At 42.6% G+C, this 288,358-nt stretch overlaps 10 protein-coding genes across 14 annotated transcripts; 5 read left to right on the top strand and 5 right to left on the bottom strand.

Annotated features, from left to right (window-relative positions):
- Window positions 1-34,971: 34,971 nt before the first annotated feature.
- Window positions 34,972-43,310, bottom strand: LOC310872241 (TNF receptor-associated factor 2-like; the record flags this gene model as incomplete). Its single annotated transcript, XM_083783997.1, has 10 exons — window positions 34,972-36,804; window positions 38,608-38,756; window positions 39,418-39,595; window positions 39,769-40,287; window positions 40,555-40,629; window positions 40,829-40,903; window positions 41,148-41,309; window positions 41,928-42,026; window positions 42,402-42,480; window positions 43,120-43,310. 10 exons carry the CDS (start codon window positions 43,308-43,310, stop codon window positions 36,586-36,588), a joined length of 1,746 nt encoding a protein of 581 aa, XP_083640123.1. The 3' UTR covers window positions 34,972-36,585.
- A 1,451-nt stretch (window positions 43,311-44,761) lies between these two features.
- On the top strand, window positions 44,762-60,138 carry rabl6b (RAB, member RAS oncogene family-like 6b). Of its 2 annotated transcripts, XM_083783927.1 has the most exons (17): window positions 44,762-44,921; window positions 45,411-45,942; window positions 46,282-46,416; window positions 46,794-46,841; window positions 47,530-47,559; window positions 47,933-47,985; window positions 48,369-48,457; window positions 48,755-48,895; window positions 49,566-49,671; window positions 50,471-50,574; window positions 50,658-51,082; window positions 52,126-52,279; window positions 55,235-55,432; window positions 55,578-55,848; window positions 56,181-56,370; window positions 56,584-56,642; window positions 56,781-60,138. In XM_083783927.1, the coding sequence occupies exons 2-17, from the start codon at window positions 45,813-45,815 to the stop codon at window positions 56,979-56,981; spliced, it is 2,334 nt and encodes a 777-aa protein (XP_083640053.1). In that variant the 5' UTR covers window positions 44,762-44,921; window positions 45,411-45,812; the 3' UTR covers window positions 56,982-60,138. The 2 variants fall into 2 exon arrangements, with proteins under 2 accessions (XP_083640053.1, XP_083640054.1); XM_083783928.1 differs by lacking the exon at window positions 47,530-47,559.
- Window positions 60,139-62,471: 2,333 nt separating this feature from the next.
- Window positions 62,472-67,939, top strand: imp4 (IMP U3 small nucleolar ribonucleoprotein 4). Its single transcript, XM_083783894.1, has 9 exons — window positions 62,472-62,534; window positions 64,004-64,112; window positions 64,226-64,309; window positions 64,877-64,986; window positions 65,245-65,377; window positions 65,809-65,963; window positions 66,061-66,155; window positions 66,988-67,061; window positions 67,712-67,939. Exons 1-9 carry the CDS (start codon window positions 62,532-62,534, stop codon window positions 67,822-67,824), a joined length of 876 nt encoding a protein of 291 aa, XP_083640020.1. The 5' UTR covers window positions 62,472-62,531; the 3' UTR covers window positions 67,825-67,939.
- Window positions 67,940-68,038: 99 nt separating this feature from the next.
- Window positions 68,039-89,706, top strand: LOC310872175 (serine/threonine-protein kinase A-Raf-like). Its single transcript, XM_083783895.1, has 16 exons — window positions 68,039-68,377; window positions 70,726-70,942; window positions 71,967-72,070; window positions 74,005-74,107; window positions 76,513-76,673; window positions 78,212-78,316; window positions 78,642-78,786; window positions 78,889-78,916; window positions 79,037-79,167; window positions 79,385-79,587; window positions 80,536-80,712; window positions 81,246-81,292; window positions 81,970-82,088; window positions 83,154-83,285; window positions 83,867-84,001; window positions 84,393-89,706. Exons 2-16 carry the CDS (start codon window positions 70,832-70,834, stop codon window positions 84,531-84,533), a joined length of 1,842 nt encoding a protein of 613 aa, XP_083640021.1. The 5' UTR covers window positions 68,039-68,377; window positions 70,726-70,831; the 3' UTR covers window positions 84,534-89,706.
- A 1,747-nt stretch (window positions 89,707-91,453) lies between these two features.
- Window positions 91,454-98,226, bottom strand: LOC310872263 (leukocyte surface antigen CD53-like). The gene is made up of 8 exons (XM_083784026.1): window positions 98,050-98,226; window positions 97,297-97,381; window positions 95,725-95,913; window positions 95,440-95,514; window positions 95,219-95,320; window positions 92,773-92,877; window positions 91,931-92,014; window positions 91,454-91,582 (listed from the first exon to the last, which is right to left on the bottom strand). The coding sequence occupies exons 2-8, from the start codon at window positions 97,357-97,359 to the stop codon at window positions 91,475-91,477; spliced, it is 726 nt and encodes a 241-aa protein (XP_083640152.1). The 5' UTR covers window positions 97,360-97,381; window positions 98,050-98,226; the 3' UTR covers window positions 91,454-91,474.
- Window positions 98,227-99,547: 1,321 nt separating this feature from the next.
- LOC310872271 (leukocyte surface antigen CD53-like) lies at window positions 99,548-106,650 on the bottom strand. Its single transcript, XM_083784034.1, has 8 exons — window positions 106,519-106,650; window positions 104,706-104,801; window positions 104,376-104,564; window positions 103,132-103,206; window positions 102,616-102,726; window positions 100,782-100,889; window positions 100,229-100,312; window positions 99,548-100,118 (listed from the first exon to the last, which is right to left on the bottom strand). The coding sequence occupies exons 2-8, from the start codon at window positions 104,766-104,768 to the stop codon at window positions 100,050-100,052; spliced, it is 699 nt and encodes a 232-aa protein (XP_083640160.1). The 5' UTR covers window positions 104,769-104,801; window positions 106,519-106,650; the 3' UTR covers window positions 99,548-100,049.
- Window positions 106,651-108,612: 1,962 nt separating this feature from the next.
- LOC310871614 (VIP36-like protein) lies at window positions 108,613-117,649 on the bottom strand. The gene is made up of 8 exons (XM_083783232.1): window positions 117,463-117,649; window positions 115,535-115,653; window positions 114,178-114,295; window positions 113,463-113,545; window positions 112,833-112,994; window positions 112,094-112,208; window positions 111,668-111,784; window positions 108,613-111,120 (listed from the first exon to the last, which is right to left on the bottom strand). The coding sequence occupies exons 1-8, from the start codon at window positions 117,617-117,619 to the stop codon at window positions 110,978-110,980; spliced, it is 1,014 nt and encodes a 337-aa protein (XP_083639358.1). The 5' UTR covers window positions 117,620-117,649; the 3' UTR covers window positions 108,613-110,977.
- Window positions 117,650-150,559: 32,910 nt separating this feature from the next.
- On the top strand, window positions 150,560-154,369 carry LOC310872267 (uncharacterized protein). Its single transcript, XM_083784030.1, has 7 exons — window positions 150,560-150,931; window positions 151,088-151,355; window positions 151,569-151,715; window positions 152,069-152,145; window positions 152,460-152,567; window positions 152,712-153,219; window positions 153,908-154,369. Exons 1-7 carry the CDS (start codon window positions 150,633-150,635, stop codon window positions 154,214-154,216), a joined length of 1,716 nt encoding a protein of 571 aa, XP_083640156.1. The 5' UTR covers window positions 150,560-150,632; the 3' UTR covers window positions 154,217-154,369.
- A 3,786-nt stretch (window positions 154,370-158,155) lies between these two features.
- On the top strand, window positions 158,156-161,226 carry paxx (PAXX non-homologous end joining factor). Its single transcript, XM_083784098.1, has 6 exons — window positions 158,156-158,161; window positions 158,298-158,347; window positions 158,599-158,786; window positions 159,156-159,191; window positions 160,113-160,208; window positions 160,297-161,226. The coding sequence occupies exons 3-6, from the start codon at window positions 158,660-158,662 to the stop codon at window positions 160,347-160,349; spliced, it is 312 nt and encodes a 103-aa protein (XP_083640224.1). The 5' UTR covers window positions 158,156-158,161; window positions 158,298-158,347; window positions 158,599-158,659; the 3' UTR covers window positions 160,350-161,226.
- Window positions 161,227-161,679: 453 nt separating this feature from the next.
- On the bottom strand, window positions 161,680-277,447 carry abca2 (ATP-binding cassette, sub-family A (ABC1), member 2). Of its 4 annotated transcripts, XM_083784568.1 has the most exons (49): window positions 277,037-277,447; window positions 232,188-232,281; window positions 223,765-223,876; window positions 220,084-220,247; window positions 219,212-219,333; window positions 216,922-217,032; window positions 215,253-215,423; window positions 213,620-213,841; window positions 211,134-211,498; window positions 210,566-210,725; window positions 209,657-209,785; window positions 208,241-208,408; window positions 205,993-206,089; window positions 205,302-205,475; window positions 203,331-203,433; window positions 201,568-201,682; window positions 199,347-199,537; window positions 195,965-196,115; window positions 195,354-195,558; window positions 192,749-192,913; window positions 190,501-190,681; window positions 188,932-189,144; window positions 188,502-188,698; window positions 187,809-187,982; window positions 187,324-187,520; window positions 185,863-185,983; window positions 185,200-185,517; window positions 184,388-184,609; window positions 183,454-183,556; window positions 182,980-183,305; window positions 180,957-181,170; window positions 179,139-179,244; window positions 177,557-177,668; window positions 177,127-177,187; window positions 176,792-176,966; window positions 175,658-175,773; window positions 174,680-174,827; window positions 173,794-173,917; window positions 173,346-173,478; window positions 172,835-172,955; window positions 171,950-172,128; window positions 170,031-170,172; window positions 169,785-169,919; window positions 168,445-168,548; window positions 167,799-167,891; window positions 165,916-166,018; window positions 165,383-165,520; window positions 164,755-164,964; window positions 161,680-164,308 (listed from the first exon to the last, which is right to left on the bottom strand). In XM_083784568.1, the coding sequence occupies exons 1-49, from the start codon at window positions 277,100-277,102 to the stop codon at window positions 164,273-164,275; spliced, it is 7,587 nt and encodes a 2,528-aa protein (XP_083640694.1). In that variant the 5' UTR covers window positions 277,103-277,447; the 3' UTR covers window positions 161,680-164,272. The 4 variants fall into 4 exon arrangements, with proteins under 4 accessions (XP_083640694.1, XP_083640693.1, XP_083640692.1 ...); XM_083784567.1 differs by lacking the exons at window positions 232,188-232,281; window positions 277,037-277,447 and having other exon boundaries at window positions 223,765-224,189; XM_083784566.1 differs by lacking the exons at window positions 232,188-232,281; window positions 277,037-277,447 and having other exon boundaries at window positions 211,134-211,483; window positions 223,765-223,918.
- Between the last annotated feature and the right edge of the window lie 10,911 nt (window positions 277,448-288,358).

The following is a 288,358-nucleotide window of genomic DNA, read 5'->3' as shown; positions in this document are numbered from 1 at the left end:
ACATACGGACATTGCTGGTTGTAGGAGTGGTTGCACAACTCAAAAAAGAATAGCACATGTACAAGCCACTTCGTGAGCTGAGCTTGTATCCAAAATGACACAGATGCTTTCACGGTTTTAATGTAATGCATTCCAGTGCATTTGAACGTATGAAAAGCATTCCAGCGCATTCAGGTATAAAATGTGCAATATAAAAAAGATTGATTGATACTTGAGACCAACGGATACACAATGCAGTCGTGTGTGCAACACAGCGTCCATGTAGAGAATCAATCGGCACATCTCTCCCTTGTTCAATTAAAGGCAGCCTGAATCTCATTTATCAGCAAAGCACGACCAAGGGCACTTCACCACCGTATCGTTCACTGCTCATTAAGCCAGTATTTATCTTGAGGGGAGAGAGGGTGATGGTGATTCTTTTCCCTCATCTCCATTGGGCTTAAAGCTGACACCATCGTCAACTTCCTAGAACGTCTGAACGAAAGACAAGCGTTGCCATGACAACAAGCATGTGGACATTTCTTTTTCTAAACGCCTTTAGGGGTTCAGACTAGAACCCGGTGAAGGAAGAATCAGAACAAAGGGAGCTATTTGTGGTGTGTATAGATCAGGAAATGGTGGTAATTTCCTCTGGGCTCTGACCAGTAAAGACAGCTGGTTGAGATCGTCCCCAGTAAAAACTGCTGAGTGGCGTGTGAAGACTAGAGCCTTTAAACAGAGAGAGAAGTGGTGCAGTAATTGGACAAGGGTTAGCATGGGAGCTAGTGTCTTTTCTAAGCAGACCCAGCAGGGCCACTCAGAAGGATTTTCATTAGAGATGAATGACTCTTCCATGAGTGAACAGCGTTGGATGGTAGCACGGGAAGAACAGGGGCAGATTGAAGCGTTTTCTCTCTAATCATTTATTGAACCGGCCCCAGGGAATGACCTAATTCTCATTGTGGTTCCCCAGTGTGACGCTGTGTCTCCATCCCTACCCACTGTCCTCCCACTTTTCACTTCACTCATCACGGCATTCAAACCCTTCACAAAAGCCTGAGTGTTGACAGATGTGAGTGAGGGGATGGGAGGTAAGCAAGCATAAAGAAACGAGAGAACTCTGTGCTTAAGAGAAGGGGATACCACTCTGAAATTGACCATTTGGACCTGAGCTCACCATCAAAGGTCTTCTGTGATGCGACGAGTACAGAGTGGCAATAGGCATTCCTTACTTGGAGAACAAATTAAGTATAATCTGCGTGATTGAGTCAATCATATTTTCTTAATGTGCCTCTTACACTTAGGAAAGCATCATCATAATGAACACAAATCTGTCAGGAAACATAAGATAACTCATCAAAGATAATGACTCTTAAAAAGTGTCTCTGTTGTCTCTGTTCATTCAAACATGATATTTATTTCCCAATCACATTGGGGATGTTTATGTTGAAGCTTCTCCTCAAGGCACTTCCTCAAGAAATAAATTGCACAGACTCCAGACAGCACTCGTCCTTTCTTCCTGCCTACAGCTGGTGCTAATCCCCTGTCTTCCCAGCAAAATCGTAATGGATGGCAATCCTCTGAGGCATGCCACAAACTAATATTCTCAGCGATGGGACTATCTTCAAAGGAAAGGAGAAAAGAAAAAACCGTTGACACCCTGAATCCCTTATGCCCACATTTCCCCCATGAATCACATTAACGTCCATATACTCTAAATCCCATTTTCAGGGGCAGCACCGAAGGAAGGTTGGCACAATTATCGACTGCCACTGACAAAGTGTGTCAAATTGATAAAGAATATATGCATGCAAAATGGGAGAGCTGGCGTACAAAGGTGAGGTATAGTGTATCATAATAATCCTTTCATAGCTGGAATCCCATTAGTTACGGTTCTGTGACTTACAATAAGAGAGGTCAGATCATTGCTGTGATCCCCAGTGTCACAGGCTGTTGACACCACTCTGCCACAGATCCTGCTGCCCTCTGCTGCTGCATTACATATGGCACTGGCAATTTCCGCACACACGCGCACGCACACACACACACCTTTTTTTGAGTGGTGCAACCACTCCTACAACCAGCTTGCAATGTCCTCGTACCTGTTTGTGTGTGTGTCTGTGTGTGTGTGTGTGTGTGTGTCTGTGTAAGCACGAGTATGTGACTGAATAATAGCAGTAGGGGGCGCCAGAAACAGTGAGAGGGGTAGTGACTCTAATGAGAGAGAGTGAGAGAGAGAGAGAGAGAGAGAGAGAGGGGGGGGGGGGGGGGAATTGCACCACTCAGTTCACACGTGTGTGATTTTTTTAATAGGAGAGTGCAGAGAGACAGGAAGCTGAGAATAGAGCTGCGCCACACTGTAACACATGGAATCAAAGCATAGACGCTGTGAAGACATTGAGAACACAGTGCACTAGCCATTCACCCACTGGTGCCCCCGCCCCCAATGTTGAAGCACTGCTGTACTGCAGAACATCTGCTACGTACAGCAGTGTTTCTTGACTTGTCGGCTACAGCCCAAAAGTGAGTTTTGGGTTAGGAAAAACATTCCTCTTGTCAGTGTATCAGATTAAATGTATACAGTATACAGTTTGTTTTTGTTAGTTTTTCCTCATTTATTTAGTTCTCAGAGGATAAACTGAGGTTTTTCTTTCAATTTCAATTTACAATTTTTGTTTACACAAAATCTAAACAAAAGGAGAAAACATTATAAAAAAACAACAAAATGTCATAAGTTTAAACTGTCCCAATGGAAGAAGTCTGAATACCAACTGATGATTCCATGCGTGAGGGGCTTGGGCATTCAATTTAACAGTTTTCAAACACCAAAGAGGTGAAATTTGGGCCCCAAATTACCATGGCTTCGTCCCAATGAATTTCTACCTCTCTTAATCCAGGCCGATTCTAATTCTAAATCAGTATTAAAAAAAAGAAAAAGAAAATGACCCAGATACTTTCCCGGTTATAACGGGTAAACTGAGAGGGCTGTCATGGAACCAAAATGTCCAAGCACTATGGCAATTGGCAATGAATCCTTCAGAAACAAAGGCTACATCTCTTCATATATATATTTTATGTGTCTTGCCTGCCAAAGACCTGAAACCAAAGCACAAAGCAGCCTACTCATCTCCTGTACAGAAAAGACTGTTCCAAAGATCGCAGCCCCTGAGACCAGGATGTACAGAATGTAGAGGAGACATTAGAAGCTAAAGCAAGGAAAGGATACTCTAAACGATCGACTACTTCGATCGACTACTTCAGTAACAAAAGGACGGTCTTATAATGGAAAAGTTGAATTTCTTCTAAAATTGAAACATTGCATAGCTGGATAATGAGACTACTGAAATTACCTTTCATTCAATGGGCCTTCGTACCAAGAGAAAGCCTTCAGGAGAAATGAGACATGAATAGCCAATTTACCTGCATGTAAGCTGCTGCTGCCTCACAATTGCCTGAACTCAGTGCACCAAGACAGAGTTTCACGTAACAGACTGTGTCACTCTAATAAGACCGGTTTCTCATTCACAGTGATGGCTCCCTTGATGGCTGTCTCAGCATCTGCCTCTTTCCCAAGACCAGAAACAAAATATGGAAGAGCTACTGTGTGGTTTAGTGGCAGCCGAGTCGGAAGCCCTGCTGTCTTGGGTGAGATGGAGAAGATATTCTCTCTCTGCTGGGATAATCACTGGACCAGACCTATGTATTGGGCCAAAGGCCAGGAACTATACGAATAGTCCACAACATTTTGTTAAAGTGAGATGGAACCTGTGTATTAGTATTTTCTCACTTTTAATTCATTCATTCATTCATATTTACTAGAGCTGGGACTCGATTAAAAAAAATAATCTAATTAATCAGAGGCTTTGCGATTACTTAATCTAGATTAATCGCATTTTAATCGCATATCATTATTTGACCCGAGAACAGTGAGAAAGCAATTTTTTCAAATGGATTTTGGTATACTAGTGAATCAATGAATAGAATACATAAGTTTAAGCAATAAAACATTGTTTTTGTAGTAATAGGGGTAATAATTCTTTATTGAATAATTGCACACAACTGTGCTGTAATCCACGCTACCATCGGATAGCCTTTTAAATCCTATTTCCAATCCACGGGGACAAGCAAAGTGATCTCAGCGGCTTCCCCCAGTCTGGTGAACTGTCTGCGGTTTCTGGTGGTGTTATTGTCTGAAGAGGACACGGACACTTGGTGCGCAGGTCCGTCTGAAAACTGTCCAGTGACAACATTCCGCGGTGAAAACAATAGTGCGATTAAAATGCGTTAATTTTTTTAATGCATTAATTTTTCTGTAGTTAATTAATCGTAATTAATCGCAATTAGTCCCGGCCCTAATATTTACGCATATCATCATAATCATCATCACATACCTACTGCACAACACCATTCGATGCACCTTACATTAGTTTAAGTCAAATGAGAGGTTACCATTTGCTTCTAAAATGTGACCCCCATTAGATCTGCATATGACCGGCATGACAAAGCACATAAAAATAACTATAGACGGATACAGAAAACATTTAACCCCAAAGAAGGGAACAAATAGACATCAACACAGAATCTAAACAGCTACCATAATCATAGGTCCAGATCGATATATATATACACATATATTGTATGTCTGTTCGTTCATTTGCGTTTGTGTGTGTGGCAAAGTGAGTTTAACGTTGTTTAATGCAATCAGAGTTTGGACGTATTGGCTGTCAAGGCCAGAAGGTTGTTTTTTGCCACTCAGTAGGCGTTCCCGCATAACTTCCGTGTATGATGATGATGTCATGAAGATTTAAGTGGTTAAATCTCAAGCATTGAGCTGCTCCTTCTTATTGAGAGCAAGTGGGCAGTCAGCAGGTATTTTTTTTAGGGGCACTAGCCCCTTCTATGTTCAGCTTTGAGGGTTTGTGCACATTGTGTTAACACAAATATTGAATGCCATTGACAATGAATGGCCAGCTTTGAGGGTAAAGTAACCACAGTATACCGCTAATCAACTTACACATACATATACATAGGCATTTCCTTTAATCCACCCGACACTGATCGACATATACGTCACCATCGAAAGCAGTCACTCATCCGTATTATTATTATTATTATTATGTAATTGGTTGTTGTTAATTACGTAACGAAAGAATGAATTTGAAATGCTTAAATAGAATTACCTTCATGTTCCTTCATTTTCTGAAGAACATGAAGGTAATTCATGTTCTCTTTCACAGAGAAGCTGAGATTTTACAGTTTGTAACGGTCGACAGTACTTGCACGCTAGTAGGCCATTACTTGTGTGCAACAAGCAAGTAGGCACTCGACAGTGCAGATCTAGTTATGTCTGTGTCCCTTTCATGCCCATATATGGAGTCTATGCAGATGTCAGAACATATTGTGATGTCAGAACAGGCCAGCTCCATATATGGAGATCTAGTAGGGCCTCTGTCCAGAGCATGGGCAGAGGCCTTTTGGGGCGATTATGAACAACCGTGGGTCCGACCGACACTGCATTCCCTGTGGTGGAGTCGGTGGAACGAACGGTTCTCGCGTTGCGTGGATCTCACACACACACACACACACACACACACACACACACACACACACACACACACACACACACACACACACACACACACACACACACACACACACACACACACACACAATGATTGAGTACAAGTCCAGTAGCTGGGTCCCAATGGTGTCCTGTGCCGTGTTCACTGTACGCTGTATGTGTGAAGCATGTGTTCTTCTGTGGGGAGTGTTTGCTTTCCTGGAGTCAAGGGCCACATCCTTCCTCGTTTTGTATTTTGCCTATGTTGTGATCATTGCATGTCTCTTCTCTGTGTTTCATCAGTCTTTGTTATCCAATAATTGTAGGGTAGTCTTTATTGAATTGAAACAATAAGCGGGGACAGTCATCTGTGAAGAGGGTGTAGTGTAGAGGGGTCAAAACCTATGGTCAAAACACAACCCTGTGTTGCTCCCGTGTTCAGTGTGAGGGTAGATGGTGCACTTATGACAGTCTAGCCATTTGGGTGCCGTCTGTTTTTGAGACTGGGTCTGGGATACCAGTTAGACGTTCTGAGATTGACGTCACTGGATTCCCGCAAGCTTTTGATGATTGGGCCGATTGACAGCCAATGATGCTTGCAAATGTTCCCGCGCTCTGGGCGGGCGTATAAGCGAGCCACAGGAGGCTTTTGCTGGCCGGTGCTGGGAACTGGGAACAGGCAGGACAGACAGGACTGTCGCAGATTGTTTTCATTGTAGCCAATAAATATATCACATAGTTCAGTATTGATTAATATTGCATACCCAGCCTCTTTGTTTTCGCTGTGTCCACTCTGCCGGATGGAACTGTCTTTGTCACATATGCTGAATGTGACTGTGAATGTGCAATTCATGAAGAACAATATGCTACCTTTTTACAACAAGCAGTTGCACTAATTCTGGCTTTTCAAAGTGACAAAGTGTCGTCACTCTGCAGTTATCCATTGGATTTAACATTAATTTGAGCGCAAACCTTTAATTTTATAATGGAAAATGTACTTTTCAGTCAACTGGGCACCTTTGGGCAAGTACTGTACTGTACTTGCCCAATGGGCAAGTGCCTCTGGCTCTGAGACCTTAGTGTCAACTCCTGCATACAAATTGTGAAATAGGAGAAGTAGTAGTAAACACATCTCTCACTTAGTATCTCAGAATATTCAACACAGTATATCGAGATGATCCATAATCTCATATAATCCCAAGGCTCTGTGGTTCTTAAGTAAATCCCTATTCAATATACCTCTAATCCTATGCTCATTGGTCTCAGAAGAACACATGGGAGAGGTCAACACACTAGAAGAAGACGGAAGATTGGACGAGGGCCACAGGACTGAAGAAGACTGACCAGCTACATCTTCCTTGCTCGTTTTTTCACTCTTAAGTGGATGAACAAATGCCTGGCCTGCTATATGGAGACAGGGTTCAATGTCTTTCAAAGGCTGAGGAAGACACTGAGATTGTGGCTGGAAGCAGCAGTTAGCCAGTCAGACCTTCAGTAATCCCATGATGTGTGTGTGAGACGAGGGGAGTTGAGGAAACGAGGTCTCGGAACAGTGGCACAGGGACAATGGTGGCTCTGTGAGGCAGACAGCTGGGCTCCCCTGTCCCTCTCGGTGTCCTCCCCACCCCTTTCCCCGACATGGCTTTGTTCCACTAGCTTAAGACGGCAGACCAAGGGCTTCCCCCGGTCCAGTGACATCACCGCCCAGCTGATAGGAAACAACAAAGGGGCGCTGCTACAGAAAGGGATGCCTTCTATTTATAAACCATGAATGATGCCTTGGCCATTTGTGCTACAACTTCGTGCACCAAACAAAGTACAGTATTTGGGGGGAAAATGGTTGAGCGGATTGCAAACCAAAGTCACTTTCTCAGTACTGAATAGCTGGAGTAGTTCTGTTATTTTCAATTACAAGTTAAGTCATTGAGACACATAATTGATAGTCATATATAGCACACACATTTCAGAAAAGGTTTAGTTTGCATAGAGATGAGTGAATTTACGTTTAGGTACAGTAGTGGGTATAAGTACAGTATAACTGTGTCCTTTGTTCCACAACATGTCTGAGCTGAGCTGTCTGTTTTTGTTTGTTTGTTTGGTTTGTTTCTTCCTGTCTTGTCTTTGTCATTGTCATAAAATGTCAAAATCAATAAAAATATTATTGAAAAGAAAAAGAGTGAATTTACGATTGTTCTTAAGGTAAGGCAATAGCCCAACATCAACGTGCCTGCATTTTCAATACGAAGAACAATGCCTGCTTCCATAAAAACAGATTGGTACTTTCACTTGGAACAATACCATAGGAACAGATTGCTCACCAATAAGATAAATATATTTTAATGAACAAGAGCAAAACAAGAGCAAATATTGCTGAATCTAACAATCTGATACAAATATACTAAATGCTTCTAGCAGTGCCAGATCACTACAATAAACAGACCCAGCTGGAGTGCCTGTGTGTTCCAGATTTGAGAGCTTGTAAAAAAAGACAAGGGCCCTCCAGCTATTCACTTTTCCCTCAAAAATACAGTATGGTGAGAGTAAGTACAGGGCTGGTCACGGAGCTAAAGCTGGCTCATCTTCAATTACTTCACCACGTGAGGGAGGGAAGGTGAAGGCTGATCAATAAAGCTCATCTCCGAGTCGTCCTTCTTGGTAGGATGTAGTGCAGCAAGCCAGGCACTCTAATGATCTATCGAGGGAATTCATGCTCAACTTCAGACTGAGTCAATAGCTTTTCCCCCCCCCCGCTTCATTCTGGTATTGACAGAAAACTAGTAGATTTGAAATACAACAGAAACATTTGATGACTCAACAATCCCACAGTGCAAGGTGCAGTTGTTTGATTCCATTTGTTTCTTAAAATTGTTACTTTTGTGCAATTGCAATGTGCAATACATCCTGTACTACACCACTGAGCACACAGGACGAAGTTCTCCGCCCTTTCAATTAGTAACACCCAGTGCCCAGTACGGAGATTGATCAAAAGGACGGATATTATTGATATCAAAACCGATCACATTGCTCCACAGGCTGGGAGCGTCTGTTGCGCAACATTCGATGTTGCGCAACAGTGGGACGTCATCGAAAATGTACCCCCCCCCTGTTTAGCCGACGAGTCCGAAAATCTTAAAACCTTTAAAGCGCAAATAACATGCATTTTAAAACTGCTTTTAATATTTAATATCATATTGTCTATGTCCCTCAAAGTTATTTCTAATGGTTTGAGCCTCAATCACCACTCTGATATAACCAGGCCTTGTCATTTCTTTCTGGACTTTGAAAGCAGTTTTAGCTGCAGTACCACAATGTCCTGAGGTGGTGGGGGTGCTGATATGCAGATTATTTAATATTTGAGTCATTATAATACTGATGCTAGATAAAACCAGGCTTGTTTCCATGCCATGCCAGCTTGGAAAATCAACAATGGTGGACATTGTAAACAAAGTGGAAATGCAAATTTGGAACTGAAGACTGAAGAAGAGGAGGAATTATACAAAGTAGGGTGACATTGGTGACATCACGATGAGGTCGAGCTGTTCCTGAGAGCAATTTCCATTAAAACACCCATATGACATGAAGGCATGATTGTTCAAAATTGGTTATTTGTGGGGATAGAAAACACACATGGGAGCCCCAAAAACACAAAAGAAATTGAAAAAGTTGAATTTTATGTTATAGGTCCTTTAATAACTCTTGATCTAAATCATTCCGTCCAATTCTAAGAAAAGATTATGTGTTAAACGGCCCACCGCGGTGCCGTCGCTAGTCGCGTTAGAATTAATCATACCTCCCGTTGTTGTCGCCTCTAGAGTGTTTTGGCTACATCTAGCTGCTTCAGCCACATCCGGGATAACATCCGGTCCGTCTGTAAAAGTGCTCCGCTGCTATAAATCGCTAGGCGCTATGATTTAATGGATTAAATAACCCTGGGCGTTCAGGGTGGTAACAAGAGTCAAGAATAGTCCAAAAGCCCCACAAGCAGCCCCAAAATTGCCTTGCAATCTGACTAGTGTGGCAATAAATGGCCAAAAAAGGAACGTCTGAGGCCAGTTGGGGGGAAATATTGTACAGAAGGAAGTGATGAGCGTCGCGCTTGGCACAGACATGCACAGAGCAAGTTGTCAGGAAACCTCAGTGCAGTTGTTGGCATTGGACCGCCTCAGCTCCACTCATGAGCAATCCAACTTCGAGTTTAAATAGAGCAGTCTAAGATTGAAGTGAATGTGTAAATGACACATTGACATCTTCATGATTTTACCTTTATCCATTCATGAGTTATGACAAAACTATAGGAAAGGCCATGGTGTTATTTAAATTGTTCATCATTCATTGTTCATCCTATTGACCAATTATTTGGGAAGGCAGTCCATGGGGCCTGGGACCAACACAATCAGTAGTTTTCAGAAGTTTCATAGCAATCTGCTTTTTTTAGAGGGGGGGTAGCCCCTCCTATGTCCAGCTTTGAGGGTTTGTGGAAACACAAACATTGAAGACAAAGTGAAATCCCATAGACAGTTTGAGCTCATTCTTCCTTCAATGCATGAGGAGTGAGCAGGGCGCTTCTTATCACCTGCCAGGGAGGAGTTTCCCTGGTAGGACGTAGCACGTGGAAGGAACACGTTATTCCAACCAATTCCTTTACCCTCCATCAGGCTGACCAGAGGGAGGCAGTATAGAGGATTAGTGAATGTTTATTATAATATTTGTGAGGGTACCTAGTCTAGGGGACACGGGGAGAACATGCAACATGCATCTGCTAAATGCCTACTGTAAATTGTAAATTGTAGTTGTGTGTCATATTGTGTGGTGAGATCCAGATACACATCTTCCCTCTTCTTTTGGAACATTGTGTTGGTGGTCAGAAATTGTTTTTCTTCCATGACCTCCAACATCGGAGTGCATTTTCCGGCAGCGGCATCCACCGTGGAGTCTACGCAAATTGCCAACAACACCCGCGGCAGGCGGAAGTGTTTCTCGACGGCATCAGTCTGACACTATACTCCCTAACTGCTTGCACGACGCAACGCATGTCGGACCAACGCATGTCAGGAGCCGCCACGGGTGAGCTTCAACCAGCGACGCTGGTGTGTCTAATCTGCGCGTGCATCCCAAGCGAGCGGCAGTGGAGTGTCATAATCCCCACACCTTCCCCGGCAGGTGCCGCCGCCTCCCCGCGGCAGCGCCGCGTCTGATTGCCGCTGCCGAAGAATGCACTCGCTCCTTCTGCACTGTGGCTATCACATGACGTCACTGCATTACACACAGGCACACACTACACAGAGGTTATGTGTGACAGTGTGTGTGTGTGTGCACGCACATCCTGGGATCTTGAAAAGTGTGCCCTGGCAGATAAAAGAGAAACACTACTACCAGTAACTTAAAATAATCTATATCTTTCTACTGTGCTCTTGTTTGTTCTACTTCTTGGATTGTGCTTTTTGTTTATAGTCTTCTGTCGGGGTCTGTTTGTCCTTGCATGCTGAAAAAGGATAAATAAAAAATAAACACAATGCTGAATATAGTGGCTCTGGCTCACTGGCTCCATCATGTCCAGTAAATTCCAAATGACAAGAATAATTCAACACATCCATCCAACATCCATGAATGTTTTGGAATGTGCATATTGAGAGGTCAACAATCAGTTATTGTGGTTGCATGGCCTTAAGTGGTCTTTCGGGTCCACATTTTAAGGGGAGTTTCATTATAATCATTTCTTTCTGAAACATAGTGTCAGACAAATGTGAGACACCAGTACTCAACACCAGGTCCTGTCCCTATAGCACACCAAGTTTAAAAGATCTGAGACCAACAATTACAACATATTCCAGCCCTCACTATTATTACTTTTCAAGAATTTCTTTGCTCCCAGGAGAGTTGAGGAGAGAAGCCGGTTGGTCTCTGCTTAAATAGCCAAGAAATTCATCTCAATTTCACAAGAGTCTAAACTACAATTGCAGACGTGGGGAGAAGGGAGGGCAGGCAGATTGGATTCCAGGACACCCCCCCTCGAGAATATCTAGACCAAACCCTTCCACCTCACAACACCCCCACGTTCCTCCCCGTAGGCTCTCTGACCTCGAGAGCAGAGAGAAAGCACATGACATCATCCTACATGGAGCTTTGTCTGCCACTGCCACGTTAAAACATCTAATCATTACAGAACTTCTGAAGATGTTTTCTGATGGCAGCAATACTTTTGCCAAGTCACTGTACGTACGTGTGTAGACTGGAGGCAGTTATAAGACTACCTCAACCACTTCCGACCGGGTGTCCCTATTGTGGACATAATTCATTATACGTGATATTCAAAAGAATTCAGAGCAAAAATTGCAGGTCTATAAGCTCACAATGCGACACATTGTGAATATTGTAGATTGGCTATTTTCATGCAACTCCATCGTACAACAAAGTATCAACTGTCTATCAAGTAGAGCTGCAGTGGTTAAAACAAAGAAAAATTGCCATTGTAGCACTAGGAAGATGATTGGAAATCTGGACTGCATGATAATAAATTATACTGACTATTTATTAAATAATAGTAATAGGCCTATAGGCCATAGCACCTTTTAGTAATAGAACTGTTACTTCTGGCTTATTAGCGCAGAGGTGACTGCTCAGCCTTGAGTGGAGGGTGTGTAGTTAGTGTGTGTGGAAGTGGGTCGGGGAAGGGGGTTAACTGTGATTAATTGCCGCAATTAAAGAGATGAAAAGAAGCTGGACGTGTAATGAATCCATCAAGCTTTTGGTTTTACAGTGTAGAGGGAGGCTTTGAAACAGGTCCCAGTGCCTGCCTCAACACTCCTAATTTGATAAGATAAATCACCTCAAGGCTAAAGGCAAGTGTTTTAGAGCCGTTAACTCCCTATTCAGCTGTAATGGTCATCATGACATGCCTTTAAACCTCCCCCAATTAGTGTTTCCAATTGTGAGACGGTGATATATAATGATTAGATATGTTGTCTTCGTTGTCTTGGAACTCTATTTATCCAAGATAATTTGACAGGAATAGCCTGCCCTACGTATGCAAACTAATTCAATGGTACAATAAAAGATCATCACTCACATTTTTGTGAGGACAACATTGATTTACATTGTTTGTATTGCAAACAATGTAATAATAATAAATGAAATCAAAAGGGTTTCAGACCCTTAAAGTTAAATTAAAGGTTGGTTACATTTACACTATGGATTGTAGGCTACTGAATGAGTATAAATTCCTGACTTTCAGATGTAAAGAAGAACAGCAGGAGGAAGATGCATCTTCAGAGAAAATGGTTATATTCTCCCTCAAAGAGAATTGACCCCTCTCTCCAGAGACTTTTGATGTAATGGTAAAAAATACTAAAGTTAGGAGGAGGTGCCACAGAGATAGTAATCAATCATGCCGTTCTGTCTTTGGGGGGGAATGACAACAGTGAATGGAAAAACAGACTTAGGGGAGGCCACAGGTCACTTCACATGCACGAATAGGAAATAGTAGGAAATTGCTAGCTGGATGGATGACAGAAGGCCATTCATCTCTTTCTCTTCATGAATGAGCTCACCATGACCACTTCGTCTAAACTGTGTATAGTGTTATGATGACATCAACTAGCTGCCATGCTATTTACATTGCTAAGAAACAACATCATTTGGCAACAGATTCAGGAACCACTATTGGGGTCAGCGTTCCATTGTTAAGAATTCAGAAACAACCATATTTGGCCAAACAGGCCAAATAGGTACCACATAAAATACGTCAACACCTCCAGTTCTTTATCCTTTGTTTATGCAAGGATGGGTTTGCTGAGCATTATTAATTTCAGTCTATTCAGTAATGCATTTATATTTTTTCATTTTACCACATTCACATCTGGAAGCTTCCCAGTACAACCACAGTTGGCCAGTGAAGAGCACCACTGACGCAAAAACAATCACTGCAGACGTTTAACAACATCAAAATCACATCGTAAAACCCATCTGTTTATGACCTGAACCGTGTTCATTCCTCCCTACCGAGTTGTGTTCCTGTGTCATATTTTGTCCAGTTAATTATTTCACTTAATTTCTGTCAGTGACCCTTGGATTCTGCCCTCCGGAACTCAAAAGACCCATTGTCACAGGAGGGTGAAGCGTCCCTCTGGGGATTAGGGGGCAGAGGGTCACCGTGTGTTATGTCACAGTTCACGGTTTACAGGCTAGAGTAACAAACACACCTCACACAAGATGTCTCCCATCACTAACCACCGGCCTTGCATAAGAGAGACAGGGTGGCAGATGCAAAGGTGAAATACCAAGACACACTACCCCCTCATCCCAACTCCAACTGGGGTTAGACGATCCCTTTGGAGCTGTCAGCATTATACAGGCTTATGAAGAGGTCACTTCTGGCTGAGAGGATGGAGGAACTCGGAGAACAGTGAGCCTCTGTGCTCCAGCCTCCAGCATTGACCACAGGATTCTGTGGTGTACCAGAGGGTGTGAACATAAGGTGAGTGCACCCATGCCATTGCCACCACTCACTTTGTGGGTACAGAGCAGTGGTTTTCAGACTTTGTGTGCCCAAGGAACACCAATGGGCAAGTCAAAATCTCAAGACACACCTGTATTCACAGTGAAAATGGCAGATCCACAAGCTCACAACACGCAGCATCGCACGGTTCTCACCAGTGCCTCAGCACACCGTTTTGCGATCCATTGATATAGAGAGCACCTTGCCATGTCATTGTTTTCTACTTACATTTTGTGTCCTCCTCATCATTACAGTAGAAAATGTTATTACAGTAGGCTACAGTATGTCAAAAAGGGTACCCAGAATCAGATTTTTGACATATCCAAATTGGTATCAGATCAGCGCAAAAACATGAATGCAAACAGATCTTTGTGAAGTAGATTTATTTTGAACCACATTCATAGGGGGTTTGAAATGCGATTCAAAACAGATTTCTAACGATACGTGTCTCAGTCTGGATGCTGAAGCGACTACATTCGAGGTTAAACTATGGAGGACGTAATATGATGTAATATGCTGTAATAAAGCAGGGGTCCCTAGTGCAGTTACGATCGCTCACCAGCTTCCCACCCACACAAACACTGTTAATTGTGTTCATTGGAATGCACCCATCTTGTAGGGAAACTTGGACGGGAAGTTATATTGTGAACCAGTGGTTCCACAAATGGTTTCAAACAGGGACCAGAATGTTCCCCCCCCCCCCCGGTACCAAATATTATAATATTCCTCCATTAAGTTGCTCTTTATCCACCATCCTATCAGAACTTTGTGACCCACTTTCCCTTGCAACCTCCTGTTTGAGAAACAATTTTCTATAAAAAGGTTAACCTTGCCTGTCTAGACTGACAAGTGCCCCTAGTATGTACCCAAAATATCCAAAGAGACCACTGTCACAAAGTATGCAAAATATAAGGAGAAATGTTAACCCATTCTGACCGGGCACCCAATTTGGTGTCAGCATCATGTTATGCTTTAGCTATTTAAAAATAGCAGATCTACAAGCTCATATCGCGCCACCGAGTGGCGCGATACGAGCTTGTAGGTCTGCTATTTTTTTTTAATCGAAGAGCGACTGACATTTTTTTAATCTGATCTCAGGTCAGAATGGGTTCATCAGACCAGCGTGTGTCCGGCGGAAACCTCGTATGAATCTGATCTCAGGTCAGAATGGTTTAAACACCTTCAATGGGGATCAAATCATTTCTCACACAGCCTTTACCACTTTTACACAGCATCAAATTCATCAGTCTCGCCACACGCTGAGAGAGCGCTGCCAAGTCATACGGTTTTATCATTGGAGCACAGGATGAAGGGGCTCAGCAAAGATAGCATCGCTGACGTTTTGCCTGCTGGAAGTGGTGCCATTTGTTTGGTCTGGAGAGCTGCCAGAGTCACTGGACTCCTAAATCAATTTCTACCGAGCGTGAGAAGTATTGCAATATGTAATCTCCCCTGGCAGACTTTGGAAATGTTAGTCTATCAAAGACAGCCAGGTACATCATGCATAGCCTGTGGACAGCATGGAGGCCAAGTGGAAAATCACAAGTCCAATAGTTGCATCTCCAATGTGTCCAGCAGACGTGTGACTTGATCTACAATCTGCTCACTGATTCAAGTTGCTCTGGATGAGCGTCCCTCAATGTATGAAATGGCAATAAAGAAATAAAATAAATGTTTCAGCTATAAAATGGCGACAATAAATGGTGCATTTAGTGCCTTTATCCAAGGCTGTTACATAGATTGTGCATTGGATTCACCCATTCATACACCTGGAAAACATGCAAGGCACCAACCTGCTCATCGGGAGCAATTAGGGGTTCAGCGGACACTTCGACACCAACTCTGGGGGAGCCCGGATTCGAACTGGGAACCTTGCGGTCTACCGCTGAGCCACCACCGTCCCATGTCACATCTGCGACTCATAGTGAGCTTATAGATGGGATATATTTGGAACACGACAACCATTGTACAACAAAGTATAAATCAGGCTTAAGTTGGGCATCACCTTGTCCTAAGTTATGTAAGCTAATGGTCATTCCCAGTTGTCTTCATTCCATGATAATTACCTTTCAAACAGACATAGATGTAAATAACTATTATTATCATTTTTGCCACATAACGTCAGCTTGTAAAGAATGAAGCAGATCCAGGTGCTCGGAGCACAGGAACCTTTAAAAACACAAGATCAAAGTCAACAGGTGGGATTCAAAACAGACCAAGAAGACTATGACCCTTCTACTGTACAGCAGCATCATGTTCGCCAGGTTCACTGCCAATGGTACCCATTAAACAGAAAAGTAAAAGGTATCTCTGTGGTGGTGCAATACAGCACCGGCAGGTTTATTAACAGCGGTGCTACATAATAGTGGGACGGCCCAGGCTCGTATAGGTATGTTTTACTGGAGCTGTTAATGCCCAGACGTGGTGATTTACTGAAAGTGGTGTAACCTCCTTGTGGTGACTCTACTCTCCTGCTATCGCCAATATTTGTTCCATCAAATACGTTCAGTCTGACCTACGCTACCCGTCTCCACACTCACCTCTGGAGCACCCACATATCACTGCACCCTTTCCCATATGTTCCCCAGAAATGTTTGCAACCAAACTACAAAACAGTGGGGGAAAAAGGCAAAGCCAGAGCCTCTCAGTGGTGGTGATAGTGAGAGGTTTGTGGGGAGAGTAGCATGTATTAGTAATACAAGCGCCCCAATTACCTAATGATTTTCCTGTCCCCTTGAGGACATTGTGTGTTAATTTTTAAGACACCACATCTGAAATATATAAAACACTTGGATGTGTCACGGGAGGGCAGCCATATTATGGCCCGACATCTAATTATTAGGCAGCTATGGCCATGGAACAGGATCTCCTTTCAAACTACACACCACGCAACAGGCCTTTCCATTCAACAAAATGCCAACATGTGTGGAGCTGCAGTCCATGTGGTGGTAAAGCTGGGATAGTGGGTCATAAATTGAGTGTTTTTAATACAGTACGTGTGATAATGAGAACCATACAGTGGGGGGGGGGGGGGGGGGGGGGTGTGGTGTCATAGATGGGAGGGCATTGGTGTGGGGGCTCATTTAGCATATGGCGGCCCCGCATCACCACCGCTCCGTCACTGAGAGCATAATCCCCCTCGAAAGAAAACAGTAGCACCGATGACAAGGAAAACATGGCCCCCGCAAGAGGCCCTTCAGTGCTTCATAGAAGCCCTGCAGCCAGGAATGAAAATAAAGAGCGTGTCCAAGTCCCCAGGACGCAGACACAGACACGGAGGCCTCACCGCGGCCAACCACAAGGCTCTCTCTGAAAGAGATGAATGTTCTTATGGTTATAAAACCCACCGAAAGAAAAGAGGCATTGTGAGAACATCACTACACCAGAACACAGAGAACGTACATTATGGGATTGTCTTTGGAATGGTATAGCTATACCTGCAGACAGAGTGAAGACTCTGTCTTTTTAACCGCACACACATTACCCTCGTAATACAAACGGACCCTTTGTTGAGTGCAATTGATATGCGTTATTGATTGTGAGGTCTACAGAAAACTGCAGAGGTATGACCTTTTTTCACCATACAGGCGAATTAGATCTTAGATCAATACAGACCGTCTATTATCTTAAAATAAAATTAGTCATATCATCACATTGTGGACACGAAAATAAATATTTATTCAATTGATTATAGAGAAGATAGCATTGCAGGTTTCATCATTACAACCATGTCAGTCAAGGAACAGTGAGACACAGATCTATAAGGTCTGTTATGTAAGAGACACCAGTTATAGTGTTTCATTTAGTACCTCACACTGCAGACTCAGGGTGAATATAATTTTTTTGCATGACTGTAAATTCTGTATTTCCTCTCTGGAATAAAAATACTGGTACTTTAAAAAGTGAACCATTCATATTTTTTAAACACAACTGACTCATGTTCCACTCCAATAATACAATGTCACAAGGTCAATTAGTCTGCATCTAACTGCCATCGGTGTCAAGTCCAGTTATTCTAACTGCTGGTGTTATGTATATTCTTCAACAAAATTGTCTAAATGAGACTTTGGATTACTTACAACATGCACTACAAAGGGTGGGTTGAGTTTTACAGCTAGAAATAAATTAAGATAAAGTGGACCTCTAGGTCTTAGTAATTTAATAGCAGGTTATACACACAAACACATTTGGTTTCTGACAGGCGTCATTTAAATGCACACATCACTCAGGGGGTTAGTTCACAGACCATATGATCCTAGCGAGCGTGAGGACCAGGGTTTGAATCCGACCCCCATATCTCCTCTCTCTCTACCCTTGGTTTCCTGCTTCTCTACATTGACTTATGTGAAATAAAGCATACGATGAAAAACGAAATAATAAAATATATATCATTCAGACATTTTTGTATTTACATAGGCCAGAATAAAAGCAAGCCAACTGAACAGAGACCATATAATAAAAATGTCAACTTTTATATTTCATACAATGTGGCAAATTCTAACCACATTCCTTCAGTTCACACATGGGTCGAAGACTTTGACCTCTTCAAAAGCTTTCCGACAAGCCGCTCTACAAAAACCTGACATATATTGGTTCGTATGCACTCCGGTAACTATGCAAATATATCCTTTCATCTGAATGAAAATTTGCATAATACTTAAGCACTAAGTATTTTGTTTGTTTATTACTTGTGCAAGAAGAGTGCGCAAGTACTGTAATCGGCTGCGTATGTCGGTGTTGTCCACCGGTCAATAAGGGACCACCATTCTTAACAAGGTACGTTTGGTGATCGGCTGGGTATGTATGTACCGGTATGTATGTATGTATGTATGTATGTATGTATGTACAGTATGTATGTATGTATTTGGTTAAAATGGGTAGGGTTTTAAAAAGGCAAAAGCTTGCTCTGGTGCACTGGCCTAAAAGTGGGTCCTTAAAAACTGCTTCAACTTCTAAAATGTATGTAAGTATATATGTGTGTATGTATTTTAAAAGTGTATTGTAAAAATCCCTGCCCGCAATACCTTCATAAATTTAAAAATAAGTCCAAAATAGGGTTACCAGTGAAGGGCAAACCGCCTATTCACTGGGGACTATGCAAGGCAGAGGCGTCCACCCCCCTGAGTCTAAGTTAAGCTAGACTGCATACCTAATAATGTATGTATGTATGTATGTATGTATGGTACGTCCGTCCATACTGTGTAAGTATGGTGGTCCCTTATTGGCTGTTGATGGTGACGTAACGAAGGTATCAAGGTTGGTATAAGGTCAATAACGGGTCTAATGGATTTAGATCAGCAGTTGCAATAGACATTAGTTAGAACTTAGTAGCAGTACTTGCGCGCTCTGCTTGTGCACACAAGTAGGCCATGTACTACTTGTACCTACTTATGTGCAAGGCGCAAGTTGGCACCTCTACAGAGTGCATTTCTAGTTGTATTTTATTTTTGTTTGTATGTCTCACATATTGTGTATGTACGTCCAGTGTATAAAATATGCTATACAATCCGGGCAGTGTCCTTTTAGTTGACTAAGACTAAGACTAAAAAACTAAACGACTAATATTTTGATATTTAGTCGACTAAGACTAAACAATTTCAGATGACAAAATAGGACTAAAACTAAGACTAAATCAGAATTTGCTGTCAAAATTAACATTGAAGCCGGGGAAAACGTTTGACTCAACTATACTTTAAATGTACTGTGACCGTCAGTGGACCCTGGTCAAAACAGGCCACAAATGCCTGACAGTGAGCTTGAAATGATCTTCAGTTGAAGGTCTGTATTCTCTTTCCAAGGCCTGTGCCCGTTTCACAGAATCCAAGCAAAGAACATTCATAAATCACTATGCGCCATTCCAATCCTTTCATTCACTTATTTTTCCTCATGCTGTACAAAATAATAATATATTATACTCTGATTGCCTTCAATACTAATCCTGGAATATCCTGTGTTAATTTTTATTTTTACAAATGTGGAACGGACCATCCTGCTACTGCTAGGAGTTCATTAAAGTGCGATACGTGGAAATGGCATAAATTGCGCAAAAACACATTCAAAATGGCCGACTTCCTGTTCGGTTTACGTCATGGCGCCAAGAGACTTTTTTGTAAATTGGGACATGATACAGGTGTGTACCGATTTTCATACATGGAGCTTGAAGCACAAAGTTTTGTAGGGGGCGCTGTTGAGCCATTAGGCCATGCCCCCTTTTGAGACTCAAAAACGCGATTCATTTGGGGGAATAAACAATCATTGCGATTTCAATAGGGCCTCACACTGTGCAGTGCTCGGGCCCTAATGATGATAATCATTACGATTTCAATAGGGCCTCACACTGTGCAGTGCTCGGGCCCTAATGATGATAATCATTACGATTTCAATAGGGCCTCACACTGTTAGTGTTCGGGCCCAAATAATAATCATTATGATTTCAATAGGGCCTCACACCGTTAGTGTTCGGGCCCTAATTATGCTTTAAGTAGCATGTGACATGTCAAACTATTGGGGAACCCCAATTCAATTCTAGCCAACCATGAGCCTTAACCACATAAACACTACCAGAGTCCCCAAGGGTTCTATAAGGTCTGCTCCTTTTGTCCCATCAGGACTCTCTTTACTGAAAATAATACAATTACAATCACAGAATGTTTGTACTAGAATAGGGATGCTAAGGTTCATGTGGTTAATCAAAACCCAAGCCCCGAAGCTCTTCTATCCACAACATCCTATAGCGAATCAAAGGCATAGAGAATTCCTGGAAAAATCCTTGCACAACGTATGGCCTCTCTTTTATTGCTATCTCTGTATAGTGATCTGGCCTTGGCTGGCTGACTGCCATTTGATAGTGGTCTTCTCCGGGGACTCCCTGGGCCCCCATCACAGATATATGACTGTCTCTGATCAAAGCTGGAGCCCACTGAGGTCAACCACTAGCACTGACCCTAGCATAACATTCCACCATCTGGCTCCAACAGGCTGGCTGGCCAGCCACCACCATGGTGGGGTGATATAGCAGGCTGACATAGCATGATATGTGTGATTAACATATGCCATGTGGTCAAGGTCAACGCCTTCGTCCAAAGTACCTTACAGTATGATCTATAAATGTCTCTTTTTAGCATGGGTGATCCCAGAAGGAGTCCAATGCCAAACACTGTAGTGTTTCTGCTACGCTCACTATAAATCTACATATTGTAAAATCACACACACACACACACACACACACACACACACACACACACACACACACACACACACACACACACACACACAACTTTGAGTTTATATTTATACATTTTAAACTAGAACTGCACTCTGTCGAGTGCCTACTTGCTTGTTGCACACTAGTGCGCAAGCAGAGCGCGCAAGTACTGTCGACCGCTACAAACTGTCAAATCTCAGATTGACGAGTCAACGTCAGAGGATGTTTATGGGGTGTGTACAGTCCGACAGCTTTCACATTGTTTTGCATATAGATATGAGGAAATCCTAGAATGTAAATAAATACACGCTGCTTCCATCTGAACATTCACAAATCCAGATGTCGGAGGATGGCCTCTCCACCTTGTGCGTGCAGAAAATACACAAAGCCTAATTTTAAAAAGGCAGAGTGAGATGCTTACTCAACAACACTGACGCTGCATGTTGCCATGGCACTGAATACAAAGCTAAGAAGCTTTGAAGGTGTGGGAAAGATACAGTTTGTTCCAGTCCCACAGGACAACGACAGAGTGTGTGTGTGTGGGGGGGGTATCTGTGGTTGAATTTATGTGTGTGATGTGTTACTTTGTGCTTGTGAGGCTAATGAAAAGCATTAGGAGAGTGTGTACCACACCAGCAAAGGAACGAGAACCACATGAGGCAAGGATGGAAGTGAGCTAAGACCCCCAGTATGTGTCTCATACCAGTTAGGCACCACATGAAAGGGGCTTCTCCAGGTTTTTCAGGGAATCACTGCGTCTCCCTCAGTGGGAGTTTTCCAGCCACAGGGCCGCTACGTTAATCATGGGTTGAAGAGCGTCGTTGAGTGACGCACACGGAAACATGCCCCCTCAGATACCGACCTTCCAATGAACACATTTAAGAACCGATGTGGTTGAATATGACGTATTAACCGTTATGCCTGCAGCGAGGAAGAAGTTGAGGACCAGCTCATTAGTGTGAGAATGGCTGTGTGTGTGCCTATACAGCAGGGCACGTCAACCTAGCCAAACGTATGGCACCGTTCTGGCCTGATGTAAGTCCTACATCATCACCACAATCTCCTTTCATGAGTCAGGGCTGACTCTGAGAGGTAGACTTTTTAGAGGAGTCACAACTTTTCCACCAGAGCGGCAGAGAGTAGAGGAAAAAAAATGAACACAAACACACAAGCTACTGGTTCACAGCCATGTCAAGCCCTATAGTTCAAAGACAGGGCTGATGGATGGGTTGACGGGGTGCATTCAGAGGCAGCCATGTCTTCCAGAGGGCATCTTTTTACAGTAATGATGAACAGCACAGCGGGTAGACCCCAAGAGCCCTGCAGGATCTAGTGAATGCGACTCACCGTTTCCCCGGTGTAGTAAAACGTTGCATGCCCTGAGCCAAATAGGCAAGAGAACACACACTGTGGTGTCTTTTTGCGTGCCTCTAAAAGCAATGGCAGTAATTGATACTCTGCTGCTGTGAGATCCAACGCAAACACACAAGAGAAGGAAGAGTTCAGCATTCGTCTGTCAAACTAGATAAGAGAGGGAAGATGATATAACTTCTCCATAAAGGAAAACACTATAGAACCCTTATTGAAGATCACTTAGTTATTTATTGTTTATCACTGTTGCAGCCTCCATAAATCTCGAGTCTGCACAGTATGACACTCTCTTCCATGGGAATGTGTTATCTATTCTCTTACCGCTTGTAGATAAGTTCTGTTTTTAATAAGAACTTGGTGCATCGAGTATTTCTTATAGCAGTGCTTGGTAGAGGACCTCTGCCAGTTACATGATAGAAATCAACCATTTTTCTAGAGTTGCAGGTCAATGGAAATGGTGCAAAACTAAACTAAAGGTATAAACTACTGTATAGCTCACTTTGCAGCTTACTCGCACTGTCAAACAAATAGTTATCAGTAGCAGAAGGTTAATGAGGGTCAGGCAGTGCCTTCCTACTAGCACTCAACCCGGCTACCGCCCATACTCAACCACAATACAGGCAATTATTAGTCCCAATAATTCAATATATCTATTCACCATCCACAAATATGCAATGCAAATAGAATATAAAACTAGAACTGCACTCTGTCGAGTGCATACTTGCTTGTTGCACACTAGTAGGCCATAAATGGCCAACTAGTGCGCAAGCAGAGCGCGCATGTAATGTTTTCGCCCGCTGTAAACTGTCAAATCTCAGTATCTCTGTGAACGAACGTTTGAAATGATTAATGTTTAGATGTAATTATTTGCTACCTACCTACCTTATTGTTGTAGATATATTCTGGATCCCTTTTTTGTTTTTCAGAGACAAATAAATCATTTATATGTGTTGAAAAAAAAAGGTATATAAACTGAATTAAAATATGTTATACAGTATACTTTTTCTGTAAACGGTGGAATCTCAATATCTCTGTGAAGGAACATTTGAAATGTGTAATTATTAGGTGTAACTATTTACTACCTATCTAATTTATGTATGTAAACGCCTATAAAAAAAAGTATATAAACTGAATTAAAAATGTAATTTTAATTTTAAATCTATTTCATGTTAGACTATAGTGATATTAATACTAAATATCAAATACATACATACATCAAATCTGTACCCATATTGCTGGACCAATGATGACGAAATGACCATATTTCTTACATACACACCACGTACTCTAGTCCCAGCAGATCAGGCACAATTTGGTAAATTATTTTTTTATTGATTATGTATATAGTATACGTATGACTAGCTCTAAATGATGACGTAAGAAATATATATAGTATATATATAGTATACTGTATAAAGTGTGTAGTTGTAAGTTGATTAGCGGTATTCTGTGGTCACTTTGGTCCAAAAACCGTGACAGCCGTTCCGCCATTTCAGGACCCCCCCAGAAAAACATCAAATCTGTGCCCGTATTGCTGGACCAATGATGACGAAATGACCATATTTCTTACGTCATCATTTAGAGCTAGTCATACACGTATTTCTTACGTCATCATTTAGAGCTAGTCATACACATACACACACATTTGAGGCTTACGCAGAAAAACATCAAATCTGTGTCCGTATTGCTGGATCAATGATGACGAAATGACCATATTTCTTACGTCATCATTTAGAGCTAGTCATACACGTATTTCTTACGTCATCATTTAGAGCTAGTCATACATCAAATCTGTGCCCGTATTGCTGGACCAATGATGACGAAATGACCATATTTCTTACATACACACCACGTACTCTGGTCCCAGCAGATCAGGCACAATTTGGTAAATTATTTTGTATTGATTATGTATATAGTATACGTATGACTAGCTCTAAATGATGACGTAAGAAATATATATAGTATATATATAGTATATAGGCATATACTATATATGTATACATATATACTCTATACTCTATACTGTATAAAGTGTGTAGTTGTAAGTTGATTAGCGGTATTCTGTGGTCACTTTGGTCCAAAAACCGTGACAGCCGTTCCGCCATTTCAGGACCCCCCCAGAAAAACATCAAATCTGTGCCCGTATTGCTGGACCAATGATGACGAAATGACCATATTTCTTACGTCATCATTTAGAGCTAGTCATACACATACGTGTATGACTAGCTCTAAATGATGACGTAAGAAATACGTGTATGACTAGCTCTAAATGATGACGTAAGAAATATGGTCATTTCGTCATCATTGGTCCAGCAATACGGGCACAGATTTGATGTTTTTCTGGGGGGGTCCTGAAATGGCGGAACGGCTGTCACGACAAATGGACCAGGCCGATCACATTACTTGCGCGCTCTGCTTGCGCAAGTAATAATGAATTCATGGGTATTGATTGTGCCTCCTATTTCATTACTTATGAAAATAATATTATGAAGTCTTCTGGGTGAGAAGTAGTTTTTTAAGTCAACAAAATGCCCTGAGGGGGGGGGGGGGGCATCAATGGCACATGAAGTCACATCCCTGGACTCTCGTGTAAATCAACTCAGTGGGGAAGGTTTTCAGAGGTCTCCCACTGTTTACTTTTTGAGATGGAGAATGTTGTTTGCGTGCCCTTCATTGGAAACCTGAGAACATCTTCTCACTGAGGACCAAATTTATACTCTGCATCATTAGCTTGGTTATTTTTGGCAAGTGACACAGTTGTGCGATGGAGCATAAATTAGGAGGAATAATCTTTGTCAGCCCAAACACCTTGAGGTTAACTATGAAGATAATCCAAGGCTTAATAGGAAGAAGAGTTGAAATTAAGATCATTAAAGGGGGAGAGAGAATGAGCTGCTCATCAAGACACACAGGCTTGATGACAAGCCTAGAGCCCATGGATGGATGGATGGATGGATGGATGGAGAAAATGTACGTCAGATTGGGTGAATTATTCTCTTCACATGTCCATGCAATACATCTACATTCTACAAGGCTATGTTTTCTCCTCAACATATCAAATGGAGAATATTGAAGCATAACTGGGGACTAGGGTTGTTTCAATTTAAGTTACAAAATAAAATGTCACAGCGAAAGATGAATAAAATGAAACACTTCCATTTAATTTATCATACTGTATGGGTGGCGTGGATGTAGGTGGTGCGTTTCATAAAATACAATAATGGTACTGTACAGTAAAATCTCCCTGTATTTGCTGATGGGCTGCAGCGAAAACTGAATCAAGCCTGCCCTCTACAGAAGCACAGGAAACATACAGTATCTATCTCCAAGACATCATTTGGTACATACAGTACATGTAACTCTCTGTGATGTACATTTTTGCTGGCAAAGTAGGTTTTCTACCTAGATGCGAGTTTCTTCCAGGATACAATGCCTCCCTCCGCAGGGCAGGAGAAGGATTTAATATTACAACACAGTCATTAGATAACATCTCCACAGTAGAACATTAAATATTAGCACCTGAACCATGCTGTACAGTGTACATTAGTATAGAATACCAGAAACTACTAGGCTACTGCCATTGTCCTACAGCTGAGAACTGTCCCACAACACTGTGATTAAGCCACTTTTTTAATGAGATATTTTTACTTGTACACACAATTTGTGTATGTATGTATGCATTACACAACTTGTAATACATAATTTAAACTAGAATGATGCCATTTTAAAATGGTTTGCCAATTCACTTCACAATGGCCGTATGGGGTCCTCTGATCAGCATCATCTGATTAGGATTTACAGTTAAGCATGATTATGTGTGTCAAATCCTACCCTCATTCCAAATATCTCACACACCATTAGTGTATATAGGAGGAAAATCCTGCTTCAGGATATTTTTTCCTTGCGCTAATCCATGTATTTACGCTTTAGACTATCTCCTTAGCTTAGACTCAAGGGATGCAGAAAGCATTGTCAAGATGCCAATCTTTAGAGTGGGCAGTTCACTCTCCTTTGTATTTTGATATACAGTAGAAGGAAACCTGAGACAATGGAGAGGGACATAGGTCAGCGGAGTGTGTGTGTGTGTGTGTACAGTCCTTTGCCTTTCCATAGTCTTTGATTTCCAATTTCCAACTTTAACCATTTGAAAAAGCATTGTTTCATATCTTTCCCCACATTGTGCCAGACAGACACAAACATGAAGGGTGGCCGTGGACATATATCCATATCCATGCAACTGACCAGAACAACTTCTGAACTGCCCTGAAGCCTCTCCATGTTGTTGCGGTCGGGTGGAAACCTCATTATGTCCAAAACATTACTCTTAAGGATTCAAATTCTAAAATAGCAAGAAAAGCAGAGCTACAAAAACAGTGATGAGACACATTGTGGATCACAGCTTGTGGATCTGTGTGACTGTAGTGTGAGGACGTTAATTTACGGATAAACATAAAAAGTTTAAATATGGAGATACAAGGTTTCTGCCCGACAGCAACGATATCCTTCCCATCTTGTGTTTCTTCTGAAGCACCTGGATCGGAGTACAATAGCAGCACCGCATCTCACAAAGATCAGCCTGTGAGGAACAACCATGGGCTCATTCATACTCAAGTGAGGTAATGTTTCCTGATCTGACATAGAACTTGACATATTCTTGAGTACCTGTCACCGGTCATTTCCTTGCTGCCCAATGGTGCTGCCTCTCAGCTTGAGGTCTGTCTTTGAACCTATCTCCTCAATCCACCGTTTGTGACCTGCCCAAGGAAGAAACCAAAGGAAGCAAGCTGTGGTATCATTCATTCATAACATAAGCATTATCAATCATATAACGTTGCTCCTGTCTCATCAATAATCACACCATGCTGTGTATGGTATACAGTGTAGATGTAGTAAATAAGAGACTGAAGCCTGGGAAATGAAATACAAGTGAAAGGTTAGGATAATTCAAAGGTCCCAAGGTTGACTTAGGCCTAGATTCCATGGTTTATGGATTTTATCGTGCGTACTGCGTAGGTATTAATGGTTCAGTCTATATCTCCTTATAGGGAACAGAAAACAGCTCCTCTGACAGCAGTTAACAGTTTTCAACTTAGATCATCATCAGCATGTCAACACATCATTAAAAATGGCATCCCGATCCCGAGTGCAAAATTATACAGTAGAGCGATGTCTTAAATCATACACGCAGACGGGGACAGAGGACTAGCAACAAGGCCACAGTAGATACATTTACCACATGAAGATGAAGATTTTCCAGGGATTATTTCTACAGGAACCACTCCTAGCGAGTAATGACGAGTCAGTGGTGTATGCATGTACAATGTACATCACATTAACGATGGAGAGAGCCATTTACTACTGTATAGTCTTATGTCATCTAAGATGAGATCAACAAGCACCTCTTCTGGCATTTAGCCCACACACCCTTATCCAGGGTGGGTGAACCAGAGCAGTACAGGTTCAATGTCTGCACTGCAGTGAGAACTGAACACAACATGTATGCAGACATTTTGAACCACTTGTTCACTCAATATGAATTTGGTTCTTTCCTTCACACAATACGTCAGTGGGTACTGTTCACAGGATTAGGCACATTATGTTGCAAATGGTGTACATGTGGTCATGCACTGTAAAATCCTGAGTAATAAAAATAATAATAATAAAAATGGCAAGAGTGAAAGTGACTAAGAATTTTGAGTGTGCTGAGAGGACCCAGAAATGCGAGCACAATGCGCTGTTCCGCTCTCTGCTAAAGACATCAGTATCGCTACTCCCATGCCTAGACTTCCTCTTACGTGACAGCTGAGGTTAAAAGACGTACGTACCTGAGCTAAGACCTGAACTGACTGTCAAAATGGTAAGAATGAGAACATAATATAAATAGAAATTGATTGATTGGATTTTTACATCATGGTACCTACTACGGTATACCTATATAGTACATAGTATAGGACATTTTCTGGTTCCATCGTTCCAGACCCCATTCATTTTTCCCATGATAGTTCCAAAAATATTTATATAAATTATTTTAAGCCTAGAATCAAGCCACCAATGATCCTGGTGAATCATGAGCATAAAACATTTTATTCTGTGAAAGAATTAAATATACATATTTAATTCTATGATATCTCTGCTGTCGGGAAGAAACCACCTAACCTAACTAAAATGAAAAATATAACATTTTCAGCCTCATCAAAGTTGTGACTTTATATTATTGTCAATTACTTGCATGAGAGGTGGTGGAGTTAGTTGCTTTAGCAGACAGTTTGATGGTCCAATGGAGTTAAGAGGTTTTGTCCAAAGCGTTTTTAACTACTTTCCATTGGTTCAATATTTTCGAAACAACACACAGATGTAAAGGGTGTTCAATAACACCGATTTATGCAACAAAATCAAATCAAAAACCTAAAAAATGGAGTTCGGCGTTTCCTCCCAACAGCAACGACATACTATATTTAATAAACACTTTTTATTATTACAGAATAAAATGTTTTATGGTTCATGATTCACAAGGATCCTGGATGGCCAGGAAGGCCTAAATAATTCGCTATGGGAAAAACTAGACAAGCAGTTTCTGCATGAACTGCGTGGGCTTGCTGAAAACTTGCTATGTACAGTAGAAAATGTATTAGAGCTGAATAAAAAAGGTTATGGTCATATACTAATGACACCAGGGATCTCCATATATGGACATAAAGGGTCACAGACGGGTACAACTCTGAGACATACCTATTGGTCGGATAGGTGGAGCAAGCAACATACTGTAGGTGTGAAAAATACGAGCATAAACTAGAAAAAGTGCCCTTCCGGGCACAGGTCTCCACCAGGTTATCCACAGATCCGTGCAGTTAGAGGTAAAAACACTTTTCGGCCAGTTATAGCGCCACCTTGAGGCTGAGTTGAAATTGTTCATGTGGCATTTCGTCCTCGGCCTAGTGGGAATGTGCGTGCACAATTTCACGGAAATCACGCGATGTGTTCATGATTTGCAGCATTTTGTTTGAAACTGAGCACTCCTGTGAACTTTGGAAGCCAATCTTAACCAATCAGGATGGAGTCTGATAAATCTGAAAGACCCGTTTCGTTGAATGGCTCTAGAGAGACTGTGTACCAATTTGCGTGATGTTTGGACAAAATCTGTAGGTGTACTGTGCAAAAACTTGTTTTGCACAAAGCGGCCTCCTGGTGGCGCTATAACAGGCCGTTCTGGAAAGTTTGGGGCAGAGGTTCATGGTTGGCATCCAGGGAGTGTGTGTGCAAAATATGGCATCGACCGGGTTAACGGTGGCCGAGATTAGCTGTTCACGGACACACGGACGGACACACGGACGGACGGACGGACACGCGGACGGACGGAGTGCAAAACATACTCTCCCCACATGCCTTCGGCCTGGTGGAGACAATAACTGCATAGAGCTGAACATGTTGAAGATTGAACTAGATTTCTAGCACAAAGTATGTGGAAGTAGTGTGTGCTCGCTGGAGCGAGTCCACAATAACTGGTACTAGTACGAAGGAACCAGAAAATGCCAACCGCTGCTATGCCCTATAGCCGTCTAGATGTGTGTGTGTGTGTGTGTGTGTCTCCACAGCTAATCTAAAAAAACACACTGTGACAAGCACTCGTCATCATACATCACATTCCGTGCTCAGCCAATCAAATCATCACAAATGTAATTCCGGCCAATCACTTTTAGCATCTTCACTTTTCTGCCCTCACTTTTAATCCTCAATATGTAGGCTACTTTGCTAATATGAACTAATTTCCTTGTGCATGCCATAATCACATGAATATGAATATTTGAAATTGTTTTGCTTTTTAGAAGTTACACCTTTCTGAGAGGGCACACAATACACATACGGTAGGCCTTACTAATATTGAGCATGTAGGCTATACACTCTTCACACAAAAAAACGAAAGTTAGAGGTGAAAAATATGGAGATGACTGAAGTCATAGATGACTGACATCATAGACTGGCCACATAATATCAAGGAAGCCATGCAGTTATTAGACCCCATCTTGGTTTTGTGTAAAATGACATCTGACATGAAATCACATTTGCCTCTAGCTTTTGGTGATTTGTGTGAAGTGTGTACTGTGTACAATACATGCTCAATATTTTATGTGTATTGTGTGCCCTCTTGTGGCAAAGCTAGGTTTAGCAGGCGGTGGTTTTGGGAAGAAAATGGGAAGAAATTAAGACAATGATTACTTAACTCATGCTTTTTATTTTTACTTATAGCTATTGCTTTTTTCTACTGCATTCTATTTACTGGTGTAATGTTGTATATGTATAGCCTATGCTCTTTTTATTCTGTATTTATGTTTTACACTGGAGCTGTTGGACAAAACAAATTTCTTTCGGGATCAATAAAGTATCTATCTATATACTTTCAGAAGAAAATATTTTTTTTTAAAGTTCATGTATTCAATTAATTCCAATATCCTGATATCCTTTGAGCCACGTTTAAAGCAAGGCACCAGCTTGTACATCAGGAGCATTTAGGGCCTAATAGGCCTATATACCGGTAACTATAATAGAAAAATATACCAAAAATGAACACTGTCTGTGACACCTACCTCTGCTAGACACATGCGGCGGACGGCGGTAGTTACAACAACTATAGTATGAACATCAGATAACAGCCGCGACAGGATGTTATCTGAATGTTCATACACTCGAGGAGGATGTTTAATTATCACCCTGAAGGGACTCGGGAGCATTATTTAACCGCCGCGACATATTATCCCGCTTATTACACGGCGAATTAATTTCAAAAAATTATAAATTGACCCAAAAGTAACACAAAAAACAAAGTGATTCCTTGCTTACGGTAATGGAAGTAGTAGCCTATTCCATTAGTGTTGCGCTGGGCAGACACGGTTGGTTGTCTCGGAAAACAAGGAAGTTTTCGGTTGCTGCATGGTAGGCCTACTGCAGCGTCTATTTCTCGCTTCAAATGTTTTCAAAAACATTCTTGAGCAACATTTAGTTGTGAATGTCATTGTGTGTTTGTTTACATGGCTGTCATGTGACTCATGTTGGATAAATAAAATTCAAGCAGCGCAGCAGGTGATCCCAGGTCTTCTTTGATTAGACAGCGCATCGGTCATCAATCAGTGATTGACCAATCAGAAATTCAGAATCAAGCATTCAACCAAGCCGTGTAATAAACGTAGACGTAGGTATTTGGTTGGTTAGTGACACAATTCAAAAGTTAAGTCCAAAACATACATTTCGTTGTCATCCTCATCCACCAGCTGCACCATCTGGAAATTGTTTGTCTGAAAAGTGAGTGAGATTTCCAACCTATCTTGCAAGTTTGGGAAATGCAGGCATTAATTAATAGTTGTCTGTCTGACTCATATGACTGAGACAGTTACTTGTAGAAGTAAAGAAGAAATTAAAGGACCACTTCACCTTTTTTTTTGCCACGGACATACAAACGAGTGGACAATAATATTACCAGAAACACATAAAGAGTGTTCAAATGGAACCAAATGGACCCTTATGGGGTTCTCAAATAAAACATTTGAGAACAACTAGTAGGACTCCTAATGTGTCATAGTGTCATAAATCAGTGTCATACTGTACAAATTCAGAAGAAAATCTGGAGACGGGGGTCCTTGCCCCTTTTTTAGTGGTGCCTCCACTCCATTAAATGGTAAAGGTTAGCCATGGTGCTTTACATAGATTGTGCATTACATTCACCCATTCACACACTGATTCCGGAGGAAACCATGCAAGTCACCAACCTGCACATCGGGAGCAATTAGGGGTTCTTGCTCAAGCACACTTTGACAATAACTCTGGGGGAGCCCGGGTTCGAACTGGCAACCTTGCGGTTGAAGGTTCCCATCCGGCCACTCTACCCCTGAGCCACTGAACTCGGGCCACCCGCGTGAAAGTCCAACATCTTAACCACTAGACCAAAGGGATATCCTTATGGACCGGGGGAGATATTAGACTTTTGAGGCCATCAGGCAGAGGTTCTGAGCCACTCTGCTACAGTTGCAATGCGATAATGGAAGCCATCGTTCTCACGATAATAAAAATCGAAACATATATATATTTTTTAATCTTGTTTAAAATAAATCTGCCCAACGATGATGTTACTGGTGGGCGGGTTTATGACCTGCCCACAGCACCCCTACGAGACCTACAGACTGAGTAGAAATAAATGGTGTTATTTTATCATGAACATTAGTGAGGACCAATTAAATGAAGATGAAAAGTGGTGAAGTGGTCCTTTTAAAGAATAAATCTTAACAGATAAAATAGGGTTACAACAGCTTTGCTGCTTGGACCCCCAAAATAGTCCACTGTGTTGCATAGACATGTGGAAGTAATAGCCTGGGGTACAAAGTTTTCACTATTTTACAATCCACATAATGCAGCAAACTGAAAACAACATTGCAGACAGATTTGTTTGATGACGTTTAAATAGATGCAAGCTCTTCATAAATCTCCCCATGGACTTTTGAGAACAACAAAACAAATGAAAACCTTAAGTTAGTGAAAGGACCTGTTGGAGAAGTATGTTATGCATTTAAATCACGAGTTATTTGGCTTATATGTTGGCACATCAGTAAGGCAGTATAAAGCATTCTAATGGTCAATATCTCAGTGGGAAGCAATGATTATCGGTTCTTTAGTTATGGGCCGTGAATAAAGCTTGTTTTGATTTAAAAACAATCTGGGAAAGGAATCCAAGATAAATGCATTTGGAAAAACCTTTTCATTTCCGTTTTACCGATCGCCTAGCAACCACGAGGAATTCATACGTTGCATACGAGCACGATATAACGTAATCTTAATCAATATAAACCCCTATGAGATATCTCATCAATGGCAGGTTTCTGGAGGCCCTGTCAAACAAGGCTGCAAAGCTGACCTATAATGGTGAGCAGAGGAAAATGAAAAGAAAAGACCTTTTCTCTTTTTAATTTTCAGTTATCACTCTCATTTCACATACAGTATTTGTTTAAGACAAAGCAGAATCATGGAGGGCATTGAAATTCCCAAACCACTTCCATACGTTGCAAGACCCCCCCCACCCCACACACACACACCCCAACTTTTGTTTTTCTTTTTCCCCTTTTACATCCATGTCACATGTCCAAGTGACAACCAGCACACAGGCCAAGCAAGATTAGCAGCTCTTTTAGTTGTTCATGCAAAATGTGATCTGCATAATGTGCAACAGTGACAACAATATATTTTGAAGACAGGAAAATAAAATAAAGGAAATATATTTATGTACAAAACAAAATGTAGAAAAGTATGTAACAAATCATTTCAACAGAAATGGCCAAGCTGAGGCACATTAACTACAACCAATTGAGGTCAGGTTGTGTACCCTGAAAAGACTGCTTCAGTGAATCTTTCCAAACTAAAACCAAGCATACTTTTAAACCGGCTCAACATATAGTCTAACAATGCTTTAAAGTACATTAAAATGTATATCAGATATGTTTAATTAACCCTCCTGTGGCAAACGCACCTCATCAAAACTTGAGCACACCAAAGCTTAAGCTTTACACCGAAACAAAGTTATATACACCACAGTTATACATTCATATATAAAGTATATATTGATAAGGAAATAATACAAAACTAAAATGCTGCTTTACAATATAAACCAGGGCTGGCTTATATTGATTTTGTTCCCATTGAAACATCTCATGCACAGAGATGTTTCAATATCGGTTGACAATAGTTTAAAAAGCATGCTGGTTTTGCTTGGATGTTGATGTAAAGCCAATAGTTGGGTAGCTTTGACCACATCAAATTTAAATTGAAATAGGGCAATATTGTATAACATTCATCGGTTGACTATCCCAATATAAAGTGGCAGTGAAAACATACTATTTTACATCACTGGCGATTTCAACACCTCAATTAGTCCACACAGGGGGACTAGCAAAGGTACAAAACACAATAATATTTAAACGTTTCACATTTGGATCCATCATATTCACTGGAAAGCACACCCACAGTTAAATGAGTTAATGTAATATAATTGAAACATAACTAATACAGGCACTTCATTTTCTATTTAAAAATAAGTCAGCTCCAAGCTGTGAATAACATTGACCATTACCCTTTTAATACCTCAACTAGACTCTCGTCCTGGGCCATAAACTCTGACTCTCAGTGTCATATATATATAGTATATATAGTATAGTATAGTATTTATATATATATATATACTGTATATATATATATATATATATATATATATATATATATACATACAAAATATATTTAGAGATTTATTTAAACAATCAACTTTAACAGTACGTTTTGGTCAAATAAACGAATATAGATGATAATATCATATATGTATATGCCACAATTCTTCCAATGTAAAAATGCGGTTCTTGCTAATGTATTTGTATGGTGTAGCACCGAAGGAGCCAACTGTCTAGAACAGATTTATCTGTATCTATTTCTATCCCCACAAAAGTAGACAAATTAGTGCAGCTCATGCTGGCATGTGCATACAGTGCACCAGACAGCTCAGCTGACACCGCCACAATAATCACAGTTCAGCAACTTTAGCACTCGGCTGATGCTTATGCCAATCACAGCTCAGCTCAGCTGCACTTGCATATAGCGAACCACACAGCTCAGCTGACGCTGCCAAGCTCCGTAGGCCACATTATCAACATTGGCACACAAAGCTCACATTAGCACATAATTGGTGATGATGTGTAGGCATTGTTCGTTAGATGCAAAATCACTATAGCACAATGTAAAAGAATGAAGCAAGGTAAGTAATGTCGGCTACATGAAATTTTTAGATGTAGGCTATTATATGTAGGAGGATTCAAGCCAGTTAGCCACATCTGCTAATTTAGCAAACTTTCTTTCAGTTTCACAGGGAAACCATGCCATTATTAGAGGTTGTGTCTTGTTAGAGGATATTTGAACATGTATGCACAAATGTTTTGTTGACAAATAGGTCATTACATTTCCATATGGTTATATCAGCACTATCGCCACTGCCATTTCTTTAGGGCAACAACCTAGATAGAAGCTGTTGCTTGAGCTACGGTGTATCTTCCACAGATCCAACATGCAAAAACACTGCAACTAAGAGCGAAGTAACACAATGGTACACACACTCACACATGCTCGACAACATTCACAACTTAAATACTGTAATCTGAATTAATGGAATTCAAGCAATGTCCACCACTACAAACAATTACCAACAGAGGACTTGAGCTTGGAGCCCTGGATTTTCAGGAAAACAGCACACAACTTCAATATTCCTACTTTACTGCAAACTGCATGTGCCAAGTGCACTGGTTTAGTCTGAAGGCTAGATGTGTCACACTGCCATTATTGCAAAAAGTAATTGATGTTTAATCAAATGTCAAGCACGGCATACTGACAAGAATTCAAGCATCTAGCACAGCCTTATCTATCGCTTTGTTAGCATTAGTAATATAAGTAGACTATTACATCTAGATATAGCTACAGTGTCAGTGGCCCATGGCACAAGTTGAGCATGAGGCATGAGCACTGGAAAACAATCTAGTTCTTTAAATCAGAATTTTGTAAATACCTCTCATAACACTTTGTGATATTCTATGTCTTGGGAATGCTTTCTGTATGTCAGTCTAAATGCTACACTTTAGACTGGGTGTAGCATCGTGAGAAATTAACACCAGACAGTCATTAGCTACATGCTGTTAAACTCTGGCTGTGACAGGTGATTGTGTCCATTCTGGACACTGTGGTAAGCAAGGTTAGTGTAAAAATAAAAAGTATTTTTTTTTCATCCACCTACCACTGGTGGTGGGGGGGAAATGTCTGTCTGGCAACCTCAAACCCGAAAGAGCTAGGCAGAACCAAAACAGCTATGCCAATTACTATTATTGACACAAAAACAAAGCCTGTCATCAAACAGGTTAGTAGTAGCAACCGTGGTCAGGGTTATAGGTGCCACCCTTTGTGGTCAGTCTATAGCCCGGTGAGGTCTACAATTGCCTTGATGAAGATGGTGTCATCGCGGATGTAGGAGTTTTTAGAGTCCAGTTTGGATAGAGGACAGAAGAGTGGGCAGCCGCTAGCGATGTTCATATCACTGACGGGCCTCTGAAAGGATGAAGAGGAGATGTCTGGCCTGAACGCATCGATGATGTGTTCCCGGTTGTTCTGGTCCAGCAGCATGAGGGTGACCTGGGCATCAAATTATAATATCTAGACTTTACATTCCATCTGATAGGTAATAGATCATTTCATTTCCCTGCTTCCTCGTTTTATTAATTATTAGTGTGGTTGCAGACTATAGTAATTGTAACACTTTATTATGTAATCTTACAAATGAAAATGGCATCTACTTTCTTATATTGTATGCTTAAAACTAAAATGTGATTTGCAATTTGACTTGACTGCCTGTCATACTGTACTGTACATGGGTGACAGACTGTGGTAAATGGTAAATGGTGCATTTATATAGCACCTTACATACCATACCTTACGCTTTACATAGATTGTGCATTATATTCACCCATTCACCCATTGACCACTACTGGTTGACAAGTGGTACTGCCTGAAGGTCAAAATTATATTTCTCCCCTGAGTGCGCAGGCATGCTCTAATAGCTCTGTCAAGTAGGATGTAAAAGTTACAGAGCTATGATGGTGATTAAGGCTTTATTCAAATGTATATTCACACTACAAGCAGTCAAGGAGAACTACCTAAGATATAATAAATGTAAAAAGAATAATGGATAGAAACGCACAATTCTAAATAGACAGGGTACAGGTACTTGCAACACAGTCTAAGCTAAGGTAACTTAATATGCGTGAAAACTAAGTATACTGTATATTTAAGAGCTCTCTTGGACATCAAGATGATTCAGAATAACCACACATGACATAATTTCGGAGGGACTTCCAATGCATGGCTTTCGGAAATTATGTCATGTGGCAGCCAAGTTTATGGACTTTTAATGTTTGTTTAGAGTCTAATTAAAAATAACAGCATCATCTGGTGGCTGAAATGTGTACTCCAGCAGCGTCATCCATTCATTTTAACAGCTTTAGTTTGAAAGCTGTTTCAGCCAGAAACCGAGAGTCTGGAAGTGATTAATCGCTATGTAACAGGTCCTGTGAATGTTATTTAATTCACCCAAAACATATATTTTGTAACCGGGGATCATAGCGTTTAGAGAAATGAGGCTCAAATCAAGCTTGTTTTTAACGAAAAAGAATAATCAGAGATATATTACAATTCTGAAAACCGTGTTCCCAAAGACAGCATAGCCAGCGGAATTTTCATTGAAAGTTTTCTTTGAGTCTTACAAGCGCGTAGAGAACACAGTTGTGAACCATAATCAATTATTAAAATAGGCGTCAAAAGGCGAACTCGGTGGGGAGGGCATTTGGACCAAGAGGCATGAAAAGGCGATATCGGCGGTAAATTAGTTAATGTTTGTTTAGGGCAGTAAAGGACAACGTAAGATGTCATCTGGCTGATATAAATACTGCCCTTGCTGTGCCCCTCACTTCACATGAGTTTGATTTCTGCCCCCTGGTCGACTAAAGTGCCAGCGCTTTACTGCCGACACGGATCTACTTGATTTTAGTGTGACGCACGTCTGCTTTGCCAGTCCATTTTAGATGCTAAATATTTAACGTCAATGCTAGCGAGCTAAAATGAGGCCATCCTTGCTCTAGTCTAGAAAATGCCAATGTTCCAATCGGGATCACCGGACAATCAGGAAAGACCTCTGAACAGCAGTGCGCATCGCGATCGCTGAAGAAGGAAAGGCCAAGCAAAAAAAGAAAAGAAAACAGCAATCCCGTTTGATATCAATAATAAAGCTTATACAACAGAGCGTTCCGTCAGAAGCAGTTAACAGTTGGATTTTAATTGCCGGAACGTTCCGTCATGAGCAGTTTTTGTGTTAATCTGTCCATCCCTGGCTCTTACCAAGTATAACTTAATTACCGGTATGATAATAATTATAATTTTTACCTTCTGGTTGAATGGCCACTTGAGGAGCGCATCGCTATGTCCTCTCATCACCACAAAGAACAGAGATAGGTGAGTGCCACGCCCCGTCCCGTCTCCGTTCAGGTAGATCCGCAAGCACATTTTGTAGCCGTATTTGCTGGTGTAAAAGGCTGTCAAATAAAGAATATCAGCATTTAAATGACATATCACTTAAAGGAGAATTCCATGCTAGAAGGCTTTCTGACCTTTATGTGTAGTTGTTACTTCCCCACCATAGAGGTCCAGGTGTATTTTGTGCAAAACTGCATTATTGGCTATTTCCCCTACCACAAGCCCTCAATGGGGGTTGGGTTTTTGTGCTAATTCGCTTATTTCCATTGAAATAAGTAGTAAAGTGTGCCGCTTGGGATACTATTTACATTATGAAGAGAGAATATATACAAAAAAAATATTTTTTTGAGCGATGGAAATAAGCGAATTAGCACAACACCCCATAGCCCCATTCAATGCAATTCATTGAGGGCTTATGGTAGGGGAAATAGCCAATAATGGGCTTTTGCACAAAATAACACCTGGACCTCTTTGGTGGGGACGTAACAACTACAGGTAAGAAATCCTTTTAGTATGGAATTCTCCTTTAACCAAGCCAATGTGTGTGGATTACTGTCACTAGATTTGCAAAGACATCACAATAGATCAGACATGTATTTGAAGTATTTCACACTACTACATGATATCAATGAGCAGAAAATAATACTAGTCAGTACAAGCAGTAGTATTTTACACTAACTCCACCTAACTCTGACATTAGATTTCATATGCATTCGTTACCAGGTGAGAACATGGCAGGGGCCCTCCCAGCCACCGCGTCCTGCCTCTTCTTGGTGAAGTCGGAGATCTTCCAGACAAAGATGCCATCGAATGTAGCCGCAGACATCTCTCGCATCTTACCCTCCATCTCCACGATGGACAGATCCCTCAGCCCCACAGTCCTCTCTAGCTGGCGTACCTATAGCACAGTCAGAAACATATACAGTAGGAATTAAACTGATAAGCCTTGAGTAGTTCAAAATGAGTAGGTGTCCAGTGTCCTGCTCATTTTGACAATAGGCAAAAAGTGGGGGCGAGATGGAATCGGGGCGACCGTACCCGTTACCTAACAATAATCTCTAATCTACTCACCTTGTTGTTGAGTATCTCGATCTTGTCTTGATCCAGGCGATGCTGGCGATTGTAGGCCTCCATGGTGGTGCAGGAGCGCTCCATCTCACGGTTCAGAACACACACAATGTTCTCGAACGTGCTCACCTTCAGCTCCAGCTCCTGGCAGCGTCGGCTCAGCTCAGCCACCTTGGTCTTCTCACTGTGCAGCTGGAGCTCCAGGGCTGCTCCCACCGTGCTTGGCAACGGGGTGAATGAAGTGGTGGCGAGGGCAGGGGCACATGCTCCCTGCACGGGGGCTCCCCCGCCACTGCTACACCCAACAGCACCGCCTGTACCACTGCTGCCCAGCTGGCTCAGCTTCTGTTCCAGGTCCCTGAGGGACTGATGGAGCTCCTGCAGCTTATGGCTGGCCACCTCCAGGCTCTGAGGCTGCAGGCTCTCCAGGCTCACCTTGATGCCCATTATGAAGTGCAGGAGAAGGTTCAGGTGCTCATAAGAGCACGCCCGCTCATGGTCATGGATCTTCTCTTTTTCTACCTAAGAATGGATACGGACACAAAAACAGGTTTGTATTACTGTACTTAAGGCCCAGCCACTGATTTCCCTTCATAGCAATAACTCTCATCACTATTATCCCATGGGTCAAATATATTTGGCCCACGCAAGATTACAGTAGATGTACAAGAGCACACAAAGTACACACACACAACCACACACACACAAGCAAAAAGTACTAAGAACATAAAGGATGGTTTTATCCAATTAGTTAATAAACTTCACAGGTGAAAAATGAAGTCAACTTACAGACATATCGCAGCCAACGACATGAAATCTGCACGGGGCTTTAAATTTACTGCAAAACTTAATGTGGTCCACATACTGGAAAAAATAAAAAATAAAAAAAGAAAGAAAGGAAAGGAAAGAAAAGAAAAAAAAAAGAAAAGAAGAAAGCTAATGAGCCATAATCAAATACTAACAGTATTTGATCTCAAGTTAGTGAGTGATGAACAAGGTAAATCCATGACAGTACCATACAGAATTTCTTTCAACTTGATCACTTTTCTTCTTGTGTGTATACCTTTTCTCTGGGTATTTTTTTCTTTGCACAGCCTTCACAAATCATTGGGTACTTGGGGCATATTTCATCATGAGCCTAGAAAGAAAGAAAGAAAGAAACTAATTGAGACACAGTAGCACAAAGCCATGCTGAATAGGTGAATGATAACATTGTGTGAAATGTTGCCACTGTGACCACTGTACTGCTTATGTTATAATTATCATTTAGTCGTCCACATGTCCTGCACCAATATCAAAAACAGACAAATACTTGTACGTTAAAAGTACATGCTTCTATTCTCAAATGTTAATACAAATGCAATGAGATGATGATTGCTGACCTTGATGTTTTTGAAATGGAAGGGCTCTTTGCAGTATTTACAGTTGAGAGTTCTCTCAGGACATTCGCGCTCATTGTGACGTTCCTGCTCATTGGCCCTCATCAGCTCTTTGCAGGAGGGACAAAGAATGATCATGAAGTCACAGTTGCCCTCATGGTTGGCCTGTGGGCGATTGAAATGTTCACCATTTTATTATGCAAGTATATTTGAATGACTTTCAGTCAAATAAAGCTGGACTTGACCAGCCAAAACAATAAGAAACATTAACAGGCCTTAAAGGTTTTATGACATTCATTTTCATTTATTTTTATTTTTCTTTTAGGTTTTATGACCTCAATTACACCCAAAAAACCTGAACTTTGAACATTCAGTGGATTTTCTGTGGTCTGAAGTTTTCTTTGGGGTTTTTTGGGCCTTTTGAGCTACAATGAAAACAGGCAACACAGTGAAACAGTGACATCTGCTGGCAAATCCCATTGACATATATGGGATTTGCAGTAAGTGATGTCACTTACTGCCGGCAAATCAGAGCACCTGTTTGAGCCAGAAAACCCCAGATCACAGAAAATCTACTGAATGTTAAAAGTTAATGTTTTTTGGGTGCAATTGAGATTAGAAAACCTAAAAAAAACAAGAACAATTCCAAAACCTTTTTTTTTAATGTCACAATCCCTTTAACATAGTGCTAAGGCATGTTGGCTGGCATCTTGTTACCCGTCAATGTGGGCTCATAGATTATGCATATTTACTAGTATTACAAAGTAATTTAGCATTGCACACCTCATATTCTTTGATGGTGCCCGTCCATGTGCATCCTTCATTGGGACAAACAGCTGGCAAGGCTTCAACTTCTCGTCGGGATGCATTGTCTGGGAACGCCTGAATGGAGGGGAAAAAAGGTTGCATTTAAGCCACTGGCTGTCTGGCTCGTGTCTTTGGTTACACACAGAAGGCTAATGTTACAAACAGTGCGTCTTGTAACTGCATCCGTTTACTTAGGACCTTTTCAACCTCTTATGTCTTTGCCTAGCTATTCTCTACAATCGTATATGGTTATTCAATGGGGATACAGGAAAATATTTGTTACATCACTTGTCTGGCCTCTGTGGCTTGGAGCCTTGAACTTGTTTACTATTACTGCACACAATGTTTACAGGTTTGGAATTTAAGCTCACTCTACTGTTGCACTTGCAACCCACACTGCATGAGCTTAAAGACAACATTGATCTGAACTGAAGCAAACAATGCACTTACACCACCTTGCTTGAGAATGGATGTGGGCTCCTCAAACAAGTCTTCCTTTATGCATGCACTGCACTTCTGTGGTCCAGAGCTTGAAGGTAAAAAGATGTTATATCATAATCATAGTCAGCTGCCATCTATTCTGTCAGTAGAGTGAGAAGACACTGGCAAATATTGGCCATGACAGGTAACTGGTACATTTTTCTATTGTACAGGATGATTTAGCAAGTAAGTAACCATCATTTGGAGGTTCTAGAATCCTCTTGTACAAAATAAAAATACATTTGCACTTTGCAGGTGAAGTTTGTAATATATAACCGGCCATATCAGGTTGACAAAAACACAGATTTAGCCTACTACTGTGAATATGGTTTTGCACTAATAATGATCAACTTCCTTTCAGATAATGCAGTTAACGGTGAACATTAATGTTTGCCATACACACACACACACACACACACACACACACACACACACACACACACACTTGTTAAATTAATAATTATCCAACAAGACACCTCACTAGAATAGCATTTAACTTTGGGTACAGTAAGCCTGCAACAGACAGACAGACAGACAGGCGCACACACAGAGAGACAGGCACACATAATACTAGTTTGCAGCTAGAAGCATCAGGAGTGAATACCACTAGTCGTTCACAAGAAGGGAAAGTGATGAAAGAAGAGATGACACATTGCATCTTGCTAGCTATAGCAACCATGACACTCACCTCACTATCTTGTTGAAACAGAATGAACAGAAGCGGTGACCACATTGGGCTTGCAATGGCCTCCTCAATATTTTCTGGCACGAATTACACAAATGCTTGTCTTCAAGGTTGTTGGCTAAAATGTTCTTGGGGAACCCGGGTTTGTTGCCCTCCAGTGAAGATGGTGGAGATGGCTCTTGTTGTGCAGCCATTATTCGGATGGCTCTTGTTGTGCAGCCATTATTCGCCGCGCACGATAGCGGGGTACCCAGCGGTGTGTGTTCAAGACAGCAAGCACAGCTCATTCGGTTTGGCAACATTTATTTAGCTGCAATGATTCAACAGCATTTGTCTGACTTGGACTGCAATTCAAATATCAGACATTTCACTTAAAGCGTAGCATAGGCTGGTGCTATTGCTGTACACTGACTGCTGACAGCTGTGCGAATTTGATGATCGTTGAGGCTGTCTGGAGAGTAAATTCTAGGTTAAAAGCCCAATCAGCAATACAAACGTAAACAAAGGGCCCACCAAAAATAAATACATAAATAAAATAGAAATTTACCATAACTCTTTTAATAGGACTAAATACTAGGCCTATATAATACATTACATTATCTATGTGTTTATATCTTGATTGATTGATTGACATTTTTATTTCACAGTATGTAGAATGGTAGCCCCGAAACATCTCATACGTATGGCTAGTAGTAGCCCAAACATTTAGATTCTCGTAGAGGTTTTTTTCGATTCTGACGAATCTCTCCACGAGAGTCTAAAAGATAACCCCGCCCCTAACGTCGAAAAGGAACGTTTGTGCCTCAAAATCACTCTTACCTTGTACAAATGCAAAATCTAAGCTGCTTTAAATGTTGCCCCACTTGTTTGTGATCTGTGCGCACCCATATTAAATACCGCACATGCTTATTTTTCAATAAAAAAGGTATTTTAATCCACTCTGTCTCGGAATCTGGCAGCCATCTTGGTTTTCTCTCCATTGTAGATGCGCAAGAGAACCCTGGCCGCTAGGGGCGTGGGCAATGTTCTGTTGCGCATTTACAATGGAGGATTCCGAAACAGAGTGGATTAAAATACCTTTTTTATTGAAAAATAAGCATGTGCGGTGTTTAATATGGGTGCGCACAGATCACAAACAAGTGGGGCAACATTTAAAGCAGCTTAGATTTTGCATTTGTACAAGGTAAGAGTGATTTTGAGGCACAAACGTTCCTTTTCGACGTTAGGGGCGGGGTTATATTTTAGACTCTCGTAGAGAGATTCGTCAGAATCGAAAAAAACCCTCTACGAGAATCTAAATGTTTGGGCTAGGCTAGTAGGGTACATTTCAAACCGAAAAGCACTAGACTTGTTTACATCATGGTCCTCCATCCCCATATCAATATGATTATGCTGCTGCACATGAAAACGCAATAATTTGTTCAATACAATTCCGGATTGTGCCTTTAATATGTCGTCTGCCAAAAAGAACTGACCTACAAGCTATAACAACGCGTCGAATCGCGACTCGATTTAATTTGTAGATCTTTTTTTTCTCTTTTTCGTTGAGGCTGCCAGCAGGGGTCGCCAAAGTGCAGACTAGTAAGTAAGCTTCGGGAAGCAGGCAGCCTTTCTTGCTCATGCATTTGCTGCTGAGCCAACCAACCAGGCAGTCAGTCAGGTCACCAGTGTTGTGTTGCTGCTTCTAGCTTTGCGATGGAATGTTGCTGCTACGTTTCCACCGCCGGCTGGATGGTGATGAACTGTCGGATGCTCGGAGACAATTATGCCACGGCAGCAGTAGTCACTTATTTAGTTTGCTAGCCGTGAGTATTTGCATGGTCTTTCTATATCTGTTTATCACTTTGGCAAAGAATCCTAGAGATGACAAGAGATCATGTCATTGAGCATAACGGTGGTTAACGCTAGGCTAATTGGTTAGCTTGCAGAAACTGAGCGGACGGATAACGTTACCTTGTTCCAAGATGGGTAACCATACAGTCACCAGGTTCTCTCGTGTGTGTTTTCGCTGTCTTTAGTGACCTGCTATACGCCTGTCACATGAACATGTATGCTAAAAACATTGGTTAGCATTGGAAGAAAATAAACACAGCGGCTGTAGCTAACAGCATATGTTAGCTAACGCTAGGTAGAGTTGACAAATAGTAAGCAGTCTGCTACATTTTAAGTCTTAAGATGTGATGTGATGTGGGCATGATGTAACTAGAGATCCGTACTGAAATGTCAGTCTCTGTTTCTGGAAATGGCAATGTCAATCCCCAACAGTGGTGTTTGTTTTTGTTTTTGTTTTACAGATGATGCTCGAGACAGAATGATAGTAACCTCCACTACTGAATGGCAAAAATAGCATCTGATGACTTGAGTTGGATGACTAAACAGAACAGAAGATAAACTGTATCTGTATTGAGGAACTATTATTGCTGAGTTAGATGACTAAACAGAACAGAAGATACCTGTATATGCATAGAGGAACTGTTGCAAAGCTGCTGCTAAAACACTAACTGGAACCTGGCATGCTCTGTCTGAAGTGCATTCCATTCTGATTTTAAATATGGATCCTTAACTTATATTTCTATTAGTGGTTCTGTGATCTGTTTCACTTCCCAATTAGCTGTTGGGTTGTGTGTTCGGCCATTTTGGGGGCTTGTAACACCACATTTGTCTATATTGATTGAGTTAGTATAAGCCCCTTCAAGATGTTTTCAGCTTTGAAGAAACTAGTGGGCTCTGAGCCAGGGCAGTTCAGGGACAAGAACATTCCCGCTGGTCTGCAATCCATGAACCAAAGTTTACAGAGACGCTTCGCAAAGGGGGTCCAATATAACAGTAAGTATTCAAACTACTGATATCATTTGTATGTTATATCCTCCCTTATGAGTGGGAAATAGTTTCATTTCAGTGTCTTGTTAAGCTAGGCTGAAGTTAATTGAGCAATGTTATAAATTGTAATGGACGGTGTCCTATGCCCAACTGAGAAAGTATGGAAATTAATCATTACTGGGTCTTGACATTTTTTGCAGTAAGTTGCACAAAAAGTCATATTCTCAGGGAAAATGTGGGATGTGAAATGGAAATTGTGTACTTTCCATGTGTCATATGACATTTCTCACTTGTTTAGCTACCAGTTGTTGGTTTATTATTATAATTAATTTCCTTTCCTCCAAGTGAAAATAGTCATCAGAGGAGATAGAAATACTGGCAAGAGTACTCTGTGGCATCGACTGCAAGGCAAGAAATTCCTGGACGAGTACATACCCACGCAGGAGATTCAGGCTACGAGCATCCACTGGAATTACAAAAGTAAGAGTAAATCCAAGATTATTATTATTATTACTACTACTATAGTACTAGTCATTTGCTATTACCTGGTTCATTTTATATATCATTTATTTTCTTTGGCTTGTTTTATTTCAGTGGCCCCATATCAAGGTAAACGTGTAGACCAGCAATTTAGAATCGGTGGCGGCTAACCTGTATATGCCATTTGTGTTTATTATCGGAGTAGTTCAATAGTGAGTAACTTCCAGTCACCTGCCTCCCCCTAGTTACCCAGCTTCAAACCTTGTGCTTATTGCTGCTAGAGCAACATAATTTAATTGGTTACGGTATCATAATAATTACAGATAACAAACAAAAGGAGATTGCCTCAGTGTGAAATAACTGTGCTTGTCTCTCAGCTACTGATGACGTGGTCAAGGTAGAGGTGTGGGATGTGGTTGATAAAGGTGAGTGCTGATAAATGTTCTTTTGAAAGGAACTTGTATGTGGTGCTTATGAATGGAAGTTGCTGTAGCTACACATGGATAGTTGGTGTCAAGCAGGGGGTGGGGGGGATGTCCAGATCTGATTCTGGGCATAGAAATATTTTACATTGCTGCTGAGCCAGAGATAACTTTCGCTGTCCACTGGCGCCTGAGTGGGTGGTCTGTTACAAAATGAATTTACCACTTTATGCGTCCAATCCACAGGTCCAAAACAGCTGGATCTGTGCATTGCAGTAGTGTGTCATGACCACTAGTACAGTTCTTATTGTCTGCCATTACTGTCTATCTTGCTCTTTGAAATTATGTTATTGTAACACTTCAAATGACTGTGGGACTTACGGTTTGGACCCTGACTACAGCACGCTGGAATAAATAAAAACACACCCAGCTCATGTTGCATCTCCTGTTGTTCCTTTTTGTCTTATAGAATAGAAAAAGTATACTTGATGGTTAAATAGCCTACCACCAGAATGGCTGATAGTGAAGTAGACAAATGTGCCAGCAGTAGTTGGCTGGTCGCAAGTGTTCATTTCCCACCCTGGATTACTAACATCATGGATAACAACGTACATGGTTTGTTTGTGTTTAGAACTTATTGTCTTAAGTATTCATGATGTTTTTCTTTGCACCTCTCTTGCACATGTCGCAGGCCAAAAATATCCTCTACCTGAAGGTGTAGGTGAGCACCATTGTATAGTATGTAGACATGGACTTGCTTGCTGTGCATAGGGATTGCCTTTCCCTGTTATCTGAATGCAAATATTGTCTCGGTTGGTTGTTGCCAAGTTTGCAGTGTGGTTTGGCTGGTTTGCTTACTGTAAGTCAAATAAAGCCTGAGTGCTTGGATTGTTTAAGCTATGAACTAAAGTAAGCTGTAGCTAGCTATGTGTCCTCGAGGCTGTTAAAATTTGACTGAAAGATGCTTTTCAATAAGGAAAAGTGCTTTGCTGCTATATTTGTTTGTCTTCTATGATTATCTCAACTAAAGCAAAGAGTATCTCAACTGTCTTCAGAGTTCAACTAAACACATTTCTGCTGTCCTCTTGTTGCAGGCAAAGGAAAAAAGCGAGGAGAGAATTTGAAACTGGAGAATGAGCCACAAGAGGTGATTATCACATGACCATCATGTGTTTTTACAATTCATCCCTTTATGTGGGTCAGTGATGGTATCGGCTTCAGAAAGTCTTGGAGGCTGTAAATTATATATACAAGTCATGGCCAGTGGTGGTGTGGACTGTGGAGGTGAAGACCCCCAGTCCTAGTGTACCCCTTTTGGCACAGGATTGTGTACCGCCAGAGGCGTCTCTCCTGAGCCTCCACTATTGTGTTTCCCTCTCAGCTTTCCTGCTATCTATCTCAGTAAAGAAAAATACTGCCCTCCTACTAACCCTACAGAATGAACAAACTAACTAATGAATGTCGTCATCTTCAGTGTTTTATATGTTAATGTAGGATCATATGACATAATTTGAGATTTATTTGATTAAGTCTGATGAGGTGGCCCTGGATGCAGAGTTCCTGGATGTCTATAAGAACTGTAACGGTGTCATCATGATGTTCGACATCACAAAGCAGTGGTGAGAATGCTCTGCTCTGTTGTGTTGTGCCACATTTTTCAATGAACACTTAATGCTACTGTAGCATACAAAGAAGCACAACACTATTTGATCACAGTCAGCCGGCTAAGCTCAGATTTCTTAATGGCCGACTGAGCAGAGAATGCTGCAGTTTCAAACAAGATGAACACTGAGATCCCTTCATTTAAACAACATTTAAAACATCTGTGCATCCATTGTTTTGCCACACTAAGGGATTATTGTTTACATCACAGATTTGCATGGTTTTTAGTTTTGTTTATTTTCTTCGTTTTACAGGACTTTCAGCTACATTATGAGAGAGCTACCGAAAGTGCCCACTCACGTGCCAGTGTGCGTCCTGGGCAACCACAGGGACATGGGCGAGCATCGTGTCATCCTCCCTGATGACATCAGAGATTTAATCGCCGGGCTCAACAGGTAACAATAGCCAGGATCCATTATGGCAATTTGGAAATACGGGGCTGCAAAGCTGATTGTTAATGGGACCCCAACTTTCAACAGCTGTCACAGAATTTAAATCTTTGTGAGATGTTACTATAGACACCTTTATAAACACATTGGTGTTTGACGAAATGTATTGGTAAGGAATTTATTCCCAGATTGTATTAATATCCCCCGACTACAGTATGTGCAGAACTCTTGTCTTAGAAGTTAAGTTTAATGAAAAATCACGTTCATATTGAAGTCGTTTTAATTACATTAATCAAAAGCCATATGTCGCAATTTGCTTCACACTTGCATAACTTTTCACAGTAGATTGCACATGAATGTTTCTCATGATATGGAAATATCAGTCTTTGCAGCTGATCAATTATAGGCACGTTAATAATTATAATAAACACCAAAAACACATTTCCAGATTACCCAAATACTCTTTCAAGGACACTTCGACACCAACTCTGGGGGAGCCCGGGATTGAACTGAGAACCTTAGGGTTGCCATCCGGTCACTCTACCCCTGAGCCACTGCCGGAAATTATGGCCCCTAACTTGATTTAATCATGCGCTAACCACATTATTCTACACTCCAAAATCATAACTTTTCAATGTACTTACCTTTGACCTTTAAAATCTGTGACATTTTCCAGACCAATGGGGGCATCTTACATTCATTACGCTGAATCCTCCATGAAGAATGGATTTGGCCTGAAATACCTTCATAGGTTTTTCAACATTCCTTTCTTGCAACTTCAGGTTTGTATAGTTCTTAATGTTTGGTTAGTGTTACTAATAATTAATATGTGTAATATATAAGAATATGTATTGAATTGAATCTGCTGGTCAAATCAGTTAATTTCACTAGCCAATATGTTATAGAAGGCAATCAATTTGTACATTAATTGTTGACCAGCATTTTTATCGCTACTTTACTTTATGAATGGTCCACTCCTCCACAACAGGTCTTCATATATTATTGACGCTTGCGTAGCCTGAAGTAAGCTTTAAACAAGCTACATCCGGACGGACATACTGGCATTTAAGGTTGTAATAAGCACTGTACAGCTGTCTGAGTGTCTGTCGTGACTACCAGCAGCACTTGTGACTCTTCTGCCTATTGTAAGCTAAAGTATTAGGTAACATACTGTACAAGGCTAAACAATGCTGATGGTCTCTTTTTTCCCTTCATTTTCAGCAGAAATATTGCTCTAGATAGTGCTTTTTTATCATAACAGGTGGACAGTGTGAACATACCCTAAGCTTGCTTGAGTGACCCACTCCCCGTGCACACTTTGCACAGCATAAAAATAGATCCTAATCTCTGAAGCTGGCAACTGATTCAATTCCGACTTTATATCTGAGCTAAGTTTAATATGCATGCTGTGACTGTACTGTTTTAATGCACAGTTTGTCCATACATCTGTTTTGTACGTAGTATTGTGCACAGTTTATACTGTACAGTGTCAGTATGTATGTGCTGTGCTGTTTGTGTATCTGTCCTTACTTTGGGTTTTGTCATGTGTCTGTCTTTACTGCACATGTCTGTGCTTTACAGAGAGAGACTCTTCTGAGGCAGCTGGAGACCAACCAGCTGGACATGGATGCCACTCTGGAGGAACTGGGAGTGCAGCAGGAGACTGAAGATCAGAACTACGAGATGTATGAGCTTTCCTGCACTGTTGTGTGTGTATGTCCTTCCCTTCTTCCTCACTGTTTACTAATGGTAGTTTTGGATTCCACAGCTTCCTTGAGAACCTGGAAACGCGCACTAAAGCGTTTGCTGCTTCTCCAGGCCCAGCCAATGGACAAAGTCCTTCCTCAGGCTCCCAGTCCCCCATTGTTCCTCCCAGTGGGGCTTCGACTGGCAGCTCCAGCCCCAGCACCCCTCAACCCCCCATCCCCACCCCCCCCACACAGATCCTGATGCAGGCCCATCCTCCACCTGCCTCCTCTCCCCCAGGGACTCAAGCTCCTGTAGTCACAGCGGCTTCCCCTACCCCTGACTCCCAGACCTCAGCCCAGTCCCCCGAGCATCCCTCCCAGTCCTCGGTGGCACCTGGAACTCCAGCGTCTGCCTCCACTGGAGGCTCTGGACCTCAAAAACGAGGCTTCATGTCCCGCTGGTTTGGCGCCTCCCCTGCCACGGATGCTCCCGCCACTGCATCCGGTTAGTACTGGTTAATATATTTATAGTATATACAAGTTGTAATATATTATGCATCCATTCAATATCCATGCTGCTATGACACCTGACTGTCTCTCCGGGGATCAATTAAGTTTTATTTTGGAAGACAATGAAACTGGGCACTGGACAGTGAAAAAGTATTGCACTAGGTAGCAGATGCTCTTCTTAACTGCAAATTAAAACAGAAATTGGATGAACTTCATCTCCTAGTACACAAACATAAGCGAAGGAGTTGAAGAGTGAATGCAAGATACTGTATATATTTTTTATTTCACTATTTCCACTTCCACTGCATTTGCATCGCTAAAAGCGCTTTACAATGGTTCATTCATTCATACATGGGGAGGTGAAGCAGTCAACAGTCAACGCCAGCGTCCTCACTTCCCACATTCACACACCAATGTTGGCAAGCTCACACCGACCGACTCATTGTAGGGTTCAGTGTCTTGCCCAAGGACACTTTTGACATGTGGAATAGTGCAATAGTGATATGAACTACAAAGTATTTTTTGAAACTTTGAGCTTAAGTCAATGTTATGATTGGGATCCTTTGTGTACTAACTGACCGGAATTGAAACTGATTGATTCCATAAAAAGTGGTCACAAGATTTCCAGCCACATGAGTTGAGAAATGCAAAGCTTTGAAAAGGATCGAGTCACCGGCTGGTATTGGAATTTCATGTGATTTCACTTTTTCATTATATGAATCGTGCTGAATGTAAAAAGACACTTGCACAACTCACCCCCCCGCCAAAAAGAATTGTCAGTTTAAACAATTCGCAATTAATTTAGTTATTCACTACATACAGTGGTAGTCATTGTAAATGGCCTATTTGGTCTACTTTGCTTCAGTACTAACAGTTCTTTGTTATTCTCTGTCTTGGTTTCCTACAATGCATGCATAGTAGATATCTGCATGGTCAGGGTAAAGATTTAATCCCATTTTTTTATGGTCAAGGTGAAGCTTTAAAGTTTAAACCCTGTTTTTGTGTCAAAGATTCAATGTATTATTCTGTCTTCCTCAGAAGATTCGTCAGCGCCTGTGTGTCCTACCAACATTCACAGTGTGGATGAGTTTGTCCCCGACGAGAGACTGGACAAGAGCTTCCTGGAAGACAGCCTGCCCTCCAAGTCTAAATTGACACGGCCTGCACCAACCCATACTATGGACAGTGACAGGTATATCTCCCTAAATTAATTAATTCAATACTGTTGTCTCATCTCATTAGATATGGTTAAAAGTCGTAGGAGCTGAGTACTAAATGGGTAACACAACTGGACCATTCATATGCTGCCATGGCCGTTCCTCTCGTTAATAATTCGCTGTGCCACTCCCTTGATATGATTCGTTGGATTGACATTAAACTAGCAAACCTGAGTGTGTTTGTGATTGCGTGCAATACGACTGGATGTTTTTTTATTGATTGTCAAATAGCCCCGTGATCGTCCAAAAAAGTGTGTCAAGTTGCCCACCCCTGCTGAAAAGTAATTGTTAGGCTCATTTGCATAGATATTACAAGGAATTAAGGGGGGTATGCTTTATCTTTTTCAGAAGTGAGAACTCCACAAATATTATTCATCAGCTTTGTAGAGTTTAATTTCCAAATTTGTCTGCTCATTTTAAAATGTTCTGCTCATTTCCAATTTCACTCGTTCTTTCCTGTATGAGTTTTCTCTCCATATTGAAATGATTTATTTCTACTGAACTTTGTAGAACCACCTTGAGTTGTATAGATCACATTCTTCATCCACATTGTGGCGATCTGCGTCTTTAATGCTACTGCTACGTCACACTTTCCCACGCCTCTCCAGGAATTTCCTGAATAGATCAAAGGAGATGGGCGAGTAGTGCAAGCCGGCCCCTGTCAAACACTGTGTAAGCCCGCGTGCTGTTGCTGTCTGCTGTACACTGTCCCTAGTTGGCCTACCTCTGGGTAACCCGAGATCATGACAGCGGAGCTGTCAATGTTTAGTGGACCCCTCGGGACGGATGATGGGAAAATTAAGACCCCCATCAACGTTCCCTATTAAGAGGTTCACATCGCCTTGACGTGAGTGACTGATAGGCCGACATTTACATTTGACTTGACTGGGTTCCTATATTCACGGTGTAGGTTTAGCACGGAAGTGAACGGGCCATTCATGTTAACTGCTGACATACGAAATTCTTTTTCATTTTGGTTTTGGTTTCACTGTTGAATTAACACACTGCTGGTAAATGAATTACCGGTACTCTGTCTGAGCATATTTTCTTTATGGTTTATTATGTGTTTATTGTTTGCTTCCGGGTTTGATATAATCGTTTGTCAGTCCTGTGTACAGGTGTTGGTGGTATTATTTAAATATTGTTGTCAGACTGAGACGCTGACTGGCACCCCAGCAAACTGCGACATAATAAGTTGCACCCCAGATGGCCATACTGTAAAATGAATACCGGTATTTGGTATTCCTATTTTATTTCTAGTGAGCTCCCCACTTTTATATACAGATAGGCCTCAACTGCCTTCATTTGTGAGAATATGAATTATTTGAATTCACTTTATACTGGGTTTTTCAAAGATTTTCAAAAATGTTCTAAAATACAGAACAAAAATGTGTCAATCTACAGTAGTAGATAGGCAATTCTTTGTGGTTTTGTGGGACACTGTTGTATGATGAAATACATACTAGTTTAGTCAAACTTATCAATTTAGTCTATTAAAAAAAAATTGTTTGTGTAAAAAAAAAAAAGACATATTTATAAAGAAATCACACCTGTGTGAACTGAGTGGTGCAAATCCCCTCATAGTCACATAGGTGGGTTAACACGGACATTGCTGTTCCTTGGAGTGGTTGCACCACTCAAAAATCTTTATTCAACAATTTAAAGATTTTTGAGAGAGAGAGAGAGAGAGAGAGAGAGAGAGAGAGAGAGAGAGAGAGAGAGAGAGAGAGAGAGAGAGAGAGAGAGAGAGAGAGAGAGAGAGAGAGAGAGAGAGAGAGAGAGAGAGAGAGAGAGAGAGAGAGAGAGAGAGAGACTTGTACTATAATAATAATCTTTATAGAAAACATAACATGATAGCTGATATCTAGTTTACCGCCAGGGTTTGCGGTCTGTGTGAGTTCCGTAATGCTCGCAGCAGTCCATTAGTTTCAGGGCATATTGGATGCAGTATGAAAATGCAACGTATGAGACTCAGACTTTGAACATGATTATGGCTGGTGTCCAGAATGTTAATGTTCATGTAAATTACCCCTTTAATGTATACATTCCATTTCCCCATGCATGATTATTTTTGTGGACCAAACAACTGTGCCTATGGGTACCGAAACACAGTACGTACTGTATGCAACACCTGTCCCCATTCACAGAGTACTTATATTAGTTAAAACTGGAAACCCCACTTCTAACTAAATAATTACTCACCTACTGCTGCAGGTCCATAAATAATCCCAGTGTTGTTCAAGATGCATAATAATGATTGTCGCGTGGTTTAGCGACGACTACCACAGTCCACATACCACTATGAGAGGAGAACGACACTTTGGGACTTTTGTCATAGTAGCTTGTTTACAACTGAAACAGCCTTCCTGTGCAATAACTTTCTCTTCAAAATGTAATGTAATGATTAGTCAACACTAGTTTTATTGCTAAGTCTACTTACAGGACATATTTCACATTGCATTCTCTCATACTTTGGATGCTCGACGCAGCATTGTTTTGCTACGTTGCTACACACACACACACACACACGTGCGATACCGCACGCACGCAGCGCACGCAGCATTGACGTGTGTTGCTACGACGCAGCATTGTGTTGGTACGTGCTAGGCACTCATTGTGCAGGCACGCGCATTGTACACACACGCGCGCATTTCACGCATGCGCACACCACTCTACATGATACAGGTACACGGGCATTGCTGGCCATTGCTGGTTTCACGCATGCGCACACCACTCGTGATCATGATGACTGATACATGATACATGATACAGGTGGATATTGCTGGATGTAGGAGTGGTTGCACCACTCAAAAATTAGCTTATCAAATATTCCATAGAATTTTCCGCTAAGAAAATACACAGTAGCCCTACTCCCTGTCCTCTCCTATTGCTCTTAAACTTCTCTCTTTTCGACTGTGTCTCTATTATAGTGATGGCGATAACCCCATGGTGTCAGGTTTCCAAGACGAGCTGGACCCAGATGATTCAAAGCCTGTTAAGACCCAAATCAAGTCTCTGGACTCGCCCAGTAAACACATCACCCTAACCAGTGATGAGGAGGAGGCAGAGTTACAGGCCCCCACCGTCACACAAGACCTAGACTTGGAAAGTGAACCAGAACTGAAAAAGTAAGTTTGACCTCGGGATCATAGCTCTATATATCATCTGCCAGGTGTTCAACAGAGTTGACAAACGTAATGAACTCAAGTTAACCAGCATATTACTTGTTACCTAATTACTATGAAGTTGAAGTTCTTTTTCACACTGTTTCAGGCCTGTGATCAATATAACAAAACCAAAGGGGGCATCCAAAGCTCCAGAGCCCAAAACGGCTACCCAGACCATCACACCTGTTTCGTTCACCTTGACCCCAACAACAACTGAGCCATCAGGCCGACACCAAGGGAAGAAGAAGGCAGGTACACCCAAAGCCGAGGACTCTGACACTGACCTAGAGGCACCTGTTGCCCAGCAGATGCTCTCCTTCGTTATGGACGACCCCGACTTTGATTCTGAAGCATCGGATTCACCAAAAATAGCAAAGGTAAAAGTAGTAACTCGCTTGTGGTCATTTTAGGTCTTCATTTTAAGATTCCAGTTTTGCAGTAGTAAACTAAACTATAAGAAATCTTTTAGGGTTGGGGTTAGATGATAGGGAGGGATACTTGTCTTAGGTTCTTAGGCAATCAGCCGTACATATAGAATATTAAGATATATTATATAATATATTGTACTGTGGCAGTAAGTGCAGTTAACTGTTAGTTGCCTCCACTACAAACCATGGCCATTTCCTCTTCTGCCTTCTATACAAAATTACAAATCAAGCATTTTGCTAGATTGGTGGTGTTTGAAAGATGCTCCTGCACACCCCTACAGGACACATTCCCAGTCAGAGACGAGTTGCTGTCTGACCTTACTGACGATGAGCCTCAACCGACCACTGTCACTGAACCTTTGAAGCCACTGGGCATCTCTTTCAAACACAAGAACCAAACAGACCTGTTCGGCCTTGGAATCCAGGAAGAGCCTCTTGCAGCCATCAAAGACAGCAGTGAGGAGCAGGAAGGTCTGTCACTCCATCTGTATGGTTTTCTATGGCTCTGTCACTCCATCTGTACAGTATGGTTTTCTATGGCTCTGTCACTCCATCTGTATGGTTTTCTATGGCTCTGTCCATCTTTCTCTTTGTGTCTCCCTCTTTGTCATTTTAAGTCACTGTCTCTCATTTTAAATGATCTTTATGTGTGATTTAAGTTTAACATATTTAGTTTTCTTCTAGAGAAAGAAAGCAAACCCTCCTTGAAAGAGAAGAAGAAAAAGAAGAAGAAGACTAAAGAGGTAATGTATCTGAAGCTGCTTTGTTCCTTTGACTTTGTTTTTGCCTTTATAGTGATTATGCCGTTATTAGTTTTGTGCTAAATGAATATGATTATATTATTACAACAGCAATATAAAACCATTCCATTCTTCCCTCAGGAGGATGACAAGAGCAAGAAGAAACATAAACATAAGAAAAAGGAAAAAGATGAGCTGGAGGCCACAGATGACAAGGAGAAAGAAAAAAAGAAGAAGAAATCTTCCCGGACCAAGAAATCTGATGTGGATGAGCTGGAGGACTTTCTGGGTGGTGCAGTGGCTGCAACCAAAATAGAGGATGGTGATTATGAAGAACTCTAAAAGAGATCTCTTTAAAAAGAAGTGAAAACATGCTTTCATTTTAAAACCTCGAGCCGTGGATCATCAGTGGCGACCTTAGTGGTCGCTCTGAATAAACTCTTGTGACTTGTTTGTGCATAAGTCAGCAGCTGCAAGCCATACAGCAGAGGTAACCAACGACAACCCTGTCAAACACCCCAGGACGGTGGTACTTGTATGATGCTTTTCATTGGTCTGTCCCTCATCTGCACTACTGCTGTCACTTTCATTCTGACCAATAAGACTGAAGTATGGTAAGACAGAGTGCTCTTGTGATATAAAGATAGTGCTGGGTAATATGACAATTATCTATGGACGAAACATCTACTGTAAGTCATAATATTGTCATGTTTTCTAACTTAAACAATTCTGCCATACAGGACCCCAACTAGCATGAGGCTCAAAGATATATGAGCAGTAACGGATTCAAAAATCCAAGAGTCGCAGGGACATAGAAGTAAAACGATAATATACTGTATCTATTGTATCAGAGAACTTAATATATTGCCCAGCACTATGTAAACATTGATCATTGTTGGATCTACCATGAATTCTCCCCTATAACTAATTTGATTGAATATATTTTCTTCATGTTTTATTTTTCGTCGATACATCCTTTCTTTTGGGACCACTCCATTCCAGCTACTGTAGATAGGGTTGTCATTATGTCTGAATGTCTGTGTGTTTGGTGTAGTAATTGAGAGCATGCTCAAAGTGATGAATGACTCCATGGGCAAGATTAGGTGTTCTATTTTTGTCTCTATTTTTTTCTTACTCAAGTGGTGTGGCAGTTAATGGCAGAAATCTGTTTAGCTCTAGTCTTGTCTGTCTTTATTCAATGAAAATAATAATAATTGCTGTAATTGAATGATAGATTTTGCCCACTATACTAATTTGTAGGAAACCCACACACTATGAAAGCTAGTGATGAGAAATATCATGACATTCTGATTAGTGCAGCACACATTGTGATAATGTTAGTGAGTGCATACTTATACAGAAAATAGATTTGTATCTGAGACAAAAATGTTTGCTTCACTAAGTTTCCTTGGTCTGCAGACTTCCTACCAATTACTATAATTTTATCATTTGAAACCTACTTAACCACTTAAGTCCTATTTTATGCTTGGGTGATTTGAAAATACGGTAGCTGATCTACAAGCTCACAATGCATCACATTGTGAGCTTGTAGATGTACACTGAGCTTTTTTTAAAGGTTAAAGAATTGTTGGAAAATTCTGAAATTTTAGATCATTTATGAACATTTCTGAGAAATCTTGAAAATGGTTGCCTATATTGAATGTCCCCAAATAGGGCTGCCAGGGTTCATGTTGTTAACCTTAAAATGGCTAAACGATCATGCTTCGCCTGTGTCACTGAGGGCCAAGATTTTGTGGGATGAAAATACCTTTAAACTAAAGTGACATGGAATCCTGTATTTTCTGCCCTTCCCCTACTTCCACATCAACATCTCCACCATGAAGATTATATATTAAACCTTTGTGCAGATGCCTTAAACGAGGTTCTTACAATGGAGGGACGTGCCGCTATCCTCACAAATAATTTTAAGTGTTCTTACTGTAAACAAAGTCAGATTAATTGGAATACTAATTTCAGATGAGTTCAGAAATGGCTTTGGCCATTTTTATTGTTGAGAATTATTGCGCAATGCATGGCATCTTCCATGAAGCCTAATGTGTTAAATTGCAGTGTACCAATATGTGTTTGGTTGTGGGATTCTGCTTGTTTGTTTGTTTTTTCTTTGGATGTAAAAGCACACTACAATTTTAAAGTTAAAAAAAGTTATTAAAGAAAGCTGTTATATGTGCAATTATTGTTCTCTGTGCAACTATTTGTCAAATGTTTAGGAGCCGTGTCCACTGATTTATTTTTTTTCCCTACTGAAAATCGAAATGCCCCGCGCTAGCCTGGGAGTTGAAAATATTTTAGCTCGGCAGGCAGTCAGATGAAAGCGCCACACATGCACGCAAGGTGAATGGCCAGCGCCATGCCAAGCTGCTGGGGTCTCCAAAAACATGGTGCTCCCAATTATAAACCGTTAAAACAATGCTCTGCACTCAGGAAAAAACATCTTGGTGGACATGGACACTTATCTTGTTTCTTTATACCTTTATTATTTATTTCTTTATTTACGCATCTTTGTCTTATGGAAAAACATGCAGATCATGTTCCTGAAAACTGTTCCTAAAGGTTTGGATTTTTCTCACATTCATACAGACGTTTCATGCTGCTTACTGTGGACTCTAAAACTGTCATGGGGTCTGACTTGTTTTCGATGAACTTATCACCCAAGGTTTACATAAAACATAATTTTCCCTCTCTGATACGGAACTGCTGACAACTTCACCTACCTTCATGCATGTCTTCCCCCCCACCCCCCCTTTGGTCGGATCATGCCTCAAACTTAGTTGGGTTACAATAATTTTAACCATTTTCTAATCATGCTGATTAGAAAAAATGCTTTGCTGTTGATAAAATCAAGCCAGTTTGATAATATTTTTGATTGAGGAATATATGTGGCGACCAATTACTATGGTGTATGTTTTGACAGCTGACAGATTTACATATGTTCTCTTCCACTTACGGTTCCAATCTGTTTACTCTGAAAGTTATGTTGAATATGTCAGAAATTGAAACTATGCAGCATTGATCCTAAATACTGTATGCTCCACTATTTTGTCTATTGTCACATGAGGATAAATGCTGAAAGCAGTTTCAAGTGAAGCATGAGACTTATGTGTATAGCAAGAAACGAATGTATAAAGTGGTACATTGATATGTATATATTGGAAGAGGTTTGTTCCAAAATGAGATGTTCTCCATGGGATATACACATTTTACATTGAAATGGTAGAAAATTATCACTGAAACGAAAGCCAAACTCATCATAGATTATCAAAGTTATTGGCCACCTAAAGACATTGACTTACCCAAATACTTAATATCTCTGATGCGCTGACCTGTGCTTAGTACTAAATTTAAGATGAGTGCTTTCAAAATGGATGGATAGCATTTTGGAATTAAACACTTCGTTTATTTTTCACCTCATGACATGTTTCCATCTTTACACTGTGTGAGTTTGCCGATGTTTGGTTGGTCAATAAATGCAAACTTATTTCTTCATAATTGGTGTTTATTTTAATGAAGATATGGGGGCCTCCACTCCCCCTAAGAGTCCTGAATTAATCATTACTACAATTCCTTGCATTCTTGTAAGAATTAAGAAAGGAGTCAACATTTGACTTGCCACCAGGGTACAGAGGAACGGCACAGAGTTCAACAAACTTTGATTTTGTCAAAACTATTACTTTTCAAGAAATGTAAAAACAAACAAAATAACCTGTGTTGACTTAATATGTAGATATTAAGTACCAAGCTTTATTTTGTACTTTTCATTGGTCCAGTATTTATAAAACACTACAATTTAGAAAAATTTGCAGATCAGCACTGTTGTATGATGACGTTTTTGAATTATTTCATATTAGTTTACATTAATTTATTTTATAGACGTAACAAAGGTGTGATTCAATTACGAGTCTTTTGTAAGCATTTCACCTCAAAGAGAAGATGCAACATGTTGTGAGCTTGTAGATCAACCAAACGTACAGTATACATGGTTAAAGTGGTTCAAATGTTTTTGATGTAATAGTACAAATGGAACCAAACAGAACCGTTTGGTTCTATTTGTACTCTCATTTACAAGTGCAATGATCAATATTATACACACTGCTAAACCAATCCACTATAGTGTACAGTATTATACGTATACATTGTTCAGAGCTGGATCCCTGAATTAGCATGCAGGCCCTATAGAGCCCAAAGGTCAGGGGGCAATTGAGAAAATTGGGCCAAATGTTCTGAGACCCACTGAGGCCCATCATCAAAGTAGTATGTGTTATTGATTAATTGATAGGTCAGTTAACTTTTTATTTTCAAACCATATGTGAAAAGGTAACATATCACTGCGGTAGCCAGTGGTACCAAATGAAACTACAGTGACTGGACCAAATTGGAGAAATCTCACATCGCAAATCGCAATCATGATGACATGGGCACGTTCGAAAATATCGCACTGAGCGCACTGTGCAATGTATATTAAGTGCGCTCCGGTGCGGTATTTCCGAACGCGCCCGTGATGTGACCATAGGATGTGACCTAAGGATGTGACCCATAGAGATGTGACACTCAGCACTGCTGGTCTCGGACAGGAACAAACTGCAGGTTGAAAAGACCCTCAGCTCTGAACTCGGTAGAATCTGCACCTGGCTCGCTGATAACAAACTATCCTTAGGCCTACACCTGGGAAAAACTGAATCCATCCTCTTCGGATCAAATAGTAATCTCAGCAAGGCAGATGGCTTCTTGGTTAGAGTGGGTGACAATATTATCACACGAAAAGATCAAATTACCTACCTAGGTTCCATCCTGGAGGCCAATCTTTCCGGTGATAAAATGGCCACCAATGTAATCAAAAAAGTCAATCAAAGAACAAGATTCCTTTACAGGATCTCCTCACTGGTCAGCAAAAACACCTTGAAGACCTTAACAGGAGCCCTCGTACAAGGTTTCTTTGACTATGCATCCACCTCTTGGTACCACAGCACCTCAAAGGCCCTTAAAACAAGGCTCCAGACCTCCCAAAACAAACTGGTCAGGCTCCTACTTGGCCTCACCCCCCGAACCCACCTCACCCCTGCCCACTTTGACAGGCTGGGATGGCTTAGAGTCGACGACAGAGTACAGCATCTTGCAATGGGTCTGGTCCACAAGATTCGATACACCACCAAGATACCCATGTACCTGTCTAAATACTTCCTTAATGTAAACGAAGTCCACACCCACAACACCAGAGGGAGTGCAACAAACCATGTACAACCCAGATTCGGCACAAACAAGGGACTAAATTATTTTCGCTCCTATGCCACCAAAATGTGGAACGCCCTACCAACAGTCATTAAGACATGTGAATCCCCTGACTCCTTCAAAACCGCTCTCAAAGGGCACCTACGGATGGCTGCAATTCGAAACTGGCCTCTGTAAAATCTGAATCCCCCCCACCCTACCCCCCCATTTCCCCTCACTGTATAATGTATATTTTCCCTTTTTTGCTTCCTATATGATGAATTCCTGTTCTGTTCTTTAGCTACATAGAAATGTCTATTTGTATGTCTCTAAATGTTTGTATGTCTCTAAATGTTTTGATGAATTGAACAATGTGGACCCTGTTGTAAACAAGTGTAATGCTTAATTGGGTCGTCCACTCACAGTTAACAGTCTTTGTATTGAGTTTGTGCTTAAAATGTACTGTACATTCTACAAACTGTTAATAAATATTTCAATCAATCAATCAAACACAAACGCGTTTTATTTTGAAGGATCATTTACTTGGCTAGCAGTATCCAGACTTGCTATTGGCTGTTCTTCTTTTAACCAATGAAATCGACGCTTGTACCTTATCCTACTAGTAGCAAATATATTTAGCCACATGTGTGACTCTTGCAAAGGAACATCATGGTAAGTTGAAAGTTAAATACATGTATCGCATCGGGTTATTTATTGTTTCCATGCAATGGCATTTAATAGTGGGGTTCTGAGGTAGTTACCTAAACAAAAGTTACGTCATATTGGAACTCCTACTTGGTTATACAATAAATTATTAGCCGTATCCATCCAGCTAAATAATCGATGTTAGCGTTTAGCAGTTAGCACACATTTTGAAGAGAGTCGGCTAAACTAAAACCCAGAATCGAATCGATAAATACATCTACGTACGAGATAGCCCCTTTCGGGACCCTACGTAAAACTTTTTTGATATTTTGGGTCGAACAAATGTCAGAAACTTCAGTAGCATTTGGGTTCTGCTTGGAGGGCTACGTACGAGAGTCTAAATCTTAGGCTAGATCAAGACCATGTATTTAATAGATTTTGAGTTTTGACATTATGAGTAAGTAAAAGTCAGACTCGATAATTATGACAGTGTCTTGATCCAAGGCTAGTCGAGCGGTATTGACATCTCGGGTCCAAATCAACTTTCCATGGTTTAATTTAAATCAACCAGTTGCCAATTTCACAACCACCATCTAGGTAAGCTGATTGTGTAATTATAGTGAGTGATTCTGCTTGTGGCAATTTCACAATTCCCCAGCAGTTGGAAAGCGCGTTCATTTTAGTTTCAATTTCTCATACCAGGGGGGTCTTCATGTTTTTTAGGACAAGGACCCTGAGAGAGATGAAGCAAAGACCCCCACTACATATTGTTAAACAATTTTCCAGTTGTAGATTAACATTTTTAACCTTGTGACTGTGAGTCGTTTTGTAAATGTTTTCCCCAGAATAGGGATGCAAAGCTTCAACAACGATTTGTAATAATCTGTAATAACGTTGAGGGGGTACCCCCTAGTGTAGGCTATACTACTTGCCTATTGGGCCATGGTTCTTTAGTCGACTGGTAACGCACTGTGCCTTTGGAATGGGGAACCCGGGTTCGCCTCCCGGCCGAGGCTACATTGGTGGCAGCGGTGTTTATGGGTAACTTCTACAAGTATGGTCCTGGGCGGCACAGACCTTAACCTAGGTAGTCGACAGCTCCGTCAAGGCTCATACATAGTCTGGATTTTCGGTGGTTAGGTGACCACCGAACTACAACATGACGTCACGAGCCGCGGTGAAGAGCAAACCACCGCCACCGCTCCAGCCCTTCTCTCTGTTTTTACTCACCACCGCTCAACGTTATTTCAGCTCTGGTGGTCAGCTCACCACCGGAGCGGTGGTCACCTCACCACCGAAAATCCAGACTATGAATAGGCCTTAAGTCTCCCTGGGGCGGAGGTCTAGGTCTAGCAGTCCCGGACCCCCTGTTGAAGCCCTATGCATTAAAACCATAACAACGTAACATTGTAAATCACATTCAATGAGAACAGTAGTTTTGGAGTATACTTCAACAGATCATGTTGGTTGTTTCTTTCCCTTGTCCAATGGTGTAGCTTCGTCGAGAAGTGAGACTGAGACGAGAGTACCTGTACAGGAAGGCCCAAGAGGACAGAGTCAGGACCATAGAGGAAAAAAAACATAAGCTCAAGTCTGCTCTTGATGGTATGGCATTTGCAAATTTACTCCTTATTTGATTACATCCAACAACTTTGTTTGAACGAAACCTTTTGGAAGAACATTTCTGAGCAAAATGTAATCGTTTTCTTTTTCTGCAGAAAATCGCCTCATACCAACTGAAGTTCGTAAAGATGCGGTGGAGTTACAGAAACTACTGGAATATGATGATGAGGGAGCAGAAGGCTAGTGTCTTAAGTTTTTACTAAATGAATAGTCTATTATTACAATTGAGAGAATTCCATGCCCACAATTTTGTGCCCATGGAGTGCACAACTTTATGCAGCGGTTCAGGGGGAGTCATAGACGGTGCCGTTCACGCCTGTGCTTTGTGGTCGTGATACGCCACTGCCTTGACCTCTTCAACGCAGCTTGGAGGCCCTTAGACTACTGGCCAATCACAGCAGGGCTTTCCTAGAACTGGGCTCAGCGGTCCAGGCACCTTGGCTGGTAATCCAGTCTGGCGGTGTGCCGCGGGTTCGACTCCCAATCCCGGCGGCCTTTACTGCATGTCACCCCCCCATTTCCCTACCTCTCTATCCTTGCTCTACTTCACCTCTCTCTCTCTGGTATGAACACTATTCTGAACATGTACCCATTCAGGGTGGTCTGGTTCAGGTGAACCACTCATCCAATCAACTTGGGTTCTCAGTAGTACAAACACAACGGTTCTTTGATATACTGTGAATGACAAGCATATATAGATTCCTGGAATGTATAGAGAGATTATTAAATTATTGTTCCCTATGCAGGTGTTAGCTCTCACATGGATGATGAGTACAAATGGGCCGGAGTGGAGGATCCTAAAGTTATGATCACCACATCAAGAGACCCCAGTTCCCGGCTGAAGATGTTCGCCAAGGTCAGATATATTTCACTGTGACTGTTTGTAGGTAGCTACTTGGAATGATGGGGTGACTTGACTGATGGGTGCTGAGTAGAAAATAAAACTTTAAAAAAATGTTTGTAGAGACATTAGTACTTCCCTGAATCTGTGTGTACTGTGTATGATTTTGCCCAATTATCTATTTGCAAAACTGCAGCAATAAATAACATTTTGGCAGCTGACTCTGTGTTCTTGACTAACTTCTATTCTAACTTTTATCTTGTTCTAAAATAGGAGACAAAGCTGATGTTCCCTGGAGCCCAGCGGATGAACAGAGGAAACCATGAGGTTGACTCACTGGTACAGGCTTGCAAAGCAAATAATGTTACGGATCTCGTAATTGTGCATGAAACTAGAGGGCAGCCAGGTAAGCTTGTGTTCGTGTGTTCTTTTTATCAGTTGCTGCCTGCTAGCACTAGAAGGTCTGAGAGGTCATTTTGACCGTTTTTTTTTATATTTTGAAGTTAATTATCTTTGCCCAGGAAGGTTTCAGAAGGTTCCCCTTCCATGACCATCATCAACCATCACCATTCTATCATCTCAGACATTTTTGACATCTGAAACATTTTCTAAATATGAATTTAACCACATGCTAGTTTTGCCCTTTTTTCTTCAGACCTTCTAGGCAATGTGGCTGATACTTTCAAAGCTAGCTATTAATAAATGTTACAATGCTATAATATTGTAATAATGCCAGTAATAAATTATGTTTCGAAGTAAGCTATTTATCAATACTTTTGCGATGAGTTACCACTTATTCTCATACTGTGTATCTGACTCATGTATGTGTATTCTCAGATGGTTTGGTAGTGTGCCACTTACCATTTGGACCCACAGCCTACTTCACCCTTTACAATGTGGTGATGAGACATGATGTTCCAGACATAGGCACCATGTCTGAAGCCTATCCCCACCTCATTTTTCACAACTTCACTTCACGACTTGGCCGGAGGGTGAGAAAATGAATTACTATTCCACTTTTTGCAAATATTCTCCTCTCCCAGTACTTGACTGATTATGGATATAACTAATGAATACTGCTTCAAACAGGCATGCAGTATCCTTAAATATCTGTTTCCAGTACCTAAAGAAGATAGTAGACGTGTAATTACATTTTCCAACCAAGAGGATTTCATCTCATTCAGGTTAGTTTGTCATTTCGATAAATGTATCAGACATTGTGCTGTTTCACGTTAAAAGGTTAAAGGACCACTTTTCATAGCCTGGTTAATAAACCAGACTAATATCGCACGGACCGTGGGATATTAGTCTGGGGAGGCTCAGCTTGGATTTCATTTCCAGGGGGGGCGGGTTGAAACATTTTCTCTTTGACGCAATTGGTCAGAGCTACTGTCAGTCAAAGGTCTCAAGCATTGAAAGTCACTGTACCAAAGCCCGCCCCATATTGCATACCGTGTCCCGATTGGCCGCCCCATTTCTCTGGTGTAGGAAATGGGCGTACAATTGAGCCTCTCCAGACCGTAATCCGCCGGCAGGCAATTTATTTTTCCAACGGCTGATTCGGTCTGGTTTATTAACCAGGCTACACTTTTCAACCCATCTTCATATAATTGGTCCTCACTAATGATCATGATAAAATAGCACAACTTTTTTCTAGTCGGTCTGTGTCTCATAGGAGGGCTGTGGGCAGTTCAGAAACCTGTCCACCAGTGACATCATCGATGGGGAATCCAAGCTAATAGAAACTGCAGGCTTTCTATTCCTGAAAAAGTTGCAATGCGAAAATGGAAGCCATCTTTCCCACGATAATACAAATCTAAACATATATTTAAAAAAATCTTGTTTAAAATGTGCCTAACGATGATGTCACTGGTGGATGGGTTTCTGAACTACCCACAACCCTCCTATGAGACAGAGTAGAAAATAAATCTCTCATGAATATTAGTGAGGACCGATTATATGAAGAGATTTTGAAAAGTGGTGAAGTGGTCCTTTAACATCAACTTGCTATTGCAGACATCACACCTACAAGAAAACGGACCACAAGAACGTTGAACTAACAGAAGTAGGGCCCAGATTTGAAATGAAATGTAAGTATAAGTCTCTTTGCTAGTACCACAATTTCAATATTATCTTAAATGTATAGCTACGAGTAGGATTTGGCAATTGTAGTTTGTAAACGCAGTATTCAATGTTGGCCCCTCCTCCCCAGCTCAATGACACCACCATGACTTACTTACTGCCCAGAAGTTGGTGTCCAGAAATGTCCAGAACAAGTAAAATAAGAAAATACAGGCACTGATATAATTAGGTTGTTGTTGTAATTGGTCTATTAATTGTTTTGAGGAAAATCCTACAGCCCTAAAATCACTCACAAATCCTATACCTTTAATAACAACCGGTAGGCTAAATTCTTTATGAGCAGTAAACTCGGTTCAAGAACTTTATAAAATTAAAACAAATCAGTTGCCAATGCCCCAGTTCCCAGTGGAACCTTCCCACGACCCCACTTTGGGAAGTGGTCCATAGTGCTGCACTAGTTGAGTGCATTCATAAAAAGTATACACCTTTTGCTTTGCCTTTTTGTAATCTATTGATGGGCCAATTTAACTTTTACCAACTGTTTTAATATTCACTGAGACATAATCCTGATAGAAAAAAGGTTTTAGCTTCTCTCTCTTTTGCAGTTATGTGGCTCTCTTCTGAAACATGGTGCTTAATATTCATTTTTATTTTTTAGTGTATATGATTAAACTTGGTACCCTGGAGAATGAGAAGACTGCAGACGTCGAGTGGCGACACCACCCATTTACACACACGGCAAAGAAAAGGAAGTTTCTCAGTGTGGAATAGGATACAACTGTGACAACAAAACATTTTTTTTTTGATGGAACTCAGCAGCATTGTGGGTTGTTAATTAAAGGAATTTGACATTGCAATATCTATTTTGTAACTTGTGTACTACTATAGTGTTTCTAATAAAAATCTCCAATGAACTCGAGCTTTATTTGCATACTAACAAATGTATACTGAAATATCAGTGTAGTTGCATTGTCGGGCACCATTTGAAATGAAAGTGCTTGGTTTTGTAATCTCACATTGCGCTTGCATAGGTTTGTCACTTTCACAAAATCAACATTGCAATGTATATAGCAGGGAACGCAGCCGCATGTCCGTGACTTGAGGAAAATTAATGCTTGGCTACAATGTAGAATATTCCTTTAATTTACTGATGTGTTTGTAACTCCCGCCCCTGATGAAAATGTATAACTTGTGTTGACCAATGAGAGGCAATAGCTGTGGAAATAATCCAATGAGGGATGTGCATCACTGAGGTTTTCCGCTTTCCCAGAAATTCTTGACAGATCTGACTTCAGATTGAGAGAATTCAAGATGGCTGCTCCAGGTAAGGCTTTATCTTGGAGATAAACTCTTTTTAACAGTTCTTTGGTGCTTGATTTTGCATATATATTTGTAATCGGTATTGTCCGATTTGCTGTAGTGTTTTCCCCATTCTATCAAGTAATTATTGCGACTGTAAACAGACATTACAAGTGGCAAACAAACTGACGCATTGGTCAACCCCTCAAATTGGCTAATGAGAGCTGGCTAGCGTAGCATAGCATAGAATTAAGTTACCAAGGATTCGTCACTGATGTCACGACTAAGCGCTAAACCGAAAGTGCGGAAAGAAATTTATACGTTTGAAATTAAAAAGTGTTAACTTTGTCATGTTTTCGTCAAGCGACACTTGTTTATAGCTATTACTGTAAGTGTAAATATCGGCACCTCATGAAGCTAACAGGCTTCACAAGTTTACGATTATTTTTGACGTCACTGATCCATCCTGTGTATGTTTATTCTAGGGATTTAGCTTTCAAGCTCTGGCTAGCTAGCTACAGAGTTAGCTACTAATCCCCTATCCCCATACTGTACTCTGCATTCAGTTACCCAGCGAGCAACATCTTCACTCGAGTTTGCCAAACTAGACAGTAATTGCAACACAGTACAAAAATAGTGCATCGTAGCCAATATGGTGGTACAGTGGCACTCCATTAAACTGTCTGTGTAACTATTAGCAGAAGTCTTCTCACTGGAATACTCAAACATGGCCTCCAAAATTTCGAAATGTCATATTGCTAAGCAGTCAAATCCCATGCTAAGCTAACCAGCGCAAGTATACGAGTAGTTTGCATATTTCACTTTCAAAGGCTGAATTGAATTCTAACATTAACGCCTGGCAAATACTTTTGATGTATGTGCTAGTAGTATTTGTTTTGTTTCCTCAAGTGTAAATATTCGACGTGTACATCCTTACGCATACATATGCACCGACTCTTTGATACGATCATTGCAGTCATTTTAACATACTTGATTATATTATAGCAGACACTGTACAATGTACTAATATATTCTCAGTTTACATTTACTTATTTAAACCCTGATACTATACAGGTAGGCTGTTATAAAGCTAAAAGTTACTGTTACAAAGCTTGCTAAAATAACATTGGGAAATAATTTATATTGTCATGCACATGGGAAAACAAATTTATAGATTAGATTAGAAATAGAAACTGGTAGTGGTTGGTTTGATTGATTTAATTGTTAACAGTATGCAGAATAGGTACATTTCAAGCACAACTCGATACATACACTGTCAACAGTGGATGACACCATAAAGCATTACACTTGTTTACAATAGGGTCCACCATTTTCATTATTCATCAGAACATTTAGAGATGTACACTACAAATATACACTTATATATAACAAAAAAACAGGAAATCATCATAAAAGGAGGTAAAAAGGGAAAACATAATATACATTGAGGGATAAAGGGGGTGGGGGGGACTCAGACTTTTATAGGGGGGCCAGTTTCGAATTGCAGCCATCTGTAGGTGCCCTTTGAGAGCGGTTTTGATTTTGAAGCAGTCAAGGGATTCACATGTCTTAATGACTGTTGGTAGGGAGTTCTCCATTTTGGTGGCATAGGAGAAAAATGTATTTAGTCCCTTGTTTGTGCCGAATCCGGCTTGCACATGGTTTGTTGAACTCCCTCTGGTGTTTTGGTTGTGGACTTCGTTGACATTAAGGAAGTATTTAGGTATATGGGTATCTTGGTGGTGTAGCGAATCTTGTGGACCGAGTTGTTCCGATACCGATACTGGCATCGGTTACTCGGGCCGATACCACCCTCAAGTACTCTTACTCGGTACTCAGAACCGGCCCCGATACTTTGACCCAAGTACCAAAACATCAAATTGACACTAGGCTGAATGAATGCAATGGGAGCAAGTCTGACCCAAAACTGCAGCAAATTGCCCAAAACAGCCGATCTACAAGCATAAATGCATCTATGAGAAAAAGCATGCATTGTCGAAGCTCCTGTTAGGGTCTTCAAGGTGTTTTTGTTGACGAGTGAGGACATCCTTTATAGGAATCTTGTTGTTTGGTTGACTTTTTTGATTACTGGTGGTGGCATTATTATTATTATTATTATTATAAACTGTATTCTAGGACCCCAGAGTTCAGAAGCTTTGTTTGTGTAGCACGTCACCTTATGATACATTTCCAAACCACCTTATCTTTTTTATTGATTTCATTGAATATTAACAGTTTGCTATTAGTACAGAGGTACGATTTACAATGATTGTGTTTTGTGTATGGGCTTGTTACCATTGTGCATTTTTGTCCCGTGCATTGTGTTCCTGTGTATTCAATCCATTAACATCCAACTGAATTCTGTGCTGTTAGGTTCTTCTAGGTAAAGGACTATCTCTCATAAGGCCCTTGCGCATGAAGATCTTCTGTGGTTGACGTCTTTAGTGCTGCCTCCCCGTCAGCTCCTCCTGCCCTCAACATGTCCTCCACCTCCTCTTCGTGCTCCTCCTCGGGCGAGACCAGCCCAGAGGATGTGCCCAGAGGTGGGGGTACCATCCGAGCCTACCTCCCTAACAAACAGAAGACTGTGGTAAGGGTCGTCTACTAGAATTATCGAACTGTTTGGTTAACAGCCAAAGACCTTTATTTATATTTGTATAAAGTATTAAAGTTAGATGTATGGGAGCAATGTGGAGGATATTTCTTACCTGCGCAATCTTTTTGGCTGTTTTGTTCGTAATAGGCATCTTGAGTAGTAAAATGTGAATGCACTAAGTTGCTGTTAGTACCTTGCCTTATGAAGGTCAGTTGATATTGAACTGTTAGCCGCCAACCCAACTGAGATCTATAGTGTTCTTAAATTCTGTGTTCATGAGTAGAGATTGGTATTGTTAGGATTTGATCGATTCCGATTCTTATTGATTTTTTTATTTTCCAAAATGGTACATTGAACACAAAATTTGTCCTTAATGTTACATCGATAATTGGTCACACATACTGTATGTATGTGCATCATCGGCATTTATAGCCTATCAGGATAAGGGGAAAATATTTGAACTCTTACTACTAGTGACTGCCCTTTCAAGACCATGGATGGTGGTCAGAATAATGAGCGGACATGGCGTCCGCGAGCGAGACTGGCACGGCAATGGCCGGGTTGGCTGGATAATGCTTCTTCTTCTCGGTTTATGTTGCGCATTTCACTGGCACTGGCCTCATGTTGCCGCCTATGGTAACAGGAGGCAATGTGTTAAAAACTTTATACTTTCAAAACAACGTGTTTTGAGCTTGTACCATTTCCGACATTTTTGAAAATGTTAGGAAATATATTTAAAAATAAATTACCATTGAAATAATTATGACGATTATACAAATAATAAGTGTGATTATTTCAAATAATTGTAATAAAATGTAATAATTGTGACAGGCCTACACCTGGGTACTATTTTGGATTCAGTTCCTACTTTAAACCACACCCATGTTGTGATCATATTGTCTCTTCGCCTAATCAGAATTTGGAATGCATGCAATACTTGCTCCTATGTTCATGTAGTTGGCCACCAAATGTCATCTCAATGTCACAGTTGTTCAAATATTGTCTCTCCATTCCCCAGCTGAATGTTCGCGCAGGACAGACTGTGTATGAGAGTCTCGATAAAGCTCTAAAAGTGAGAGGCCTAAATCAGGACTGCTGTGCTGTGTATCGCCTCCTAGACGGGTAAGACTGGCTGATGAGTTTGCATCAATGGCCGCGTTTATATGAAGGGTGATCATTCCGAATAAATACTTCTAAATAAAATACTTCGGAAGTTAAAAAACAATTGCTGCGAGTTTACATGGGAAATGGTCATTCCGAAGAGTGTTTACAAGGAGATGTGATATAAGACATGATTCATGTTATTCACGTGAAACAACGCCATCTGTTGGACACTTAAAATATAGGCAGTTCATTCATTGTGACTGTCTCAACAATACAAACAGTACAGACGGAAGTCTGTATGTGCAACCTCCTCGGCGCGCCTTGGTCGCCTTGGAGCATGCTCAGAAAGACCAGAATGAACTTACATCCGAAGCAGTGTATACATGAGTCCAATTTTCTTTCAATCGCATTGAACATTGGAATAATCCGGCCAGTGACATCGGAATGGTTTTTAGATTGCATTGAGCATTTTCATTCGGATTTAAGTTTTTGTAGGTGTTTATATGACAACGTTTAATAGGATTTAACTTCTATTCGGAATGAAAAGGGGATTTAACTGTCCATGTAAACGTAGCCATTGTCATTTGAATGCTCTCCCACTCTATATAGGGCCAGTAGGTTGCATTCCACATCGCCTACATTGAAGTTCAATTGGATGCTGCAAGCAATTGTTTTGAGTCACTCGGCTGGGTATTCATCTGAGCTTCTAAATATCATACAATACAGTTCATTGAGTTAACTACAGAAAATGTGGTGCACAGCCTTTGTGTGTTTGTGTTTCCCCTACAATTTCTTTCAGACCTAGTGGTATATGTGCCCCCCCCCCCCCCCCCCCCCCCCCCCAAATACACACACACACACACACACACACACACACACACACACTCACACACAGAAAACTCAACAAGTGCTTCAGGATAGAGATCACGGGTACAGGAAGCATCGCCTCCTACATATATGGCAACTGCCAATTATCGCAGACACTGAACAGAATTTTGTCAATGCCTTAGCTCTTGGCTTGGGCGTTCCTGCAATCTACAGGCCTCTCACAACTGATTTATGGAGATTACAGAGGCTTCTAGTTCTAAATATGAAGTTTACATTTGTAACCAAGCTGTATAATAGCATCCTTAAGACGTTGGTACTTATGCACCTTGGTAAGGAATGCCTCTTCCAAACCGTGGTCAAATGTACATGCCACTTCCAAAATGGTCACTTCTCTACTGTCCTCATCAACAATAACAACATCTGGTGTATTAGCTGTGACGTCTGAAAAGGCATCATTTTCATTATTGTGCATGAACATGGCAGTTGAAACACATGAGTGCTTATACATTTTTTACAGATGAACACACCCACCGACACCCAGGTCATTCTATACAATCACTGATTGGACTGGCAGATTGTATCAGCCAGTACAGAGCTATAGGGCTCCAGGCTCCTCCTAGCTATGTGTAGGTTTGTGTAAGTGTCCTTTAGCAAGACCCTAAACCCCTACCTGCTCCTGATGAGCAGGTTGGTGCCTTTCATGGTTTCCTCGGTATAGTGAATGAATGTGAAGTACATTGTAAAGTGCTTTGAAGGGTTGGAAAGAATAGAATTAGAATGACACTATATAAATGCAGACATTTACCATTAAGGTATTTGGTCAAAATAATCATGATAATTATGTATATCGCCCAGCTCTAGTAAATGCGTATGTTTTGTGACAAATCTTTCTGGACTTGAAACCTGTCACATGTATATAATAGTATATGAATAGTAATACAAATATCACCTTTTAAAATAGTTGTTGATCCACTATCCTTTTTGCCGTTTAAAATCACATAATTCTTCAGACCATCCCACTATAATGATGTGTGATACAGTCCTGTTGCCAAGCCACTGTTACATTTCTAACACCTGTAGGAAACCTTTGCTCATTTTTTTGGTGGTGTTTGTTCTGTTCACAGTCGGAAGAGACTGACAGATTGGAATACTGACATCACCCCTCTTGTAGGAGAAGAGCTTCTGGTTGAAGTCCTTGATGATGTCCCTCTCACTATGCACAATTTTGTAAGTAGCACCAATAGCTCTGTTTTCATTGTGAAGATTTTAACCCATTCTGACCTGAGATCAGATTCATACGAGGTTTCCGCCGGACACACACTGGTCTGATGAACCCATTCTGACCTGAGATCAGATTCTAAAAATGTCAGTCGTTCTTCGATTTTTCAAAAAATAGCAGACCTACAAGCTCGTATCGCGCCACTCGGTGGCGCGATATGAGCTTGTAGATCTGCTATTTTTAAATAGCTAAAGCATAACATGATGCTGACACCAAAATGGGTGCCCGGTCAGAATGGGTTAAGCCAACTTCACAAATGTTGATTTTTTTAAAATCTTAATTACAAATTATTTTTTATCAATGTAATATATTTAGCCCTTATATTGGCTAAAAACGTGCACATCTCATGTTAGTTGAAAGGTCATTATGGCAGTGTCAGATGCCCACATTAGCGTAATTAACATGTGGTCACAGGCAGCACATTGTGAGCTTGTAGAGCTGCTATTTCTGACGTGCGACAAGTAGTACAATAAAACAAATTAAGGCTTAAGCCTTAAAATGTCCATAGGCTTGTGTTCTTGGACAAACATGCCATATTTATTTTCATTATTCAAATATTGTAACTATATATATTTTTTCATTCAAGTCAATCATTTTGATGAATTGCTATACAATAATAAGAGGAAAAGAGACATTAGAAAGAAGTTAGAATTGTTACTAGAAACTTACTGTAAGTTTAAGTCCAGTGCTAAACTGTGTTAAGTCAAGCCCTTTAAGTTATGTTATCAGTTTAAAACCCTGTCTAGAGAGCAGGCATCTAAAAGTGCAATAAATGTTGTAATTATTTTCTAAAAAACATTTATGTAAGAAAAAAGTGATCTTAATTAATTTGAGCAAGAATTATGCAGGCCTATATGTGTCCAAATTATATAATCTAATGAATCATAATTGATCATTCACAATTGCCTCACTTGAAACCGTTTTGAAATTGTTCTTCCACAATGTGTTTCCAGGAATTTAGAAAATAAATATTTTCCAGTTGGTTTCTATGACTATTGATGATTTATGTTTACTTTAGCTATTGTAGTTCCGTAAATGCAGCTGAAGGTAATAACATTAATTGTGGGTGTCCATCCATCCATCTTCAACCGCTTATCCGTAGTCGGGTCACGGAGGCAACAGCTCCACCAGAGTGCTCCAGACTTCCCTCTCCAGAGCAACATTAGTGACTTGCTCCTGGGGGATCCCGAGACGTTCCAAGACCAGTTGGTCAATGCATTTCCTCCAACTGCGCCTTGGTCTGCCCCGGGGTCTCCTCCCAGTAGGACATGCGTCGAGGACCTCCCTAAGGAGACGCCCGAGAGGCATCCTAACCAGATGCCCGAACCACCTAAACTGGCTCCTTTCCAGGCGAAGGAGCAGCGGTTCTACTCCAAGTCTCTCTCGTGTAACTGAACTTCTCGCGCGCCACACGTCGAAGAAAACTCATTTTGGCCGCTTGTATTCGCTACCTTATTCTTTCGGTCATGACCCACACTTCATGACCATAGGTGAGAGTAGGAACGAAGATTGCTCGGTAGACAGAGAGCTTTGCCTTCTGGCTCAACTCTCTTTTCGTCACAACAGTGCGGTACAGCCGATTCTCCGGCTGATCTCCTTCTCCGTCCTCCCCTCACTCGTGAACAAGACCCCGAGATACTTGAACTACTTCGCCTGGGATAAAGCCTCATTCCCTACCCGGACTGCACAATCCACCGGTTTCCTGCTGAGAACCATGGCCTCAGATTTGGAGACGCTGATCCTCATCCCAGCCACCGTACACTCTGCTGCGAACCGGTCCAGTGAGAGCTGAAGGTCTTCGACCGATGATGTCATCAGGACCACATCATCTGCAAAAAGCAGATTGTGGGTGTGTTTCATTCAAGTGTTGAAGCATGAAGTTACCTTTATCCGTCCATGTTGACACAGTAAAGGCTGCAGCATACTCAAAACAAAAAGAAATGTGTTCCTTTAGCGTCTGCAAGACCTACCAATGCCAAACGAAGACAAAATCATTCTATACTTCCAGCTCTAAGTTCTGAACACTCCGTAATCTACCTAGCTTCACTCCATCCTCGTTCAAGCCACAAGAAGTTTTACCACCAGGATCTCCTTCCAATGCACGAGGCAAATTTCATGGAGGTTTTGCGATTTCTTGAGACAGGTTGTGTTTATAATCTCTTGACACCTAAATAAAACTCCCACAAGTTAATTAATATTAGCTTCTGTAGTGTTTTATGGGGATGTTCTTACTGTGAAAAGGGTCTGTACATACAGTAACGGCAGCAGTACAGTGGTAAACAGTGTATCATTATTGTTATATTAAATGTTTTAGTTCAACAAGGGTACATCGTGACCTTATTCATCTGCACAGGTACGGAAAACCTTCTTCAAACTGGCCTACTGTGACTTCTGCCACAAGTTCCTGTTTAACGGCTTCAGATGTCAGACATGTGGCTACAAGTTTCACCAGCACTGCAGCAGCAAGGTGCCCACTGTCTGCGTAGACATGGACACCATATCAAAATATAAAACGTGAGTTTGAAGTTTAATACACTCTAATGCTAATCAAATGAATCATGTTTGCATATTATATATACAGTGTTCTCTGCATTTAATCCATCAGAAGAACCAGGAGGCAGCGCCTTGGGGAGCAGTTAGGGGTTAAGGCCACTTTTACACAATGGTCTCCATAGAAAACGGCTGTTGAAAGTGTATTCAGTATTTACACCAGATGCAGCCTGGCCTAGCCTGTATGATTTCTGGTCTAGAGGGGCCGGTTTCTGGCACAAAAATGCGCCTCCACCTACCCGGTAGAAAACAGTGGAGAACACTGACTGACTTCACCAAATTTGGACCGAAACACCTCTGCCCTGTTATTGGTTAACGAAATACAAGGACCTGGGCTTCCTGTATGCCAGAATTTCCAAAGCGTTTACCCAGTTTTTTTCCATTTTTGAGCTAAATGCGAACGAAAATAAAAGCCTGACCAGACAATGATTAAAAGCGCTGCAGTGTGCATGCCCGGTCGCTATGTAAAGGGGGCCTAAGTGTCTTGCTCAGGGACGCTTCGACACATAGAACAGTGACGTTCTGATTCCCAGGCGACCTCTCTACTCACTCGGCTACATCCGCCCCATTTGTAGCCATAGTAGTGACAGCTGAACCACCGTACTTGGTCCAGTGATATTAACGTTAACATCATCCTGTTGGATTTATCCAACGTATGTATAATCAAATATCAAATGTTGCTGGCCCCCGCAAAGTCACAAGCGAGCTGGTTATTGAACTGGAAACCTTCATCTTCCAAGATTGCCTACTTTACATCTTGAGCCAGTGCCACCACCACAAGACTTTCCTGTGGTTCTCTGTCCTATTGATGACCTCAGTCTTGCCAAAATATGGAGCAACGGTGAATCTGAGATTGTAAATTCACAAAATGTAGAAAAATCCACACAAAAAATATATTAACAAAATATGAAACATATTTGGGTATTGAATTCCAGGCACAATACATTTGGCGCTGATCTGTGTATTTGTTTGCGAGATGAGACGTGGGTAGATTGATGGACATAATTACCCATGGACACACAAACATTTGGGAGACATGCATAAAAAACACTGTTCTCGATGTCTGACCCCTTGGTTGCCCATGCTGTAAAAATGCCCATCCCTAAAAATCGTAGATCACAATTTCAGTGTATCAGAAAAAGTCTTAACCCATTCTGACCGGGCACCCATTTTGGTGTCAGCATCATGTTATGCTTTAGCTATTTAAAAATAGCAGATCTACAAGCTCATATCGCGCCACCGAGTGGCGCGATACGAGCTTGTAGGTCTGCTATTTTTGAAAAATCGAAGAGCGACTGACATTTCTAGAATCTGATCTCAGGTCAGAATGGGTTAAGTGACTGGTATAGCAGACAAAATCAGTCTAAAAAAAAGAATGGTTGCATTGGTCCACTTCCCATCGTCATTTGACCCTCGTCTTATCAGGTCTGTCATGCCATGTAATTGTGTCACATTGTCCCCTTTCCCTTCTCATATGTGTGTCGTATGTGTGTTGTGATCAGGGTGGCCCTCGCCTGTCAAGATGAATATCCCCAGATATCCGTTCTATTGCCAGATAATTCCGTGCTATCGCAGAGTGACATAGCCTTAACCCCAGATCCTGCTGGGTAAGCTCCTGTTCAACACTGAACTACGTGATTCACATTCTATAAAACAAGCAACATAGTCCTAGTCTCTTTTGAGGTTGACTTTGAAATGCACCAATTATATTAAATCAAGCTTCACACAGGGGGAATGAGTAAAGAACATTATTTATTTTATTGGTCTCCCCTCCCCAAATTCCCAAATTTGTGAAATCAACCAGTGTATGTCATGGTTGGTTGGATTAAAAAACCTGGCCCTCTTGGTAAGATACATGATAGGATACACAGAAAAACATGATAGGATACCCAGAAAAACACTTTGATCTAATCCGGTCTTGTGTACCCTCAGGATGGGACTCCTGTCCCCAACCTCAGCCTTCCATTTCCCCATGCCAGGCGGAGAGTGCCAGTCCCTACAGAGGCATCGCTCCACCTCCACGCCTAATGTTCATATGATCAGCACTGTGGGCTCTGCTGGTGTTAGCATCATAGAGGTCTGTTGGTAAAACATAACGTGACTGCACTTTATCAACATTACTCTTAAATGTACAGTGAAACTTATCATATATTTCTCTGCATTTCAATTCTACCCCCAGGAAGCACTAAAACTCAACAATACAATGGGTATGAAATAATTTAACTAAATCCTACAATGCATCCTTCTCTCATAGTGCTCTTCTTGAAATGCTTGTAATACACACACATTCTTTTCTCATTTTGTTCCACTACCCTTTATTCCCACAGGTCCAGAGCCCTCACCGAAACCCTCCACCAGCCCTCCATCCTCCCTAGGCTCCCCAGGCAGGAGGCCACCTAAATCGCCCTCAGAACACAAGGAACGGAAATCCTCCTCATCTGACGACAAAAAGAAGGTGGTACGTCGTAGGACAAGCTTGCCATTACTAATCTTTTCATGGCACTGACCAAAATACATATTATGTTAAAAATGCATTACAAAGATCAAAAAAACAAACGAATTATAGTCAATTAAAGAAAAATAAAAGACTGAGGCTGGGGCCAATATGAAGGGCCTCTCGCCTTGTCCAAACAGGTGAGGGTGATGATCAACATAGGTGTGTGTCTGCATTACAGCACCGCGGTGGTTACAGAGACTCAAGCTACTACTGGGAGGTCCACTCGCGGGAGGTCACCATTCAGAAGAGGATAGGCGCTGGCTCCTTTGGAACCGTCTTCAAAGGCAAGTGGCATGGAGACGTCGCCATCAAGATCCTCAAGGTGACTGACCCCACACCCGAGCAGCTGCAAGCCTTCAAAAATGAAATGCAGGTCTTACGGTGAGTTGCTCCTGCCTTCAATGGTTTCCCCCGCCATCTTAACCCATTTAGACCGTACGACGTGTGGGAACGTCATAACTAAACCAACCCGACGGGTTGGTTTAGGACATGTACACACGTCCTAGCGCATTTTCATTGTTATCAAACGAGAGAAAAATATTCTCTCTCCTGCATGCACGTTGTCGTTCACTTCCCTGTTTACCGTTCACAAAGAAAGGCTCGGTGCGCGTAATCTAACCCATTCTGACCGGGCACCCATTTTGGTGTTGGCATCATGTCGTGCTTTAGCTATTGAAAAATAGCAGATCTACAAGCTCATATCGTGCCACCGAGTGGCGCGATACGAGCTTGTAGGTCTGCCATTTTTGAAAAATCGAAGAACGACTGACATTTTTTGAATCTGATCTCGGGTCAGAATGGGTTCGTCAGACCAGTGTGTGTCCAGTGGAAAACCTCGTATGAATCTGATCTCAGGTCAGAATGGGCTAAGGAGCTCTCCGTGGTTTTGACCAGATGGATATACTGAGCTCTTCATTTCTGACTTCGACATGCCTCTCTGGCTATCCAGGGTTTGATGAGGTCAGCGTCGTGATTTTCATATATGGAGATCCATGTGTTGTACCAACTTGGTTCATTTGCAAGTGTGACATATATTATTAATTATGTATTGGCCATATATGGAGCGTGTCACAAGGCTGACGGGAGATGCAGGTTTTCATAGTAAACTGCCACCTACAGTCGCAATCAAACTCCGCCTGCATCATCTGATTCTGTATTGTTAATACAGCAGGCATGCAATTGTGCTGCTTTTCTATGGAAACTTGGTGTTTTGTCCCCAAGTATTTTCAGCAATGGGATCCCGGATTATTATTTTCAATGTTAACTAACATTGCAAATAAACCTCTCTCCACGAACCCAACTCAAACCACTCTCAACCCTCCGCCACAGGAAAACGCGCCATGTCAACATTCTGCTGTTCATGGGCTTCATGACAAAGCCCAACTTTGCCATCATCACCCAGTGGTGCGAGGGCAGTAGCCTGTACCGCCATCTGCACGTCAGCGAGACCAAGTTTGAAACCATGCGCCGTATTGACGTGGCCCGCCAGACATCACAAGGCATGGAGTAAGTCCTACACTTTAGATGCTGTTTCAGTTCACAAGAATGCTAAACATGCACATTGAAGCTTACTGTATGTAAAGTACAAAGACAAAGTGCAGCAACTGCGTTTTTGGACACACTGACTTATTTGTGTATCCCAAAGGTCAATTTAGCCTTTGTGATTTTGGTGGATAAACGGTTACCTCAAGAACAGATGTGCAGTTAGTGTAATATCACTTATATGCCGATATCTCATTTGGCTGACAAGTTGAAATTCTTTTACACCCATTATGTCAGCTTTACTGCACTTTGTAATGTAGGGCATACATTTTAATTGTCACTTTGGTAAATCTGAGATGCTTACTGTTTCAGTTCACGTTCAAATACAGAAATTAGTAATACTCTCAGACCTATCTTAATGCCGGTACCAATTCCAGCTAGTCACGTACGCAAATGCAAGTGATATAACAAGATTTAAGACTAAAAGCATTTAACTTTGAACTTCATAATTTTGTTCATCTAATCTGTTGCTGTGGCCTCATTTGTTTCCCTTACAGTTATCTTCATGCCAAGAACATCATTCATCGAGATCTGAAATCGAACAGTATCCTTTTTTCCAGAATTTATTTAACATTGACATAAATAAGTTAGTTGATAAATCAGTCAGTTAGTTAGTTAAGTACAGTAACTACATTTTGGAGACGTTGGGTTACTTTCTGTCTCACATGTCAAATCAGCCATCATGAGTTTGGGGGCCAGTTATAACAATACAGACAATTTCAATATTTTGATTCATTGTGTAAGTTACTGCACAGGGTTTGTAACCACACATTTTAATTTTTTGCAGTTCCCTTATCGTTGTTATATAATAAAATCCTCTAGTCTGTTAGAGTGGTGCCGTCATATATACCGATATATATACAGTATTTGACATGTGCATTAGCCTCCTGTAACAATGCTTTTAGTTGTCATTAACCCATTCTGAACGGGCACCCATTTTGGTGTCAGCGTCATGTCATGCTTTAGCTATTGAAAAAATAGCAGATCTACAAGCTCATAGCGCGCCACCGAGTGGCGCGCTACGAGCTTGTAGGTCTGCTATTTTTGAAAAATCGAAGATCGACTGACATTTTCATAGAATCTGATCTCAGGTCAGAATGGGTTAATCAGACCAGTGTGTGTCCATGTGGAAACCTCGTATGAATCTGATCTCGGGTCAGAATGGGTTAACCTTTTTTTTGGAGATTTCTTTAGAATACTTTTCCTTAGCACTGCTGCTAGACATCTTTCTCCATGAGGGCTGGACGGTGAAGATAGGTGACTTTGGTTTGGCCACTGTCAAATCTCGATGGAGTGGTTCACAGCAAGTCGAACAGCCAAGTGGATCTATTCTCTGGATGGTGAGAGTTTTAACATTTCTATGCCAATGTGACAGGTGTTGACAGGACATGTTCTTCTTGCCCGCAAAGTAAATCGTCCATTATAAAATGATAGGTAAAATTTGAATTACCGGTCAATTTAACACTTACTTTCTACTCGTGAATTCTGTGGCTGCGCAAAAAGACTATTTATGCAAAAATATATACAGTATGAATATGACTATGGGTTCACCGTTCACACTTGCCATTTCATATTTTTAAGTGTAGCAACCGTGAAAACGGCACATTATAGATAAACGGTGCCCTTATTTTACATGCCACAGACCAGACGACACTTACTTTCTCATCATTTGACAAAGCGCTGTTATTAAGTCCACCAACTGGAATTCAAGGGTTTACGTTCGTTTTAACTTGACACATGCTAACCTAGAGTTATAATATGTTGCATGCTAAGTTTGACCGTTACCAGTAGGTATTGGCATTGCTGTTTTGAATCTGACATAAAAGAAAGGCTTTATAAGCTGCTTGCTGCATTCTTGCATTTTCACATGTTGGTTAAGAACTAGTAGGGAACCACAGCACATGCATTAAATATCTGCGGGTGTTTTTTTTTTTTATATCATCGCGGGTGGGATGTAGCCATGCTCATCTCACACACACGTCCACCCATAGAGTGAAATTGTCACAAAGTTTTATCTACTGGGAAAGAATGCTTGAATGAGTTTTGTGAGTGTGTGTGTGTGTGTGTGTGTGTGTGTGTGTGTGTGTGTGTGTGTGTGTGTGTGTGTGTGTGTGTGTGCGTGTGCGCGGGCGGGCGGGACCAAGCGATCTGGCCACGTTCTGGTGTTTAGACTGATATATCGTGTTGTGCTTATAGCGAACTAAAGATGGTTGGGGTCCCCACTCAATTGTGCACGTGTTTAGATCTACCACAAATCTCTGCCTCTATTCACCGAAAATAGCTGCTCTACAAGCTCACAACACGTCGCCATGCGAAGAATTCAAGTCCGGTTCAAGTCATTTTACGAATGGCTAGATGTAATGTAAAAGTCTTTCAACTGATATGGTGGTATTTGTGCATTTCAGGCCCCCGAGGTGATCCGGATGCAGGATACTAACCCTTACACCTTTCAGTCTGACGTGTATGGCTATGGAGTAGTGCTGTTTGAGCTGATGTCTGGGACCCTGCCTTACTCCAGCATCAACAACAGAGACCAGGTCAGAAGGTTTATCAAACATTCCAAAGGAGCCTTTATCGCGTATGCTAATGAAGGGGGGGGGGGGGGGGGGGGGGTTCACTGTGTGTCATTCCCTCTGTCAACCTTTCCGGTCTCACTGTCACTATGGAAATAAAGCAGAGGGTTGATGCAGGGTTCTGATGTCACCTGAATCTGCGCGTACAACACATACATCATCCTCCTGGCTTGATGTTATGCTGCTGTGTCTCGCACACATTATGCACTGTAACGAGCCTCCCCTGTTGGCATGTCGGCAGACAAGCGTTACATTATTTTTTAATTAATACCTTTTCATTAAATAATTAAAAGGTTAATTAAAAAAAAACATAGGGCATGCCGCATGTCTGATTAAAAACCGGAAAAAAAAAACAACAACATTGTCTGGGTTGCACACAAAAGTCAGTAGTTAAAATGACAACGGAAGTTTTTTTTATCACCATCTCAGAAGAGAGTAGCTAAGAAGGAGTTGGAATGGAATGATTGTCATTGGCACTACTCATAGAAATGTAGCAACTGTATCCTCTCTTGCATGCGTGTATATTGACACACGTTTCATTTCAGATCATCTTCATGGTCGGCAGGGGCTACTTGTCTCCAGATCTCAGTAAGCTGTATAGTACCTCGCCCAAATCCATGAAAAGGCTCATTGTCGACTGCCTGAAGTTCAAGCGTGACGAGAGACCCCTCTTTCCTCAGGTGAGGGCAGCATAAATGCAGAAAAGGCATACCCCCACAGCGAACGTGGTTTACATGTCATGTGTTGCAGTCAACATACTCTACATAGAATGGATTGCTGCTTTAAGAAATATGTCCTTTAAACTCATCTCCTCTAAAAGTGTCCCTTTAAAGCCATCTCTAAATATATGTTGTCCATTATTATGTGAATTAACTACACTTATAAATAGCAAATTAAAGATTGTAGCCTTCACCTAGTCCCAATTCTCAGTACATTGGTGTATTTGTAGAAATAGGTTATGAAATAAGTCATTCCTAAACAAAAGTACTGCAGGAAGCAAATCCCTCATGTCGAGTAAATCACGGAGCCTATCAAATGTTTTTGTCTCAATCATTCTCTCTCTCTCTATAGATCTTGGTAGCCATTGAACAGGTCCAGGACCTGTTGCCAAAAATCGAACGGAGTGCCTCAGAGCCCTCCCTGCACCGGGCCGTCCACGCAGAGGACCTCAACCCTCTCCTGTTTCACACCACCCGAATCATGCCCCTCTGAGCTCCAGCCTCCTCCTCCACCAGCAACCATGCATGTACCACCACGTCGATGCCCCTCTGAGCTCCCCTCGCCGCCACCGCCACCACCACCAGGCTGATAGCCCTCCGTGCTCCCCTCACCGCCCGCATGCCCAGCGCTGCAGTACAGTATGTCCCCCCCGGCACACAGACAGAGAGCAACGGGACTGTCCTTAGCAGTCTAGCTGACTTAGCTCATTCCCAACCCACCACTTCTGCAGACAAAGCCCTTGTGGGGTTGCTGGGAGCACTCCAGCAGAAAAGACTGCTGTAGTCTTGATGGAGCACAAGTCTTAACAAGGTATTTTAGTATTGCATCAGTCTTGATTTATTTTTGAGGGGCACCGGGCCCCTCCTATGTCCAGCTTTGAGGGTTTGTGTTAACACAAACGTTGAAGACAAAAGTGTGTAAACACAAATTGTGCAATTGGGCAACAAGGTGAAACTATTAATGCCCCTGTAATGAGTGTATACAGTGTATATGCATGTCACTATCCGCATATTTGTCCACCAGAGGGTGCTGGAAATGCCAAAACAATCTTGGTCTGAAAAGCCATGTGGCTCAACTTCACAGTCAACACAGTACACCCCTAGGTTGCCTTGTTTAAAGACATGCATGTCCAGTTATTTCCACACTTCTTATAGTTATAAGACTTCTTGAATTGAGCGAGACAACCTCTAGACAAGTGGATAGACACTGCCCTTATATCATAATCAGATATTATTAAACTACAGAAATAAGTGAAACTTACATTGGAATATTTGAAACGAGTGAAACCTAGACATTCATATTTTAGATAGTTGCAGTGGCTCATCGCCGACCTTGATCTTTGACAACCAAATGTCAGATACTGTCTTAGAGATATGAAGATCTGTGGCGTGATTTAAATTGATTATGTTGAAATGTATTGCGTCATTGTGGACAAAATGACATGCATACATGGATTACACGGCCTCATTACAATAATTAAAAATTTGCTTCGCGGTTCAAATTAAATTGTCTCACCTCATCGGCAGATTATGCTTTCTGCTTGTTCAAGACTGAAGCAAAACTGTATCACTCGTGGACATATATTCTTGCTCCACTGCGGTAGTTTGAGTGCATAATTGGCATAGATATTGTGCAGAACCTTATTGTGCTCACTCTCTGGAGCTTTGGACTCATCGACCACAGCATCCTTCATCCTTCCAGCTGGCAGCCATTCTGCGTTCGTTCTGCTCGTGCTCAGAGGTGCCCCACATTCCAACAGATACCTGGCAATGGATTCCTCAAGGCTTCTTTCCACAGGTTTACTCTTTATAGAATGTTACCGCGAGCTTCAAGATTGACAAATGCTGACAAGAGACTTTTGCTCGCTTTCTCTCTCTCTCTCTCTTTTTTAAGTTATTTGGTAAACTGTAGTAAGATGCAGTCTTTGAATCAAAACATTTAGTTGTACTGCTGCTATACAACAGTGAGTTATTTAACTTTTTCTTTTTATATGCCTCGGACACCTGCACAATGGAACTTCAGTGCAGTCAATGTCATCCATAGAACTTTTCTCACCCCCCCCCCCCTCCCCAAATTAATTACAGGTCGTCTCATGAAAGTCTGGCCCCTAAGTCTTAATAGAATATTCTCAGTGCTCACACACACACACACACACTTTTCTTCTACACATGCTTAGCCTCCCCACTCCCCCTTATTCCGAGAAGAAGATTGATTCTGACATCTGTCTGGTGTTTTTCATCAATGCCATTGCTTCACATTCAGTTACATTAACAATCATACCTGGGAGCTGCCCATCACAGTCACAGTTTTCACCTGCTGGGCCACTGAGTAGCTCCACAGCAGTAGTTGGGAGATGTAGTGCCTTGCCCAACGGCGCTTCAACATTAGGTTGTTAAGGGAGGTGTGTTTCCTATCGCCTACCAATCCAGGTTATCCCACGGCAGTTCTGAATCCAACCCTCCAGTCACAGGCCCATACTCCTACTCATACTTCCTCTTTTCACCGTTGAAAGTGGTGTTTGGCTTAAATGTGTTAACGCATATCAGAAGCTGCTGTTTTGTCTGTTGACACTCGCCAAGGTTAGATTACTAGTCTCGAGGAAGAGACATCAGTTCATACACACACAGTAATTGTTTCTCATTCCGATATTTACAAGATCAGGAGAAATGTCATTAAGACACTGGACATGATCGATGACGATGTGCAGTGCTTGCGTGTATACTATATTCTGATGCAAGTGTGCAATGCATGTACACCACCATTACAATGCATGTACACCACCATTTTGACGTGGACAACGTTCTAACACACTGCCTTACGCAACTACAGGATGTGGTCATAATAAAGGGAACAAAGGCAGTTTGACAGTCCTACTCCAGGGTTATTGTAATAGTTCACTTCTAACTTGCAATGACAGATATTGCAGAGGCCTTGACATATGACTAGTAACAACCAATACCTTGACATTAGGGGCATTATCTTAGATGCTAGGTGTTGACTATATTCCTAGATCCTAGGAAGACTATCCCAATTACTAGCTATTAGGAAGAAATAGAATCGTTAAAAAATCCAGGTAAAGATCATCTAAAGTTTGTAATTCAAGATGTCTTAAGTTGTAGAGGCATCTCCATCTTGTCTTTCTAAGATTTGAATTATGGAATTGTAGTGATCATATTGAATCATTAGTTATTCAAATTGTCCCTTTAATGGATTAATGCCAGAGTGTACAATTATCCCCAGCCAAATGCATGCAAATAAGGGTGGGTTGTTTGTGATTTGGGGGATATTTTATCGGAGGGTATATTAAAAATAATTAAGTTGAAAAAAAGTATGTGGCTGTTTAATTTGGGATCCACAGTAACTGCATAGCGGGGTGAGTGTTTTCTGCACTGTTGAAAGGCTCGATATCATGGAAAAGCTTTATTAACAGTTTTGGTTTTCTTTGTTTTGACCATACCCTGTAGTTGTTTGTCCCTTTTCTCAGTTTAATGTGTGAACTTCCAAAAGGTATGGAAGTTTTTGTGTGTGGCTACGGCGTACTTGAATTATGGACTCATCAAGACTGTTGAAAACAAATACAAGCCATATTTATTTAGTTTGTATTCTTTTTTTAACTCGAGTTTAAATCAAGTCAGTTTGTCCTGGTTTTGTACTTAAATTGGAGTGACAGGCATGCTGTACTCATACATGAGAAATGCTCAGTACAGGTGGCGGTTACTGTAAGCAAATATTTCAGTTCCCACATTGCTGCAGACCATGAATCAGAATTTGATTCCAGTCCTTTTTTTTTTTTAGCTTACAAAATTCAAGAAGAGTTAACAGTAGATGCACACAAAACCACCTATTCTCCTTTGACATGTTCTCCTTTTAGTATCAGTCTTGGGAACAAGTTTGGCTGTTTTGACTGCGCTCCAGTCAAAAAGGCACATTTATTAGGACAGGATTTTTGTTTCATGCTTTGACGTTTGTGAATTGAACAGTGACTGTGAAGGTTGTACTGTATGCTTGATGGTGTGTGTGTGCACTGGGCTGCGGCTCGACATTAGAGGGCGCTATCTGTTTTTTCCTTGTTTATACAGTAATTGATGCGATTAACTGCATGGTGCGGAGCCTAATCAAGGGTCAGTGGTTACTGAACAAAATAGAACTGACAGCTTTCTGTCTACGCAGCAGATCCAGGTGTTTTAACCTAGGTGTTTTTAATGTTTTTAAATATAGGGGCTGGGTACCCTCATTGTTTTGCTCATTCCAGTTTTGTCAGTGGGTTATGGATTTTGGGTATGGCTTGGATGCAGGGTGGAAAAATGAACACCAGCCACCAACCAGATGCTAATTTTAGACTGGCTGATTATGGCTTTGTTTTCTACTTGGTCAGCCACTTTTGCAGCTAACCAGCAGTTATGTTTGGGTTCTAATTATAAAAATCATGTTTTGCTACCAAACTAGTTGGAACGGCTGGGGACTTTGTGGATCCCATAATGCCGCTGTGGCCCGGAGCACGGGGAGCGTTAACTTCCTGACTCGCTGGGTGTTTGTGGAGAAACATTGGCTTAGTTAATGACTCTGTTTCTGTTCATTCTTATTTATTGATGTATACTTCTTTTCCCCCCCCAGATGTTCTTTGTCTGTAATCTTGGATCTTTTGAGGCAGACTAAATGTTTACTGAGAGAGATCACACTCTTTGCAGCATTTAAGTAATGGTTTTACAAGAATATTCTCTGAGGCATGGTACTGGCCCAGTGTTGCACCTTTTAATGGGTTTTCTTCCTGTCTCGCAGAGGCATTTGGTTTGCTTCTTTCAACAGCATCTTGGGCAGTTGGGCACTAAGTACTAGATATTAAACTTAGTTTCAGTGTGGTAGTTTAGCTCAGCACTTCACTACAGTGGCATTGTACTGCAATTCTAATGTTCTAATGATGTATATGGGTAGAGGAGAAGTATCTGTGTAGCCCAATAGTTATGGGATGACATCTATCTTTCCGCCCCCCCCCCAAAAAAAACATTTAAAAACGTAATGGCGCAATACGAATGGCAGAATGTAATTTAAAACTGAAAACTTCACACTAGACTATAGGGTTTTCTCATGCTCTCACTGAGTGTAAGATCTGAAGGAGATTCACCATAGCTGAGAATTTCCCTGCTTTATTTATTTTGTTGATCGTGTACAGCTAGACTACAGCGCAGTGGAAGACGTTACCTCTGTATCCCCCAAAGAGGACAGTTTGATCTGGTGACTTAACACCAATAACAGGAAGAGAGGAGTGGGATAAGTGTCATGCTTACTGGGATCACCTTGTACAGTACATGGGACAGACGGCAATAATGACATTATGTCAGAGAATATACCACTGAAGCCTAATTTATGCTTCATCACATGACTGTTGCTAGCAACACCATTCTGTATGGAAGTATACATTATGCTTTACGCTGCTGCTGTCTCTGGGTGCTTTCAGCGGACATTATGGGGATGTTAAAAACAGATACAGCTGTCTTTCTCAGAGAGGAAATTGAGAGAGTTGTATCGGAGAAGGTTTTTTTTTTTCTCCTTCGTCTTTTTTTCCCCTTTTTGGCATATCTCTCTAGGTGAATTGCAATAATTGTGTTTATAGTTTTCTGAGGTATCAGGGGTGTTAAGTTTGCAATAAATGGTATATTCTGCTGTGTACAGTTACATTTTTTTTAATGGCAAAAATTGTACTTGTTTCTATTTTTTGTGTGACGGTTTAAAAAAAAAGAACAAAATTATTTTAAAATGTAAAGGAAATCTTAGTTTTTTTTAGTTTTTTTTTTTTTGTCTTAAAATATTGATGCAGGATTTTATTCTATAAATAAAACTGTGGATTACTTACTGACATAAGCCCAGTTTCTTTATTTAGTTATTTTTGCCATATGTATCAACAACTGAAGCGTACTTCTTTATATAAATTTTTTTTTATTTTAGAATGTACATAAGACTGCTATTTTGACGCATCAACCTGGCCGTCAGACTTAGTGCTTTTAGCATAGTGAGACATGATGAAAGGGAAAGTAGGTGTAAAACGGGAAGTGTCTACCACCACAGGTTACCGTATCTTATAACTCTTTCCGAGTAACCAACAAGTTAACAACCATGCATAATCCACTTTTTTGTTCACTTGGTTCTTGTAGCCAGGAAAATAGATTGGGTAGTTTTGCCCCAGAATAGGGATGCTATTCATGTGTTTTCAAACCATTCTATATTGTTATAGTTATGTCAGCTAAATATTCCACTTGAACAATCACAAGCTTTATTTCCTTAGAATTTAGAATCAATTGAAAATAATCGTGTGTACGGAAACTGCAAAGTGCCCATGAAACACTAACATAATATACATTGGTGCATAATATTTTCACAATAGTGACATTAGAATAGCATGCGTGAACAACAGTATGCATCATAAGGTTCCAATAGTATCTATTTACAGAAACATAATTTGATCATTTCCAGGCATTGGAAAGCTTTAGAAATAATACAGAAAGGAAATAAATTAAAATGTTAATACTGTATGACCATTATGAATATCATTTGATGTAATTTGGATATATAATACATAAAAAGCAAGTCTTTTGAACACCTACAAAGACGACAGGTATGTAGGGGAAGCCCAAACGAGGGCCCCAATACAACGTCCTGAAAGAAAAACTTCCGCACACTCTTCAAATGCAAACAAAAGGGGCCTTCATGGGTAGATAACCCAGGTTAAAAAGGTTATCCTTGAAAATCAAAGAAAAGGTCCCGCACACTGTCAGAAACTTGCCAAAGATGTTGCTCTTTATTGTGTCAACGTTTCGGTCGATTAGACCTTCATCAGGACAGACAATGTCACTAGCCTTCTGAGGTGTGCATCAGCCTTTTGCTAAATAGATCAAAATGTTATTGTATTCGCATTAAAGGGACACTTCACCCTCTTTGCTAAAAAATATATGTTAATGACATTTAGGAGCTTTAGAACACTTTCCTGGGGGTCTTTATGTGTGTAATATGTGGTTTTAGATATTTTAGATTGTATCAGTGAGCCCAGTGTCTCTGATGTCATGGACACTGGGATCACTTACTTCCTGGACTACATGTGGTCTCAGTAAGACAGACCTCCCCTATCCACAAGGAGGAGCAGTGCACCAGTAGTATTATGGGAATTGTAGTCCAGGAAGGAAGTGAGACCAAATCTATATTCTGTATGTGTACCAAACCTGGCAATAGGATTCACGCTAACATAAGAGTAAAGGAGATGTGATTCAAGAGTGTTTCTTCTATAACTTGCAGCGACGGCTCCAGAAAATTGTGACTGTGGGTGCTATGGAGGGGCTGGCTATTTAGAGGGGGGGCTAATGAATCTTGGTTTACATAGAAGTCAGTCAATTTGGCTTGTTTGGAGGGGGGCTTAGGGGGGGCTAAGCCTCCACCAGAGGGGGCTAAAGCCCCCCCTTGCCCCCCCCTGGAGCCGTCCCTGATAACTTGTAGCCAAGTCCAGATCTTCTGACGTGGCAGAACAGGGTCATAGCGATACACATTCCCAAGACCTGTCAAAAGAGAGAGGAAGATGTGATGATAAAATGTTCTAACATGGTTGTTGTAGTAAAGGGCTCAAGACTCAAGTGGGCCTTTTACTTCATTTTAAAGATGTGACACGAACATCACACGATAACAATACAACTCAGTAGCCTACATGAATTGCTTCTACTTTCACACAAGCAATGTTGAAAAATGAAGTAGATGGGTTATCTCAGTTGAGATAGAAACTCTGAAGTAGTATTTTACCTAATATTAATTTACCAGTACTTAGAAAGTGAAGTAACTTTCCCTTGAACTATAAAAATACATACATACATTAAGAAGAATTCATAAACTGCAGTGGTAAGTAAGCATACCTCAATGATGCAGAGGACAATCACAGAAACCCCAGTATAGAGGAAGTTCTCCTCAAACCAGTTCTTCATTGTCTCCAAACAACCCTTAAATAGAGAGCATACAGAATTTGTTTTTATGTATTTATTTATATCAAATGGATATTGTTGGATTTGTGTATAATAGTGGTTCTGAGTTGATTTCAAATCAGGACCCACATTTTACACTGGCCATTAATCAGGGTGCATTAGACCTGGTGTTTTGTGTCCTATATACTGTATACCCTTTAAAACAAACAAGAGAGACTAACAACACAAGGTGAAGTCATTCTCTCAAGAACATTAAAGTGCCCATAGAAAAGAGCCACCACACGATGGTGATGTTACGGTACAATTTAATGTTTACCCTGAACTTTTGCCCTTACAAGTTCATATACATGAAACAATACATATTTAAAAGCAAAATGCCTGTGCTGTGTTGTAGACTACATTCACTGAAGAACAGTCTCTAGCTAAAAGGTGCTGACAAGGCAAGCTTTAATGTGGACAGGTACATATAGGCTACTGTATTGTGTCCACACTAAACTTTGTATGTTGACATGATGATCATAATATGGCTCCCAGACATCTCTAAAAGTGACCTGAGATATATCATGTCCTAAGATGTGTTGAGTTGGAATTGAGTGCACTCGCAACTCACAATTTATCCCCTTTACTATATATTAGTGACAAGAAATAGCATTAAATATTTCAGAGCTACTCTAAATGGGAATAATGGTACCAGTGTATAATATGTGTGACTTTGTTCTGCTTCTGGTTCCTGTAAGCCCAACCCCCAACCTGGACGACCAGTGTAATATTCATACCTGTTTCTTGTATCTGGGGCGTTCCTCACATGGATATGTAATGCAGCAAGATGAAGGCACTTTGTTACCCCAGTCAGTTACGTTATAGACTCCACAGCAGGTAAACTGTAACACAATGGTTGGGAACATCATTTAAAACTAGAAAGATTGAGCGCTATGCAATTGTCATCACTATATGCCATTCCACCCCTATTGTGACAGATTGTAGTTGGGTCATTTCTGATATTGTCCGTGGAGAGCGAAGGCCCGTTTCTGGGTAGATTTGGCATGTAACAAATTGAGCCCCCATGCCCCTTTCAAAAATGTGAGCAAAATCCGTAAGAGACCCAAATCCATATGGCCACCATTGCCTTAATTGCACTTAATTGCTATATAATTATGGCAACACTTTCTAAATTTCATTCTACTTTGAGTAGCATGTGACACGGGGTTTTCATGATTCTGAACCCATACCTCATCACATTTGTGATGACGGATATGGCTTAGCCCAATAAGGACAGTTTTTTGTGCAAAACTAATGCTTGGAATGGATTCACAATCATGAAAATCCCCTAGTTTAACACGTCACATGCTACTTAAAGCATGATGAAATTATAATTATTTTGCCATAATTATATAGGTCGTCAATGGTGGCCATATGGATTTGGGTCTCTTACAAATTTTGCGAGCAAAACGGAAGTATCAGAAATGACCCAACTATTATGTCATTTTAGACCGTAGACATTTAGACCTTGACCTTGACGGTGACCTTGTGCTTTGACCATTTTAACCGAAAAGTCAGTTCAGAGCTGCCTGCTGATCATTCTCACCAAGCGCTATAAAAATCTATTCATCCATCCATTCTCAATTTTGACTAGATTGCAACCTTGAGTTTTGATCTGCTTGGACCCAAATTTTATAAGACTAGACTGGTGCCCGGCTGTAGATCACCGAGTCGGTAACGATAGAAGTTGGAGATCCATGCCCCACCCGGCTATGCCAATGCCCGTTGTACCCGTGTCAGAGTACCCATTCTACCCATCTGTCTGTGTCCCTTTTATGTCCATATACTGTATGGTGATTTCTGTATCTGTCTCTCTGTGTCCCTTTATTCCTATGGAGTTCTGTGTCAGGCATGCCCAAATATGGAGTGTTGTGATGTCAGAACAGGCCAGCTCCATATATGGACGCTGGGCAGGGACCTGTCCAGAGCCCGGGCAGGGGCCTTTCGTGGTGGTTCTGGACAACTGTGGGTCGAAATGACCCGACACCGGGCACTGCACTCCCTGTGGTGCTGTGGAACGCGTATGTCGAATTGTTGGCGGTCGAACTGTTACGTTGAGTTACGTTACAGCCGTATGTGGTGCATTTATAGATAGATATAGGCAATTTCATCGTAAAAAATATCTACTGTAAATGCAGGTCATACCAAAATAACCATTAAAACAATATGTTGGTTCTTTATATAATAAAATAGCCTTTTACTGAATGACAAGCCCCTCTTTTGGAAGAAGGGGCCGTCTCATTTTGTAACTTGTGTGCAACTACAGTCCACAACATGTCCTGACCTTAACATGGATCATAAGATTGCAACTATACTTTATTATAATAGTTCTACGGTAATGGTACTTAATGTTAGTTTGTGTGCGAGAGCTATATATGAGGCCCCAGGAAAAATAGACTTGAAATTTGATTGTGTAAAAAAAAGATATATATAATTTAAAACCTAACCCTAATTTTAATAGATAAGTCCTAATAATTGTGACCAATCATCCCATTAAAAAACATCAACAGATGCCTATAGCACGTTAACAGTTTTGGGTGTGAGGTACATGAGATTAAAAAAAAACAAGGAGGAAGGGCGGACACCAATAGTGCAGAGGTGCTGAATTGCTGATTAGGTGCATGAGATAAGAGTACACACTGATGTCTTAAAGACTTCATAAGAGGTGTGGGACAGCACAGACAGTTCTTTTTTTTTTTTTTTAAGATATTTTTTTGCGGCTTACGCCTTTTTTTATTGATTTTTTAAGGGACAGACAGTAGGCTGACAGGAAACGGGAGAGAGATGGGGGGATGACATGCAGTAAAGGCCGTGTCGGGTCCGGGAGTCGAACCCGCGGCACACTGCGACTGGATTACCAGTCCGGTGCCCAGACCGTTACGCTACGGCCTGGGCCACAGACAGTTCTTTTAACATCTATTTTAAAACTTTGTCATCAGTAATCTCTACTTGCGTACGCTGTCTTTTTATGTGGTGTTGAGTGTAAATGCCCACTCCAATGCTCCGTCTTAAAGGGTCAAAGTTGAACTTTTCTCAACCTTCCTCCACAGTGGAGAAAGTAGCGGTTGCTCCTCTTCTCTCAATAGAAGACTTTGCATTGAACTTTGCCACATTCTCAGAACATGGCAGTGAAACGACACTATTAGTATTGAGAAATTATAAATGCACACGTAGATCACTCACTGTGTTCTGAACCACATCCCAGTCACTCAAAGCAGCTGTCGAATTCCCTTCCTTGGTTTTGTCCAAGCTGGCCTGGAGGTCTTTTTTCACCATGTCACCAATCTAAACAATGACATTACTTTTACATTTGTTTCCTCAGTTTACGAAGTTGACCCATCCTTTAAAAACAATCACATTATAATAATCCTATAATAATTTGTATACTGTACATTGTGTCTTACCTCAGTTTCGTAGACCAGGAGGAGGCAGGCTGCAATCAGCTCCACTACCATCAGAATGAACAGCAGAAGGAAAAACTGTAAAGAGATTCCATTCTGTCAGTATCATTTGATGTGTAATGTAAGATATAACACTTTGTTATTAGGAATACTGTTAGGATAGCCATGTAGGATGTGATTACAATCGGCATACTGTCTAGAATAAACATATACAGGTTTCCGCGTGATCCTATCCTTCTATCCATATAGATAAATAAATGTGTTCTTTCATATCTGTTGTAGCAATACCGTCAGGAGGAGGCACCGGTTTTCTTTCAGGGCTCCCAGGAAACCCAGGAAGGACACGCAGGAGATGATGATGCCGCAGATGAGCAACATGTTGGGTACACTGAGTTGAGCAAGGGTGGGGATGAGAGCGGACATCTTTAACTGCATCGTCATGTACACACCGAAGGCCAGCACTGCTATGCCACACATCTGTGGAAAAAATAGATTATGATGTCTTAGTAGTAGTGCCATCATAGACTGTCAGGATGAGTGGATGACATAGGCAAGCCCTTATGAATAAATATAAATAACATGTATTCACAGGTGTGATTTACATATATAGCTCATGATGTTCCTCTGTCTCAACCTCTATGGTCTCAACCCTAACCTAACCATAACCACAAGCACGGAGCAGCGCATGTTCGCCAACCTTAACGCATGTTTGTCAACCTTAATCCGGTCGCCAACCTTACCGCTTGTTCGCCAACCTTAATCCGATCGTTTTCCACATGTCGGACCAATGCCTGGTCGGAAAAGCGTACGGACCCCATCTTCGTTCCTACTCTCACCTATGGTCATGAAGTGTGGGTCATGACCGAAAGAATAAGGTCGCAAATACAAGCGGCCAAAATTAGTTTTCTCTTACGAGTGGCTGGCATCTCCCTTAGAGATAGGGTGAGAAGTTCAGTGACACGAGAGAGACTCGGAGTAGAGTCGCTGCTTCTTCGCCTGGAAAGGAGCCAGCTTAGGTGGTTCGGGCATCTGGTTAGGGTGCCTCTCGGGCATCTCCCTAGGGAGATCCTCGATGCATGTCCCACTGGGAGGAGACCCCGGGGCAGACCAAGACGCAGTTGGGGGAAATACATCGACTCACTGGCCTTGGAACGTCTCGGGATCCCCCAGGAGGAAGTCACTAATGTTGCTCTGGAGAGGGAAGTCTGGAGCACTCTGGTGGAGCTGTTGCCCCCGTGACCCGACTACGGATAAGTGGTGGATGGATGGATGGATGGATGGTATGCGGTCAGGCTTAGGCTTGGCTCAGGGAAGAGGACGCCCCTGCCATGCATAGTCCTCCATGGCACCGTTGGAGGTGCGACAAAGAAAGCAGGAAGACCATCCTTCTGTATTAAATAATGCACAACTGATTTTAATAATACAGGGCTACTCTGTTTTGAATATCATTCAAGAAGACGTCCAGAAGGTGTAGTACCCGATCATTTTAGATAAGTAACCTTCAGTTTGAGAAAATAAATGGCAATGTAGGTTGCTATAGGGTCAAGGGTGTGTCACAAATTATTTGGTTCTGCAATTTAGGCTTTAAAAAGATTAGCGCTCAACATGTACATAAACATCAAAGCGTAGGTATAGCCATAAAATTGTCACACAGTGTGTGTGTGTGTGTGTGTGTGTGTGTGTGTGTGTGTGTGTGTGTGTGTGTGTGTGTGTGTGTGTGTGTGTGTGTGTGTGTGTGTGTTTAAATCCATGTTCCGACTTCTGGGCTATCACATGAAAACTTGTTCATACATCCATTCCATACAGTATGTGTAGAGAACACTAAATGTGAGCTAGATAACAGAAGGCGGTAGTACATACAAAACACAGGAAGTTGACCACACACATGGTGTACTGCAGGCACTTGAGGCAATTCTGGGCCATTGTTCAAATCCTCTCATCAAACCTAGGGGACGACATTAAACAATGTTATTAAACATTATGGAAAAATGTCCTGGTTAGTCAAACTTTGGATTTCCCCTCTATCCATCTGGGGTGGTGTCACTGTCACAAGGAAGTGATGAGTATGCTGCTGTCTCATTTCCTGTGTGATATGTTGTGTTTCCTCTGCATTTAAACTATTTCACGGTAAGATTAGTTACTTAAATAAGTGCAGTTGTGATAAAAAAATTAATAATCAAGGGATATTATCAATTACAATAAATTACTTGAAATGTACTGTTATTTAAAAATAAAAATAGGAGCTGAAAATCCTCTCTAACGCTTAACCATTTATAATTTATATACAGCAGTTTAGCCATTCATATTAACTTATCAAAGTGAATGTTAGATGTTATCAAAACAATAATCATGTTTAAAACTTTTGACTGTTTTTTGGGGGGTTTTCTTTTTTAACTTCTTTAATACAACTTGATTGAATGTAATAATCCCCCTTAGGGAAAAGATATCAATACAGAAAGTTAACAACAGCAATTATTTACACAACAATAATTCTTCTTTTCAAATACTTCTAAATCATTTCTTTCCCTTTTCAAAAGAGCCAGTTGTCTTTATACAATTTCCAATTATAAACACTACAATAGAGGACTCTGATATTAAAGTTTCATGTCTCACCTGGTTTGGTTGAATTGTAGGCTACCCTCTATTTCTTGAGAAATGAAGACCACTTGTACTCTAGTGTGCACCTTGGTGTTGTCTGAACTTTACATTCTCATGGTGCTGCTTAGCATTACCAAAAATAGGCTGGGGCTTTAGCCACCCTTTTCACTTCCTTATTATTTCAGAACAGCATGAAACATCGACGGCCGAAAGTGTACTATGAACTTTACATTCTCATGGTGCTGCTTAGCATTACCAAAAATAGGCTGGGGCTTTAGCCACCCTTTTCACTTCCTTATTATTTCAGAACAGCATGAAACATCGACGGCCGAAAGTGTACTGCAGAACACACAAAAATAACACCACTAGGGCAAAAAAGGAAGAACAAGAATCATGTATGTGACGAGCTGCTTTTATATTTAGACACCAAATTGTTTTGCACACAGTACAGTGGAAAATATGAGAATTGCACAAACCAATAACAAAAAAAACAAAGGTTCAAGGTATTTATTAGTCATACACATTACACATAATTATAATACAGCTGTATCCGAATTAAAGGCGGAATTCTTCTTGTACTTAAAGCTTCCTCAACAGTGAATAACGGTAAAATAATAGAATACAATACTACAAAGGGGTGCTCAGTGGAGCTCAAATCTCTGCCAGAGCTCCTCCATCCATGTGGTTGTGCATGTTGATGATATTGTTTTGGCATTGTGTTTGTGTATGAAAAGGCACAGGGAAAGGTGGATATCAGATGAAAACCATCTCAATATTTTGTGTCAATTAAGCTTGTACAGGGCCAGACTAGGCACACAAAATACCTGTCCATATTGACAGTAGTCATTGTAGTTAAAGCAGGAAGCCAAAGCGTGGCAGTGACAAACACCAGCACTCACTTTTACGAGCTCTGATTTATTTCATGATGCGCAGCAGCAACCTGGACGTTTTTGGCTGGAGCCTTCTCCAGTGTGATTAAAGCATGGCAACCAGCTGAGTCAGTCTCTGAAAGTAATTAAAAAAGTGTGGTTGCCCTGACGCAAATTGTGGGTTTTGCAGCTACTCGAAACCAGAATCTGTGGACAAAATAGTGTTTCTATGTAGGTAGTACGATATTCGGTTCAACATGGGGGGGGGGGGGGGGGGGGGGGGCAGGGGCCGACGACAGGGAGGCCCAGATAACAGTGAAGTGCCAATGAAGCAGTAGGCCTAAGGACTTTTAAGACCTTTTAATACATAAATAATACAGTAAAGCGAAAAAAAGACTGCATGAAAGGTAATAAACAAACTATACAAAAACTGGTCAAACATTGGCCAAATTGTCAAATAATGTAAGAAAGAGGCAAACATTGTGACACTATATTTATCTGTGGAACAGAGTCAAACTAAATAATGCCCCAACTCCTACATTCCAAGTGCCTATCAGAGTGGGGGGGTCCCCATGCAGTTCAAATATGAGGATCGCAGCCTGAAGAGGTTGAGAACCGCACTGGCTTGCAAGACAAGCCAGTGCGTTAATGACATCCACAATCCTTCAGCATTCATTCAGTCACATTGTGCAAACCTGTGTGTGTGTGTGTGTGTGTGTGTGTGTGTGTGTGTGTGTGTGTGTGTGTGTGTGTGTGTGTGTGTGTGTGTGTGTGTGTGTGTGTGTGTGTGTGTGTGTGTGTGTGTGTGTGTGGCACTGTAAAAGAAGGTGATGTATTGGTCCAGTGAATCATGATGTGGTTACTGAGTAGAATTATATTTTCTGGCTTGACAACAGCAGCCATGAACATTAGAGCACAGGTATAATTCAAAAATGCAAGGGCATTTTCCCCGGCCCTTTTTAACAAATGGGTTAATACTAAAAGACAAAACATATTGCCAAGATTATTGTTGTTAAATTAAAATCTGCCATTAAATTCACAGAGAAGAAGAAGAAGACAAGTTTAGATATATCCCCCAAAATGTGTCACGTCACCACAGATTAGCAGATATTCAGAGATGTGAGAGAATTCTTTCAGTCCACATTTTCACTGGTAGCCAAGTCCATTTCGACTAAAGTGGCAAAACACGGGGACGGTGAAACACATACAAAGGAACTGTGAATAAAGACAAAGAGGACATTTACCAAATATATAATAGAACTATAAATAGCAAATATCTGCAAATGAGTTTTAATGCAAATAACAGGATATATATGTACCAGTACCTGCAGCATAAACAGAGAGACAACACCTGCACCGGTGCTGAGGAAGTTTCTGGCAAACCAGTTCCTAAGTTTGAGATGACATCCCTGAAACAAAAAAATAATCTCTTCAAATGGACTGGTAAATACTTACAGTAAGTATAGTAATTGGAAAGGAATAGGTGAATAATGTTCTTGACAGTTTCAAAAATACAATTGTATTAAAATATATACTGTATATTATTATGGAGATAAAGGTGTTTAGTCCACAATCCAAGCCAGAAATATAGTAGTCATGATTGAGCATTAATTTATTTTGTACCCGTTTTACTCCCGATTTAGTCTACTTGTGACTGCTGCTGTACCCTACTGGCTCACCTGCCAGTGAAGAGTCATTCAGTTTTTTTCGTATTCAAATGTCCTTTTATAGTGTGTTAGTAGTATAGTCTTAACGTCTTAATGCTGTTTTGTGAAAATAACTGAATATCTTTCTTGTGGAATTGTGCTATACAAATAAACTTGCCTTTCCATGCTTATAAGAACATAACTTAGGTTATACTTCTATAACTAGGCCTACCTCTTGCCAGTTGGTGTGGTTGAAAGCTTGACATGGGTCTTCAGTACAGCAGGATATTGGGGCCTTCCCGTCCCAGTCAGACTCACCATGGACTCCACAGCACTGAAACTGTAAATATGACAAAACTGATTCAACTAAACTGTAAAATACAGTTTTGTTGTTGTTATTATTCTATATATTTTTAATTTGTTCTGTATTTATGGACATTTCCTGATGTTTCTTCGAAGATTTTGTTTTGTATTTGTGCTGCCATGGGGTTGTGGGGGGAAAATATATGTGAAGAATGGCTTTGAAATTACTGTGTTGTTGTAAAGAATATTGAAAAACACCCTAGACCCTGTGAGGAAACCCACACACTGAACAGGAATGCAAGCCAGAGTCAGCTACATTTCCGTGGATAAATAAAGAATAGCTATACGAAGAAAAAAGTAGGAGTAGCAGTAACATTAACAGTGAGTGCATTTATGGTCAATAAGCTAAAAAGTCTCAGGGGTCATGCTGGCTTGTGGTGGACATTTTGTCAAATTTCAGTTTCTTTGACATGGACATACAAATGAGCGGACAATTATATTACCAGAAACACATAAAGAGCAATAGCCTTAAATAAATTACTTTTACAGGTCTCTAACTCTGAGGGTGCACACATGGGACCAGATGGGACTGTATTTTTGCACTCTCAAGAGTTGTGGGGGTCATAGAAAATTAAAGGTTAGAGAACCACTGTCTTAATGTGCCATAGTGTCATAGTAAATCAGTGTCATAATTATTCTGAAGAAAACCCGGAGACTGACAGTCACGGGGCAACCCGTGCCCTATACACATACACATTGATGGAGAACAATGCACACCGAAACGACACAGTTGCATCCAATTAACTAACTTTGCCGGCCGGCTTGGAAAACTGTGTTAATGGACATGAGTGCATATTTTTATTATTGTAGAATTGTAAAAGAGAACTTTGCAAATATTGTCACAGCATATATGTTTGGTGTAATTTGTGTTTAAGATGATGATTGTTTGGCACATGGCTCTCCTGCAGTAGGCTACTGGTGTGATCCTCTTGACTGAGTGGAGGAAGGTACCAAGTGCTATAGAGCAGGAGGGGTGTCTGTCTGGGTTACAAGAGCTCTTGTGTTATGTTTTCTATTTAGCTTGATGTTGTGGTGCATCGCTGCGCATGTAATGTATTTGAATTGGTTTAGTAAACCTAGGTAATTGTGTAAGTTAACTCATGGGCCGTAGTTAGCCATGATGTTGAGTTAAATGTGTTACCAATTACAGAACTGTTCACCGTAACAAATTCCTAACATGTTTTACATGTATGGCAATAAAGGCTTCTGATTCTGATTCTGGTATTGTCTTGCCTAGTATAAGATGGAGGCTGCAGGGGCAGTGAGTCAGTTCAGTTCATGGGCTTGATGCAACTAGAAGTTAACACCCAGGGAGAGCTGCTATAGGGGGCCCTTGATGGAAGGGTTTTAGCCTAATAGAGTTTCTCAAGTCCTGGTTTTGGTTTCCTATTTACTTTCAAGTAATTTTCTGTCTTTTGTACGTTTAGTCTTCAGTGTTTCTTTGGTTTGTCAGGCCTGTGTGTCCACTGTAAACGCACTGCAACCGGGGGAAATAAAACACCCTAAAAGGGATTTTTGGACTTTTTGGAGCCTTGGCCACTCGGCCAACTTTACACTGACATTAAGTAAATGGGTCTTATGATGAAAATGTAGAAAAGAAAACCATGCCACAGACGAGGCCAAGTCTAGCCAAGGACACATTTGTCTATGTACGGACTAATGGACACATTGATGACCCCTGGGTATTCTTGCTGAAGACTTACTACGAATTGAACAGCATCAAAATCATCTTTGACGGTCATGTTGCCTTCTGGAGTGGAGAGCTTGTAGGTCTCCAAGCTTCGCATCAGGTCTTTTTCAAAGAATGTGTCAATCTGTACCACGTAAGTGCAAATCAGTACAAGTTACAACTGCCATTACAAATGCATTACAGTATTATGAACTGGGGGGAAAAAGTGTACTCACCACACAAGACAAACCTTTTTAAACTGAATATCTACTGTGCATGGTATAGAATTAGAAAGCTAAAGTGAGCCAATAGGGGGCAGCATACTACTACTGTACTCTTATGCTCACTAATAAAATATGTATTATTTGTGTTAGCTATGTAGCTCATGTTTTCTATAATACTTTTCACTGGCACTTTGAAATCAACATATTTACTAAATGTATTTTTTAGCATTGTACACTGTACACTCACTGTTTGATACATTGGGTTATTAAATGTGTTTTGATGAATATATAAAAAAAGGAAAATGCATGGCTCCATGATACTGTACCTCTCTGTCATACACCAGGAATACACAGGCCATGGCCAACTCCACTAGCATCAGAATGAACAGCAGCACAAAGAACTGTAATCACACAAATCATATACTTTATGCACAACACTGGATGTTCACACTATCTTTGTGTGTGAAATACTATAAACTAGCCTTGCCTTACTAATACACTTTAATTTAGCACCACAATTTACAATTTACACAATTTAGGCATTTAGCAGACGCTCTTAATCCAGAGCGACTTACATTAAGCAAGAACAAAAAGCATGGGAATACATCACATAAAAGCATTTATCATGAAACATGCGTAAGCTAAGAAAGTAACAGTGGAATATCTATATAATGAAACTATACATATAAACTATACATATATACTACTATGCTATACATATGTACTATGGCGTGCTATGACTACATACAATGCAATTATAGTGCTATCTACATAACATGCTATAAATCTGTATCAAATGCTATCTAAGTCTACAGAAATGCTATCTAAGGGGGTAGGGTAAGTGCTATGGGCCATGATGGAGTCTGAAAAGGTGGGTTTTCAGACTACGGCGGAAGATTGGGAGTGATGCTGCAGTTCTGACTGCAATGGGACCTTTCATATCATGCTTATAGTCTACAATGTAGACTATGCATGTTACAGATAGGATGTAGAGTCTACAACTCTACATCCTATGTGTAACATGCCAAGGTGTTTTTACGTAATACAGAAATACAACGCAAAGACGAGGTGCGATAAATGTTAAATAGATGTCACTGTAAATGAGAGGGCATGGTGGGGTTGGGATAAGCCCCAGCAGGGACCCTTGGTTTTAAATTGGCTTTGGTGTGATTAACTCCACAAGATGTTAATCACAGGAGATTTATTTGGTGCAAATACATCCCCACCCATCTGGCATGTAAGCAGACCAGAATATATGATGTGTATTCCTTTGTGTTCAGTTTGTTCTAGACTAGTGTTCTTCGGCAGGGGTGGTAGAGCCCCCCAGAGAAGTTATGAGGGGGCGGTAGAAGCAATATTATATTTTTTGGATGAGACTGGCCATGATACTGACATGATACTGTCATGATGATACGGACATGGGACCTGCATATTGGTTATAGGGGGCCAAAAATGGTTGAGAAACACTGCTCGATTTTAACAATTGATTATACCACTCCTAAGCATATTTTGAGTAGAAACCCCTTTAGATAATTTTTCTTTATATGTTGAGTGAGTTCAATAAACGTACAGTGATGAGCATGCAACGGTTCTCCTTCAGTGCTCCCAGGACTCCCAGGTAACAGACACAGGTGACGATGGTCCCTGTTACCACCAGGGTGTTGGCAGGGTAGATAGGCCAGAAGGAGGTGATCACTGAACCATATTTAGAGTGCATCATCTGGAACTCTCCAAACGCCACTATAAATGCACCACACAGCTACCGCACATGGGAGATAAGAGATAACTTTTATCACATATATGACATATTGGGTATTTCAACGGACATTATCCTATAGAGAAGGAAATAAATAAATCTAAAATAGAAATTGCGACAACGTATGAATTAGGCTATAGTCACCCAGCAAATGAAGTTGAGGAGAATCATCATGCTCTTCCAGCAGTCTACACAGGAGCGATTCATTCTTCCTTAACGGTGATCTTCCTCCGTTAAGACCTATACAATTGAAATAAGAAGGGATGGTTTCAAATTCAACATTGTGCATATTTGCCTAAAGACATGCAGAACTGCTATATAACAGCATTTCACTGCCAATTCTGGAATCTAACAAAAAGAAAAATTAAAAGTAGCATTTTGGAGATTTTCATTCATGACAATGACTATATCTACTTTGGCCATTATAAAAAACACTGCATCAATAGTTTTGCGCCTGAATATGAATTCAGGGGAAAAAACTGTGATATGACATTCATACTTTTCATTGTAACAAAGCTTATTTGGGATGCATAGCAAGTGTTACCTACATTTGTATTCATCTTTAGGGCCCCAAATTACACCTTAGAAAGAGTGTCTATTTCACTCATTTATTTTATTTTTTATTTCTTTCTTTGACTGGGAAGTCATATTTTGACGGCAGTAACTGCCTGTCACAATTTCATCCCCCTCCGTATCGAAGTATTGGACAGTATTAAATCCTTAGGGACCCAAATTGCACCTTAGAAAGCATGAGTGTCTATTTCAAACAAAGTGTGTTTTACCCTAGAAAGCACCCTCCCTATCTAATTATTGGACAGTATTATGATGTTGATATTCATATTGTTCTTCCTTAGGGCCCCAAATCACACCTTAGAAAGCATGAGTGTCTATCTCAAACACAAAGTGTTTTTTTGACTGGGGGGGGGGGGGGTCATAATTTCACCCCCCTCCTCCGTATCGAAGTATTGGACAGTATTAAGATGTTTATATTAATTTTGTATTCATCTTTATGGCCCCAAATCATACCCTAGAAAGCGTCTATTTCATATGTGTCTTATTTCAAACATAAAGTGTTTTAGGTATTATAATACTTGACATTAATAAGTCAGTCAGTATAATAAGCTTTATAATGTGTTATCCAGGAGTCTTGCCCTTGCCTCCTGAGAGCTTTTGAGAACCTGAGAAGTTTGCTTAGACATCCAATGGCTGGGGTCTGCGACCCCTGGAGTTCAGAGGCCCCTGGGCCCTATTGGCCTGCTCTGTAATCCAGCCCTGTAAGTGGACTGTGTTTGCACGACAACACTGTTTGATATGACAACACTGCCTGAGCCTGCATCTACTGTCATAATGTAGCCCCTTGACATTTAGACATGTCTGTTATTCCTTATTATCACATTTAAAATGACTTTCGTAGATTTTCGGAGAAGCTGTATTTTCACAAGAAAATAAAGCTTCTCAGCATGCATGAACTCAAATGTAAGCCAGGTTATTGTCTTTGTGAAACGTTATCTTTGGGTTTCATGGTAGCAAAAAAGCAGAATAGATGCAACACAGTCAACACAGTACGTGTGAGAGCCTAAAGTAAATAATTTTTAGTCATATGAATTTGTCTAAGCAATTTTTTTCTTCTCATAACTTTCTTTTCATAACTTCTATACCTAACCATAAATATTATATTACAAATATATTTGTTTCTAAGCATACACATGCCTATACAATTCATCCCAAAGATGCATAGTTTATCTTCAGATCATGAGCAACGTATTTCTTATAACAATATATAAAACAACTATGCAACCCATTACCCAGACTCTTGTTTTTATTTCACTTCATGAATAGTTCAATGATTTTTAGCGAAAACCGGTGGTATAAAAACAATTCAGTATAATAGCTGAATACCAGAATTCTATTTTATTTTACAAACTATCCTTGATAACTATCGCAGTATAAGACTTACCTTATCAACAAGTCTGCAGTAATATTAACTCCCAGGTGCCACTGATTATATACAGAGGCTAGTGCTATAGATGTAGTGTTAGCTACAAGCAGGAAAAGGCATAAGGGCACAGTGGCAGGATCTGCCTCAAAATACTGTAGTCTATACTAGAGACATTTCTATTTGTTTATTTACACAACTGACAACAAGGAGAACTATGGGAGTGGCACCCACATTACTTAACATGAACCCTAGCATCCCTGCATGTGCATGTCAATAGGCTATACAAGCCTAGAGATGTAGAGAGTTTGTAGATCTGCTATTTTTGGCAAAGAGATTTGGTTGTGCAGCCCCCCAAGGGGCATACAGAGAAGTTTGGGGGGCACTGGAAGCAATACCGTACTTTTTAAAGGTGCTCTTGAGTCTTGGGAGGGGGGCACGGCAGTTTAATATAGCCTATACAAGTGCACATATTCTCTTAATTTCATCCTAGACTTCTTTTCATTAACTCTGCATTCAAATGCATGGTTTCTTGAATTGTGTGTAGTTGCACATGCAGCACAGGCCCCTGTCACAGTGGTGTGGGACTGGGATGTCAGGCCCTGTCACAGGGCCGTAACATATTACCATGGTAACATGACAGATAGGGCCTGTGGCAGGGCTATGACATTCAGTGCTGTGAGAGGGGGCTGATGTGACAGAGCATCCATTTACAACTCTTATTAGGGAAAGTTTTGGACCAATCTGGAATATAAATGCTTACCAATAGCTTTCTTCATACATGTTCATAAAGGTCTATCTATCTATCTCCTCTGAATTTGTTCCCACCCAACTCCTTTGGGATACTTTGTGACAGGTGCTGAAAGTTGGGGTACCATTCACAACATATGCAGTAATGCAGACACAATTTTCACATTTTAATTCTGGTTAAAGTAGCATGTGACAGGTCAAACTATGGTTTTTTCATGATTCTGAATCCATTGCAAGCATTTGTTTTGCACGAAAAACACTCCTTGGGCTAAAAACAGCCATAGCCACTTTTCCAAATGTGATGATCACATTTGTGATGATGGCTATGGCCGTTTTTAAACTTTTATTAAGGTTAATTCTTTTAATTGGGTGTGGGGGCGGAAAAGGGTAGCCTGGGTTCCAGCCTGATTCGCTGCGTTTGGTGGATTTTTTTGTCACTCGCTACAAAACAAATCCCCGGAACGCACCGAATCAGGCTGGAAACCAGGCTACGGAAAGAGACCTGGATATTGGATAAGGGGCAGCCTACTGGCCCAAAAATTGAGAAACACTGGTGTAGATAATAGATATAGACCCTATATGATACATATTGACCCCAATCACCCCATGCATCAATTACATAAAGTGAGTGGTTCCCAAACTTTCCATGCCAGATAGCCATAGCCTCCATGTGCCGTTTTGTGTTTGGTACATTCCAACAGGTTGCTGTTGATTGCATGTGGCCAGTAGTGGTCTTCTGATACAAACAGCACCCACAATGCACCCGTCTTGAAGACATGTAAATGCATCTACAGTATATAGCCTATTCCATGAAGCCAGTTTAAGAGATAAGCACCAAAATATTTGGACAAATATAATCTGTTAGGTTTGTCCACTCTCAAAGCAGACAAGTCAAGTAAGTGGCATAAAACTGTCAGCACAATAATGACACTAGTATCAGTTTTCACACTTTACTGATGTAAAGGCAAAAATATGACATACATAATGTAGAAAGAATTTACTCTCTGTACTTCTACAGAACATACACCTAATACAAGTTCACAGTTCAGAGACATACAGAACAGAACATAAATCTAATACACCTCAAAAAGAGCACCAATAACAAACATTCAATCGATTAGACAATCCACACAAGACAGTTAAACAGTACACTGCTACATATAATTTGTCATATGATCAAAGCAAAACCAGACAAACAAGGTATGTATATACAGCACATCATGACATATCCCCATATTATGGTAGGTTTACGCTACTATTATGACACTTACACAGTCAAAAGAGAATATTGACAGTATAATTTCCATTGTTTGCAAAACAGTTTCTTATTCCAATGCATGAAAAAAGAGGCGATAGAGGACAATGGACATTCAAGAACACTAGACATTTTTATTGAAAATGATCCGACACGGTATAGCACAAAAAGTGCATATTATCCACTTACACCAACAAGAACTAATTACAGCAATAAGACTTAAAATAGAAATTTCAGAGCTTTGATTAAAGTATTCACATTTTCACAGCCTAAATATCATCAATTAAATACTCTACTGTATAACCATTGTTTCTTCAAGAGGTCTTTTAAGCACAATACATTGTCTTCACCGTGTGTGGCATACCACAAAAACCTTATCCACCAACATACACTTTTAGAAGAATACTAGAGATCTGTAAACTAATAGAATGGCAGCAACATGTTCCTCATCCTCTATTACCAAAAACAGGATTTCTCAGTTAACCAGATAACTTTAAATAGTTTATCATCTCAGATATCAATACAATTATCCCTATTATTATAATAATTACAAATTCACGAATGTCCTTATTATAATTATGCATAATGAAGTATCTATATTAAATGTTTATACAATTATCTATAATAACAATGGCTGAGCAATTCTGTCACGTCTGATGGAATATGATGTTCAAATAATTAGTATATCTCCAAATTTGTAGTGTATTGCATATTGGGGAAATACACATGCAGCTTAAGAACACTGCCATTTTGAGTTGTCAGTTACATTTATCTCGACATCACTGAATTGCCTGCGATAGCTGAAAGACTGCCTCACTTGGCTATATGGTTAGATGTTGACATGACCATAACTATGATTTATTTCAGACAATGTAATTAGATCACATTCAAGAATTACATTTTGCTTTAGAGCCTAGGGTAGACGGCCTAGTAATAGTTTAAGAGTGGCTGTAATTAAAAGGTCCAATTGACATATTCTACCACAGTGCAGCCTTGTGTCTACACTGAACCCCCTCCACTCAATACAAGTTAGATGAAATATTAAACTGTCAGTTCAGGACACTTGCCCCTTGCTGAATAGTTTCTGGTCTTAGATGTGTGAGTAAGGCACCAGCATGTACATCATTAGAAGGCCATCAATGTTGTCTTGGTAACTAACTAAGGCTGCACAATTTAATTGCAAAAGAAAAGTCAACTACAATATTTACTGCAATTTCCAAATGCGAGATGAGATGTATTATTTTTTAATACATTTGTTCATATGGGATCAACTGCATCCACATGTACATTTATGTGTCAGAATTGACAACTCAAATATGTTTTGAAAGATATCCCAATTAATTTTCTTTGACAATATTGTGCATCCCTCCTGATAACCAAATTATGTCACAGGTTTAACGGTTAACACCCAAACAGTGTTCATACACAAACTCAAAATATGTCAATGGACAGTAAAAAACATGTACTGTATTTGCTTTCATATGACAATTGATCACTGGCAAATGTGACTGCTGATGTGCCATGTAACGACAAAGTGAAAACGGTGCATAAATGTTTCCTTTTCACAGGTTGAATGAAATTCTGTGGCAGAGAAGCAAAAAATGAGTTTGAGTGCAGCGTGTTCTAGATGATTTAGTACAAAAACAGTTTTTCCTATGCAACAGTTAAAAACTTATTCAAGAAATGATTCTCAATAACAGTAACTTCAATATAAAAATGTGTGAGAGCAATGAGATGTCAAATACAAAAGGCAGGTGTATCCCAAACCTCAAACCTAGGACAGAACATGCATAAAGTAAGACTTGAGTAGTCATTATTGGTCCTAGCTAGGCACTTAGTTTGGATAGCATTAGCAACTCAAGCACACATACTCCTTAAAAGTACAAAATGGAGCACATCGTTCTCCCAAATGTACTTTTAAAGAAAATAGTTCAATAATAAAATAAAAATCATCTCATGGGTGCTTTGTACTGTATCAGTGCAACAAGAGATCTGCCCATGATTGGCTCAGAGATCCACAGATCATTGTCCGTATGCTCAGCAGCAACTACAAATACATAACATTTCTACCTTAAAAAAAAAAAAACTCGAATCCTAGTGGATAAGTCCATCATTTCCCCACAAATGCATCACATGTGTAGTTCTTTTGGCTGAGATTCCCAACTTTGTTCAGTTAAAGCAGTGATGTCCATGGAGAGCTGAGTATATGAAGGCTTTAAATTCCAATCAAACACTACACCAGTTTGTTTCACAAATGAGCACACAACCAAGCAAAGTGGGGAAGTGATTTGTGAAATGTTGGCATTTGGTTGAAATGAATACCTGCATACACTTGACTGTCCATGAAATGTGTCTGGGCTAAAGCTACAGTAGGCTTAGTATTATTGAACTGCCCGTGAGAAAAACAAAAAAATAAACACACACCGAGAACTGTCACTCCGCCTGTGTTGTGTAGACTGTTGGGTCCATCTCTGCTCAATAGAAGCGTTTGCGGCTGTTCTCCTTCCAGCGGTTGTACACCATCAGGGCTATGGCCCCCAAGACACACAGGCCAACGATGGAGAAGAAGAGGGTGAAGAAGACCTGCACTCCACTCGTCTCTTCCTCCTCTACCTCTACTGCATGGCAAAAAGAAAAAAGGTCACAGATTTTGTGTTGGAATACAGGCCTGTTTAAAATGTGTAAAGAAGAGTAAGTTATCGTCCCAAACATTTCAGTTGCTAAAAGAAGATGAAGGAAAGAAAATAAGTCTACACATTCTGGGGGAAGATAACACCCTGAACACACCGGGAGCATTCATTTCGAGCGATTAATTAAATGAATCTAACTTCTGTTGTGTTTTGAGTACTTCCACACAGATACAGTGATGTGATCAGTTTTCAAGTTGAGGTTGATTTTTTACTGAGAAGAAGATAATCAACCTATATGATGCATTTTCTAATCGTTTAGTCGTCACTCTCCCGGCATGCAAGGACATTTAGTTTTAGTTAATGCTTTGGCAGAAAAGTGTTGTGCAACCTTTTACTTGACTGCACTTAAAGTCACACTGATGCTTGCCCAACACTTGATATTAACCATTTATGTTCTCTTGAGTCACACCTTTTTGAGTGTTTTGAAATAAAACAACACTGCTGACTCACAAAAATGTGGCTTAGTAGTTTGTACCTTGGAATGGTGTCATGTTTTCAACCATGGGGATAATGACATCCTCCTCTTCCTCCTCCTCTGGAGTCCTCTCCGCTGTCAGCTGGTATAGTTTCATGGAGATGAGGTCATGGTTATCTATGGGGAAACGCATCATTCTTCAGGCCACATGATGGTGCTCACAACACTAAATTATTTTACCTTGTAAAGTACTAGAACATAATATTCTCTGAGGATTGCTGAGTATATGGTGATGATGATGAAATAATGTTTTGTACTATATCCACCTGCCATTTTTCTTAGCACGCTTTATTCAATTCAGGGATGTCAGTTGAAAATAAGTTATATATATATATATATATATATATATATATATATACACACACACCCACACCGGGGTATATATATATAAAATAAAAATAAAAACACAATAGACTTCTTCTATACCCGACAGGTCTCCTGTGGCAGAGGATGCACCAAAATGGTAACCAAGAGGCAAGCGCAGGCCTGAGACATCAACACAATCCTTCCATTCCCGCTTGCCATCGATGTCGATCATTAGCTGGAGGACAGAACACAGAACAGCATGAAGGCTGGGTGATATGGAATCAAACATTTTGGATCAAGAACACTCAATATCAATATTGTGACAATAATATACTGTTAGCTTGCAGATCAGCTATATTCGCTATTTATTATATATTCGAAGGTTTGACAGATTCTTAAAGTACTAGAGCGGTGCCTGTTGGGCAGGGGCCTACTTGGAACGATGCAAGTTGGAAATGCATGCTCCATCCATTTATTATGTCTCTGTCCCTTTTATGCCCATATATGGAGTTATTTGTCAGGCATGCCCAAATATGGAGTCTATGCAGATGTAGAACATCAACGTGATGTCCGAACAGGCCAGCTGCATATATAGACATAGGGGTGATCAGGTCCAGAGCCCGGGAAGAGGCTTTTGTGTTGGTTCTGGACAACGGTTCTTGAGTTATGTGGATTGAAGACGTACGTACATACACACGCATATACCTACAGAGACTTGGTGCATTCATAGATAGATATAATAAGGCTTTTAAATGATTAAGTAGCCGTGGTGGCATCAGCTGCTAAGATGACCTTGCCATGGACACGGTGACGACATGGTGGTTGAATAACTAAAGGCAAATCAAATGTGTATTCCCACCGTCAGGTGGTTTCTGTAGTATCGGAGGAGGAAGAAGGTGTCGTGGTTGACGTTGCGCACTAGAGCCATGCACCCGCCAAGCTCAGTGGTCCGTCCGTCCCGGCTGTGGTCATATTGCAGCGTTCCGTTCCCCAGCATCACTGATATGTATGGAAAACCCCTCTGTGAGAGACAGAGACAGGCAGAATGAAAACAGAGGCAGAAAAAAGGATTTATGAAGTGCAAAGGAGAGTGAGAGAAATATGGAGGAAGGAATGTTAAAATTGCCATAGTATTGGAAGCTTTATTTTAGGATTTCTCATTTTTACATTAATGAATTAATACTAAACTGCAGGCAATGTAATTACTTCTAGGTAATGGTGTTGGTTGACGAGGTAAATATTCCTCAAAATGGGTTAATATGGCACTGATGCTACCTGAGGTCCAGTGTACTTCTTCTGCATATCCAGTAGGTTTGCAAAGAAAAACAAATAGGAAACAATGACACTTAGTTCTCAAAAGGAAGATGACCCAATTTTCTACCTAGGGGACACTTTCACTTGTATTAAAGTGAGTTGAGTGAGTGTCGAGTGAGTGAGTAACCGTGCGTGCATGTGTGCGAGAGAGAGAGAGATGTGAAGAGAATGTCACCTCATGGTTCTTGTCTTGGTTTGGGTAGGTGTCCACAAAAACTCCAAGACCAGTAAACTGGTTCATGTTGCCAAACGCAGGACCTGCAAAAGACACAACCTTATAGACTCATAGAAAGACCAGAATAGCCTTGCTGTAGAAAGCAAAGCTAGTTCAACTGAAGGGCAGGGCTGTCTTAAACCTACATATTTGAATACGTTTCTGTCATTTATCCTTTACTCTATCCTCAGTATTTGTCATATTATATATGTATCATATTATCATATGTATATGAACTAAGCCTAAGGCACACGCATACTCCAGTTTTAGGTGAAAAGCTACTCCGCTGTGACGGTGGTAAGTAAAAACAGAGAAAAGTACGCTCAGGCTTTAAGAGTCTGTATAGTTTGATGAAAGCCTAAGAAATTATTTTACATAGACTATAATGCTCTTGCTCTCCACTTTGTTTTAGCATGAACCCGTTTCTCATTTTTTTGGAAGATTTTCCAACATACCTTTGTCACAATTTTGGTGATGCTAAGCTAGATTCAACTGTAAATGTAATACTACATGACTGAAACATCTGGCTCAGTAAACCATTTTTAAATCATGTTAGATTTTTGTAGTGTGTTTCTTTCTTTCTGTGCAATACAGAAATGCTCCCACCCCAAACAAAACACAAGGGTTATCAATGATATCTTGACATGCATCAAAACAATCTACGATAAAGACCTACCTACGTTCATGCGCTCTTTGGTGAACCAAAAAGCCATGCCATCTCCATTAAGGTTTTTCTTCCCTTGCCCATGGATTTTAAAGTGCACCTGCAGCTCCCAGTCCCTGATGTAACAAGGCTAGAAACACAGTGATTGAAGACGAGGTGGATTTAGTTTACAAGTTCTGGATATTGCTATACATGACTTTTCCAAAATGCTATAAAAAGATTTTTTTTTTTTTTTTAAAGGTGTGGCAAGTGATATTCTTTGGTTACATCAAAAGGTTTTTTGTTTAAAAGGTTAAAGCACAATATTGTGATAGTAATCATTGCTATGGATTGGAATGTTTGTTCAGTAGCATGGGTCATGTGTGTCTCCAGCTCTTTGAATAAACAAATTGTCAGGTGGGTGGCAAATCTTCAGCCAAGCCTTATCAGCTTCAAATTTTAGTTCCGATTTTGTCTGCTCATTTATTTGAGTCATCACTTCCAAATTCACTTGTTTGGGGTCTCTCCTGATGGGATAAAATTGGTATCCCAACCTGAAAATACATTTTCTGTTAATAAAGAGCTGGAGCTGAATATATCACTACTTGTCTAGTAATCACTTCAGAACAGTACTGTTCAAGATCAACATTTTTCCTCAACCACCTACCCTACAGTCTCTCACAGCTGGTCTTTCTTGTAAGCAGTAGAACATGCTTGACAGGTATGAGAAGCGTTGCATAATTACAGTGAAAATGTTAATGTCAGTTATGTAGCTTGATTTTGTGATGATGGTAATTAAACCGATGATTTTGGAGAACAATATTGCATGTGTGTGTATATATATTTTTCCAAATTACATATTCCAATGTGTCAATCTTCTTATTGTCTCGCTTACTGGTGGTGGAAAGTAAAATTTCAAACCAAGTACACATGATTGACTGTGTCCTGGATGTTGGTTTTATAAACTGTGGACCAGTTGTGCCATCCCCTGTAGCATCATAAAATCACAACAGTATTTGTGTTAAAGTACTGGTAAACACTGCTGTTCGCCTAAAATGCACTATTTATAGGGACTTCAGTGTACACTGAAAATATAATTGCCTATTTTGAGGGGCGTTAGCCGCTCCCATGTCCAGCTTTGAGTGTGAGGACGCATTGAAGGTGAGGACGCAAATTGTGATAGGCCGGATTGAGATAAGAGCACCAGTCACTTCACACAGGTGTGATTATTAGATACTGTGTAACATTTAAACCATGACCCGTCCCAGTCGTGTCAGTTGTACATTCAAATGTATTATTTAATAACCAATAAACCTACTTCTAGATGTCATGAATTGGCCTTGATGTTCTAGGTTGACAGGTTCTAATAATGATTTGCATTTAAACTTACAAAGCGGCTCCACACTGCTCCTTGCCTACTCTGTAGGTCTGGGGTTAGTCTCACATGTTCAGGGGTGATCATGGCAGTGCCCATCAAGTCCCAATGAGAAGAACTTGAGAAACCTACTCCTACAATAAAACATAAAAGCACTGTACGTTACACTTAAAGTAATTAAAAGTCAGTTATAGAGCACCGAAGTCTGACGTCAATATCGGTAGAGGGCGCAAATCCACGGGTTCATGTACTTTTTATTTGCATTGTAATCCCCATAGGGGGATTTTAGATCGCCTCATAAGAACTGTTTGAAAAATTAACAAATCACCCAGGCCGCTTCACTCATATGGATATGAAGAATCAACTGACTGAGAGAAAATGCTACTGTTACTGCTACTGAATTAGTTACATTTTCGCTGGAAACAGACTATCATATATGAGTGACTGACTGTCGCAAACGATACAGACACCTCCCTGACAATAACGCAGACAGCTTGTTTATTTTTGGACCACAATAGTAGACGATATTAAGATCACCTCAAGTTATTCTCCATAGAGAAATTACTTCCGTGAACCAGGGGAATCGAGGGGATGAGCGAGTGACGTCAGGACTTCGGCGCTCTATAGAGACTAGAGGGTTATCCTGCGAAAACAGTTCCGTCTCTAATCACAATGCAAAGTTTTGGCTTATAATAGCCTTGGTTTGGATCAAGACTATCAGATATATATTTTTTATCAAGTCTGAGTTTTGATTGAATATCGTTATGTATCCAATGCCAAAATCGATAAAATAAATGCACCCATCGATGTAGTCCAAAGATAATTTTCATGTTTTCGGGCGACGTTCCCCCGCCCACTTTCTGACTATCGCCTGCTATCGCTTAGCCTGGGCTGCATTCCATTTCGGGTTTATGATCAGGATGGTAACTTTCATCATGTTGTAGTCAATGATTTGTAGTCATGCAAGAAACCACAAGGCGGAATCAGTACTATGAATGGGTACTTCTTATTCCGCCTTGTGGTTTCCGGTCTGATGACTACAAATCAGGGACTACAACATGACATAAATTACCATCCACTCCAGACCGGTTCACACTGCGATTTTGGAACACAGACCAGGCTTACCTCCGAGATGGAAAGCCTGGTGACGCGAGGTTAGCCATAGTTGCCGGGTTCCATAGACAAATAACGCACTTCCAGGTTAGATAATAATGTCAGACAATATTGTTGGCTGCTAGGAGCATCACAGAAAAAGTGAAACCAAGAGTCACAACAGGACAAGCCTTAATGTCAAGCCCTGTTGTATCTTTTGCTTCCTATATGATGAATTCCTGTTCTGTTCTTTAACTACATAGAAGTGTCTATTTGTATGTCTCTAAATGTTTTGATGAATTGAACAATGTGGACCCTGTTGTAAACAAGTGTAATGCTTAATTGGGTCGTCCACCCACAGTTAACAGTCTTTGTATTGAGTTTGTGCTTGAAATGTACTGTAATTCTACAAACTGTTAATTATTTCAATCAATCTAATGCCAAAATCGATCAAATAATTACACCTATCGATAGTCTTGATCCAAGGCTAGGCTTGCAAAAACGGCCAGCATAGACCAATTAATCTGTCACTTTTTTTTTAACTTTATTTGTGGTGATCTCACCGTCATGTATTATTGTGTAGTACAGTAGTATTAAACGGTATAAGTGCTGTATTGTGCAGTCTATGCCTGCCCTATAAAAGTATAATAAAGCCACCCTGTATGCCTGTCGGTGTCAGAATAAATGTTTATCATTTACCAATTAAGTTACTATTTGACATGAGTCATGACAAGAGTGTTGTTGGAATTGCTCCGTTCTAAAAGCATGAACCTTGTTGTACAGTGCTGTCAGCTTAATGTCAACTTTAATGACATTATGACGCTATAGCTTCACTGGCTAACGTTAGTTACCTTGGTATGGCTTTGTCAGCGAATACTCCCTCTTCAAAAAGTCCTCGGTATCGTATGTTCTTCTTTCGTATCCATCGTCCGCCGACGACTGGCTGAGCATGGCACAAACAACGACAAACAAACATGTTAATTCACGAATGTTTCTCAAATTGAACATTAAATCTGAAATCAGCAAACTTCTTCTCCGACACAGTTTACACTTGATCATGGTGGCGGCCATTTTAGCCCTCCCACTTTAAGGAGTCCCCACGCCCACATGTATTATGAACTTGTGATTGTGTCCCGTTGCTATTGGTTTGCCTGTTTATCATTATGAATCATCAGATCAGTGACCTGGTTTCTGTGCTTATGGAGTTATTAACCACTTGGATCCCAGCCTCATCCATATTCTGGGGGAACATTAGCCAGCATATTATTTGAAAAATGTAGTCCAGGGAAGCCAGGGACAGTGTGATTCTGTGATTTATTTTCATATATTTTTTTAATGATACATTTTGGTGCAAATCCATGTCAAAATCTTTTCACGCCTTTATTTAAGAACAGTAATATAACACAATATAAAAAAAACAATTAAGCCATTCATTGAATGCCATTACAAATGGTTTTAAAATGTAAAATAGAGTGAGATTAGAAATCATAAAAGGTGGGGGGGAAAGTACCTGGTTCTCCCCAAATGCTCAGTTGAACTAGCCTTACTAGCCTTTTATCTTTATGCCATGTCATGGCATGTTTTTGTCTGAGGGCTGAGGGGCATAATAATCCAGTAATCAGATCATTTATATTTCAATTTGTTCTGTTTTAACCACTTTAACTCTATGGTTGACCTTCAGGGCTTTATGGTCAGGGTACTAAAGTATAATTTGTTTTTCAAAATAAAATTGAGAAAACATGAGAAAATATCATGTTTTATTTTTAAACCTAAAATGAAACAACAGAACACAGGCCTGTTTTTCATTATTCTGAATGTCTGTAAACATTGGAAATCAGTGCCTGTTTGTGCCCGTTTTCTGTTTGTGTCGGTTTAATTTATTTATTTTCTCAAAACAGAACCAAATGAAGACAGAACACAGAAGCTGTGTTCCGTTCTTAAACATAAAATGACAAAAGAGAATACAGGCCTGTTTTTCGTTGTTCTAAATGTCTTTTAAAGGAGCATTCAGTGGGGGGACGCGCAACAGGCCAACAGCAGTAGCACACACACCAAGGCCCCTCTCTATCCTGATTGGATGAAGGTTTGGCCACCTAGCCAAAAATGAAACCTCAGGGAGGAACTCCTTATATGGTCAGCACACTCTATAGTAGGGAAGACTATCACAACAAAACAAAAAAAATAAGTTATATTTGAATTAAGTCAAATCACTGAATAGACCTTTAAAGTCTAAAACCGGCACCTGCTTTCGTTTGAAGAACACTGAAGCTGTGTTCCGTTGTTCCATTATGCATCTGAATCAAGGAAACAGAACACTCAACCTGTGTTCCATAGTTCCATTATCCATCTGAATCAAGGAAACAGAACACTGAACCTGTGTTCTGTAGTTCCATTATGCATCTGAATCAAGGAAACAGAACACTCAACCTGTGTTCCATAGTTCCATTATCCATCTGAATCAAGGAAACAGAACACTGAACCTGTGTTCTGTAGTTCCATTATGCATCTGAATCATGGAAACAGAACACTGAACCTGTGTTATGTAGTTCCATTATGCATCTGAATCAAGGAAACAGAACACCTGTGTTCTGTGGGGATCATACTTTGGTCCGACATACCATTGGTTCGAAGGAGCATTGGTCCGACTCGGGAATGGGATAGGGTTGGGGGTTAGGTTTAGGTGTGCTGCCCTGTGCTCGCGGTTATGGGTGAGGGTTTGGGGTAGGTAGTAGATCGGACCAATGGTATGTACCCGTGTTCTGTAGTTCCATTTTCGATCTGCACTGAAAGTCAAGTGTGACAGACAGCTTGTTTGTTTCATAGTCTGCTTTCATTCACATTCATTGCCAATGCAACCAATCAACCGGACGTGGCGGAGGACCTTCAAAATAAAGGTTGGCTAGTTTGTGTGATATATAGCACTATTTTGCCAATTCATTGGTTGCCTGTAGCTTCAGATGAAGCCAAAGTTAGCTTATAATATTTGTGTGATACTGTATATATAGTGTGTGTGTGTGTGTGTGTGTGTGTGTGTGTGTGTGTGTGTGTGTGTGTGTGTGTGTGTGTGTGTGTGTGTGTGCGCGCGCGCGCTCGCGCGGTGGTAAATACAATTTAATGTGAAGTCATTGATCACCCCTTGCAATGTTTTTCTGCTTTCATAATGTTTGGAAAATGCCTAGGCCTATATTGCAAAACATTTAGGCTATGCGAAACAATGAACACCGTAAACTTTACGGTGTTCATTGTTTCGCATAGCGGCGTAAAGGGTCACTTAACCCCTTTTGCAACCAGATCTTATTTTAATGATGTTTAGGACACAAGAAACACTTTCCTGGCGTTTTTTTGTGTGTAATATGTATTTTTAGATATTTCAATATTTCAAAGTGGCTGTGATGTCAATTCCTTCCTGGACTACATGTTGTCTCAGTACCCAAAATCTCGGCCAATCACTCACTACACTACACTACACGTAAGACACACGCAAGACACAATATTAATGTGTCTTGCATGTTGAGAGTGTCTTGGCCGCCTCAATGCATTTCCAATGGGAGTCACATGGTTTGAAGACACAACCTTGTTGCATGTGGGGGAATTAAAAAACTTCAGTGCACTATGCCTACACATGTGTAGGCACAATGCAAGGAATAAATGCATTCGCCATGTATGTGAAGGAAGTCTGATCCAATCATTTTTAGATTTCTCCAGTTTAATCCTGAGTTTAGAGGCCCAGGCCGTGGCGTAACGGTCTGGGCACCGGACTGGTAATCCAGTCGCAGTGTGCCGCGGGTTCGACTCCCGAACCCGACACGGCCTTTACTGCATGTCATCCCCCCATCTCTCTCCCGTTTCCTGTCAGCCTACTGTCTGTCCCTTCAAAAAATCAATAAAAGGCGTAAGCCGCAAAAAAATATCTTAAAAAAAAAAAAAAAAAAAAAAAATCCTGAGTTTAGGTTTTGTTGTGTTCAAGATCTGATTTTAGGCATGTTTAAGCCTCCAGGAAAATCTGTGTTGAGGTTCTTAATCCACTGTTTTTCATTAAAACGTCTTTGGCCCAGGCCGTAGCGTAACGGTCTGGGCACCGGACTGGTAATCCAGTCGCAGTGTGCCGCGGGTTCGACTCCCGGACCCGACACGGCCTTTACTGCATGTCATCCCCCCATCTCTCTCCCGTTTCCTGTCAGCCTACTGTCTGTCCCTTCAAAAAAATCAATAAAAGGCGTAAGCCGCAAAAAAATATCTTAAAAAACACGAAAAAAATAAACGTCTTTGTCCTATACTGTCCAGTTGGGATTGTGTTGGAGTCCAGCGCATTTTAGAGCTTCAATGCCATGAGCCATGAAATGTTGCACAAACCTTGTGGTTGTCTTTTTTCCATTGTTAATATTGTATCTGTGTTGTCCCAGCCTTGTACCTATTGTTTTACCCGTTTCTCCGACATATTGTAAACCACATTTGTTACATGTGATTAAGTAAATGCAGTTGCTGGTTCTGGTTGTTATTCGTTGTTTAATCTCTAACACGCGTTTTGTAGTTCTATTTTTGACTAATTGTTTGGGTTTGAAGTATTCTGGTCTCTCGCGTGCTGGTGTGTTGATTTCTTTTAGCTTGCTGTGTACTAGATACTCTTTAAGGTTTTTGATTTTTCTGTAGGCCGATATAAATTTATAATCTTTTAGAAGATCATCCGTTCGGTTCTCAAAATTCCTTTTTATTCTGTTGTTGGCTAGTGTGCTCTGTGTTGAATAACTGGTTATCAGGGCCAATTTAGGGCCTGGATCTCGCACTCTTATTTCTAAGAAGGTACTTTGAGCTTTCCGGAGGAATGTCCTAGTGTATCCCCTTAGTCTGAGTGCCTTAAATAGTGTTTTACAAGCTATTTTGAAATCACTTCTTTGCGTGCAAATCCTATGGAATCTTAGTAGTTGTGATTTGACTATCCCTGTGTAAGAGTGTGTCGGGTGGAATGACGTTTTGTGTAATAGGGCGTGGGTGTCTGTTTCTTTAAAGAATACTTTTAAGTCTAGTTTCCCATTTGTGTTAAAGTTTGGGACCTTGAAGATTGTTACATCAAGAAAGTCAATCCTTTCAGTGTGTGTCACAAATTTTATCGTTATGGATCTATGATGGCTATTAAGAACATCAATAAATTCCTGGAATTCTTCCTTGCTATGTTCCCATATTCCAAAAATATCATCCAGAAACCTATAATAATGTGTTGGTTTAAGTCTGCATTTTTCTAGTGCTGTCTGCTCCCATATGCTCATGTAAATGTTTGCATAAGATGGTGCAAATCGCTTTCCCATGGCCGTCCCTTTGATTTGTAAATAAAATTTGTTGTTAAAGGAAAAATCATTCTGGGTTAGATTTAAGTCTAGTAATTGGAGTAATTCCTCTTCTGGTCGATTTGTGTCTGGGTACTTATTAAAGACTTCTTTAACTGCTAGTAGGCCTGCTTCTGTCTCAATGTTTGTGTGAGATGTGTGCAATAAATGTGTGTCGGATCTGCATGTGCATTCCGTCTGCTGCAGTGCGCGTGTGTTCTGTCAACTTCTGTGTTGTGAGTCTGTCACTGGCTGCTGAATGCATAGTTAAAGAGCGTCAAAAGCATGCGCCCTTCCTGCGCTGGTAGTAGCAGATCTACAAGTTATCTACCCGTCGCAATGCCCAGCGTGTTGGGCTTGTACATCTGTGTTTCTCCCGCAGTTTAGTTGAATTATATCGATTCACAACTTTATTTGCCCCCGGCCCCTTCACTTCAGCAGAGACGCTTGTATGATAGACTCACGGAGCTGCATGGCGAGACTTTTTTCACTGATCACATAAGTTGACATAACGCCATAACGCGGGTAACGCTCGCACAATAACTATAAGGCCGTTATGGAATGGGGAATGTAAAGCGTTAGGTTACAAGTTACTGCAAATAGTAATTACGTTATGTAACGTAACGCGATGTAAGGGCGTTAGTCACAACACTGGTGTAGAGGCTGTCTATATCTATCGAAAACAACAAGGCCTCCTTTCCTACTATAATAGCTTTAATTTTGTCCACAAAATCGTAAGTGTCTTTTATAAAACTGGGGTGTTTTATCGACAGTGGGTTTAGGAAATATTCAATAAACTCTGCTGTCTGATAAGTCTCACTGCCACAGTCCGACACAATTGGTCTACCGGGTGGAATTTCATATGGTATTGTCCATGAATCCGGGCTTTTGTGTATTTTTGGTAAAAGATAAAATATCCTAGCTCGAGGGCTGTCCTCCTGTCCTACTTGTTGCATGTGGGGGGAGGGCAGAAGCCAGCCATGCAACAATGTTGTGTCATGAAACCATGTGACTCCCATTGGAAATGCATTGAGGCGGCCATAACGCACAGAAGACACAGGACACAAGTGTGTCTTGCGTGTGTCGTGTGAGTGAGGCGTTATAGGCCTGACTCACACCTTCACAACAGATTGATGTATGGCTGATGCATGAGACTTGTTTACTGATGCAAGCTCGCAATGCATTTCCAATGGGAGTCACATGGGAGTCAGCCTTAGGCTCACACCTCACACCAAACTCTAGTCAAACACACAGACTACTGTACAGATTATTTGTCTTAGCCTGGCGCAGCCAGACTGAGACAGCAAGGGTACAAATTTCAAATTGTGCTACTGTTATCTACTACAAATACTACCAGCAAGACGCCTGAGGGCGTGCAAGCATCCGCCTGGGTGACAGAAGACTGCTGGGTGAGCGCTAGCCATTGGCTGGCTCCGTTTGGGCCCAGCTGGCCATTGACTGGCCCAGACAACGAGGCGGAACTTCCCCCCTTCTTCTTTGTTGTTTTTTATTTTGACTGAACGGGGGGTGGCTCCCGATCATAAACTGTAACGGTAGCCACGCCCCTCAGAACATACGTGACTTTATGGTAATTTGTTTAATAAATGGGACTATAATTTTCCAAAAAGAATATTATGACATGAGAAATGAGACTTTAAACTAGTGACTGGAAGCAGAAAGTATTCATGACCATGTTTATTAAGGTAATACAGTCTAGGTGAATTAGGAGTCCTAATTGGCGGAGACCAATATTGGAAAATGGTCACAGGAAAAATGGAGAGACTGAATGAAGGACTAGTTGCACTGGAAAGTGTATCTGGATGGCTGGTGCAAGGAGAAGTCACCACGCTAAATATCATAACTGAAGTTGTGGACATTGAAGTGATGCACATCAGCGTCGGAGAGGAACAGGCACTGTCCGATCAGTTACGCAACTTTTGGGAAATCGAATCCCTTGGAATCCACATGAAAGAAATGCATTCTGAGAAGGAAGACATGGTAGTGTATCCCAAGCCGTGCATATCCACGGATGTCCAAAGCCGTGCATATCCACGGATATCACAAGCCGTGCATAAGCCGTGCAGGCCAAGTTGCGTCTCACACACACACACACACACACACACACACGCGCGCACACACACACACACACACACACACACACACACACACACACACACACACACACACACACACACACACACACAAACCCAAACAAACATGTTTATATTAACTATTAATATATCTTCCATGAGGGGGAATCGAACTCCAGTCTCCAGGGAGAGGGCTCCTCTGCCATACAGGCCTATATGCTAAAACTATACTGTATTGTACGTGTATGCCTATTAATTTAAAAGCAATAATGCCTTAAATGCTGGTAACATACCTAAGTTAAGTATGAGTAGGCTAAGTAAGTAAGTAATTAGGCTAGATGTAGTATAGTGACAGATCTAAACTACGTTTGACTTGGCTTCTTATGTGCTCTTGTTCGCATGCATCCTTGTCATGTCACATAAATAAAGAATGCTGGGACGTTCGATTAATGGACAAAGCCAAATATTGACAACTAATTGGCGCCACTGGGCTTGTGTCATTGTGTCAACATCCCGAGAGGAATTACACTAATGCAGTCTTCTCAGAGACGTTATGGCTCCTCTGAGACAAGGAGCAGAGAGTGACATATAGGAAATAAGAGAGCAAACCTGAAGGTGCTAAGACTGCCATAGATCGTATGTTTATGATCCAGCAGTGACTAGAGTGACTTTAAGTATTTACTCTAAGCCTCCCATGGGAATGTCTGTCAAATACGTCCAAAAGACCAACACAATTCCAGCTGGACATGAAACTTGAAACAATACCGTCGCCATATCTCTCGACACCCACATATCACCATTTGTATTTGCCCTTAATCCACCTTTGAGACCAATGCATACAGTTTAGTGGCTGTCTGCCTGTCATAAATCATAGGTCTGCTTACGAGTGTACAGGATTGCAAAGCATATGCTTTCTGCTCCTGCTGTGCAGTCTTGCACAGTAATCCATATCCGCAAGGTCAGGAGATATTGTGATATCTCCAGACTCCGGTCACAGACTCAGCTTTCTAAAATCACAACTTTATTGAACTGGGCGACACCTGTTCCTATGTAAACATCTGGGATCGAATGTTGCCTATGGGAATGATGGGCGTCAGTTTTACAGTACATGACCAGAAACTCTAGGCGTTAGTGCATAGTGATAATTAAGTTTTGTGGTCCATACTCGCTGCGGTTTTATATGCTATACGTTTTCATGAGAAAGCTACACTTTACTTCATGCACCATAGTGTCCCTATTCTTGTGTGAACATTCAGCAGAAATAGCAGATCTACTACAAGCTCATGCATTGTGATGTGTTGTGAACTTTGGCTAAAGGTACAGTATTTGGTGTAGAGGGAAATAGGTGGAGGCTTAGCATATAGATCCCTGGCCTGAGGCGCTCCAGTAAATGCAATATTAAAAGTACAATAAATATTTCTCCTATCTTTATTATAGCAAAGTGGTTCCCAGCACGAAACTACTTTAACTTATTCCTTTATCATGTCATGAATATGGCTTTCATATTCACCTTATGAGACAACTAACAATGGCCTCATTCCAACATATTGTGATAAACTATGAAACAGCATTGTAAGGCCATAATAATACTCAGTGTTTACTTTTAAAATGGTAATCGCCCTAATACATAATGTACAAGGGCCAAAAGTGAAAACATTAAAAGCTGGTTACACTTACAGTATGTATAAAGTCTATAGGGGGAGGGCAGAGGGACACGTTCGGTAGGATTTTGGCTTATTTGGGCGCCATCTTCCTGCCTACATGTAGGCTAGTAGGATGCTAGGCTACTTGGCTGCCAGTCTGTAGTTCGTAAGTTTGCTTGTCAGTGACGCTGGTGTGTACACTGTCACTGCAGTACACCATCTTCCATCTCTCTACTATCTTTAACTTGCCGTTAGAAAATGTTCGTGTCTTCTGATCTGATAGCCGCCTCGATCCCCTCCCCTCACGTCAAAACAGTTCTCAATGTTTACATCTTACTTGACGAAGTACATAGGACATATCCTTATGGAACGAGAGGGGAAAACACCACGAGAGTGACAGTCAAACGTGTTATCTCGGTCTGTATGTGATCTGACCATTATTATTTTGATTACACTGTCATGCTCGTTTGAGGACAGGTAGAGAGCAGAGCATAATGTGTTTGGGAATGTTCCTGAAGGTTATGTTATTTTGTCAGCTGACACCCAAATCAAAGAAACCATTTAATTATATTTATTATATTTAATTATTTTATATCTCCGACAGTCAAAGCACTGCAAGGATACAATGGAAGCATAATTCTGACGGCGTGCGGTGGAATGGACAAGTTAGAGTATGTAAAACTGACAGGGCAGACCCATTACTGTTGTGGATCAAGGTTATGTTATTTTGTCATCTGACACCCAAACCATACAGTGTTTATTTAATTTTATATCTACAATGGTATATATGTCTCCACAGTGAGGCTGGAAAATGTAGTCTCGCAGCCTACTACTATAGCCTACTAGCCTACTGGTAGGTAGGAAAATGGCAACCAGAATAACCCGTTCTGAGTGAAACTCCTCCCTATGCACTATAGTGCACTATAGTGTCATGGACATTTGCATGCACTTGCAGTTGCAGTAGTAGCTATATGTTAATCCATTGTTTAATCCATAGATTACACGCCATGGCTGTAAGGCCAATAATGTTAATGTATCAGCACAATTAGCTTCCTCTGTTCTTTTTTTAAATGATTTCTTTCTATTTTTCTCTTGAGACATAAAGCTGCGATATAGACTGCAGGCAAAATGTGACCCTCAGCCTGCAAGGGTGTGTGTGGCGCCGGATGTGAGCATCTTAAACCACAACAACACTGACGGATGCTGCAGTGTTTTACTTTGAGAATGATTGCATAATGAAGAGATCCTAATGCTTCCTCTGGCAGCACAAGCCTCAGTTAATCTACAGCCACTTATAGGACACACTAACTGTCCTCTTTATCTCCTTTAAGACAGCAGACATTAAGCTCAGGCAAACACCTCTGGACATAAATATTCACACTATTCAAATTCAACAGCCTTGATAGAATATCGTCAGGCCAGTCAAAGGGGTGAAATATAGCGGTGCCCTCCCCAACCACAGTGTCTGGTTCTCTTTTATGTTCTGTTCCTTCCCCCTGCTGTTTGTGCTGACAAAAAGGAAAACACATCTTCTTAATTGAAGAGCTCATTTCCTAACTATTCTCTATTAAGGATGTGTTACACTGGCACTTTCAAAGTCAATATTTCATCACTGGTGGTGATCTCATAAATGCTACTGGTAAAGATGCCATAATTTATGAATTGATACACGATTTGACATTTGTAATCATTTTATTCTTGTTTTTATAATACAGTTCTGTATTATCAAAATAATATTCAGTTCATAGGTATTTTTGCTTCCTTGGTGTAGTTGAATTCAAGTTAGAAAACATTGCATAACAGTATGAATTATGATGTATCTTATTGAATTCAAGAGGACCACGCTATTAAAGTTAACATGAACTCTGTTAAGTCTCAGAGTCGTGGGACCTACTGTACTATGCGTATGACTACCGGTATATATTCTCGGTTAGATGCCCTAAAATTGCCTAACGCTGGCATTATTTTACTGTTTGACTAAATAATAGAATTACCGGTATACAATTTCGTACCCCCACTGACTTGCTGCGTAAGACAGGGTGGGAAATTATTTGGAAGGCTTCAGCAAATTCGCTACTGAACAGGACACTTCTGCTTAAAATATTGCCAACCTTATGCAGTGAAAAGCTACTCCAGTAAATTAGCCAATGTCTGCCAGATTTGGTAAAGTATAATGAAAATTGCAACAGTGTCCAGGTTATAGCATAGAATTCAGACTCAGAGTAAAGACATATACAGTGTAGATAAATAAAGGTGGCAAATTAAGTCTTGTGTTTTATCCATCAGCAGTTTTGATGTGATAACACTATATATAACTGCTACTATCTTGAGCTTAATGAACTGATTATTTTCTACATACAGTAGGTGCATTTGTTTCTCCACATATCAGGAGATGTTTTAAGGTTTGATATTGATTTTATTATTCCAGAAGGAAACTTATTTTGATTAAGTATGGAGGAGGAAAAAAAACAGGATACAGATAACAACTATAATGATTTAACAAGCACAAAACCATACATTAAAAATCAGTATTAGCCCCGATCCCATTCATCAATGGATGAGAAGATGTGTGTGCACTGAAATTCCAAATCTATCCAACCAGACAGATCTGGCTATCAAAATATCCATGCCTCTCAAGTTACTGGTTGGTTCGTGGCTGTTGAGGCTATTGCAACTGGGCTGAGTGATACTTATGAATGATATAGAGTTTTAAAAAATGAGAGCATCACACAAAAAGTAATTTTCAAAAGAGAGACATTCAGGCACAGCAAGTCACAAAGCATCGGATGATTGGATCAGAGAAAAGCCATCAGTGGAGAAGCTCTTTTACACTTACTGCTCTTTTTAATGGCAAGCCTTCAATCTTCAATCTGTCTTTCGCCTTTCAATAAGCTAATAGTTCTAATGTGTGAAAATTGATTTCTAGAGAACTGCTGCTTCCTCTTTCCCCCAGCCCTTTTTTTCATTCACTTTCTGTATACATCCTGGCTTAAATGTGATTTATAACCTTGTTGGTGTTGAAAAACGGTATTGATTATTTTTTCTCAACCTTAAACCTTTGTTTTATGTAAAGTTTGAGATCCCAGGGCATTGTGTTTACTGAATAGTTCATTTCAGTAAAGAGCCTTGGAGATTTCTTTGGCTGCCGTAAGTTAATATAAACAAACATAATTATAGTATAGCTCTGTACATCATTCATTATGTTTGCAGGTAATCTAAGTGGCATTATATATTTTGACATTCTTCTTGCACCATGTACCCTGAAAGGCAATAGCCTAGATAAAAATATGTATTTATGATTTGCTTAAAACATTATGTAGACTCAAACTAAAAATATTGTATTTATTTTCAAAGCTCCTTTGATGCAAAAAGCAATGCCCACCTTACTACTAACTAACAGATAAACTGAAAATGCCATGGGTTAAAACTGCCATTACATTGTAGTTACCATACGAGGTCCTCCCTTTGCCAATCCTTTCCCATAATTCAGTGCACTGTTTGTAATTGTTGATTAAACAATCAGTGGCACAAACATCTAGATTTACTGCCAAATCTCAGTGCGTAAACCAAATTGGTATAATGTTCAAATGAGCTATGATTCATCTTAAAAACTTCCAAAAATGGAGATGGTTAAACATCATGCCGTCATAGGCATTTTGCATTCATTTTCATTTTCTAGCTAGAAGCTGCAAAGTGCAAACGAATGCATGGCATCTGTGTCAAGCACTGACCATGACATTGAAGGTTACAGTGATCATCTTTATCTGCTCCATTAATTACCCTAGGCTAGATCAAATATAAAATAATAAATAAATAAAAATTAAGACATTCTAGTATTTTCTGATGCACAAAATTCTATATTGATATCACCAATCATGTGTGTTGTTTTTACACTTACTTCTGAGCAGTGTCTGAATTTACTCTCCAGAGAGGGATCTGAGGGTATGGGAAATGTGAGGAATGCTTTGCATCGTCTTGTGAATAATATCCCTCACAGCACCCACTGAGCTTTCCAGGCCAAAGGTTATCTTCTGTGACCTGCTCTTCATACAGTATAGCGCCACTAGAACTGTAGCATCCCTATTCTGGGGCGTTCTGCAAAAGTATAGATCTACATGCTCACAACTCATTGCTTTGCAACATCACAGGAAGGTTCTCTGAGCATGCATGCTCTTTTTCAGCAACACCTGCTTCACAATCACACAGATGACACACATTAATAAAACCTGAGAACTGCCGAGTACAACCACAGTCTTATGGTGGCCACTGAGCAGCTCAACTGGAGGAGATTGCTTGTGGATCGGCTATTTTGTGAGCTTGTAGATCGGCTGTTTTCAGTGAATATATTTAGTGTAGAGTGAAAACAGTAGGGGGCTTAATACAGAGCCCTTGGGAATCCGGTCAACTAAGAATAGGATTTAAGTGGTTAACATCACTATTTGATGTACAATAAAGTAATTACGGTCTAAGTGGTTACAATAGACCGCCAAGCAACAGCCATATTATTGTCACAGTAATGACAGTTCCTTCGGAGAGAATGACGATGTCGTTTTGTTATTATTATAAGATTATACTGTATGTCTCTGAGTTGTGCCTTTGGATTGATAGATCTTCCTGTGAAGTTTTGTACAAATCTCTGTGTGTGTGTGTGTGTGTGTGTGTGTGTGTGTGTGTGTGTGTGTGTGTGTGTGTGTGTGTGTGTGTGTGTGTGTGTGTCAAATACATACAAGTGCGCATATACACTTGTGTGTATTTGATATCAGCTCCTGGGACGGTGTCTTATAGCACCTCGGCTCTGCTGTTTAACTACATTCCTCCCACCTCTGAAGCCCAAATATGTTCAGTCGCACATCCCTGTTACCATTAGACCATTCATCAACATTGAACTGTCCAAACATCTGAGGTGTTAGGGAGACAGCAGGACCAGAGAGTGGTTTGGAGTGTTTCCAGTGACCCTGGCCGCGGCGAAGGATTCCAATCCATGAAGACAAGCAGTCTGCTGTGAAACCAACACAGGCTTAACGTGAAAAACATGATCAGTTGTTGTCTGTGACACTGGGATGCTACTGGAAAGATTGGTGAGTCAAGTCAAATGTCCAGTTTTATTTGTTTTTCTGTACTATAAAATAAAAAAATAAAATGACTTGAATGGAAATATAGATGATCCCAACTGTGATAGTATTATTTAAATCCAGAGTAATGTAACCTTTTTTCTTCTTCTTCTTCTTCTTCTTCTTCTTCTTCTTCAGCATAGCCACGAAATGACGAAAGGTATATGGTTCTTCTAGAGATAAAATCCAAAAGGGAAGCATGCACTGCACATCTCAGAAACATACATACAGACATACTGTAGCTGCGTATAGGAGTGGGCTGAGTGGCTAGCACCACTCAACAATTTTTGTTCAGCAGCTGAACAAAACATACATACAGAAAGAAGGTAGGATGTCCGCACAGGTTCTTCTAGCCAACACCATATCGCTAACATCCAGAAGTTGTATAACAATAATAATTATTAAGCAGGACATATTAAAACCAGAAAGGAAGCAATTCTTGGAAGTTGCAAACTGTGGTTGCACCAACAATTTCTGTCTGTTGAGTTGAGTCTTGCATAATTACAGTATGATGATGATATATGATGATGTATGATGATGATGATGATGTCACAGGGACCCCAAAAAGTTAATACGAAATAAATACAATTTAAGAATACATATTTCCTTACCAGACCAGAACCAATAAATGAGCTGGGCCTGGGTCTAGTAATGTCCATCCTGTCTTCTGACAACTCTACACCTCTTTGGAATGTATGCTTCTGTCAAGGAATCAGGATATTAAATTGAGTCTGATACACTGTGTATTTTAAGGGTCAGGGTTAGAAAGTTATTGCATGAGCACATGGGAGAAGTTTATGTCCGTGGTCAAGTATTGACCTGACCTGTGTGCCCCCGCACTCTGGAACAACCTACCTCTCCCCAGCCGATCTGCCCAGTCGATCGAGGTTTTCAAATCTCTACTGGAAACACACCTTTTCTCTTTGGCATTTAATTGCACCTGATCGTATTATTTCAATAATGTACTATTTGCTGTTGTTTTTTAATGATGTCCTTATTGTCTGTGCGCCGATGGGTGCTGCTGATGCTCTGCTTGTTTCAGCCTGTCCAAATTTGGTCAGCTTTGGTTGTTTTAAATGCGCTATATAAATAAAGTTTGATTGGATTTGATTTGTTGAAGGTATCTTGATGATATTCAGATATTCAGATTAAGGTTTCCGCTCCACCTCCTGAGTCACCGCTGCCCTGGCAGGCATGCTTTGGGAAGTGGTGTCAATAATGTCAAGTATACTGTGAGTCATCAAAATCTATTGATTCAATACCCTGATGAAGATGGCTTAGCCATAGTATAACGCCATCGTCCATTAAACTTTGTGGACGGGGCACGGTGGCACAGTTGGTAGTGCTGTCGCCTCACAGCTAGAAGGTCCTGGGTTCGATTCCTGCTGGGGACGCTGTGGGCACTGGCGGCGTGTTCCCTCCTCCGTGTCATCAGTGCCCATACCCGAGGCGGGGGTTGGCGAAAGGGCCTTTCTGTGTGGAGTTTGCATGTTCTCCCCGTGTCCCCTAGGGCCTAGGGTAGGTACCCTCACAAAAACATGCCGTAATCCTGGTCTCTAAAACTACCTCCCCCTGGCCAGCCGGGGCGCCTGATGGAGGGGAAAGGAACTGGTCGGAATAACGTGTCCCTTCCACGCGCTACGTCCGGCCGGGGAAATTCCCCTCTGTCAGGTGAAAAGAAGCAGCTTGGATTCCTCATGCATAGAAGGAGGCATGAGGTCAGTCCGCTGCCCCCCCAGGTTGGCAGAGGAAGTGTAGCGCCCAGGATTACATTAGATAATTGGCACTGGGTGAAAAGAAAACTGGGTTACAAAATCGTGGGATAAAATTTTAGAAAAAAATAAATAATAATACTTTGTGGAGTATGTGGCTACTACTACTACTACTACTACTACTACTGAAAGCAGCTATAAGACGAGGTCAAGCCCCAAAAGAAAAAAGCTAAACACAATATACATAAGCCAAAGGGCGTATAGAGTTGTAGACCTCTTATTGTGTCCGAAAGAATTCCGCCAATTTAGCAGTTTTGGCAGTTCTGTGCTATCGTTCTTAAAGAAATTTGTACAATTTCTGAAATAAATGCCCAAAACTGGAGATGTTTCAGGCTTCTAGATGGGTAAACTATATGAGACCCAGGTGGACTAACTATATGGAACCTGTAGGCTATATGACAATGTCAGCTGGCACCAGATGCTTCACACTTGGGTTACGTGTGGGCTTTAAATTGGTTCTATGTGTGCATTAGGTGTGCCCCAACTAGATAATTTTATGTGACACCCAAGTGGACTTGCCCATTGGACTTGCTTAATTGGGCTTGCCCATGCCCATGTGGGTTTTAACTTTTCATTAGATTCTAGTTCTACCCAACCCGAACCTGCTCATTTCTGTGTGGTTGACATGGCGTATGGTAGACTGGAGATTACGTCTTTTCTTTCTTTTTTTGTCAACGCTGTAGTCCCGTAACGCTGTAGTCCCGAGTCAGACTCCATTCACATTTGCAATTTCTGTGACATGGCCAAAAAAGGCAAAAAAGTGGATCAAGCAAAATGAAAGATTGAAAGATAAAGGTCAAAGGTCTTTTTTTTTCAAATGAGTGTAAGCTTCAGTTCCTGAGGGATCCTCACAGCCCTCTATATTGCCGAATTTCGTGAAAAACGATAGCACAGAACTGTCAAAACTACTCAAATGGAATTTTCACGAAAACAAAAAGGGGTCTACGCCCTTTGAGCTTGATCCATAATAACAATACATTAATACAATTCAATATATTCTTCATTGCATATTTGCATTAACTGATATTTTGATATGATATATCTCAAGTGCCATCTATGTTGTCAGATTGTCTTACTGCTTGATGTTTTTATTGACTGTCAGCTTCCACACCGGCGCCGCATATGGCATCTCTGCATAGTGACATAAACTATGATATTTGATCACTCATTGAAATGTGCCTATCACACCTCCTCAATTTACTCACTACTAAAGCCTGATTTATGCGTGTTTATGCTTATTTTTATTCATGCTTCAGTGACAAAGTGTTTTGTGACATATCACAATACTTCACACTCCATTGCTCTTAGAATGGAATCACACTAACCTCATTTTAAACAAAAACAGATAACCATATGACAGAAAGCTTGCAGTACATCTGGTTCCAGAAGGCTCTTAATAACTTACACCATCAATGGGCAGCAGCAATCATTAATTTAGATATCATGTCAATCAATATTTGGCTTGAGGTTTCATTCATCCCCATCAACTCAATGTTCCAAAAGGTGATATCCAGAGACATGTAGATTGTATAGACATTTACATTTGATCATTTCAGCTAGCTGATGTTCTAATTCAGAGAAGCAGGTGGGGTTGATTGTCTTCATCAACGATGGATGGCTGGATTTGGGGATTCATCTTCAGCCACCATGCACTTCCACCCTATAGGAGGAGGAGAGGGATGTATCGGCAGTAACCCAGTGAAGATCTGCAGGGTTTATCTGCTGTGACAGGTTTCACACGCAGCTTGCGGGCCAAGGCAAGCCCCACAAATAACAGCCAGGCGTCTTGTTTGCCATCCATTCTCTGGCCTGTTTCAGATTACCCACCGGGTTCTTTGATGTCTGGCTGACGGACAGGGCTGTAGGGTTTTCCCCCTGTCCTCTGCCAGAAAAAGATTGGGTCATCAGCAGCCCTGCCACCCACTGCATATTCAAGTGAAACCCCTCGACGAGAAGTGTGTTTATCCTGGGGGTTTGATCAGAGACCCTGCGAGATGGTGGCCGACACTAAGGGTGATTTCACAGCTATTGGCCCTCGGTGCCATTGCAATCCATCAGTTATAGGTGGATAGGATAGTGGCAGCACAAAATGATTGAAAACGGATATTCAAAATGTCTATCTGTACCAAACATTAAACAATCCACATAGGGTGAGTAGAACCGCTGCTCCTTCACCTGGAAAGGAGCCAGCTTAGGTGGTTCGGGCTCTGGTTATAGGATGCTCTCTGGCGTCTCCCTAGGGAGGTCCTCGATGCATGTCCCACTGGGAGGAGACCCCAGGGCAGACCAAAGCGCATTTGGAGGAAACACATTGACTCACTGGCCTTGGAACGTCTCGGAATCCCCCAGGAGGAAGTCACTAATGTTGCTCTGGAGAGGGAAGTCTGGAGCACTCTGGTGGAGCTGTTGCCCCTGCGACCCGACTACGGATAAGCGGTTGAAGATGGACGGATGGATTAAATACTATGGTATTTAAGACATACTGTGGTATAATGTGGTATTAAGCCTAATGACATCAAATCAAATGATCAATTATTGTCAGTATAAGCAATAAACAAAGATTTTTATTCTTCTACCTGTAGACAAGACGTATAACAATAATGCCACTTTGCTAAATTGACACATCAAGTGAGCTCATAGCATATTTCACATAACAGCTGTGCATCAAAGGTGGCGGTGGACACATATCCTGAACCTGCCGCCCTCACTCATGAGGTTTCACTAGGACGTTCCTGGGCTGCCATGCATCCATTGAGTAATAAAACGCCTGTAACCAAATCCAGCACAGCCTTAATCCAGCCCGGACAATCGTTGGCAGACCTTTTGGCGAGGCAGAGCAGACTCCCCGCAAACCCATCCGCAGCAATGTTCTCATGTCATAAGGCTGCAACCGTGCCGGGGACGGGGACACGGAGCACCCAGCATGGGGTGTTGGAATGATGTGGGAACACTAGAGACTCAAGCGAATGTGCGTGCCAGTCTTTAGGGGGTGGCGTTGTCACTCATATTTCATTGACAACACTGTTAAAAATCTTTAATATGGAGTGAACTGACAGATGCATGTGACATGTCACATTATAATGGGCATGGGCAATAAGTAGGCTATACAAGAAGTTGAATTAGTCCTCCTCCTCCTCCTGAACCAAAGCTGTGATGATGATGATGATGATATACTGTAAAATAAACAATAATACTATGCCAGTATTATTATTACAAAATATGATGCTACAGACCAGTCATGAGTTATAAACCCGTTCTCATCCAAAGACGGCGAAACATATGCACTGCAAATTCGTGCATATTATGACACTATAGATTCCCCGACAATCCGTGTAGCCTATATGTACTTTATTTCCTCCCCGTTCATTTCTATAAGTTGCTTTTCAGTGACGTCACGAGGCTGAGCCGTGGTCCGTGCATAATCAACTATTTGACTGTCAAAAAAATATATCGATAGGTTTGCAATATTAACAACACTCAATAAAATATATATCACTACTGATGATGTTTTACGACTGTTGTGATATCCAACAGGCTGTGTACTGATAACAGGTACTTGTACGTGAATATGCAATGTACTTATATATGTGTATGGATATATGTGTATGGTGCACTGAACTGTAACATTCCCTAGGTCTGTTAGGGGCACGCTGAAGGCCGCGTGCTGCAGGCAGTGATTTGTGATGTCTAGTCAGTGACGTCAGTAGGACACGAAGTAATCCAAGCTATATATGATCCCGTAAGTGTAATAAACCTTGTGATTGTATTGATGTGACCAAGTCTCCGTGTCATGTTAATCTCTCTCCCGGAGCAGGCCTGCCCGTATGTCCGTCTGTCCGAACCATGGAAATGTCAACCGGGTCGTCACACACCAGAACCAGACGAGGGTCCAAGTACTTAGATTAGAATCAGTAAGCTAGTAATCATAACAATTGGTGTCAGAAGTGGGATCAGACAAGGGGTGAGTTCACTTCATATTTTACTCTTCATCTAGAGAAAAAGTGCCTCTCCTCTTGTCTGGTGAAAGAAATATAGGTTATGATGCAGGGTTTACCTTAGTTAAACCTTGTCTTTTTATTGTTCCCACATTTAGTACAGCTTCCAAATTTCACTGATATAGATCCTGTTAGTCAGTGTGTGTTTTTTAAGTGACTGATACAATTTTTTTGTGACTTGACAGAGTTTAGAGATAAGACTGTTTGTGTTCAAGCAGCGCATATGGTTTGAGTCCATATGTAAGCCTAATGAAGGTTCATTAGCAGAACAGATTAATTCTGTTGTAAAAGACTGCGTCGGGGTTTCCACGTAGCGATATGGTTGGAGTCCATATTTAGCCTGGCGTTTGGTACGTCAGCAGAACGGATTTAATATCTGTGTGTTTAATACACTGTCCTTAGTAGCAGGTCAGTGGCCTAGTGATGTATCACGCAGCTAGGTTAGAAGCCGGGGTGAGGTCGTTACGCTCCGCACAACAGCTGTGAGTTCTGCCTGTTGTTTTATAAATCTGCTATGATGTTGTCTAGCAGGATACGTTTCTGAGATATAGCGTATTTAAGACTGTGGCCGTGTTCCCACAGCATACTGTAATTCACTCTGGTCAAAGTCAAAAGTCACTGCTAGATTTTAGGTACCCATTTCAAGGTACCAGATAAGGGCTGGTGTGTGAACAGACATCGTTGTGCATTCCATGTGGCGTCTATGTTTTTGTTGTGTTCTGTGTCTTGTCGACTATGGACAGTCAAAGTTGATGCAACCCCCAGCAGTGGGGTGCACATGTTTATGAAAAGTGATGTCGAGGTTCCCAGACACGCTTAAGTACCACAGTAGTTCGGCTATGGGCAGTCGAAGTTCAAGCTCCCCCCAGCAGTGGGGTGCTCATGTGTATGAAAAGTGTACCACAGTCGTTAGGACACGGTCATCCATTATGCAAGCGGATGGTAAGAGGTGGGCACATAAGAGTGGCATCTCTGGTGTCTTTCATGTAATGCATTGGTTTCTGCTGAGCTACAGCTGGGAAATGAGTTAAATACAGTAGCAAAGAGTCTGTGAACTAATGCAGGGTAATGCACGGTATGTAGTCAAGCTGATGTGGTTATCACACACTAAATCAACCTCCAATCTGAGGGGGCTGGTGGATTGCTTAAGTGAAATATGAATCAGTATTCAGTAAGGACCGACGTGAGGTTCGGGTTTCATTCACTTACATGAGTGTGCAAAATAGCCGATCTACAAGCGGCACAAATAGCCTAATTGAAATAGATTGTCCAGCCTAGTTACAAGGCATGTAGATAGAAGTCTCATATAGCCAAAATATGAGTATTAAGAAGGAAAATAGCCAAAATATGAATATAAAGAAGGCAGCAGAGGCTGCTATATGTGGTGGTTATTTAAGGCAGTAAAAGTAATCTAATGTTTTACTAGAGTAAAGTTTCAATGTGTCTAGTTAGCCTGCCCTGTGAGCTGTTAAGAATCAATTGACCATATATAAATAATAATAAAAAGTTAGCCTCAAAGTAAGGATTAGAAGTGCTATAATGTTTTGTTGGGGGGGGGGTTTCGGTTTTTTTCGGTTGCGAGACGTAGAACTCATCTTTTCTGTTCCGCACATCGGGCCATGGACGAGAGAGCGCTGAAGCTGGCGTAGCCATGGTAACCTTATCACCAGAGAGGAGCACTCCCCGAGATTCTGACTGGGCCAAGAGGTTATAGACGGGAGGGCGAAATGGCTGGCGTATCCATGGTAACTTGGAGATACCGTTCATCAGCACACAGGCTTTTATCAGAAGAGAATGCCTAGCTCTGTTCTCACAGACGCAGACAATTTGTTTATAATCTACCCCCACACAGCTAGAGAGTTACTCCCTGACTTTCACGGAGCGTGTTATCTCTTATCTCATATAGCCAAGGTCAAAGACATGCTTAGACACTCAAATGAAGCTCTCAGAGAGCTAGTATTACTCATTGAAAACGCATCAGGAACCCAGTATATTAATTAATGACGAGAAAATGCTGTAACTGGCCAATAATCTATGTGGCATTGGGCCAAAGTTCAGGAGTGAACAAACAATACAGGAGTATTTACTAGGAACACTAAATAGTTGGTGTAGAGTCAGAGTGAAACTCATTATTAATCTAGGAACTGATTAGTCACGTGCATAGTGACAGGTTGCGGGCCTACAAACGTCGAGTACTGGCCGATAGGACCATTCAGCAATAATACTTGATTATTTATCAGGAGCACCAAATAGGCCTGAGATGATTAGTCACGGGTATAGTGACAGGAATTAGCCAAGTAGTAAAAAGTAAAAGAAAAGGGCAGATCTACAAGCTCATTATGCCCGGCAGGGCACTGTAGTATGTATCAAGAAATAAAGTGACCAGGGCAATTTTGGACAGGATATGTACAAATACTTCAAGTTTAGTTAAGTAGAGGACCTTAATGTAGGCAGCAAAAGAGCAGATCTCCAAGCTCGTAATGGCCGGTATGGCCTCATTCAGCTGTAAAATATAGGCACATTGGCTAGGTCAGGTACATTACTATGTAACGAGCGAGGCTATTCATCAGGAGTAAAATAGATCTGCAGAGAGAACAAATTAAGGAAACGGGCCGCATTCACGGTAGTCAGATTGTTTGAAGCGAAATGGTGTAGTTCGTGTGACTTGACAAGTTTGGAAAAGACTGCGTGGTGTATACACGCGATCATTGGTATTAAAAGTCACTATGGATAGAACATTTAGGCACCCAACTAAGCGATCAGTATATATATATATAGCAGATCTACAAGCTCGTATGGCCGGAAGGGCCGCATGCACTAAGAAAAATAAATAAATAAAATGAATAGCGCAAATTGGCCAGGTTAAGTAGTAGGTATTAACAAATGTAAGCATTACCTAAGTGAAAATTAGTCATTATTCAGTGTATAATGCGGTATTTTGGTGGAGTTCCAGTCAAATACATTTCATTACACAGCCCTTTAAGTTGCACCAAATGCATGATCCCATATTTAGTGTCCCTATATGGAGGGGGGGGGGTGTGTTGAGTTGAATAGGAATCAGGCAGGCCTGAAGCATATAGGGAGTTTATCAAATTAAACTATAATGGATATGACTCAGGGAGGACAGTTTATATTCCAGGCGTAGCCGGCCTGGTAGGTCAATGTCATATTCTAAGGTGTAGTCAGCTTTTAGGTAAGGGAAGGGGGTGGGCTCCCCAAAACCTTTGCCTAAAACAGGGGACGGTGGAACCGCGAGGGTCCGAGGGCACGTTAAAGACGCTGTATAGTGCTGGGGAGAGTTACTGAAGGCCTCCGTGTCTGATGAAGGGTGAATTAACACCCTACCGTGGTATCCTCTAGTCAGCGCACTCGTCGGCGGTAACGGGCAGGCGATGCGTGGTACGTGGGCGACAGCCCACACCTAGCAGAGGTGCGTTCGAGACGACCTCTGTGAATAGGCAAGGCCAGTGAAAACGGTCAAAGTTCGGATAGCCCATAGCTAAGTGGGGTCCTGGATCAGACCGTCGGATTCCTCCTGGGTGGCCAATCACCACTACGGGGTCAGGAGTTCGCTATCGACTGGGTCGCTGGCCGGTTGGGTCACAATGACATTAAGTCCAAGCCAGTTGCTTGAAAGATAGAACTGGTGGCTGTCGGTGCTCGGCTCAATGTTCAGTCAGGCCACTGTTAGCCCAACACGAATGAGTTAGTAGGCGAGCAGTGCTCTTTGTGATCGGCTGCCTTTGAAAAGAAGGAGCCGGGAAGCAAGGAGGCTTGATTTCTCTGTCCAGGGTTGCCTGGGGGGTGACCTCAGGCGGAAAGGGGTCCAGCCCGGGACTGCACCCTACACAGGGAAGTCCAAAGGACCTAAGCGCAAACAGTATATTAGGGCTGTAGTCAGCCTGGAGGTCAGTTCACATAGGTGCAGTCAGTAAGCACTCCATGTGTGTAGATTTCTCACACGACCACACACTCACCCACACACACACTAAGAGGAAGTGTTTAGTCAACATTTTATGTTAGTAAAACTGCCACATTAAAAAAAAAACCAAAGTATCAGGGATATTCATCCTTCCCACTCTGTAATCGTCTAAAAGATGAATGGTCAACAGCCCAGCCACCCAGCTGGGGTAAACTCCAGCCAGAGCACCCAAGACCATAAACCTGGACTTTTCTTTTTGTGCTAAGAGGAGACAGAAAGACATTCTGTGGAGGTTTACCACTAAGCGTGTTTGCCAATGAACTTTGAACCATTTTGCTGAGAGGAGCAGCAGAAAGTCATTCTGTGGAGTTTTTGACCACTGAAACGTTTGTCTGGCACTGAACTGTGGGGCATTTTTGTTTTGTGTCGGATGGGACACATTGATTTCATGCGATGGGTTGTGTGTAGATTGAATTGAACAATGAACACTTGTTTTTGTTTGGTTCATATGAAAGAAGCGGGGCTTTCCATGTCGTCATATCTACATCTACATCAGCGGACGAGGTTGAGTGGGAAGGTTTAAATATTTATGTTACCAGTTTTATGGTGGAATTCGGAAATGTGTGGCAAGTTATTTTCACATTTAGGGTGAGAGCAGCGCCCAGGCACACGCACACACGCGCACACACACACACGGAAGGATAGACAACAGGGGAATGTTTTGTCTATAGTAAGAAGTCCTGTTCAAAGGAAGGGGTGCGATGTGTGTGCGATGTGTGTGTACCTAAGCGTACACATACGTGTGTGCATCAGGGTAGATCTGATATTTTCACAATCATTAAGTAAAGTATAGTTCATTGTTGCAGCAGAATTTTGGTGCAATTTATAAACTCAAGCTGTAATTCATTTGGAAGGGAACTCCGTCTAGATAAGGCGAATGGAGAAATAAAACAATGGCGCCTAGGCCCAGTAAAGTAACTGTGGCTGATCTGATTAGGCCAACTTTAGTCTTATAAAGTCTGGATAGGGCAAATAAGTAACCGTCGAATTAGGACAATGGAACAGTTTAAATAATGACCACAACCTTTTTAAAAGTAATACAGGACTACAGCACACACACCCTATACAACATGTCCCACTCAGTAGTATGACACCTGGTAAGGAGCAGAGAGATATGCTCATGAATAAATCGTTCAAAGAGAGACGATTTTGTTGTGGTGTTTTGGGACAATGTTATTGTAAACTTAGAGAAGATAGGGGGTGCGTCAGTGCACCATTAGGATAGGTGTGCAAGTTTTGAGTAGTAATATAATCAGTGCACTATTAGGCCGGAAATAATTTGTATTTAATTACTAAGTAAGCGAGGAAGGCTTTAGATTTTGGCTGGACGGGGGCTTCTTTCCATTCCACAGCATGGACGCATGTTTTTTGTGGAGAGGGGAGAAGTATCATATTCAGTTCAAATAAATAAATAGCGGATATGGATACAGTGTGTAGACATAAATGAAGTGTTATTCAGGGGAAAAAAGCAAAATTAAGATACAAAGGACCTAAGCGTAAAAGAGTGGTTAAGAGAGGAAGCAATAGAGTAGTGTCAGGGTTCATGAGGAATATTAGGGAGTACCACCATGGTGTAGTTTAGCCTGGCGATCGATTTGCCAGCAGTACAGAGTTGATAGTCTGTGATAAAACCACGTTGTGTTTCACAAGCGTGGTTAAGAGTGGGTGAGTAAAGTTAACCCTAATTATATTTATAACCCTAATTATATTTATATTCCTTCACAGAAACGCACAGAAGCAGTCAGGAATGCAGTTCATGCGGGACCAGACCTGAGACATTGTGAATAACAATCATTCATGTTTTTATGTCCCCTACCGCCGTTTGTATGAAATGTGTCGGTTTAATTGTGTTTCAAGAGGGCAAATACAAATTGTATTTGAAGATGGATGTATGAAGCAATATGGTCTGAAAGATTAATCCATAACAAGTGTGTTTGGGCTTCTGGTTTGAAAGAATTTGGGAGAAGGCCCTCTGAGCGTATATGGTTGTTGTGAAAAAGCAAGGCCCTGTGTCTTATCAGAACACAGTGGGCCGTTAGCAAGTGTTTACACAGAGCAGGTGTGCAGCACGAGGCAGAGGTCCAGAGAGCACCAGTGTTCAGGGGTCACGGGCGGTAAGTATGAGACGCGCCACGCAACATGCTCAAAAATACACATTTTGAATTTTAATTGTATTATATTAGTAGTCCTCTTGGATGGGTGATGGATCAATTGGAGGCATAGTGATTAAGAAAACCCAATGAAGACAGGACATAGGCCCCCACGCACACACACAGTATGCGTGTGTATTCTTTGTTTTGGGGGGGGGGGAGACCCTGTGCTGTTCCAAGTTTTTCCACAGGACACAGCAGCCTGCAAAATGCAGAAAGGTTCTCCAGACCCAGCCCTGGTATGCACCAGGTCCAGCGGGCTTAAGCGGTCAGCCGGGGACATTGGGAGATGGCCTCGGGCATTGAACAGCACCCATTGCCTGCAAGGGTCCACCCGACCATGACATCAGGGCCAGACCACGGCCTACATCGGATGCTGCAGCTGGGCCAAGACCACGGCCTACATCAGGGCCAGACCACGGCCTACATCGGATGACACGTCAGGGCCAGCCCACGGCCTACAGCGGACGCTACATCAGGGTCGAACCACCACGGCCTACATCAGACCATCGTGTCGGTGCGGGCCAGACCATCGCGTCGGTGCGGGCCAGACCATCGTGTCGGTGCTGCAGACCCCCTGTACGTCTGCATCAGGGCCAGACCAGCCACGGCCTACACCGGACGCAGACCGCGTCCTGCAAGGGCTTGCATCTGGCAGGTCACACGTCGGACCGCAGGCCAGGAGGGGCTGCGTCGGCCCAGCGGGGGGGGGCTAGGAGACCAGATGCAAGTGTGCCATTTGAACGACATCCCATGTTCAGATTACCCGGATCCTGAACTCATGAGGGGAATAGGATCCTAGTCACATGGTGACGGAGAACTGTTTTTTGCTCAGACTTTTATGAGACAAGTCCTGGGTCAGGATGTTCGCGAGATTGTTCGCGCGCAACTTTTATGGATATATCATCAACGCGGCCTCATGGGCACATGCGTGCTATCTGATATGGATTCGGTGCGGGACAATTGCGCGCGGTTGCCAGTATGAAGAACTGTTGGCTCTGGGCCATGAACTATCGGTTCCAGTGACATGGATTAGGGTCGTGAGTGGATTGTTGGAATGGGCTGGTTGGTACGCTCTTGAACATTTTCTAGTGATGTCAGGGTCCTGGACATTTGGAATAGGGTCCTGGACGTTTGGAATATTTTATTTTAATGTTTCGGTGCTTGGACGGTTTGCAACATTTTCTTTTTATTGGTTTAATGACTGGTGGCTTGTTTCTTGTGTCTCAATGTAAAACATGTGTTTCTTTGCTGTTATTATACACTGTCCCTATACATGACACTCACACAGGGCCTCCGGAGATAAGGCAGGCAAGATCAGGTATAAAAGAGTGGTGTTGAGTTATAAATGTCAGAAATGTCAGTTATCAATACAATTGAGTGCTTTGTGGGCTAGGTAGGCTGGTAGTCCTGCCTGATTTAATCCAGTTCTGCTGAGGTGTGATGCCAGACATGCTGTACTTTCATTCCAGACAGAGCAATAACATGGCCAGATAAGACATAACTGAGGACGGAGTCATAACATACTGCTCAGAGAGCGTTCTGCAAATCAGGAATAGATTAGCAGGGAATGATCCGGGAAGTGTTGAAATTAGACACGAGGTAATGTTAAGTGTAAATGATCAGTGATCTGAAGTGATATTACAGTAATGTGATATTATAATGTACCCTTTCCTATCCCCACATCCTTAGTATTTTCAAATTGTGTATATATTGTATAGATATATTATATATTGTATAGATATATTGTTGATTTCTTCCCCTCTTTCCTTCCTGTGTTTCTACTATCTATATCTATCTCTCTCCATCTGTATTTCGTGTACAATCAGGTGGCGTGCGCGTGCTTGCTCAGAGATTGATCAATGATTATTGATTAAGTAAAGAGATCATATTAAGAGAGGCTTGATGCAATTTTCCCTGGCGGAAGTCCAGGTTTTTCGGTATCAATACGTGATTGTACACTTTTCCCCACTATAACCACAGCATTTGATTGATCGATTGATTGATTGATTTGATTGATTGATGATTGATTGATGTCCTTTTCAAGGCCAAAGAGTGGACTGTTGTGATATCCAACAGGCTGTGTACTGATAACAGGTACTTGTACGTGAATATGCAATGTACTTATATATGTGTATGGATATATGTGTATGGTGCACTGAACTGTAACATTCCCTAGGTCTGTTAGGGGCACGCTGAAGGCCGCGTGCTGCAGGCAGTGATTTGTGATGTCTAGTCAGTGACGTCAGTAGGACACGAAGTAATCCAAGCTATATATGATCCCGTAAGTGTAATAAACCTTGTGATTGTATTGATGTGACCAAGTCTCCGTGTCATGTTAATCTCTCTCCCGGAGCAGGCCTGCCCGTATGTCCGTCTGTCCGAACCATGGAAATGTCAACCGGGTCGTCACACACCAGAACCAGACGAGGGTCCAAGTACTTAGATTAGAATCAGTAAGCTAGTAATCATAACAACGACTATTTCTGTGTATTTGATTTTGATGTATATGTAAATCACTGAAGTGCCATGACTGTGGTGGTCTGTGTAAAGTTCAGTCTGTACATTACAGTCTGTAACATCATATTTCGTTCAGCCTGCTCATGATATAGGCCCACTGTGTGAGAAAACTCAGCACCAGAGAGTCTGAATCAGGTCCATCTGATGATCTGCCAGTGTGCAGAAATTTGACCCTATAGGCAATGCAATAGTCAGACATGCATCATGCCGCTTTCACATCCAGACGTGCAACACCAGGGAAACCCCACCCACCGCTAGGTGTCACATACAAAATACAAATGTGTCAATGTGCACATCACACCACACGACTATTCAGCAGCAGCACAAGGGTTCGGGGAACTCCACCGCTGACCACAGACGCACCGGTAATGACTGAGCATTACTTTCAATACAGCAGCGCAGTCAAGTGACGTATAGAACTTCCCAAAATCATGCAGAAACCTTTGTTATAACGTGATAACTTATCACGTTACAAACTGACACGCCAGGCTACCATGTGCAGTGTCCAGAATATGCGTGTGTAACCATTTGAAGATGCACATGCTGCAGTTGACAGCTTCTCTGATTCTTGCGTCCCAGGCGAGGTGGCACAGTCTTTTCCAGCGGGGCTCTCACTTGGTGTACAATGCTCGCAACAGGAGGACTCTATTCTCTATTCCCAGCTGTTGCGTTAACACCCAGTGGATCTCTGCCACTGTCTATTTCCCGACGGAATTCCTGTTTGGATTCCAGTACTGAACCAGTTATCCACATGTCTGTAGAACGAGTGACACTGGCAACGGGGACCGCAAACCCCAGATCTCTCAAAAGACTGGAGACGGATGAAGCGTCAGAGGATGACCCGAAAGTTCATCTGGAAGCAAGGGATCTCTGGAGACAGTTCCATAAAATGGGCACTGAAATGGTGATTACAAAATCCGGAAGGTAGGATAAATTCAAACATTACAATTTTATAATAAGCCATAATTTAATTAAATGAGTTTTACAATGTGTATAGTTTGTCTATAGGCTATCAACACTATATAGGCTAACTTTGGTCTATTTCCATTTCCAACTGAAATCTGCTCTCTTCCTTTGCAGGCGCATGTTTCCGCCGTTTAAAGCCAGGTGTGCTGGCTTAGACAAAAAGTCAAAGTATATTTTATTGATTGACATTGTAGCGGCGGACGACTGCAGATATAAATTCCACAATTCTCGGTGGATGGTGGCAGGGAAGGCCGATCCTGAAATGCCCAAACGAATGTACATTCAGAGATATGCTCATGAATAAATCGTTCAAAGAGAGACGATTTTGTTGTGGTGTTTTGGGACAATGTTATTGTAAACTTAGAGAAGATAGGGGGTGCGTCAGTGCACCATTAGGATAGGTGTGCAAGTTTTGAGTAGTAATATAATCAGTGCACTATTAGGCCGGAAATAATTTGTATTTAATTACTAAGTAAGCGAGGAAGGCTTTAGATTTTGGCTGGACGGGGGCTTCTTTCCATTCCACAGCATGGACGCATGTTTTTTGTGGAGAGGGGAGAAGTATCATATTCAGTTCAAATAAATAAATAGCGGATATGGATACAGTGTGTAGACATAAATGAAGTGTTATTCAGGGGAAAAAAGCAAAATTAAGATACAAAGGACCTAAGCGTAAAAGAGTGGTTAAGAGAGGAAGCAATAGAGTAGTGTCAGGGTTCATGAGGAATATTAGGGAGTACCACCATGGTGTAGTTTAGCCTGGCGATCGATTTGCCAGCAGTACAGAGTTGATAGTCTGTGATAAAACCACGTTGTGTTTCACAAGCGTGGTTAAGAGTGGGTGAGTAAAGTTAACCCTAATTATATTTATAACCCTAATTATATTTATATTCCTTCACAGAAACGCACAGAAGCAGTCAGGAATGCAGTTCATGCGGGACCAGACCTGAGACATTGTGAATAACAATCATTCATGTTTTTATGTCCCCTACCGCCGTTTGTATGAAATGTGTCGGTTTAATTGTGTTTCAAGAGGGCAAATACAAATTGTATTTGAAGATGGATGTATGAAGCAATATGGTCTGAAAGATTAATCCATAACAAGTGTGTTTGGGCTTCTGGTTTGAAAGAATTTGGGAGAAGGCCCTCTGAGCGTATATGGTTGTTGTGAAAAAGCAAGGCCCTGTGTCTTATCAGAACACAGTGGGCCGTTAGCAAGTGTTTACACAGAGCAGGTGTGCAGCACGAGGCAGAGGTCCAGAGAGCACCAGTGTTCAGGGGTCACGGGCGGTAAGTATGAGACGCGCCACGCAACATGCTCAAAAATACACATTTTGAATTTTAATTGTATTATATTAGTAGTCCTCTTGGATGGGTGATGGATCAATTGGAGGCATAGTGATTAAGAAAACCCAATGAAGACAGGACATAGGCCCCCACGCACACACACAGTATGCGTGTGTATTCTTTGTTTTGGGGGGGGGGGAGACCCTGTGCTGTTCCAAGTTTTTCCACAGGACACAGCAGCCTGCAAAATGCAGAAAGGTTCTCCAGACCCAGCCCTGGTATGCACCAGGTCCAGCGGGCTTAAGCGGTCAGCCGGGGACATTGGGAGATGGCCTCGGGCATTGAACAGCACCCATTGCCTGCAAGGGTCCACCCGACCATGACATCAGGGCCAGACCACGGCCTACATCGGATGCTGCAGCTGGGCCAAGACCACGGCCTACATCAGGGCCAGACCACGGCCTACATCGGATGACACGTCAGGGCCAGCCCACGGCCTACAGCGGACGCTACATCAGGGTCGAACCACCACGGCCTACATCAGACCATCGTGTCGGTGCGGGCCAGACCATCGCGTCGGTGCGGGCCAGACCATCGTGTCGGTGCTGCAGACCCCCTGTACGTCTGCATCAGGGCCAGACCAGCCACGGCCTACACCGGACGCAGACCGCGTCCTGCAAGGGCTTGCATCTGGCAGGTCACACGTCGGACCGCAGGCCAGGAGGGGCTGCGTCGGCCCAGCGGGGGGGGGCTAGGAGACCAGATGCAAGTGTGCCATTTGAACGACATCCCATGTTCAGATTACCCGGATCCTGAACTCATGAGGGGAATAGGATCCTAGTCACATGGTGACGGAGAACTGTTTTTTGCTCAGACTTTTATGAGACAAGTCCTGGGTCAGGATGTTCGCGAGATTGTTCGCGCGCAACTTTTATGGATATATCATCAACGCGGCCTCATGGGCACATGCGTGCTATCTGATATGGATTCGGTGCGGGACAATTGCGCGCGGTTGCCAGTATGAAGAACTGTTGGCTCTGGGCCATGAACTATCGGTTCCAGTGACATGGATTAGGGTCGTGAGTGGATTGTTGGAATGGGCTGGTTGGTACGCTCTTGAACATTTTCTAGTGATGTCAGGGTCCTGGACATTTGGAATAGGGTCCTGGACGTTTGGAATATTTTATTTTAATGTTTCGGTGCTTGGACGGTTTGCAACATTTTCTTTTTATTGGTTTAATGACTGGTGGCTTGTTTCTTGTGTCTCAATGTAAAACATGTGTTTCTTTGCTGTTATTATACACTGTCCCTATACATGACACTCACACAGGGCCTCCGGAGATAAGGCAGGCAAGATCAGGTATAAAAGAGTGGTGTTGAGTTATAAATGTCAGAAATGTCAGTTATCAATACAATTGAGTGCTTTGTGGGCTAGGTAGGCTGGTAGTCCTGCCTGATTTAATCCAGTTCTGCTGAGGTGTGATGCCAGACATGCTGTACTTTCATTCCAGACAGAGCAATAACATGGCCAGATAAGACATAACTGAGGACGGAGTCATAACATACTGCTCAGAGAGCGTTCTGCAAATCAGGAATAGATTAGCAGGGAATGATCCGGGAAGTGTTGAAATTAGACACGAGGTAATGTTAAGTGTAAATGATCAGTGATCTGAAGTGATATTACAGTAATGTGATATTATAATGTACCCTTTCCTATCCCCACATCCTTAGTATTTTCAAATTGTGTATATATTGTATAGATATATTATATATTGTATAGATATATTGTTGATTTCTTCCCCTCTTTCCTTCCTGTGTTTCTACTATCTATATCTATCTCTCTCCATCTGTATTTCGTGTACAATCAGGTGGCGTGCGCGTGCTTGCTCAGAGATTGATCAATGATTATTGATTAAGTAAAGAGATCATATTAAGAGAGGCTTGATGCAATTTTCCCTGGCGGAAGTCCAGGTTTTTCGGTATCAATACGTGATTGTACACTTTTCCCCACTATAACCACAGCATTTGATTGATCGATTGATTGATTGATTTGATTGATTGATGATTGATTGATGTCCTTTTCAAGGCCAAAGAGTGGACTGTTGTGATATCCAACAGGCTGTGTACTGATAACAGGTACTTGTACGTGAATATGCAATGTACTTATATATGTGTATGGATATATGTGTATGGTGCACTGAACTGTAACATTCCCTAGGTCTGTTAGGGGCACGCTGAAGGCCGCGTGCTGCAGGCAGTGATTTGTGATGTCTAGTCAGTGACGTCAGTAGGACACGAAGTAATCCAAGCTATATATGATCCCGTAAGTGTAATAAACCTTGTGATTGTATTGATGTGACCAAGTCTCCGTGTCATGTTAATCTCTCTCCCGGAGCAGGCCTGCCCGTATGTCCGTCTGTCCGAACCATGGAAATGTCAACCGGGTCGTCACACACCAGAACCAGACGAGGGTCCAAGTACTTAGATTAGAATCAGTAAGCTAGTAATCATAACAACGACTATTTCTGTGTATTTGATTTTGATGTATATGTAAATCACTGAAGTGCCATGACTGTGGTGGTCTGTGTAAAGTTCAGTCTGTACATTACAGTCTGTAACATCATATTTCGTTCAGCCTGCTCATGATATAGGCCCACTGTGTGAGAAAACTCAGCACCAGAGAGTCTGAATCAGGTCCATCTGATGATCTGCCAGTGTGCAGAAATTTGACCCTATAGGCAATGCAATAGTCAGACATGCATCATGCCGCTTTCACATCCAGACGTGCAACACCAGGGAAACCCCACCCACCGCTAGGTGTCACATACAAAATACAAATGTGTCAATGTGCACATCACACCACACGACTATTCAGCAGCAGCACAAGGGTTCGGGGAACTCCACCGCTGACCACAGACGCACCGGTAATGACTGAGCATTACTTTCAATACAGCAGCGCAGTCAAGTGACGTATAGAACTTCCCAAAATCATGCAGAAACCTTTGTTATAACGTGATAACTTATCACGTTACAAACTGACACGCCAGGCTACCATGTGCAGTGTCCAGAATATGCGTGTGTAACCATTTGAAGATGCACATGCTGCAGTTGACAGCTTCTCTGATTCTTGCGTCCCAGGCGAGGTGGCACAGTCTTTTCCAGCGGGGCTCTCACTTGGTGTACAATGCTCGCAACAGGAGGACTCTATTCTCTATTCCCAGCTGTTGCGTTAACACCCAGTGGATCTCTGCCACTGTCTATTTCCCGACGGAATTCCTGTTTGGATTCCAGTACTGAACCAGTTATCCACATGTCTGTAGAACGAGTGACACTGGCAACGGGGACCGCAAACCCCAGATCTCTCAAAAGACTGGAGACGGATGAAGCGTCAGAGGATGACCCGAAAGTTCATCTGGAAGCAAGGGATCTCTGGAGACAGTTCCATAAAATGGGCACTGAAATGGTGATTACAAAATCCGGAAGGTAGGATAAATTCAAACATTACAATTTTATAATAAGCCATAATTTAATTAAATGAGTTTTACAATGTGTATAGTTTGTCTATAGGCTATCAACACTATATAGGCTAACTTTGGTCTATTTCCATTTCCAACTGAAATCTGCTCTCTTCCTTTGCAGGCGCATGTTTCCGCCGTTTAAAGCCAGGTGTGCTGGCTTAGACAAAAAGTCAAAGTATATTTTATTGATTGACATTGTAGCGGCGGACGACTGCAGATATAAATTCCACAATTCTCGGTGGATGGTGGCAGGGAAGGCCGATCCTGAAATGCCCAAACGAATGTACATTCACCCAGACAGCCCCGCCACAGGCGAGCAGTGGATGTCCAAGGCAGTGAACTTTCACAAACTGAAACTAACAAACAACATATCTGACAAACATGGGTTTGTAAGTGTCAACTCTCAGTTTATTTAAATGTATATAGTGTAGCTTTTATCGTTTTAGCTCACTAAAGATAACCACACTGGATATAGCCTGTAACCTATAGGCCTATTGTGTTTAGTTTAATTATAGTTTAATTATATAACTTCTCTCGACTCTCGTCGCCTATGTTGCAATGAAACATAAAATGATATATATTTTTCCTCTCGTTTTTGGCAGACAATTCTCAACTCGATGCACAAATACCAGCCGAGATTTCATGTAGTAAAGGCGAATGACATCCTCAAACTGCCATACAGTACATTTAGGACATACGTTTTCTCTGAAACAGCATTCATTGCGGTAACTGCGTACCAGAATGACAAGGTAAGAGTAAACCAATTACTTGTGAGTTATTAAGAGTTTATTTTCAAATAGGCCTACCTAATGTTGTGATTATTAACAACGGAAAGGAAACAAATACATGTAGACTAAAACTTGTAGCTGCGCGGCCAGGCATGAATAGCCTATAGCCTAAATTGAACCACATTGGCCTAATCTATTCGGTGTCACTGTCACTAAGCTTATAACAACAATATAAAGTGTCAAATCAAATAGTCTTGCACACACAGGATAATTCCTTTAAAAAATAATGACATTTTTAATTTTAGGCTATTTATTCTGCATTATTTTATTCCACTCAGTTATAGTTATAGGCCTATTTTTTCTATTAATTTCAGATCACACAGTTGAAAATTGACAACAACCCGTTCGCAAAGGGGTTCCGAGATACAGGGAACGGGAGAAGAGAAAAGAGGTAGGCTATTAAAGTTGCCTTGTCCTAACTGTGCACAAACTCAGAATAATTGCTGCTCTCCCGACTATAGACAACTTTTAAATGTATAGTTGCCATATTCCACTTACCGGTATAAATGTTATGTTATTTCCACTGTAGGCCTACTAATTTATTGTTATTATATGTTTTATCACCAGGCAGGACCACAATCGACCAATCAATCAATTAATCAATCAATCAATCAATCAACCAATCAATCGAGCGAGCGAGCTAACGAGTGTGAAATGAAATAATAGCTGATATATTTTCTTGCTTTCTTCTATTCTTGTTGTTAGAAAACTACAACAATCATCACAAAAGTCCAAAGAGATGCGGATGAATGATATGACAACGGAACCAGTGAAGGAATCGTCAATTGAATACTCTGAAAACTCCAAGTCCTCTGCAGGTGCGAATTTTGTTGGCCTTGCTTGCGGAAGTTGCGGTTAATTGTCGATTCGTTCACTCATGCTATATTACATAGATGACTGCAGGAGTACACACGTTCCAAACACAAATATTAACGTCATTATTTATTTCTGCGTTTAAGATGCTCACGAAAGTGACAGCGATCAAGACGACGAGGACAACCCTGTACAAGACATGCGTAAAGCTGGCAGTCAAGTGGACATTAAAACGGAACTAAATGTTACCATTACGCATGACGCAGACTGGACACGTGACGGCACAGAGAAAGAGAGAGACCTTGAACAAGACCGCTATGTAATCAATAGAACTCACGGAGCGCGGCCCCATACACCAAACCCAGAGCCCATGAAGGGACACACCATGGAAAGACAAAGAACACACAGCCATTTTTATCCACCAGATTTAACCAGACACCTCAATCACCTTAGCATCGCCAACCATCTTTTCCACCCTGCTCAGGTCAACATTGGAGGAACGACGTTGTATAGCTGTGCCGCCATAGACAGCAGGGCATTGCCAGCTGGTGTGAGCGCCATGGACATGGAGGCAGCTCAGGCAGGCATCCCAACACTTGCAAGAAGTTTAGGAACGCCCGGGTTGCCAGTGGGCCTTCAACACCATGCGCTGGTAGGTGCATGGTGATTGGTGAAGCATCACATAAGCACATATAGGCACTATAGGCAGTGGTGTAAACTGTAAAGTAACCCTTTAGTTACTTAATTACTGTATACTTAATTACTGTATATGCAGCAGTAATAATGACTGTTAATTATAATTAATTAATTAATTATAATTACTGTATACAGTAATTCAGTTAGTATAAGTTACTTTACACCACTTTACTTAAGTACAATTTTGAGGTATTTGCACTTTACTTGAGTAGCCTACTTTTACTTTATACCCCACTATACATCTCAGATCCAAATACACTTTTACTCCACTACATTTAATTTGAAAACTGTAGTTATGAGTAATGCAGAGTAAACCACTTCAGAAATGTGAAAATAGTCGATGATACAAGTTATGTTGCGATCATTGTGAGCTTGTAAATATATATAGGCCTATCATATGCAATTTTCAAAAGATTATACATTTGATAATTTGAAACGGGACATTCTGCATGAGTAATTTACAAAATTTACTTGTGCTACTTTAAGTAAATTTTGAAGCCAATACTTTTGTACTTTAATCAAGTACATTTTGAATTCCAGACTTTTACTTATAGCCTAGTGTTTATATACGTAGGCCTACTTAAAATACTATAAATAGGGATGTTATAATTGATTGAAAATGTCTCTTCTTTTTTCTGTTACAGGACCTGATAGGTGTCTCTCATTGCGGAGGGTTGTTCTTTTATCCATACTCTTTCTCGCCTGTTATAGCGCAGTATGTCCCGGTCAGAGCCCGTCCACATTTCAGTACATTATATCCACCAACTCCAACTCAAGCCCCAGACAACCGTTTGACGTCTCCGCAGGCATCTTTTACTCCAACAAGTTGCAGTGATGGTGCCGGTGATGATAATGGGGTCACATCGTGTCAGGGGTTTTCACCATTCGTGAAATTATTCCCCGATTCAGATGTCAATGAACCGGTGGTGCCTGTGGACTTGCCAATACCATAAGAGTCATCCCCAATCGAAACGCATTCGTAACAGAAAACAAGTCAACTATACGCTATATATTATTACGTCCAATTTCTACAAGTCATGTAGATTAATATCTATCCTGTTATCATATACGGCCACTTCCGTGACTGATGCACATGCACTGCGTAGCCTATATAGCCTATATCAGCTATCATGAAATAGCACTGTATTATTCCAAATTCTGTATAGGCCCTGGCCAACATGGCTACATTTTGATCTTAACATGTAATGCATTTCTTAACATAGGTCTACATTTAACGCACACATGTTTTGACTATCTACTGGCTACACAAAATAAAAAAATAATTGCGTGCCAATTTCAAATGGGCCTATCTTTGAAAGAAAAAATGTTGACTTGTAAAATGCCTTTACATTTTTGATTATAGTAGGCTATATGATTTGATTTGCCAAGACAGTTATTTGTGCATTTTTGTCAAACGAAATGAACGAATTGCTTCTGCTTCCTTATTAACATGCATTGAGAATCTATTAAATGTTTTTTCAAATCAAATGCTATGTCCACTTCTAATTTAGAAACCTTCTTCCACGTTTGCCTTTGTAGGGTAGCAATAGGCTATTCAACTATTGACTTTTTTATAAGGTTTGTTCATCGCATTGGCTCTAGCATGCCAATTATTTATTTATTAAAAGCTTAAATTATTATTTCGGCTATACCTTTGATTAATGTTGTCTAATATGGCCTGGCTATGGCCATTGTTTCAAATCAAAATAAAAAAGGAATCGTGCGTAATTGTGGATTTTACAGTAAGGCTGTTTTCAGACAGAACCAACTGATTGGAAATCCGGAAAATTTGTCATGAACAAAACGCTTTGAGACATCATATCAAAGTCAACTTTATCAGAATGTGCACGTGAAATTTCTAATTCTTTGCAGAGCCTGTAGGCCTACTTTTACATTATTGACCAGTGGTGTAATGTAAAGTGTAGGCTACTCAAGTATACTCATTTAATTTTGAGGTATTTTTTTATAGACCTTTACTAGATTAGGCCCTATTTCCAGTTTTCGAATTTTTTACTTCTACTATATCTAGACTAATGAATGTGCGGGCCGGTTAATTAATCACACCACCTACATTTGTGATGACGTTTGTAGTGATCAAAAAGTTTTGATAAATTCAGTCCAGCTGTCATCCCAGGCCCCTCGCCCCTGTCGGAGAGAATGTCGTCCTCCGTGTGCAGCTCATGCAAAAGTGGAGATATTTGACTAAACAGTAGGCTAACACGTTTCTGCCAGAACTTTCGAAACAATATCTTACTCCAAGTATTAGGAATGAATATTGGGTGAGTACACTAACACTACACTCGCTGTGCGGATCATGAATAATGCACAAGACATAATCTCTAGGACTAGCTTCGGAGAGACCACAGGCGTTTGTTTCTGACCAACTTTTTGGTAACAAATTGTAATGCCATTAATACATATTCAGGTCTAGCCGCTAGATGGCACCAGAGCCATAGAGTAGGCTAGCTAGGACGGCTCCGTCTTATGAGCTAATTTAGTACTTCCTGTCTGAGAGCTAGCTAATTTAAGACATCCGGTTGCCTTCAGAATAAAATAAGGTTATTTAATTCGTTAATTAAATAATTATTACATTACATTATTATTACATTACAGTTATTGTAAAGACACACATTATGTTTCTGTGTAAAAATAAGTAATTAAATAACATAAAAAAGTTATCTAAATGGATAAATGCTATTCACTGGAGTGCATGGACTTTATAAAGTGGACACTGGACAAAAGACGGCTCCGCGAGGCAACTATCTGGACATACCCACGCGTTCGGGGAGATGTCCTCTACCACACCCCTCTCTCCGCGAAGCGGGAGAGGTGTAAAATTCACAGCAGCAGACCTTCTACTGTGGTCAATGCTGAAAAAAGTACCGTTTCCGGACCCAGAATGGACACTGGACAAAAGACGGCTCCGCGAGGCAACTATCTGGACATACCCACGCGTTCGGGGAGATGTCCTCTACCACACCCCACTCTCCGCTAAGCGGGAGAGGTGTAAAATTCACAGCAGCAGACCTTCTACTGGGGTCAATGCTGAAAAAAGTACCGTTTCCGGACACAGAATGGACACTGGACAAAAGACGGCTCCGCGAGGCAACTATCTGGACATACCCACGCGTTCGGGGAGATGTCCTCTACCACACCCCACTCTCCGCGGCTCCGTCTTATGAGCTAATTTAGAACTTCCTGTCTGAGAGCTAGCTAATTTAAGACATCCTGTTGCCTTCAGAATAAAATAAGGTTATTTAATTCGTTAATTAAATAATTATTACATTACATTATTAGTATTATTATTTCATTACAGTTATTGTAAAGACACGTATTATGTTTCTGTGTAAAAATAAGTAATTAAATAACATAAAAAAGTTATCTAAATGGATAAATGCTATTCACTGGAGTGCATGGACTTTATAAAGTGGACACTGGACAAAAGACGGCTCCGCGAGGCAACCATCTGGACATACCCACGCGTTCAGGGAGATGTCCTCTACCACACGCCACTCTCCGCTAAGCGGGAGAGGTGTAAAATTCACAGCAGCAGTCATACCCATGTGTTCAGGGAGATGTCCTCTACCACACCCCACTCTCCGCTAAGCGGGAGAGGTGTAAAATTCACAGCAGCAGACCTTCTACTGGGGTCAATGCTCAAAAAAGTACCGTTTCCAGACCCAGAATGGACACTGGACAAAGAGGCCTCCGCGAGGCAACTATCTGGACATACCCACGTGTTCGGGGAGATGTCCTCTACCACACCCCACTCTCCGCTAAGTGGGAGAGGTGTAAAATTCACAGCAGCAGACCTTCTACCTCTCCCGCTTAGCGGAGAGTGGGGTGTGGTAGAGGACATCTCCCCGAACGCGTGGGTATGGCCAGATAGTTGCCTCGCGGAGCCGTCTTTTGTCCAGTGTCCATTCTGGGTCCGGAAACAGTACTTTTTTGAGCATTGACCCCAGTAGAAGGTCTGCTGCTGTGAATTTTACACCTCTCCCGCTTAGCGGGGAGTGGGGTGTGGTAGAGGACATCTCCCCGAACGCGTGGGTATGGCCAGATAGTTGCCTCGCGGAGCCGTCTTTTGTCCAGTGTCCATTCTGGGTCCGGAAACGGTACTTTTTTGAGCATTGACCCCAGTAGAAGGTCTGCTGCTGTGAATTTTGCACCTCTCCCGCTTAGCGGAGAGTGGGGTGTGGTAGAGGACATCTCCCTGAACACGTGGGTATGTCCAGATAGTTGCCTCGCGGAGCCGTCTTTTGTCAAGTGTCCACTTTATAAAGTCCATGCACTCCAGTGAATAGCATTTATCCATTTAGATAATATTATTATTTAATTACTTATTTTTACACAGAAACATAATGTGTGTCTTATAGCATCATTTAAATGCTTAATTTGTAGTTTTAATGTGCAAATTAAACTTTTTTTCAATACTCTAGAGGGTACTCTTATTTTGAAGAGATCGTCCACCGGACGTCTTAAATTAGCTCACTAGATTAGCTCACTAGACAGTGCCGCGGGTGCAGATGTTTATTGTTATTTGTTAGCTATCGCTACCATGTCAACAACAGCACGAAATAATATGGATCATGGACAAAACGTATGCTACGTTGTTGTGGACCAAAAGAGCCAGTCTAAATTCTTATGTTATACACGCAGACAATCTGGAACATTCCGACTATGGTGAGTGAGCCAGCGGCGGTGATGATGGGTGCATGCCAAACAGTATTACTATTTTGAAAATGAATAATCAAAGCCAAAACAAAAACAAACAAAAGTCGTGGTGTTTTCATTGTCACGAATCACGATCATTCATGCTTTTTGTTGTTGCAGCATTACAGACTCATCTGCTGTGTATGGCATCGATTTTACGGAAGACACATTAATTGAGCCTTTGTGTAAGTTGCTACTAGAATCAAACATTGTGGGCACCTCCATGGTAAATTGCATTTTCTTTAGGCCTTCAATGATTATATTTGGCTCCCATATTTATACATAATAAATACATACAAGCTATCTGAATTGTGTTTTCAGAGAAAGAAGCTTTCCTTGAAATCTACAGAGGATTACCTTCTAAAACTCAGGTTAGTTGGATTAATTGGAACCCCCTTTTTAAATATCCCTATAACAGTGATAGCTATCCTATCTATCTATCTATCTATCTATCTATCTATCTATCTATCTATCTATCTATCTATCTATCTATCTATCTATCTATCTATCTATCTATCTAATAGACTATTGTATAATCGATTCCAATCTACACAAGCACCTGTGACCTTTCTGCTTATAAATAAGAATTACGTAGAACATCCCCTCTTCGCTCTTTCCACAGGTCTGCATGCAGTAATGAGAACTTGTCTGTCTCAGTGGAAGACACCGGTGCAGAGCTCCACATGAAATCCAGCTCAGGGGACTTCAGTCTAAGTCTTCCCAGGCTGGAGGCTTCAGAGGCCAGGGAGGAAGTGAAGGAGCTGCTGTTCAGAATGGCTGGTGACATTAATAATCACTTGGACAACAAAGGTAGTGTTCTAGTACTTCAACCGCCCCATGCAATGTGCATCTTGATATAGCTAGCTAGGAATATGAATCACCCCTTAAACCAACACTTCCACTCTGAGTTATGGAGGTCTATGGATTAATTCATACCAAACCGGGGGTCCTTAAAACATTAGAACCACACTGCTTAATACCAAGGATGGTAAATTAACAAGCATTAACTTAATTCTGGCCGATTTAACATTGGCTATGATATCTCTCAGCCACTATTGTTAAAGTTTACTATTCTAACCCTAATTTACTTTTATTTTAAATTGCCAGTTAATTTCAGAATTTATGAGATTAGTTGGCCTGTTTGTGACATCATCAGCTATGCTCTTTTTCCATAACTAGGACCCACAGTCAATCCGATGAAAAGACGATCAACAGGTAGGCCTTCAATTCTACTGTAGATGTATCATGAGTGGGTGACAATATTATCACACGAAAAGATGAAATGACCTACCTAGGTTCCATCCTGGGGGCAAATCTTTCCGGTAATAAAATGGCCACCAACGTAATCAAAAAAGTCAACCAAAGAACAAGATTCCTATACAGGATCTCCTCACTGGTCAACAAAAACACCTTGAAGACCCTAACAGGGGCCCTCGTACAAGGTTTCTTCGACTATGCATGCCTCCTGGTACCACAGCACCTCTAAGGCCCTTAAAACAAGGCTCCAGAGAGTCCAGACTTCCCAAAACAAACTGGTCAGGCTACTACTTGGCCTCACTCCCCGAACCCACCTCACCCCTGCCCACTTTGACAGGCTGGAATGGCTTAGGGTTGACGACAGAGTACAGCATCTTGCAATGGGTCTGGTCCACAAGATTCGCTACACCACCAAGATACCCATGTACCTGTCTAAATACTTCCTTAAAACACCAAAAGGGGTTCCACAAACCATGTGAAACCCAGATTCGGCACAAATAAGGGTCTAAATTCATTCCGCTCCTATGCCACCAAAATGTGGAATGCCCTACCAACAGTCATTAAGACATGCAAATCCCTTGACTCCTTCAAAACTGCTCTCAAAGGGCACCTATGGATGGCTGCAATTCGAAACTGGCCCCCGTAAATTTTGAATCTGAATCCCCCACCCACCCCTTTTCCCCCTCACTGTATATGTTTCTTTTCCCTTTTACCTCCTCTATGTTGATTTCCTGTTTTGACTATATAGTTGTGTATATTCGTACGTCTCTTAATGTTTTGATGAATTGAAAATGGTGGACCCTATTGTAAACAAGTGTAATGCTTAAGGGTGTTGTCCACTGAAAGATTGCAGTCTGGCTAACGGTGAGTGTCTTACAGAGTTTGAGCCAAGGACACAACAAAAGACTGGGTCACATGGGACTTCTAAGAAGCGCCTTCCTGGGGATATAGCCTCATCAACCCTGGAACTAAGAAGTAATAACTTTGCTTTCAGTAAATAAACACTTTTTTACATTTTGTAACATCTGGACAAGAGATAACCTTCGTCTTTGTTATCTTTCAGAAAACGTGCTACTATGGGAGTGGACTTTGATGATGCAGATGATTGATTTTTAGAGCAAAACAAGGGATTGTTTACATCATCCATATAATTATATAGCTCACAAATGAGCTTTTAATCTGTAACAACAATTGTACCATTGCAACCTATATTTTAAAGCCTCTTCTGCAATCCCCATTATGAGATTACTCGGTTATAAGAATTGATACATCTCTTTTATTAATTGTATTTTGATATAAAATGTATTAGCCTATAAATGCATCTCTTCTAAAAACATCTCACATTTAAGCAGATGGCTTGATAGCCTACATCAAAAAAATAGGAATAAAAAAAATCCAAAATGGTAGCACATCCAAATATTTAATAAATGGCAGACAAAGTACTCACATTTCCATTTCTTTATTGGCACACACCAAAAAGGAATGCTTACGCATTTCGGCTATGAGCCTTTCATCAGAGCATGAATGCTCATAGCCCCACAAGCGTTCCTTTTTGCTGTGTGCCAATAAAGAAATGGAAATGTGAGTACTTTGTCTGCCATTTATTACAATTTTGGATGTGCTACCTTTTTGGATTTTTTTTAAATTCCTATTTTTGATGTTTACTGAATTTGGGTTTAGCACTGCACTGAAAACCATTGCTGATGTGCAACCTCTTTTTCTCATTTGGCTTGATAGCCTAGTTATTTAACATCATGATACCAGTTTTTTAATGATTGAGATGAGTGGCTCATTGCCTGATCCTGTCCCTGACTGTTAACAATGAATGGCTTATGATTTGAAAGCATGGGATAATGTCTGTATATTCCTTTGTTTTGTCCATGGTTGTAAAAACATAATCTAGGTTTAATGTTATTTGATTTGAAGGATAATGTATGCTGGATAATGCAATTTTATAATGAATATTTTGATAATAAACATGAATTTGAGGTCAAATTAATGTAATTGTTAGTTTTATTCCTAATGCTCATTAAAACATGGCTGTTGCGGTAGGCAGGTTTCTTTCTTTTAAAATATTTGTTTTTGGCCTTTTTTATGATAAATAAGTCTAGAAAAGACCTTTACTCCTTTAAGTATAATTTTCTATCTTTAATGTTGTTAGTCTGATAGTGCTACAATTCATTCCAATAACTCAGCCTCCATTCCAATAACTGAAAGCAGTCAAAGGCATGTGTTCATCACAGTGAGCCTGTCATGGTGTCACCCATCCACTCACTCAAAAGTATTTAAAGACGGTGTAGGCCGGGGAAGGACAGGAGGTAGGCTCTGGTGGCATTCAGTTCAGCATAAATTATGCCCTTATCAGGGTATATATACAGTATATTTGTTGTTTCTCTGAAAATAAGATTTTTAAAAGTACACCCACTGAATGCAGAATGGAGTTCAGAAACAACTGTTTAATCAGACACAGGCTCAAACGTTAAGTCAAAATGAGAATTAATTCAAACAGATGCTTTACAGCAGAAAAATGTTTACAGACATTCATAAAATATAAATATATAGATATATCCATGTTCTTATGCACACACATACACAGGACACATTCCAAAGCCTTTGCTTCAGAGCAAAATTAAACACCCCAATAGCTTGAGGATATTATTACGAATTGTCTAACGATTGCACCTAACTCCAATAGTTGCTGGTGTCATAAGCTACCTCTTAAGTCATTTAATTCCATAATACATTTACTGATATGATCAATTCTGTTATTAGACCGAAATGGCAGAATCCCTGAACCTTTTTATTTTACATCTTACAGGGAGGAAGTTAAAGGCTTTGCCATTTGTGTAGGCCTATCATAGATAGATGATTAACAAAATCGAAATTAAAACCTGCCCTAAATGAAATGCCATAAAAAAACAGCTTTTCCATTGAGGGTAAGGTTCACAGAACTCTAAAGCCTAATTTACACTCTATCGCACGACAGTGTCGCTTGCCGACAAGAACACATTTTTAACCTAATAATGTGCCGCACCGTGACCCACTGTTGGCTTGAAAAGCAGTTATTTTCGACAAGCAACCACATACTATGGAGTATAAATTAGTCATAAATTAGAGCGTTATGGTCATAGCTGTCTGATTCAATTTTTTTTACACCACTCTTGGATTTTATATCAGACTTAAAAAATAACAGCAATGTTGCCCCGAGACGTCAGCGACATAACTCACTTTTTACATTAAAAAACACCCCAAAAAGAAATAAATTACAACAGTCAATTTTCATGATAATGAAAACCCCTTCAAGTAGGAAATGAAAGAAAAAAGCCCAAACAGAGCCACAGAAGTTTGACCCAAATGATCGGTGACATAGTTAAACATAGTCATTTTGAAGAGGAATAAGACATGTTATACTGTAAGTGAATTATCACAAAACATACACCTCATGGGAGAGACCAGTTGTGAATCACATGCCAACATACAGAGCCAAGAAAGTACATTGATGTTTGCCTTAATGTGGATATTTCACAAATGTACCCCTAACATTCCATTTGATCCCTCCACAAAATCTCATGAAAATCATAAAACCTAATTCATACTTGACTGTACGAGTGCTGCTTGCAGAAAATCTTATTTTTTGGCAAGTGACACTGTCATACAACCAAGTATAAATAGCCTTAACTTGTGTACTTCCCAAGTTGAAACAATATATATTTATACATATAATCTGAGAGTTCTCTTAAGTATCACAGTGACGGTAGTGCAGTTATTAGTTGAGCATCCTGTAAAGAGAGCACTGGATAATAATTGAGAACTTCAGTTTTTATGACATCAGTTATAACGGTGATAACTGTTCACTGTTAAATATACTATTGTTACACTGTGTCCGGCAAGAAGGAGATAATCTTGGCAGAATCCATTCCAGATAATGACAATATGTAAAAAGCACAAAAGAGGACAGCATTCAGTAGAAAGAGCCAAAGAGTGGCAAAATAAGTAGTAGGCTTGGTACAAGGGGAGGCACCGTTCTGGACCATAAACATTCCAAAGTCACTCTCCAAAATAAGACAAACCCAGGTGCAAACATCCCTCTTCGTCTTTGACAGTCAAGTGATTCCATAGGAAAATTCCATCAACAATGCTCTGTGTCAAAACGTGGCACTTCCCAAAGTGCATGTAGTTATAAACCTTCTATTATTGCGAAATCACAGTCCGCAGCTGAGTGTTGATATCCAAAATAAAATCATTCTTTCGCCATCCCACATAAAAATAGACTGTATTATGACATGATGACATTTGATTTGACTCGATTCATCACAGCATGCTCTCAAGGCAGGTCAAAGTTTTGGTACACGGGCCATATCTATTTAACACAAGACCACTTTGGCAGGGAACGCGTTTGAACAATTGGAAAGAATTAGCCCACGGCATCAAACGCTGGGATAAATGTTTTAACCCAAAGGAGGTCAAATCAGGAATGATACGTGGTTTTGCTGACATCATCGGAGAGTCAAATCAGATCATTCAGCCATCAACCGATTTACATTCTTAAGGAAATAAATAAGGGAACATTCCGAGACTAGATCTTCATTCTAAATGCAAGCATCTTGGCTATCGTGGTGTGCCTTTCCTACAGTGGCTTGTCTCTATCGTGGTGTGCCTTTCCTACAGTGGCTCGTCTCTTGTCACCGCAGCCTCGGACCACGGCAGGCTCGGTGACACAGTACGGGGGTCAGACTCACAGGCCATCCATCATCTTTGTCACTCTGCATCCCGCCCTCATACTGGAGTCTGAAAAAAACCCTCAGTCCCTCCCATGGCAAAGAATTTGAGGCTGAAATACTGTAGCAGTACTGGTCCTTACATTCCACGGGACAGAAAGCTTTGGTCCTCATCACGGTTTACAATGAACAGGTAGGTACATTACTCTCTTCCTCATCTCAGAGGGTCTCTCAAATGTTTGTCTTTTTTCTGGTTACAGCTGGTCCTCCTGTTCCAGTCAGACCCCGCTAATGTCTGCCTGGTACTTGAGCCTCCTTTTCTCAGCAGAGCGTGTCGGTGTTGAAGGAGAGCTGCACCTGTCATGCACACGCAAATGCGCGCACACACACACACACACACACACACACACACACACACACACACACACACACACACACACACACACACACACACACACACACACACACACAGAAGCAGACACACAAAGAAGCAGGCACACAGATAGCCATACAGACCCACAACCACACACTCTGTTAGGGCCAGATCAAGATTTCTTAATGAGGTATCTGCTATGAAAACAATAATAACAACAAAATGTCTGTTGTCATGAAAATCATCATATTCATATCCATTTTGAGCCCCTTGACTAGTCTAATGGACATTCAAACAGTACCCTTCAAAATGTACCCTTGCATACTGTACGCATTTCATATCTACCATCTGTCAAATAAAACATTAATGTCTTTTTGTATTGTTTTTCAGTTGTATTACTTCATATTAGTGATACAAAGTAGCCTCTCACCCTTTCCTCCTCAAAGCTGATTAGCCCTTCATCATCGTCACTCTCCAGTTCCTCTGGTTCTTCACTAACCAGGGCATTGAGCTCTGTGTTTGCAGGCCGAGGCTTGAGAAAGCTAAGGATACGCTGCAGTGGCGACTGGCCGCCACTGGGGGGAGAACTCTCCTGCTGTTCCAGGTTGTCGCTCTGCTTTTTTGCAAAGTTCACAAACACCTGGGAATGAAGAGTAATACAATAAGACAAGTAATTATATTAGAACAATGTATTGTCATGCTACTTCTAGCAGGTAATCTTCCTCAGGTTTGATACATTTCTGTTCCATTGAGCTACTGTACAGAATGTCACAGAATCAGGGAGGAGGTGTTAAGAAAATCTATTTGCTTGCCGTTCATGCAGGAAGGACACTAAACAAAGACATCTGAATGAATGCACCCTATGGAAAGTCAGAATGGCCATATTAATAACAAGCATATAAACTATTATGTACAGGTCCCCACTTTTGCTGTTGCAATATTATTTCAAGAAAAAAGGCAAAACATTTGTCTTTAAAAGAGGCTGCAGTTGGATCTTTGATTGCCTGGCAGGAACTGAGGACATAACTAAATGCAGCGTCTTCTAAACGATGACTCACGTTGTCGAGAGTAGTCTGGCTGACGGAGTAGTCTTCGATGCCCAGTACCTCTACCACCTGCTCCATCTTACTGAAGACTTGTGCCAGGGACAGGCGCTCTGACTTCAGCTGATACTGCACCTTGGTATGGTGGCGCTCCTTCACGAGGAAGAACAAAAGTGGACACATAGGAATAGATTTTTCTTTCTTTTTTTGTACAAAATTAAATATCCATGTGATTTGATTCTTTGCACATTGGGGGAGGGGGACGACGACACACTGACATAAATCTCTCATGAGAAATATACTGATATGCTAGTCACCTTACTTGTGGTTCACAAGACTGGTATCATTTGATTAATTAACATAAATAAAACTCAATGATTATGGATAAGGGGTTCTATAGGGCATCTATAATAAAAAAGCTATACTGAACTGAACTAAAATAAAAACTATGGTAAAAACATAAAAACATAATACTTTATATCACAGAGGTGAATATTCAAATGTCCTTTGCAGAGGAGCGAGCTAAAGAACCATCTGTGATTGTCTACCTTCAGTACAGCCTCTGGGAAGTTCCTGTTGAAGAATCGAACCACTTCCTTGACGCTGGAGCTTTTCTTGGTTCTCACTGTGATCATGTAGCCGTCCCCAAACCTGAGCCGGAGTACATACATTATAAACTGTGCATATGCATGGTTATCCCATTCTGAACGGGCACCCATTTTGGTGTCAGCATCATGTTATGCTTTAGCTATTTAAAAATAGCAGATCTACAAGCTCGTATCGCGCCACCGAGTGGCGCGATACGAGCTTGTAGGTCTGCTATTTTTGAAAAATCGAAGAGCGACTGACATTTTTAGAATCTGATCTCAGGTCAGAATGGGTTCATCAGACCAGTGTGTGTCCGGCGGAAACCTCGTATGAATCTGATCTCAGGTCAGAATGGGTTATTCTATGTATAGTATATAGTGCAGGGTAGCGCCTTTCTTTGTCCTTAGTACAAGGTTGGTTGCGGGTGCGGTGGTCTAAAAAACTATTAACTATTAACGTACCTTGTGTGTGTGTGAGTGAGTGAGTGAGTGAGTGTGTGTGTGTGTGTGTGTGTGTGTGAGTGAGTGAGTGAGTGAGAGTGTGTGTGTGTGTGTGTGTGTGTGTCCTCGTATCGCTCGTGCACTAAAGAAAAAAAGTTTGTTTTTGTAGTCTCTAAGTAGTCATCCATTTGTGAGTGCTGTGTGAGTCTTTCACCACTCTAGTTCCATGTATAGTACACAGAAGAAGACAGCACATTTGCTTGTTGGATTGTACGGTGTGACTTACTTACGAGCCGTCTAGAACAGGGGTACCCAACCTTTCTATTACCACGTAACGGCTGATAGTTTGTCTTGCATCATCTTACCAAAACACGGAAGACAGTTGACTGCAATCAATGACTCAAGTAGGCTACCCACTGCTATATTATTATATCACAAGTTACATAATGTTAAGATCATTGACCTAAATGACTAGGTTAGGCCTATGTCTTTTTCAGAAATGACTTGTGGAAATGACAGGTGGAAAACTTTTAAATTGCAGAGTGACGCATTACTTTACCTGAGTTATCTTCTGACATGCACTGACAGTCATCTTGAATGTCGACATGAAGGATGAATTAAATAATAATACCGTTTAGTGTTTCATTAGCACGAGCGTAACATAATAGGCTACAGCTGTTGTTACCCTGCTGCTCGCTCAACACACGTGAATGGTAAAAATACTAAGTATTCGACGACAGTGATGTCACTGTTCATGTTATGCAACATGGAAGTAGCAAGGACTCTAAGCTGTTTATAAACCACACCAGTGACATCACTGACGACTCCTTGGTATCTTTATGCTACCAAGTCAGCTTTTTTGCTACCACTTTTTGCTACCAAGTTACCAAGTTAAGTTAGATTCATGGACAGTCCCTTCTCATGTACCGGTGGCAAATGTGCCGTGTACCGGCACAGGTCCGCGTACCAGTGGTTGGGAACATCTGGTCTAGAGGAGTGTGTCTATGTGTCTGTCTGATTGTCCGGGTCTAATCATGCAAACTGCAGCTAGACCAATGAGTGTGAAGTGCAAACTTTATTTAGCGCACTGGCAGTAGGCCAAGGAGGTACCGCCCCATATATACTGTATTGTTTCACAATAGTTTTATATTCTTTGAAATATTTAACATACATTTTATAACAGAAGTCTATGGCATTCAGATTAGTCCAAATATGGAGTCACATGTCATAGACTGGCCAGGTGGGAGCCATGCCATCATTAGACCCCATCTTGTTATCCTACCTTCTGTACTGCTAGAGATAATGTGTCCTCAGAGAGCATTTAGCTCTCAAAGACTATATTGATCTCTGTAGGAAACACATCAAAACACAAATAGAATACAAAGTAGTGCATGGGCTTAAACCTGTTCTTAAGGTGTTGGATGCTGCCCAGGCACTTGAATCTACCGTTGACCATGATTCCCAGTCTGGTGCACAAAGCCTCACATTCCTCCATGCTGAAGAGAGAAGACGAGAAGAGAACGGACTTCAACATTATAGAGATAGATTACACTGCCAAATGTGACCTTCCTTTCATCTTGGATTAAAGGGGGATGAAACCCTAGCATTTTGTTTTCCAATTCACGTTAAAAACTAGAACAGGTTAAAAACATGGCATTCTGCACAAAAGCTGACGTTATACCTACACAGATGCAGCTAATCAAATGAGTGTGTTAGATACATTGGCACACCTAAATCTAACACTCCCATTATTCATTTTAGTAGCTGCAGATGTGTGGCTCATTAGCCTGCCATATCTTTAACTTCTGTCGTTTTTAACCTGAAATGAAAAAATCAGCAAAGGCGTCAATCCCTTTAAGTCTAAAGATTTAAAAAGGTGGGTAGGGCAGCCAATACATTGACATTTCACTAGTTCCAATGAACATAATTTGTTGTTAATAACTTTCTTGAATCTAAAGGGATTCTATTCTTAGTAGAGGAATAATTTGAATTATTTTCAGGTTAATAAAATAAAAAACTAAGATTATTTTTCAAGAAAGGTTGTCTCACCTGTGTGATGTCAGCACTACAGAGCGTCCAGTCTTGATGATGTCAAGGATTAAGTTCCAGAGGAATCTCCGGGCTTTGGGGTCCATGCCTGTGGTGGGTTCATCCTGACGACACACACACAAATATATATACTGTATCATTTTCTTCATGTCAATTTGTTCATTAAAAAAATGTAAGAAATTGACATGGGCCTGGGCCGTGGCTCAGCGGTCCAGGCACCATGGCTGGTAATCCAGTCTGGCAGTGTGCCGCGGGCTCGACTCCCGATCCCTGTCTTCCCCCCATCTCTCTCCCCATTTCCTGTCAGCCTACTGTCTGTCCCTCCATAAAAATATAAAATAAAGCCGAAGAAAGAAAAATAAATTGACATGAAGAAAACTATATATATATATTTGTTGTTGTAGAATCGACTAAATCGATCAGTCTGATTAACCACTTAATGTATTCCCCACCTGATAATGCAATACCCGTCTGTCTGTGTCCCTTTTATACCTATATATGATTCATTACAGTAAGGATACAGTCTGACATGGTCACGGTGTGTCACGGTGTGTACTGTTTTTATTTATTATGCATGCACTGTTGACGGTTGAGGGTGTATGAATAATGTATCATTTGTTTATTATTGATGGTGTTTTGAGAGTGATGTATTTTACCCTTCTACCCAGACAGACGGACAGAGATTTCACATATTTATGGTAGGATATTATACAACAGTGTTGTATAATACAACAAGCATAGCGATGCATTGTGAGCTTGCATATCTGCTATTTTATGAGTGGTGCAACCACTCCTACAATCAGGAATGTCCGTGGGTATCCGTCGTCGTCGTCGTGAGCACGAGTGGTGTGCGCATGCGTGAAATTGGAAAGAGAGAGGTATGTGACATGGCTGCCACCTGCTGGACGCAAATCCAACTACTGACTGTCTAGGTTCATTGATATCCATAATAAAGCTAATTGACGAGCAGAGAGAGAGAGAGAGGAGGGGGGGGAGAGAGGGGAGTTGCACCACTCGGTTCACACAGGTGTGATTTTTACTATTTTAAAACAAATTGGACAATAAATAGGATACATATTTTTTGTAGCCTGCTGGTGCAGCAGTAGGAAGAGAGTAGCATGAGGACGGCTGTCGTACAGATACAGAATAAAATGGTCATGAATTAGATTTTATCTTCAAAATCATAGCGTGGGCGGGACTGAACCCTTCCCCTGGTGTAACGAGACAGAATTATGACCATACATTACCGTGTGTTCATATACTGTAGGTTTATAGCTGTATATTGTTACCAAATTAAGTAACTTGGACATGCAATACTTGTACACTTGTGAGTCTCCTACCAGGAAAATGAGGGAGGGATATCCAATCAGGGCGATGGCTGTGGAGAGTTTGCGTTTGTTCCCACCACTGTAGGTTCCAGCAGGCTTGTCTGCATACTTGGTCAGTTCCAGTTTCTCCAAAGCCCACTGGACAACCTGAATAATAAAGGCAACATACACTAGAGTTTGTAGTGTATGTACAGTATATTATACACACAAGCTTAAATATACAATATGTGTAAGAGAGAGAGTGAGAGAGACACCAACCCTGTCCTGGTCTTTCCAGGGAATACCACGCAGGCGTGTGTAGAGGTCCAGATGCTCCCTGGCAGTCAGATCCTCAAACAGAGCATCAAACTGGGGACAGTAACCGATGCTCTGCTGTACACGCAACAGCTCCTTCAGGATACTGCATGGACACACACGCGCAGGCACGCACACACACACACACACACACACACACACACACACACACACACAATGATGGAAAGTGGAGATATTTTACTAATTTTTTTCCGCTATTAAATGTCCATTTGGTTCCATTTGTACACTTGTTAAATGAACAGATTTGACAGTGTAGATTGGACAAATTGCTGTCTAATGGCTTGTACACACGATATTTGCTCCGATTATGCTGTCAGGGACCATTTTTGGCGCTCTGCGAGAAGATATAGCACCGATAAAAGTGCTCGCCGACGTCTCCCCGACGTCTTATCTGAATATCAAGCAGGTTTGATAGTTGGCTCTGTCACCGACTGGACATCATACATTATGATGGGTTGCGAGCGCGTCCCGAGAAGTCCTGTATTGCAGCCAATGAAAAAACGAATGATGTGTATAGCCTATATTGGGTCTGGATCACATCTTGGTGAACTCTGCAGTGTGTTATCAGAACTCTGCAGTGTGTTATCCCTAGTCGGCGACCAATCGTTTAGTGTGAAAGCCACAAAGATATGACAGCCGATTAAAAAAAAGAAGACTCCTGTAATGTGAACTACATGACGATCTGATGACTCGCCGACAACTTTAAAACTCGTACAGTGTGTAGGGGCCATGAGTCAGCCAGTTACGCCTCACAGGGAGGGAGAGCAAGTGCATTTTCCGGCAGCGGCATCAGCCGTGGAGTCTCCACCAATTGCCGACAACACCCACGACAGGCGGCAGTGTTTCTCGGCCCGTCACCCTATACCCCAGCGACGCTGACACCCTACCTCAAACCCCGACCGCAAGCACGACGCAACGCATGTCGGACCAACGCACTACCGCGGACGCGAGCGGCAGTGGAGTGTCATAATCCCCCCGACAGCTGTATGATGGCCGCTGCCGGAGAATGCACTCACTCCTTCTGCTCGCAGGGGCCGACTGTTCTAACCAAGCGGGCCGCTTGTACCGAGCGCTCCAAAGGGAAAAAACACTGACCAACTACGGGTTATGTTTTGAAAGTCTTGGCAGAACTTGGCACGCTTCAAAATTATTTACAGTGGTTTATACATTTTATACATTATTGGACCAGGCAGGAACAGAGATGGCAATCTGTTATCACTACATATTACTCCTCCTAAAAAGATATTCATTACAAACATTTGACATTGTACTCCTCCAAAAAAGATATTCATTACAAACATTTGACATTGTACATTGGTAAACATCCCCACAACATCTCCAGGGGAGACTTTGCACTCATAATAACTCAACCAGTAGGTGTCCTACTCCAACCACTGCAGATGTGTTAGTTATATTGTATTATATACTCTGCCATGCAGATCGCTTAAGATATCACTTTATTCATAAAAGAAGTGTCCAGATTGCAGCTTTATTATTATTATTATTTTGTGTTTTTAAAAGAACTCCAGTACTGTAACTAAAGTACAAATTTGACTGAGGAACTGTAATTGACTAATATCTGCCCTCAAGTACTGGTGTTGAGCACTTTGTCCACCACTGCTAGTTACTGTATCTTACCTGTTTCCATCTATGAAAGCCTCCCCTCCTGTGGTACTTTAGTTACTGTATCTTACCTGTTTCCATCTATGAAAGCCTCCCCTCCTGTGGTACTTTAGTTACTGTATCTTACCTGTTTCCATCTATGAAAGCCTCCCCTCCTGTGGTACTTTAGTTACTGTATCTTACCTGTTTCCATCTATGAAAGCCTCCCCTCCTGTGGTACTTTAGTTACTGTATCTTACCTGTTTCCATCTATGAAAGCCTCCCCTCCTGTGGTACTTTCATCTCCCGTAAGCATCTTAAACGTGGTGGTCTTCCCAGCTCCGTTCACCCCCAGCAGGCCAAAACATTCACCTGGACGCACGCCCAGACACAACCGGTCCACAGCTTGGATGCGACCCATCCTCCTTGATTTGTAAACCTAGAGGACACACACACACACACACACACACACACACACACACACACACACACACACACACACACACACACACACACACACACACACAGCTCATTTGTGGCTGTAGCTCTGTCTACTCTCAAACCAACTTTAGGTGGCTAGCCTCTCGAGACAGATCGTTTTTGAATGCTTCAGCCTGCCAGTCCATCGGAAGAGCTGTAGCTTGTACTTGGAAATGGGGCAGCAGTGGCTCAGGAGGTAGAGTGGCCGCTTGGGAATATGAAGTTCACCGTTTGATCCCCTGCTCCCCCGGTGTTATTGTCCAAATGTCCTTGAGCAAGACACCTAAGCCTTAACTGCTCCACATTTGCAGGTTGGTTGCCGCATGGTTTCCTCTGCCGTCGGACCCATGAGGGTCTATTTCGTTCCATTTGTACATTGTCAGAGTTAACCCATTTAGGCCTTCTGAAAGAATATATGTTCAATTTTCAATGATTTGTGCCAAAAATAGCAGACCTACAAGCCACTCTGTGGCGCGCTATGAATGGGTTCCCGCCCCAAAATGGGTTAAATGAACACTGAGGATTTTACTATGCAGATTGGGGTCCCAGATATAAACAAAACCATATCAAATGCCTTACAGCATTATACTCTGTCACCTGTGTGTTTACAACAAGAAGTCAGAGCACGCAACATGACATGCTCCACGCTGTTCTGTGTTGTGTACCTTGGTGAGGTTGTCAATCTTCAGCATGTCGTTGTCAGCGTCTCCTCGCAGCACCCTCCGCCGCTCACAGGCTACATCCACATCATCGTCTTCTATCGGCTGGCAGCTCACTGGCACTCTCCTGAAGAAACATCCCGACAGCTTGTAGGAATGTGTGTGATGTGATCAGCTGCTAATCCCCTGGAAGTTACTCAGAAAACCCCTGCAATGCTGTGCTTCAGTCGGCCGACATTGAGCATAGTACTCCACAACTTACATTCAACGCCACACTTCTGAGCGTGTTGAAGGAGTATTTTGTTTGTTTGTTTTAAAACAAATAATAAACCTCAATGTACAATCAAAGACTACACTATCTTGTACACATAAATCTGGGCAGATTTACGTTTATGTACAGCAAACCATAAATGAGTAGTATACACTCACGCACGCACACACCCACACACGCACTCGCACTCGCACTCGCACTCGCACTCGCACTCGCACTCGCACTCGCACTCACACTCAGACTTACTGAGGTTTCCTGAGAAAATTGTACTGGCAGAGGATGGTGATGAGGAATCCAACGAAGCCCTCGATCGTCATGGCAACTAATCCTCGGGTCACGATGTCCCACTCGAATGGAGACTTCATCTTGTCAAATTGACCTGGAGGACACATTCATCTTCTGTTTAACGACATGTCTGAACTGTTCTTAGTCCATGGTATTGTGAGAATACCTCATGACCTGAGAATACTTCATGAGTTGTTGTGCTAAATGCCTAAATTGTAAACTGACTGAGAAACAAAATGTATGTTCTTCCAGAGTAATGCTGCAACTATCAATTATCTTCTTGTCCATTATTCTGTCGATTATTTTTTCATTAATCGAATAATCTATAATAAAATAAAATAAAAGATTGGTCGGTTAACTGTTGCGCCCCTACTTACTATAAAACACATTAAAACACATAAATATGCACCTATTTTGGCATAGTACTCGTTGATGTACTCATTATAGGCCATCTCCATCAGCCCATGGCCCAGGTTGTAGTTGGGAAAGATCAGAAAACAGGACTTCAGGTAGCTGTTGACTCTCTTCAGGTCCTACAGGATGGCATCCGTTCAAGTAGACGTGAAAGGATGGAGATTTGGAAAAAGACAGTGATTTCTGAGTGGAAATCAAAGACAACCCCAACACACAGTCGCACACAAATAAAAACAAACTGTAGAAACGACAGAAAACGAAACAACGGTTAAATGCCGCTCTGTATCTAGTGATACAGAGTTACTTATGCTAAACGTATACTCTGTTCCTCGCTGAAAATAGGCGATATACAAACTCACTATAGAGCGTCGCAGTCCCACCCCCTTTCAGAACGACGAGTGGCCCAGGAAATGAATCCCAATGCATTTTGCCCATAGGCTTTTCTTAAAGTATTTATTTAAAGACGGTTACGCCACAGACAAAGCCAACTCGGATCGTGACAAATCATGACAATGAACACAATATTTTGGGCCGATCAAAAAAAAAAGAAGAAAATAAAGGCAGGAGACGACACTATTTGTTTTGTTTTTCTTCTTATAAATTATTTGATCGGCCCAAAACATAGTGTTCATTGTCATGATTTGTCACGATCCGAGTTGGCTTTGTCCGCCTTTAAATAAATACTTTAAGAAAAGCCTATGGGCAAAATGCATTGGGATTCATTTCCTGGGCCAGTTGTCGTTCTGAATGGGGGTGGGACTGTGACGCTCTATACACATCTGATCGCATCATGATGCGTTTTTAAGCCTGTAAAATGGGTAATCGACGCCATTGCACATCAAGGTGTAAATCAGGTGTTTGCTCTTGAGAGCTTTACTGACCTTGTCATGTTCAAACAGCTGCAGGAGGAAGGTGGCCACTGTGGCTGTGATACCGATGAAGAGGTTGATGACAATGAGAAACACGTAGGCTGTGCTCGGCACTTCAAACCAGAAAGACGCAGGATACATGATAGGAGTGATAGACCACCTGGGTACATGAGATTACATTACATTACAGGTTAGATTATTTTCGCTGGTCTGTCTATTTAACCATCTGCCTAATATCTGTTTATTTATTTCCACAAATGTGAAGGATGTGATTTAAATAGCATGTTGTTAAGACAGATGCTATAGGTTCGTTGTTTACTTGGTATCCAAGTTTACATTTCCATAGATTAATACTGTGAAATTAAGTGGCTAAAAGGTTAAGCATTGTGTTTTTGTCTTATTCAGAGCAGCAACTAAATTGCTGAAGATGTCACATAAAGCTTTTAGCAAAGCAAAGGAGCCTATCAAATCCTGAGTGATAACTTAACTCTGAGTGTACAAATTAACCCAAATGGGTGTAATCTCAGTAACTGGAAAATTGCGTTAATAAACTGGAAAAAAGAATAATGTTTACCTTTTCAATATTATAGGCTAAGACACCATGATATGCCTTTTCAATTTATATTCATGAAAATCCCATGAAATTGTTTTGTGGAGGGGCGATTATGAATTATGCATAATAAGCAATCATAACTGTAATCAAGGTTACACAGCCTCTGACTTTTTTTCATCTTCTCCTTTGCATCTTCTTCTTCAGGTTATGTAGGAGGGAGTTCTATTATTTTTGGCTTTAGTTGTCAGTAATTAACATATAAATGAGGACATGATGGCACTGGCGGTTAGGGAGGTGGGGGTGGGGGTGGGGGTGGGGGCAGCCTGCGGTGGTGTGATCCAGTGACTTTCCTCCAGGTCTCCTCTTCAGAAACTTTACAAGTGGGGCGAGAGAGTGACGAGGTAAACAACGAGGAAGAGGAGAGGGAGGGCACTCACCCATAGAGGAGGAACAGGGAGAGGACGGCTGGGAAGTTGGTCGGGGACGTGTAGGCAGGCAGGTCAAAGACAAACAGAATGAGAACGCAGCATGTGGCAGGAACCAGGTAGTTCATCTGAAGAGAGACAGAGAGACAGGGAAAAGGAGAGCGGGAGAGAGATGTAGAGAGACAGAGAAAGTGTTTAGACTGGACATTATGGATTTCTGGCAAACAAGAGCTGCATTCAAACAGTGCTCTATTGGTCAACCACTTAAACCCCAGCATCCAGATCAGATATTTTCAGCCAAAGCATTCCAAACATTAATGAATAGAAAAACAGACAAGACGTAGCCCTGAGGGACTCCGGTCAACCATATGGGTTTACAGTAAGTGGTTAATTAGTGGTTACCGGAAAGGGCAACACATTATAGTACTTGTGCGACTTTATTATCACTTATTACATGGTCTGATTTCTTGATAACAGACCGCTCCACTCTATAACAGACCGTTGTCTAATCAAAGGCTCAGAGCAGATGCTGCGCTGATTGGATTTTATGCTGTACCCAACATGTCAGCCATGTAAACATAACACACAATGTCATTTAATTAAACATTGCTCTCAAGAATGTTTTTGAAAACACTTGGAGCGAGAAATAGATGATGCAGTACCACAAAAATTGATTCAATTTGATCAACACTCACTTCCTTGTTTCCGAGGCGATTTGGTGCGCTCTGTGGGGCCAACGTGGAATGCTTTCATTACCGATAAATCACTTTATAGATACATTTATAGATTAAGCACCTCCACTCCGTGTCGGTGGTTAATCACGCTGTCAGTGATTTATCTATCAACAATGACCACCTAGCCATACATTATCCCTTACGTAAACCCTAATGTTTGGCACACTACTCCTCCCACAGTTTTGGTGACACACACAAGCCATAATATCAAATCGACCAGCTTCATACGAGTGTATATCTGTTAACATAGATCTACAAATACCTCATAGCCCCTTAAGGCTTATTTTCCATTAAATTGGAGGGCATTTGGTCGTCACAAGAGCATAAGAGCAACAACAATTACAACATACATGCAAAAAGTCTCCCACCCTTTCCCACGCACCAAAGCAGAATGCACAAATTCCTCCCTTACCATGTCCCAGATATAGTTGGCCAGCCAGTAGATAACCGGGTCACAGCCACTGACAAACTGCAGGTGTTTGGCCTTGGTGGATTTCTCTGCCACCAGGAAAACCACAAAGCTGGCCGGGACAAAGGACATAGCTACAATGATGAAGATGGCAATCACCACATCTGTCCCCTGGAGCCTGAAGGTAGACATAACGTGATAAAGATGAAGGAGAGAGGAGGAGAGAGGAGAAAGAGTTATATAATGTACAAGTTGTGCTTTATTTTTTTTGTTGTGCTTTATTTCTTCCAATAGTTACCAAATAAATCATCAGTGAAGGCAAGGAGAAAATAACTTACAAGTAATCCAAAGACAGGCTGGCGCTTGTGCGATTCATTGGGTGATTTGTGAGTGTGATGCCTGCAAAATCAACACATGCACAGTTTTCATTGTACATTGTATTTATCAATTAAGCACAATAAACACATTAATTACGTTTTATTACACACAGCAATTATCATATAATAATGTATTATTATATTGTTTATTATGCTTATAATATTGTCTTGATAGGGTATTACTGCAGATGTATTAATTAAACCATAACAAATGTTGTTCAGTGTATTGATCCAGTTAGCAAACAAAACCAAGAAAATAAATAATGATCAATGTAATAAACAAATAAAATAGAAGTTTATAAATGTAGGTGTGGATGGGCAGATTTAAAAGATGACATTCATTTTGGTACGCTTTTCTCACAGTACACGATTACACATTTCAGATTATTACCGTAAGCAGCAGGGTTGCCTTTGGAAGCAGGAAGGTTGGCACGAAGGATGGCATTGTTAAGAACGTTGAGATAAGTTGGCATGCTGTGGTACCCCTTGTTGTTGTATAGAACCTAGACAGCAAAAAATCACCATCAATGTGTTGATTTAATACTTTTGAGTATTATTTTAAGTATGATAATGATTCTGGAGCAAGCATTCCCAGTCAGAAGTACTAAAGTATTTCATGATATAAGATATCAACACTACACTGGCATAATGTTTGCAATAGATTCAGGTTAACCTCAGTGGCAGATTAGTACTGCTAGGATAGGAACAAGGCAGATTCAAACAATGGACGCTCTTATATTTTAGAGATCTTCAGGGATGTACAGCTCTTAAAATGTAACAAGGGGCTTTATTAATTAAGGTCAAATAAACATGACCACAATACAAATCAACCAGCTCAGTGGCCTTGTGGTTAGAGTGTCCGCCCTGAAAATGGGAGGTTGGGGTTGGATCCCCAGACGGGTCATACCAAAGACTGGGACCCAGTGCCTCCCTGCTTGGCACTCAGCATCCCTGCTTGGCACTAGCGTCATACGGGTGTACTTGCACATCAAGCTGCCTCACGCTACAGAAACAGGAGATAGGCTCCTGCCCTGTGGGCCTCACGCTACAGAAACAGGAGATAGGTTCCTGCCCTGTGGGCCTCATGGCTACAGAAACAGGAGATAGGTTCCTGCCCTATGGGCCTCACGCTACAGAAACAGGAGATAGGTTCCTGCCCTGTGGGCCTCACGCTACAGAAACAGGAGATAGGTTCCTGCCCTATGGGCCTCACGCTACAGAAACAGGAGATAGGTTCCTGCCCTGTGGGCCTCACGCTACAGAAACAGGAGATAGGTTCCTGCCCTGTGGGCCTCACGCTACAGAAACAGGAGATAGGCTCCTGCCCTGTGGGCCTCACGCTACAGAAACAGGAGATAGGTTCCTGCCCTATGGGCCTCACGCTACAGAAACAGGAGATAGGTTCCTGCCCTATGGGCCTCACGCTACAGAAACAGGAGATAGGTTCCTGCCCTGTGGGCCTCACGCTACAGAAACAGGAGATAGGTTCCTGCCCTATGGGCCTCACGCTACAGAAACAGGAGATAGGTTCCTGCCCTGTGGGCCTCACGCTACAGAAACAGGAGATAGGTTCCTGCCCTGTGGGCCTCACGCTACAGAAACAGGAGATAGGTTCCTGCCCTGTGGGCCTCACGCTACAGAAACAGGAGATAGGTTCCTGCCCTGTGGGCCTCACGCTACAGAAACAGGAGATAGGTTCCTGCCCTGTGGGCCTCATGGCTCGGCATGGCTTACTACTACATTACAAATCAATAGGGAGTCGGGACCCTTGATAGAAGATATGAAATGCATTTGGCAGTTTTTAAACAGCTGCATTATTTCTTGAGCTAAACACAAAGACAAAGGAGGCCAAATTGCTAAAGTAATTTATAAATCATTGGATCATAATATATAATACTAAAAAAAGAGAAAAGCTTAAAGAAATCAATATTGTTTATATAATTGTAATTCATTGTACATTTACTGTTTCTTACCTGAGCTGATCTGCGAACAGCTATCTTGCGAACCATGGGTGGTATCTTCCTCCCAAAGGATGCTGGGATTGATTTCTGTATGTTACCCACTGTTATACCTCCATATCTGTTTACAACAGTAAATACAATGCAAGACAGTGAATACAATGAGATGCAAAAATCTCATTTGAACAATATGCCCTCACATTTTACCAGTTTGTATTATTATTGTTTACAGGACCACTGTGGAAATACGTGCTTTGTAATGCTTTCAAGTGCTATCCTCTGGATAGTTTTTGGCCTCCTGTTGTCATGAGTGGTTGCTTGAGTCCTATTAAAATCAATCTATCAAACAGTCATGGACAGATACATCTGTTGACCACATCATTCTTAAATACTCAGTAATGTTCCATAGACCTTATGCAGCCATCTTGCTTATAAGTTAATGGCAGGGTGGCAACTAGCCGCAATTTGCCATTGACAGCCCGTACATCCAAACAGAAAAGTCCTATCTGATTGTATTAAACGATGTTAAACTAACCAACATTGCAGCTGTACGGAAACCTTGAATTATCCTCTTTCTATCCGCAAATGTTTGTTTCATAAAAATACACTGTAGACATTTTATGAGCTACTTTACTTCCTTGCAGATGATAATTGTCTCCACCAGGCCGAAGGCATGGGGGGAGAGTATCTTTTGCACTCTGTCCGTCCGTCCGTGTGTGTGTCCGTGAGCAGCTAATCTCCGGCACCGTTAACCCGGTCAAGGCCAAATTTTGCACACACACTCCCTGGAAGCCAACGATGAACCTCTGCCCCAAAATTTCCAGAAAGGCCTGTTATAGCGCCACCAGGAGGCCGCTTTGTGCAAAACAAGTTTTTGCACAGTAAATTTTGCACACACACACTCCCTGGATGCCAACGATGAACCTCTGCCCCAAATTTTCCAGAACGGCCTGTTATAGCGCCACCAGGAGGCCGCTTTGTGCAAAACAAGTTTTTGCACAGTACACTTACAGATTTTGTCCAAACATCGTGCAAATTGGTACACAGTCTCTCTAGAGCCATTCAACGAAACGGGTCTTTCAGATTTCTCAGACTCCATCCTGATTGGTTAAGATTGGCTTCCAAAGTTCACAGGAGTGCTCAGTTTCAAACAAAATGCTGCAAATCATGAACACATCGCGTGATTTCCGTGAAATTGTGCACGCACATTCCCACTAGGCCGAGGAAGAAATGCCACATGAACAATTTCAACTCAGCCTCAAAGTGGCGCTATAACTGGCCGAAAAGTGTTTTTACCTCTAACTGCACGGATCTGTGGATAACTTTGTTTACTTTTGTTGCCCTTTTATCCAACCACCAGATGAAGGCAAGCTGCAATGTCCTACATTCCTATCCTGGTGGAGACCTGTGCCCAGAAGGGCACTTTTTCTAGTTTTTCTAAGTTTTTGTGTTTGGAATTGCTCGCTGGATATCACCCAATGGCCCTGCGCACCACCTGTTTTGAATTTTCACATAATGCAGGAGGCAGCAGGACATTGCTTTGCTGAACGTGAGCGCTTACAAACTATAGGCGTAAGTAAGTAAGTATACATACAGTACATATAAACAAACAAACACACATCAAATATAGATTTCAAAGAGGCCATGTTATACAAGATGAGATTGGATAAAACATTTTATACCGTAGCTATGAAAGCTATAATTGGATAAAGCTATTTATAGCACCTCCCCTGATAGCAGCCAAATAGATGATAACAGTCATACCATTATTAAAACAAAGTCCTATACAATTCAGATTCAGACATCTGTGTATATTAATTACAAGGGTCTCACCTGTGCAAGCGCACTCTGTCTGAGGTAAAGAGGAGGTACTCCGAGACATTTCGACCGGTGATGTCCACGAGGATGTCCCCCGTTACCACCTTGATGAGAGGGGGCCGTCCTCCAACCCCGCTGGGACAGGAGAAGCCCGAGCCCTGCATGGAGCAGGTGCATCGGACTGGCTCATGGATGGACAGGGGCAGGGTGGGTGGAGACGTCACTGGCTCTGCTCACAGGGAGGAAGGGGGCCCACAAGGAGTTACACATCCGAGAAACCTCTTGGTAAACACAGATTTAAAGAATGGATCGGAAAAAAAACATGCCGCCCATACGCTTGCCGTGCCCGTAATTTGTCTAGAAATGTGTATACAATGTCTGTGTGAGTACCAGCGCTCTGATCGACAGGTTATTTAACCCATTCTGAACGGGCACCCATTTTGGTGTCGGCATCATGTTATGCTTTAGCTATTGAAAAATAGCAGATCTACAAGCTCATATCGCGCCACCGAGTGGCGCGATACGAGCTTGTAGGTCTGCTATTTTTGAAAAATCGAAGAGCGACTGACATTTTTTAGAATCTGATCTCAGGTCAGAATGGGGTTAATCAGACCAGTGTGTGTCCGGCGGAAACCTCGTATGAATCTGATCTCAGGTCAGAATGGGTTAATTGGTTACCTGTGTGGGGAGTCAACGCCTCTGTACATAAAATGGCTTCTCATTGTCAAACAGGGATTTTACCTGATGAAGATCTGTGTTCTGTCTCTAATACACGTGCATGTCTGTGGTGTGTGAAGAACACAGATCTTTAAGATATAAGAGATATAAAAGGAGTTTAATTCTTTCTTTCCCATGTCCGTATATACGTACCCACGACGCTAGAGGGCGCCATATCCCAGGTCCGTATATATATACGTACACCCAGTGTATACTCCGTCTCCGTTCCAACTATGGGATTGAAAATATAATCACGGTGTAAAGCAGTTGAAAGGAGGATTTTCAAACCTCCATAAGTCGGACTCCAGGAGAGCTGTCCTTGGTGGATCTTCTGCCATCCACATTTTCGGATTTAATTTGTGCCTTTGTACCGCGACGCTCCCGCCATGTAAAAGCTTCTGACGAAAGGTAAACAGTGTGTGCTTGTTCCAATGATAGGCTAGTTGAGTGTGTGTAGCGAGTGTGTGTGGCAACCGGGAAGTGGAACTGGGGTTTATGCTAACAGTTAGCCGCAATAAATGAGTTAAAATACTGAATGTCATTGTATAGAGAGTTCGCTAAGCCCCACCCCACAATAGCGATTGTCCGATGCTAGCAACCAATTGCTAACCACCATTGACTAGGACAGGCTAACATTCATACCATATAAGTCAATGACAATGTCAATAATCTACACAATAATCAGCATAGATAAAAATTAATAGGAATAGGCTAACACTATGGTGAAACGCTGCTGCTGTGCATTCTTCAACAGTGATTCCAGGTGACCAGAGCTATTTGCATTTCCCCAACACATTTTCATTAACCCATTCTGACCTGAGATCAGATTCATACGAGGGTCCCACTGGACACACACTGGTCTGATTAACCCATTCTGACCTGAGATCAGATTAAAAAAAATGTCAGTCGTTCTTCGATTGTTCAAAAATAGCAGATCTACAAGCTCATATCGCGCCACTGAGTGGCGCGATATGAGCTTGTAGATCTGCTATTTTTAAATAGCTAAAGCACGACATGATGCTAACACCAAAATGGGTTCCCGTTCAGAATGGGTTCATGTTAGGGAAAATGCACAGCTCACCAACCCAGGTGACGATAATCATATGACTGACATGAATCGTGATTAAGCATAGCAAATGGTCTATTGTCTTCAGTGTATAACAGCAGACTGTCAGATTTTTACTTCATTTCAAACTGAAATTGACAAAAAAAAATTAATATTCTGCACATACCGTATTTGCACATGCACAGTATTTTCTGCATGAACTGTGCTACTGTATACAATAAACATGACTTGACGGACGTGGACCGGCAGACTCACCATGAATGGTGGTAGGGGGTGCGGCTGTGAAGTTCCACAGCCCATCCTCAAAGCGTGGATCTGGGTCGTCTGAGGGGGCTGGGGAGGGGGGTGGGGGTACAAAGTTGGAGAGGGGCACGCCCTGTGTGAAGGAGTCCAGACACATGGAGTCAAAGTATCGGGCAGCGAGGGTCTTGGAGTCGTTGGCGTTGGGATTGAGGGTCTGTGCCAGCTGGTCCAGTGTGCTGTTGAAGGGAGTCTTGAGGACACAGGTGGCACCCACGCCTGAAGGCAGACGCAAGGTGTTGATGATCTTCTGAGGACTGGCGTCTGGAGAAACTTTACTCCTGACAGAGCCAAAATACAGGTCCATCCATAAGACACTCGTAGATATTCACACAGTTACTCAAAGACACATGAAGTAAATACGCAAGTGATGCATCCGGGGAAATTCTTACGCGTATTGGTCTTAAATACATTTCAGGGGCATCTGACCTGTACTGCGGTCTTTCCTCATTGGCGTAGGGAATAAAGTTGCCTCTAGGTTGAGTGTAGTTATGATATTGAGAAGGGGACAAGATCAGCGGGGGCAGATCTCCTGCAGAACACAAGAGGATAAAAGTTGCAGGTCCACCAAGGCTCTGTCGGTTTGTCAGTTGGTCAGTCTGTCCAACAATTTAGTCGCAAACATCTCAAAAACTATTAGCTGGATTGCCATATATATATAGGCAGACTCCAGGATGAGTCCTATTGACTTTGGTGACCTCATGGCTTTTCCTAAGGTAAGGTAATTTTATTTATAAAGCGCCTTTCAAAACAGTTGTTACAACAAGGTGCTGTACAATAAAATAATAGGAATAAAACAAGAACATCACAATCAAAGATAAACCAATGATGAAACAGAGCAGCAAAAACAGTACCTAGAAATAGATAAAAACAGAACAGTACATAGAAATCAACAAAAAATAGAAATAATCACTGAAGCAAACCAAAATGTTTGCGGTACAAATTAGTTTTTAGCAGCTTCTTAAAGTCCGCAACAGACACAGCATTTCTCAAGTAGAGTGGTAAGTCACGCTTCAGCCAACTCCAATTAGGTGTAAGAATCAGCACAGACTAGAGGACTTTTGGACTCTAGTCTTAACCCATTCTGACCTGAGATCAGATTCATACGCGGTTTCCACTGGACACACACTGGTCTGATTAACCCATTCTGACCTGAGATCAGATTCTAGAAATGTCAGTCGCTCTTCGATTTTTCAAAAATAGCAGACCTACAAGCTCGTATCGCGCCACTCGGTGGCGCGATACGAGCTTGTAGATCTGCTATTTTTCAATAGCTAAAGCATAACATGATGCTGACACCAAAATGGGTGGCCGTTCAGAATGGGTTAATAATAATAATAATATCTTCATACTGGCTTCTTACCTATCGCAGGTACAGACAGCGCTACAGTCATGGCCACGCAGACGAAGAAGGCGGGCAGGAGGATTTGAGAAAAGAGGCCTTTGGTGTTCCTCTTGGCACAATGGAATCTTTTGACGATGAGGCCGTGGAACTGACGCAGTCGCAGCCACCAGCCCTCCAGCTTAAAGCTGCCCTGACCTTCCAGCACCCCAGGTTCTGTGGACGAGGGGTTCTCTGCATCACCTGGTAGGAGTGAAAAGTGATTTGAGGGGGGGCCTCAATAAGAATACACCAGAAGAACCATTATTCCTACTGTATCAATAATTATTATCAATACGGTCTGCCAAAACGGTCTGTAAAAAGGCCCAATCGAAATACACCGCTTTGGTGACCGCAGCCCCTCTCCTTATTATCATACAACAGCTGTGGGCGCGTCTTAACACAATCCATACTTTTGGTGGAATGCTCCGCCACAAGGAATGTAATAACCTTCCACTCCTGTCGGAATGCTCCGTCAGATTAGCTTTATTATGGATAAGAGTACATTTTCAGTGAAACCGTTTCATATCGATAAAGTACATTAATTGACGGAGAATTCCGACAAAGGCAGACAATGGTTGGATTTTTAACTTACGGAATACTCCGTCAAAGGCAGCTAAATTGTTTTAAGGGACAATTATTTGAAAGTCAACAGGCAGTTAAGACGACACTGCCATATCTCTGTCTCTTTCACTGTCTCTCTCCATCTTTCTTACTGTCTGTCTGTCTGTCTGTCTGTCTGTCTGTCTGTCTGTCTGTCTGTCTGTCTGTCTGTCTGTCTGTCTGTCTCTCACCCCTCAGGCTAGCCGTGTCGGACTCCAGCCCATTCTCAAAGAGGGGACAGTAGTCTCCGTAGAAGTCGGCGTATAGTCCTCCCTCGTCACCTCTCACGGACCCGATGGACGAGGACGATTTCAGGGAGGACTGGCTCTGGCTCAATCGGGAGCACGTCACCAGGTTACTGAGCTCCACCTCTGGCCTCTCGCGTCCCTGCAGGGGCACTGCCGACGGTACGCTATCGTCGCCTTGTGGGGGTCCCAGGACACCTGGCCCTGGCACCACTGTGGGCTTCCCTGTCGAACTGCCACCCGGGGAATCCTTCATATCTGATCCTGGAGTGAAGAGAAACACAGGGAGATAGAGAAAGATTGAGGGAGAGAGAGAGAGAGAGAGAGAGAGAGAGAGAGAAGGAAGAGAGAGACAGCTCATTAGCATTTTAACCGAGAGCAAGATAAAGAACTTGTTAAAAAAACAAGTTCAACGTCAGCACTAACTAAGACTATGCATATCCAGCAGAAATCTTTTTCTGATTGTGTGTCATGACTAATTTATGAACCCCCACAAAACCTTATGGATGTGGCAGAGGGGATTTCAAATGAATTGGAGCAGACAGACGTGAGTATGCCAGAGAGTTAGGGCTCGTGTGTGTGTGTGTGAGGCTGCTGGGGGGGTCTCACCAGCATCACTGTTATCCAGAGACTGGTCCTCTTCAGAGACTTTGAGGAACACCTCCTCCAGCGTAGTGTCCATCACACCAAAGCTGGTCAGGGCCAGGCTGTCCAAGCTCTGCTCTAGGGCCTACGTGGGCAGACATAACACTACATTAGCCCATTCTGAACGGGAACCCGTTTTGGTGTCGGCATCATGTCGTGCTTTAGCTATTTAAAAATAGCAGATCTACAAGCTCACAGCGCGCCACCGAGTGGCGCGCTACGAGCTTGTAGGTCTGCTATTTATTTTTTTTAATCGAAGAGCGACTGACATTTTTAGAATCTGATCTCAGGTCAGAATGGGTTCATCAGACCAGCGTGTGTCCAGTGGAAAACCTCGTATGAATCTGATCTCAGGGCGGAATGGGTTAACATAAAATACCTGAGCAACGGGAAAACCATTATAAAGCACAGGCCCATACCAATCAATAGAGGCTTGCAGCCTCACACCAAGCACAAGCCACCGATAGAGGCCTAGACAAAGAATGACTACTGACACCGCCATGATGGAAGAGAGACCACAACAACGGAAGTGTCTCATCTCTCTTTCCGCCGGGCAGGGCACAAATGACACCACTAGGAGTCAAATGCCATCCTCAAAGGCAAGCAAGGGTCAAATGTCGGCGTATAGGGCTAGTGTTTCTCATCACCACCCATATATATTCCCATCCTGGCTAAACCCTACACTTCTACGTCTTCGGGGTAAGCCCAAGATCCGAAAATACCCGCGGTCCAAACCGACCCGGTCCTTTTTTTCCTCCTCAGGCCAGGGGAGAGCCTGCGTGGCCTCGCATGAACGCGTCACATGACTTCACTGAGGTAGTAGGCGCTACTTACAAGTCTTACGAACAACAACAAAAGACATCAAAAGACATATCGTTGCTATATAGGGTTAGAGTTAGGGGTTAGGTTAGGGTATGCTAACGTAAACATTTTAGTGGATCACATTTGGTGATTGTGCTTTGCAAAGTGCAAAGCACAATGGAAACCTCAAGCCGAAGATAATTATAAACTGCTGCTGCTGCGACATAAATTAACGGTGGATTAGCAATGGCTAAGAAGAAAGATTACACACAGATTCTGAAGATTCTACAAGCTCATATCGCGCCACCGAGTGGCGCGCTATGAGCTTGTAGGTCTGCTATTTTTGAAAAATCGTCAGAATGGATTAATCAGACCCAGTGTGTGTCCAGTGGAAACCTCGTATGAATCTGATCTCAGGTCAGAATGGGTTAATGACCATGCAGCGGCGCTGCAGCGCCACCAACAGCAGGCTACGTTTAGGTAAGAAAGAAGTCTTATTTAATAATAATATACAACTCTTAATAAGAACGTCGGCATTCGGTCATTTCGGTTCCTCTGGCTTTGTATGGGTACGGTACTCATATTTATTATAATAGACAGGTCCGTACTACTCTGTTCACATACCTGAAAGAGCCTCTCGAAGCAGCCCTTCTTGACCGCCTCTGAGGGGAGCACGTAGGACAGCTCCGTGTTAGAGTGGGACACCAGCAGACAGGACGCCACAAACTGCCGGATGAACTGTGTGACTCGCGCCTCTGAGCAGGGAGAGAGGGAGGAGGACGGAGAGAGCAGGGAGGGAGGCTGCAGCTCCGTGCCCTGGTCTGAGGGCCCGCCAGGCACCATGGGGCATGATGAATGGAGGGAGGGGAGGAGAGGACAATGACAAGGGAAGAGAAGTGGGAATGAGAGAGGGGAGTTAGGGACTTTGGGAGAAAAACAACAACCCAACAGTGCCAAACAAAATGGCTCAAAGGCAAAACGTGGAGACAAATTGAGGAGAATTTTGAGGCGACTACTCAACTTGAGAAAACGGGAGGGAAGCACGCACAGCGTACGCACGCACACACACGCACACGCACAATCACGCACAATCACGCACAGACGCACACCTCTGCCGTCACTCTGTTTTTTGACCAGAGTGAGTTTGTATCCGTCTCCGTAGGTGCTCTTGAGGAACAGCGGTGAGCCGCAGCATTTCAGCTTCCCATGGGAGATGATGGCGATACGATCTCCTAGCAGGTCAGCTTCATCCATGTGGTGGGTGGACAGGAGAATGGTACGGCCTGAAACACAGCAGAGACATGTGCGCGCGCACACACACACACACACACACACACACACACACACACACACACACACACACACACACACACACATTGCATTAATATACTTTTACTCTTGTTCAATGAGTGTACAGCACTTTCGTTCAACGCTGTTGTTTTAAATGTGCTCTAAAGATTTATCTTGTAATATGAAAAATGCAGCCTTGTTTTTGTCTTTCTCCTTTTTTCTTTTTCGAGTTGTCTTTTTTTTTGTTTTGTTGTCTCTGTCTTTTCATCAATAAAAAAAAAAAAAGTGCTCTAAAAAGTAAAGTGGATTGGATTGGATTGCAATATGCTAGGCTGTAGTGCAATCACTCTAACTATATGGAACACATTCCACCCCACTTTGTCTTTCTTCACAACTGTGTCTTTGACTCCAAACAGGGCCTTATTTTGCAGAGGCCTTCACTTTGTTTTTGAATAGTTAGAGGAGAGCACAACAAGGACACACTCTGGGCACATCCAGCCCCTCCAGCTCACCCTGTTTGTACTTTAGGATGAGGTCCCAGATGGCCCTACGAGCGTAAGGGTCAACGCCGGCTGTGGGCTCGTCCAGGATGACTGCTCTGGACCCCCCGACAAAGGCTATGGCCACGGACAGCTTCCTCTTCATCCCCCCGGATAGAGTCTGCACCAGGCTGTGGCGCTTGTTGGACAGCTCCAGGTCCTCAATCATCCTGGACACAAAGGCAAAGCAACTGTGTTTGTAATAGTATAGCACATTTCAACGACGAGGCAGTTCAACGTGCTCACGCAAAACATTAAGCAAAGGAAACACACTTGAATTGAGCAACAATTGAATTGAGTTTCTGCCTGACAGCGACGATATAGAGAGCATGTTGAAGATTGTCCCTTTATCATTATTTTGATAGTATAAAACTAGATACTGTAGACTAGAGTAGACACTCACTTGTCCATCTCCTTGCGTATGTCTTCTTCAGCCATGCCTTTCAGCCTGGAGTAAAACCACAGGTGTTCCTCCACACTGAGCTTGTCAAACAGCACATTGTGCTGTGGACACATGCCCAGGTTCTGACGAATGCGCTCCATCTCGGTGCGGATGTCGTGACCGTATATAGTTGCAGAGCCAGAGGTGGGTGGGAACAGACCTGTCAGAATTGACCTATGACAGGCCCGGGACAGGAGAGAAAGTCAGTGATGATGATTTCCTTTTAACCCATTCTGACCTGAGATCAGATTCATACGAGGTTTCCACTGGACACACACTGGTCCGATGAACCCATTCTGACCTGAGATCAGATTCTAAAAATGTCAGTCGTTCTTCGATTTTTTTCAAAAATAGCAGACCTACAAGCTCGTAGCGCGCCACTCGGTGGCGCGCTATGAGCTTGTAGATCTGCTATTTTTCAATAGCTAAAGCATAACATGATGCTGACACCAAAATGGGTTCCCGTTCAGAATGGGTTAAAATTAATATAGTATGTTATTAATACATTCAGTACTATATTCTGAATAAGTGAACAGCACATTATGGGCATTGTAAAGAAATGACACAAGGTAGTTTCAACTCAGTGAGTGGTACTTAATTAACTCTTGTGCTGGGAATCCATAGTACTGCCGTTGTTCATTCTAGCTGGTCTAATCTGAGACTAATTTAGAACTGGGACACCATGTGAATTAAATTAGCCAATCGATGTAATACAACAAGACAGGGTCTAATAATGGCAATCTGTTGCTATGGATAGCAAGTTACTAGCTGTGCAGGTTGTGAACGAAGCAGCAATGATGTGCCAACGAGCTAACGTGAGCTTAGCAGAACGAGGTGAGCTGTGATTGGCGTAGCTGCTTCAGCATGTCGGTGGTCTGGTAGGTACTGCTGCTATTCGTATTATGCTGTAAAATCTTATAGCAATATTGTTATTACTATGTGACAGTGAGATGAATTATAATCTTTTTTTTTAAATTATTTCCAAGCACATTGCACAAGCTCACTGTGCTGAATCTGAAGTACAGCACCAATACTCTGGAGCTATGCATGTCGCTTGCATGTTTACCAACATAAAAACACCCTCAGATCTTTCAAAAGCGGGTCTGTTTCCACTGCCAAATGATTGGCTACATTACTAGGAGGCTTTGTCTGTGTGCCCAGTCATTGGTTGAGATACCCATCTCTGGAAGCACTCCATATCCTGCCAGGATCAAATGCTGTCAGAGCTTTGTCTCCTGTGCTTCCTCTACACTGTCTCTGTTGATGACAGTCCAGCTCTATTTAATGAAGACAAAAAGGAAACCAAATATCCATTGCGCATCCAAAGGGGAATCCCTCCTTGGCAAAGGAAGACTATGATCTTCAGGCTGGCCTACTCTGCTACATCCACCACCTCTCCAGACTGAGAAACCCGAAACAGACATCTACTGCTCAGCCAGAGGGGAACCCCTTTCAGCATTCTGAGTCTACTGTGCTACACAAGCCTTCTCATACAACATGGAGAAACATGCACATATTTCGGTCCCTCACATGGTAGTGGTCTTGCCAGCCCCGTTGTGTCCTAGGAAAGACACCACTTGATTCTCATGGAGGTTGAGGCTGAGATTGTCGAGGGCCAGCTTCGTGCCAGTCTTGTATACTTTGGTCAGTTTGTCTATGCACACCACCAGGGGCAGATGGCTGGGCTCCTCCTCAATACCACGCATTTCCTCTGTGTGACGGCAAAGAAGAGAAAGATGCACGTATTAGACTTGCTGCTGAAAATGTTTACTTGAAATACAGTGCTATTTCGGTAGTCCCCGGATAGCTTTTCAGCGCCTTTAAATGCAATTGTCTGGTCTTTCTTTAAGGGCCTGCCTTTGGAGGACTGGCCCAGGTCGGCTGCTATATTAAATGCCCATTTTATTACAATGTGAGATGTGTAGTGATTTTGTATCTGTGTGGGGGAAAAACAATCTGCCTATAATGACATGCTAAAAATATAATTTGCCTCTGTATTGGGAAATGAGTGTGCAAAAACATATTCATAAGTTTTTGTATAATACATTGGGATAATAATGTCCATACCATTTGGTAAACACTAGTTTTGTTGTTACATAGAGGAATGGGGAGATCTGCTGACCATATTTCTGATCTCAACAGCAGCAGTTTGCATTTATGTAAGTAAATAGTGCTGTATACTGTCTGTCCATACTTGTCTGTCGATGTACTGTACTGTATGTACAGTATACTGGGCCAAGTAAACCAAGTCAAGTTCCTAGTAAATGTATGGAGAATAAACCTCAAATAGTCACACAGCACTGGCTCAGTAGGTAGAGCAGCCGTCTTGTAATCTGTCATGGCTCCTCCTGGTTTTGTGTCGAAGTGTCCTTGAAAAGGCACTAACCCCTAACTGTTCCTGATGAGCAGGTTGGTGCCTTACATGGTTGCCTCTGCCTCGCGTGTGAATGGGTGTGTGAACGTCTGAATGTTATACACATTGTAAAGCACTTTGGAGAAAGACACTATATACTGTACAGTATATGCACCATTTACCATTTAGAAAAGGTGGGCAGCCAAGGTCAGTGAGCCATGTTATTACAGGAAGGTGCTTAAAGCTCAGAGGTAACTCCCTTAATTAGCCTGATGAGGCTAGTTATGGAAGAGGCTCTAGAGGCCTTCTATGGAGAGGAAGCACTAAATGCCTGCAGCACTCCAGATTAAACAGAAGTCGCAAGGTGCACGGCTCAACAATATCATGAAACTGAGAAGACAATAAAATATGAAACTCCTTTTAGTTGCTCTGTCCGTGGAAAGGTAAATAAAAGGTCATATATTGTGTGCTGGCTGTTATCACGGTTTCATATAGAGAGGAACATCACCGGGAAAATGGGCACTGATGACACGGAGGAGAGAAACACGCCCCCAGCGTCCCCAGTGGGAAACGAACCCCGGACCTTCTAGCTGTGAGGCGACAGCACTACCGACTGTGCCACCGTGCCCCCCGACGGGTCTGATTTATTTGAGCGGAGAGCAGGTTTTAAAATGCGGCAGGAGTGGCTTCGGAGCCACACGTTGGAGCAGGCAGAGTCGCTGCCTATGGTCGCTGCAAACACAGACAGAGACGTGCTGCGCACATTATAAACAGCTGTGCAGCAGGGAGGGAATCAACAAGCGTGAATGCGGAGCGGGACAAAAGCCGTCTGGAGCAAAGAGCAGATTTTCCACACGCTCCACTCCGCTCATTATGCTCTGGTCCTGAGCTCAGTAATATTTACTCAGTACCTGAACTAGGGATGCACCGATCCGATACTCGTATTGGAGATCGGCGCCGATCCAGGCTAAAATTCTAGATCGGGTATCGGTGGCAAATGGGCCGATCCATTATCCGATCCGATAATTATGTGTAATTACAGTATGAAAACAACTCTACCTCCTCTGTGACACAGCAGTGTAGTATTAACAGTATAACATGTGGAATGCAGCCAGGCTAGCCTGCTCACACATTAACCTGGTCTAATTGTTGCACAGTTATTTAATAAATAATTCAGTGCATTTATATCTCTGTTTGTTACATTTTGTTTTACAAAGTTGGGAAAGTAATGTTCAAGTCAAGCCTTGATGTTGCCTTACACAAAATAATGATTCCAGACTCCACACAGTGAGGCATACAGCTTAATAGGTTATTACGTTTCTTTGTGGGGGGTATCGGATCGGTACTCTGTATCGGCAGATACTGGACCCCCATGTATCGAAATCGGTATCGAATGCCAAAAAGCCGGATCGGTGCATCCCTAACCTGAACGTCTGTGTTCCATGGCACACGCCTGGTCCTCCTCCATCACACTCAGCCTGGCAGCTCCGCCTCCACACCATGGCCAATCCCACGTCTCCACCCGCCCACTGCCCAGCCAATAGGACTTCTGCAGGGGGAAGTACCAGGGGCGGGGCAGCCCATACATGCCTGTGGGAGAGAAGGAGAGAATATATATACGCATATTATTTACATTGATAATTACATTGACTAGTCCTTACCCGTTCTGAATATATGAACAGCAAATTATGTTCAGTGTGGGGAATTGTTTACAGATGGTCTTGGGAAGTTATATATAATATATATATATATATATAGAATATTAGTGGTCCATGACATGAAAATGTTTGAGAACCACTGCTCTAAAACAACATTGGACAATGATGTTTGACAGTCAGCAATATTGTTGCTTATTCTAGATTTATTTTCTGACTTTTTCGGATTTTCTGACTTGATCTGGCCTGTTAACATTTTCATAGACCTGGTTGCTTGTTTCCCTCTCAGTCAATGTGGCAACCCTGGTGAAAGCCGTGTTGACTGTTGTGGTTCCGTATGATAATTTAGCTTAGCACACAACAGCTAGGAGGATGCAGCAGGCTGCTGCCGTCATGTTTAACAGTATTTTGCGCAATTTATGTCCCCGAATTTATGGATATGGACTTATGGCTCCATCGCTGGCTCTTTCTTTAGTAGAAGTAGAAATGTAACATGTTGCTGACTCTTTATCGTCCCTCTCACACGCGGGCGAGCACGCACACACACACACACACACACACACACCGCCTCCTGGCCGCTGCAGACCGTAGTACTGTAAATATGACATGAATATGAATGCAAAGTAGTGGTTGATGTGTGGACAGGCTAGCTGTTGCTGTTGTGCATGGTGAGATGTGTGCAAACGGTGTAGTTTGGTAGGAGAAGACGGCCAAAGGATGCAACACACACACAGTCAGCGGCGCCAAATTGTATAGGGCACTCTTTGTTGTGTTGCGGCGGTAGCTAGAGGAAGCATGCCAGTGGGGTAACGGTGAGAACGGTGGCCTGTGATGCAGGTGTCGCTAAGGGGCGGAGGTGTGTGAGGGTGCGAGGTTAATTCACTAATAAATTCATTATTAATCATTAATGTGTCAAATCGAAAAAAGGGCTTCGTTAAGACCTCCATATTCATATGGTCAATTCCTGTGTGAAAAGTGGGAGTGATTGGTGCAGGCAATGAGGAGATACGGCGGTGTTTCTGACAGAATGTCAGACATTGTTAGAATTATAGTATGATTATAGTATGATGATAACAGGAGGCTGTGGCTCAGGAGGTAGAGTAGGTCGAATCCCGGCATCTTCTGTCCACATGTCGAAGTGTCCTTGGGCAAGACACTGAACCCTACATTGCCTCCAATGAGTTGGTCGGTGTTAGCTTACCACCATTGGTGTGTGAATGTGGGAAGTAAGGACGCTGGCGTCAACTGTTCGCCGCTTCACCTCCCAATGTATGAATGAATGAACCTTTGTAAAGCGCTTTGAGCACTTGGAAAAGCGCTATAAAAATGCAATTCATTATTACAATTACTGTTCAGTTCAATTCACAAATAACACTTTAATTAAACAAGAAATTAAACCACAAATTGAACAATGACAAAATGACAATTCAGAAGACCAGTGTTAATTTTGTTGACGAAAAATAAGACGAAAAATATATTTTTTTCACTGACGAAAACTAAATAAAAACTAAGCTATGATGACTAAAATTAAGACCAAATATATTGACAATTTCGTAAAAAATAAAAACTAGACAAAAATGTTAGGGAGCGACTAGTGGAGAAGAGATCCAGTAGAACTAAAACACAAGCCATTTTATGTTTGGTTTGTGCTCTGAAAATAGCAGATCTACAAGCTCACATTCACAACACTTCACGCTTGTAACCAGCATGCAACCAAGTGCAGCCATTACGACGCCATCAAGGCCAGCCAAAATAATATTCTTTTCGACAAAATCAACTGTAGATTTAGTCGACTAAAATCTTATGATTAGGCATGTAACGATATATCGCGATATATCAATATTATATCCCGACGATATTAAAAGTTTTTTTTAGGGGGGGGCTAGTGTGTGATAAGAAATGTCAGCTGTAATCATATTCCATCATATTCACATGATTTTGGAGAGAAAAGAGACACTAGAGGCCTGGAGAGGGGAGCTGTATATGTCTGTGTCTGTGACTGTGCCCAGGTGATGGTCGTTATTGATGCTCATTAATACATCAAGGAAGGCAATTATCTTTGCAATGTAGTTAAATAAAAATTGTGAAAAAATCTTTGGGGGAAGATAAATCATAAAAATAAAAATGGTAATTTGTCTGGAAAATCATTGTGTTGAACATATCGTGAAAAACCGTATCGTGAACCTCATATCGTGATACGTATCGTATCGTGAGTTGAGTGTATCGTTACATGCCTACTTGATATTTAGTTGACTAAAACTTTTCAGATGACTAATATTATGACTAAAACGAAATGAAATTGTATTCAAAACACTGTGACTAGACAAAAAAAAATGCCATCGAAATGAACAGTGCTGAAGACACCAGTCGCTCACCTGGATGCACAGCCTCTATGTACCAGGTGAGCACTCCATAAACGCTGGCATCGATAATGAGCATCATCATGGACAGCCCCAGGTTAAAGTCATCGCCCTCTACAGGTGACTGGCTGATGGTGCGCCACTGGATGCCCACTCCGGCCACCTCATACAAGGCAAAGTATTTGGACCCCAGGCCAAAGGCTGTGGTGGACATCAGAGACTGGGAGAGATGGGGAAAGCAAGGACACATCAGTTGGCGAGGTGAGCTTTCTTCCTGAGGAGGTTCAGTGAAAACATGAACCCATTAAGACCTGAGACCAGATTCTATAACATTTCTTCAGTAGTTCTCATACCTTTTCATGTCAAGGACCCCCAAAATCATGTGTATTTGTTCAGCAAACCCCATCTCAAAACATTTAGTTCCAGGGACCCCCAGAAGCAAAGATTTGAGTGGAATGGAGAGAATGAAATGAAAGAATATATATTCAAATATTTGCGCCACATTGTCACGATTCTTTCTAAAGCTTAAAATAGTGGTTAAAGTGGTTAAACGCTGAGGTGACGCAGAAGTGTTCCAGGTCTTAATGGGCTAAAACAGTGATGAGATAGAAGGCAAAAGGTCTCACAGCGATGCACTTCTCGAAGGCCGTGATCTTGTCGTGTGCCACTTCCTCTCTGATGGCGACGTACATGTAAGGTACGTAGCTCAGGAAGTAGATGATTCCCCCACAGGCCGACGCCAGCTTTGCCTTAGAGTAAATCACTGACACCAGGAAACTGAAAGCAACAGGATATGAATCTTGTTTAATCTTTTTTTTTCCTTTGTTTTTAACCCATTCTGACCTGAGATCAGATTCATACGAGGTTTCCGCCGGACACACACTGGTCCGATGAACCCATTCTGACCTGAGATCAGATTCTAAAAATGTCAGTCGCTCTTCGACTTTTCAAAAATAGCAGACCTACAAGCTCGTATCGCGCCACTCGGTGGCGCGATATGAGCTTGTAGATCTGCTATTTTTAAATAGCTAAAGCATAACATGATGCCGACACCAAAATGGGTGCCCGGTCAGAATGGGTTTTAAGAGTGGGTCGTTCATTCACTTCAGTGCTTATTTTTTTATTGAAACATCATCCCCTCAACTTAAGAATTGCACACAAGAGTGTGCTGTGGATGTAGCAGGATTTAATTGGCCAGGAACGGGGTATATAATGTTGCTGCAGAGAAACAAGTCATGCTGAACTGCCAGACTATCTCTAAGGACACACATTGTTATCTTACTTTATTGGGACCAACATAAGCTAGAAAAGGCACAGTGTAGGGGAGACACAGGAGAAGGGATCACATGGTGTTCAAGCCTATAGGCCAACAGGACAACTTCAGATATCATACTAATCCACATATACACAATATCAGTTCCTCGTTTCATTTAATAATATGGAGATCACTTGTAAATTACAAGTCGTAATGAGATAGCATGAGTGGAGGACATTGCTGATTGTGTGATTGTACAGGTACAATATTGGACTGTAAATGTACATTTAAAACCAGCTATAAATGCAATGCAATGCAATTAAATGTATAGTGTTGAGTGTCCCTGTATTTATTTTACAGAGCCTGGGTGATTTGACCAGGGTGGACTTCCTCCACAGCTTGTATGAAATGTGGGGCATCTATTCATCGATTCAAACACCAATTTCCAAAAGAACATACCGGTATTTAATGTTGATGCGAATTTCAGTTACTGTTTATTCACATTATTGGAATTTGCAGCATTCAAAATGATTGCCCTGTTGTAGTGCAGTTGTGGCGTGTCCTAAAAGGATAATAAGCCTTACATGCCTTACTGTCATAATTGTCTTGACAAAATAGTTTGTCTTTCATTCAAAGGGATCATTCCATACATTTCATAGGGCAGTGGTTCCCAAACCTTTTCATGTCAAGAACCCCCAAATTGAAACTAATCAGCCCGCGGACCCCCATTTGAAAACATATGCCAGGGACCCCCCATAAGAGAAGCTTTTTACGGCTCTAGCAGTGATTCTCAACCAGTTTAATTTCAAGGAACCCCAGTTTGACATGCATTAGGCTACGGATCCCCATGTAATGGCATTTTTGTCTCCACCAGGCCGAAGGCATGTGGGGAGAGTATGTTTTGCACTCCGTCCGTCCGTGTGTCCGTCCGTGTGTCCGTGTGTCCGTGTGTCCGTGAACAGCTAATCTCGGCCACCGTTAACCCGGTCGATGCCATATTTTGCACACACACTCCCTGGATGCCAACCATGAACCTCTGCCCCAAACTTTCCAGAACGGCCTGTTATAGCGCCACCAGGAGGCCGCTTTGTGCAAAACAAGTTTTTCAATGCCATATTTTGCACACACACTCCCTGGATGCCAACCATGAACCTCTGCCCCAAACTTTCCAGAACGGCCTGTTATAGCGCCACCAGGAGGCCGCTTTGTGCAAAACAAGTTTTTGCACAGTACACCTACAGATTTTGTCCAAACATCACGCAAATTGGTACACAGTCTCTCTAGAGCCATTCAACGAAACGGGTCTTTCAGATTTATCAGACTCCATCCTGATTGGTTAAGATTGGCTTCCAAAGTTCACAGGAGTGCTCAGTTTCAAACAAAATGCTGCAAATCATGAACACATCGCGTGATTTCCGTGAAATTGTGCACCCACATTCCCACTAGGCCGAGGACGAAATGCCACATGAACAATTTCAACTCAAGGTGGCGCTATAACTGGCCGAAAAGTGTTTTTACCTCTAACTGCACGGATCTGTGGATAACCTGGTGGAGACCTGTGCCCGGAAGGGCACTTTTTCTAGTTATATCTGCGACCCCAATTAATATTGTAAAATCAATGTTAATTTTATTTTTTTTATTTTTTTTAATCAAATGTTTTTTAATTAAGACAAAAATCACAATAAGACACATTAACATCATGAATGACTTAAAGAAAACAAAACACATATAAAACAACACATAACAGCAAAAGCAAAGAACACAAAAACAAAAACAAACAATCCCACCCACCCCTCCCCGAGACCAAAGATGCCACAAAATGTCATTACTCTGTGCAATGGAAACAAAAAATAAATAAATAATGATAATAATGATTAAACCATGCCCTTAACCAAATCTGCAATACCAGACCAAATCTCAATGTTTTCCTCTTTTGCACCATGCAATCTTGCTGTAGATATCTCTAGATAAATGATACAGTATCTAGAAAGGTCAAAGCCCATTGGCGAAATGACAATGTATGAGGCGGTTTCCAGTGCGAAGCAACCATCTTCTTTGCGGCCGTTACGCCAGCAAAGAAGACACGAATACGGGTGTTATTTAATGGCAACTGGGATACATCATTTAATAAGAATAGAGATGGGGAGGGTGTGATGTTAATTTGTAGAATAGTCGAAAGGTTAGCAGCAACCAAATTCCAAAATGTGAGGACACTCGGACACTCCCACACCATATGGAAGAATGTACCTATGGTGTTCGAAGTGCAGAAAGTGCAGTTGATTATTTAAAATCCGCATAGCATACAATCTACAGGGGGTTAAGTATGTCCTATGAACAAAATTTAGATGAATTTGTTGATGATCAGGATTCCTAGAAGACAGGACAACATTAGACCACACTGTATCCCAGCTCCAATCTGGATCTAATCAATGTTAATTTAACTCTGATAGTGTACAAATGGAACCAAATATTTGGTTCCATTTGTACACTCTCTGAGTTACAGATCCATAAGGGTCCATTTGGTTCCAAACTATCATTTAGCTGGGGGACCCCCTGGAACTCCCTCAAGGACCCCTGGGGGTCCCCGGACCCCACTTTTGGGAACCACTACCATAGGGCATTTGAATCACATCCGTGAATCAATATCTTCTACAGGGACTATTTTCAGCTAGACCTTTCTAATCAAGTCACGCTTTAATGCGGTAATAATAAACAAATAATAACTTTAACAACAACAAAAACGAGCTCCTCACCAGAACATGATGGTTGCGACGGCGTAGATAGTGAGGAAGAGCCAGATGATGAAGGGGTCACTGTGGAACAGCACCCTGCCATACTTCAGGATGACCGTCAGAGCCGTGACAGAGATGGACAGCTGGACGAAGCCTGTGATGAACCAGGCCACCCAGTGCACGGCGTTGTTCAGTCCCATCATCTTCATCACCTGAGAAGACAAACAATACACATCATTCATTGCCAGAATTCATTCTACGCCTTATTTGCACTACAGCCCATTTCATGCTTGTGCAATCTCAATGCGCTTCACGTTAAATCAAATGACAACCATTGTAGGGAAATACAGTAAAGTCTAAAAAATGTGCAGTGATTTCTGACCTCACTCGCACATTACGCAGGCACACGCTCATGTAAGAACTCTCTCCTTGGGATACATCACTGAGGATACGTCCCAGGTGCATCCATTTATGTATGTATTTTGTTATAGTTCTTCTATTTATAGTGACTCATAGGAATAGACTAAGTGACAACCAGGAATAGTCTGGTGACCACCGGAGAGACGGGTGGCAGCCGGAAATTAGACGGCACCCGGGAGCAGTATGGGTTAGCGCCCCAGCCTGTGTCTTCCGTGAGGAAGAAGCCCAACAAACCCACGGTGAGGCCTTTAGGAGGGCCATGCAAGCCTCAAGCGGAGCCGGCGGCACCACCAAGGGCAAGGTGGAGCCTGCGGAACCGTTCCGGCTTGAGAATCCACCATTCCTGAATAAAGTGCCTGGTGCTGGGAGTCTGGTGCAACGCACAGGGCCTGGCCTGGTGAGAGCAGGAGTGGACCTGGTGAGACGTAGGAGGGGCCCGGACAGGTGTCAACCCACAGAGCCTAGTCCTTCCATGTGCCAGAATGGTACCTCCCAGTCCAGGCAGAGTAGTTCAGGAGGAATGGATTGTGTGGCCCTGGTTTTTCCCTAATGGGACTTATCGAGGGTAGCTACTGGGACGTAAGTCGGGACTTGATCACTCCCGGCTGGGTCACCTGAGTGAGGGGTATGATGTTGCGAGACCCGAAACCCCGATGACCTTGGGATACATCACTGAGGATACGTCCCAGGTGCATCCATTTATGTATGTATTTTGTTATAGTTATATCTCACACACACACACACACACACACACACACACACACACACACACACACACACACACACACACACACACACACACACACACACACACACACACACACACACACACACACACACACACACACACACACACACACACACACACACACGTATAGGGAGGAAATGAAGTGATCTGAGCAATCAGTAGTAATGTGTTCAGCTATTTTTGTCCTGCATGGTGAGCAATCTGGCTGCAGGCAGCGTTGATGGGCTGGAGCCTAGTACCAATCAGTCACATGTTATTTAAAGAGGCTGCAATCCGAGACTCATGTTAATGAATAAAACATTATTTTAACTGATCTGCATGGAAGAGTAATACTAGTTAATACAATGTAACTAGCACATATGCAGTGGTTGGAGGTGGTCTCCATACATCCTTTGAGAAATGTATACCCTGGTGTAAGGTGGGACATCTAGTCCATTGAAGTCCAATATTTCCCCAGGTCTAGTGGTGAACACCTCTTTCTTGACTGAGCAGAAGATGTTTAGAGACCCACTTTTGAATCCTGGGTGTTACAGTAGCAATTACTGTCTTGCAACTCTCTTCAACAGGAGAGGACAGACATAACATTTATGGATTGTAGCTTTAAATGCCTTTGAATGAAAGGATATTTGCAACTGTTATTTGTAGCACATAAATAGTAACCATTCGAGCACCAAGGGTTCTGGCGTACCAAGCGGTTTGTAATGGTACCAACTGTAACTTCACAATGGGGCCAAGAGATCTGACGACCAACATAGGTTTCATATCAGGTCAAGATATCACCACAGGAAAACAAATCATTCAACCAACAGAAGTGTGAGTGACACCATACTTCTACAGGTTACCACAGGGTGAAGGAGATGGACATATCATTGAATAGATACAGGAAAGCAGACGGACAGATCAACAAACAACAGGACAGATGGGTAATACAGAAGGCAAATAAAACAGAAATAAGACAGAAAGGGAGGCGGACAAAATTGTCCATCTGCATTTAGACTACAGACAAGCAATGGGACATTGAGACTAGTGTACAAACCAAGGTCATAAATAAAGACTAATGCCTGACAGACAGACCTCTTTGAGGCGGTGCTCCTTCTCAGCCACGATGTGCTGAATCATCATGGCAACCGAGTAGACCCAGGAGATCACCATACACAGAGGCATCATGTGTTCAATCACAAACAGGAAGCTGAACATGACAAAACTCGGGTCAATAAACACCAAACGAAAAAGTGACAAATACAAGATCAATTTATATCGTTTCTGAATTGATGTATTTTATTTTATTATTATTTATTTTTCGCATCTTGACATTTGTATCTATCCCAGTAGTGTGTAAATTCCCCTGAGCTTTAATTTATAAGGATATAACGGTAAATATAAATCAATTCATGTGGATCTCTAAAAAAATATTGATGGGTAACGGCGTGGCACCAACTGACGCCATGGGGCCAGCCTGTGACATCAGCTGTCTATGACATGAAGTATCTAGGACATATTACTTTGGGCAAGGTTTCAGCCTTGATGATGACGTATGGTGATTGGTGATGAATCTGATGTCTGATGATGTATTGACCTACATGATGTCACAGCGGGCGGAATAATAAGGAATAGACTCAAACACACAAAGCTACAAATGTTGGAGCGGTTGGCACTGCTCAAAAAGCATGAATATGAAGATGCAAAAGCATGGAATGATATGAGTGATACGATGTGTATATCACACTGAATGTGATGTCCTGCCATGTATTACCACGTATTACTCATCTTAATTGTTTTTGGCTCTATAGCTTAACCCATTCTGACCTGAGATCAGATTCATACGAGGTTTCCACTGGACACACACTGGACTGATTAACCCATTCTGACCTGAGATCAGATTTAAAAAATGTCAGTCGTTCTTCAATTTTTCAAAAATAGCAGACCTACAAGCTCATATCGCGCCACTCGGTGGCGCGATATGAGCTTGTAGATCTGCTATTTTTCAATAGCTAAAGCATAACATGATGCCGACACCAAAATGGGTGCCCGGTCAGAATGGGTTAAGGCCACCATGGGACCACATGACAAAAAGGTCCAATACTGTTCACGGTTATTAATATCTCTCTGTTGACGCTCGTTCCTTACTCGTCTCGTGTGTAACATGGGTAAGGAAACATCTGGATGTAGTTCCTTACTCGTCTTGTGTGTAACATGGGTAAGGAAACATCTGGACGTAGTTCCTTACTCGTCTTGTGTGTAACATGGGTAAGGAAACATCTGGACGTAGTTTCTTACTCGTCTCGTGTGTAACATGGGTAAGGAAACATCTGGACGTAGTTCCTTAAGGCTCATACATAGTCTGGATTTACGGTGGTTAGGTGACCACCGAACTACAACATGACGTCACGAGCCACGGTGAAGAGCAAACCACCGCCACCGCTCCAGCCCATCTCTCTGTTTTTACTCACCACCGCTCAATGTTATTTCAGCTCCGGTGATCAGCTCACCACCGGAGCGGTGGTCACCTCACCACCGAAAATCCAGACTATGAATAGGCCTTTACTCGTCTCGTGTGTAACATGGGTAAGGAAACATCTGGACGTAGTTCCTTACTCGTCTCGTGTGTAACATGGGTAAGGAAACATCTGGACGTAGTTCCTTACTCGTCTCGTGTGTAACATGGGTAAGGAAACATCTGGACGTAGTTCCTTACTCGTCTCGTGTGTAACATGGGTAAGGAAACATCTGGACGTAGTTCCTTACTCGTCTCGTGTGTAACATGGGTAAGGAAACATCTGGACGTAGTTCCTTACTCGTCTCGTGTGTAACATGGGTAAGGAAACATCTGGACTTACTCGTCTCGTGTGTAACATGGGTAAGGAAACATCTGGACGTAGTTGCCGGGCTCCACCACATCATGGCCCACAAATGTGTTAATGATGGCTCTCTCCATCATATCTGAGAGAAATAGAGATGGATAGACATTAGAAGGAGAAGGCAAATATAAATCTCTACATTTCAATCTTAACCACTTAAACCCTAGCAGCTTTATGATCGCCTAGCAGCTAGGTGAACATTCGGCGAAAAGAATGGCCAAACATTCTGCAAGAAGAGCAGATAAAGCTCACAACACAAAGAGATTTGGTGCAGAGAAAAAACAGAGCCTCTGGAGACCCCGGTCCACACAGTATAGGGTTTAAGTGTTTTTACTCAAACTGACACTACGTACACTACGTACAGACACAGCTATGGGTTTTTACTCAAACTGACACTACGTACACTACGTACAGACACAGTTATGGGTTTTTACTCAAACTGACACTACGTACACTACGTACAGACACAGTTATGTGTTTTTACTCAAACTGACACTACGTACACTACGTAGAGACACAGCTATGGGTTTTTACTCAAACTGACACTACGTACAGACACAGTTATGTGAAGAAGTTGAGCATGAAATGCAACAAGGATATAAGGACATGTGCAAAGCTTGCAGAGCGTGTGTGCAAAGGAGAAGTGCTAGCTACAGTAAAAGATATAAGCCAGGAGGAAAAAGTAAAGTCCCCCTCCCCCATCAGACCAAAACACTAGCAGATAACGTAAAATCATATAATATAAAAAACAGTTTGAGCATACAAAGTGGCTTAAATCAACCACACTTTACATCTTAATGAGCCATGTCTCTCTCCGACTGCCCTGTCAAGCCCAATTCAAATGTATCTGTCAAATAAGCAGCTTCTATTCTCTCCTACATGTACCTCCTAAATAAAGAATGACTTGAGGAGAGAGGAAGTGCTTCGTCTGCAGCTTGCGCTGGTATCCACACAGGTGTGTGTGTGTGTGCTAGTAAGCACTTTACCCACACAAATTCTATTCTTAAAAAATAAAATAAAATAAACAAGTCGTTTGACACAACATTCTCAGCCCCAGTGGACTTGTGTTTGGGACTATTGATTTATAGTGTGCTGGTTTGCCATAGATCTGCAGACAGCGTTAACCCATTCTGACCTGAGATCAGATTCATACGAGGTTTCCACTGGACACACACTGGTCTGACGAACCCATTCTGACCTGAGATCAGATTCTAAAAATGTCAGTCGTTCTTCGATTTTTTTCAAAAATAGCAGACCTACAAGCTCGTATCGCGCCACTCGGTGGCGCGATATGAGCTTGTAGATCTGCTATTTTTCAATAGCTAAAGCACGACATGATGCCAACACCAAAATGGGTGCCCGGTCAGAATGGGCTAAAGCAACCATGCCAATGTAAGAGGAAGCGTTCTCCTTCCAGCTCTGGCAGATGAACAACAAATCAAATGTCCATTTATGCCTGATGTATTAAATCAATCAATGTGCATTACATTCGCCCATTCACACACAGACAGCGGAGGAAACCACTCAAGGCACCAACCTATACTCATCGTGAGCAGTAAGGGGTTACCCAAAAAATTACGTATTTTCTATCAATTACACACCCCATGAAGCCTTGAATTCATGGAGATTTTTTTGTCGCATTCCTAAGCCATTAATTTGATAACTTACTGCCGGCCTATGTACAGTAGGGTTTAACCCATTCTGACCGGGCACCCATTTTGGTGTCAGCATCATGTTATGCTTTATCTATTGAAAAATAGCAGATCTACAAGCTCATATCGCGCCACCGAGTGAAAAATCGAAGAGCGACTGACATTTCTAGAATCTGATCTCAGGTCAGAATGGGTTCATCAGACCAGTGTGTGTCCAGTGCGGAAACCTCGTATGAATCTGATCTCAGGTCAGAACGGGTTAAGCTTTTAAAGAGCCATTGCTCCCAGTATACTGTACCTTGAATCCAGACAAAACCATAGAGGAAATAGAACTTTCCACCGGTGTTGGGCCCGGGACGCCAGTATGCACGGCGGATCTCGTTGGTCTTCTCCGTGAAGCTGGAGTTCTGTCGGATCTTGTACATAACATGTGGAGGCAGAGAGCCGTCTTTGTCCGTCTGGAAAATAACACCTGAGCGAGGTAGAGAAAATGCACAGCTTTGGTTTGATTCCTGTGGCGTTAAAAACACACCAGTCCTGTGTGATATCTGTATGCATGTCAGCGAAAACTGAAATTGGGCAGCAGAAACCAGCCGATGTGCGAAGTGCCTTGGGATTAACACAATATATTTGAAATATACTATATAAAAGCAGTAAAGCACACAAATAATCAGACCCGTCTGAAGTGTACTGTACTGTACTGTACTGTACTGTACTGTACTGTACTGTACTGTACTGTACTGTACTGTACTGTACTGTACTGTACTGTACTGTACTGTACAAGCCCCCCTCCCTGGCCTGTGTGTGTCTGTGTCTGTGTGTTAGGCTGTACAACAGTGACACTTGGTGGTGAACAAACGCTATAACGCTATTTTCATGCTCAGACACAGGGACACAGGGACACAGGCACACACATAGCTGTCTATAGGAGTGGTTGCACCACTAAAAAATATTAACTGGGATTTTGTGACAACCACACATGAACTCACTGGCAAACACAGACACATTGTCCTGGTACGCTTGGTTCAGGGTGTAGTTCACGATACTGTCTTCGTCGGGAAAGCCTTTGAAGATGTCTACGCTGACCTGCAATGATCAGAACAATGCACAACAAATCAGACCTGTACTGTACTGTACTGTACTGTACTGTACTGTACTGTACTGTACTGTACTGTACTGTACTGTACTGTACTGTACTGTACTGTACTGTACTGTACTGTACTGTACTGTACTGTACTGCACTGCACTGCACTGCACTGCACTGTACTGTACTGTACTGTACTGTACTGTACTGTACTGTACTGTACTGTACTGTACTGTACTGTACTGTACTGTACTGTACTGCACTGCACTGTACTGTACTGTACTGTACTCAAGCCCTTCTCCCTGGCCTGTGTGTGTCTGTGTCTGTGTGTTAGGCTGTGCAACTTGGTGGTGAACAAACGCTATAATGCGGACACAGCCAGCGACGGACACAGACACACACATAGCTGTCTATGTGCGGTTTGCACCACTCAATAATACAAAGCATGCTCACTGCCATAGAGCACTCATGTAACATAACATGAAACATTTACAGAACAGAAATGTATTTTACATTTGACAGCATACATGATCATCAGTTAGCAGGACACTACTGCAAATACTGTAACATGCAATGGAAGAAATATAGAAGGACAGGAGCACACAAAACTACGACGTCGCCACTTGGTTGACAGTGGGCCGCCAGCGGTCTTTACTTGCACCCCCTCCTTTTTTCTCTGTCCTCACCAAATATCGATGCCAAAGATAGCCAATGCACAGGCTCACGACACGCCGCATTGCAACGCTTTGTGAGCTTGTTATTTTCGGCGCATTTCTGCCTATTTTCACAGAATGTTCATCCGTTACGACATGCCCAGAGCAGGGCCGCTGGGTAATTCATGTGGTTATTACAGTATGACATGCCCAGAGCAGGGCCGCTGGGGTTCATGTGGTTAACCCATTCTGACCTGAGATCAGATTCATACGAGGTTTTCCACTGGACACACACTGGTCTGATTAACCCATTCTGACCTGAGATCAGATTGTAAAAATGTCAGTCGTTCTTCGATTTTTACAAAAATAGCAGACCTACAAGCTCGTATCGCGCCACTCGGTGGCGCGATATGAGCTTGTAGATCTGCTATTTTTCAATAGCTAAAGCATAACATGATGCTGACACCAAAATGGGTCCCCGTTCAGAATGGGTTAATCATTATTTTATACTTTGGATATTAAAAAATAGCAGATCTGCTATATATTCTTTTTAAATCGTGAACATAAAAAAAAAAAAAAAAAAAGAATAGCAAACATTTTGCTTCTGGGGGGTGCCTGGAACAAATATTTGGGTCTGCGGCAAAATACATATAACTTTGAAGGCCCTCGACATGAAGATGTTTGATTGAGCACCAATTATATCACAACATACGGTTTTCATTCAACTTTTAGGATTTAGAAGACATTTTTAGATTCGGCCTTAGGTCTTAATGGGTCAAGGAGCCTATAGGGGCAGCAGAACTCATATTACTGCAGGGTAGCTGTCTGAGTTTGGCTCGATAAGATTGTGTTTCTGTGGACTCTTGCTTGACACAGGCTTCCCTTAACCCATTCTGACCGGGCACCCATTTTGGTGTTGGCATCATGTTATGCTTTAGCTATTGAAAAATAGCAGATCTACAAGCTCATATCGCGCCACCGAGTGGCGCGATACGAGCTTGTAGGTCTGCTATTTTTGAAAAATCGAAGAACGACTGACATAGAAACATAGCTTTATCAGAAAACTGTCAGGATGTAGAAGACGTTTATAGAATCTGATCTCAGGTCAGAATGGCTTCCCATAGTAGACTGTCTCTCAGTGGACTGCAGGTCCACTGTGCTGGTGTCTAATGTCCATGGATGTAATACTGTACGGTGACTGTCACCTTTGACTTACAAGTGGATCAATGGCTAATATATATAGTTCCCTGAGGGTACAGTTGGTTGTTTCAGTAGCAAATGATGGCTTACAGTACTACAATCTGAATGCTAATTGAAATTTGAAACTAATCATTGTAGTTACATTTTCTAAATCAAATAAATACAAATAATTCAGTATCTAAACTGAAGTCCATGGCTGGCAAAACCATGTGTGTTTCTTTCTTTGAGAATTATAGTAATGCTGCTATAATAATGATAACACATTAGATACGATTCCATACAATATCTGCATCTACATACCTTAGACATGAAGTGTGTCCAGCCACAGGCTGCATTGTCTATGGTGTCTAGCTGTTCCAGTAAGGTGCTTGTGTTAGGAAGAGTATAATTGCCCTCCAGCAGGCCCTGCATCAACTCGCTGTCTGTCGCATTTAGCAGCTCCGGGTGTCTACGCAGCTCTGAGGACAGCTGGGGGGGAGAGAGTTAACAGATCAGAGATCAGCTCAATCCATTCTCTGTCCAGTGGTTGCCAAACTGTTTAGCTCAAGACCCAAAACAGAAATCCTGGGGCCCAAACTAGTGAAATAAATAAAGCTCACAAGACTCACAGATCTGGTATTTTCACTACTTCATAAACGTTGTTTTTAGGGAATTTCTTTTATTACGTTTCTTTCCTTCATGAAATAAGTTTATTTTGTGGAAATATTCAGAAAATCTTTTTAAAACAATAATGACAAACTTTAGGAAACAAAAATGTATGACATTATTCAGTTGCGACCCATGATAATGGATCCACGTCCCACTGTATTGATCTGAACCAGTATGAACCAGTGCTCCATACCCACTTGATCTGTATTGGGAACCAGTGCTCCATACCCACTTGATCTGTATTGGGAACCATGCACTGCTCCATACCCACTTGATCTGTATTGGGAACCACTGCTCCATACCCACTTGATCTGTATTGGGAACCACTGCTCCATACCCACTTGATCTGTATTGGGAACCACTGCTCCATACCCACTTGATCTGTATTGGGAACCACTGCTCCATACCCACTTGATCTGTATTGGGAACCAGTGCTCCATGCCCACTTGATCTGTATTGGGAACCACTGCTCCATACCCACTTGATCTGTATTGGGAACCAGTGCTCCATACCCACTTGATCTGTATTGGGAACCAGTGCTCCATACCCACTTGATCTGTATTGGGAACCAGTGCTCCATACCCACTTGATCTGTATTGGGAACCAGTGCTCCATGCCCACTTGATCTGTATTGGGAACCACTGCTCCATACCCACTTGATCTGTATTGGGAACCACTGCTCCATACCCACTTGATCTGTATTGGGAACCACTGCTCCATACCCACTTGATCTGTATTGGGAACCAGTGCTCCATGCCCACTTGATCTGTATTGGGAACCAGTGCTCCATGCCCACTTGCTCTGTATTGGGAACCACTGCTCCATACCCACTTGCTCTGTATTGGGAACCAGTGCTCCATACCCACTTGATCTGTATTGGGAACCAGTGCTCCATACCCACTTGATCTGTATTGGGAACCACTGCTCCATGCCCACTTGATCTGTATTGGGAACCAGTGCTCCATACCCACTTGCTGTGGGGTCTGGAGCCCATTGTGGCATGCATTTCAGATAAACAGAGAAACAATGTTCAGTTGATTTACCCTGATCAAGATGTTTTTAATATACCTGCTGTAGCCAGACCAGGTGGTGGTGCAGCTTGCCCTCTTCCAGAAAGGTCCTGAGCTGGGCAGAAATGTTGAGCCACACACGGGCATAGTGGGTCACGTTCCCCACGAATGCAAATGTCTCGTTGGCCTAAGAAAAGCGATGCAGGTATTAAATAACCCTGGTTTAGTATATTAAGAGCCCTCTCAGGGGGCTGTTCACTTCTTTCTTAATATAGCTTACTCCTGCATCCCTCCCTCTATCTTGTGTCTTAATATAGCTTCCTCCTGCATCCCTCCCTTCCTCCCTCAGTCTCTCACTCTTCCTCACTGTTCACTTGTTTCTTAATATAGCCTATTACTGCATTCCTACCTTCCTCCCTCTATATGTCCCACTCTTCCTCACATCGCTCTCACATTTTCCAGTCCACTTGCTAAGATAGTAGATCTATGGAGCCGCTGCCATGAGCGAGGCCCAGGTAACTTACAGAGAATCAATGGCAGATTGTGCTAACGTGGTATTCTGGACCTCTAGGGAAGCAGCGGGATAGCACAAGAAGCTATAGGGACATATGAATCAGTTGAGTCATTGACTTGGTGTGAAATCCACCCCACAGCTCGTGTACACTGCATGATTAATGTCTGGAGCATGACATACAAATGATGACACTGCTCCCATTAAATATAGTGGACCCTTGAATTCAATGTAAGTTTCTCTGGTGGTGGTTGTAGCATCCATCAGTAAAGAATTATGACATTGAACACAGTAAACTGTTAAGAATTTAACCATAATAGTACATTGTTGAGCAAAGTAACAACTACTTCAAGTTTACAAAGCCTTTGTTTGTTTATAATTGATGATTTGTATACGCCTACACCAACTGTGAAACAACTGCACACACAAAGCCAAAGCTTTATCTGTAGTACTTGCCTTCTGGATCACTTTATCCACCTGGGAGCCAATGGGAGAATAGAGGATCTTGGGATTTGTAGTCATCAGATGCACAAGTAAACCCAGGTTTCTCTGCTCCTTGCTGGTGAAGCCTAAGGAACTCATATTGCCCTGTTTCAGAGCTTCGGGCTCAATGATCCTGTATAGGATAGATCATGGGTTAAAAAAGCTTATTCTATATACCGGTATATGCACTGTATTCCTACATTTGGAGTGATAACCACTGTTAAGCTAGATTGAATCTACAGTTATGGTCACCATGTCACTTGTTTCCAAGAAAAAAGTCTTCCTCCATTTCAAGTTGGCAGTGATTTTCTCTCAAAATGCAATGTTTTGAAAATGACCATGAAACACACATATAGAGAGTAGTATCATTCTCAGTGTTAATTTAGCTCAGAGAGTTGAATTAATACTCATGATGCATACAAACACATTTGATCCACTTTCACTTTTGTTTGGAGGTGAGCTGCCTCCTTCACACAAGATGGACTATCTTGCTGGAAGGACTTTAACAATCTACTAAATCTTTGCTGGACAGTACAGCTACCTGTTGTTCCCACACAGAATGGGCTGCAGTCCTGCCCAGAGCTGCACAAAGGCTGAGAACTGAGAGTGGGGGTTCTCTGCTTCCCCCTTCCCAGCTCCTTCTTCTCCTCCTTCCGCCGCCTCGTCTCCGGGAATGTCGGTGGCGTTCGGACCCCAGGTTGTGGCGTTAAAGGGCCAAGAGGAGGAGATGTTGGAAGGGGACGGGGACGCGCGGCCAGCGCAGGCTCCCTTGGGGAGGAGGCGTGCGAGGCCGGAGAGGAGGTCCACGTCCCTGAGGAGCGTCTCCACATCAGCCAGGTCCTTCAGAAGGGCTGCCAGGTGAGACTGGGACAGAGGGCCAGAGGAGTCGGTCTGCTCCAGTCGAAGCTGGAAGGAAGAGGTACAAGGAAGGGAAGGGGAAGAAGAGGAGGAGGTGGAGATAGATGGAGGGAGGGGTGGAATGAAAGCAGGAGAGTATGAATCTTTTCTTCCCCTGCAAGTATCTCTAAAGTAGATTTAAAGTATCTTTATCTTTGCTCTATCCTTGCCCTTGTTTAGTATTCCTGCATTCATTGTCTCCACCAGGCCGAAGGCATGGGGGGAGAGTATGTTTTGCACTCCGTCCGTCCGTGTGTCCGTCCGTCCGTCCGTCCGTGTGTGTGTGTGTCCGTCCGTGTGTCCGTGAGCAGCTAATCTCGGCCACCGTTAACCCGGTCGATGCCAAATTTTGCACACACACTCCCTGGATGCCAACGATGAACCTCTGCCCCAAACTTTCCAGAACGGCCTGTTATAGCGCCACCAGGAGGCCACTTTGTGCAAAACAAGTTTTTGCACAGTACACCTACAGATTTTGTCCAAACATCACGCAAATTGGTACACAGTCTCTCTAGAGCCATTCAACGAAACCGGTCTTTCAGATTTATCACACTCCATCCTGATTGGTTAAGATTGGCTTCCAAAGTTCACAGGAGTGCACAGTTTCAAACAAAATGCTGCAAATCATGAACACATCGTGTGATTTCCCTGAAATTGTGCACCCACATTCCCACTAGGCCCAGGACGAAATGCCACATGAACAATTTCAACTCAGCCTCAAGGTGGCGCTATAACTGGCCGAAAAGTGTTTTTACCTCTAACTGCACGGATCTGTGGATAACTTTGTATGCCAACTCCCTAGAGGCCAAGGAAAAACCTTTGTCTGGAATTTTTCACATCTGCTCTTTATAGCGCCACCAGGAGGCTGACATATGTAAAACACATTTTCTATTATTACTCCTTCAGATTTTATCCAAATTTCACGCAAATCGGTACACATGATCTCCATAGTCATGTGATCAAGACAGGTTTGTTTGATTTCTCATATTCCATCCTGATTGGCCACGATTGGCTCCTACAGTTTTCAGGAGTAGCCCGCTTTGTACAAATCGCCACAACTCCTCAACGCAGCGTCCGATTGCGATGAAACTGTGCACGCATATTCCCACTAGGCTGAGGAAGAATCCTGGTGGAGACCTGTGCCCAGAAGGGCACTTTTTCTAGTTTATGTTGTGTTGGATAATCCAATGAGCATGCACAGAGAACTTCTGAACAAACACCAAACGCACTGCAAGCCATTCGCTTCCTTATTGACGGGACCCAAGTGGTGTCGGAAATGGAGGAGTGCTTGTTTTGTATCACTCAATCCCTGCATACTTCCTCATTGATCAATGCATGTAAATGCTCGCCTTTGGTGAGGCTCGGATTGGCTTTTGGCATGTGATGTTAAAACCCATTCAGGTTGTGTGCCCTGTGTAAAAGTGAATAAAGTCTGAAGACCAGATTGTTGTGGTAAAACACAATAATATTGTTTTTGCGATATGCAGAGCACAAAAAGCTCAAAAAAATACATTAACCAAACAAAAGACACAACTATTGGGTTCTTTAAAGGGAGACTTAACCCTTTTTGCAAAAACATATATGTTAATGACGTTTAGAATATTTAGAACACTTTCCTGGGGGTGTTTGTGAGTGTAATTTGTGTTTTTAGATATCTTAGATTTTAGCAGTGAGCCAAGTGTCTCTGATGTCATGGACACTGGGCTCACTTACTTCCTGGACTACAATTCCCATAATGCTTTGGTGTACTACTCCTCCTTGTGGATAGGGGGAGGGCTATAGTCCAGGAAGTAAGTGAGCCCGGTGTTCATGACATCATAGACACTGGGCTCACTGCTAAAATCTAAAATATCTAAAACAGGAAAGTGTTCTAAATCTTCTAAACTTCATTAACATATCTTTTTTTGCAAAAAGGGTGAAGTGTCCCTTTAACGTTCAAACGGTAGAAGGTCACAGTCAAGGTCAGAAATGAGAATGGATGGGCAGATTAAGCATAGTGCTGGCAGAGGTATGCACTCTCATGAGTCTAATCTTTTCTGGGTTTCTTTGGAAATTGCTTGGGCAAATGTTACCACTTATTTTGATGAGCGTGGCAGTAAAGGTATTAAGTAGAAGGCTTTAAGCGGATACCTTCTGGATGACCCTCTGCATGTCAATCTGATCTCTCAGCTCCTGGCTCATCTTCTCAAAACGTTCAGCCCTCTGCTCCTCCCGTCCACCGCAGACCACGCTGTGATAGGCCTGCAGCACTGACCGCTGCTTCTCAGGGACCAGAAGGATCTTGTTCAGCTCACCAGTCCCGTCCTCGCCACAGGTGAGCATTTCTAACATAGCACCTGTCAGAAGGACCCCCTTGACAAGAAGAGGGAGAATGGTGGATTATTGTCTGCAATATGACCATATCGGTAACACTTTATATTAAGGTCACCTTTGTAATGCATTATAAGCTCATTTATACCGCATTATAATGTGCTTATAAGGCCTTACAACACTCGTTATATCATGTATAACAACTTATAACCACGTCTATAACATATTGTGCTGGTCATAATGCATTATTATGCTCAGTGGAACAGCACATTGTAACTATTATAACTTAGGTGGTTATAAAGGCACATAGAGAAGTGCTGCAAATGTCGGTGTCATAATGCATTATAACCAATGTGTATTAAATGGAATAATGTCTTATAAACCTCAATAATACCCTATAGCATGACTTTGTGACCTTTAAGTAAAGTGACAAAACTTTGTATGATATGCTATAGTATATTATTGATGTTTATAAGACATTATTCCATTTAATAAACACATTGGTTATAATGCATTATGACACAGACATTACAGCACTTCTCTATGTGCCTTTATAAGTTATAATAGGTATAATGTGCTGTTCCACTGAGCATAATAATGCATTATGACCACACTTATAATATATATAATATATAAACGTAGTTATAAGTGTTATAATGCCTTATAAGCACATTATAATGCATTATAAATGCGCTATAATGCATTATAAAGACGACCTTAATATAAAGTGTTACCACAATGTAATTCCTCCCTAGCTCCTGGGCTAAGGCTGAAGCATATTCCGTACGATAATATTGAATATTGCTGTATTTTTGGTGGGATGACATCGCAGTATAGAATTCCAAGACTAGGAATTGATTAATTTCCAGCTTTTCAATTATTCTTCCATTTCTAAAACACTCAGAGCTCTCTGCACTGATGAGAATAATGCAACCACTCGGTTCAATGCATTATCAATGCATTGAACTCAATGTTGCCCTGAGCTATGGCATGCCTTGAAGTTGGAATCGGTGGTGGTAACATGGTTACTGGTGTCTATTTGTCATTCAGCACGTAAACCTCTGCCTGACACAAATGGCAAACACTCAACACTGCATGAACAATTGAACACAGTAGTTGAATATCGCCTGAAATAATCTTATTTAACAAGTAACAACTTATATTAAAACCTATATCATTGCCTTTCTCTCTATACAGAAAATGTCTTTGCCGACAATAGTTGCTCTCCAAGCTGTCACATTGCAACATTTTGTGAGCATGTGAGCATGTATTTGTTTGTGAGCATGTATTTTTTGCCAAATACTGTATTCACCCCCAGAATAGGGTCACGGCTCGCTTGGGTTTTAAAGGGACACAATTGGGATATTAACTAAATGATAACTAAAGAGGTCTACAACACACAAACTACTAATAAGAAATGCTGTATTATATTCCCAGCTGGGTCTGGCTGTACCTCCACTTCCTTCAGCCCCTGTGGATCGGTTTGGCTCTCGACTCCGGCCAGGCCCAGAGCCTGGGATATGACTTTCAGCAGGGCCTGCCTGTGGGTCACTGTGCTAGGGTCACGCAAAGCTTTATGAATCAGTCCTCCGTTCAGATTCTGTAGCCCTCCCAGTAGCTTGTCCTGAGGATAGAGGAGGAGACAGATCAGTGTGGAGTAGAAGGCACACAGATAGACACATTGATGACACACGACAGGAACAAATATATTCATAATCATGGGTGTTCCACTAATGACAATGTCCAAATGGGTCAAAATAGTAGCCAGCCGGGGTGCACACACCTCTGCGCATGTGTACGGGGGGTGAGGGGGTGCAGAGTAAAATGGTTATCACTATTGTATTGCTCTATTCTTTATTGCAATGGTAGGTCGCAGATTACTATGAAAACCTGCAAAACATGTGACACCATATATGGCTGTTAGTCCGTCACGCCTCGTGACACGTCACGCCACCATATGGTCGTCAGTCCGTCACGCCTCGTGACACGCTCCATATATGGTCGTCTCCGTATACTGTATGAAGATCACGACGCTGACCTCGTCAAATCCTGGATAGCCATACATGGAGAAGGCTGGATCATCACCTAGATCTGCATAAATGGAGCCGGCCAGCAACTCTACATCTGGCCTCAAACCTCAAACCATTAGATCTCCATATATGGAGCTGACCTGTTCTGACATTCCATATGTTGATCCTTCCCCACTGGTCCTTCCTCTTCGATGTTTCCGTTTCTGTGGAATGCACTTCCCATTGCAGTCAGAACTGCAGCATCACTCCCAATCTTCCGCCGTAGCCTGAAAACCCACCTTTTCAGACTCCATCATGGCCCATAGCACTTACCCTAACCCCTTAGATAGAATTTCTGTTGGCTTAGATAGCATTTGACTTAGACTTATAGCATGTTATGTAGACAGCACTATAATTGTATTGTATATAGTCATAGCACGCCATAGTACATATGTATAGCATAGTAGTGAATATGTATAGTTTATTATGTATAGTGTATGTATAGTTTCATCATATAGATATTCCACTGTTACCTTCTTAGCTTACGCATGTTTCATGATAAATGCTTTTATGTGATGTATTCCCATGCTTTTGTTCTTGCCTAAATGTAAGTCGCTCTGGATTAAGAGCGTCTGCTAAATGCCTAAATTGTAAATTGTAAATTGTTTCCCTTTGAAACTCCCGCCCCAAAGTTATTAGTGGCCTGCCAGCCAGCGAAAACTAGAATTCTCAACAGGCCCGAAAATGAAGGGCCCTCATCAAACCCTGTACACTCAAGACTGCTGCCACCCTTATATCTCCATATACAGTATGGAGCTGACCTGTTCTGACATTCCATATGTTGATCTGACCTCATCAAACCCTGTACACTCAAGACACGCTCCATATATGCCAAAACAGAATTAATTCCATATGTTGATCTGACCCCCCCATGCCAGCTCACCCAGCAGTCTGCCGTCACCCAGGCGGATGTGTGCACGCAACCTCGCCTCTCGCCCTCAGGGCGTCTTGAGCAGAGCTAAGCCCACATTGTGAGAGTGTGTGTGTGCGCGTGTGTGTGTGTGTGTGTGTGTGTGTGTGTGTGTGCATGCGTGCGTGTGCACGTGTGCGTACCTCCAGGTGAAGGACTTTGTCTCCAGGCATGTGTCCAGTGCGTTTTGACTTGTGCACCCAGCTGTGACCTCCACCATCTTTGGGATACGTGCCAAAGATAAGGTTGTACACCTAGGGCACATTACAGAGGAAGCATTAGGTGACTGCTCTTAACGCGCGCGCGCACGCACACACACACACACACACACACACACACACACACACACACACACACACACACACACACACACACACACACACACACACACACACACACAGGCAGAGCAGCGGTGTCAGCTGGGGTAATGGCAGCAGGGAAACGGGAATGAAACCAAATGAAAGTGAATGAATGACGGGGGGAGATAAGAGACGCCACCTGATGCCATGGCCAGACAATAGAGACAAACAGGGAGCCATTAACAGTACGGCGACAGCTATTGAGGGAGAGAAAGTAGAGGAGAGAATGGTCTCTATTGTAGACTCAAACAGGGAGGATATTGTATAACTGAGGCACCTTTTATGGCGCTTCAAAAAGGAAGTGTGTGTGTGTGTGTGTGTGTGTGTGTGTGTGTGTGTGTGTGTGTGTGTGTGTGTGTGTGTGTGTGTGCGCGCGCACACACGCGCGCACCAAAAATGAAATCAGTTACAAAAGATACTTTTTCCCATGCATGAGTTATGAGTTATTATCTCTCTGACTTAAAGAGTATCACTTTGGAGATGTTTTGTATTATATTTTATAGATACTTTATGGGGTATCATGGATGTATTATTGGCTGTAATTGACATGTACGATGTAGCTTTTGAAGTTGTCATTTTATTTCTGCCTCTTGGCCAGTTCCCACTTGAAAAAGTGTTTTTACTGGTTAAATGAAGGTTAAAAATAATAATAATCTGTACTACGTTGAGTTATTTCGGAACTATCTACAGTACAGTAGGACTTCTGGGACTTACAAGTTCAGTTATGGTAATGTCACAGCAGTAGAGGATTATATACTCAAACTTGCAGAAAATGTTATGTTAACTTTGTTAATTATTGACACATGATTCTCTCTCTCTACTCTACTCTACTCTATGAACTGATTTTATTTCTTCCATGATCAAATTCCATTATTCAAATTATTTCATATCTGTCTTCTAGTTTGTTGTTTGTCAAGAACCAGATGCATAAGGAAATAGAAATGATCAGTGAACATGCATGTGTCTCCCCCCATATTATATATTAAGGCATTGATCATATTGTCAGTACTCGTGAAAAACCCATGGTAGCTTTTCACAAGGACATGGAATATTCATGACATGATTAATTACTTGGACATGACTACTGCTTACAGTACTAGACTGAATGACTGCCGTACCATGGGTATCATGAGGCATATGTTAACACTCGTATCATCCAGTGTCATTTGGAACCATTAAACAGTGCGCCCAGCGATTTGCAGCTTCAGAGCCCATTTCAAGGTGACACAGACGCCATCTTGGTTGTGCTAGATATCATAGCATGCCAAATGACCCCCGAGAGGATCGACAACCACCGGAGGTATGATTACTTCTAACGCGACGGGGCCGCGATGGGCCGTCAAAAACACAATCTTTTGTTAGAATTGGAATAATTGATTTAGATTAAGAGTTATTCACATTTTAAGATTTTTAATCCCATCCCACTTTGGATGACGGACTAGCCGGAAATGACATGGAATGTTGCCCAATAGACGCTCCCAGGCTGTAGACTGGTGCGCTCTGTTATGAAATGAGTATATGTGCCGTCTTTTGATTCATCTCCGTCTATGACGATGGGCTAAATTATTGAATAGGATGGAGACCTCCGTCTAGGGCAATAAGAGTGTTGTTTTTTTTTTACTTAGCGACTTAGAGACTGAACAGTTCAGACCAAGGCACAGCAGTGTAGAGACTGGACAGTTCAGACCAATAAGGCACAGCGGTGTAGAGACTGAACAGTTCAGACCAATAAGGCACAGCAGTGTAGAGACTGGACAGTTCAGACCAATAAGGCACAGCGGTGTAGAGACTGAACAGTTCAGACCAATAAGGCACAGCGGTGTAGAGACTGAACAGTTCAGACCAATAAGGCACAGCGGTGTAGAGACTGAACAGTTCAGACCAATAAGGCACAGCAGTGTAGAGACTGGACAGTTCAGACCAAGGCACAGCAGTGTAGAGACTGGACAGTTCAGACCAAGGCACAGCGGTGTAGAGACTGAAGAACAGTTCAGACCAAGGCACAGCGGTGTAGAGACTGGACAGTTCAGACCAATAAGGCACAGCGGTGTAGAGACTGAAGCAGAGCGTATACCTCCCTGACGCTGAGAGGTGTTCGGAGAAGCAGGCTGGCCGCATCACTGGACAGGGAGAGATTCCTGACAAGGAACTGCTGGAAAACTGATTGGTTCTTCAATATACTGGCCAGGCTGAAGCCTGGAAGGGAGCATACAGTACATACCGTAAACAATATGCACCACATGCATCATGCATCACACTGTATACACAGTCTTATAAATAAAGTGTAGTTAAACATGTTTACAATGTCCACTCTAAATCTAATCTATGTAGTGAGTGCTGCCCTGCTTTACTATACCACCACGTGTATTTTGACAATTGGTCAGAGCTACTGTCAGTCAAAGGTCTCAAGCATTGAACGTCACTGTACCAAAGCCCGCCCCATATTGCATACCGTGTCCCTATTGGGCGCACACGTTCTCGTGTGTAGAAAATGGGCGTACAATTGAGCCTCTCCAGACCGAAATCCGCCGGTGGGCAATCTTTTTTTGCCAACGGCTGATTCGGTCTGGTTTATTAACCAGGCTACTGTATATTATGATCAACACTATCTTAAATGTTAAACTCTGCTTAACCCATTCTGACCGGGCACCCATTTTGGTGTCAGCATCATGTTATGCTTTATCTATTGAAAAATAGCAGATCTACAAGCTCATATCGCGCCACCGAGTGGCGCGATACGAGCTTGTAGGTCTGCTATTTTTGAAAAATCGAAGAGCGACTGACATTTCTAGAATCTGATCTCAGGTCAGAATGGGTTCATCAGACCAGTGTGTGTCCAGTGCGGAAACCTCCGTATGAATCTGATCTCAGGTCAGAATGGGTTAATGAATCATCTCAACTGACAGGCTCGATGTCCCCTCCCCAACGAACATGTGCCTTCCAGACCTCGGCTGCTGTTGTACAATAGATCCAGCGGCGTGGTGTCAGAGCTCAGGCTGTCCAGGTGCTGCTGAAGAGATTCCAGCTCCTGGCCCAGTCCGGGCCGCTCCGCCGTAAACAGCCGGTTCTGCTCCACCACCTCACTGATCCGCTCCAACAACTGGGACACACTGAGGGAGGAAGTGTGGTGTGTGAGTGAGTGGGAGATGTTCGGTTAATCGTGTGTTTACAATTCACCATGTTTATGACACGTGTACCTTTGCACATATTGCACATAAGCGGAACTTGTGCAGATCCTGAATGTGTTATTTCTGTTTTTAATGCAACCTTTGTACACGTTTCTGTGCCTTGTATTTTATTTGGGACTTTATTTTTACTCTGCATCTGCATAATGGCCCCACAGAATCAGAGCATTTTTTTCTTATCTTGTGCCATTTCTGGGAGGAACTATTGTACTCTAAACACCAAGCTGGGGGTGCCAAAGCTCTGTACCAGTGCATTAGTTGCAGCTGTGCCTCAGGGACAATGTTAACAGCCCATCGAGAATTGCCCGCTGTCTGTACTTCAGTGACTGTGCTCATACATTTGTTACTCACTCACTGGAATAAAGATGGTCTTCTTCAAGCTAATTCTTCAACACATCCTATTGTAAACCATTTCTGCACATTTCCTCTTTGGCATTTCCTACAAATATCTTGTACTCTTTTGTGCATTTTTACTCACCAGACAATTATTCTTCAATGTTAAATATTTTGGCACCGTTTGTCTTCTGTTAGTTTATCTTTTCATTCTATATGTACAAAAACAAACAACTGTGCAAAAAATATATTCATTAAAAAAAGTTGGAGAATATAGACCATTTGCATTGGTGGAGAACAGCGAGAACGTGACCGTACACCAAAACCCACGCTCGAATTTAAGGCAGAATTTACACTCCATTGATAAATGACGGCCTTTGGGCCAAATTCACAACGGCGTTTACGCTCATATCGTGAGTGTACGGACATTTGCGAGGATTGCCACGTTACGTGTGGAATTCATGAAATTGAACTTGGCGTGACGTTGATGGACATTGGTCGTAAAATCTGCTAATTTCCAAGTCAGCTCGGAGGGTGGTGATCACGGGATCAAGGCATGCGTATATTTATTTAGAAGGCTTTAGTCTTCATGCTGAATCAATTAATAGTCCCCAAACCTCAAATAAAATACCGGCATGTAGGCTGTGTCCCAAACATTGGTCAGCACATACACAAATGATCTATATATAGCTGAGTATCTCGCAGCTTGCGCTTATATGCCTATATGCAATTATGCATGCATTCTATGGTTCACAAACATGACGGTTTGACAGACTGACAGCAGACTGACAGTCAAGTACCGACCCGAGAAGGTGGACAGTCGGCGGGCTGATGGGGCGGAGCTACGCCCCCCCCCCCCGGCGCCCTGGGGGTGGCATCTCCCCCTGTCCCCTCAGAGGGGGCAGAACCAAGCAAAATGGAGGGTTACTGCGGCCATCGGCTACAGTATATAAAAAAAAATAGAAGACCACATTACTGAATGGCATCAGCGTGTTTAAAAGTCGGCCAGTCATATCATAGTTTTAAGCCAGCTCACCTCCAGTGCTCTCCTCCAGAGGTAGGATATTTTAATGTCGCTGCGCTGGAAGCGCTGCCATTAATTAATTATAATAGGCTGCTGTAGGCTACTATACTGTAGGTTACTACATTGATCTCATCCATGCCATGAGATCAATCAAGTTTGGTGCCTCAGCATCAAACTTCCATTAGGCTATGCCGAGTGCCAACTGTCCCGCGAATCATTTTAATATGACGACGTCGTCAAATTAATTATTAGCCATTCATGAGTCCAACTTTCTTACCTCTGACGAGGAAGCATAGTACATATGGTTGAAATCGCTGCTCCCTGTCCTCTTTATTTTAACCTATAAAACAACAAGCCCGGAGGGGCAAAACGCATTTCATTTACAACTGGTCGTATATTTTCCGTTGTGAATTTGGCCCTTTGTCTTTAGTACAGTACAGACAGTGAGACATTTTCTATAGGCTGTTAACCCATTTTTACGCGATACGAGCTTGTAGGTCTGCTATTTTTGAAAAAATCGAAGACACTTTTAGAATCTGATCTCAGGTCAGAATGGGTTAATAATGAAACTGTCAGGATGCAATAGACATTTTTATAATCTGATCTCAGGTCAGAATGGGTTAAATGGTCCTTGCGGCGGGGCCTTAGTGAAGGACTGGATTAGAGCTCAGCCCCATATTATACATCATTCCCCTTCTATGATCTATGATCAGTAATGTTCTATTGAATGAAGTAGAAAAACAATCATCTTCAAAACATGGCTAGCTAAAAAAAACATAGTGAAATTTTATTTAATTTGGGAATTTACTAGCTATGGAAGATGGGAGGAATGTCATTGAGAGAGAAGAGGGAAAACGGAGGGAAGGACGTTGGGAGAGAAGGAAGGAACTAGAGATGGAGAGAGAAAAGAAGAAAGGGTGAGATGAGCAGAGTGGGGGGGGGGGCAATGGAGAGGAAGGGATGAGAGAGATGGACAGTAACAGAATGAAGCAGAGATGGCAAGGAGCATGGCATCAAAGACATTTGATAGGACATTGTGCGTGCATGCGTGTGGAGTGTGTGTATGTTTTAACCCATTCTGACCTGAGATCAGATTCATACGAGGTTTCCACTGGACACACACTGGTCTGATTAACCCATTCTGACCTGAGATCAGATTCTAAAAATGTCAGTCGTTCTTCGATTTTTCAAAAAATAGCAGACCTACAAGCTCGTATCGCGCCACTCGGTGGCGCGATATGAGCTTGTAGATCTGCTATTTTTAAATAGCTAAAGCATAACATGATGCTGACACCAAAATGGGTGCCCGGTCAGAATGGGTTAAAGAAATGTTTCTAAAAAGTTGGTCAAAAGGTTATGACATGATTATAGATCAAGCACAACTGTAATAGGAATGGTGTTATTTGATATATTGACTTAATGAATCCAAAGTTTGAGAGAGAGAAAGAGAGAGACTGATCAATCAGAAAGTGAGAATTTAATAGGTAATGTACAAACTATACATGTAAACAAAACAAGCCCAAATTGATTAAATCAATTCATTACCAGCTGCATTATTCGTTCCAATTTCTTCTCTGTATCGTTCCAATTTCTTCCCTGTATCGTTCCAATTTCACGCATGCGCACACCACTCGTGCAGGCTCAGCAGAAAATGATCTCCAGTGTCTACTACCAGTGTGTACTACCCGGTCGGATATATAGCAAGCTCTTATTGACCAGCTTGCAGCTGGTAAAAAAACCTAGCCCTATCTAAACCCATCTAAGTGGGGTGCAGTACGTACCTAACCATAACCGTAAGCACGGGAGCAGACGCTAGTCGGACTAATGCCCTGTCTGAAAAGCGTCCACCTCCCACCTAAGTGTGCATGCCAAATAAACCACATTCAACCACATAAACCACAGAACAAAAAACGGCGGATCTGCATATAGCGGATCTGGGGGTGCATGTTATGCATGTTATGACTAGGATTTTGTCTCCGTCTGTGTCAATGCACGTGTCCGATGGTGGTCACTTGGCAACCACCCAGTACCCAGTTGGCCCTTTGAACCCCAAAGTTGAGCTTAAACCTCAAAAGTTTGACTCACGTAGAGTTCTTGTACTGCAGGAAGCCAAACTCATCCCGCTGTCCATCCGGACACAGCGACTGCATAATGGGAATGATGCCCGCTGAGGTGAGCGGGGCTGAACTGTAGAAGGCTGGAGGAAGAAAGAGACGGGAGGGACGGAGGAAAGACGAACGGAGAGGGAGAGAAACAAAACATAACACAAACGGAGAAGAGAGGGACAAAAGAAAGAAGGCAGAGAAGTGGCAGGGAGAGGAGAATGGTTTGGAAGGGAAGGCAAAGACAGAGGACGGATGAAAGGAGGAGACATCGGGCAGAGAGGAGAGAGAGAGGTGTAAGGAGGAGATTAGGGTTGACAAGCAGGTAGTGGGAGTGTAGTAGTCAATAAGAGAAAAGAAAAGATTCAAAGGCCAAAACCAAACGATGAAAAGGGAGGAGAAAGTTAAGAGTTAAGACAGAAAGAGAGCGACATGGCAAGCCATCACAGATACGACAGCACAGCAGCTAATGGCCAGAGAGACTCTCAGATGTCAAGGCCCAATAAATAGCACTTTCATCATGCTGTCGCACAAAATGGCCTTGTGATATTGTTCTTTTTTGTCTGCACTGTAAATGCTGGCTGGACAAGCTCCCCCCCAGAGAGGGTGATAGACTAAAAAGTGTGTGTGTGTGTGTGTGTGTGTGTGTGTGTGTGTGTGTGTGTGTGTGTGTGTGTGTGTGTGTCTGTGTCTGTGTATGAGCGAAAGAGAGACTGAAAGAACAGGAACGGAACAAAATACGTTGGCTCTTGCTCTTGCTTTTTCAGTGTTATTTCTGCTAGCTGTGTTTATATCCTCACACAGGGAAGAGGAGAAAAAGTAATGCTCTCCATTCTCCTCTGGTTATCGCTCTCTCAAAACAGTGCTGGAGTGCTTTATCAGCTATATAAATACACTTATGCTTTCCATTTACATTTTAGGTATTCAGCTCACAATCACATTCTTATCCAATGTGACTTCGCACTACAAATGCAAGAATACACTTCTGTTGATAATACATCAACATTTCTAGCAATTTATACTAAGAAATATAAGATTCAAGTAGAAGTTTACCAACAATATACTACAGTGATGTCCAATTATGCAGTGTTGGACAGTTTATTTTTTTTCCTTTCTTTTGAGCCAGTACATTTAGATGAATTTAACCTTTTTGAGTTTTTCAAGGTTTTTACCAGTGTAGCACACACCTTTTATAAATGTGCACCCATTTTGGGCGGGAACCCCTTTTGGGTGGGAACCCCTTTTGGTGATAAACATGTTATCATTTAGCTATTGAAAAATAGCAGACCTACAAGCTCATAGCGCGCCACCGAGTGGCGCGCTACGAGCTTAGCTTGTAGGTCTGCTATTTTTGAAAAATAGTGAAAATATTTATTTCAGAAAACTGGAGGATTTGGAATATCTTTTTTAAATGTTTGAGGTCAGGCCTAATTTAGGCCTGACCTCAAACATTTAAAAAAAATATTCTAAATCCTCCAGTTTTCTGAAGCCTAAATGGGTTAAACTTGAACTTTCCGACTGTACCTCAGGTGCTTCTTCTAACACAGAGGAATGGGCACAGATGTAGGTACAGTACAGAGGAGGTACAGTATACATTAGCGCTTTGTCAATGTCAGTATAGTGTGTACTCATATGGACCTGTTGGGCGTCTGGTCTAGGCAGGCACCAAATGTTTTTAAGGCCCTCTGACCTGAGATCAGATTCATACGAGTTTTCCACTGGACACACACTGGTCTGATTAACCCATTCTGACCTGAGATCAGATTCTAAAAATGTCAGTTGTTCTTTGATTTTTCAAAAAATAGCAGACCTACAAGCTCGTATCGCGCCACTCGGTGGCGCGCTATGAGCTTGTAGATCTGCTATTTTTCAATAGCTAAAGCATAACATGATGCCGACACCAAAATGGGTGCCCGGTCAGAATGGGTTAAGGCCCTCACTTTATTAATGTTCATTCCTCAAAATAGTTATTTTCGGTATGCTTAGCAATTAATTAATTAAGCGGACCCCCATCTGTGCTGAACAGATTTGATCCTGCAACAGAAATTGGCTGAATTGCTGTTGGATATTCCCTTCTTTAACCACACCCTGATAACATTAAATGTTAAATTAAAGTTAGAGATCCAAATCTAGAAACCCCATTTGCAACAGGAACTATCCGTTCCTCTAAAAAATAAATGGGAACAATAAATGACTTTTTATTACAATAATAAAAAGTCGCTTCTGTAGATTGGAAAAATCGATAGAACATAATATTGTTAAAATAAAAAAAGCTCAATGAATAATTTGCTGATTGATATTGCACCCTTCATAAATCATAACACACATTTACGACTGCTTTTTAATTATAGATCTTTCCTTTTTATGCAGCGCTGTTCACTGCACACTGACACTGGGCACTTGGAACTAAGGATACAGAACTACTCAATCTGGACAGAGAGTTTGTATAGTATAACCCCACTGCACTTCCTAGTCAAGCAAAACACATTCTGCAACAGTGAAGGCTGATTTACAGTATAATCAACCACTGTCACAATGGTGTGAAATGGACCAAGAAATGTGTAGCCTGACAGTATTCAAAGTTATACAGTTGCAAACATTCGTCACTGGCTGTTTTTTAATGTTAAGACTGAGTTGTGTTCTGAACTCAAATGCAACCACTCAAGAGGCAGGAAGACAATTAAGAACTTTATTGTCCAAATAAAGCAGGATAATGACAATGTATAGATATATATATATATATATATACATCCATATAAATACATAAATACTCTATAGTATAATTAGGTAGATATGTATCTATGAGAATATATATATAATATAACGCTATACTTTCCAAGGGGGTAGTCGAAGACAAGCTTGTAGATCGGCAGCCAAACAAACAGTCCAGAACAAAAGGGTGACGAACTCCAGGAGTGGCACGGCAGAGAGCCAGGTCTGGAGGATGAGAGGAACAAATGAGCAAAACAGCTAACACTGCAGCTAAAACACACGAAGAGCTCTACAGAGTACGAACAGCAACCGAGTAGAGAGAAACTGTACTTGCCAGGCGTTTCTACGGGAAGATCTGGCGAGGAGTGGAGGGAAGGCAGGGTTCTTGAAGACTCTGGTGATCATGGTAGAATGGAAACAGGTGTGCAGTGCCACACCCATGCAGGCAGCTCGTCAGAGGGGGAGGGGAACACAGAGGTGGACCTGACTAGGTGGAAGAGTGGTGATGGCGCAGTGGGTTGTGCCCAGGAACACCAGAAGTGGAAGGTTGGTGTGGAGGGTTCGAACCTGGGTTCGAAACCGTAACACTTAAGAGTATAAAACAACATTAAGAGTTGGATGGAGGCCCAGGCCGTGGCGTAACGGTCTGGGCACCGGACTGGTAATCCAGTCGCAGTGTGCCGCGGGTTCGACTCCCGGACCCGACACGGCCTTTACTGCATGTCATCCCCCCATCTCTCTCCCGTTTCCTGTCAGCCTACTGTCTGTCCCTTCAAAAATCAATAAAAGGCGTAAGCCGCAAAAAAATATCTTAAAAAAAAAAAAAGAGTTGGATGGATGGCCCATGCCGTGGGTGGGGAGGGGAGGAGAGAGTTATGATAAATGTGTGTATTGTTTTTGTTTGTCAGTGACTGTACATACACATTTTTAGCCCATGTGTATTCCTTCCATGCCAACCACGCCATGCCAGTTCCCACTTGTAAAAGAGATGCAGTCTCAATGTGTTTTTACTGGTTAAATAAATAAATGAAGTGATCAATAATCAGTGGCCAGCCTACTCGCCATTTAAGAGTAAATCTGAAAGGCAAGCGAGCAAAATTCACAGGCATCTGTCATCTCTCTGGCCAATGAGCTGAAGATTAAGGTCATGTCATCAGTGGAGCGCACGCCAGTTGTTAAGGGCAATGGGACAGGGGGGGAAAGGGGGATGTTGACTTGCAGTATGGAACCAGGGTGGAGCACTAACCAGTGGTAGAAAAAGTTATTATTTTACTTGTAGAAATACTGTTACAAGTAAAAGTCCGGAATTCAAAATTTACCGGTACTTGAGAAAAAGTACAAAAGTATTGGTATCAAATTATTTTTTAAGTGCTAAAAGTAGAAAGTACTCATTATGCAGAATGTTTTTCACAATCTTTTGAAAATAGCACAACTAAGCTCACAATATGTTACATCGTGATGCATGTGAGCTTGTAGATCGGCTATTTACAAATGGCTGAAATGTATTTAGGGTTGAAGTGGGTTAATGTACAGTATGTTTTGTAAAATAATCAAAATCTACAAAGTAACTATAGTATATCTGAAGTGTTCAAATAATTGTAGTGGAGGAGTACTATTATAATATTTGCCTCTGCTGAGATGTGGTGGAGTACGTGGAAGTAAGTAAGTACAGACACGAGTAAATGTACTTAGTTACTTTACACCACCGGCACTAACTGTATGTCAGAGGAGCTGAATATCAGGAATAATAAGTCAGAAGCTGTCATCAGTCATCACAGCAGAGACAGACACACAGCATGAGTCAGATAGCAATTATTTAAGATTAAATGACACACAGTAAGACAGAAACACCTGGACAAGCTAGGGCTGCACTACTATAATTGTAAAAAAAATACATTTGTATCCTGCCAGAAAGCTTTTTAAACATGGTGGTCTGGTAGTGTGTTGTTGAAATCTGGCAGGACGTTCATATTGTACTTTATTCAAACTAATTAGATCTTGAACAGTACAGTTCTAAATATGGAATGAAGAAAACCTAGTCAACAATTTGTCTACGTCACGTGTATTCCATATTGTACATAATCAGCAAAACATGAAAATCCCAAAGGATTGGTTTGGAGTTGGAATTGTCACTAGATTGTACAGCCATAACGCAGGTGCATCGTCACATGTATGCCATTTAGTTTTAGAGGTGAAATGCGGTTTTAGATTTGCAAATATATGCACTGTATATATTTAGCACAATTCATGTTTTTCAGTTCAGCGAGCATGTTCTTCTATGGCATTACTGTAGGTGCATGTTTCCATGGAGACTACTAATCAGTCTAAAGTTAACACAACAGTCATTCTGTTTTTGATCATACAGTATGTGCCAAAATGTTGACACTTTTTGTAAGTAGGTGGTGATGTCACATCATCGCTAAACTGTGTTTGTGTTCATGTAAAAAATGCTTCTTGTCCATCTGTCTTAGGACAATAGAAACAAGCCCTCAGGGCTTTTTGTGTTATCCTTTAAGCATTGCTTTTGCGTAATTGTACTTGCTGTACTTTTAATCTGGATATTAAAAGTAAAGGCTGCAGCATACTCCAAACTAGAGCTTTGTGCAGGACTGTTTTCTTAGCCAAGCTTGCGCCCGCTCCCATTCCATTACTGACCATTCGCTCCCATTCCATTACTGACCATTCGCTCCCATTCCATTACTGACCATTCGCTCCCATTCCATTCCTGACCATTCGCTCCCATTCCATTCCTGACCATTCGCTCCCATTCCATTCCTGACCATTCGCTCCCATTCCATTACTGACCATTCGCTCCCATTCCATTCCTGACCATTCGCTCCCATTCCATTCCTGACCATTCGCTCCCATTCCATTCCTGACCATTCGCTCCCATTCCATTCCTGACCATTCGCTCCCATTCCATTACTGACCATTCGCTCCCATTCCATTCCTGACCATTCGCTCCCATTCCATTCCTGACCATTCGCTCCCATTCCATTCCTGACCATTCGCTCCCATTCCATTCCTGACCATTCGCTCCCATTCCATTACTGACCATTCCCGCCCGCACCCGCAATAGCTTATTTTAGGACAACGCACAGTTCATTTCTGACCCCCACTCCGGACCAGAGCTAAATTTATGTACTATGACTGTGACTAGACTGACAATATTTCCATTAGGACCCAAACGGAAACACAGAATGAGAGAGAGAGAGAGAGAGAGAGAGAGAGAGAGAGAGAGAGAGAGAGAGAGAGAGACAGCACCATGGACAGCGACACAGGCTTATATTAGGCTACTGAACAATAGCTTATAGTTGATACATACTGTATATGTTCTCCTCTGCATTTAACATGGTGGAGACTATCGGATTTACACCATGTCCGTCCGTCCGAGTGTCTGTAACCCATTCTGTACGGGAACCCATTTTGGTGTCAGCATCATGTTATGCTTTAGCTATTTAAAAATAGCAGATCTACAAGCTCATATCGCGCCACCGAGTGGCGCGATACGAGCTTGTAGGTCTGCTATTTTTGAAAAATCGAAGAACGACTGACATAGAAACATAGCTTTTTCAGAAAACTGTCATTTTCAAACATACATACATTTTTAGAATCTGATCTCAGGTCAGAATGGGGTAAGCAGATCATCGCCAGCACCGTGGATCACAGCGAACTGTACACACACACTCCGTGGATGGCATCCGTGAACTTTTGCACGCACACTAATGAAATGTTTCTAATCAGCCTCATGGTGTGGCATGCATTTTTCAAATCGGCCTTTTGTAGCGCCACCAGGAGGCAGACTTACGTGAAACACATGTTTTTATATTACTCCTTCAGATTGTATCAAAATATCATGCAACTCGGTACACAACACATCAACCCTGTACTGTTTTTCTTTGTCATCCTATCATAATAAATCCTCTACCTACAAAACACTACGAGTTCCATCTACTGTAAGTTATTGTCTATTAACTGCTACTTCTATGTATCACTTAATACCAAACAATGCACATCCACAACTAACGTTCCTGACGGTATATTATTTATTGCTTTGCTTCTGCATTGTTATCTCCTGCTTTGATCTCCTTCAGCCAGTTTATTGCAAGACCCACCTTTTTTGTTATTGTTTTTACAGACCATTCCCAGCCACAGCCCGGGCGCTTCAGTGAGATTTGTGTTGGGTCCCGCAGGATCCCATTCCCAATTCAAGGCTCTAACTACAAGTTCAAACAACGCCAACCATTTTCCAGCTTCGGCATGGCTTTCTGAACTGAACGAAGTTCTAGGAGGACAAAACTATGTTATAGTCGTAACCGCTCTCTCTTCAAAACTCTCTGCTGGTAGAATCAAGCTTTGGGGAGAATGCGGAAACAAAACAAGATCACACATCTTCCAATTCTGACAACGCTTGTCAGAGTTTGGCGAGTCATAAACTCATTACAACATTTTCAAACAGAACGTTCTTAGGACGGCATTTTGTTCTTATTGATCTGCTGAAGCAGAACAAAATTAATGTTAATTCGGAGTATGCCACAGCCTTAACTACACAATCCGCAGTGTGAATTTATCCATTTGTAACTGTGTAACTTACATACTTCAATTAACTGAGGACTTCCCAGCGTGGCGTTTTGTGAGTGCATATTATATTTGCCTGGAAGCAGTAAACCAGGGTACAAGGAGGCTGTTTAGCAGCATCTTCTTGATACATTGTGGAATTGGATCTGTTCTGTGGAGGATGTGACAGATCAGGGCCCAGTGGGTTGGGTAGAACTTTGTCAGCACAGAGCTGACAACATGCAGACAGGTGACACCATTAGGAAGAAGAAACATGCTCGCAAGTGAAATCATATTTCAACACACACGGACACACGGTAATGCAATACAGCACAAATGAATCTATCTACACACTCTGGCACACTTGTGCTTGTGTGTGCGTGGAAATATACACGCAGGTCTCTGGTGTCTCACACACACTCTTATAGATACAGTACACACAGAGGCCTGTTGGCAGTGACATTCTGACACACACACACACACACACACACACACACACACACACACACACACACACACACACACACACCCTCCATCGGGTAGGATTAACACATCCTTGTTGAGGAAATGAAAGGATTAAATTAGTCATGAACGAGTGAGTCAGTCAGGATCAAGATGGGAGATTAAAGAAGTGACTTTGACACTTACACACTGCTCCATCCAGCATGCAGTCAATACACGTCATGCACCGTCACAGAGAAACAACAGAGAAATAACAGAGAGACCCAGAAGAGAGACGGACGGAGAGAAAGTTGAACGGTTGAAACAGACACAGAAGTATACAAATGAAAAAGACAAGAGAAAGGCGGATCAATAACAGAAAGATACAAAACAATGGACCAACAAAATTGGGTGCAACAGACGCTGACCGAAACCAAACCATCCAAAAGGATGGGATACACATTACTCATGCCAAACCGAAACACATTCATGTGTCCCTAGGAATGTATGTGTATCACAAATCAATACGTCTTCAATTATGCACAGTACTAAACAAAAGCACAAAATAAATAAAATAAGGACACATATATGACAAACGACAACAACAAGGACATGAACCACAGACAGCTGTACACTTTAGAAACAATGACAGATGCCACAGCAAATCCCATCCTTGCTTCGACAGCTTCTCCCTACCTTCCTTCACAGAGATGGCAGGTTTCTTCTCTCTGAGACCCAACAAGATGAAGAAGAGGACCAAAGGGATGAAGATCTCAAAGGCCAACACCCACTGGGGAGAGAGAGAGAGAGATGTCTGTCAATTAAACAGTTTGTGTAAATTGTGATAAAGAATAACAATAATGACTTGGTTTGGGTATGGTTTGGGTATGCTGTTTTTGCTGGTCCACCGACTGACCGACCGACCACATTACCCATTAGGACATTTTAACCCATTCTGACCTGAGATCAGATTCTATAAACGTCTTCTACATCCTGACAGTTTTCTGATAAAGCTATGTTTCTATGTCAGTCGTTCTTCGATTTTTCAAAAATAGCAGACCTACAAGCTCGTATGAGCTTGTAGATCTGCTATTTTTAAATAGCTAAAGCACGACATGATGCCAACACCAAAATGGGTTCCCGTTCAGAATGGGTTAATATAGGATACGCAAGTTATCTATATAACTATGGTTCTATGAATACCGGATGACCGCCAGAGGGGCGGTGTTTTCAACACCTGGATATACATCGCGTGCATGCGCAGAGGTCGAATATTAATATCAACAATGTCACTTGTGACCCCCTGTGGGCGTACCGATATAGGTGCCCAGTTCACAGGGTTCATCCTCATGAAATCTTTTCGTCAGGATTCCGAGTGACAATGAACTCTGGCGGTCATCCGGTATTCATAGAACCATAGTTATATACATAACTTGCGTTCTATTTCATACCTACTGACCGCCAGAGGGGCGGTGTTTTCAACACCTGGATGACTCATACCAACATGGTCACGAGGAATCTGCGCTTACCGAGGTCGGTTTGCAGATCTAATAGACAGCCAAACAGCCGTCACCACAGGGTGAGGGAGAGTCCGGTTGGCTGACTCTTGGCAAAAGCCCAAAACAGATGGAGCCAATTTGGCTGCACTGCAGCACAGATGTCCACCCCCTGGTCTGGCATGTCCAATTGCCTCTGGGGAGGCCTTGAGGCCTACTGAAGAAATCTACCTCAACGCAACAATCAAAGTACCTCTAAGTGTTGCGTTAGTCTCTGTTGAATCAAGGCACAGCCCTTCCTGTGCCCTTCATCACAGACAGACGGCTATGCCGTGCCACAGAGCCCGGACAGGGCACAATAGGCAGGTACTGCTCCATGCCTGGCTGTGGAGCAAACTAAAAATGATAGGCTAGCCAACTTGAAAGGCAGAAAGTCCTTGAAGACATAAGAGGGATTGGCGAATGGTAAACCCAGACCCATCGGCATCCCAGTCTCAGGCACCAGGCAGGGCTTGAAGACAACCTACTCACTTCCGTAGGGTCGCAGTGAGGGCAAATGGTACTAGCAGATAACCATTTGAGAACGGCCCTATCCAAGGGCTGGGGACACAGTCCATCCAAACCTGGTAGAGTGGTACCTCGTACCAGATGGTAGGGGGACGATTACTCGCCCCGTCAGCGTGGCTGATGGCATACCCACAATAAAGTGTGACAGGCGCTGTCCAGAGAGAGCGCAACCTTTATTATTATATGCAGGATGCACAAGAATGGAGTAGGGTTCGGACAATAGGCATGATTGTCAGTGGTCAATTTACGCAGCCGAAGGTGACCCCGGTGAGAAAGCACCCTCTCCCTAAACTGTGACAGGGGATTCTGTCTCTGTGGGGAGGCCAAAGCACTTCATCGAGAAGCTGCAGGGGATGATTCGGCTGCAGTGGTAACCAAAAACAAACCTCTAGTCGCTATAGCCCGCCCAATATGATAAACAAATTGAGGCGGAAACATGGAACCTCATACTTCCTGACCGGTATGGTGGCACCATACTACTGTGCGACTGCCTCTGCCTATCCTGTGAAGGATACACGACACCAAAAGTGGTAGTGTAGAGAAGACTTACAAGAAGTCGCCTGGCCAGGGGTGGGCCAGAGTGTCCTGCCCTAACGGTCAAGCGCCGGAAGGGAGAACTACAGTTGGCCACGCGCCAAGTGCTCAAGGCCAAAGACCCTGCTCTGCCGTACATATGCCCAGTGATATGAACCATCGGATCCAAGAGGCTTAAATGGGAAGCATGTCCGCCGCCTGGACTGTATACCCAACAAGAGCATTGCTATGAAACCAGCAAGATGAGGCAAGACCTCCTGCAGAGACTGACTGGATCGAGCGACCCCTTAGTGGGTCGGAAGATCGACTGTTGACATATTATGTTACGAACAAAGTCTAAACATCCCAAGGGCCAAGTCCACTGCACACTGGCCGTGTACACCACAGACACTGGCTGGAGGTGGTAGGCAGTAGAGCGAAGCACGCTCTTACTTAAATGCCTGCACATAACTGAAACAGTAACCCAACCGTATCCACGGTGGTAGGCAGAATTCTGGGGTTTGAGGCCCAGCAATTATAGACAGGACATGTAAAAGGGTGCAATGAAAGCAGCCCTAGAGAAGCAACTGTCTATGTCGCTTCGGTGTGCCCAACAACCAGAGGGAGTGGCTGGCAGCACTGTACTCGTCAGTTGAACCAAACTGCTTGTTCACCGTGCACTATGCTGCAAGGTCTGTTGGGTAGCATGCCCAAACATCCGGCCTGGAACGACAGGCAGAGTGTTAAGTGTCCCACTGTCCTTCCCTGGAAGTGGGGCCTGTTAGAATGCTGACTATAATCGATGTGCAAGCTAGCTCAGCTGTACAGTTGCACATACGCAACATGTGTCCCTTGCATTTACCCATCCTATTGCTACTAGGAGCAATGAGCAGCCATTCTACAGCGCTCGGGGAGCAATTAGGGGCTCAGACCGCGACACACATGGACACATTGCTGGCCGGATCTGGCATTGAGCCCGGGACATCCAGGGGCTCAAGGTCGCCAGGCGGACTCACTAACCCGCCCTGGCCGCCCCTCGGGGCCACACTAGACCCCAACATCATCAGGGTAGTTAGTTACACCGTAAGCCAACGCCTAGAACAAGCATCATCCGTAGGTGCCGTGCCATCCAGGCCAGAGGGCCAGGATGAGGTGACCATTAAGGGACCGTTTAACACGTCCCAGTCCAGCTGCCGTGGCATGGATCTAGTTGGCAGACCAGTGACTCTACACTGCGTGCCCATGGGCAATAGCCATACTAGCTCAAAGGCTTCATCTAGTGAGAGAAGCAATGCTGGTATTAAGTCCAGGGTTAGGGACTTTGTCTCGGTCACCCACAGAAGGCAATCTAAAAGGTCAGTGCTATTCATCACAGACCATGAGTAGCAGCTCTGCAAACAGCAGTGAAAACTGAAAAGAGCAGCACCCATTTATCAACCCATTAAGAAGTTCTCCACCTGAGCAACTTAGTGGCCAACAGTACCACCTTGAAATCTCCCCTAGTTGAGAGAGCATCATCTCACAAGGGCTCAACGCTAGCATCCCCGTGGGAGGCAAATCAGCCACCACCACGGCCAACACAGTTGACATACGTGCCAGCAGTATGCAGCCACAACAACATTAATATCTTCGAAATGGCCTTGGATCACCTCAGGATCCCCCAGAATGAAGTTACTAATGCTGATCTGGAGAGGAAGTCTGCAGCTCTCGGTGTGGAGCCGTTTCCCTCACGACCAGACTACGGATAAGCGGTTGGAGATGGATGGAAGAATGAACCACAGCCATAGCCTGTGTCCGGCACCCAAGTCGAAACACGACTACTACAGGCGCAAGCAATGGACCTCCTCTGTGGGACCATAGAGGACCAGCATGTTGCACTAATCCATGAACGGCAGCAGAACGAGACACTAAATACAACTGGTATGTAGTTGTAGCGAAAGAGCGAGAATCACTCAAGCTACAGTGTCAAGTAGTGCCCTAGTATAGTGGCAAAGCCAAACACTTGGACTGTCATATACAACCATTTTAATACCAAGCATATTAGTAATATCTGAACAGCAGCAGAGTGATGTACACTCAAGCTATGACAGCAAGCAGTATACTGCACATGTCGAAGCAGTAGTGAGTACCAGGTACACAATGTCACGGTTATACGAAGATCTAGCCCTCGGCAGTTCGCAATGGGGCGCGGGCAACAGAAGCACTTATAGTACCCTCACATTCTATTAAGTATATAAGAGAATGGGCCTCTTTTGAGTCATGACGTAGTGCGTGCCCTCTCGAGCGAGGACATACAATCACATACTCGCACATGCCTCGCTTATCTCATATAACCACGGTTACTGTGTAACCTCCAGATAATGGCAGCATAGCGAAACACACTCAGTGCTTATGTTAGAGGACGCGGTGGAGCGAGACACACTCAGCGTTTGTTAGATGACGCGGCGGAGCGAGACACACTCTCAGCGTTTGTTAGATGACGCGGCGGAGCGAGACACACTCTCTTAATGCCTATATGGGCACAGTGCTTATACTAGATGAAGCGGTGGAGCGAAACACACTCTCAGTGCTTATACTAGTCGACGGTACACCGTGACAGTAGTTCCCATGCTGAACCACGACAGCAGGCAGCGGAGCGAGGGACACTCTCTTAATGCCTATGGGCACTACGGCAGCCTTCACGCTGAGACAGTGGCAGGCCGCAGAGCGTAAAGCACTCTCAAAGCTTATATTAATGCCAATTAGTGCAGGGCAATTAATAAGAATTAAGTTAACTCAGCACTTGGCGTTGAATGAGTTAACCGGACACCACAAAGTATTCACACCAGCAGCCTTCACGCTGTTATACGGTGGGAGGCAGCAGAGGGAAACACACTCTCAATGCCCGTGATAACACAGCCAAGCATCTGTACACAGTATGCCATTAGTACTATACAGACATGGCGAAGAGTGGGGATCACTCAAGCCTGTGTCAAGTGCACAATATGATAGTGGCGGGACATGTCCTCGGTACTAGTGAAAAATGACCATCAGTACACAGTATGTCAACAATACTATGTATGGCACAATGAGTGCTGGCATTTCCTTCACCTCAACTTATCAGTACAGTTACCAATACTATGCAGACATAGGGGAGAGCACTCGAACCCAGGCCCAGGGGCGTATCTACAATAAGGCGAGGACAGGCTGTCCAAATCCATTTTCTGCCTGGCCAAGATATAATTCTTGCCTGCTCAAAATGTAATTCCTGGAAACGCCACTGCCCATGCCAAGTAGATAGTTTGATAACCACGCAATGGTAAAGGGATAGTGTTAGACGCTTGAACCATTAACCATTATATTAGTAATTATACTGCCAAGCACAAACGGGTTTTACCCGAACAGCAGCTGAGCGGATCACACTCAAGCTATGATACAAGCACTATGCGTATCTCAGATAGCAGTATACACTCAAGTTAAGCTGTGATGTTAAGCACGCTGCACACAGTGACAACATTGTCATATTCCTGCTTGATATAACGAGCAAAACAAACTAGCAAGTCAGCACAGAGCTGCGTTTACAACTTGACATGCATTTTGAAGTTTGTTCCATAACCAGAAATCGTCTGGGGAGGAGCGCTCATTAACGTCACGACCACACGTTGCAAGTGCAACCATGCGTCACATATATGTGGTAGATTGCACATCTGCGACAGAGCGAGACACACTCTTCTTGCAGAAAACACGTGGAGAGGAGTGGTCATTCAACATGACTAGCGTCGCGGCAGTCGCTCTATCGAGGCGAGGCACACCTCTTCGAGACCATAGTTACCGACGCCATAAAACATTGCTGTTGCTCATTTAGCATCGTGCGGCCATTCAACATGAGTATTGATTAATAGTCAAATAAGCGCCGCCGCGGTCGCTGTCGAGGCGAGGCACACCTCTGCGACCACACAAACAGCATCACGAAACATTAAGTTGGCTCTTGGTTAGTGAACACACAACAACGCACGGGGGGGAACCCCAGTCATGAAAAACAATTAAAACAAACCACACGTCTCTGGAGGGCACAAGGCAGCTCCTCGTTTCGAGACACAAAAGCGTAGCTGTTTCAGTTTCAACGACCTGCGCTTTTCGAGGCGAAACCGCTAACCCTTAATGCATTAGTCGGGAGGATGGACGGCCACTGCCGCCACCGACAATTCAACAAATCATACAAGTTGGATTTCAGCGAGCAAACACTGTCACCAACAGCAAAGCGAAAATAACGCAAGGCTGTAGCAGGCACGCCCGCCGGGCAAGTAAAGTAACACAACTTACCTGTAGAAAACAGGTCCAACATAATAGTTGGACCAGGGAGCCCGGCGGGGAATAATCGCCGCCAGCCATGCCGCCTCTGGAGGACGCAAGGCAGCTCCAACCGAACGGTTTATGAGGCTCCGTAGGCATGGCCAGCGTCGAGAGCCCCCGCATGCAGCCTTGAAGGACTAGCAGGAGCTCAAAATAAATCGACCTGCGCTCAAAGGCGAAAAGATGAAAGAGGATGAACCCTGTGAACTGGGCACCTATATCGGTACGCCCACAGGGGGTCACGAGTGACATTGTTGATATTAATATTCGACCTCTGCGCATGCGCGCGATGTATATCCAGGTGTTGAAAACACCGCCCCTCTGGCGGTCAGTAGGTATGAAATAGAACTGTATATTTCTCAGTGAATATCTCAGTTACACCAACATTGTTCTTGTGAGGCAGTTTGTTTATGCTTACCGGTATACTTATTAAGGTTATAAAGAATCAGTGTAATCTTGCAGCTCTGGGGCTGCGGGTTGAGTGGAACAGACCCAGCTGTTCTGTCCAGATAGACCAGCTCCCATTGGGCGTGGTTTTACGTTTTAATCTAGCAGTTGTACATATAGGCAACGGAATAACATACATAAACTAGAAAAAGTGCCCTTCTGGGCACAGGTCTCCGCCAGGAGGATAGGAATGTTTAGGAGTAATATAAACATGTTTTTTTGTTCCAATCTTTGCCAATCAGGATGGAATATGGGAAATGGTGCAGATCCGTGTTGATCGCACGCATGCACAATCCACCTGTTGGTGGCGCTATAACAGGCCAATGTGAAATGGGTGGGCTATATTCCTCAGCCTAGTAGGAAAGTGAGTGAAAGATTTCACGTCAAATTGCACGCTGCATTCATGATTTGAGGCTTTTTGTTCAAAACAGGCCAATCCTGCAAAATTTGAAAGCCAATGTTAGCCAATTAGGATGGAATATGAAATATCAGACACATCCGTCTTGAGCACATGACTATGGAGATACTGTGTAACGATTTGCGGGATTTTTGGACAAAATCCGGAGGAGTAATATCCAAAAATGTGTTTTACAAAAGTCGGCCTCCTGGTGGCGCTCTAAAAGCCAGATGTGAACTAGAGAGACTGTGTACCAATTTGCGCGATGTTTGGACAAAATCTGTAGGTGTACTGTGCAAAAACTTGTTTTGCACAAAGCGGCCTCCTGGTGGCGCTATAACAGGCCGTTCTGGAAATTTTGGGGCAGAGGTTCATCGTTGGCATCCAGGGAGTGTGTGTGCAAAATTTGGCATCGACCGGGTTAACGGTGCCGGAGATTAGCTGCTCACGGACACACGGACGGACGGACGGAGTGCAAAACATACTCTCCCCCCATGCCCTCGGCCTGGTGGAGACAATTAGAAAAGTGCTCTCCTCGGAGTGCAGATCCCCAACGATTTGAAACATTTGAGTATATGCAAAGTTTCACAGCCAATCGCACACTGTCTGCTGTTGTGGTCAGCACTTTGGAATATTTTTCAACACTACAAGCAGTGATTTAAAGTGGATTTTCATGACAAGGGACTCAGTGATCGGTGAACTGGCTGTTCAAAGGTAACTTTAAACATAGGCAGTCTAGCCTGAAAGACGGTCGTAAATTATATAGGCATTCAAGCTGTTAAAGGGTCTCTTAAATGCGGTCTCCCTCTCCTGCTGTCGGTCTCTATAAAGAACATATAAAGGGGAGTGGATTACCTAGCCATTCCCTTGTGGATAACAGTGTCAGGTAATCCATAGAAGGGACAAAGAAATTATGACCTCCTCAAACCCCAGGGAAGACGTGAGAGAGAACGTCATCTCACAAGACTATATAAAGCAACGTCTCGAAAGCAAAACACTCCCAGAATGGCAGTCCAGCACGTTTCTAGTTTTCCCTTTTTACATTTTTTACTACACGGTTAAACTCAGTCACAGAACCTCTGTGGCGAAAGATCTCCTTGTCGATTCCCGTTGCCTTTGCTCATGTGTCAGGTGATGAACGGATTGAGTTGAGTTTTCTTTAGTGTCAGATCTGGGACTGGGGTGTGAAGGCTGTCCCGTCTGCTAAGAAGACATGCTGCCAAAAGCTTCACCACCACAGCTCTGCAAAGCTGCCGATGTGATGAAAGTGGTGCTGTGGTGTTGGCAATAAAAGTGCACATCTATCTATTTTATATTTTTTAAAGGGATGTGTGCAGAGTGTATTTTGTGCACACTTGCAAATATGCCTAAGTGCATACACACAATACACACTGGAGAATCTTGTTTAAGTGCACACATCTTGTTTACGTCACTGAAAATAAATGCTATTTGTTTCAGAAAGCGTTATATCCTGTATAGTGTATAACATGTAACAATACAATGTGACATAGCTCCGTTTACAAAATGCTGTACCCACTCCAACTGTACATACTTTCTCCATTTCCATTTTTTTATTGTATTTTGACACTTTCTTTGGCAATGTAAACGTATGTTTTCTCATGCCAATAAAGCTCCTTTGAATTGAATTGAATTTAATTGAATTTAATTTAATTGAAGTGCACATGCACGCACAGCACATGTTTCCACGATAACCACAATAAATAAAAAACGTTTCACCAAACTGAAAGGTGAACCATTAAAAAGAGCTTCCCAAACTATTACAAATGAATAATTATCAAGTCCAAGCAAAAATTCTAACCCTCTGAGACTGCATACTCTACATTTGAAAAGCATACTTCAGGTAAAAAAATCACACCTGGGGGGGGGGGGGGAGTTTCTGGCGAGCCGCCTCGCGTCCGAAACGGTTGAGAAATGACAGAGTTACCGTGTGGGGGGTCCCTCTACTGTACCCTCCACTGTACTGTACTGTACTGTCACTGTACTGTACTGGGACACCCGAAATCACCGTATATATATATACAGTTAATAATGTGCGTGTGTCTTTGCGTGTGTGTTAGGTTGCGCACAGGTGGTGAAAAACAACCATGCTGTTTTCGTGCTCAGACCCAGCCAGCCAGCCACCCACACACATAGTCACTTAAGGAAGTGGTTGCACCACTTAAAAAAAGAAGAAGGAGGAAAGAAAAGGGGGGTATTTGAGAATAGTACATCCAGGCCCTCTATAAACTCCCTAGTCCCTTCAGCCTCAACCACAAGCTAATGTATTATGATGCTGTGGATCGATAGTGGAAAGCACCATTCTGACCTGAGATCAGATTGATACGAGGTTTCCGCCGGACACACACTGGTCTGATGAACCCATTCCGACCTGAGATCAGATTCTAAAAATGTCAGTCGCTCTTCGGTTTTTCAAAAATGGCAGACCTACAAGCTCGTAGCGCGCCACTCGGTGGCGCGATATGAGCTTGTAGATCTGCTATTTTTCAATAGGTAAAGCACGACATGATGCTGACACCAAAACGGGTGCCCGTTCAGAATGGGTTAAAGCAAACACGTACTCGACATCTACTGCTTTGGTCTTTTCTGCTATTCTGCTCATTGTCCCCGTCAGGCCGCTGCGGCCGAAGACGAGGGATTACGTTACGGATCCTGAGAGTCTGTCCGTCCGTCGGACTCCTCCAGCATCTCTGTAGTCATGTGATCAAGATGCTGTACAGTATATCTGTCGAATTTCTCATATTCCATTCTGATTGGCTTCCAAAGTTTGCGGGAGTCGCCAGTTTTGTACAAAATGCCACGAATCATGAAAGCATTGTCCGATTGGCATGAAACTTTGCACATGTGTGTGTGTGTGTGTGTGTGTGTGTGTGTGTGTGTGTGTGCTCTATCGCCTTAACCCATTCTGACCGGGCACCCATTTTGGTGTCGGCATCATGTTATGCTTTAGCTATTGAAAAATAGCAGATCTACAAGCTCATATCGCGCCACCGAGTGGCGCGATACGAGCTTGTAGGTCTGCTATTTTTGAAAAATCGAAGACACTTTTAGAATCTGATCTCAGGTCAGAATGGGTTAATAATGAAACTGTCAGGATGTAATAGACATTTTTAGAATCTGATCTCAGGTCAGAATGGGTTAATCATCTAATGTTGTTAGTAGGAATAAACACATAAGTACTCGGAAGGAAGTGGACTGAAAAAAAGGAGGAACCCGAGTTCCTGTTAAACACAAAAAGGAGGTTGTGCCCCCAGAGGCAAAAACAATGGGTTCCCAGATTGCTGACTGAGATACGATGGTAAGTCTGTGTGTGTGCGTGCGTGCGTGCGTGCGTGCGACCGTGCGTGCGTGCATGCGTGTAAATGACGCCAGTTGAGATAGTTAGCCAGTAAACAAGGCCTATCTCAGAGCAGTCTCAGTCAGTTGTGTGTATAGGTCTGTGGTGTCAGCTGGAATACCATGGCCTTCTGTCTTCCCCTGTTTATGTGCCTCCCACACTGTCTGTCTGTCTGTCTGTCTGTTATAAATTGTTATACAATATACATTATTTTATATAAAGCTAAAAGAAAATCCCCACAGTCTATTTTCTCTCTCTCTCTCTCTCTCTATGTCTCTCTCTCTCTCTCTCTCGTAAAATGCAAAAGCTTTTGGGAATGAGTGCAAAACCAATTTCACACACAAGCATGCACAGTCATTTGTGCACGCACGCACGCACACATGTACACACACACACACACACACACACACACACACACACACACACACACACACACACACACACACACACACACACACAAAGGTGGGTGAGGCCATCTGTACAGGATGCTGAGTCATCAGAGGGAGAGGACAGATGGATAAGTAACTGAAAGATGTTGCAGGTGAGAGAGTGGGCGGGCGTGCGTGTCCATGTGAGTGAGAGAAAGAGAGCAGGCTGTGTGTGTGTGTGTGTGTGTGTGTGTGTGTGTGTGTGTGTGTGTGTGTGTGTGGTAGGGTGGGTGGGTGTGTGTGTGTGTGGGTGGGTACCACAGCCACTCTCTGTTTCAAGTGTGCGTTTGTCAAGAAGAGATTGAACCAGACAGACTTGGAGAAAGAAAACAAGACATGTCTCTCTCTTTAAGTAATTGATAGGTTCAGATTCAGAAGTTTGACACACAGCGGGGAAGTCGGCGCAGCCGGTACACAGCCTAATGAAAAGCGACAACCCACCACACCAACGAACACAGGCTTTTTTTTTTATTGCATTTCATATTGTTATTATATTATCATTCTGTGCATCCTATCCAGTCTACAGTATGTGCTTCTCCAGGTAAAGGGGAAGTGGGGCGATCAGTAGCACAGTGAAAGTTAGACAGTGCACTAGTTCACCTGCTTCCAACTGAAGGCCATAGAGTGGGAATAACGGCGAGGACTCCCTGTCCTGGCATCGGCTTCGGGTGGCAGGAGAACATAATAGGCTTTTTGTTGTCTCTCTTGCTAACACATTTTACTGTACATTTGCATCTGGCATAGTTCTGATTATAAAGAACTGGGAGGGAGAGAGAGAGGTAGGGTAGGGGGCCTTGGAGACTTTCATCTGGTCATGACAGATGGAGGGAGAGAGAGAGAGGTGTGTGTGTGTGTGGGGGGGGGGGGGGGTGAGAGACAGACTTTCATCTGGTCATGAAAGCGTAGATCAGGGGTCACAAATACGCTGACTGAGAGTCCCTCAGTGAAGGTCACCAAACACAAGCAGCTCTTTTACAACCGCGTGCTCCCACAAAGCACAAAGAGACAACTGACCGGAACCAAAACTGCCTTCCACCACCATGGGACTGACACAGAGACTGACACACACAGGGATATTAACACAGAGACTGACACACACAGGGATATGAACACAGAGACTGACACACACAGGGATATGAACACAGAGACTGACACACACAGGGATATTAACACAGAGACTGACACACACAGGGATATTAACACAGAGACTGACACACACAGGGATATGAACACAGAGACTGACACACACAGGGATATTAACACAGAGACTGACACACACAGGGATATTAACACAGAGACTGACACACACAGGGATATTAACACAGAGACTGACACACACAGGGATATGAACACAGAGACTGACACACACAGGGATATGAACACAGAGACTGACACACACAGGGATATTAACACAGAGACTGACACACACAGGGATATGAACACAGAGACTGACACACACAGGGATATGAACACAGAGACTGACACACACAGGGATATGAACACAGAGACTGACACACACAGGGATATTAACACAGAGACTGACACACAGGGATATGAACACAGAGACTGACACAGGGATATGAACACAGAGACTGACACACAGGGATATGAACACAGAGACTGACACACACAGGGATATGAACACAGAGACTGACACAGGGATATGAACACAGAGACTGACACAGGGATATGAACACAGAGACTGACACACACAGGGATATTAACACAGAGACTGACACACACAGGGATATTAACACAGAGACTGACACACACAGGGATATGAACACAGAGACTGACACAGGGATATGAACACAGAGACTGACACACACAGGGATATGAACACAGAGACTGACACACACAGGGATATGAACACAGAGACTGACACAGGGATATGAACACAGAGACTGACACACACAGGGATATGAACACAGAGACTGACACACACAGGGATATTAACACAGAGACTGACACAGGGATATGAACACAGAGACTGACACACACAGGGATATTAACACAGAGACTGACACAGGGATATGAACACAGAGACTGACACACACAGGGATATGAACACAGAGACTGACACACACAGGGATATTAACACAGAGACTGACACACACAGGGATATGAACACAGAGACTGACACACACAGGGATATGAACACAGAGACTGACACACACAGGGATATGAACACAGAGACTGACACACACAGGGATATGAACACAGAGACTGACACACACAGGGATATGAACACAGAGACTGACACACACAGGGATATTAACACAGAGACTGACACACACAGGGATATGAACACAGAGACTGACACACACAGGGATATGAACACAGAGACTGACACACACAGGGATATTAACACAGAGACTGACACACACAGGGATATGAACACAGAGACTGACACACACAGGGATATGAACACAGAGACTGACACACACAGGGATATTAACACAGAGACTGACACACACAGGGATATGAACACAGAGACTGACACACACAGGGATATGAACACAGAGACTGACACACACAGGGATATGAACACAGAGACTGACACACACAGGGATATTAACACAGAGACTGACACACACAGGGATATGAACACAGAGACTGACACACACAGGGATATGAACACAGAGACTGACACAGGGATATGAACACAGAGACTGACACACACAGGGATATTAACACAGAGACTGACACAGGGATATTAACACAGAGACTGACACACACAGGGATATGAACACAGAGACTGACACACACAGGGATATTAACACAGAGACTGACACAGGGATATTAACTTTATTTTCTTTAGTATTTATGTAAATATTGCTCTGGTCTATTCTTGTTTTTTGAGTCCACATGTAGTGTCATGACATTTGCATAGACACTGACGTTAGTCACCAAAGACACACATGATAAACAAATAACGCACAGAAATGCAAAACACAAACTGCAGCCAAATCAACTGCCATCCAGATGAGTCTTCCCATCTCTTGTTAAAGTTCCTCATGCCCTGGTAGTACGGGCGCCAAACCTCTGATTCTCATGCCCTGGTAGTACGGGCGCCAAACCTCTGATTCTCATGCCCTGGTAGTACGGGCGCCAAACCTCTGATTCTCATGCCCTGGTAGTACGGGCGCCAAACCTCTGATTCTCATGCCCTGGTAGTACGGGCGCCAAACCTCTGATTCTCATGCCCTGGTTGTAGGGGCGCCAAACCTCTGATTCTCATGCCCTGGTTGTAGGGGCGCCAAACCTCTGATTTGAATAATACAACTGCTCTCCTTCCAAAGCAGCGAGACTGACCTCATCGCCCCATCATGACAATTTGCATGTCAGCCTTCAGGCTTCCATTATTTATGTTTAAGTTAGTGTCTCCTCCTCTGCTACTGCTGCTGTCTCATGCTGTCCATACAGAACAGCACTCAGAGGGGGACAAGCACACCTAGGACAGGACGTGAATGTGCATATAATAAGCATGCAGACTTGTGGTATTACCACTTGCACACACACACACACACACACACACACACACACACACGGATGCGCGTTGATGGATAATTTGCCCCTATATCAGCCATCCTAGATAGCATGACCTGGTTGACCGTATGGTGCCCGTTTCCCAAAACAATACAGGCAGCAGGAGACAGCTCCTGCTCCTTATTTCTAGGTTAGAAGGTTCAGATCCACATGTTGTCATGGCTATACGCATTCAACTGTATGTGAGACTGCAGGACTTCCCATCTTGTGACATGGAGGTCACGACGCCACCTCCATCGTGGGTGGTCATTCATTGGGCCAAGGTTCTCATCCACGTGGGTCCTCACCAGCTGACCCCCAACGTGGGAAGATTCTCCTCCAATCACGATAGATAAACAACATTGCGTCATTTTTTACTATAATTCACTCCCCACACTTTACATTCCAGTTGTTGCCACAGGCAACATTTGGAGTCATAAAGTAACCAGTGTGTGTGTGTGTGTGTGTGTGTGTGTGAAAGACTCGGCCATAATGAGGCTGTGGGTAGGAAATGGGCGTACAGGAGAAATGGCACAAATATTTATCAGCTGCTTGTTCAAAGGTCTTCTATCCCCTAATCTCCCTGCCAACCAAACAACAGGAGACTAACGGGCCAAAAAGCAGAACTAACAGTATACCAACAAGGAGTTGCAGGTCAATTTCCTTCGATTGATTTTCCATACCGAACCACCATAAATAACTAACTAGCCGACAAACTTGGACAAACACAGTTATTTACCAAAGGATGCTGTGCCCATCCGTCTTCACGATGGATAGACATGTCAGTAGTGGAGCTGGGAGAGGAGCCGGGAGAGGAGCCGGGAGAGGAGCCGGGAGGGGAGCCGGGAGGGGAGCCGGGAGAGGAGCCGGGAGAGGAGCCGGGAGAGGAGCCGGGAGAGGAGCCGGGAGGGGAGCCGGGAGGGGAGCCGGGAGAGGAGCCGGGAGAGGAGCCGGGAGGGGAGCCGGGAGAGGAGCCGGGAGAGGAGCCGGGAGGGGAGCCGGGAGAGGAGCCGGGAGGGGAGCCGGGAGGGGAGCCGGGAGAGGAGCCGGGAGAGGAGCCGGGAGGGGAGCCGGGAGGGGAGCCGGGAGAGGAGCCGGGAGAGGAGCCGGGAGGGGAGCCGGGAGAGGAGCCGGGAGAGGAGCCGGGAGAGGAGCCGGGAGAGGAGCCGGGAGAGGAGCCGGGAGGGGAGCCGGGAGGGGAGCCGGGAGGGGAGCCGGGAGAGGAGCCGGGAGGGGAGCCGGGAGAGGAGCCGGGAGAGGAGCCGGGAGCCGGGAGAGGAGCCGGGAGAGGAGCCGGGAGCCGGGAGGGGAGCCGGGAGAGGAGCCGGGAGAGGAGCCGGGAGAGGAGCCGGGAGAGGAGCCGGGAGGGGAGCCGGGAGAGGAGCCGGGAGAGGAGCCGGGAGAGGAGCCGGGAGGGGAGCCGGGAGGGGAGCCGGGAGAGGAGCCGGGAGAGGAGCCGGGAGGGGAGCCGGGAGAGGAGCCGGGAGAGGAGCCGGGAGAGGAGCCGGGAGAGGAGCCGGGAGAGGAGCCGGGAGGGGAGCCGGGAGAGGAGCCGGGAGAGGAGCCGGGAGAGGAGCCGGGAGGGGAGCCGGGAGGGGAGCCGGGAGAGGAGCCGGGAGAGGAGCCGGGAGAGGAGCCGGGAGAGGAGCCGGGAGGGGAGCCGGGAGGGGAGCCGGGAGAGGAGCCGGGAGAGGAGCCGGGAGGGGAGCCGGGAGAGGAGCCGGGAGAGGAGCCGGGAGAGGAGCCGGGAGAGGAGCCGGGAGAGGAGCCGGGAGGGGAGCCGGGAGAGGAGCCGGGAGAGGAGCCGGGAGAGGAGCCGGGAGAGGAGCCGGGAGGGGAGCCGGGAGAGGAGCCGGGAGGGGAGCCGGGAGAGGAGCCGGGAGGGGAGCCGGGAGAGGAGCCGGGAGGGGAGCCGGGAGAGGAGCCGGGAGGGGAGCCGGGAGGGGAGCCGGGAGGGGAGCCGGGAGGGGACACACATTATGCACTCCTTCTCAGGAGTCAAAGCAGGTTATACATCATTTTCCAACTACTGTATCGCCTAGCCTGTGCAGTCGCTTAAGTAGCTCCTCGTGGAAAACAAATTATTCAAAGCTGATCAGAAATGGAAATTAAGATTACTATTCCGTTTTGAGGAGCTCTTTTCTTTCTGAACGGGAACCCATTTTGGTGTTAGCATCATGTCGTGCTTTAGCTATTTAAAAATAGCAGATCTACAAGCTCATATCGTGCCACCGAGTGGCGCGATACGAGCTTGTAGGTCTGCTATTTTTTTGAAAAATCGAAGAACGACTGACATTTTTAGAATCTGATCTCAGGTCAGAATGGATTGATCAGACCAGTGTGTGTCCAGTGGAAACCTCGTATGAATCTGATCTCAGGTCAGAATGGGTTAATTTATTAGTAAGGGGCCTGGGGCCAGCCCAGTTAGCTAGGGCCCAGTTATGGCCCAGTTATGGCCCAGGTAGGGTCGGGCCTACATTTAGCTAGGGCCCAGTTATGGCCCAGGTAGGGTCCAGTTATGGCCCAGGTAGGGCCCAGTTATGGCCCAGGTAGGGTCCAGTTATGGCCCAGGTAGGGCCCAGTTATGGCCCAGGTAGGGTCGGGCCTACATTAGGGCCCAGTTATGGCCCAGGTAGGGCCCAGTTATGGCCCAGGTAGGGCCCAGTCATGGCCCAGGTAGGGTCGGGCCTACATTTCCGGGACTGTTGAGAACTCTAGTTTTCGCCGGCTGCCGAGCACGTCTGCGCTAATAACTTTGGGGCGGGCCCGTCTAGAGTTTGAATGGACAGGTATCAGTCAAAAGGGAGACATCGAACAGAATATCAGAACAGGTCAGCTCCATATATGGAGATCTAAGGGTTTGAGGTCAGATGTAGATGTTGCTGGCCGGCTCCATCTTAGAGGAAGGACGGGTGGGGAGAGATCAACATATGGAATGTCAGAACAGGTCAGCTCCATATATGGAGATCTAAGGGGTTGGGTGTTTGAGGTCACATGTGGAGTTGCTGTTGCAGGCAGGCTCCATATATGCAGATCTAGGTGATGAACCAGTATTATCCATGTATCCATGTATGGCTATCCAGGGTTTGATGAGGTCAGTGTCGTCTTCATATATGGAGACAGCCATATATGGATCGTGTCACGACGCGTGACGAACTGACAGCCATATATGGAGCGTTGCAATGTATCTGGAGTGCTTTAGTGATTTAGTACTGAGCTAAAGAGGAACTAAATACATAAAGCTATAATTAGCTTGGCCACACCTCATTCACATAATCAAAAAGTCACACTCGTGTGAAGTGAGAGGCTCTCTTATCATCATACATCACATTCCGTGCTAAGCCAATCAAATCATCACAAAATGTCATTCCGGCCAATCACTTTTGGCGTCTTCAATTTTCTGCCCCCACTTTTTATTCTCAATATGTATTTTTCTCAGCCAATGTTTGTGTTCACACAAACCCTCAAAGCTGGGCATAGGAGGGTGCACTTGTTTAAATATAACTGCAATGATGTTTTGTGAGAATCCTTGTCAAACTGACACATCGGCTGATTGTGTCTCAGTGAGACAGAGGCAGTGCCAAAGCATGATGTTACTAGAATGCCTATTTCTCACCTCAAATGTTTTCACATACAATAATACTGTACATGTTCATTAAAGTGCACTGTCCCGTAAATGAACCAATCAAGTAAAGTAAGTGAAAGAGAGCATGTAAAAGGCACAGGAGGATAGGCAGCAGAGGGATTTAGATCCAAACTTGCGGTTATTCTGTACCACATCTTTGAATGGGGGTCCATGGGGACGTTTTCTCGGCTCAGTCCTGTAATACAAAGGATCTCCATGCTGCTTCTCCCAGACAATACGTGCTGATGTATTATTAAGGAGCTGCTCAATGCTCATTTGCAGTTCAATTATTGAGAGGGTTGGTTATGAGAAAGCTCAGGGAAGATCCGGACGTACAGTGCAGTGGTCGAATGCAGATGCTGCTGACAGGAGGAATTACGACCACAGGTGTCTGTGTGCCATAATTAATTAACCTTGTTCATTAATGGATAGACCTCAAGAGTGTGTGTGTGTGTGTGTGTGTGTGTGCGCATGTTGCCATAGCTAACCCTGACATAAAAAGGAAACATCACATTCTAGAGTCCATTCTACAGTATGTGTTTAATAGCCCCAACTCAAGGTCTATATGAGATGTAGGCTTTATAATGTGTGTGAGCCATGCCAGGAGAGTCATTTGTAAGACTACACGCACAGACATGCACGCGCGCTCCAACTCACACACACCTAATCCCTATAGTGCTTCATCCCATTAGTCATGGGGCTATTGCAGAGGCAGCCCGTGCCCATTTTGGCTTCCTTGTCAGGGGGTGTACAGTAGTAATGTAATGTGGAGGGAGGGGCAAAAACAGGGCGAGTCATAGAGGTGTGTGTGGGCAGTCAACTCCCCATTGCGACGGTTATTATAAGTGACAGAGATATTGAAAGAGAGCCACTGGCGAGACGTAATTTTAGGCAAACATGGAATCCACGAGGCCAGTGTCTTAACCCATTCTGACCTGAGATCAGATTCACACGAGGTTTCCGCTGGACACACACTGGTCTGATTAACCCATTCTGACCTGAGATCAGATTCTAAAAAATGTCAGTCGTTCTTCGATTTAAAAAAAAAATAGCAGACCTACAAGCCCGTATCGCGCCACTCGGTGGCGCGATATGAGCTTGTAGATCTGCTATTTTTCAATAGCTAAAGCATAACATGATGCTGACACCAAAATGGGTGCTCGGTCAGAATGGGTTAATCACTTACCACTTTCACACTTGGTGAAACAAGGCTCACAATGTAAAAGAAAGTAATTTAAGTGGTTAAACAATCAACGCAAAATTAATTTAACCAGGTAAAGGTTCACTGACCAGAGATGCTCTTTTACAGCAACTCCCTGCTTCACACACATACTGTACACATACAGTAGTACTTTACACACAAACCAGTTGGCCACCCGGGGAGCAGCTCCGCTGTTACACTTTGTGAGGCTTAGGAACATTTCTCAAGGGCACATTGAGGGAGTGCATCTCATTCACGGTCCCCGTCCAGATGGTCTCTACGGTACCGGTATGAGCTGGTTATGTTCCAGTCAGGACCGGTAGTCATGTATATTATAATACAATTAAAAGTTTCCGTGCTTTGAATGGATTACTCCAGGTTAATGTCGCTGCCATATCGGACATACGCGACTTTTGTTTTATGTGTTTAATCCGCCGCAATGTAAAAAATAAATAGAAAATCCTTCTTCGCCGCGGAGAAAGAGAGTAGATGCATCTGTTTGGATGATGAAACCGGAAATCGTCACATGCTGTGGGCTGCTAGGGCTTCTGGGAAATTGAGGCCAATGCAAACGAATGGGGTTCAACGCCTCATGGAGGAGGCTCCTGTGCTGCGTCTTCCGGGTGTACCAAGATGGCGGGTGGTCCGGCCGTTCATAACAAACGGGGGAAGCTTTTTTCGCTCGATTTTCGCGGATTAAAAGCCCAAATAATTCAGCGTATGCTCTAAAGGTAATACAACAATCTCGGCAGTGAAGGGGGGTTGATTAAAAGTCTGGTAAATCGTTTTCCGCAGTCAAACTGTTAAATAAGTGTGCCTGGCTCACTCTGCCTTAACCAAAAAGGTTATCACCATCCTAAGGAAAAAAGAAAGGTGCGTAACCATAATTGATAACTAAGGTGCGCAGGAGAAAACCAATAACAACGTTTTGCCTGTAGACCGTCATCAGGTAATCTGTCGTTCAATTGCCATACAAAAAAAATGGGATTAATTCTTGCTTTTGTCTCCTTGCCCTGTCGGCCTGGCAGCCTGGATGGCACAGGGGTAAAGTTTATGATCGCCACCCTGGAGATTGAGAATGGGGATTTATTCCTCTGTGGTGCCTTCAACATCTGATCTCAGGTCAGAATGGGTTAATCAGACCAGTGTGTGTCCAGTGGAAACCTCGTATGAATCTGATCTCAGGTCAGAATGGGTTAACACTGAGGATTCTCTCTGTGCATGATGGGGGAATAAGGAAGGGAGCCATCCGAGCCTGGAGTGAAACAGAAGCAGGAGGAGGAGGAGAGAGCCAAAAAGATGGCGGTGTGATAGGAGAGGGTGTGAAGCAGTAAAACAGGGAGCCCAGTAGAGGAGTGAAACAGGGCTAAACGCATTAGAGACCCCTGCATTACCCTTCCCTCTGGCCGCACCTGACGACGGGGAAGATGCCAGTTTGAGGGCTGACAGGTGTGGAGCAAATGAGCAGCCAACTGGCAGGCCTGGCGCGCCTATGCTTGTGACTTGTGGTACTTACTGAACTGATGGATGGTAACCGCAAGAGCTAGTGTAAGTGTGTGTGTGTGCGTGCGTGCACGTATGTGTGTGCGCGTGTGTGTATGTGTGCCTACAAACCCACATACATAAGTGTATGCATTCTTATGCATTTGTGCTGTAGCGATGGATGATAAGTGTGTGTGTGTGTGTGTGTGTGTGTGTGTGTGTGCGTGTGTGTGTGCGTGCGCGTGTGTGCGTGCTTTTCGTTTCTACTCAAGTGTCTGTGACAGTGCATATTGTACAGCCATAGATTTGACACAACCAGGCAAACATGAATAATGCAACAGTTCCACATCCTTACCTGCTCTCTCTTCCTCTCTTCTCACTCGCCCCTTGCCAGTGTGTCTTGAAATGTCATTTTAAACACCGTCCTTCAAATATTTTTGACTCAACTGTAACACAGGTTTCATCGATATTTAACGCACCATGCTACAGTATGAATGAATATTGAATATAGCTACTGGAAAAGCATAACAACGGTAGAGATAGATTGAGGGAGGAGGAGAGAAACAGACAGAATTCACGCCAGCAGCGGCCATCGGCGAGCGAGTTTGCGCAGTCTGGATTTCCGCTAAATGGGCGTGTCTGAGCTATGAGTGACACCCGGTAAGCAAGTTGTGGTCCAGCGAGTGCTCCGTTGCTCCGGGTGGCTCTAAGCCAGGACAGCTGTAGTACAGACACTCAGAGATTTTAGTTAAGAAATAACGTAGGTAAGAAATAAGCCAAGCAGTTAATCAATCTTGATTAATTTCACATTTACAACTAACTTTGTAATGAGTGCTCAGTACTTCCATACATAGCCTATACAGTAGTCAGTTACTGTCCATTATTTATTTTAAGTTGTGTCAAATGTTAACGGCCAATCCACACCAACTGACACCACAGCGTCGGTTGGTTGGAAGCATGTGTGGTCGTACTGCGGCATCAGCAAAGTTTCTCAATTTCTCAATTCTCAATTTTGCTTTTTGCTGGCTCTGCCTCATGCCTACTGCCACAGCCGTGAAAGCGGTGGTCACCCCTCGCCATGACACAGTCTTGTCTGTTCCTGTTCTGAGTCATTCATTTGTTTCCCAAACCAATTATGGCACAAATGCAGCACAGTTTGTCATTGGCAACGACAAGAGACAGTTAAATGAGGCTGACTACTGTATGGCTGCTACAAACAGGTATAGGAAGAACTCAAACGCACACATAGTCAAACGTATGCGTGCGCAAAGACTGGAGCATAAGTAACAGTTGGAAAATACCCGGTCAGGTCAGAGCGGGTCAAGAAATGTTAACTCTTTGGTTGGGGCGGGTCAAATAGTATACACAAATTGAACTGTAACCCGCAGGTTGAGTAAAGAATTGACGACTTTTCTTTGGCGGGGCGGGTTGGGGCGGGTCAAATTATCATGAATGCGGGCACCCACGGGTCGTATTTTCCCCCAAGATTAGCATCACTAGTTCCCGCCTACGTGCTGTCTCAAGTTCAAGGCTACTCATCAGGCCCACCTGTGTCGCCAGACAAACAGCTCAAATGCGGACGAGGCTGCTCCTGCTCTCACTTCCTCACTGACTTTCCGACAGGACAGATCGGGCCATGCTCTGGCGGTAAGCGACTCCCCACGCACTCTCATACACACTTATAGAGTGATGGTGATTATGCAGAATAGCGCTAATGCTCGCGTTTATCTCCCTCTCATAGGTAACTCACTCCCGATCGTATCTCTGAACCAAGAACTCCCAATGAATCGCCCTTCATTCGCAAACAACCTAACACGTACAATCCTAGTGGTTCGTTCTAGGCCGTCTTTCTAAGCAGACCACTGTTCACTTTTCATACTACACACTCAGCATTGGTCTAACCCATTCTGACCTGAGATCAGATTCATACGAGGTTTTCCACTGGACACACACTGGTCTGACGAACCCATTCTGACCTGAGATCAGATTCTAAAAATGTCAGTCGTTCTTCGATTTTTCAAAAAATAGCAGACCTACAAGCTCGTATCGCGCCACTCGGTGGCGCGATATGAGCTTGTAGATCTGCTATTTTTCAATAGCTAAAGCATAACATGATGCCGACACCAAAATGGGTGCCCGTTCAGAATGGGCTAAGCACTGTTCCTGCAGCTTGAGATAAACACTCTGTTATTACTCTGAGTATACACTACAGTAAACTTCTTTTACGTGGTTAAAGATATAGTGGATATATTGAAGATATTTTTTTTATAATTTGCAGTAATCCTATTGCAGTTATGTATAATATAGCCTGTGGAAATAATATGACACATAAAAGTACTTCATTATTTGACCTAACAGCACGAGGAGACAGTGACGCTGACAGAGACAGAACACCCTGCTGTCCTTACGGGTTATACCACTTACCCTCATGGGGGATAAGATGTCTGACAACTTCATTCACTCTTTCTCTTTCAGTTGTCTCTCTCTATTAAGTTTCCATCCATCTACGCTCAGTAAGCATGCCCCCCGCCCCCCCCTCCTGCAGGTATTCTCTCTGCTTTCCTTCATATTACATTTCTGCATGACACTGTCACTCTTCCTCTCGCCACACGCTCCTTTCTCTCTCTTTCTCTCCATGCTGTTGGCAGAGGTGGGCATGGTTGCAGTCTGCGTTCCATGTCCCTGCACTCCTCTGCAGCAAAATATGGGGGCACTTAAAAGTCGAATGAACAAGCTAAAAAAACACGAGGGAGCGCCTGGGTCCGTGGCTCAGCGGCCCAGGCACCTTGGCTGGTAATCCAGTCTGGCAGTGTGCCGCGGGTTCGACTCCCGATCCCAAACGGCCTTTACTGCATGTCACCCCCCCCCCCATCTCTCTCCCCATTTCCTGTCAGCCTACTGTCTGTCCCTCTATAAAAAAAAAATTAGGGATGCTCCGATCAGGTTTTTTGGGACCGATACCGATCAACGATTGTTTCCCTCACGATCGGCTGATACCGATATGTCCGATACTGATCTTGTGAAATATTGCAAAATTTTATATTTAGAAAATTATTATATGTCAAAACCAACATCAAAACTGTTCCTGTGTGTGGGGAGGAAGGGGAGAATGGCCTGTCACACAAATGCAAAAATTATGTTATACTATATATCTGACATTTACACCACTTAAATGGTGCAAAAGATCAGTTTCTCCAGTAAATTGCCGATCACAGATAGGGTAAATGTCGATTACCGATCAGAGTTAATATTGGCCGATCACCGACCACTGGCCGAGTATCGGAGCATCTCTTTAACCCATTCTGACCTGAGATCAGATTCATACGAGGTTTCCGCCGGACACACACTGGTCTGATGAACCCATTCTGACCTGAGATCAGATTCTAAAAATGTCAGTCGCTCTTCGATTTTTCAAAAATAGCTAAAGCATAACATGATGTTAATACCAAAATGGGTGCCCGGTCAGAATGGGTTAAAATATATATAAAACTAGAACTGCACTCTGTCGAGTGCATACTTGCTTGTTGCACACTAGTAGGCCATAAATGGCCAACTAGTGCGCAAGCAGAGCGCGCAAGTACTTTCGACCGCTGTAAACTGTCAAATCTCAGTATCTCTGTGAAGGAACGTTTGAAATGTCTAATTATTAGGTGTAACTATTTGCTACCTACCTACTTTATGCATATAAACACCTAGTATTATTAAGTATGGTTCAAGTTTCTATCTATATAAGAAATACAGTTTTATCGATGTAGATATATTCTGGATCCCTTTTTAGTTTTTTAAAGAAAAATAAATCATTGATATGTGATGAAAGAAAAAAGTATATAAACTGAATTAAAATATGATATACAGTATAATTATTCTATTATTTATTCTAAATTGTCAATTGTTTTAAATGTATTTCATCTTGGAATATAGTGATATTAATACTAAATCATGATCAGAGTAATAGGTGTCTCTAACTTAAATTTCTGTAATAATACTTTCACATTTGTTAAAATATACATGATCTAAAATACTTCCGTAATCTGTAGTTGGATTTGTATTTAATTGTTTAAAGCCTAATCTTGACATGAAGGTGACATAAGACATACGTATACATGTACATACATATACTATATAGAGTATGTAGTTGTAAGTTGATTAGCGGTATACTGTGGTTACTTTGCGCCAAAAACCGTGACAGCCAACCGGCCATTTGATGCGTATGCAAATAAAACAGCAGATTTGTGCCTGGTTTGCCGGGACCAGATAACATAAATGACCATATTTCTTACGTCATCATTGAGAGCTAGTCATACATATACACACCACGTACTCTGGTCCCAGCAGAACAGGCACAATTTGCTATTTTATTTGACTGAATATGTATATATATAGTATTCGTATGACTAGCTCTAAATGATGACGTAAGACATACGTATACGTATACATATACATATACTATATAGAGTATGTAGTTGTAAGTTGATTAGCGGTATACTGTGGTTACTTTGCGCCGAAAACCGTGACAGCCAACCCGCCATTTGATGCGTATGCAAATAAAACAGCAGATTTGTGCCTGGTTTGCTGGGACCAGACTACACAAATGACCATATTTCTTACGTCATCATTGAGAGCTAGTCATACATATACACACCACATACTCTGGTCCCAGCAGATCAGGCACAATTTGCTATTTTATTTTACTGATTATGTATATAGTATACGTATGACTAGCTCTAAATGATGACGTAAGACATACGTATACATATACATATACTATATAGAGTATGTAGTTGTAAGTTGATTAGCGGTATACTGTGGTTACTTTGCGCCAAAAACCGCGACAGCCACCCGCCATTTTATGCGTATGCCAATAAAACAGCAAATCTGTGCCTGGTTTGCTGGGACCAGATCACATAAATGACCATATGTCTTACGTCATCATTGAGAGCTAGTCATACATATACACACCACATACTCTGGTCCCAGCAGATCAGGCACAATTTGCTAGTTTATTTTACTGATTATGTATATAATATACGTATGACTATAGCTCGTATAGCGCGTATGTGTATGCATGTTAATTAAGATACATTTGACATTTTATTTTCTCCTCTGCTGACCTTCCTGCTCCTCTGTCCATATTAGATCAACAGTGACCATCAGATATAGGGCTGGACTATAATATCATCAGTCACCACTATTTAAAACTTGCCTTGATTACGATTAATGACAACAACCCATTTCATCACAATGACTTGTGAGCTTAGATCAACTGCAGTGTATGCCAATTGCCACCTTCGTATACAAACAAAGTATAATCCAGGGTTAACTGTTGATTCAGACAATTCCATTTAGTAATTATAATAAAAATCTATTCAACATTTTTCATGTCAATTTGCTGATATATGAGAAAGATTTTTTTGTTCTTTTAAGAACGTGCTTCTCGATTATTTGCTTATAAGTCGGTTGTTGTTTCCAAATAGTTTTTGATATGTTTTCGTTAATTGCCAGCCCTAACAAGGAGCGAGCCGATCCCCTTGTACTGTAAAACATAACAGGATACCATGGTGAAACAATACAGCATAACCTACATAAAGGCTAAGAACAAACAGACGTGTACGTCACATTTATAGATGGAACATAATTAAAATGCAATCAAGACTCATAGGCCCTCATTTATCAATCGAGTGTAAAATCTGCCACAGATTCGAGTGCAGGTTTCGTAGTACACCCACGTCGCCACGGCATTTATAAAGTGATCGCAAACAGCTGATCCTTCCTTAATTTTGTTCTCACGTTAATAAATGTCACGGCTGAATTTGATCTGGCACGCCCTAAGAAATCAAGCCTCGCCCTCGTTTTTGCGACATGAACAACGGCAATACGTTTCCTGAAACCATGGTTACATGAAAAAATAGGTTTCTCCCGTGCCTTGCTGCCCGCCTCACCCCCCTCTCTCATACACACGCACAGCACGCACACGCAACTTGCAAGCCCAACTAACTGGTGTGTTGTTAAACAAATAAAGAACGAACACCTGCATGAATTAAATAAAGTTATAGGCCTACCTTGTCTGTTTCCCTCTCACCTCGCTTGCCTTGCTGTCATGCACGCACGCACCTACATGACACATTAAAATAAAGCTGTCTGTTTCTCCTCTCGCTTCGCTTCCCTTGCTGCCCGCCTCACCCCCCGCACGCACGCACGCACATATCGCTATTTGCAACTTTCACTGTGTGTTGTTAGTTGTATATTAAATTATTAAAGTATTTTTAATTTAATATACAACAAGATATATTAGTGAACGAAAACCTGAACCTGTGAACCATAATTAAATAACAAATAGGCACACACACGCTGCTGTTTTGCAGGTGCTCCTCCTGTCCTGTCTGTCTGTCTGTCTGTCTGTCTGTCTGTCTCTCTCTATCACAGTGGTCCGTCCGTGACCAACTGACCATGCACGTTCCGACGTTCGACAGTCTATTTAGATTGCCTCGCAGTCGTTAGTCACTGCAGTGGCCGCCGGCCGGGCTGTCAGTGTCAACTGTCATTATATGAATGTGCAGCCAAAACAGTATATAGCCTCATGTGGCTGGTGGTGGGCAGCGTGGGCTGGCTGGGTAATATACCTATATCTCCGATGCAGTTCCCACTTGCGCTGGGAGCCTGGCACGGTACATTTGGCATTCGAGCGACGCGTCGGGTTTATTATATTGCACATACCGTAAGAAAGACATCGGCCTTCATGCTGTAGATTAGGCTACAGTAGGCTATACCTGCACGTTGGGACTCTCCGCAGCTGAGCTGCAGCACTGCTGCACTATAGCCTACTCTCCAACGTCCCATCATGGAAATATTTCAGCACAGACAGCCCAAATGCTCGCATGTATGCGCTCATGCAAAACACTGTTTAAATGGCTTAAGCATCTCTTGCAACATTGTTTTTAATTGCGCGATTTTATCTCCTACTAATTTCATATGACACATGTATTCCTTAACATTTTTATTTATTTATTTTTTACATGTAGCCCATATACATTATACATACATTTTATATAAACATTTTAGGAGTGAATACATATATGTTTAGATGCCTGTGACAGCCTCTCAGCAGTTCAGACAAGGCTGCTCCGCTTGTGTAAGACAGAAAAAAGCGTACGGCGGCTCCCGACCAGACGTGACTATTTGTCCTACTCAAGTTCAATTTCAAGCTTTGCCGGAAATGTTAAATGCCGAAAATGTTGGTAATTTCGGCGTGCGCCCATATTTTGGCGTACGCACGGTTGATAAATGAGGGCCATAGTATGCATCTTTTATATCCACGTCAAAATCTACTTTGACAAACTGCCTCCCCCTGGCCAGTTGGAATAACGTGTTCCTGCACGCGCTACGTCCAACCAGGGAAACTCCCCCCTGTCAGGTGTAAAGGAGCAACTTGGACACTCAGGCATGAAGGAAGCATGAGTTCAAGTCCGTTGCTCTCCCCTCGTCCCCCATATATGGGGACTAGGTTGGTCTCCCCTTGTCCCCCATATATGGGGACTAGGTTGGTGGAGGGTGTGTAGAGCCCAGGATCACATTAGATGATTGACACAAGGGTGAAAAATGGGTTACAAAATCATGGGATAAAAAAAAATATATATATAAAAAAAACTACTTTGACAAAGAAGGCAATTCCATTTATTCAAGCAGGGACTGAGCACTGGTGTTCTCTTACAGCTTTACTGTTATGTAAATCTGTTGTAGTATTGCAAGTTAGATCAGATGCATTAGAGAATAGTTTTGAATTTACCCTCCCCGCCCTGCCTGCTTTTGTGGGTCAACCTACATGTAACAGATTTTACATCAACAAAACGTCCAATGTTCAATCTGGATAGCTAGAATGCCAGTTATACAAATTCCAATTGCAAATTACTCATATTTCACAACAGCTGAGGGCATTTTAACTAGAGAGGCTTTCCAAATGAAATGCCACATTGCAGCTATGCCAGTATTCTATCATTATTCATAGTGGGAGCTCTAATGACATGATTAATATTGCAATCCCTCCAAGAAGCGCACACACTGCATCTCAGGAAGAGCTGCAGGCCTACAGGCCTACAGGTTTACACTGCATCTCAGGAAGAGCTGCAGGCCTACAGGCCTACAGGTCTACAGGTTTACACTGCATCTCAGGAAGAGCTGCAGGCCTACAGGTCTACAGGTTTACACTGCATCTCAGGAAGAGCTGCAGGCCTACAGGCCTACAGGTCTACAGGTTTACACTGCATCTCAGGAAGAGCTGCAGTCCTACAGGTCTACAGGTTTACACTGCATCTCGGGAAGAGCTGCAGGCCTACAGGTCTACAGGTTTACACTGCATCTCAGGAAGAGCTGCAGGCCTACAGGTCTACAGGTTTACACTGCATCTCAGGAAGAGCTGCAGGCCTACAGGTCTACAGGTTTACACTGCATCTCGGGAAGAGCTGCAGGCCTACAGGTTTACAGGCATTTCCATTAGCCAGAGGCGCACAGCTAACAGGTGGAGATCACAGTTGGGATTCAGCCACCAGCCAGTATACAGCAGGAATAAACCGCACACACGCACGCACGCACACGCGCGCACACACACACACACACACACACACACACACACACACACACACACACACACACACACACACACACACACACACACACACACACACACACACACACACACACACACACACACACACACACACACACACACACACACACACTTTAGTGGTTAACCTTAGTCTTCCATTGTTGTAGCTCATTAACACCATCTAACATAGTCACTTTCTCAGAGACCCCACCAGCAGCAGCTTACCTCTATCAATAACATATATTAATATGCTGCCAACTAACTGATGTCATATATTCATGTTCACCCAGTGTGTGTGTGACTGTGTGTGACTGTGTGTGACTGTGTGTGTGTGTGTGTGTGTGTGTGTGTGTGTGTGTGTGTGTGTGTGTGTGTGTGCGCACACAGGGTGTTGTGATGCGTCTAGTGCAGTAGTTAGAGGGAAGGTTGCATGTCTACTTCCCACCAGCTTGCTAACCTCTCGCTTACAGACACTGCCGCTGGCTAGCCCTTGTGGTGAACGGGGAAGCAGCCTCTGGTGTAAGTCTTCTCCTGCCAGTACACAGCCTCTCCTTCACCAAGACTCCTGCCAGGCCTCCTCGTGGCCATGCACGGTAACTGGGGCTCTGCGGCCCCAGGCTAACGTGACAGGGGATCTCGGAGCTGCAGTGGTCCCCAGAGGTGTGATGTGCAGGCCCACAGTGTGGACACGCCCTGGCATCACCCAACCACTGCCCCGCTGCCCTGTGGGTTAGTCTGCGAAGACAAAAGGCTGCAGCTGAGGAGGGTGCTGGTCGTCTTGGGCTCCCCTTGCCACCAGAATCCACCCTCCTACAGTCAAGTAGTGCTATTGAGGACTGCGCAACCTCTGTGGCACTTTAAAAACTTCTCTGCGCAGGTCTCCACTTTGACCCCGGTGACAGAACATCTGGAACCAACCAAGAAGTCTGACGGCGCTGGGGCGTTCGGTGACGGGGGCAGGTTTGAATAAACTGGAAGCCTCTAGCTGGAACCCTACACGTCAGCGGCACAGGGCTATTATGGTCGCTAACAGCTGGGACTGAGTGGCAGCTGTTTTCGGCAGACCCCTGTGCGACTGAGCAGCCCTATTTAGGACCACACTGCTCACCCCAACTGGGGAGGGGCCTAGAAAAGGTGGCCCAAAAATTGCCCACTCAAACCTTTCCTGGACAGGTTACCGCGCCTGTCGGGATATTCCATACTGCGGTCGAAATAAAAATAAAAAACAAACGATATTAACGAAATGCTTGAAACTGGCATCATGGAACGTGAGAACCCTCCTGGACTCTAGTGGCAACTGTGACAGACCCCATCGCAGGACAGCACTAGTTGCTGCTGAACTGAGGCGGTATAACATCGATATCGCTGCCTTAAGTGAAACCAGGATGCTGGATGAGGGATCCCTGAAGGAAGAAGGAATGGGCTATACTTTTTTCTGGAAAGGCTTCCCTCCTGGTGGAAAACACCTGCATGGTGTGGGACTGGCAATCAAAAACACCCTTCTACCAAGTCTGACTGAAGCACCTGTCGGAATCAGTGAACGGCTGATGTCCCTCCGTATCCCCCTTGCAAAGAAGCGCTTTGCCACCCTTCTCAGTGCGTATGCACCAACCATGCCATCAGAGGACGAGGTGAAGGAGAGTTTCTATCAGTCTTTGGATGAGGCACTCCGCCAGATCCCCAAGACTGATAAGATCCTACTGCTTGGCGACTTCAATGCTCGTGTAGGCCAAAACAACAGGATATGGAGTGGAGTACTTGGTGGACATGGTGTTGGTCAAGTCAATGCAAATGGCATGAGACTGCTCACTCTTTGTGCTGAGCATGACCTGACTATAACAAATACACTCTTCCAGCAGAAAAACAAATACAAAACATCTTGGATGCATCCCCGCTCCAAACATTGGCACCTGATCGATTACATCATTGTGAGACATAGTGACACCAGAGATGTTCATATAACCCGGGCCATGAGAGGAGCAGAATGCTGGACGGACCACCGTATGATTGTTGCCAAACTCCACATCTCGGTGCGCCCCCCCCTGCGGCTGCAACGATCCAGTAAGAAACGCCTACACTGCACTCGGCTAAGGAAGGTTGAGGTGCGAAATGATTTCCGCTGCTCCCTAGCTGAGAAGCTAAGGGAGACTGAACCAGGTCTGAGCTCGGAGCCCATGGACCAGAAGTGGGCCTCGATCAGCTCCTCACTATATGAGGCAGCAGCTCAAACCATTGGCTACAAAGTCAGAAAACATCAAGACTGGTTTGATGAGAACTCAGACTCCATCAGGAACTTACTGGACAAGATGCATAAAGCACATAAGGCGACCTTAAACAACCCCTCATCCATAACACTCAAGCAACAGTGGCAGGCAGCTCGCAGGGAAACTCAAAAAACCTTGCGGGCACTGCAAAATGAATGGTGGACAAATAAGGCCCATGAAATACAACTATTTGCAGATAAAAATGACATGCACAATTTCTACAACTCTATAAAAAACATATACGGCCCAAAAAACTGCTCAGTTACCCCATTGAAAACAGCAGATGGCCTCACACTCTTGAAGGACCAAAACCGGATCATGCTGAGGTGGGCTGAACACTTCAATGCCCTACTCAATCAACACTCTTCTACAGACCAAACCATACTGGAAGAACTACCTGAACACCCACCCATCAATGACCTCAGTCAGCCACCGACCTTCATGGAGGTTCGAGCAGCTGTTCGTGCTTTAAAGAACAACAAGTCTCCTGGCGCTGACAACATCCCGGCTGAACTCCTGAAGGAGGGAGGGTACCTCTGCACCAGGGCTCTTCATCAGTGTATACTGAGGGCCTGGGAAGATGAGAGTATCCCCCAACAGTGGAGGGACGCAAACATTGTCGCCATCTACAAGAACAAGGGTGACAAGTCTATCTGTGGCAACAGCAGGGGGATATCACTCCTTTCTGTTGCTGGCAAGGTACTGGCCAAGGTGATGCTGCAGAGGCTCATCGGTACCATCACAGAGGAAATTCTACCTGAGTCACAGTGTGGGTTTCGGAAGAATAGGAGTACGGTTGACATGATTTTTACAACACGGCAACTCCAGGAGAAGTGTCGGGAACAACACCAGGACCTATTTATGGCCTTTATCGATCTCTCCAAGGCCTTCGATACAGTCAACAGGGAGCTCCTCTGGAGCGTGCTTAGCAAGTTTGGCTGCCCAGCCAAGTTTGTCAGCATCCTCCGCCAGTTCCACGACGGGATGATGGCCCGTGTGACCATCGGAGGACTAGAGTCTGAATCCTTCCCTGTACGCACAGGGGTAAGACAGGGGTGTGTGCTGGCACCTGTGCTCTTCAATGTCTTCCTCCTGTGCGTTACCCATCTTCTCCATAAGGAGCTTGAGTCCAGCAGTGGTGTTTTAGTGGATTTCAGACTGGATGGAAACCTTTTTAATATCAGGAGGCTACAGGCAAAGACCAAACTGTCCACAGAGCAGGTCATTGAGTTGCAGTATGCGGATGACTGTGCTCTTGTGGCACACTCTCCACAGGACCTCCAGTCCATCCTTGCTGTAGTTGTCAAGGCCTACAGCAGGATGGGGCTGTCTGTCAACACCACCAAGACAGAAGTGGTCTGCCAATGGAGCTCCAGTACCCCACACACCCTGCCTGCCTTCACCATTGACCACAAGCCACTGACAATAACCCCATCATTTAAATACCTGGGCAGTATCCTCTCTGAAGACTGCAGCATCGACAGTGAAATCCAAAACCGGATCAAGCAGGCATCAGCTGCCTTTGGGAGACTACGGCGACGAGTCTTCCAAAACAACAACCTTCACCTGCACACCAAAGTTTCCGTTTACCAGGCTGTCTGTATCACCACCCTCCTCTACAGCTGTGAAGCATGGACCCCATATAGCCGTCACATCAAGGCCCTGGAGCGTTTTCATGTTGGATGCCTGCAGCGCATCCTTGGCCTCACCTGGCGTGATCATGTACCTCAGACTGAAATACTTGCTAAGACCAACTGCAGGAGTATCGAGGCCATGATCACCCAGCACCAACTGCGCTGGCTCGGACACGTCATACGGATGCCCCAAGATCGGCTGCCCCGTAGAGTGCTGTATGGCCAGCTCCACCATGGCCAGCGCCTGGCAGGAGGGCCAAAGAAGCGCTACAAAGACCAGCTGAAGACCTCACTGAGGAAGTGTAAGATCAGGCCTGAGGACCTGGAGGCTGCTGCTGCTGACCGTGACTCATGGAGGCAGCACTGTCACCAAGGAACCCAGAGGCTGGAGGAGGACAGGACTGTCAGAAGACAGCAACAGAGGCAACAGAGACACAGGAGGAACACACCCATGACTGCCAGTACCACTACCACCACTACAACCTACCCATGCCCCACCTGCAATAAAACATGCAACTCCAGGATTGGACTCTTTAGCCATCAAAGAACTCACCGTTAAGGACATAAGTGGACGTCATCATCGGATTCGATGGACAACCATAAGCAAGTAAGTGTGTGTGTGTGTGTGTGTGTGTGTGTGTGTGTGCATGCGTGCATGTGTGCGTGCGTGCGTGCGTGCGTGCGTGCGTGTGTGTGTGTGTTCATTTGTGACTAATCCCCAATGTACACACGTTCTGAATGCCCCTGCCGACAAATTTAGCAGTGCAGCTCAAAATCTGTCCTTGGGAGATTTCTAGTAGTCAAACGCAGACATGCAGACATTTTGCCCTATTTGTTACTGTATACTGTATGTGCATATAAAATAATGCTGTGAAAAGTATCAGGAGCAGTGGGCGCTACGGGAGCAGGGAGCAGTTAGGGGTTAACCCATTCAGGACGGGAACCCCTTTTGGTGTTTCATGCATTATGTTATACTTTAGCAGAGCTATTGCAAAATAGCATATCTACAAGCTTTAAAATGCTTTAAAATGTGGCGCAAATCTTTGAATATATATTCTTTCACAGCGAACGTTTTTAACTCAAATGTTTGCATCTGGGGGGTCCCTGGAACAACAAATCTTCAGATGGGGGTCGGCGGCCAATTACATATAATTTCTGGGGTCCTTGACATGAAATAGTTTGAAAACCACTGACATAGAAACATGGGTTTCTAGAATTTATAGAATCTGGGGTCAGTCCTTACAATTACAATTTACAATTTAGGCATTTAGCAGACGCTCTTAATCCAGAGCGACTTACATTAAGCAAGAACAAAAAAGCATGGGAATACATCACATAAAAGCATTTATCATGAAACATGCGTAAGCTAAGAAAGTAACAGTGGAATATCTATATAATGAAACTATACATATAAACTATACATATATACTACTATGCTATACATATGTACTATGACGTGCTGTATACATACAATGCAATTATAGTGCTGTCTACATAACATGCTATAAGTCTGTATCAAATGCTATCTAAGTCTACAGAAATGCTATCTATCTAATGCTAGTCCTAATTAAGTGTCTTGCTCAGCAACACTTTGACACGTAGGCAAAGGGCCAACACGCAAATCAGGGACCTTCTGTTTCTGTTGTCAGCCACACTAGCTGGCATGACCGCACTGGTCAGTTGGCCCGAACATAATAAAACTAAGTATTTTGACAGATCTGCAAATCAATTCCGACATAATTGCAGACAAGTAAGTGAACTTAAGTACACAAAAGATAAGGTATCCTGAGGTAATGTCAAAGCAGGATGCACACACAGTATGACAGGTCTGAGAGAATGACCAGCCTATAACTACAATTAACTACAGTATGAATGTTGTGCTAGCAAAACAATACCTCTATATTATCTAACCATTGTATTTCTACCTCCTGACAATGACAGGCAAGCAGCCAGAAAGTGCATTATATTTCACCTGCCTGCCAATCAGAATGGTGAATATTTTTTACAGTGACCATGATATAATAATTTTTTTTTTTTGCGGCTTACGCCTTTTATTGATTTTTTAAGGGATAGAAAGTAGGCTGACAGGAAACGGGAGAGAGAGATGGGGCGATGACATGCGGTAAAGGCCGTGTCGGGTCCGGGAGTCGAACCCGCGGCACACCGCGACTGGATCACCAGTCCGGTGCCCAGACCGTTACGCTACGGCCTGGGCCGATATAATAATTTTAATAGTAAAGTGAACACACAATAAACAATTGCTTCGTATAGATGTATTGTGTATTGTAGTCACAGTAGTTACGTATTTAACACATGATATGGAATAGGCAGATGTGAGTATTTGCTTGTTTATTCTTTATTATTGCAGGGATTATCCACTCTTCCAGGTAGCTAATCGGCAGGGCTTGAGACCAGTCAACCATATAAAGAGTGCTTCATCATCAAACACGTTTATGTGAAGAGGCAGAAGGTAGTGAAATAGGGCTCAGACAATTGTGACATAGATGCAGTCTATCCGAAAGTTCCATAAATAAATTACTATTGCGTCAGATCGGTTCATTTTCTTCATTATGAGGATCACTTCTTGACTGTTATTTGCTAAATCAATATTAATAGGGCCATTAAAGGAGAATTCCATGCTAGAATGCTTTCTTATCTTTCTTACCTTTCTTTGTAGTTGTTACGTCCCCACCAAAGAGGTCCAGGTGTTTTTTTGTGCAAAAACTCCTTATTGGCTATTTCCCCTACCATAAGCCCTCAATGAATTGCATTGCATTGAATGGGAATTGAATGGGGCTATGGGGTGTTATGCTAGTTCGCTTATTTCCATCGAAAGAAGTAGTAAAGTGTGCCGCTTGGGATATTATTTACATTATGAAGAGAGGATATATACAAAGAAATTATAATTTTGAGTGATGGAAATAAGCGAATTAGCACAACACCCCATAGCCCCATTCAATTCCCATTCAATTCAATGCAATTCATTTACGGCTCATGGTAGGGGAAATAGCCAATAAGGAGTTTTTTTTTTTTTTTTAAGATTTTTTTTTTGCGGCTTACGCCTTTTATTGATTTTCGAAGGGACAGACAGTAGGCTGACAGGAAACGGAAGAGAGATGGGGGGATGACATGCAGTAAAGGCCGTGTCGGGTCCGGGAGTCGAACCCGCGGCACACTGCGACTGGATTACCAGTCCGGTGCCCAGACCGTTACGCTACGGCCTGGGCCCAATAAGGAGCTTTTGCACAAAATAACACCTGGACCTCTTTGGTGGGGACGTAACAACTACAAAGAAAGGTAAGAAAGCCTTTTAGTATGGAATTCTCCTTTAATATTGATTTAGCAAATAACAGTCAAGAAGTAACTAATGTCAACCTGACAGATTGCAGATTACACAGACCATTAAATGAGAGAGAAATCTGTTCAGAATTTTGTGTGGAATCTCACTGACATTGGAGCTGGGCGGGTTGTGCATATTTGAATCAGGATATACAGTACCTTTGTAACATCGCGTTTGTCCTAGAGATGACAACAAGCCACCCAACTGTTCGATGTGTTCACTATCCAAAGATTTGTTTCCAAATAGCCTGTCTTGTTGTATATTCTGGTTGTACCGTAATGAAGACAGTTGATAACTTCCCTCTCTTTCAAACCCACATAAAACACCCATCACTTAGTCAACAAACCAACCAACCAACAAACCAACCAACCAACCAACCAACCAAACAGCTAGATAACAGACAGCCAGATAACAATCTAGCTTTCTAATACCATATACCTCTCCTTTTCCTTATCTCCTGAATCTCTTCCTTTCTCCCTATGTATCACTTCATCTCTATCACTCATGCATATACTTCTTCTCTCCCTCTGTATATCACTTCACCACTATCTCTATCACTCATATACTTCTGTATAACTTCATCACTCACTACTGTATCTCCATCTCTCATAACTGTCTCTCCCTCTGTATCACTTCATATTGGGAACCTCACTTCATCACTATCACTATCTCTCACATACTGTACTTCCTCTCTCCCTCTCTATGAACATGTATATGTAAGCTCTCCTGATTCTGTAACATGCATGTCCAATATTTTAAGCATACGAATAATATAACATTAAAGTAGACTGAAAATTCAGTCCCCACAGTGACTTGACACGGTGCCTGAGAAATGGAGCACTCTAAACAATTGCTCCACCATAATAATTAGTGACTGAACATTTTACCCCATGATAACATAAAAAGTGCACTCATAACATCATCATTTAGACATATTTCAGATGGATAGTGTCGTATCTGGGAACCATCATTCTTTGCATATCTCATGTTTCTTAAGATTACTAGCTGACTGGCTTAATATGCAAGGCAGTTCGTCTCAGAGAGTCAGAGGCCTGTCTTTGTGATTTAAAGTCAAGGTGTCGTTGGCCTGTTTTTCATGCCTTTTGTTTAAGTTCAGATCCTGGGTCACACCTAAGGATATTACCATGCTAGAAGATGAACAATGGATCAAGGCCTTTACCTTCCAGGGAGGGGCCATTGTAACTCTGTTTAAAGCAGTTGGATTTCAATGTAAACTTGGTCATTCTCTCCGACGGCGAAGGCCGTCGGACCTATGCTTTGCTGCTGTGCTGTGTACTCTCTGAATAAAACAACATCGAATCCTGTCTGCCGTGCACATTTACTCTCCTGTATGGTATTTTAATATACGACAATAGACCAAAATATGTCCCATAAATGCAGTATATTATTGCCTTGAGTAGGTCTGTACTCAGGGTTGGGAGGGTTACTTTTAAAAAGGAATCCCCTACAGTTACAAGTTACTTGCTAAAAAATTTACTTTCAGTTACTTTTGGATTACTTTTAAGTAAAACTCAATTTAATTAGATAATACAAGTTTTACCATTGATAGACAAGAATGTTGAGCTTATGAAATTAAGATAAGGACAACTGAAATATGGTTAAGGTCATTTAATTGTTAAGAATTTGACCTCTCTGAACAGTTACATTACTGTAGAGTCATTGTGTCAACTTATAACAGATCATAAGAAAAATGCATCTTGACCTACAGAACCATTTTGATTGTTTGATTGACAACAACCAACAACTTTGACAACCAACAACTTTGACAACCAACAACTCCATCCATGTGTGGTCAAAGTGGCAAATAAAAACTCTTTTTGACATTCCTGGCTGACACTCATTTAGATAGACATGGCATGAGTTTAAAACATTGACTATACAGTAAAGACTCATTTATATAGTCTACAAAGAACTCAGCCCTATACAATTATATTTATACCCCGTAGGCTACTCTTTAAATAAAAAGCCTCATTGTATTTGACCTAAAAGAGAAGACTGCGCTACCCATTATTTATCCCCAATCCAATATATCATATTATGCTCTCCTATCTAGTATCTCTGCAGTGTTGCCTGGTCTGATTATTATAAGCCACATTGGGCTTATTTTTCTGAAGTTGCTTGTAAATAATGGTAGAACGGTTGTGAGCTTGTAGATCGCCTATTTTTAAATAGCCAACATAAATAAATATGCACATTGTTTAATGGACGATATATATATAGCTTTGAAGTGCTCGTGTGGCCTTTTATAGTCGCTTCTTTTGGGCTTGTTTTCATAGACCTGGTTGCTTATTTCTCTCGCAAATTGGCAACACCGCCCTGACCAGCAGCAGCCTCCACTGTGAGGATTTTACACAGAGGTGCGCGCTGCGCTCAACTCCAATCCATTCCGTTTGGTGTTATAATAATTTATAACTTGTTTGTAAAAATTAACGAGGGGAAGGGGAGAATGTAATCCTCATGTAACCCCCGTTACAACACCCCCGTTACTGTAATCCAGATTACACATTTTAAAATGTACTCTAAGACGTTACAGTTACGTTTATTTTTACTCTGATTACAGTAACGGATTACATGTAATCCGTTACTTCCCAACCCTGTCTGTACTGCACTGTACTCAGTGCTGTTGCTCGTGGCCGTCCATTGGGCCGCCTCAACTCCACGTCCACATCCACTCACCCAATCACACACTCATTTCATTCTCAGACCGCTCTATTTAATCTGGAGGTTTGCACTGCTCATTCCTACTTGCTTTGCTGCTCTCATGGTGCTGCTCTCACCACTGCTCTCATGGTGCTGCACTCACCACTGCTCTCATGGTGCTGCTCTCACCACTGCTCTCATGGTGCTGCTCTCACCACTGCTCTCATGGTGCTGCACTCACCACTGCTCTCATGCTGCTGCACTCACCACTGCTCTCATGGTGCTGCTCTCACCACTGCTCTCATGGTGCTGCTCTCACCACTGCTCTCATGCTGCTGCTCTCACCACTGCTCTCATGGTGCTGCTCTCACCACTGCTCTCATGGTGCTGCACTCACCACTGCTCTCATGCTGCTGCTCTCACCACTGCTCTCATGGTGCTGCACTCACCACTGCTCTCATGCTGCTGCTCTCACCACTGCTCTCATGGTGCTGCACTCACCACTGCTCTCATGGTGCTGCACTCACCACTGCTCTCATGCTGCTGCTCTCACCACTGCTCTCATGGTGCTGCACTCACCACTGCTCTCATGGTGCTGCACTCACCACTGCTCTCATGGTGCTGCTCTCACCACTGCTCTCATGGTGCTGCACTCACCACTGCTGTCACGCTGCTGCTCTCACCACTGCTGTCACGCTGCTGCACTCACCACTGCTGTCACGCTGCTGCACTCACCACTGCTGTCACGCTGCTGCACTCACCACTGCTGTCACGCTGCTGCACTCACCACTGCTGTCACGCTGCTGCTCTCACCACTGCTGTCACGCTGCTGCACTCACCACTGCTGTCACGCTGCTGCTCTCACCACTGCTCTCATGGTGCTGCACTCACCACTGCTCTCATGGTGCTGCACTCACCACTGCTCTCATGGTGCTGCTCTCACCACTGCTCTCATGGTGCTGCACTCACCACTGCTGTCACGCTGCTGCTCTCACCACTGCTGTCACGCTGCTGCACTCACCACTGCTGTCACGCTGCTGCACTCACCACTGCTGTCACGCTGCTGCACTCACCACTGCTGTCACGCTGCTGCACTCACCACTGCTGTCACGCTGCTGCTCTCACCACTGCTGTCACGCTGCTGCACTCACCACTGCTGTCACGCTGCTGCACTCACCACTGCTGTCACGCTGCTGCTCTCACCACTGCTGTCATGCTGCTGCACTCACCACTGCTGTCACGCTGCTGCACTCACCACTGCTGTCACGCTGCTGCTCTCACCACTGCTGTCATGCTGCTGTTTATGTACGGGAGATTCAGAGTTCCTATGGTTGGGACTGATACGCTTTCTCGGACTACATAAAAGCAGATCCAATTCATCGCCAAACCATATTTTATATTCAATAAATATCCATTCATGAGTTTGTTGTCCTGACTGAACCACCGGTATGGGCATTTTAGCCTCCAGCTGACTCTAAGATCACACCATGGTTTAAGCAGTCACATGACAATAATTAAATAAAAAACAGGACGCTGTCACTAAAGTGGTTAAACAAAGCAAGCCTGGGTATTGGGTACAAATCATTGTATCTTGTTGCAGTGTTTGAGACTAGTTTCTTTCTTATGTATACCTCCTGGCTTTTTTCTCTGTCAAGTAATACATCACACAAGTTTAGTTAACTTGAAACTCTGTATTAACATTAGCCTACTAGTCGCTTTCACAAATGTACTTGAATTGGATCACTTGCTGATTTAATGCACAATTAAATAATTGTGGATATGTGTTTTTAAATTAGCCTCCGCCCTCCGGAGGGAGTGAGCTTTCCCAATCACCTTTGAACCTGTCCTGTCCCTTTACAGTGACATCATTGCCTGGATGACATCCAGTTGTCAACTGTCCAAGAGGGTCAAGAAGACCATGGTGTCAGCTAGCACAGCGCTACGCTACGCTCTGTTAGACAGGTAGCATGTTTAATTCATTTGTTCATACTTTTTTTATTGCAATGGATTTGCAGACTCAGTCAGCAAGTCCACTCCACTCTATTTCTCCACCTTCTCTACTTCCTTTTCCTTCCAACGGGTCCCTCTCTTCTCCATTGTTGATTTATTTCATATATATATAATATATATCTATCTCTCTTTATCCAGCTTGCATTCGTCTCCATAGATAGCCAGGCTGTGGTGTGGGTTTAGTCCAGCCCAGTGTAAGGCAATCATTCAGACAAACTCAGGCTGGGAACAGCAATCTAGGTCAGACACTAGCTGCTGCTACTTGCCTGAGAAATACGATACGATACGATACAACTTTGTGACAGGCAGAGTGAGTCTAATCAAGGCGATATATTACAATTAAAGAAAATTTGAATTTTAGAAAAACATAGAAGAACACACCAGCGTTATGCATATAATCTGAGTAAAGAAATGTTACTTTTTACCACAACAGTGGGATCTGCCTTTGAATGAATCACAGTCCCTAACATCCAATATCATAGCACTAGTTTTTGTGCAATCTAAGCTAGGGGTGGACGATATGGTGCTAATATCGTATTGTGATACAATGTCTCTACGATATGCCTTTTCAGAGATATCGTATATTGTGATACAGTGAATGTGCATTCTATGATTAGCAGTTCTATACCTTAATTTATACTTTTGTAGTTTCGTTAGCCAAAATGAATAAGTATTTTGGTCTAAATGTTCTGTTACTCCTTTTTCTTTTGGTTTCTGTTACCTTGTACAGTAGGTGGTTGTATTGTTAAGTAACTTGAACAATAACCCTAAAAACCTCATATATCATGATAATGTCATGTATCGTGAATATTGCTTGTGCTTGAAATACATTTATATTTTTCTTTTTTCCATATCGCCCACCCCTATTCTGAGCAAAAGAATGAATGAACATCAAGAAGAAGAAAATCACACCCGTGTGAAGAGGGGCGCTCTTATCATCATACATCATCATACATCACATTCCGTGCTCAGCTAACCGGCTCATACACACAAACACACAAAGATGTGCACAACATATTTGAGCCAACTTATTTTATGCAATCAAAGTTATCAGAGTCCCTGTAACATTCAACATCATCACACTACTTTTTATACAATCTTTTTAATTAATTATTAGTGATTTTGAGAATTGATACAGTAACACAAAAACATAGGCTATTATTGCAATATTCAAGTGCATCAATATAGTAACAATGTTTATTTATACAATAATAATAATAATATCAGGTGCAAGCTTTGGATATCTAGCCTGACTCACGGAGAAGAACAAATGATCACATTTCTTCAACATCAGCCCTGATGTTATCCCTCTATACAACTGCAGAATCAGCGAATCTCCTTAACCCATCAATTGACTGGCCAATTTGAACAAGGCCAGACGTGTTCTGTGCTCTGTGGTTGATAAACCTATAGGCTATATGCAGGATGACGTGGCTGTTACTATTATTATTAGAGAGGCACCCCAGCACAGTGCTGCCGTCTCCTCTGAGTGTGATCTCTGAAGGTACAGAGGCTAAAAATAGCCCTCCCAAACCTCCCTCCCTCGCCAAACACACCAGAGAGACCCTGGCAAAGGCATCAAGTGGTGATAAGAATCAAGCGATTCCAGGACAAATCAAGCCTAGCCTTAAAAAAGAGCAAGTGCAGCACTTAAGTAAACAGGCTACCAGGCGTTTGATCGCTAATAATAGCGCGCATGGGGATTAAAAGCTTCACATTATGCAAGAGGCAAAGCCATATTGCGGAGGTCATCACTACACTGTCTGTTAGTCTATCTGTCAAGAACTCTGTCTGTCTGTCTGTCTGTCTGTCTGTCTATCTGTCCTTCTGTGTCATTGTCTATCTGCCTGTCATTATATGTCTGTCTTTCCCTTTGAATGAATTAATTAATGAATGAATTAATGCATTATGCATGAATCAATCAATCAACCAACCAACCAGTCAATGGATGAATGGACAGATGGATGAATGAATGATTGAATGTGGCATATCATCATTATCAAATAACAGCTTCTTTCACTCTTTTTCAACTCCACATTATGGCAAAACTGGGTGTGCTTTCAATTATGTATTGAGGACGTAACTCATTTATATAGTGGTTCAATTCCCCTGTATAGCTCAATGCATAGAGGAATATGCTAATACTGAGATTTAGGCTCCATTCTTTATGTAACTCCTATGGTAGACTAGAGCATGGTACTAAACACTGATAAAACATTATGCAGTCATTGAACTGAAATGGTCTAGAAACGAACAACTGGTTTTAGACTTTAAAGGGTGAGTAAGCACATTTGTAAATTAAATGTGGATGGGATTTCAGCCTCCTATAGCTATATTCCATGATGTTGGCTTCTATTCCCTTACAATCAATCTCTAGTTTCCATTTTGGAATAATAATATTTTTAATGCACTTATCATTCCATTGCAATAATCTCAAATGCATATTTGAGATATATAGATCAGTCCATTCGTAAAACATTATATATTTGGGGCTTCTCATAACAGGCTTTAATTTTATTTCACGTTTTTGTTATTCTTAGCTAAAAATATTTGAGAATGAAACTCTCCAACCTTATTCCTGTGCACACTGCACAGCAGCAAGACTAGAATACTCTGGCTGCTTGTTTGGTCTGAAGATAATAGCTGATAACTATACACCTTACACCACTGTCCACTCTGGGTCTTTAAAGTGATAACTATACACCTTACACCACTGTCCACTCTGGGTCTTTAAAGTGATAACTATACACCTTACACCACTGTCCACTCTGGGTCTTTAAAGTGTCAAAGTGGGGTCCAGGGACCCCAGGGCCGGGAGGGGGGGGGGGGACCTTGGGAGAGAACCATAGACTGTAGAAAATGGGGAGAACAGATGTTTTTTTAACCTCCCCACCTAATACAATAGGCTAAATAGACTACTGCCTTTGCTGGTACACAATTTTTCAAATGGGAGGGGCCCAGGCCTATGTAATGTATCAATCAATGTGGGGAATAGGGATCCTTGACATGAAAATGTTTGAAAACCACTGACACCATTAGTTTCATATGTTTTGGGTGTTATTGTGAATTACTTTAAATGTATCAAAGTGTAATGTATAGCCTACTGCTATACGTGATGAAATAAGCATTATTTATTACAGTGATGTTTTTAAACCACCAAAATAGGCCTATATAACCATAGATTGTATGGTTATATTAGTGTTCAGATAAAGAAAAGATTGATAAAAAAAAATCCCATACCGTGAGAATTGAGCCTATTAAGCCTACTAAGTCTGTATCTAAACAAGGATGGTGGGCGAAGACTATAGAGCTGTTTATAGAAACAACCTGTTTGACAGCGAGTTCGCATCACCTTCCGACTTCAAACACCTCATAACCCCAATTGAAAAATCCTTATACAGTATGTGACATTATCATTATTGCCAGGTGTTGCATATAAAGAGATTATGTGCTGAAAGAAACGCCTCCATCATCATCAGCCTATAGCATAGGCAATGCAGCAGCCCCAGTTCTACACGGAACCTGCGGGACCGACGCCCCGTCAAACAGCGATGCTTGAATGCAATATGTATTGTTTTTTTACCAGAGTCCAAAACTGAGGCCCGCAAAACGAAACAGCACATCATGTTATTCTTATTCACAAAGATGACATAAATGTTATCTTACCGGTCCCCTCCGCTTCAGAGAGATGTTCTTCCAGAGCAGAAGCTGAAGCTGGTGCAAGAATCCCATTTTTCCTCAGACTTGCGTTTTACCCTATTTACTAGCTTCTGAATTGTGATACCGGCGGCGGTAGCATATGACCGAACTAGAATTTAACTGAATTTGTATCAAAATCCGAGGCATTCCGTCGTTTTACGTATAGGGTACGTCTTAAAATAATGCAGGCGTTTTTTACTAAGTTCTGTTGTCTCTCACAGAGTCAGGATGACGAATGCCACTGGTGGTAGCAACCATGCAGTCGTAGTCTCGTAGAGTGAGTATGTATTTCTGCATGAAGCGTTGCTCAGCTGCCTGCCTGCCTCAGCATTGAGACACGACAGCATCCCTTGAAGACGGATTCCGAGAGTCAGTGAGGCTGTGAGTCCAGTGTGGTTGTTGTGGTGCTGCTGCTGCTGCTGCTAACAGTACAAGAACCACTTTACCCGTGTGTGTCAAGTTAGCAGAAAACAGAAAAATAGGTTTTCCTATTTCGGATTTCAAAATAAAACCGAAAGTATATGCAGCGGCTTCACAACGGCTATCCGAGCATTGTGTCTATGTGTGCCCCGCCACTGCCCTATGGTTCTCTCTATCATTCGATAGAGATAACTTTTTATTTTTCCTTCTATGATTTGGCGGGGTCAATTATTTTATTAGGGAAAGACAGCCCACTTGTGTTTGTCCAGTGGTGCAGCTGTGACAATTTGACAGCTGCTACGCCTATAGATATGTCTATGGCTGCCTGCTCCATCCATCCAGCATGGTTCTTCCTACTACTGGATACTGCACTGTCCTGACAGGTGTAATAATGTAATTGTCTCCACCAGGCCGAAGGCATGGGGGGAGAGTATGTTTTGCACTCCGTCCGTCCGTGTGTCCGTCCGTCTGTGTGTGTGTGTGAGCAGCTAATCTCCGGCACCGTTAACCCAGTCGATGCCAAATTTTGCACACACACTCCCTGGATGCCAACGATGAACCTCTGCTCCAAAATTTCCAGAACGGCCTGTTATAGCGCCACCAGGAGGCCGCTTTGTGCAAAACAAGTTTTTGTACAGTACACCTACAGATTTTGTCCAAACATCGCGCAAATTGGTACACAGTCTCTCTAGAGCCATTCAACAAAACGGGTCTTTAAGATTTCTCAGACTCCATCCTGATTGGTTAAGATTGGCTTCCAAAGTTCACAGGAGTGCTCAGTTTCAAACAAAATGCTGCAAATCATGAACACATCGCGTGATTTCCGTGAAATTGTGCACGCACATTCCCACTAGGCCGAGGAAGAAATGCCACATGAACAATATTTCAACTCAGCCTCAAGGTGGCGCTATAACTGGCCGAAAAGTGTTTTTACCTCTAACTGCACGGATCTTTGGATAACTTTGTTTACTTTTGTTGCCCTTTTATCCAACCACCAGATGAAGGCAAGCTGCAATGTCCTACATTCCTATCCTGGTGGAGACCTGTGCCCAGAAGGGCACTTTTTCTAGTTTGCACTCCATCCGTCCGTCCGTGTGTCCGTCCGTGTGTCCGTCCGTGTGTGTGTCCGTGAGCAGCTAATCTCCGGCACCGTTAACCCGGTCGATGTCAAATTTTGCACACACACTCCCTGGATGCCAACGATGAACCTCTGCCCCAAAATGTCCAGAACGGCCTGTTATAGCGCCACCAGGAGGCCGCTTTGTGCAAAACAAGTTTTGCAAATTGGTACACAGTCTCTCTAGAGCCATTCAACGAAACGGGTCTTTCAGATTTCTCAGACTCCATCCTGATTGGTTAAGATTGGCTTCCAAAGTTCACAGGAGTGCTCAGTTTCAAACAAAATGCTGCAAATCATGAACACATCGCGTGATTTCCGTGAAATTGTGCACGCACATTCCCACTAGGCCGAGGAAGAAATGCCACATGAACAATTTCAACTCAGCCTCAAGGTGGCGCTATAACTGGCCGAAAAGTGTTTTTACCTCTAATTTACTTTTGTTGCCCTTTTATCCAACCACCAGATGAAGGCAAGCTGCAATGTCCTACATTCCTATCCTGGTGGAGACCTGTGCCCAGAAGGGCACTTTTTCTAGTTTAGAATAGATCACTGATGATCAAGTGGGGAATAAACAATGATGCACACCTATTGTACACTGTCTATAAAGTAGCCGGCCCGGCATGATCTGTTCCTACACTGTGGAACCCAAATAAATTTGTGGGGAAAATATAATTATCAAAGTCATAGGTTCAGAAAGGAGGAAAGCATTGTAAACTAGATAAAGTGCCCCTCAGGGCACAGGTCTCCACCAGGGCAGGTCGGGTTGTAGCCTCCTGGTGGCGCTATAATAGGCCAATGTGAAAAGGGTGCCATTTCTTCTTATGCCTTGGATGGCATTTGGATTATTTGAGGTATTTTGTTCCAAAAATGTGTTTTGCTAAAATCCACCTGTAGGTGGTGCTATAACAGGCCAATGTGAAAAGGGTGGATATATTCCTCAGCCTAGTAGGAAAGTCTGTGAAAGATTTCACGTAAATTGCACACTGCGTTCATGATTTGAGGCTTTTTGTTCAAAACGGGCCAATCCTGCAAACTTTGAAAGCCAATGTTAGCCAATTAGGATGGAATATGAAATATCGGACAGATCCGACTTTTTACAAAAGTCGACAGCACTAACAGGCCCTTCTGGAAAGTTTGGGGCAGAGGTTCATCGTTGGCATCTAGGGAGTGTGTGTGCAACATTTGGCATCGACACAAACGGACGGACGGACAGACACACACACGGACGGAGTGCAAAACATACTCTCTCTCCCCATGCCTTCGGCCTAACCTGACGCTGCCAGATGGGGGCGGTATTGGGTAACCATGTTCCCCAACACAGCCTTCATCTGGGATCTCTCAGGGAGTTGAGCTGACACCAATCCGTTCCGTACCGAACCAATCAGCGTGAGCTAAGGGCGGGATATGTACGAAACCGGATGTGAAGCTATATAGACACGTCAATATGATTGGTTGTGTTTGCACACCCACACAGTGATAGACAGACGGTCCCATCCAATCATCTACCAAGTATCTTGAAAAAAAGGAACAGCCCCGTCATAGAATTTGCTTCCGCGATCCCAGATCCCAATAAGCTGTGAAACAAATTTGTGTAGCAAGCTTCTTGGATCTGGCAGCGTCAGGTTACCTTCGGCCTGGTGGAGACAATGAAAGTATTCTTCAAAAGGTTATACAAGCTTTATTAGGCTAAAGCAGGGTATATATATGACCTCTGTATAAGGTCAAGTAGCCAAATAGCCTTTTTCAGGGCAAACACATCGGGCATGAGACATTTCAGAACATGCCATTCATGTATGGTGGTTACAATGTTAAAATAGGAGTTTCGCACAGATAAAATAATAAAAGGCTTTTATCTGTGTTAAATTAACATTGTGACCTTGTGAAAAATAAACCTTCAAGTTGGGTGTTTTCTTAGATTTTTTTTTTTTTTTCTACTGGGAAATGGGGACTAAAGAGTGATGTTTATATGCATGCCTGTGCTACCAGTAGAACACACACACACACACACACACACACACACACACACACACACACACACACACTCTAACAAAGCATTCTTTGCCTACTATAGGTTATTAATGGTATGGTCACATATTATGCCAATTATGAAAATTGCTCAACATATGCAAGGTAGCACCCGGAAGTTTCTCCATGCTGGGGACCCATACTCAACATTTATAACATAAAACCTTGGATCTATGGGCTAGCAAGTAGACTAGGAGGGGGCTAAGAAATCCATTATACTATAGGCTACCGCTACGGGGCCCATAGCAGCAACATCACTCCAGATACCAGGGTTCAGCAATGACACTATACTTTGTAGGCCTAGGCTATGTTATCCCTAGTATTGTTAGGCACACACACACACTCTACCAGTCTGTCAGAACAACACACCACCCAGCCTGCACACACTATACCTGTCTGTCAGAACCAGACAAGGGTCCAATTAGAGATTACAAAACAGCCTATTTTCGGTTATTTTATTTCAGTCTTCCAGATGATCTCAGAAATGTCATGACCGCATTCGTTGACGCCTCCTTTCACGCTGTTTCACAAATTACATATATAGGACAAGCAACATTTTTCAGATTTTTATTTTTGCTTTAATCCATGTATTCATCAACCATAACTGCTGTCTATTGGTATATGGTACATTTATATAGCGCCTTTATCCAAGGTGCTTTACATAGATTGTGCATTAAATTCACACACATTCACACACCTTTACATAGATTGTGCATTACATTGTGCATTACATTCACCCATTCACACACACACCGATGGTGGAGGAAACCATGCAAGGCACCAACCTGCACATCGGGAGCAATCAGGGGTTCAGAGTCTTGCTCAAGGACACCAACTCTGGGGGAGCCCACAGGGATCGAACTGGCGACCTTGCGGTTACCATCCGGCCACTCTACCGCTCAGCCATTGACCCTTCACTGTCCTGCCATCTACAGTTACAGTACATCCCCAACAGAGTTGTTATTGCGAACGCAGTGATTGCGAATGCAGTGATTGCGAATGCAGTGGAGCACTAACTATGACAGCAAGGGCTGAATGTCTGTGTGTGTCCCGCTGTTACACCACCCGCCCGCCACCAGAGGGCGCAGCTGTATCACACAAAACACACACACGCACGCACTCACACACACACACACACACAACTTAACTTAAAATGAAAAAGAAAAAACTTAACTTCAAAAAAACTTTAAAAACACTTAACTTCAAAAAACTTAACTTCAAAATAAAATCTTAAAAACTTAAAAAAACACAAAAAAACTTAACTTCAAAAAAATACTTTAAAAACACTTAAACTTCAAAAAACTTAACTTAAAAATAAAATCTTAAAAAAACACAAAAAAGTGAAGTTTAAAAAGAAAACCTTAAAAAAGTATGTAATTTATTCTAATTGTTATTGCCATTTACGAGCTGCGTTCGCTTCCCGCGTTTGCGCGTCTTACTTGTTTTCATTGCTACGCCTCCTCAACTGCCTCTCCTAACTTTAACCCATAATAACACCGTGCAGTTTATAACTTTAACCTATCTTTGTGTAGTCTAAAACTGTAACATGTGTTTCAGGAACATCTCTATACGCCCACCACATTGTCCAGAGATATTGTGTAAATGTATGTGATGAGGGTTTTGAGTGGTGCAACCACTCTTATAGACAGCTATGTGTGTGGCTGTGTCCCAGGGTCTGTCCGAGCACGAACACAGCGTTATAGCATTTGTTCACCACCAAGTGTCACTGTTGTACAGCCTAACACACAGACACAGACACACACACAGGCCAGGGAGGAGGGCTTGTACAGTACAGGTACAGTACAGCACCACTCACTGCAGACGGGTCTGAGACTATAGTCTAGTACTAGTGGAGGATATTACTGAAACGATCGTTCACTTTATGGTACAAGCACCACATTTGGTACACAAGTGCTTCAGAACCTACTCTCTCAGAAAAGTACGTTCAGCAGCAGACAAAATTAGCGTTTCTCTCAGTCACTTGATTCTTCATATCCATATGAGTGAAGCAGCCGGGATGACATGTTTATTTTTCAAACACAGTTGTTATATGAGGCGATCTAAAATCGCCTCAATGGGGATTTCAATTAAACTAAACAAATACATGAACCTGGGGACTGACGCCCTCTACTGAAAGTGACATCAGACTTCGGTGCTCTATGGGCAATGCCCATTGGGTTTTTTTTTAGATGATGGGTAAGAAGAGAGAGATGTGATGTCAGGTGGTGTGGGCTAAGAAGTGGTCAGGGCTATATGAGATGTACAGTAAGTGCAAAGAGAGATGGTGAGGGAGGGAGAAAATTATTTGTACCAATTGACCAGACAGTAGACAGTAGTGTAACAGGTTAAGGTGAGTATAGAGATGGAAATGTTCTAGCAAGAGAAGCCAATGTATTGAGAATATGGGACATAGTATGTGTCAGGAGTTATTTGTGACAGAAGGCTACCAGTGAGAGGGGAGATGTATACGATGGTAGTGAGACCAGCCATGCCGTACGGTTGGAAACGGTGGCACTGATGAAAAGGAGGCACAGCTGGAGGTGGCAGAATTAAGGATGCATTAGGAGTGAAAAGGAAGGACATTATCAGAAATTACTGAATTAGAGGATCAGCCCAGGTTAGAAGGTTTGGGGATAAAGCAAGAGAGGTGAGGTTAAGATGGTTTAGACATGTGAAAAGGAGGGATGAGGGTACATTGGGAGAAGGATGCTGAAGATGTAGCTGCCAGGTAAGAGGATGGCCAAAGACAAGGTTTAAGGATGCTGTGAGAGATGACATGAAGGTGGCAGGTCACAGAGGAAGATGCAGAAAACAAAACCAAATGGGGTCCATGTGTGGTCCAGCCCTATGGAATGTAAAATTCAAGCATGTGCTAATGAAAAGTATTTAAAATATATAGTTTTGATGCTCATCCTAGATCCTACTACTATAGGGGATGCAAAGCAATATGTCCGTTTATCCGTCCGACTTCTCCTACCAAATCACTCCGTTAGCACACATCTCTCTATGCACAAAAAATGATGCATGCAAAAGAAATCCATCTGCACTACATTGCATCCATGTCATATTTACTGTACAAATATTGCTTTTGTATGACATACTGTTATTGCACAACATTTCACTTACATTCAATTACATTACAATTTCCACATTAACCGACCCCTCCCCTTTTCCCTGCGCGTGCACACACACACACACACACACACACGGTACTGTACAGTACACTACAGTATGTTACAGTACAGTATGGTAAAGTACAGTATGGTACGGCATGGTACAGTATGATACCATAAAGTATGGTACAGTACAGTATGATGCCGTACAGTACAGAACAGTACAGTACAGTATGATACCATACAGTAAGGTACAGTACGGTACAGTACAGTACAGTACGGTACGGTACGGTACGGTACAGTACAGTATGGTACAGTATGATACCATACAGTAAGGTACAGTACGGTACAGTATGATACAGTACAGTACGGTACAGTACAGTACAGTAAAGTGCTAATTTTGGTGGCCATCTTGAAATATCACCGCCATATTGGATTTTTGGATGGCTCGGTTTAAAAAGTTAAAGAGTTGACCAAAGGAATGTTCACGGCAAATGTCACGCTTGCATCACCAAGCGAACAACCGTTCCAATGATCTGCTAATTGCACAAATTCTGTGTGTGTGTACGTCTGTAATCCAAGTCACTCGAGAACCGTTCACCCCACAGACTTCAAATTCGACACACACGTTCCACACACCCACAGGGAGTGCAGTGCCCGGTCTCGAGTCGGTCGGACCCACGGTTGTCCAGAACCGCCACAAAAGGCCTTTTTCATTTGGCGGCCATCTTGAAAAATGGTGGCCATTTTGTTTTTTCAAGTGGACAACGTACTTTTCTGAGAGAGTAGGTTCCGAAGCACTCGTGTGCCAATCTTGGTGCTTGTACCATAAAGTGAACGATTCTCATAATATATTGACTTAATATCCTCCACTATACTTTCTCCACCCCCATTTAAACATTAAAATATATAATTTTGATTAAGGGCCACAGATCACTTTGAGGCAAAGGGCAGGGGCCCAAGCCCCAAAACTGTAGGGGCCCAGAGCACCAAAACTGTAGGGGCCCGAGCCCCAAAACTGTAGGGGCCCGAGCCCCAAACTGTAGGGGCCCGAGCCCCAAACTGTAGGGGCCCCGAGGCCCAAATGGGCAGGGATACAGTTGATACAGTCAGGTTAAAGCTCTATTGTGCTAAAGGATGCCTGTTTAACAGATTAAATGTAATCAGCAGGGCGCAGCAGGGAATCGAACCCCATCCCAGTAAACCAGGAGCGCCATGCCTGTGCCAAAGTGCTTAGTTTGCGATGCAACGCAAAAACCTACCCTAGGAGCCCTACCCTATACCAGCCCTACCAGCAGCAAATAATACAAAACCAGATACTTACCGTGAACCATCACGTTCTTCTGCAAATGACAGGCGGTGTCCACAAGTTAGGTGAAATGACGGAACCGGACGAAATCGTGGCAGTCGACGCAAAAGACGCAACGCAAACGAGCGCAACAGCAGGCAGCCCGACGCGACGCAACCGCAGGAAGCCGGAACGCAAACGAGAGCAACACCATCAGTACCCTGCACAACCACACAAGCGACAGCAAAGGACAATAAACTAGATTTCACACTGTGCAGCAAGCAGCTCTTCACCAGCAGCAGCAGCTAGCATACAGTTCCTACCTCAATGTCTTGTGCAGGGAGGGGGGCATCGGACTGGAACACTCCAGGGTGGGGGTCCTCGGAAAGCCTAAATTGGTGGGGCTGTGGGGCCCACGGACATGGCTCGTCTCAGGGTCCAGGGCTTGGTGCAGTGACTCTTCTTCATATTCTGGAATTACATAAGAGAAAAGAGAAGTGTCATTAGTGTTATGTAGGCCTACATCACATTAGGCTGTATAGCCTTGTCAGCACCCACAACCCACATTTTACAACTTAACATCCCTCCCCAAGCTTACTTTAATATATACATTTTCCCCCAACTTTTGAAATATGTTTTCCCTTCCCTTCAGTTTAAGCCCAACATTGTATTGTGAGTTTGTGACAATACCAATTTTACCCTGACAGGCTGAGGTCTGTAACTCTGAGTGTAACATGTTTAACCAAATGGACCCTTACAGCTCTCAGTGTACAAATGGAACCAAATGGACCCTTACAGCTCTCAGAGTACAAATGGAACCAAATGGACCCTTACAGCTCTCAGAGTACAAATGGAACCAAATGGACCCTTACAGCTCTCAGAGTACAAATGGAACCAAATGGACCCTTACAGCTCTCAGTGTACAAATGGAACCAAATGGACCCTTACAGCTCTCAGTGTACAAATGGAACCAAATGGACCCTTACAGCTCTGTGTACAAATGGAACCATACAGCTCTCAGTGTACAAATGGAACCTTACAGCTCTCAGTGTACAAATGGACCCTTACAGCTCCCAGTGTACAAATGGACCCTTACAGCTACAGAGTTAAGGGGAGATCTTGAAATGCAAGAGTTTGAAAGCCATTGTGAAAAAGACACTATGAGCCATATTGAAACAGTTACCTTGACTCTTGTTATAAAACATAACTCCTCAGTGGCATTCATTCACAGATCAAGTTCCCCAAACAGAATCATTTCAAACAAAGCTAAAGGTTTAAAGGACCACTTCACCACTTTTCAACCTATCTTCATACAATAGGTCCTCACTAATAATCATTAAAAAAAATGCAATTTTTTTCTACTCTGTCTGTGTCTCATAGGAGGACTTAGCCCTCCAAGCAGAACCCAATGCTACTGAAGTTTCTGACATTTGTTCGACCCAGTGCATTGGGTCCTGTTGCATCACTACCATGCCACCTGGTACGCGGCCATTCATAAAACATAAACAACATGTTTAGCGCCTGTCTGCGCTCTTTGACGACATTTTTTCGTGTGAGCGTTTCTGAATATGTGAAGTATAAGTACCCATACATGCCGCTGCGAATATCTCCTGTGGCGCGGAAGCCGTTAAGTATTTTTAATCTTTGTTTGACCGATTTGGTCGCTTTGATTCTTCTCTTCCTTCCTTGTTTATTGACACCTCATTGTACCGCCTATCTGGCTAGCTAGTGGCGCTATAGCTATGACAGAGCAGATCAGAGGCAGGGACGTAGCCGGTGACAAAGATTAACGTGAAAGCAGATCAACTTGAAATCGCGTCTCCGTCGTCCTAGTAACGGCTGATGTTCCATTGTGGTCCTACACGGACCCTACACTGCGTAGCTGTCCTCGTCAATGCCAACTTATCAAAACATAGTACATACCGATCTGATTCTCGTTTGGAATAAGAAGCGTCGGGGAGACGGAAGGACACTCACATTGCGTTGTGGCGTTGCACACCCTTTAGCCCTGTATTTTGTTGTTGTGATTGTTGTTGAGAAACAGGAAGACACTCGCATTCTTCCTGTGACTGTCTATGTACAACAATTCGTTTTATAAATGCAACTATGAGTAAACATGTGTGTCACATACATTAACTATGCAGCCCATGTAATGCGTCAATATAAACGCATCGATGAAAGAATAAATACATACCGTAAATAAATGAACGTTTTTATTTCTGACGGGGTTCGAACTTGGTCCTCCGTTTGTCGGCATAAAGTTCCCCAGTCATGGAGCATATGCCTACTACAGTGAGCCATTCTAGCCATGACATTTTGTAATCGTAATCAAATCATAGGTTATAAAAGCAGCCATCACAACTCAAAACGAACTGGGAACTAGATCAACTTGAAATCTCATTCAGATTCACACCGATTTCCAAAACTGTTTAATAAGCCTACAGATTTGTTTTTAACATCACCATCTCACCATCATCACCTATATAAGTTCACCTTATGGTAATTAATGTTATACAGGCCACATAGAAATAGTAAATATGATGCATGATAGGTTAAACTTAAAGTAACAATTTCTTTATAACATGACCTAAATATGCCCAAATGCCACATTACACTGACGTGACTTGGTCAGTCAATGTGCTCCAAATTATCAAAGCGAATGGTGCTAATGTTTCAGTTTCACACACAATATTCTGCCCATTTAAAGCGTCAAAATAAACGCATCAACGGATGACTGAATAAATAAATAATTGTCAACATCTCACAGGATTCGAACTCCTCCCAATGTCAGCAGGAGCACACCAGTCTGAAGCATAGCCCAGTGTGCCATTATGTGCACTTCATCTCTGAACAGTAAATAACTCATAGAGTACAAACCCAGTTATCACAACTCAAAACAACAATAGATTAACTTGAGATATCAACAACACTGAATGAATGAGGCATGCATACTTAGTTTAGACTAGTCAATGGTCTACTCTAACCAATGACTAGTCTAAACCAAAAACGGTCTAAACTAAGTACGGCACCCCCCTGGCTCCTCTGTCTACCTTTATTCCTTCTATCCTTATTTCTATTTGGTCGATCCTAAGCCATTCCAGCCTGTCAATGGGCAGGGGTGAGGTGGGTTCAGGGGGTGAGGCCAAGTAGGAGCCTGACCTGTTTTGGGAAGTCTGGAGCCTAGTTTGTGAAGGGATTCGAACCCCTCCCTTTGGCAGCATAACGTTTACTAGACCTGGAGCATAATCCAGCACACCGTTCCTAGCAACAATATTGTGCAATCATATTCGAGTGCATGCCTTTCATCCGACGGAGCATTGGTC

This window comes from Protomyctophum parallelum (assembly GCF_964188405.1).
Source record: "Protomyctophum parallelum genome assembly, chromosome: 15".
Lineage (NCBI taxonomy): Eukaryota > Metazoa > Chordata > Actinopteri > Myctophiformes > Myctophidae > Protomyctophum > Protomyctophum parallelum.
The sequence above is the reverse complement of the archived record's forward strand: the minus strand, read 5'-3'. Positions and strand labels throughout refer to the sequence as shown.

Excerpts from the sequence above, each read along its gene's own strand:
- rabl6b (XM_083783927.1), top strand. The coding sequence starts at position 45,813 with ATGTTTTCAGCTTTGAAGAAACTAGTGGGCTCTGAGCCAGGGCAGTTC. Across the intron at positions 47,560-47,932 it reads TCCTCTACCTGAAGGTGTAG|GCAAAGGAAAAAAGCGAGGA; the intron begins GTGAGCACCATT and ends CTCTTGTTGCAG. Across the intron at positions 52,280-55,234 it reads CATACTATGGACAGTGACAG|TGATGGCGATAACCCCATGG; the intron begins GTATATCTCCCT and ends TCTCTATTATAG.
- imp4 (XM_083783894.1), top strand. Across the intron at positions 65,378-65,808 it reads TGAAACTAGAGGGCAGCCAG|ATGGTTTGGTAGTGTGCCAC; the intron begins GTAAGCTTGTGT and ends GTGTATTCTCAG. Across the intron at positions 67,062-67,711 it reads GCCCAGATTTGAAATGAAAT|TGTATATGATTAAACTTGGT; the intron begins GTAAGTATAAGT and ends TTTATTTTTTAG.
- LOC310872175 (XM_083783895.1), top strand. The coding sequence starts at position 70,832 with ATGTCCTCCACCTCCTCTTCGTGCTCCTCCTCGGGCGAGACCAGCCCA. Across the intron at positions 78,317-78,641 it reads TTAACCCCAGATCCTGCTGG|GATGGGACTCCTGTCCCCAA; the intron begins GTAAGCTCCTGT and ends GTGTACCCTCAG. Across the intron at positions 82,089-83,153 it reads GTGGATCTATTCTCTGGATG|GCCCCCGAGGTGATCCGGAT; the intron begins GTGAGAGTTTTA and ends TGTGCATTTCAG.
- LOC310872263 (XM_083784026.1), bottom strand. The coding sequence starts at position 97,359 with ATGGCCCAGAATTGCCTCAAGTGCCTGCAGTACACCATGTGTGTGGTC. Across the intron at positions 95,914-97,296 it reads TGGTCAACTTCCTGTGTTTT|ATGTGTGGCATAGCAGTGCT; the intron begins GTATGTACTACC and ends TTTTTTCCACAG. Across the intron at positions 92,015-92,772 it reads GCCCCAGATACAAGAAACAG|GGTTGTTTGGAGACAATGAA; the intron begins GTATGAATATTA and ends TCTCTATTTAAG.
- LOC310872271 (XM_083784034.1), bottom strand. The coding sequence starts at position 104,768 with ATGAATCGCTCCTGTGTAGACTGCTGGAAGAGCATGATGATTCTCCTC. Across the intron at positions 104,565-104,705 it reads TCCTCAACTTCATTTGCTGG|CTGTGTGGTGCATTTATAGT; the intron begins GTGACTATAGCC and ends CATGTGCGGTAG. Across the intron at positions 100,119-100,228 it reads TCTCTCTGTTTATGCTGCAG|TTCCTTTGTATGTGTTTCAC; the intron begins GTACTGGTACAT and ends CTTTATTCACAG.
- LOC310871614 (XM_083783232.1), bottom strand. The coding sequence starts at position 117,619 with ATGTTCAATTTGAGAAACATTCGTGAATTAACATGTTTGTTTGTCGTT. Across the intron at positions 113,546-114,177 it reads CAAAGAGCGCATGAACGTAG|GTCCTGCGTTTGGCAACATG; the intron begins GTAGGTCTTTAT and ends TGTCTTTTGCAG. Across the intron at positions 112,209-112,832 it reads ACTACAGAAACCACCTGACG|CTAATGATCGACATCGATGG; the intron begins GTGGGAATACAC and ends TCTGTCCTCCAG.
- LOC310872267 (XM_083784030.1), top strand. The coding sequence starts at position 150,633 with ATGCTCGCAACAGGAGGACTCTATTCTCTATTCCCAGCTGTTGCGTTA. Across the intron at positions 151,356-151,568 it reads TATCTGACAAACATGGGTTT|ACAATTCTCAACTCGATGCA; the intron begins GTAAGTGTCAAC and ends CGTTTTTGGCAG. Across the intron at positions 152,568-152,711 it reads TCTGAAAACTCCAAGTCCTC|AGATGCTCACGAAAGTGACA; the intron begins TGCAGGTGCGAA and ends TTTCTGCGTTTA.
- paxx (XM_083784098.1), top strand. The coding sequence starts at position 158,660 with ATGAAATCCAGCTCAGGGGACTTCAGTCTAAGTCTTCCCAGGCTGGAG. Across the intron at positions 158,787-159,155 it reads TAATCACTTGGACAACAAAG|GACCCACAGTCAATCCGATG; the intron begins GTAGTGTTCTAG and ends TTCCATAACTAG. Across the intron at positions 160,209-160,296 it reads ATCAACCCTGGAACTAAGAA|AAAACGTGCTACTATGGGAG; the intron begins GTAATAACTTTG and ends GTTATCTTTCAG.
- abca2 (XM_083784568.1), bottom strand. The coding sequence starts at position 277,102 with ATGGGATTCTTGCACCAGCTTCAGCTTCTGCTCTGGAAGAACATCTCT. Across the intron at positions 209,786-210,565 it reads TGGATAAAGTGATCCAGAAG|GCCAACGAGACATTTGCATT; the intron begins GCAAGTACTACA and ends CGCTTTTCTTAG. Across the intron at positions 173,918-174,679 it reads AGCTGTTTGAACATGACAAG|GACCTGAAGAGAGTCAACAG; the intron begins GTCAGTAAAGCT and ends GCCATCCTGTAG.